This window comes from Martes martes (genome assembly GCF_963455335.1).
Source record: "Martes martes genome assembly, chromosome: 5".
Taxonomy (NCBI): Eukaryota; Metazoa; Chordata; class Mammalia; order Carnivora; family Mustelidae; genus Martes; species Martes martes.
The window spans coordinates 41,708,004-41,996,361 of record NC_137892.1 but is presented as its reverse complement, the minus strand read 5'-3'; the positions used below and the strand labels follow the sequence as shown (position 1 = coordinate 41,996,361).

General features: G+C 38.0%; 4 protein-coding genes and 1 pseudogene across 27 annotated transcripts in view; 3 read left to right on the top strand and 2 right to left on the bottom strand.

Annotated features, from left to right (window-relative positions):
- The window catches only part of PAM (peptidylglycine alpha-amidating monooxygenase), a 273,139-nt gene extending 236,742 nt beyond the window's left edge, over nucleotides 1-36,397 (top strand). For 2 of the 8 annotated variants that reach the window (XM_080803740.1, XM_080803742.1), the window contains 11 exons: nucleotides 1,513-1,642; nucleotides 11,546-11,662; nucleotides 13,666-13,738; nucleotides 15,074-15,284; nucleotides 15,706-15,906; nucleotides 18,253-18,368; nucleotides 23,323-23,422; nucleotides 25,694-25,747; nucleotides 30,981-31,184; nucleotides 34,112-34,165; nucleotides 35,259-36,391. In XM_080803740.1, coding sequence (XP_080659866.1) covers nucleotides 1,513-1,642; nucleotides 11,546-11,662; nucleotides 13,666-13,738; nucleotides 15,074-15,284; nucleotides 15,706-15,906; nucleotides 18,253-18,368; nucleotides 23,323-23,422; nucleotides 25,694-25,747; nucleotides 30,981-31,184; nucleotides 34,112-34,165; nucleotides 35,259-35,440 — 1,442 coding nt within the window. In that variant the 3' untranslated portion in view covers nucleotides 35,441-36,391. Of the gene's footprint in view, nucleotides 1-1,512; nucleotides 1,643-11,545; nucleotides 11,663-13,665; nucleotides 13,739-15,073; nucleotides 15,285-15,705; nucleotides 15,907-18,252; nucleotides 18,369-23,322; nucleotides 23,423-25,693; nucleotides 25,748-30,980; nucleotides 31,185-34,108; nucleotides 34,166-35,258 lie in introns of all 8 variants that reach the window. The other 6 variants (XM_080803745.1, XM_080803741.1, XM_080803739.1 and 3 more) reach the window with 5 other exon arrangements.
- A 25,881-nt stretch (nucleotides 36,398-62,278) lies between these two features.
- GIN1 (gypsy retrotransposon integrase 1) lies at nucleotides 62,279-88,573 on the bottom strand. 2 transcript variants are annotated; one of them, XM_080803286.1, is made up of 8 exons: nucleotides 88,503-88,573; nucleotides 78,514-78,659; nucleotides 76,479-76,672; nucleotides 74,454-74,759; nucleotides 69,059-69,250; nucleotides 68,784-68,960; nucleotides 67,598-67,883; nucleotides 62,279-62,982 (listed from the first exon to the last, which is right to left on the bottom strand). In XM_080803286.1, the coding sequence occupies exons 2-8, from the start codon at nucleotides 78,650-78,652 to the stop codon at nucleotides 62,708-62,710; spliced, it is 1,569 nt and encodes a 522-aa protein (XP_080659412.1). In that variant the 5' UTR covers nucleotides 78,653-78,659; nucleotides 88,503-88,573; the 3' UTR covers nucleotides 62,279-62,707. The 2 variants fall into 2 exon arrangements, with proteins under 2 accessions (XP_080659412.1, XP_080659413.1); XM_080803287.1 differs by having other exon boundaries at nucleotides 88,487-88,567.
- A 114-nt stretch (nucleotides 88,574-88,687) lies between these two features.
- On the top strand, nucleotides 88,688-166,836 carry PPIP5K2 (diphosphoinositol pentakisphosphate kinase 2). 14 transcript variants are annotated; one of them, XR_013966858.1, is made up of 31 exons: nucleotides 88,688-88,906; nucleotides 93,459-93,821; nucleotides 99,424-99,619; nucleotides 102,331-102,421; nucleotides 103,665-103,750; nucleotides 105,021-105,175; nucleotides 106,427-106,528; nucleotides 107,698-107,859; nucleotides 109,436-109,557; nucleotides 111,742-111,843; nucleotides 113,301-113,387; nucleotides 114,110-114,185; nucleotides 114,267-114,376; nucleotides 115,084-115,169; nucleotides 117,758-117,883; nucleotides 118,026-118,147; nucleotides 118,417-118,599; nucleotides 126,328-126,469; nucleotides 127,229-127,452; nucleotides 133,665-133,792; nucleotides 134,562-134,676; nucleotides 140,264-140,371; nucleotides 140,464-140,580; nucleotides 143,497-143,664; nucleotides 145,992-146,165; nucleotides 147,455-147,527; nucleotides 149,090-149,209; nucleotides 150,095-150,157; nucleotides 153,650-153,723; nucleotides 157,752-157,877; nucleotides 165,114-165,316. XR_013966858.1 is itself a non-coding variant. In XM_080804149.1 (31 exons), the coding sequence occupies exons 2-31, from the start codon at nucleotides 93,708-93,710 to the stop codon at nucleotides 165,224-165,226; spliced, it is 3,732 nt and encodes a 1,243-aa protein (XP_080660275.1). In that variant the 5' UTR covers nucleotides 88,688-88,906; nucleotides 93,459-93,707; the 3' UTR covers nucleotides 165,227-166,834. The 14 variants fall into 14 exon arrangements, 9 of the variants coding, with proteins under 9 accessions (XP_080660275.1, XP_080660280.1, XP_080660278.1 ...); XM_080804149.1 differs by having other exon boundaries at nucleotides 153,650-153,790; nucleotides 165,114-166,834; XM_080804151.1 differs by lacking the exon at nucleotides 88,688-88,906 and adding an exon at nucleotides 145,217-145,337 and having other exon boundaries at nucleotides 93,679-93,821; nucleotides 145,996-146,165; nucleotides 153,650-153,790; nucleotides 165,114-166,836.
- Nucleotides 161,424-161,847, bottom strand: LOC308343681 (profilin-1-like; annotated as a pseudogene). Its single transcript has one exon. The product of its transcript is annotated as a profilin-1-like (transcript).
- A 41,047-nt stretch (nucleotides 166,837-207,883) lies between the features above and the next one.
- MACIR (macrophage immunometabolism regulator) lies at nucleotides 207,884-226,600 on the top strand. Of its 2 annotated transcripts, none has more exons than XM_080804470.1 (3): nucleotides 207,884-208,067; nucleotides 215,988-216,077; nucleotides 224,119-226,600. In XM_080804470.1, the coding sequence occupies exon 3, from the start codon at nucleotides 224,142-224,144 to the stop codon at nucleotides 224,763-224,765; it is 624 nt and encodes a 207-aa protein (XP_080660596.1). In that variant the 5' UTR covers nucleotides 207,884-208,067; nucleotides 215,988-216,077; nucleotides 224,119-224,141; the 3' UTR covers nucleotides 224,766-226,600. The 2 variants fall into 2 exon arrangements, with proteins under 2 accessions (XP_080660596.1, XP_080660597.1); XM_080804471.1 differs by lacking the exon at nucleotides 207,884-208,067 and adding an exon at nucleotides 208,742-208,787.
- Nucleotides 226,601-288,358: the final 61,758 nt, after the last annotated feature.

Here is a 288,358-nt window from a genome sequence, read left to right as displayed (position 1 = left end):
CCTTTAAGTGCAAACATAAGGGTTTATTTCTCTGGGAAACTTCCCAGGTCTGACCTTCACCCTGCCCTCTCCCAGCCAAGCTCCAGGAAGGATTATGGACCCTCTCCTGTGTCCCAGCACCACATCCTTTCATAAGTCTTTGGTTTCCGTTTTTTCTCATTTTATTGTTCACGTTCTTCAAGGCCAAAACCCATATTTTATTTCTTTGTGTCCCCAGAATCTAGCATAATGCCTTATATGGACAGTATACTTAGGGAATACTTGTTGAAGATGCTTCAGCAAAAGTTGTAGGCGGAACCGACCTAGGCATTCACTTGCGCTGTCACATTAAATTTTACCAAAGAAAAATTAAATGTGCAAAGGTAAAGAGACTTTGAATGAAGTGATACTGTTTCCATAAGTACAGTTGAGAAAATGACTTCGAAGTGTTCATTCTCACACCAGCATCCTCTCAAGCTCAGGGAAGCTGATTATCCAGGTCCTGGATAATTCCCTTCCTTCCTCCAGTCTGTAATGCCTATCTCTAAGGATTTCAATGCATGTTGCCACGTCCTCCAGAAGATGAGAGGGAGAAATGAGACTCGAACTGCTGCTTTGCTACTTCTCCGCGCCTCTGTTGAAGCATTCAGGAGGGAAAGAAACATTGACACTGATACAGTAGATTTCACAGTATCTTCATAACTTTAAGCTTCAGTTAGTATTGCGAATCCATACAGCATGCCTCTTTATTCACTAGCACATTTATAAAAGGAATTAACTCAAATAAGCCCAAGTATTCTCTAAGTATAAATGTATTCTAATCAGAAATGAAAATAACTTGGAAATGGTCCAGTCACAAAGTTTCTGTTAATGTTCTCCTTCTCCTATGGTAGGAAACAGTGAAATGCAAGCAATGAAGGAGTGTCTCTGCATTCCCATTGTTACAGGAACACTCAAGATCAGAGGAGTAAGATCGGTATCTCGGACAGGTTGCTTGTGCAGGAGATAATTAGTCATGGCTTATTATAGGGTCGCGTGTATATCGAACATCCAGAATTGACACAGAAGTTAGACCACCCACCCACACACACACACACACACACACACACACACACACAGGCTTCTTGCCCATGCTGGCTATTTATTCGCGTGTAAAAGCTTTGAATTAAAATGTTGCCATCCATGTTGCCATGTTCCCCCAAAATACAAATTTTAAAGAAGAATCTTGTCCAGCAGAAAGCAGTCTCAGATTTGCTCTTTCATGACCTAAGGGTAAGCTGTTTTTACAGGCATGTCATCGACAGGAAATGTGGGTGTACAGTCCCCAAACCAGTTCACAGGCACTTCCTTGATCTCGCAGCTCAGGAAGCTGGCCGGCATGTGCATGTGGTGCATTGATATAGAGCACGGCTTGATTTTGTCTTCTTTGCATCTAGTGACAGTACTGCATGAGTTTCTCATAACCGCGGTGAATCGTCATGAGGTTACACTAGCTTTCCTTCTTATACCAAATGTATGGATTTATCTTTTTAGATTTCCATGTCGAAGAAGCCCTGGGTTGGCCTGGAGTATACTTGTTACCAGGCCAGGTTTCTGGGGTGGCTCTGGACCTTAAGAATAACCTGGTGATTTTCCACAGAGGGGACCATGTCTGGGATGGAAAGTAAGTACTATTTTTCCTTCGAGGAGTAAACGAAAACACACCGAGCCCGTGTCACGTTTTGTTAAACTAAGAATAACAGTAAGAGAACGACCAACGTTCTTTTCGAACTTGATTTTTGTGAGCAAACCACATTTATTCTTTCAACACATGTCTGTGATAAGTAGCAGAAAGGGAGTCTTGTGCATTGTAAAACAAAATAGTTTCACAGTCGAGTTTATGGAAAGAAGGCAATAACAACCTGTGATCCTACATGCTCCCCTTTTTCCTCCTTCCTCCTTGAAGCTACCTTCGCATTCCTAAAGAAGATAATATGAAAGGCAGTTAGGACAGGACATTGTTGAGGAATTTCAAGACTTCAGAGAAGGTGCATCTTGAGAAATGATCAACTAAGTGAATAGTTGACTACAGTGAAGCATTTTGTTAGTTCTGTGTATGCGCTGCATAAAGAACCATTCTAAGCCAGTTGACCTCTCCTTTTCCATTAAACTGCTCCGTGGCGGTGATCACCATTGGCCTTCCTGTTTTCATAGAGATTAATTTTATTATTCAAATTTTCTCTTTATAAGAGTATCCAAGACTTAAGGACTAATTCTGCTGCTTTTCCCTTTGGGTTTCTCTTTCCAACTTTTTATTCTATGTTCCACTATCTTCTTGGATGGATTTTTGGTAAAAATGTCTATCTAAGGGGTGCCTGGGTGGCTCAGTTGGTTAAGGGACTGCCTTCAGCTCGGGTCATGATCCCAGAGTCCTGGGATCGAGTCCCCCATCAGGCTCCCTGCTCCTTGGAGAGTCTGCTTCTCACTCTGACTTTCTCCCCTCTCATGCTCTCTCTCACTGTCTCTCTCTCAAATAAATAAATTTAAAAAAAAATCTTAAAAAAAAGTCTATCTAACATTTATTGTTTACTTGTGGGCCTGTCTCTGTTCTCAATGTTTACATAAATCACCTCACATAGTTGGGCACTCTTACTATCACCACCATTCACATTTTCCAGATGAAGAAACGAAGAGAAGGTAAGTGTTTGGCCCACGTGTCGGAGTTAGCAAATGGCAAAGCCAGGCTTCAGTTCCTTTCTTTCTGACTCCAGGGTTGGTCCAGGTGCCCACCCTGGGATACAGCCTTTTATGGGATTGGAAGTACATTCACATGATGATATTTTTAAAAGCTTGGTCCAAAATTTAGCAGGTTTTATCAGTTCTCCTGAGTAATGAATATCCATTTATTCATTTGTTTTTATCACAAATTTACACGTGAAATTAAATCTTAAAATATCAATTAAGTGTCATAAATCTTCTGCATTCAGGTGTACAGCTGTAGGGTCTCATTTGGAAGATTGAGGACCTACTAGATCAGTTGTATTTCTCTTCCATTCTCAGAGGTACTGACTAAGCTCGTGTTAATGCTAAGCCTGCCCTGTGACTACACATGGATGGGATTTTCTTTGTGCAGGTGAAGAGGGAATTCAGGCAGCATTTCAAAACAGATCGCTAGCTTTGTTTTGTTTAATTGTCCTTTCCAGTTGTCACACTTGAAAATGGAATCGGAGAAGGAAATCACTTTAGGTTCAAAGCAATCGAACTCAATATTCCTATTCATACATCTCTGTTACATCGTCTTAGTCATTATTGAACATCTAATGGTATTTTAACAAGTGCTTTTAAAAGCAGACGATTTCTATTCATTGTAGCATATTCTTCTTTTTAATGAATATTGCTACATTTTCTGCATGGATTTCTAGCCACATTTTACCAGAGGAGAAAATTACAGCGTCATTTTCTCCCATTGATACTGTTTCAGCTGGCTAAAGCTAAGTTGGATAAAGTCCAATTCTCCATTTTAATGTGAGGCTCATTCCAAGCAAACAGCCCGGGCTGCAACAGTTTAATAGGAGAAGGGATCAGTAAGGGCCAGGTTGGGGTAGAAGATGAGGACCCAAGACTATGAAGTAAGAGCCACAGAAGAACATTTTCTGTGACTTAGATGTTAGTCCTAGCTAAAGAGCTGCATTTTCCTGGCATCAAGCTCTCATCTAGATAACCAGTATCATGGGTAAATAGATTCCATTTTCTTTGCCAAAGCCCTGGTGTGTTTATCCTGATAAATGGCACCAAGAAAGGGTGTTGTTAAAAATGCAAGACTTCTTCAGAGCAGATGCACTGATTTAACTCGTTAAGTCTCTGTTTCTTCTTTCTTACTCATCTTTATCTTTCAGATGTAAGAATTTTGTTCTCTCTTTTTCGTTGTGTCTCTCCTGTATTGTCCATTGGCCTCTAGCACTCTTTTCAATCCATACTTGCCAGGAAATTCTCTTCTGGAACTCACTTCTCTGCTTTTAATCACTGTCTGCTTTATTATTCTATGAGGAGAATTAGAAATGGATTTGGATTTGTGGGTTCCCTTCCTTGAACCATCATGCATGGTCTTCCTTCATGCATAAGTCGCATTATATAAAATAGACAAAGTACAGTTTTTGTTCTCCCTCATTAAATACTCAAGGATTGTAAAAACAACAACAACAACAACAACAAAACAAAAAACAAAAAACCCTGCCTGAAGAACTTATGATGTCCTGGTGAGAGAAAACGGACATTAACAATTAGGTGAAACTTGCATTCTTGTTGCTACCACTGTTTGAAGAGAGTAGTGAGAAATCCTGTATTCATCTTACTTGGAATTTTTCCCTTCCTGATACTTCCCATGTTCACAAAATTTTAGTTTCTGTAAGGCCAGAACTTGCTCTAAATCAAATCTAAGCATTCTGTATCCCCTAATTTTTTTATTTATTTATTTTTAGAGATTTTATTTATCTTTTTATTTTTGACAGAGAGAGACACACAGCGAGAGAGGGAACACAGGCAAGGGGAATGGGAGAGGGAGAAGCAGGCTCCGCGCCCGTCAAGGAGCTCGATGCGGGGCTCCATCCCAGGACCCCGTGATCATGACCTGATTCAAAAGCAGAAGCTTAACAACTGAGCCACCCAGGCACCCCTCCCCTAATTTTTATGATATGACCATTCTTTAACTATCAGGCAGCGCTTGGCATTAATAATCCGCAATTAATATAGTACCCAGTGCTCTTTGATATCATCATATCAACTGTTTTTATAAGTACTGTTACTCCTCATCTCTACCTGATTTCCCTGATCACCCCTTACTCTTCTATAAAACCATGCTAATTAAGCATGGCATCCAAACTGAAATAATAATAATAAAAACCATTTAAGCTCCTGAAAGGCGATTGCCACTCCCTTTCTCTGTCTGATTTCCATTGTCTTCCCAGTCTGTCCCTTAATTTCAATATGGCTACTTCCAGAAGCTTCTAGCGGAAAGAAGAAATGTCTCTCTTACCAGCAGGGTGTAATGAAACTTTTAAGAGCCTCTGTGTCTGTCCTGGTGTTAGGGCAGCATGACAGCTGGAGCTCCTTCAACTTTAAATGCCTCCCAGCAGGAGTTGGGTAGCTCCCGGGTCTCTGTCTTAAAATCACGACTACTGTCAAGTCTTCTTTCTTGGCCTTTCTTTTATTTCTCTCAGCTAGGGTTGTGGTTCCACTAGGCAGGACTCACATCACATACCTACTTAACCAAACCATGGGTTTTACCCCTAATTTTTAGGTGTTAAAAACGGTTTCCTTTATATCATTTATTATGTTTCACATGAAGTTGGAAGGGATCTTGGAAGTTCTATCACTTGGCATTCTTTCAATAAGAGAGAAAACCAACACAAACTAGCTTAGGAAAAGAGGAAATTTATCAGTTCGTATAAGTGAAAACTTCAAGGGTATGGTCATCCAAACATCATCACCCAGATCCGTTTTTTAACACATTTTCCCCTGGTTGGTTCCATTCCAGGGCCCTGAGTGATCCCTGTCCCTGTTTTTCCCCTCGGAATTGCATTATCACTACTAGTTTCACAGAAGAGATAGTCTATGTCCCTGACAGCTCAACAGAAAATCCTTAAATTGAGTCTTTTAGCCTATTTTTTGGTGTAACTTAGGTCACATCTCCTCCATCTCCGAACCAGTCATTGTGGCAGAAGAAGGAAATCCACTCCTTGGCTTTGCCTAACATTTTTGTTCTGTCCCTGGAATTTGGGAGTAGGGTTGACATCATCGGAAGCAAATGGGCTGAGAGTGAGGCTCAGAATGTTGGGTCAACCAAACAAACATGGAGGTTTCATCAGCACAACGTGGGGCAGTAGACGCTGGGCACCCAGAACAGTAAATGTGCACCAGAGAGCTCACCTCCCACTTCCCACCTAATGCAGACGCCTCTTTACAAGATCTTTCAAGTCATCCAGGGCTTGAACTCTCAGTGCCGGGAAATTCCCTACAATATGAGACATACTTTCCAATTATGGGACTCTTCTAGGTGTTACAGAGTTCTTCATTATGTTAAACTCAAATCTGTGTCCTCTAACTCTACCTTCATGACAACCTAACACAGGATGAACTTACTCCCATTTTCCATGTCAGTTCCTTACATTTTTTTTTAAAGATTTTATTTATTTATTCGACAGACAGAGATCACAAGCAGGCAGAGAGGCAGGCAGAGAGAGAGGGAGAGGAGGAAGCAGGCTCCCTGCTGAGCAGAGAGCCCGATGCGGGGCTCGATCCCAGGACCCTGGGATCATGACCCGAGCTGAAGGCAGAGGCTTTAACCCACTGAACCACCCAGGTGCCCCAGTTCCTTACATATTTGAAAGAAATCTTATCTTCTCGAGACTAAATATCCCCAGGCCCTCAACCAATCTTTATGCTGACGTGATACTGTCATCTGAAGACACTGATTTCTCATCCTTCTAAGGTGTTTGGTTGGAAAGTGATCACAATACCTCATCTATTACCGGATCAGCAGTGCAATTATTGTCCTTTAGATATCTATGAGTGTAAAAGGATTGTATTCACTTTTATTCAGCAGTCATCTCACCTTGTTGCCACGTGTTGAATCTGCTAGGATCTTCAAATACATTTCATAAAATTGTGCTCAAGTTTTGTACTGGAAATTTATACTCATGTGCTGTTTTTAAAATATTGAATTCAGGACTCTATTCCAGTTACATTTCACCATGTTAGATTTAACAATTTACAGGTATTATTATTTTATTTTTAATTAACCAGAGAACGAGCTGTCTCTCCCAGCCTTGTATTAGGTCTGTTTGATGAGCACGCCTTTGGTGTCTTCATAAATGTTCCTCATAAATGTTGTTTGTAAGATTTGAATAGTTGAAAGGCTGACTTAGCAAGGTTTGTTCTTGGAGATGTGGTCTTCTGGGAATCTTCTCCCATTTGCCCACCCCCCACCACACAGCTCACAAAACATCTCTTCATCGGTGCTTCATGGAATCTTGCTGAGATCTGTTGTTTCGGAAATCTCTCTGCATCCCAACTTTCAGAAAAATCAGTTCAAGATTAGCCTCACTAGTTTTCTGGAGTCTCAGTTAAGTTATTGCTTGAGGTTCTGCGTTTCCATCTGCATATTCTTTCATACCTTAAGAATTTAGTGAGCTCAGAAAACAGAACTCAAAGTGACTGAACTTAGTACCTTCATTTCTGAGAGAAAATCACGAGGAGTTATACAGAAAGAATGTCTCCAGATTCTAGCATTTTCTCTCACATTGCCATTTGCCACTTACTCAAGCCATTTCCTTGCCATTGTTATGTCACTTTCTCTAGTTCTTTGTTATGTGACTACTCTTTCATCTCTTCTGCATACACATATTAAATTTGATAACTGGCAGGGAGATTCTCCATTCCAGTGAGGTCAGTCCTAGTAAGAGAAAAACATTTATTTATTTGTTTGTTTATTTATTTTTTCTTTTCTTTTCTTTCTTTTCTTTCTTTCTTTCTTTCTTTCTTTCTTTCTTTCTTTCTTTCTTTCTTTCTTTCTTTCTTTCTTTTCTTTCTTTCTTTTGACAGGAGACCTGGGTTTGAATCTTGATTACCATTTCCTAGGCCTGAGACATGCATGAAGATGTTTGCACTCTCTTATGCTCAGTTCCCTAGCCCAAAAAATGAGGGCTTTAGTAAGTGCCTCATTCTGTTGAGTAACAAAAAGCACTTTGTTAAGCACCTGGTCCTCAGTGGCTTTACTGGACCTAACAAAGCCCTGGGCCATAATACCTAGTTCTTTTTTCTTTTCATCCCTATTTTGATGTCTCCCGGCACTAAAGTCATGCTGGTTTCTTTGTCTACCTCTTTTCCTCCTCACAGGGATTTTTTTTTTTTTTCTTTTTGCAGTGTGCTTACTTGCAGAAGTGAATGTTTTTAACATAATATTTAAGTGTATTCCATTTAAAATCTCTGGCCTCTGTATGGTTATCTTTGAATTGCTAATATTGGGGGAATCTTTCCACTTATTTTCTCACTTGAAAATTTATGGTTCTAATAGACGATTAGAGGGGCTGGGCGGTGAGGGGGTGGGTGAAACAGGTGAAGGTGTTTAAGAACACCCTTATTGTGATGAGCACTAAGGAACCTTCTGAGGTGTCGAATCGCTACATTGTACACGTACAATGAATATAACGCTGTGTGGTAACTACCCTGGCATTAAAATCGAAAAATAAAGAAAAAGTAAAAGAAAACCTATGGTTCTTTCTCTAGCTTCTTAATTCATATAATTACAACATTACACTTCTCCTCGGTTGCTGTTATTTATTTTGCATTCCCATAATTTTGATTAATGGCCCAGAAGTTTATTTTCTCCTTACTCTGGTTTCTTTTCTGTGTGAATATAGCAAAGCGTTTCTCCTCAGCCTTATCTAAACTGTTTGATTAGCTGCTAATGTGCAAAATCATTAACGGGGAATTCAAACTGCTAAAATAAAGAACTGATGAATTCGGGCCCATAGGCCACAGCTCAGCCTCTTTGGCTGAGTGCTTTTTCAGAGAAGCAAACAAAAATCAGCAGGGCTGCAGGCACCGTGTGAAATTTGCTGGGTATTATTATATCCTGCAAAAAGTTAAATGCGGTTGAAATAAAGAGCTCTCCGCAGCATACCATGCGGGGTTGCTGCTTGAGAACACTAAAGAAGCAGCTTTCCATAGCAACGGTGTATCCAGCTCTGTAATCTGACATCCGGTTATGAACCGTTCAGGGGTTACCTTTCTTTGAAAATTGCAGGAGTTTATAAACTACTTTATTTGGCAGATTTAGTGCGTGGGTGTTTGTGATTTTTCCCATTTAAGAAAAAACATCAGTTGCTTTTATTACTTGCCCTGTGTCACTACCAAGGGCCAGTAGCCGGTTGTAGCAAGCCCCCGCTATCCCAAATAAAAAGGACTAGGACTGGTCAGCCCATCACCTGAGTGACTGTCCTTGATGTGGAGTGGGGCATGCTGAGGTCTGGCATGCTTCAGTTTCATCGGGATATACAGTAGGTACCGTCCCTCCTGCGCAACGCCACTATTATGAGCTGTCAGGAGTGGGTCCGAGCACTAGCAATATATCAAGTGCACAGCACGTGATAAGAATTACGAGGACTTGGTAACTGTCCATAATACTAACTCCCAAGTGGGGGTGAAATAGAGAAGTAATATACTGATATGTTCCATGTCCAAGCAAGTGAACTGAAAGAATAAATGAAAATTTTAGGAAATACAGATGGGAAAAGGAAATGCAAATATGGTCAGTGGATTTTTAGCCACGTCAATAAATACCCAGGTTATGATGTTGTGCTACAGTCGTGCAAAATGCTACCTTTGAGAAACTTCTCCCTCTATTATTTCTTGCAACTGCATGTGAATCCACAGTTATCTCAAAATTTCAGTTCAGAGAAAGAGGAAGCAGATTTTTGACTCCTTACAGGGAAAGCATAATTCCCATTATCTAGATTGCCATTGTGCCATTATAAAGCACTGCGATATTCTTGGAAAATGAGGAATATAGCGTAAGCCTTAAAACAGAAAGTAAATGAGACTTATTACACACGAATGTGAACCTTATAGCGTCCTGTGAGTCTTAGACATGCAGAACTTAAACGTTATCTGGTGTCACAAACGTGTTGGCAAAAAAGTGAATATTGATGGTTGAACCCAGGGCCATTGTTTTCTAGAAGAATAGTTATGCTGTTTTTTAGTACAGAAATTCATATTGAAAATAGAGTTTCAGATATAGGATAAACTCTTTCAGTTTTTATCATTTTAAAGAGTTATATCATATCTGCCCTTTATCAGTCTCCCATGATTTAATAAGACCTTGTATATTCTTAAATTGGTTCTAATAAAATTTCACATTTCAATTTAATAATGATCCCATGATTATCTTATGAAATCTGCTTTGTCAGTTTTGTTACTTCTGTTTCATAGACTCAGGTACTTTTTTTTCCTAGGGACTGCTGTGTGGTTTTTACTACACATAATAGCATATGTAAACAGTATTACTTAAGTTTTAGGTTGACAAAGCTGAATCAATATTTTGTTTTCAATTGAATGCATCATTAATAAGAACTACTTCAGGGACTTATTGTTATCTTTCATGAAAAATGTTCCCAAAAGACTATAGCAGTCAAGAAGCTCAAATAATTGTATGATGTGTATTTTTAATGGCCAGAGAATGTAATTTTGGAATTTTTATTCTTCTATTGGGACTCTGCATAAATTCCACAAAAATTGCAACCAACCAGTCAATAGGTATGTGACAGATTTGATCATTCTTTTGCCTTTCCAAATTGCAACTCTATCTCCATAAATATTTAATACTATTCAAAGTCTTCTTTTAAGCAAAAGAATTGAACTACAAAATAGTAATAGTTTTTTTCCCACAGGTTTGTCTGATTCTGTCAAAGAAATTCTGTTACAGAAATATTCACTGATCATCCATTGACTTTGGCAAAATATAAATATTTATATTTTTATATAGACATACACATGCATATGACTGAACTATGTGCTGATCCAATTTTTTTTTTCAATTCTTTGTTTTTTAAAATATAAATTAGTCTCTTGGTATTCTGCATATTTATCTCTGTAAGATTAGATTACAAGATTTTACCTTTGTCACTTAGCCCTAATAATTTCCCAAACAGGAATCAAAATAAGTACAGTATCTGTGATAATTGTCAGTTTAGGGAAATATATTACTAGCAATTCATATATAAATATAAATGGAAAAATATATATATAAACATATACATTCATAATATTTTATAGCCTGGGAGATACAGATTTAAAAAGCAGAAATTGTCATATTTTCTTTAGTTTTTATATTATATATTGTTATCCATTTTGTACTTATAGAATAGCTCTTTTATGGAAGTTTTATGTTTCTAAGCATATTTTTATTTCAAGACTCATGGTTTATATTTTTAAATTTATATTTTGAGCACTTCGTCCTATATCCTTATAATATATGTTTGCATGTTATGCCTATGGCAAATACAGTTGCAAACATATTTTTGATCACTACCCTTCCTGCTGTCAATTACACTTTTTTTATTAATACAGTGTAAGTCAAAATAAGTTATGCTTTCTTTTGTAGTTTGAAGGAAAATAGCTATTAAAATATTTTGAGGAGCTTTGGAAAAAAAAATAGTAGTATTTCTTTAACTCTCATGTGAATATGAACCACCTGGGGATCTTGTGGAAGTACAGATTTCAGATTTGGTGGGTGTGAGACCTTGTATCTCCAGACCGTTCACATGTTGCTGACCACTCTGAGCAGCATGGTTCTACAGGCTGATGGTACATCTGTAATTACCATTATATATTGGTAGGGGTGTGTGTGTGTGTGTGTATGTGTGTGTATACATATACAGAATCAAATAGAAATGTGAAGGACAGCAAGGTTTAAGCTCTTCTCTTGATTTTGTATTTTGAATCTCAAGTGAATGGTCTGCATTTCTCAAGTTCATTGCCATTTCTCATTGCCTTATTTTCCATTCTAATGTCTTTTTTTTTTTTTTTTAAGCTCTTTTGATAGCATGTTTGTTTACCAGCAAAGAGGACTCGGGCCAATTGAAGAAGACACTATTCTTGTCATAGATCCAAATAATGCTGCTGTACTCCAGTCCAGTGGAAAAAATCTGTGAGTGCAATTACTTCTGTTGTTGTTAAGGCTTGTACTACATGTATTTTGTTAAAGTGTGGCACTGGCTCTGGTCTTGGAAAGCACGTATGGTACGGTGCTGGTGAAAAAGCGCAGCTTACGAAAGCAGGAGACTAATTGGGCCATCTCATCTTCCATTTTCTAAGTAGGTGGTTCCAAACCCTGACTGAAATTAGAATCACCTGGGAAGCTTCAAAAACCCAGATTGAGATTTAGGCTGGGACGGGGCCCAGGCATCAAAACCTACTTACTTTTAAAGCTCCCAGGTGATTCTAACCGGTACTCAAACTTCATAGCGCCATTGACACACAATGGTTAATGAAGTGAGTTCCCAGTCAGCTTAGATCTGAAGATTAAAAAAAATTTTTTTCACCGTAAAAGTCATATAACCAAAATCAACATTAAGAAAAAAAAGTCTTCTTTCTTCCCATCTCAAAGTGAAAACTCAACAAATATCATTTTTTAGCTTCCTTAGCATGCATAGGTAATTTGGCTTTGAAAGACTTACTATTTGGTCTTATTCCTAGATAACATTTGGCAACCAAAAAAAAAAAAAAAAAAATGGCTGATATTCATGGTCATTGAAGGGAAGGGGCACCTGCTTACAGAGTGTCCTCAACCATTTTAACCTGGCAGCTTCAGGAACGATACCCGGCTCCATCTGTCTAGGCACAGGAAATGCCAGGGAGCCATCCATTCTGAGCGCAGCTGCTTACGAGGATGGAAATAATTAGATTTTTTTTTATAGGATTCTAAGATGGCAGGTCAGGGGCCAAATTCTCATAGCGGCTCTACCACGTAGTGGGTTTGAGCCTGTCTCCTTGGTGCCGTTCTCATGAATCAGAAGCCTTCTCTTTCCAGAAAGGAATCAGAGGGAGACAGAGCGAGAGCTGCCAAAGGAACCTGGCCGGCAGTGGGGTGTTCCGTGTTGAAAGCGAATCATAACCCCCACATCCAGTCACCAAAACACAGATCTAGTTCATTAGTCAAGCTCAGGGTGTTACATTCTTGGCTCATGAAAAAAAAAAAAAAAAATCTGTGGTGTCCCCACCATGGTTAAGGCTGGAAGCTGACAAACAGCTTGTGGTTTGTCCGATGTCATTTGGCTACAACCACATTAAGATATTGCCCATGTGTTTCTTAATTCTAAGTTCCTTAAGCCTGTGAGCTTCTGCCTACACTAGTTTATAGTTAGTTCTCTTACCCTGATCATCCCAATTGATTTGTTAGAGTAAACTTCTGTATGGAGTATCGGCTCACACCTTCCCTTTGCTTAGACGAGCATTTCTGTTGGAAGGGGTTTCCTTTGGGTTTTACTGTCTTGAGGAGACACCCTTAAAGCTTTGGAGTCCGATTTTTAATATTTCCCATTAACACAGCCTACATTACCTTGAAGTATATTTAAACTACCCAAACTATATAAATCCATGTATGTTTCTCTAGACAGTTTGCTTTATACAATTTCTAAATTGTTAATATTTATGATCTTTGAACTCATTCTTAAATTGATGTTATTTGTGTTGTTTAATATACCATTTTTGTGACAAATATTTGTCATTGATTGTAGGCTTCATTTATAGCTTTTTCAAAGATTAAATAAATATCATTTAAGATATGTCAAAAGGAGGGGTGGGGGGAGGGGTAATGGGTGATGGATATTAAGGAAGACACGTGATGTGATGAGCCCTGGGTGTTACACGCAACTCATGAATTACTGAACTCTCCATCTGAAACTAATGATGTACGTATATTGGCTAATTGAATTTAAATAAAAAAATGTGCTTAAAAAAGATATATCAAAAGGAGTTTTCTATTACAACAGGTATTTTCATTTAATTTATGTTGGGCTTTAGTAATGCAGTTACACATTTATCAATTCATAAATTTATATTATCTTTACAGATAAATTAGCAAAAAAAAAATCTTCTCACGTATGCTTTGGGAGTAATTATGTAATTAAGACCATTGTTTTTATTTTGCAGGTTTTATTTGCCCCATGGCTTGAGTGTAGATAAAGATGGAAATTACTGGGTCACAGACGTGGCTCTGCATCAGGTAACCTTCCATTTGGCAGTGATTCAAATCGAACTTAATGGAGTTACGCTTCTGAACGGCTCTAGAGCTGTCTGGGTCTTTTTCTGCCACCCAGTAAGTTGGTTACAAGAACATGGAATTGCCACATCTGAAATTTTTCTCTTAGAACGCAGGAGAAGCTAATATGTAAATAATTCAGTCGCCCTCCTATGTTGAGCCGGCAGGAAACTGCGGGCCAGATGCGAGGCTTCACCGTAACAATCGTGTGGGCCCTCCCACCCTCCTCGGCTCTCCACATGTGTTTTTCTTTTCTGGGTTCCCACGTCCTAGTTCTGTTTTATCATTTGTGTTTTTTTCACTATGTTGTTGTTGTTTTCCCTGAAACCACTTTAATCTTCTGTAAATCCAGGCAAGATCTTTAGGTACAGCCATGTTTATATATAAAACATTACATTTTTGTTGTTTTTAAGAGAAGTTCTTTTTTTTTTCTTTTTTTTTTTAAGATTTTATTTATTTATTTGACAGAGATCACAAGTAGGCAGAGAGGCAGGCCGAGAGAGAGGAGGAAGCACGCTCCCTGCTGAGCAGAGAGCCCGATGCGGGACTCGATCCCAGGACCCTGGGATCATGACCTGAGCCGAAAGCAGAGGCTTTAACCCACTGAGCCACCCAGGTTCCCTCTAAGAGAAGTTCTATTTCTCTCAAAAGATGAGCTTTAATATCCATTTTATGAATAGGTGGCAAAGAAGTATGAAAACTAGCAGTGAAAAAAAACCTGGAACTCAGAAGATATAGGAGTCTTCAAATATCATCTCAGTAAACACTTATTGTTGTGTATTGAAGAGCATCGTACTATTAGCCAAAGAGAAACCAAAAAAAAAAAAAAAAAAAAAAAAAAATTGTGATGTAGGGGGCGCCTGGGAGGCTCAGTTGGTTAAGCAACTGCCTTTGGCTCAGTTCATGATCCTGGAGTCCTGGAATCAAGTCCCGCATCGGGCTCAGTCTGCTTCTCCCTCTGACCCTCCCCCTTCTCATGCTCTCTCTCTCTCTCAAATAAATAAATAAAATCTTCAAAGAAAAAAAAAGTGTGACTGGGTGGAACAGGACATCCATTCACCACTAATTACCTGGATGACCTTGAGCAGATCACTTAATCACTAAGGGCCTCACTTAAAGAATGGGGGCATCAGACCAGATGATTTTTAGAGTCCCATCCAGTTCTACAGAGTATCTTCTTATAAATAAATCTCTGGGAGCTTACACTCGAAGTGCCCGTGAAAGTGGCCTAAGTCAGGCAAGGGTGTACCCATAATAACCATGCAAAGCAGGTAAAACTTTTGTTCCTTGTTTAAAAAGGTGTTCAAACTGGATCCAAATAGTGAAGGCAGCCCGCTGTTAGTCCTGGGGAGGAGCATGCAACCAGGCAGTGACCAGAATCACTTTTGTCAACCCACCGATGTGGCTGTAGACCCAGACACTGGAACCATCTACGTATCAGACGGTTACTGCAACAGTCGGATTGTGCAGTTTTCACCAACTGGAGAGTTCATCACACAGTGGGGAGAAGGTACTCAATCAGACCCTTGATCTCTAATTGTTATTCTTCGCCAGTAACACTAGGAACTAGTGACTGGTCACCCCTCACCTTCTTTCTGATGGGATTGTCCCCTGCAGTGGGGAAAGCAGGGGTATGCATCTGGCTGGCAATTTTCGTACACACACACACACACACACACACACGGAGTTTTGTGAGAGGAAGAAAGAATGCTGCAACCCAAAAACTTTGTCCAAATAGGGAGAAAATCCATAACGGGTTTGTGGGTAAGAGATATTATAGAATAAATGTATAAACTGCTTTACCTTATTTTTCCCTGGATCCCAGATATTTAACGGTTTACTACTGTAGATTCGGAAAATTAGAAAACTTTAAAGTCAGACTTTGGGTGATGTTACATATTGTGTGTCTGAGGTTTTTCTTTGTTCTGTAGAGTCTTCCAGGAACAATCCGAAACCCGGCCAGTTCAGTGTTCCTCACAGCTTGGCTCTTATACCTCATCTGGGCCAGTTATGCGTGGCAGACAGGGAAAATGGTCGAATCCAGTGTTTTAAAACTGACACCAAAGAATTTGTGCGAGAGATTAAGCATGCATCATTTGGAAGAAATGTATTTGCAATTTCGTATATACCAGGTACTTGATCTTTATTTTTTGTTTTTTCCCATGCTGTTCTCTATCCTTACAAATTATTTGTCCTATCTTAATATGCTCCTCTTATGAATTTTTTTTCTTATTAAGGGATAGAAGATGCTTTAAAGATCAGATCTTAAACTGTTTTAAAACTGTGACTTGCAGATCATTTTCAACTCATGTGACCTTGTTCTTTTTACAGAAGTAAGAAAGCACTTGTAATGTATTCAAAAATTGTTCCTAAATATTGATTTTCATTTTTCCTTAATTTGGATCATTTGCTCTGGTTATTAAATGATTAATATTATTTCTTCACACATCATCAACAGATGGTATGTGGTAAAAGTCAGTACAGTATTCAAAATACTTGTGCTTCATATTTTTTAAAAAAGCAGTGGCCAAGTTTTTTTTTTTTTTTTTAAGGTAAATATGTAAAGTAAGTGAGGCTTATATTTAAATGCCAAGAGAAATGACCAATAAAATCTGGAATTTTTTTTCTCCTTTTCAAACTAGATTTTCTTGATTTGGAGAAAATCAGAAAAATAATATAAATTTATAACATAAGCTCCAGTTGATTCATATTACAAAATAACTTACATAAGAATTTCTTTAAATCATGAATACCTAATAACTAAAAATATATTTCTAAAAGGTACATATAACTTTTATAATATATTTCATAAATATATGTGTACCTCTATGAAAGTAGCATTGACTATTGGTAGTCCTCCCTATTATATTTACATTTCTTATATTATTAAAGTTGCATAGTCTGCTATCTTCCCAAACAGCCCCCAGTGTATTTAGGAAATGGAGTAAAGAGACTCAGGTGACCAGATATGGAGCAAGTTTGGCTTCCACTAGGAACAAGTAATAAAATAATAAAAGACTCTCACTAATGTCAGTGAAAAAGGAATTCTCATGTTAGTTTTTACTTCATATGTAAAGAATAAGTTTGGCAAGACCATTCATTTAATAAAGAGGGTGATCAAATTCATAGTGAATAAAAATAAGTCAAATATGAGGAGAAAAACATTAAGAGAGAATATGAGAGAAAATCTGGTTAAAATCAGAATCTAGGGGCACCTGGGTGGCTCAGTGGGTTAAGCCTCTGCCTTCGGCTCAGGTCACGATCTCAGGGTCCTGGGATCGAGCCCCGCATCCAGCTCTCTGCTCAGAGGGGAGCCTGCTTCCTCCTCTCTGTCTGCCTGCCTCTCTGCCTATTTGTGATCTCTGTCTGTCAAATAAATAAATAAAATCTTTAAAAAATAAAATCAAAATCTAAGCAAAGACACGTGTATTATAATTAGAATTCCCTCTATAATATTGTAGAGTAGTAATTAATGCTGATAGTGTTGGTTTTTTTCTTAGTATGATATGCTAAAGAAGCTTTTCCTGAAATCATTTAAAAAAGGATAGAAAGATCTTTGACAACACTTTAGTGTGATGTTTATTTTATTGCATTTTAAGTCTTTAAAATACAATATTCAGTCATGTGAAGTGTTTATTTAACCCAAACATCACAGTTTCTATTATTTTGTATAAACACTACTATAATAGGAGATATAATTTTACTACAAAAAGTATTGATAGAATTAATATTAAAAAGACGATTTAATTTTTTGATTAGAAAAAATAGTCTTGGATAACCTGAAATATGCATCTCACATTTTCAAATTTCAATTGTTCAAAATCAGATTATTCGGTTCCTGCGGTAACTTCACTTGCTGCCTTTGTGTATTTTTCTCTGATTCTCTTTGTAATGATAGCATATTGTACTTATTTTTTTTTAAAGATTTTATTTATTTATTTGACAGAGAGAGATCACAAGTAGGCAGAGAGGCAGGCAGAGATAGAGAGGGAAGCAGGCTCCCTGCTGAGCAGAGAGCCCGATGCGGGGCTCAATCCCAGGACCCTGAGATCATGACCTGAGCCGAAGGCAGCGGCTTAACCCACTGAGCCACCCAGGCGCCCCATGTACTTATTTTTTGGAAGATCTGATATCCCACAATGACTGACTTAAAGGTTATCACTAGGATGTTTGTAATATCTGTATGTCTCTGTATCTGTATCACTATCTGTGTATTCCTGATTTCTACTGGCTTCCTAAGTGGAAAAGGCCTAACAGTTCCTGGTTTTCCTGTTATAAGGAACCTTAACTAACCTGTTTGCCCCTGTTCTTATTATTCAAGACAAATTTGCTTAGTGTTTTATTTTCTACTTTTGTTTTCAATTATAGGGTCTAGGCTGACCACGCAAAGTTAATTGTTCGTGTAATGTATACGCATGTATTTGAAGGCCAGTCTTCGCCATACCTTAAAGAAAGATTAACTGGATGTATTGTCACAGGTTTGCTCTTTGCCGTGAATGGGAAGCCTTTCTTTGGAGACCAAGAACCTGTCCAGGGATTTGTGATGAACTTTTCCAGTGGGGAAATCATAGATGTCTTCAAGCCAGTGCGCAAGGTACTCACATACACTGCCTAGGTGTCAGTTATCCTAAGAATTAACTAAAATATGAATCTTGGCATTCAATTTGTACTTGAATGATTTCTAAAAACTTTAAGGAGATGTGATAACTTTCTTAGCTACGTTTTTAGGAGATTCCTATGACTATGTTTTATTTAGAATAAATATCCTTGTCTGTTCTTAGGTCAGTTTCTTCAGATGCAAAGTACCACTGTATGCGTTTCTAAGGTTCTTAGTAGACTTTACACACCAGAGCAGGTTGGAATTCACTGTAGTTTGAATATTTAAAAAAAAAAAAAAAAGTCTTCTGCTTTCATCCAAGTAGGGAGGATACCACAGTATGTTCAGTTGTACTTTTGTAGCTCTCTTAGCTCCAAAAAAGATCTTGTTTGCTTTTTGTACGCTGTTACCACATTGAGCAACAAGACTTGAAAATAGCAGTTTCTGGAATTAAAAATTTAAGTCCTAAAGGCTTAGTTTAGGACAGAGACTAAAAGTTAGTTTTAACTTCACAAATGCTTTACTGCTGGTTATTCTAATAGTGCTTTTTGCAAATACTCTGGTTCACTATGCCCATCGCTCTTCTGTCTCTTTAGTGTATTTTCCTTGCAATATGGCTGCCAGAATGGTCAGAATGTTCACATCTCCTGCCTGCATGCACTTGTGGCAGATCATTTTTAGGAATCCAGCCTGCTACAATGATGCAAATAAGAGTTATTTTTCAAAACATGTCAAGATGTACTGGCTTTTCTTGGATCAAAGTGCAACTATCATGAAGCACTAGACAAACTCTATCTCCATAGTCATAACTCTGACAATATGCTTTAAAATGCCAAGTTTGCTAGATTTTTTTTAAAAACTTCAAAATGCCTTAATATTTGAGAAATTTGTCCGTTAGAATACTGACAGCTAGGCTGGGATTGATCTACTCAGTGTCAGGCACCACGCTAGATACTGAGGGTATGATGGTGAACAGAACGGGACAGAGCCTACACAGCCTCTCTCAAATGGAGTTTTAGCAAAAGTTATAGGATCTGAACTGAACCAAACTGAATCTGAACAAGAATTGCAGTACAAATTCCCCCTTTTTTTGGTAGGTTTCTATTCATACACAATAAATAGGACTTTTCACTCTATTTCACCGAAAAGCAGTGAGGAAAGAAATTTATTACGTTGATAATATCTGTTTTACTTCAGTAGTGTTTCAGATCTTTATTGATTATCCGATTTTCATTGTTTTGCCCCTTTGAGTTAACTTCCACGTATCTATTGATACAATGACAGATTTAACTTTCATGTCTTCGCTTTGTATTAGTGCGGTGTTTGCCTTGGTTTTTCTTTTAATGACAATATACTGTGTCAACCAGGACATTAACTTTTAATTCAAATATGCATCAAGAAAGCATAACTGTGTGCTAGTAAGAAGCTAAATTCTAAATGAGCCTTATGAACCACCATGAATGAAAACCTCAGAAGGCATTATACCTAAACATTAGCATTCACCAGACATTCAACAATGAATAAGTCATAATATGTAAGTCAGTACAGCCTACTTATAAAGAGAGCCTAACTACAAGGTGAATTTGCTTTTCCTTTCAATACATAAGACTTGGTAGTCCACCAAAATAAAGAAATTTGTTTTGTGTTGACTCAGTAAACAAAAATCAGTCTATGAATCTCTCAGAATTGCCATTTAATTACATTATCATCACAGAGCTTAAATTGGGGTGAAGGAAATCATATGGTGTATTACTCCTGTGTAAGAAGAGATTCTACCTTCAAATCAAAAGTCAAGTTTTACATAATGTGTCTGCGCCTCTCTGTGTGCCTGTCTACCACTTACTTCCCTGGGTACTTTAGTTCTCCCTCTTCTATTAACATTCTTCAGAAAAGTTTATGCCTGAACATATGAGCTCCATTTTTATGTCTATGCAGGGAGGCTGAGACAATAGGATGATAAAGAAGATGGTTCTCATTCTCTCAGATGGTATCAAAAATGTATGAGGGCAAAAGATACATAGTTACCTCCCACTTTCTTCTCCCCATAATCACAAGAAAGGCTGTGGTCCCTAACAACTGCTTGCATACACATCCTTCACATCCTGGCTTTTTTTTCTTTTTTTTTTTTTTCTTTCTTTTGCAAGGTAGCTCATAGGGAAGGGAATGATCCCTGCCACTCCATCCCAAAAAGAAAAGAAAAAGAAAAAAAAAAAAACAGTAAGCCCAGATTTATGTTGTTTCTCCAGCCTTAACAATGGAGATTAAAATTTATAATATTTGACAGTATTCAATCTCAAAGTTTCATATAAACCCAATTATTTATCCAAAGCTAAAGGGTAAGAGCACAGCTGGATTTTACTCAGGTCTGTAGACCATAAAATGTGTAACCTTTTAATCCCCTGAGGGGCACATTGGTATACCAAGGGATATGTTAAACTACGACATAACTTGGTGCAACTTCTTAGAGAACTATGTGACTTAATGTAAAATGTAAACATTATTTAATGTTAAAGCAACATAGTTATGATACCGAGAACACAAATCCCCTATGAATTTTTTTTAAGATTTTATTTATTTATTGAATACAGAGAGAAAGAGATCACAAGTAGGCAGAGCAGCAGGCAGAGAAGGAGGGGGAAGCAGGCTCCCCACTGAGCAGAAAGCCTGATGTGGGGCTCGATCCCAGGACCCTGAGATCATGACCTGAGCCGAAGGCAGAGGCTTAACCAACCGAGCCACCCAGACCTCCCCTCCTATGAATTTTTAAGATGAAGTATAAGATTTTGAGAGTGAGTTGCCCTGGGCTGTGTCACCAGGTGCCCCAGGAGGATGCTGTCATTCTTCTTTCTCTTGTCAGTTTGACTTTGTTAGGGAGGGGTACCTAAACAAAAGAGAAAAGAAACCTCAGAAGAGTTTACAAAGCCTGGATTGGAAGATCTTTAAATTCATTCAACTTTGAGATCCTCATGCTTAATCCTGAAGCTTGCAGTGTGATTTTCTGTTTCAAATGACACAAAGGAGTAGAAAAGTTCATTAAAAAGATTACAGTTGAATGCTTCTGATTGCAGTGGGAATAGGGGTCCCAAAGTCCTATCCACTATCCTCCTCCTGAGCCCCCTAATGGCCACAGAGTACTTCCAACAGAACCCTGAGCTCCCTAGATCTGTCTGAGAACCACAGGTAGAGGTTTATTGTTATTGTAGCCTTGCATTGATGACATGTTGTGATTTATTTAAAGCAAAATCTTTGGCCAACAAATAATTCACACATTTCTCCCCTCACCTTGTTCTATTATATTATTTTTCCTATCAGGAAATATGAAGCACTTTACAAGCATATGTTTTGCAAATGGGTTTCTAAGAACATATTTTGGTACAGAAGAGGAACTTCCTGTAATTTGCAAGCCTGTTGCCACCTATTAGCTGAGCCCAAAATAAAGATGAGCATTTAATGACTGGCTTGTGAGAGCAACAAGGCAACATTTTGATTTCTGGCTTTCTGTTCTCACGCACATTTGTCACAGCTCATTTGGTAGTATGAAGGAATGAGCCTCCTTGGTGTAGCTGTCTCATTTTTCTTTTCTTTCTTCTTTTTTTTTTTAAAGATTTTATTTATTTATTTGACAGAGAGAGAGAGATCACAAGTAGGCAGAGAGGCAGGCAGAGAGAGAGAGGGAAGCAGGCCCCCCATTGAGCAGGGAGCCCGATGCGGGGCTCAATCCCAGGACCCTGAGATCATTACCCGAGCCGAAGGCAGAGGCCCAACCCACTGAGCCACCCAGACGCCCCTCATTTTTCTTTTCAATGTGACAAACTGTTGATGACTTTCAAAGAACAGTATCTCCACAGTGGGTATCCTGCCCCACCTAACGGGAGCTAAGAATGGTAGTTTGCCTCATGAGTGCCCTTTGTACTCAGCACACCAGAGTGGACAGGTGCTACCTCACAAGACCAGAGTCCAGATGTGCTCCTGTTCATACACACTGGTCATATTTTTGAGAACTGTATACTCAGACAGGCCTACCAGCCTCAACGGTGAAAAAAATCATCCATGTCCTGCCAACGGATGGCCACCTGGCACCTTTGAAAGCTTCACGTGCCAGACAGAAATGGCAGCAGCACAACATTTTAAGGCTGCTCTTCCAAGAACTAGTTTGGTGGCCTCGAGAAAGTCACAGAAAGTTCTCCCCTCTGATGCCCTAATGACTGAGATGGTGGTGATTTGAAATGGAAGAATGTCATGAAGAAAGACCTATTGAAACACTGAATATCTAAAATAGGTAAAAAAGTAAAGAAAAGAAAAAGCCCAAGATGTACTTGGTGGTAACACTCAATTTGTTTCCTTTTGCTGACTGAAACCACTGCAAGCACTGGGTGTCAGAGAAAAGAATCCCTACGGCTGCTACATGTCTCCGGTATGCACTTCAGAAATAGTCCGAATGCCCGAATCTTTGAAGTGACTCTTCTCATCAGAAATGTATAAATAGTTTTTCAGGAAGCATGTGATACTTGATGGGAATAATAACAAAAATTAATGCTCCACCTTTTTTTTTTTAACTTGTGTAGATTAAAACAGGCAAATGTGATAGTGATTAAAAGAAAAAAGAAACATGAAGGCAAAAATACAAATAAATAGGTAGCTAATGGAACACCGAGGAAACAAAACTGGAAAACAGTAATTTCATAAACGTTCACTTTTAAAAGACTTGAAAGTCAGTGCTGAGGGTCCCTTCGCATTTTCCAATGGATAGAATTACCCATCATGGAATCGATGCCCAATGAGTGAGTGAATGTCTCTTCCTGGCCTAGAGGGGCCTGGATAGAATTATAGTTTGTTTGGTTTGTTTAACAGGCTTATTGTTTTATTGTGTGCTTTGCTTTGTTTTCCCACCTTTTCCCAAAGAATTCAAGGAGAGGCTTACCCCCTTCATATGTGCTTCTTCTCTCGGCAGCACTTCGACATGCCTCACGATATTGCTGCATCTGGAGACGGGACCGTGTACGTTGGAGATGCTCACACCAACACCGTCTGGAAGTTCACCTTGACTGAAAGTATGGTGTTGACAATATTCCTGTCCTTATCTTCCCTCAGCCTTTTTTTTTTTTTTTTTACGATTTTATTTATTTATTTGACAGATCACAAAGTAGGCAGAGAGGCAGGCAGAGAGAGAGGAGGAAGCAGGCTCCCTGCTGAGCAGAGAGCCCGATGCGGGGCTCGATCCCAGGACCCTGAGATCATGACCTGAGCCGAAGGCAGAGGCTTAACCCACTGAGCCACCGAGGTGCCCCTTCCCTCAGCTTTATTGCCTCAGAGCATGTGAAAAAAATATTTGCATTTCCTTCTCTTTTTTCTGATAGGAGTGGGAAATCAAAATATAATTGACAGTTGTTAAAAGACCTGTTTGGTTTTATTTCAGGGATTAAATTAATTTTCAAAAAGTAGAGAGAAACAGCTTCCCCTCCCCCTGCCACCTGGCAGTTATCCCCTTGTTTCCACAGATACTCCACAGGAAATTCTTGATGCCTGGAGTAATGTCTGTTATGTTGAAAGCCAGCATTAATTCCAACTTAGTTCTAGAGGGAGATGATGGCTTTGGCAAAGCAGAAGGGCTGACTGGCTTCCAGGCTGGTATCACTTCCCGTGTGGCTCTTCAGCTCTGAGTGGCTGCTGAGCATCGAGGAGGGCCAGCCTCGGTGTCAGACACCGATTACCCGAAGCAGGAAGCACTCTGCGTTTTCCCTTTAGACTGCAGCTTGTTCAAAATACCAAACTGTTATTTCATGTAACTCAGAAGTATGTCTGGGGACAGAAGAGCATCTCTCTTGGGACCAAGCCAGCTAGTTTGGGGATTTTCTAATTGCAATTTGGACATTATTTTTAATTCTTGCAAAAGTATACTAACCTAGCCTCTGATATCATACTAAAAAACATAGGCTTTCTAGATTCAACCATAATGAATGCTTAATGGGCCACAAAACCCAAAGTCCGGAGATGCTTTTAAAATATGGCAGAGTCGAACCATAGGAGAAGATGGAATTAAGGAAAGGAATGGTAAATCTGAGGTATCAGGAGCGGCAGCAGGCAATTTTAGATAAAGAAATAATAAGGGCATGTGGAATTGAGGATGATAAATACTAATTATAACAAGGGAAAGTAAAGTTACAGCAAAGAAAAAAATGTAAGTTATAACAAAGAAAAGTAAAATCAGGAGTCCAAAAACTTTAATCAGATATCACGCAGACCTTAGAGCCCAAGTAAATTTGGTAACTGCGATCTTCACAATTGTCCTTTGAGTGGCTTTTGCCATTTTGTAATAAGGACCCTGTTAAGGTCAAGTGCACAGAAGTATGCGTGGCCTATTCCACTCCAGCAATAGCTTCCCGTTCCCCATGCAAGTGCAGCCTTCCCCCAACTCCCTCCTCAAAGAGGAACCAGAGGGTGTAGGCAGACAGGAAAGCAAAGAGAGGGATGGATAATTCCCAATTCCAAGACTGAGCCCAGGTTTTTAAGAATTTTAAAAAAATGACTAACTTTTAAGCTAGAAAAGACCTCAGAAATCTATACCGTACCTTCATTTCACAGGTAGCAAGAAGATACTTAAACTCACTAAGATTCTGGTCTAAGGCTGTTGAGACCACCCTCTGTGCTCTGTACTCAACAGAGATGCATATCCAAGTCCGATGGGAAGGGCTTTCATAACACACATGGCCAGACCCCACTCAAGATCTATAGAAAGAAGAGGAGTGATAATATGTGTGTATTTTGGAAAGGCGTCCCACGCTGAGAAGTGCTGCAGTATAGCATTCAACTTTGAAAGAGAAGAACCCTCTGTGTAATCCAAAATGCACCTGAATAATAAATCTGAGAAATAGTACTTCTGGAACAGTAAGACTGCCATCAGAGGCCACACGAATGTCTCATGTATTTGCATTCTAGTATTTAACTAGTCAAGTCTATTTGTGTGAGCCAGAAGACTGGTGATCAAACATGGCAGAATTAGTAACCAGCCTAGATGTCCACATGAAAACAGAACCACTTGATATTTCAGAAATAATAAACATTATCACGAACTCCACAAGGACAACCTCACTTTAAATATGAAGAGTTTAGAAATAGTTCAGTTTTCGCTAGGAGATTTTATCCAGGATTCATGGGCCTGGCACTTAATCAGTGGTTTGTCTTAAACTCTTTTGTAATATGATAATGCCTTTGATGAATTAAGGAAATATTTTCCACTGAGCAAAATTAATGTCAAAAATAAGTTTTCAAGGGTTTTTTTTTGGAGATTCTGATTTTCTTTTTCCTCTGCTGTGCTGTTACAGAAATGGAACATCGATCAGTTAAAAAGGCTGGCATTGAGGTCCAGGAAACCAAAGGTTGGTCTCTTATGACTCTGAAACCCAAGCTATTTGTGCTGAATTCTTCTATGGCTCTCACTGCACTTAAAAAATGGCCAGACTAAAAATATAATATAATCTGGTAAATCTTCCATAACTTCTACTGTGTACTGAGCCTTTAAACCTGCATGTTGCCACTGTTTTCTCTGATAAATGGAGTGGTGATAATGAGCTCAGATTCACTGATTTCAGATGATAGAAAGTGATTCTGGAACAAGTGGACCGGGGACATTCAGGGAGAAAAAAAGGAAGTCAGTCACTTTAAGAAGTACGTTAACCTCAGGCAAGCGGAAAAATACCATCCAGTATACTGGAAAAGGCCTTCCCTAATGGGCTCTAGTCTAAATGAGTGAGTTACTGAGATAGGGGCCTGAAAAGATGAGCTGCTCCCTAAGCTCCAATCTAAGTACCATTTTCCCCCAACATTTACTGAGGGCCATCTAAGTATAAGGCACTATAATGGGCTTAAGGGAAATGAAACTGGGCCTGACTTCAAGAGACTTATGACCTGTAAGGGGAGAGTGTGTGTGTGTGTGTGTGTGTACATACCTATGCATATATACAAATAAGTATAACTTTAGTATATACTGTCAGGAATGGGAAATGGAATTTAGCTACTGGTGAGCAACCACTGGCTTCCCAGTAGAACTGTTTTTTCCCTTTCCAAGGATCAGTTTATATTTGTACATGTTCTCCTATCTGCAGGGTTTTTTGACCTGGGCATGTGAAATTAAGAACTCACTAGAAGTGCTCCTAATGTTTAAGTAGCAAAGCGATTCCATTCTTAGTTGCTTTACAAATGACTCACCTACATATTCAGACCTAACCCTAGGCTTATTTGTTTTCCTTTCTCATGAATGCAGAGGGGCAAGAACCAAGAGGGAGTTTAGGGATTTTATGTAGGCAGATAAGAGAATATAGCCTGCTCAAGGTTGAAAGGGGTAAGGTAATATTATAAAATAAGTGAATAGCAATTGTTTGGCATTTGCAGAGATTCAACCCAGGTGACTCTATTAAGTGACTTTCATACCACACCCATAGCAAAGAGTACCCGATCCTCTATTTTTCTATAATTGTTACATATAGAATTATTGGTGAGTTGTTTGCTCTAGAATCAAGATATTATTGTTAGTAATCACTATCACTTATGGAGCACAAACAATGAGCTATACAAGAATTACTAAGTTAACTCGTTACACCAACCATGTGATAATTGCTATTATCCCCATTTTATGTATGAGGAAATTGAAGATCAGAATTACTATTGAGATAGTAAGTGACAAAGCCAGACTTTAAATCACCGTTTGTTTGGCACCAGAGTCTGTGCTCTTAACCACTGTTCTTATGCTACTCAGGAGAGATGAATACCACCAATTCATTTACCATAAGTTCTTCCCAGAGCTACAGATTGGGGATGGTTGAAGTTTACTCTGAGATCTCTGGGATTTCAGAGTGGCCTCAAACCATTTCTGGTTAAATAAATCCCACTTTAAAAAAAAAGAATCCTGGATTATACTGCTTGACTTGTTGAGAACAGCTCAACCACACTGACCTCTTTTTGCCTGGCCAATAATGAAGGATGAACAGGGTTCTCCCCAGGCCATTTCCTCTATCCTCATTGCACATCAGTGACTGCGTTTGGTCGGAAAACCTCCCAGCCTTGTGGAAGAACACAGGAGTTCAAATAGTAAATGTTCTTAAAGTATCTTGTTATGACAGTCCCATTTTAATAACTAGGAAGATCCAGATGCAAATGGTTTGTTCCAGCCCTCTTTGAACCCATATGACTCTCATTAAGTCTTTCTTTTTTTAAGATGATTTTCTTATTACAGAAAGGAATTAAAATCATGCTAAATCCCCAAAAGTTTGTCTTTTATCAAAATCTGGAAGCTTAACTTAAACCACTTCTTACAAAAGAGAGGGAGAAACATCCCAGAGTTAACAGCCTTATAAATTTCCAACTTTGAGTAACCTCTGATGACACTTGCCTCCACTGTGAATGGTCCCAGAACTGATGAATTATAACAGTGTTTTGGAACCAGTGTTGTGTTCACAAGGAGGTGCAGGGATAAGAGAATTTGTGATGATCAAAAACTTAGGAAAAGGATTTTCAAATAAAGTTGCTAGGGACCAACAGATATGCCAATGTCCCACCAAAATCATAGCCTTCACTCTTCCCTCCCCAAAATAAAAGATGATAATGGTGAATCAGTCTCAATAAAACAAAAAGAAACTCCCTAGTGCAGTTAGTATCTTTGGCCTTATAGAGAACACCTCATTATAGGGGAAGCACATGGCATTAAAGGAAAAAAAAGGGGGGGGAAGGGGGGAGGGAAGAGAAGAAGAAAGGAAGGAGAAAGTAATCTCATTGGTGCTATAATATAGCTATGCACTTTCCCTGTTACTTGCTAGAAGGCCATCTAAAATCTTCAGCCTTCAGTTCTGTCTGTAATGAACTGGGTAGTAATTGCTGGATTCATGTATTAAGAATGTCTCTCCTTTACTGTCTGAGTTATTCCAATTCCCACTGGTCTCTGGACTTCTCCCCCTCTCTCCAGGGGAAAGAAACAGGCCCATGCTTCTATGTGTGAGCTCACGCAAGAATACACCTAGCTTCCCTAAATTCAGTGCTTAAAGAAGGAAAAAAAAAAAAAAAACTTCCTATACATCTGCTTTTCAAAATTATATTTATTTCCAAGTATCTATAAGGATACCAGAAGAGCTTGTTTGAACATTGTTTTCAGTGGACTACAGCTGGCATCTTAGATGATAGAAAACGTCATATGAGGCACTCTCTACTTTCCAGAAGCCCCGGGTTCTAGCCAATGTTCGAGCTTCTTCACTGTTCCTTCATCAGGGATGCTCCAAAGTAAAGAATTTAATTATTAATTAAAGAATTTTTAATTAAAGAATTTCAGATAAGAGAAAAAGTGGAAGAATTTTGAATTATTAATGTTTTGAATGAAATTCCTAGAATCGTAAATAACAACTATTTGTCAGACTTTTTACTCCACTTATAAAAGTTCCTGAGAAAGAACGACAATATTGCTTTTTTTTTTTTAAGACTGGGAAATTTAAACTTTTTACCCTCTTTCTGTAAAATGTAGAGTATCTTTGAAAAATCTAAGCGTACTTCAGTGGGTTTCAAAAGTGAGAATGTCCAAGTATTTTTAGTAGATGACACTCAAAGAACCAGGAGTGTGGGAATTGAGAATTTCTAAAGGGCAGAGTGTGTACCTTAGCAAGTTCATTACCACCTTACTGCCTTCTCAGTACGCTCTCTGTGAATGCTAAAACGATTCCGTTAAGTCTATCACCTGCTTCCTAGTTCTTGTTTCCTTTTACTGGATCCCAGTCCTAGCTCTGCCTCCTAAAGGAAACTAGATATCCTCTGGTACAGACATTGTCTTTGGTGTAGGTAAACCACTAATGACAAAAATGCTGTAATTCCTCTGGTTATAGTCACCTTCCTATAGAAACAAATCCTTCTTTCAAGACAATGAGTTTTTTACTACCAAGCTACACCTTTGTTCTATTTTTTAATCCTATCCTCTATTTATTGTTACTTTCCTACAGAAGTATAGAAGGAGCTTAAATAAACCAGAATGATTTGCATGTCTCTTCCACAGTAATGAAGAAAAAGACACAGCAGTGGGTAGGGAGAGTGAGAATCAAACTTAACATTCCTCTTGGAAACAGCTCTAGACAGGTTAAATGTAAACCATCTAAATCTACAAACCAATCCCTTTCCTTCTCTCCTGCTGAAGTTTCAAGAGCCACTCCAGTGGACACAGAAGAAAAATAATGGTCTCCCCTTCACCATACTGTAGGGAAGGAAGTGAGGACTATCAAGCCATCTGTAAAATGGTGATACTAACAGTGCCTACTTATAGGCTTGGTGTAATGATTAAGTGAGAATATTGCCTGAAACAGTGCAAGTGCTCAGGAGATATCATTGAGACCATGACGGAACAACATGGAAGTAAAAACTGGGACCTGCCATTTGTGTGCATCACAAATTGTGTTTATAGTGTCTTGAGTAGTTTGAGAAATGCTTCCTGGGAGAAATGTCCAGGAAGTGGACATTTCTAATGATAAACATTAACTCAAGATTTTCTGATAGTGTTAAACCACCTATTCCTGCCACTTGGTCAGAAGCTCCCTGAGGCCATGTGATACACTCTGTATCGTAGGGCAGAAAGGCACACCGAAAAACTGAACTTCCAGAAATCTTGTGATCCTCTTGGCAAACATGTGGTTGTAACTGCTGGCCTTGGTACACTAGGGTTTTTGTACGAGTACACGTATGTGCTTCAGGAGGGCAAGAACGTCGCAAGGCTCAACCTCATTTTCAAGTCAGTAGTTATTAAAATCCCTGAAGCAGCTTATGGTATCATTGTATCAGTTCCCAAAAAGCACTTTAGGCCCAATATCTGCCCAATACTGGTCAATATCAGAGAATTGTTCTATAAACTATTTTCATCAACAAAAATATGATATACCATACATCTGTGTGCCCTCATGGCTTGCTGGGAGCTGTATAAAAGAAACTGAAAAGGTTATTTTTCCAGTTTGTAATCCTAGAGTTAATGTGTGCAACTATGCATGTGACGTACCAGTAACTCATTGAACATTAACAAGATTCAAAAACTTAAGAGTCAAGGAAAGAGACTTCTTAAGCACCTTCTCTAAGATAAGCATTTACACTCAACAGTTTTACGAAGGAGGTGTTTTTTTTATCATCACAGTTCTACAGAGGAGGTTGCGAGGGCCCAGACCATTTAAGTAACTTGCCCAAAGTTACACAGCTAGTTCTGTAGGTGAACTGGGATTTCAGTTCAGATTTATGTAACTCCCGTACGCACACCAGTTCGTTGCCCTGCGCCATGCTGCCTGTTAATTTCAACCTTGAAAAAAAAATGCAAAAGGAAGATACCTCTTTTATGGAATTCTAGCTCAAGAGCGAACAAAGGGCAGACTCCCAAGAAATCCAATTTAGAGATACAAAACCACTGAGTGGAAGGTACTAATCGCAGCAGTTCATTGTGGCCTGGTAGCTTGGTAGATTCAGATACTGAAATGTGAACCCCCACATGCATTGACCTCAACAAGTTCTTTATGAGCCGTTGTTGATTTGCCTGGGTAGGGGCGGGCGGGAGGGTTTCGGAGTCCTTGAGTAGGTTGAATATTGTGAACTCTTCTTTCCCCGAAGAATCCGAGGCAGTTGTTGAAACCAAAATGGAGAACAAACCCGCCTCCACAGAGTTGCAGAAGATGCAAGAGAAACAGAAACTGATCAAAGAGCCGGGCTTGGGAGTGCCCATTGTTCTCGTTACAACCCTTCTGGTTGTTCCCGTGGTTGTCCTGCTGGCCATTGCCTTATATATTCGGTGGAAAAAATCAAAGGCCTTTGGAGGCAAGTAAAATGAGCCCCTTGAACTTGGAACCTACCTTTGAAAGAGTGTTTGGCCTGATTATCCTCAAAGTCTTGTCGTGATTTTTTTCAGTGTTTTTTTTTTTTTTTAAGTGCTCTCTGCCTTTTTTGGTGTTATTATGTATGTTCCATATATTGTCTGCAGTTAGTCTCATAGTAGGAAAATATCTGAAGCCTCAGAAATTTGGATAGTTAAATTAAAATATAACCTTTAATACTGCCTTTTGGCAGTTGGTGTAAGCCCAGTTGATGTCTCCATATAAAACTGTGCAGATAAATAGTCAGTATAAATTAGGGTCAGGAAGGAGAAGATCCTTGGTGTTAGAAACAGGCCCACTTCTCAAAACACCTGGGTCAGGCATATGGGAGTTGTCTTTTCCCCTCCTAGTCCTGGCTTTAGCTCCTAGCTGCATGACCTTGGGCAAGTTACTTAATCTTCCCAAGCCATAGTTTCCTCACCTACAAAGTAGGAATAAAAAATCTCATGAGATTGTGTGAGGATTAAATGAAATAATAAACATAAAGCATTTATCACAGTCTCTGTCACATTGTAAGTGCTCAGTTAATACCACCAATGACTATGAGGAACAATCATTGATAATAAAGGACAGAAGTCCTAAGAAGTCATGGAGGATACCTATCTTGAACCTCAACTTTCTCCAGAAACTATTTCTATAATACACCATTTGGTAGTTTTTAAATAGGCACAAGTTACGCCATCAGCCTTCTTTTACCAAACAAGGCAGGGTCCAGTACTGGAGTCAGTATTTTACGAAGTCGTCATCATTGTATAGGACCCAGGAGCTGAATTCCTTTCGAGACATTCAGATAAACAAAGAAATAATCCAACCCAAGATTCTCACGTCTCAGGAGCAGTCTCTTGGCTGGGTCCTCAGGTCCTAAGGCAAGAGTCTACAGCTGCGTCCAGGAAGGAATCTATGGGCCAGGGTGGGAGGCAGCATTTGATCAAGAAATAGCATCTGATTCTATTTCAGGCCAAGGCGACCGTGGCAGGGATTCAGTGCCCGTGGCAAAGCCCTGACACAGAAAAGGACACAGAAACAAAAAACAGAGGAATTCATTTAATAAGTGGTGAAAGCAAATTTTTCTAGGACTGGTTTGCTCTTCATCTGCAATCGATAAAGAAATATCGATCTGCAAAAAAATACAGTTAACTCTTCAAAAAAGAACTTTTGACCCCTGTTCTGGGTATGGTACTGCAGTGAGCAGGGGGCAAAGACAAACACAGCCATGGTCTTCACAGAGTTCAATGGAAGCTTCTGAAAGCAAGAGTCTCCCATGTTTGCTTGTTTACCCATGTATCCTCAGCACAAGTAACAGTTCCTGGCTCTCAGGCTTTGATAAATGGTCGTTGGAAAAAATGACTGAATCAATAAATGGAGCTCCCAGAAGAGATGACACATAATAAACGAGGTGACATAGACGGTATAGGTAACAATAGACGGTGGTAAGTGCAGTGATAAGTACACAGAGGATCAGGAACACACAGGGCCCAGGGGCAGGTACCAGGAATGTTGGCCATCCACCCACACTGGAAGGAGTGGCTGGGGAGTCGGGAAGGCTTGGCCTCTCCTGTTTGCTGTTAAGCACACGGGACATGGCACTCCTACAGAACACTGAGTTCTCAGGAGGGTGTTGGGAAGGCAGAGACCCAGGTCACACCGTATGAAATTACCATTCCTCAATCATCTTTTATTTAGAAAAATTACGGTTTTATATGGTTCCATCTAATACATTTAATTCTAAAAGTAGGTCAGCCTCTCAACCCTCTTGCAGCATTTGCTCCGGAGAAAGCTTGTCCAACCCGTGAGAATTTTTAGTAGCCCTCGTCAAAGACCTTCCACATTTATTCAGCCCGTACTTTGCATGTCAGCTCCACAGCAGACACCGTGCTAGGCACAGGGGAGACAAAGCCAGCTAAGGACTTCCCTGCATCCTCATCGAACTTACAGCCTTACAGGCTTTCTAACAGTCTTAGCAGAGTCTTCCCTTCTTACCTGTTTCCACACTCACTCTTAACTACGTTTCCGCTGTCATCTGCTTGCTAGCTTTTTTCACGACGCTGCCTCTACTCCTGGCTAGAGACTTCACAGGAGAACCCTGAGCCTCACTTGCATGACCACAACCCTGAAGGGGGCAGCCCTTCAGGGAAGCCAGGATCAAAAGTGCAGAAATAGAGAATGAGAATGAAGTCAGCTGGAAGTCCTGGCCCACCCTCACCCCCCAGTAAAGAAGGAAAGTCCGTCCTTCATGGGGACGGGCAGTGCCATTTCACCTTTATGACTGAAAACATCCCGTGTTTCAGGTCCTTGTGTTCAGTCAAGTCTTTTATAAAAAAAAGAAATGATCTACGTGGATCCAAAGCTTTCTCAAGCAGGACGTGTTCTGTTCTTAATAGAAAGACGAAAGCCAAAGACAAACACTCCCAAGTTATAATAGTCAGAGCTTCCAAATTATTATAAATTCTTGGTAATTTAATCTTGTCCTAAGAAAAAGTGACTAATATTTATTGAGCACGTACTGTATGTGTACCAGGCACGGTTCTAAGCACTTCACTTGGAGTATCCCGTCTAAACCTGGCGGATAGGTAGGGATCATCATTAATCCCTCTTTTCTCTGAGGAGAAAACCGAGACTCAGAGAAGCAACTTACTGACACTGCACAGGCTGTGAGAGACACAGGCAGGAGTCAAACCCAGTTCTGGCCCTTAGATACTATCACAAGAATATATTGCCTTCCCCCCCCCCCCGCCCCAGAATTGCATACAGACAAGAGCCAGGCCCTGTTTTTAATTGTCTATGAATTCCTGATTTTGTTTTGAAAGTTGATCCCGTGGTTGAGGAGGGCGACTGGGACTCATTTTGAAATGTGCCATCTCTTTCTAGCAGATTCTGAACACAAACTTGAGGCAAGTTCAGGAAGCGTACTCGGAAGACTTAGAGGTATGCCTGTGACCTTTCAGAATCCTTCACATTTGGCTCAAAGTCAACAAGCTCATGGCCTTTATAGAGCAAGGAGATATTGCTTGTTTTCTCTCGAAAAATTAAACTCCTCGTGTGCAGCACAGCAACGTTAAGTGCCGAATGCAAACCGTCAACTACAACCAAAGTGTGTGGCTCTGGCCGCAGGTTTCCCAGTTTCGGTTTTTTCTGCTTTGCCTTTCTGTATCATCTAATTTTCTTCGCCTGTCTTTTATCTGGCTTCATTTGTCTTCAGGAAATGTTCTGTCACTCCTGTCAGCCTGTCGGTGCTTGTCATAGTGAAGATGACCTTTTCATATAGTCATTGAAATGAAGAGCTCCTTGAGGGATGCCAGTTCCAGAGATCCTAAAAAATGAATCTGAAGTAGTCCTACAGAAACACATATATAATCCTGAGGAGCTTTTTTATTTATTGTATTTTATTTTATTTTATTTTATTTTATTTTATTTTATTTTTTAAAGACTTTATTTATTTATTTGAGAGAGAGAGAGAAAGAGGGAAAAGCAGGCTCCCTCCTGAGCAGAGGGCTGACACAGGGCTCGATCCCAGGACCCTGGGATCATGACCCGAGCCTAAGGCAGATGCTTAACCCACTGAGCAAGCCACCCAGACACCCGTTTCTTATTTATTTTAATAAATGTGTGGAGTAGTATCTTCCTGACCCTATAAAATAAGTATCTCTCTGTCACATTATTGTTTTGTTTTGTTTTTTACTAATATCTACCCTGTGGAATTATAACTTCTAATTTATCATTTAAGAATCTATAAGAAGGAGTGCCTGGGTGGCTCTGTAGGTTAAAGCCTCTGCCTTCGGCTCAGGTCAGGATCTCAGGGTCCTGGGATCGAGCCCCTCATCGGGCTCTCTGCTCGGCGGGGAGCCTGCTTCCCCCTCTCCCTATGCTTGCCTCTCTGCCTACTTGTGATCTCTCTCTCTCTCTGTGTCAAATAAATAAATAGAATATTTAAAAAAAAAAAAAAAAAGAATCTACAAGAAGACAGAGAATCATTTGTGCAAACCTGACCTCAGTTCCATGCATTGTGTGTTTTCTTCAGGAAAGGGCGGTGGAGGCTTAAACCTTGGAAATTTCTTCGCAAGCCGGAAGGGCTACAGCCGGAAAGGGTTTGACCGCCTTAGCACCGAGGGAAGTGACCAAGAGAAAGACGAGGATGATGGAAGTGAGTCCGAAGAGGAGTACTCCGCACCTCTGCCTGCACCCTCGCTGTCTTCCTCCTGAAAACCGACCTTTGATATAGGTTCACGAGATTTTCCAAGAACGCCAGATTCCTTTCCCTTTAGCACGTTTAGGGTTTTGCGTATTTAACTGTAAACTGTACTAGTCTGTGTGGGACTGGACACATTTTATTTCCTTTGTTTTGATTGAGTTGGCTTCTGTTTCTAGTTGAGGAGTTTCCTAAAAGTTCATAACAGTGCCATTGTCCTTCTATGAACATAGACTAGAGAAACGGTCCTCTTCTCCCATCACACTCCTAATTTAATGATGGAAGGTTTGCTCATTTACATTTTCGAGACTCTTCTGTAGATGTAAATAACCCCTTTCTCTGCTTGAACACAGTATTTTCCCATAGCACTTCCATTGCCGATGTCTGTCTTTGGTGCCTTTCCTGTTCAGCATTCTCAGCCTGTGGCAGTAAAGAGAAACTTTGTGCTACATGAGGACAAAGCTGCTAAATCTCCTTCTATTTTTTTAAAATCACTAACATTATATTGCAATGAGGGAAAGAAAAAAGTCTCTATTTAAATTCATTTTTTAATTTTCTTCTTCAGTTGGTGTGTTTTTGGGATGTCTTATTTTTAGATGGTTACACTGTTAGAACACTATTTTCAGAATCTGAATGTAATTTGTGTAATAAAGTGTTTTCAGAGCATTAGCTGTCAGAGTGTATTTTGGAATTTTTGCATACTTGGAGGGTTTTGTATACAACTTTTGTAATAATTACACAAACCACAGATACAGTGAAAAATACTCAATGTCTTCAACAGAAAGAAATGTGTTGTATTGTATTAAAATGAAGATGATATTTTGTTATGTGGCTGATATAAATTAAAAGCCAGCAATCAGACTTTACATACATGTGTAAAACAAGGTTCTCTTTTAAAATTCAAAGAGGGGTTTTGCCTGTATATCAATCAGGAGGTAAATTACTTAATAAAAGGTGATCTAGCTAAGAGGAAGGCTGTGTCTCAAATTACATAAGCAAATGAGTCCGTCAGTGTAGGTTACCACTAATAGTTTTCTTTTTAAAGAATAATTTCACTCAGATTCCCAGGTGTTCATGGCATTACTCATCTTACAGTGACTACCAATTATTTATTTGCTTGTTTATTTTTTATTGACATAAAATGACATATAATTGACATTGACATTTTATTGACATATAATGTATTATTTGCTTCAGGGGTACAGGTCTGTGAATCATCCGTGTAACACAATACATAACACTCACCATAGCACATACCCTCCCCAGTGTCCATCACCCAGCCACCCTATCCCTCCCACTCTCCTCCCCTCCAGCCGCCATCAGTTTGTTTCTTGTATATATATATACATATATACTCTCCTCCCCTCCAGCAGCCATCAGTTTGTTTCTTGTATATATATATATACACACACACACACATACACACACACACGTATATATATATACGTGTATATATACATGTATATATGCGTGTGTGTGTGTGTGTGTGTGTATATACATACCACATCTTCTTTATCCTTCATCTGTTGATGGACATCTAGGCTCTTTCCATAGTTTAGCTATTGTGGACATTGCTGTTATAAACATTGGGTTGCACATGCCCCTTCAGATCACTACATTTGGATCTTTTTTTTTTTTAAGATTTTGTTTATTTATTTGACAGAGAGATCACAAGTAGGCAGAGAGGCAGGCAGAGAGAGAGAGGGAATCAGGCTCCCTGCTGAGCAGAGAGCCCAACACGGGGCTTGGTCCCAGGACCCTGAGACCATGACCCGAGCTGAAGGCAGATGCTTAACCCACTGAGCCACCCAGGTGCCCCACTACATTTGAATTTTTAGGGTAAATACCCAGTAGTGCGATTGCTGGGTCATAGGGTAGCTCTATTTTCACCTTTTTGAGGAACCTCCATACTGTTTTCCAGAGTGGCTGCACCAGCTTGCATTCCCACCAACAGTGTAAGAGGGTTCCCCTTTCTGTGTATCCTCGCCAACACCCGTAGTTGCCTGACTGGTTAATTTTAACCATTCTGACTGGTGTGAGGTGGTATCTCACTGTAGTATTTTTTTGTTTTTGTTTTTTTTAAGAAATCATTCTTTTCTTTATTTTTATTTTATTTATTTATTTATTTATTTATTTAAGAGATTTTATTTATTTGACAGAGAGACAGAGAGAAAGAGAGAGAGAGAGAGCATGAGTGGAGAAAGGTCAGTGCCGAGCAGGGAGCCCGATGTGGGGCTCAATCCTGGGACTCCAGGATCATGACCCGAGCCGAAGGCAGTTGCCCAACCAACTAAGCCACCCAGGCAGCCCCTCACTGTAGTTTTGATTCTTATTTCCCTGATGCCAAGCGATGTTGAGCACTTTTTCATGTGTCTGTTGACCATTTGGATGTCTTTGCTGTAATGTCTGTTCATGTCCTCTGCCCATTTCTTGATTAGATTATTTGTTCTGTGGGTGTTGAGTTTGAAAAGTTCTTTATAGATTTTGGATATTAGCCCTTTATCTGATATGTCGTTTGCAAATATTTTCTCCCATCTGTTGGTTGTCTTTTGGTTTTGTTGACTGTTTCCTTTTCTGTGCAGAAGCTTTTGATCTTGATGAAGTCCCAGTAGTTCACTTTTGCCCTTGCTTCCCTTGCCTTTGGTGATATTCCTAGGAAGAAGTTGCTGTGGCTGAAATTGAAGAGGTTGCTGCCTGTGCTCCCCTCAAGGAGAAGGATTTCTGTCTCACATGGAGGTCTTTCATCCATTTTGAGTCTATTTTTGTGTGTGGTGTAAGGAAATGGTCCAGTTTCATTTTTCTGCATGTGGCTGTCCAATTTTCCCAACACCATTTGTTGAAGAGACTGTCTTTTTTCCATTGAGCATTGGCATTCTTTCCTGCTTTGTCGAAGCTTAGTTGACTGTAGAGTTGAGGTTCCGTTTCTGGGCTCTCTATTCTGTTCCATTGATCTATCTGTCTGTTTTTGTGCCAGTCTTGATGTCTTGATGAATAGTGCTCTGTAACAGAGTTTGAAGTCTGGAATTGTGATGCCGCCAACTTTGGCTTTCTTTTTCAACATTCTTCTGGCTATTGGGGGTCTTTTCTGGTTCCACAGAAATTTTAGGATTATTTGTTCCATTTCTTTCAAAAAAAATTGATGGTATTTTGATAGAGATTGCATTAAATGTGTAGATTGCTTTAAGTAGCATAGACATTTTCACAATATATGTTCTTCCAATCCATGAGCATTTTCCATTTCTTTGTGTCTTCCTCAATTTCTTTCATGAGTACTTTATAGTTTTCTGAGTATAGATTCTTTGCCTCTTTGGTTAGATTTATTCCTAGGTATCTTATGGTTTGGGGTGCAATAGTAAATGGGATGGACTCTTTAATTTCTGTTTCTTCTTTCTCGCTATTGGTGTATAGCAACTGATTTCTGTGCATTGATTTTATATCCTGACACTTTACTGAGTTCCTGTATGAGTTCCAACAGTTTTGGAGTGGAGTCTTTCGGGTTTTCCACATAAAGTATCATATCATCTGCAAAGAGTGAGAGTTTGACTTCTTCTTTGTCAATCCTGATGACTTTTATTTCTTTTTGTTGTCTGATTGCTGAGGCTAGAACTTCTAGTACTATGTTGAATAGAGTGGTCAGAGTGGACATCCCTGCCATGTTCCTGACCTTAGGGAGAAAGCTCAATTTTTCCCCATTGAAAATGATATTTGCTGTGGGTTTTTTGTAGATGGCGTTGATGATATTGAGGTTTGTACCCTCTATCCTACACTGTGTAGAGTCTTGATCAAGAAAGGATGCTGTACTTTGTCAAATGCTTTTTCAGCATCTATTGAGAGTATCATATGGTTCTTGTTCTTTCTTTTATTAATGTATCACATTGATTGATTTGTGGATATTGAACCAACCTTGCAGCCCAGGAATAAATCCCACTTAGTTGTGGTGAATAATCCTTTTAATGTCCTGTTGGATCCTATTGGCTAGTATTTCGGTGAGAATTTTTGCAACTGTGTTCATCAAGGATATTGGTGTGTAATTCTCCTTTTTGATGGGGTCTTTGTCTGGTTTGGGGATCAAGATAATGCTGGCCCCATCAAATGAGTTTGGAAGTTTTCCTTCCATTTCTATTTTTTGGAACAGTTTCAGGAGAATAGGAATTGATTCTTCTTTAAATGCTTGGTAGAATTCCCATGGGAAGCCGTCTGGCTTCTTTTTTGGGAGATTTTTGATGACTGCTTCAATCTCCTTACTGGTTATGGGTCTGTTCAGGTTTTCTATTTCTTTCTGGTTCAGTTTTGGTAGTTTATGTGTCTCTAGGAATGCATCCATTTTTTCCAGATTGTCAGATTTTCTGGTGAATAGTTGCTCATAAAATGTTCTTTTAATTGTTTGTATTTCTTTGGGTGTTGGTTTTGATCTGTACTTTCTCATTCATGATTTTATTAATTGGGGTCTTTTCTCTTTTCTTTTTGATAAGTCTGGCCAGGGGCTTATCAATCTGATTAATTCTTTCAAAGAACCAGCTCCCAGTTTCATTGATCTGTTCTACTGTTCTTTTGGTTTCTATCTCATTGATTTCTGCTCTGATCTTTATTATTTCTCTTCTCCTGCTGGGTGTAGGCTTTATTTTCTGTTCTCTTTCTAGCTTCTTTAGGTGTGGGGTTAGGTTGTGTATTTGAGTTCTAGTTTCAATGCATCATGATCTGAAAATATGCAGGGAATGATCCCAATCTTTTGGTACTGGTTGAGACCTGATTTATGACCTAGGATGTGATCTATTTTGGAGAATGTTCCCTGTGCACTAGAGAAGAATGTGTATTCTGTTGCTTTGGGATGGAATGTTCTGAATATATCTGTGATGTCCCTCTGACCCAGTGTGTCATTTAAAGCCTTTATTTTTCCTTGTTGATCTTTTGCTTAGATGACCTGTCCATTTCAGTAAGAGGGGGTGTTAAAATCCCCTACTATTATTGTATTATTGTTGATGTCTTTCTTTGATTTTGTTATTAATTGGTTTATATAGTTGGCTGCTCCCATTTTAGGGGCATAGATATTTAAAATTGTCAGCTCTTCTTGTTGGACAGACCCTTTAAATATGATATAGTGTCCTTCCTCATCTCTTACTGTAGTCTTTGGATTAAAATCTATTTTATCTGATGTCAAGATTGCCACCCCAGCTTTCTTTTGATGTCCTTTAGCATGGTAAATTGTTTTCCACCCCCTCACTGAAATATATATATGTATATAATTAGACTGGTGAATATAAAAGAGCCACACAGTTGATTTTGGGTGTATTTTTGTCTGTTAGGAGAGAATGCCTCCCAAAATTTTAAAGAAAGAAAAACTTATATATAAGTTTTTATATATATACTTATATATGTGTGTATATATATATATATTTTATATATATACTTATATATAAGTATAAGGGTAAACACAATGAAGGGATGGAATATGACTATAAGATGAAAATTAAAAAAGTTTTTTAAAAAAGAATTGATAAGAAGTTGGTTGAAAAAAGAAAAAAAAAAGGAGAGAATATGATCAGGCTGGACACTGGAACAAAGCCATATGCTAGATTTAAGGTATGTTCTGATCTGTTAGAAGAATCTATATCCCAAAATTTTGAAGAAAGAAAGATGTATATGTATATAAAAAATAAGGTTAAATACAATGAAGGGATAAAATATGACTATAACAATGAAAATTTTTAAAGATTTTTTAAAAGCTATTGATAAAATAGTTAAGGAAGTTAAAATAGGAAAGGGGAAAATTTTTAAAGAGAATTGAATAAGAAAAAAAGAAAATCTACAAAATTTAACTTTGAAAGACTAAAGAATCATGGGGGGAAAGCCATGAATTCCATGTGCTGTGTTCCCATAGCTCTGATGTTTTGCAATTCTCATTGATCAGTGAACTTGGTCTTGGCCAGAGGTTCTTGCAGATCTTCTGGGGGAGGGGTCTGTTGTAGTGATTCTCAAATATCTTTGCCCAAGGCGGAATTGCACCGTCTTTGCCCGGGGCAGCCTAAGGAATCTGCTCAGGTTCGCTCTCCGTAGCTTTTGTTCCCTGAACGCTTTCCGTAGAGTTCTGGAGGAGGGAATGAAAATGGAGGCCTCCCAGTCTCTGGCCGGTAGGAGCCAAGAGCTCGGGGCTGCATTTCTCAGTGCGACCCTGGAGAAAAGCAGTCAATCCCTCCTGAGCACTCAGTGCTCGCCCAGCCTGTGACTGAGCATTTCTATCTCTGGCCAAGGCCCTGTTTGGAGTCTCCAAACCCAGCAGATTTCTGCAGCATGCTCCTGCACTGCTCCTCTCAGTGGAAGAGGGGGTGGCATTTCCCCGGATCTGCCAGTTGTGGGGTCCCTGCTCCACAAGGTGTGCCTGACTAAGCCCTGGATCACGGTTTAAGATAACCCTGAGCTGAGAGCCCACTCTTTGGCTCCTCTCTGTAGCCTGCTTCCCCACTCCAATACCTGGGAGCTCTGCCACACTCAGACACCCCAGGCCTTTCTGTGACCCCGCAGGTCCTATGACCACACTGTCCCCGTGAGGACTCCAACCCACGCTTAGCCTCTGGAGTGACATCCCTCCGTGGAGCAGACTTCTAAAAGTTCTGATTTTGTTCTCCGCTGCTCCACTGCTTGCTGGGAGCCGGCCCCTCCCCCTGTGGTCTCTCTTCCCATATATCACCTCGGATTCACTTCTCTGCATGTCCTGCCTTCCAGAAAGTGGTCGCTTTTCTGTTCCTAGAATTGCTGCTCTTCTTTTCTTTGATCTCCTGTTGAGTTTGTAGGTTCAGAATGGTTTGATAACTATCTAGCTGAATTCCTGGGACCCAAAGAAATTTAGATTTCCTACTCCTCTGCCATCTTGCTCCTCCCCCATACAAATTACTTTTATGACATCTTTTTCATCATAATCCATCAATGCAATTTAGTAAGAACCCGATAACTTTCCTTCATATAATAATCAGACTCTAGAACCCTTTCTTCAAAATGCAATTCACGCATCTTAGTAGTGGCATAGTAGAGATTTAATTGACCAATCATGAAAACACTATAGAGTGCTTTGTAAAAAAAAGTATGTTAGAGTTTCTTCCAGTTATGTTATTTTTAAAAATCTAACTCAGATTTTTTTTTCCTCTCATCATTGATACCAAAAATGATTGCCTTCTCTTACAAGCTTAATTTGGGCATCCTCCCCAAGTAGAAACTTCATCTTTTTTTTATTCTTATGATCTTCCTTCTCAAATGAGGAATAACATTTTCCTCCCTTGACCACTCCTTTATTTCCATTTCGATACCATCAGCAGTAAATATGTAAATGTAGAATAACAACTCTTCTGATGTATGTGTGCCTGTCCACTGTATCTTACGTATTTTTTTTATTTCAATGTGAGAATTAGTCCAATACCCCAAAGTAAATGTTTTATGCACTGACTTTGATGGTGCTCAAGTTTGCTTACACTGAGGAAATTAGCTGACTTGCACTTTTGTGATACAATATTTGACCCTCAGCTCCATCAGCTACTTTTTAAAATGTTATCAAATGTTCCTAAACAGTTTACAGTGACTCAATGGATGCAAAAAAATAAATAAATAAATAAATATGAAAATGGTATATTATAAGGAGGTGAGAAAGAAAAAGGGAGGACAAAGATAAAAATGGAAAAGTTAATGCAAAATTCATTCCTATTACACCTGCTCAAGGGAGAGAATTTGCCTCTAAACTTCCTAGCAGCTCATTAAATAAAACTCGATTACTTACATAATTCATGAGCCCATTAAACATTTAGAGTTCCTAATTATAAGGCCAGAAAAACTTGCTCCCAAGTACCTTCTGAAAGACAGCAGCAAGATGTGTCATTGAGGTCTTCAACGATATCCATAGGGTAGATAAATACCTTTTGCAGGTCTGTTCTTATGTACGTCCCTTACTATAGCATGCAGCATTTTTTGACTAATATAAGCAAATGGCATGATAAAAAAGAAGTCGGGAAAAGAAAATCTGGAGTGTTACAATCCTGTCCTAGTACACTACCTTTATTCTACTAACCTGGCTTGACTGAAGATGGTAGACTAGAAATGAATGAACTCCATTGCCTTCAAGCAGTCTCCCCACTGATTATTGCGCTTAGCTGAATTTCATTTACGGAGACCCTCAGAGATTGCCCTGCTTAGGAAGCACCTAAAGAAGTGGATCCCATCCCTGGTTTTCCTGTAGAATCGCCTGGGGAATTTAAGAAGAAAAAAAAGACAGGGGCACTCCTTCCAAGATCCTGATTTAGTTGACTTAGAGGAGTATCTTGGTATAGGTCATGCTTTTTAATTTCTCTAGGTAATCCTAATGTGCATCCAGCATTGAAAACTGCTGTCTTTGAGAACAGCTGTTCCACTGTGCCAGTTACTACAAGTAGATATCTATGTTTTCACATACGTTATGGTTTACAAATGTTTGGAGAGAGAAGATGGGGTCTGGGGTATTTTAATTTTGACCATTAGTACCAAGATCTGACGGCCTTAATTGTTCAATGTTTTAAATTGGATAAATAAAATAGGCATAATTGGCTTATTAAAAAGGCAAAGAGAAACAGCTGGGCTTTGATTTTTTTTTACATTAAATTATCCAGAGAGTGTTATTTGGGGGAGGAAAAAGAATAGCTCTGTCATTCACTGAACTGGTCCTGAATTATCATATGCATAAAATCTTTTGTTCTAAGCTTTCTTCTTAGTTTATCAAATCAGCATATTCTTTCTCAAAATCCCCATGCATCTTTAAACTCTCACTCAAATGTTATATAAATTGAATATTTAAGTAGCTGAATGACAAGGGAAGCCAAAGACTTGGTTTTAGGGCTTTTTCCCCAGACTGTCATCTACCTAATAGCTCAAAGTTGGTGTAAGTCAAAGTTGGTGTTGCCTATAGCACACTTCTCAGATTTCAGTGAATATAAGTATCAGCTGTGGGTACTTATTTTGAGAGGACTGACTCTTGATCCCATACCCAGAGTTTCTGATTCACTATACTGGGTGGGGCCCAGATCTCTGCATTTTTAAGAAGCATCCCTGGTGATTTGGAACCAGGTGTTCTATGGGCCATCTCCAAGAAATACAGTCCCACAGAGAGTAGCCAAGCCTTAAAACAATTATTAGGCATACAAAGCCATGTTCTCAAATATACGGTCTCCAGAGAGAGAGGCCTAGAAGTCATTGACCCCACTTCCTGGAACCTACATCACAGAAACCACAGGTGCAAATTATCTTCACAGCCAGATCTTACCTACCAGCATCTTCTCCCTTCAGTTCCCTTAACACGGATCATCCCAAAGACAAAAATACAAGTGATGTCCTCCACAGGCCACCATGCTAGTCTTATTTTCTCTTTTTAAATCACACCTAAAGGCAAGAATCCACCAGATACATTTGGTGTGTTTTTCCTGCATCATTATTTAAAGGAGCATATATATTCATTCTAGAGAATACACTGATGATGATAAATGTGACTCCTCCTTATAGACTTCCGATTTCTGAAACACCAAAGCACAAAGATGTCGATCGTACCTCTCAACTAAAGGTACAAAACAAGAAACAAGTATTTTCTGTGCTCTGAGTACACTGTACCATCACAGGGATTTCCCAATGAAGACTTGATAAGAGAGTGCCCAAGTTTAGACATATGAAGAAAGAATATGAAATAGACGAGTTTATGAAAACAAGTTTGACAATAAAAGAACTCTTTTCATTTTTGAGCAAAAATGTGTTTTCTCCTACACACATACATACATAACCTGAACAAACCAGGTACTTGAGAATTTATTTATTTATTTCCTCTATTTATTTCCTCTATTTATTTATTTATTTCCTCTATTATACTAACATCACTCTCCATGTCTTTTTTTTTTTAAGATTTATTTATTTATTTATTTATCAGAGAGAGAGAGAGAGAGAGAGCGAGCACAGGCAGACAGAGTGGCAGAGGGAGAAGCAGGCTCCCTGCGGAGCAAGGAGCCCAATGCGGGACTCGATCCCAGGACGCTGGGATCATGACCTGAGCCGAAGGCAGCCGCCTAACCAACTGAGCCACCCAGGCGTCCCCACTCTCCATGTCTTTAAAAATATATATTGTCCAGGAGCTGAAGTAAGCATGCAAATGGATGGAACAGCACAAATGCGTTGGTTCTTACAACTAATTTCCAGATAAGGAGGTAGTTCCATTCCACAGTGCAGCCTAGTTTGAGCCAATATTGACTTTGGAAAGAACGCTGGGTTAAGATGAGAAAGTTCTGAAATTCCAAGCACTAGATCTTATTATACACCATTCTGAATCCACCTATAGCTATATCTTATATACTTATAAAATACAGACCATTTTATTAGTCACACTTCTTTAGTCATAAATCATAATTCACACAATTCTTACTTATTAAGAATTAATAATAATGAAAATAATGAAAAATTAGTAATTTATTAAGATATAGTAGTATTATTTATTCACATAATTGAAAAACTCAGGCATGGCTAGATTCGGCAACTCAGAAGATTCTATCAAGAATTTGCCTCCCATCATCCCTCAGTTTGTCTTTCTTCTATATAGGATTCATTTTCATGCACACTGTCCACCCAGAAGTAATAAAGGTGGCAACCAGCAACTCTGAGTTTAAATCCTCCCAGCATTAACTTTGAGGGAGATACCTTCGCTTTATAAAGAGTTCTAATACATTGACTAACTGGTCTGATTTGATTTCTATGCAACTTTAGAACAAATCACCATAGGCAGGGAAAATGTAATACGTAGAAACAGCAGAGTCACATCTCACAGTAACCACACTGATGATTTATAGAGAATTTGTCTCCCCAAGAAAACTTCAGATACTACTGCCAGTTGAATAAATGTTTATCCTGGTAAGAAAAAAATAGTAGACAGGCACTAACGTTCTATTTCTTAGATAAAGAGATTTACTGAAATGCCTATTTGTGTGGTGTTTAAATTATTACATTAAAAAGGGACATTGAGTAATTAAGTCTGTACCAGTGTATAAATGAAAAGAGTCTCAAATCCCTACAAACAATACTGAATACAAGAAGAAATGTTCAATTTGGGTCTGTCACAATAATAGTGACAATAAAAAATATACAAAGAAAACAAGAGCAAAGATTTGAGACCTAAAATCTGTCTCTTATACTACGATTTCCTCATCTAAGTTTGATGGAAACAGGTAGCTTCCAATCAATAAAAGAGATAGTTGCCTTACTTAAAAAAAGATAAATCATGGATGTTCAGTCAATACTATTCATTCTGAAACAAACAAATTATGATGTTTTGTCCCCAGTTCTTCCTCTGAAAATTTCAAAGCTATAGCAATACCGAAGACTGTCATACTGACTATCCATATACCCTTTGCTTAGACTTACCAGAGGTTAACATTTTGCCATATTTGTTTTCTCTTTCTCACAGGTGTGCAATGCATGCACACACTAATTTACCTCTACTGAACAATTTGAGAATAATTTGAGGACATCATAACATTTACTCTCAGTAGTTCAACACATATCACCTAAGAATTAGGCATTCTCTACATAACCACAGAAACATTGTTACACAAAAGAATTTAACACTGATTCCTTAATATCGGCTAATATGTAGTCCACATTTGAACCCCCAATATCTCTAAAATTCCCTTTGGAGCTTTCTATTTTTTGATCCAGGATCCAATTAATATTCACATGATGCATTTGTTTCTTACAACTCTTTTGTCTCCTTTTTTTTTTTTTTTTTTTGGTTATTTATTTATTTATTTATCTGACAGAGAGAGCACAAGTAGGCAGAGAGGCAGGTGGGGGTGGGAGGGGGAAGCAGGCTCCCTGCTGAGCAGAGAGCCCAATGCGGGGCTCCATCCCAGGACCCTGGGATCATGACCTGAGCTGAAGGCAGAGGCTTCATCCCACTGAGTCACCCAGGCGCTCCCTCTCTTGTCTCTTTAAAGTAATTCTTTTGCCCTTCTTTTTCTTTCAAAACATCAACACTTTTAATAGTCCAGTCTGGGGTGCCTGGGTGGCTCAGTGGGTTAATTAAGCCTCTGCCTTCAGCTCAGGTCATGATCTCAGGCTCCTGGGATCGAGTCCTGCATCAGGCTCTCTGCACAACAGGGAGCCTGCTTCCCAGCACCCCCATCTCTCTCTACCTGCCTCTCTGTCTACTTGTGATCTCTCTCTGTCAAATAAATAAATAAAATCTCTAAAAAAAAATAGTACAGGCCAGTCATTTTGCATAAGGACTCCCACTGTAACTTCATCTTTTTTCTCATGATTGATTTATAATTCTGATGATCCCTGCCTCCCACCGCTTCATATTAAGAGACACACAATGTCAGTTTGCTCCATTATTGATGATGTTACATTTGATCACTTAAGTAAAATGATGTCCAGGGCACCTTGGTGGCTCAGTCAGGTCATGATCTCAGGGTCCTGGGATTGAGGCCTGCATCCGGCCCCTGGCCCCCTGCTCAGTGGGGAGTTTACTTCTCCCTCTCTCTTTGTCCCCCCTCCCCATTCATGCTCTCTCTCTCTCTCCCTAATAAATAAGTAAAATCTTATAAGAATAAAATTTTTTTAATTTTGTTAAGAATAAAATTTTTTTAAATGTCCAACAAATTCTCCATTATATATGTTCCATTTCTACTTTTTCTTTATAAAGTGTTTCTGAGAGAAAACATTTTCTTTGAGATTTATTTTTTATTTTTTTATTAACAAATAATGTATTATTAGCCCCAGGGGTACAGGTCTGTGAATCATCAGGTTTACACACTTCTCAGCGCTCACCATAGCACATACCCTCCCCAAAGTCCATAATCCAACCACCCCTCCCCCGGCAACCCTCTGTTCTGTGAGATTAAGAGACAAAATATGAGAGAAAACATTTTTAAGATCATGTGAATATCTATTCCCCCAAAACTTTTACCCAATGGCTTTTTTATCCATTGGTGATGTTTTCCTGAATCTATAATTTTGGGGGAGTTCTTAAATAATAATGGTTTTCTAATTATATTATTTTTTCTTCATTTATTAGCAAGCATTCTTCTGTAAATGACTGAGTCTTACTCTCACCCCAATAAATATTGGTAGCATCTGTTCAAGAACATAAATTAACCCCCTCATTTTATTTATAATTAATATGATATATATTTCCTAAACTCATGGCACAAATATGGTCAAATACCTTCTATTATCCTACTTAACTGCTCAGGTCCTTACCTTTCTTACTGATAGAAAGCCAGTTACCAACCTTTGGATTTTTGGATTCCCTATCCTTTCCTTCTGTGAAATGGTCAAAAAAAAAACAAAAACAAAAACTGACTGACGATCAGAGCAGGAAGGGGTGAAAGAGGGACAGAGGGAAGGAGAGATGAAGGTGACATCCACATAGATATTTATAAAGCGTTCTTCAGGGTAGTTATTACCAATGTAGTGAATGGCTGACATCTGGTGGTAAAACAGTAAAAATTTGCATGGATTTGTATGCTCATAGAAGAGGGGCCATTTGGTGAATGATGGCTGTGTCTTCACGAATAATTTAAAAAGCTGTGAGTCATCCAGTTTTTATGTCCACATCATACCAAGCACCCAGGTATTTGAAAAGATCTGTAACATCAGGTATCGCATAGATACTGACCGTATCCATGTCCTCTTTGACAATGGAGTCACTATTCTCCAAACCAAAGAACAGAAAACCATGAAATTGTTCAGCTTTTTCTTTTTTTTTTTTCCCTAAAGATTTTATTTATTTATTTGACAGAGATCACAAGTAGGCAGAGAGGCAGGCAGAGAGAGAGGAGGAAGCAGGCTCCCTGTTGAGCAGAGAGCCTGATGCGGGGCTCGATCCCAGGACCCTGAGATCATGACCTGAGCCAAAGGCAGAGGCTTAACCCACTGAGCCACCCAGGCGCCCCAGCTACTTTTTCTTTTTAACATGAACACTTAAGGAAGCAAAAATAAACATATATAATGGCACTCAAAATCATTTGCCTATTTTGTTAACCCATTGCCATTTTAAGAAATAAGAGAAAATTAAAATTAAATTCAGAAAAGTTTAAAAAATGGGTGCTTGGTATTGATCCCTGGGAAAGAAGACACAGGCGATGATGTTGCCAAAGGCCATTACATCACAGGCTAGGAGATTGTGACCTGGACTGGATCTGAAAACTGGCAGATCTTTGTACAGTGCCATGGGACTTGCTCATCCTCCACAGCCTTGGGGACAGCACCAGCCCCAGGTTTGTGCCCCTGCTCATGAATCCATTCTTGGTGGTCTATGGCAAGAAGCCCAACCTCAGATTTGCCAGTCCTCAAGGTTTCCACAGCCATCGTGGAGCCCTACAATTCCTTCTTGATCATTCACATGACCTTAGATCATTCTCACTGTACCTTCATGGTCACCAAGGAAGCCATCTATGACATAAGTCAGCACAACCTGGATATCATACATACGAATCTCCATCATTTGATTGGGCAGGTTGTGTCTATCATCATCACCTCTCTGCAATTTGACAGTACCCTGAATGTGAATTTGACAGACTTCCCAACCAACCTCGTCCCATACCCCCACATCTAACTTTCCCCGGGCCACCTACTCCGAGGCATCTCAGCTAAGAAGGCCTACAGTGAGCGGCAAGATCACCAATGCCTGCCTGAAGCCAGCCAGTCAAATGGCCAAGTATGACTCTTGCCACAGTAAGTACATGGTTTGTGGCATGTGGTGTTGGAGGGACGAGCCAACATCAACACAGCCTTTACCAGCAACAGGATGAGACGCAACACCCAGTTTGTGGATGTTGCCCAACTAGATTTAAAGTGGACATCAGCTACCAGCCCTCTGATTGTCATCCCCAGGGGAGACCTGGCCAAAGAGCAACAGAGTGTGAGCGTACTGAGCAACACCACTGCCGTGGCTGAGGTCTGGGCCTGCCGAAACCGTAAGTTTGATCTCACGAAGCAAAGTGAACATTTATGTGTTGTACGTGGGGGAAGGCATGTAGGAAGGAGAGGTCTCTGAGGCCCAGGAGAACTTGGCAGCTCTGGAGAAAGATGGGGAAGAAGTAGGCATGGATTCTGTGTAAGAATACTAGAGTGCGGCTGGCAGCATGGCTGGTTTCAAGTTGTTTACAATTAAATTTCCTGTATTAAATGATCAAAATAATAACTCTATGACTACTAAAAACCATTGAATTTTCACTTTATTTTTATTTTTTTAAAGATTTTATTTATTTATTTGACAGAGAGAGAGAGAGAGATCACAAGTAGACAGAGAGGCAGGCAGAGAGAGAGGGGGAAGCAGGCTCCCCGCTGAGCAAAGAGCCCGATGTGGGGCTCAATCCCAGGACCCTGAGATCATGATCTGAGCCGAAGGCAGAGGCTCAACCCACTGAGCCACCCAGGTGCCCCTGAATTTTCACTTTAAATGAGTGAATTTTATCATATGTTAATTTTACACACACACACACACACACACACACACACACACACAGTCATATTCAAAACTGGTAAACAAAGACCATCCTCAAAGCCTGAAAACTCCTAGTCACAGTTGGGCCATATAGAAATTTCACTTTGTATCTTCCAAAACTGAGTCATATCTCCTTCAAATAATGAATCATTCCTACCCCTACCAGGGGCCTCGCTAATGAATTCTCTAGTTTCACACTTGTGAAAATGCCGTATAGCTGTCCTGCTTAGGCCAGCTGTCTACCCTTCCCCAGGGTAGGGTAGACACTGCAACACTGCTTTCCTTGCTTAGGTAAAGGCCTACAGATATGGGAACATTTTCGTTGGGTGTGGAAATCTGCATCCCACAGCACAATTTCTCTGCCTGGTGCTGTCCTCGCTGCCCTCCATCTCACCATCAGGTACATCTACTGCCTACTTTGGATTCCTCAGCTCAGGGAGCCCAAGTCTGTGACATTCAAAACCTGAAAGACAGAAGGTCTCCCAGAGGGGAGAGATGTGAAGCTAGCTAAGGAAAGAAATAAACTGTGTGGGAGGAGAACAGAAAACATTCAGCTTTCTACTCCTTCACTACCTTCAGTGCCCATTTTGTCTTCCCTACTTATACATGACCAGTCCTTCAACACGGTTGGAATAAAATTCTTTACCACCGGAGCCAAACACAGCTTCCTCTCTGAGTGAACTGAAATATCATATTGTTTCAGCAAAGCTCTGTACCCCAATGATCTTGGCAATGCAGGTATCTTAGTAAAATATATACTATGCTAAGACTTTCAGGTTCTGTTATGAACTGACTGGAATTCAAAGGAAGACTTAGGATTAAAGGTTAATAACTTCAAGTTTGTGAGGTAGGATAGGACATATTCCTAAGAATTTCTGATTCTTATTCTGGAAAAAAAAAGTTCTGTCTCCAATTTTCAAATTGAAAATTGGGGTAAAAATAGGAAATTGATATTCTATATAAATTACACTGGATTATAATTTCCTTAGCAAAGACCAAGTGCTATGTGATTACAAAATAATATGTTACTGCAAAGACTAATGTTCTATCTCATTCGGTTTCTATTGGCAGATGAGAATGAGATTCTTGAGAACTTGCATGCTTTATTTGTAGCCCCTTAAATGTGGTGTTCACATCTGGTATACCCATCAAAAGGCGGAAGGGGGCCAAATGCTCTGCTGCCATCATTCATAAAGCTAAGAACCTTGCTTGAGCATCTGTTCGATCGGCCAGGTAGTATAAATAATGCCACAGACTCTGTATAATCAGTCACCATATGCCTTGGATCACTACCTCAGCAAAGATTAACAAGAAATGTGGCAGGTCAATAGCAAGTACAGATCTCTGTAGCAATGAGAATGTCTTGGCCTCTCCAAAGGGACACATATTAATTAAAGTTTCATTCTGGAGAGTTCCAAACTGTGCATAAGTGAATGCTGTATTCCTACCCCCAGGACTCCAAATATCTACTCCAAATATCTACCCAACGAATCTACTCAACGTATAATAAGCATTTCGAACTCAACATGATCAAACTAAACTTCTCTTTTCTTCCCCAAACCTGTTCTTCCTAGTCTTTTTCATCTCCGTGGCTTCCAGTCCTGCAAACCTAAGAAGTTTAGAGTCCTCATAGATTCTTCTCTTCCTCTAAAAGCTATCTCCGGTGTCAGCAAATCCTGTTTACCTTCAAAATATAACCGATACTAACCATTTCTCACCGCCTCCACTGTTATCAGTGCCATCATCTCTCCCCTGAATTACCACAACAGCCTCATAACCAGTATGCCAACGCGCTTTCTCTGACCATTCCTATTCCAGTTTGCAGAGTGATTATCTAAAACAAAAATAATAAGTCAGATCATGTCTCTTTTCTCAAACACTTTCAGTGAGCTCCCATATTAAACTAAAAACAGAGTCCATACAATGACCTACATGGCTGGACACAATTTATTTCACCCCCTAGCCTCTGTGCTCTCCTGCTATACTCCCCCTTATTCCATTCTAGGTCTCCTGGGCCCCTTCTTATTCCTCAAAATGCCAGACACAGAAACACTACAGCATTTTTCACTTGCTATTTCTTCTCTCTGGAATGCTCTTCCACCAGGTATACACATGGCTCCTTTTCTCATTCTATTCAGAATTTGTCATCTTCTCCTGTAAGTTGATGTTTCTGCTCCCTATTAGGTTTCTGATTTCATCCATGCTTTCTTTTTATGTAGCTTTAACCTACTCATTTTCATTGCATTTAGCATTCTACTGTACAAATATGTCACAATTTATCAATTCTATTGATGGAAATCTATGGTGTTTCCAATGTTTTGTTATTACGAAAAAAATCCTTTTATAAACGTTCTTGAACATAGCTCCTGGTGCAAAATTGCTGGATTATAGGCTTGCTGCATCTTCAGCTTTGCTTTGCTACATAAAGCTAAACTATTTTTCCAAAATAGTTGCATCAATTGATACACTCACCAACTATGTATAACTGTATTATCTGCTCTATATCCTTGCCGATATTTTTAATTATTCCCAATATGGTAGTTTTTAAATCCTCTTTAATAATGGTTTTGATCTGCATTTTTTTCTGGCTATTAATGAGGTTGAGCATCTTTTAGTATGTTGATTGACTGTATCAGGATTCCAACAGGGAACAAATGACAAGTTAGGATAATCAAAAGAACTAAGTACAAAGATGTACATGGAGTGTAGGAAAACCCAGTCTGTCCACAATAGCGTTGTTTCCACCCTAGACCCAAAAGGACAAGAAGAGGAAAAGGTTACTGAAAACCTAGAATAGGCTTACAAAGCAGGAACCTTTGGTTAAAAGAAATAGCTAGAGTGAGGAAGGGATCAAGGAGAATATCTCAACTTCATTCTCCTCCCTCCTTCTGGTCTATTGTCAGGAATCTCCATTGGCTAAATCCAACTGGAAGTCAAAGGGAATGGGAACTCTGCCAATGCCAGGATCCTGGACAGAGCACAGGAGAAGAATGTAAAGTTGGTATGTAGGGGCAAACAAAAGATATTTGTAGGTGCTATCATGTTCACTTTTCTCTCCTATGAAGTACTTGTTCAAGACTTTTGCCCATTTTTATATTGGGTTATCTTTTTCATATTGATTTATATGGACAATGATTTCTATTGCAAATGACTAGTTTTCCTTGTAATCCTTACGACCTTTCTTTTTTCTTGCCCTAATATATTGGCCAGAGCACCTAATACAATAGCAGTGACACCTGTCTTGTTCATGATCTTAAGAATACTTTTGATGTTTTCCTCATTAAGTATAAAGCTTACTATAGGATTTTTTTCTTAATAACATATACTGTATCAGGATAGGGAAATGCTCTTTTGAGTTCGCCAAGTTTCCTGTTACTCTTGTTGTTTTAAATTTCAAATGGATATTAATATCCAGCAAATATTTTTTTCTGCGTCTACTAGATCCAGGGTCTAAAAGCTAGTGTCCTCAAAGCCCAAAGCCTTCCCACATTTTTAAAAAATAAAGCTTTATTGGAAAACAGCCACACATACTTATTTAGTACACATGGCTGCTTTCACACTACAATGGCAAAAATGTGTAGTTCTATGGCCAGCAAAGCTAAAAATATTTACTATCTAGTTAGCCTCTTGCACAAGTTTGCCAACTAGATGATTATACAAATTTCCTTTTTACTTCTGAACTTTTTGTTTAGCCGGCTATTCTCAGAGTGAGCACCCCAAATCCACTCCTTGTCATTTACTGCTCTATTGCCTACAAGGCTTATTTTTACTGCTTGCATCCTGAAGCTCCCTTGCCACTTGCTTTTCATGGAGGCTGACAAGTGAGAGGAAATAGGAGGAGCTCTCGTTGGTCACAGTACTGACCAGAGGTTCTGCCAGTAGACACATTCTCCTATGGCTACAAATACTGATGGTTAAACCCTCTTCCATGACTCCATCTCTCACTAAGCATTTCCTCTTCTTGCCCTTTCATTCCTAGAGGTTTCTGGCTCCTACTGGTCATCAAAGGGATGTCCAACTATCCCATACTGGTTCCGTTAATCCTCCTTTAAACTGTTCCTTAAATTTCCTTCAGTTATAACTATTTTTTGTGTTTCATCTCTTTCTTGCCGTGTCTCTTAGAAATGTAGCCATTAATTGTACAAATTGCTTTTCTAAATCAACCTTTAATTTTGGGGATCTACTACTCAACTGCTCATAATGCATATTGTTATAGGCCACTGTATTCAGTTTGTTTTTTATTCTTTTACGTCTTTGTATTTGTATTTATTTTTATTTTTAAAATTTTATTTTATTTAATCGATTAATTAACATGTAGTATATTATTAATTTCAGAGGTAGAGTTCAGTGATTTATCAGTTGCCATATTTGTATTTATGGGAGAATAACTTGTTATTTCCCTTTTTCGTTCTGTCCTTTTCCGATTTTGATTATTACAATTATGCCACCCTCATGTCAAGACTGAAGGAGTCTTCTGTTTCTAGACTGAATAGTTTGTGTAAGATGTAATACTATGTGTTCTTTAAATTTTGTTATGTTTGGTAAAACCGTCTGGCTTATTATTTCTTTTTGAATCACTTTGTCAGTTAAATTTTTTTTAGAATTTATCCATTTTAAGGTTTCAAGTTTATTGAAACAAAGTTGTAATATCTTCTATCTTTTAAATATATGTCTCATATCAGGTCCTGACCCTTTTTACCTCACAGTATTGTTTATTTATAGATTCCCTAGGTTTATTTTTTCTTAGTAGAATTGCTAAATTTTGCCTCAGTTCATGTCATTATATGTTCATTTTCTATTCCATTAATTTCCATTACTCTCATGATTTCAATCGTTCCATTTTCCTTAGGCTTATTCACTTGTTCTGTTTAGGTCACATTAAATTATGTTAACTCATTACTTTATAACCCTTATTTTTTTTTCCAATATAAGCACGTAAGTCATAAATTTTCCTCTAAGGACAATTTGAGCTGCATTCTACAAATTCTAAACAGCTTAACTGAGATATAATTCACATAGCATATAATTTACCCAGTTAAAGTGAATACCATAACAGTTTTTGGCATATTATATTACTAACTTTATGGTAAATTATAGTAAAATATATATAATACAGAAGTTGCCATTTTAACCACTTGAAATCTACCATTCATTGACATTAATTGCATTCACAGTGCTGTGCAACCATCACTACTGTCTATTTCCAACATGTTTTCATCACTTCAAACAGTAACTTTGTAATCAATAACCATTAACTCTCTTTCCCACTCCCCTTGGCCCTAGTAGCTACAAATCTACAGTCTTTATAAATTTGCCTATTCTTAAATTTCATCAAGTGAAATAATACAATATTTATCCTTTTTGTTTGGCTTATTTCATTTAGAATGATGCCTTTAACAGTCAATGATGTAGCATTATTCAGAACTTCATTCCTTTTGATGGCTAAATAATATTCCATTGTATGTATATACTGCATTTTGTTTATCCATTCACTCGCTGATGGACACTTGTGTTGTTTCCACCTTTTGGCCATTGTGAATAATGCTGCAATAAACACTGGTGTTCAAATATCTCTTCCAGTCCCAGCTTTTAGTGCCTTTGAGTATACACCCAGGAGTGAAATTACTGGTACATACAGTAATTCTATCTCTTTGAAGAACAGCCAAACTCTTTCCCTTAGTGACTAAACCATTTTACATTCCTATCAGCAATGTACAAGGGTTCCAATTTGTCTACATTCTCATCAATACTTGCTATTTTCCATTAAAAAATAGTGCAGCCGTTCTAGATGTGAAGTGGTATCTCATTGTGGTTTTGATTTGCTTTTCCCCAAGTACTAATGATACTGAGCATATTTTCCTGTGCTTCCTGGCCATTTGTAGATCTTCTTTGGAGAAATGTGTAATTGAGTCCTCTGCACACTTTTTTTTTTTTTAAGGTTTTATTTATTTGACAGAGAGAGTGCACAAACAGGGGGAGTGACAGGTAGAGGGAGAGGAAGAAGGAGGCTCCCTGCCGAGCAGAGAGCCCAGTGTGGAGGCTTAATGCAGGGCTAGATCCCGGGATGCTGGGATCATGACCTGAGAGTTTTTATCCTTTTTAAATTTTTTTTTTAAATTATGAGTTTTTAGTATATGTGCTGCCGAAGCGAGCACTTAAATTATGAGTTTTTAATATATATTTTTTCTGCACTTTAGGTTTTTTTTTTTTTTTTTTTTTTTACATTACATAAATAGAAGCCATTACCTCTTCAAACCGTATTAATTATCTCAGGTAAAATTAGTGATTATTAAATATAGTTGGGTATGGCTTAACAGAGGTCTGACTCTAAGTCTTATTCTGAAAGCCTAGGCAGATTTGCCACTGATTTACTTCTAGCTATGACCAAGTCACATAAACGATCACTACGATCATTTTATCACAGTTTACCACATAAAATTGAAAAAATGAATAATATATGTATATATATTTGTAAGGATGAAATTCTAAATAAATAGAGCAAAACCCAGAACAAAACACTGCTCAGAAGCTCAGAGACTATAGATTTTGTATTATAATGCAATAGAAAAATGTGGTACTGGAGAAAGAGAACCATTCCATCTAGACTTTTTCTCTCCATCACTATATGAAAGTGGTACAGGGGAAGGATTAAAGTGAGACCCCCTTTCCTTTAGTTTCTCCTGATTCTCCACTTCAATTCCTGAGATTTTCAGAACTAACAGAGGCTTCATTGGGATATAGGGGAGAGGAACAAAGTTGTCATTGGCCAGCTGGTCTCCTCCAGCTACCCACCAGGCCAAGGAACTGGCTCTCCTGTGCGCTCCTCACAGGACCTTTGAAGTCTGAACAGTGAGGTGGTCAGATACGGCAAGTCCCCTGGGTCCAGTGCCACTTAACTTCTAAACAAGTTGTGGGTGGGTGCACAAAGGAAGTAGCATTAATGGGCAAAGGAAGAAAGGGGGTGAGGAGAACATTGAAGGATTGATTAGAGGAAGCAAAGTCATTTTGCCTGGGCCTCAAACTCAGGGCAAGCTACTTTAGGTACTTTTTAATTTGATGGCACTGAGTTGATCGTTGCCTGCTTAACATTAATTGTTAACACTGCACAAAGCTAGCATTTCCCACTGAATAATAAATGCACTTGTAGAAAATAAAAGTTTGAAATAAGTTGGCTTTTTAAATGATTAATTTCTTTTTTTAATTACTAATTATACTACTCCCACTGGAAGTGGCCCAGCCCTTTTTAGACATGTGAACAAAACACTGTTACAACTTTCTATATAGTCAAATATAAGCAGAAGAGGATACTTACTTCTTTTTCAAGGCTTAACGTAGGGATCTGAACAAAATGTCTGTGCAAAAGGCTACCAATGAGATTTTAAGATTGAACGTAAGTAATGTATTCATTAAGAACTGTAGGTACTACTTTACTATCCAATTGGAATGTAAGCTCTAGGAGTGTAGGGATTTTTGTTTCCCACTAATATAACCTCAGTGCCAGAACAGTACTTGGAGCAGAGCAGGCATTTAATACATATCTTTTTTGAGTGTATGAATGAATCCCATAGCTAAATATGTAATAAGTTTTCTTTTATAAATCTCGGTGAGTTACTTTTTTTAGACAGTCACATAAGAAAATTTTACACTGGAAATGTTAATAATATTTAAAAATAACTTCAAGATATTATTCTCGTTTAAAATATATTTCTCTTTTATTGTAGCTCAGGATCTCCATTTTCTACTCTATCATGTTTTTAAGTGTTCCTAAAAATACCACAAGGTGGCATACAAAACCTCGTAGAGACATTTCTGGAATGCTGTCAAAATTTTACTATAGACTTACAGAAAAACCACCCTGAAATCCAGGCAAGAGGGATTTGCTTGAGGGCTAGGATCTGTTCCACTCCAGCATATGTCTTTCCCTACAGGGTGAGAAGACCACAGAGCCCAGGGACATACCCCTCCTCACCTAGAGAACCTCTTCCAAGGCCTTCCTGGTCTGTCCCAGAAGGGCAGATGAAGCTGAAGAGCACATACCGAAGGTCAGGACTACTCAAGCAGTGCATCTGCAGGAGCTAGGGTGGGTTGTCCTTGGGAGAAGACAGCACTGGGACAGAGGGCTCTCTGAGTCCATCTCTCCCTGTTTTGCCACACATTAGTGCAGGACTTGAGGAGTCCAAGAATTCTGGGAACCTTAAGAAGGCATGTTTGTCGAGGTAGGACCAGTTTGTTAGTGTGATTTGTAACTTCTGATTATTTAGGTAAATGGTATGTGGACCTCCATTTTCACTGACAGGGCCCTGCAAACATTAGAGACAAGACTGCGTGTATACATAATTTGTTGATTTTTGTGTGTGTTGATTTTTGCTTACTTATAATCTGTACTTGGAATTCCTACATTAGAATCCCGAGATTTCAATAACAAAATCAGCAGCTTATTTGAATAGCTTGTATTGGCTATCAGGATTTAAAAATTATTCATCAAAATGGCCTACAATAGAATTTGTGAACAAAGGTAAGTACGGCAGCTATTATAGTTACCTATCACTCTTTTGGTTTTTCTCCTTCCAGGAATATAGGAGGACTGTACTTAACCTATCCTTTGGTGTTAGGTGTGGCTATGTGGCATTTATTTTAAATTCTGGTTTAGACTCTCTATAATAATTTTATTGAGATGTAATTCTCATATGATAAAATTCACCCTTTTAAAGTGTACAATTCAGTGGATTTTAGTATTTTCAGTTATGCAACTAACATCACTAACTTTAGTCTTTTTGTACCATTGCCACCTGTACCCATTAGCAGAGTATGACCAGATTTGACCACTGCAATTTGAGTGGGAAGGTTGTATATAACGTGACAGCAAGTCTTTTCCAGAGTTAGTGCTGGGTTCACCACGTTGTCCCCTTGCCACAGTGGCTGGTGTATTCCACAGGTGAGGCTCTATCAGCCTGCATCTTGGAGGATACAAATGAAACGAAACCATTAAAAATGTGGCTAAGAAATAAAAGTTTCATTATGTTTAGTCACTAAGAGTCTACCATGATCCATGCACACAGGATAAAGATGTTTGATCAGAAACTACTTGAAGCAGAATTTTTTTACAGTGCTTAGAAATTGTAATTATAAAATGACTCATTACTAATCACCCTCTTATAATGAAAAAGAGGCTGATTTTGAATGAGATGACTATTGAAGGAAAGTTACTTCATTTGAGCTAAGGACACTTAACCAATTATATTTACCATAGAGGATCCAATATGACTCCATCATGAACTTTGATCTGTTGATGGGAACATGACAGGTAGGTATCACTATTTGGGACAACTATGCTTTAAGGTTTCTTTCTAGAATCCTACCTGGAATTTACTTGGTCTATGGTATAAGATAAAGCTCCAGAGTGGTATTTTTTTCCTCCAATCATTTACCCTCTAGCCTATATCAAACATAATCTTTCTTCTTAAATGAGTAATTGCAGTATCTCAGGTCTCCATTTTTGGTATCCTATCACTGTTCAGTATGGTTGATACATAAAGTGTGCGATATTCTATAGATCGTAAGCTATGCTCTATTCATTAATAATGCTACCAGCATAGTTTAGGTTCCCATTACTCATCATTACTGCAAAATCGTTATCAACGAATGCCCATTCTTTTCTTCTCTCTTCCTCTAATGTACTAGCTGCCAGATTAAACTTCCTAAAATGTAGTTCTGATCATGACACTTCCCTATACAAAAACCATCAACAGAGTCTCCTGGCTGGCTCAGTTGGAGGAGCATTCGACTCTCTTCATTTGGGGTACTGAGTTTAATTTAAGCCTTATGTTGTGCGTAGAGCTTACATTAAACAAAACAAAACAAGAAGTAAAAAACCAACCCAAAATCCAAACACAAGCTTTAAACAATCCTCAGAAAATTTAAAAAAAAAAGGTAGCTAGGTATTGTATTACTTTGCTAGGGCTGCCAAAACAAAGTACCACAAACTTGGTTGCTTACAAAAAAGGTTATTTAGGGGTGCCTGGGTGGCTCAGTGGGTTAAAGCCTCTGCCTTCAGCTCAGGTCATGATCCCAGAGTCATGGGATCGAGCCCCGCATGGGGTTCTCTGCTCAGCGGGGAGCCTGCTTTCCCCTCTCTCTCTGCCTGCTTCTCTGCCTGCTTGTAATCTCTGTCTGTCAAATAAATAAATAAATAAAGGTTACTTATTGCCTCACCAGTTCTGGAAGCTACAAATCTGATGTAGATGTTGACAAGGATGATTCCTTCTGAGGGCTATAGGAAGAATCCGTTCTATGCCTCTTCCTTAGTTCTGGGTGATTTAATGGTAATCTTTGGCATTCCTTGGCTTATAGAAGAATCACCCAAACCCTGCCTTCTTCTTCACATGGCACTATCCTTGAGTCTATGCCTAAACTTCTTCCTTTTATAAGGACATCAGTCATATTAGATTAAGACCCCATTCTACTGCAATATGACCTCATCTTAACTAATGTTTACATCTGCAATAACTCTATTTCCAAATGAAGTTACATTCTGAAGTACTAGAATATAGGACTTCAACAAAGGAATTTGGAGGTACACAATTCAATCCTTAACAGTATTCAAAGCCCTCCACTAGCTTTCCTACTTCCCTTTTCAGCTTTATTTTCCCATACCTTATTACATCACCTTACACCTGAGGCACTGCCGACGACAAAAAGCTTTCTGTGAATCACTACAATACTTGTTCTGTCTCTGTTCATTTCTCTTCCTCTAATTCTTTTGTACCCTCTCATCACATCCTGTGCATTCTTCAAGGTCAAACTCAAACGATCCTTCTAATCCTTCTAAGAATAAACCCAAGTTTTCCATCTAGAAATAACTTCTCTTTTTTTTGACTCCCTAGGTGTATTATTTGTACTTCTCTAATGGAACGTAGCATGTAATTTGTAACTTGTGTTATACATGGCTTATATTGGCCTATAATCCTTACCAGACTGTAAGCCCCTATGAAGATAAGACACATATCTAACTCATCCTTTAATTTTCTCACAGTATTCTTCAAAGTGCTTTTTAACAAATATTTGTTGAATAAAGTTATAAATATCATAGAGCTTATAGTTTAAAACCTCTGATACTATTTTATCATTAGTATTTACTTAAGACTGGCAGAAAAAAATTTTATTAATGGGTACTTTTGACTTTAATATGTATTATGGAAATGCACAAATGCTTTCAAACCAATATATAGATTCAGATGCAAATTCTGAGCCTAAAAGGTGAAATTATCAATATCCTGTAAGAGCCCATTAAGCAACTCTAAATTCTTTCCTACAATATTATTTTTGAAAATTCCAACGACACAGAAACAAACTTCACTTAATTTACTGTTACAGTTGAATAAATATTTATTAAGCCCATTCTAGGTAGTTCAAACTTATTTTTTAAAGGGGAGAAATAATCCAAAAAAAATTTCAAACTGAAAACATGGTACCAATACCAGAGAAAGATCTGACAGTCTTGAGCTGGAATTTAGTTTCTTTCGTAAGAAGCAATCATACTTTGCTTATTCTATTTTCATAAGAAAAAGTGGGTTTCATATATTATATGCTTCCTTTGCCTTTATATATATGTACTGACACTCAAACATGACACAAGTTTAGATAAATTAATAGTTATAAAATAACCTTCAGGATTTAGTCATTCAGAGCATGGCGAGACACTTCTATACAACTTTTTTTAAGTGGAAATGATAAAGATTCAAGGAGTTATACTTTTTAAACAAGCACTTTACATGTATTTTGGTATTTACTAACTTAAATACTCAAGGACTTGGTTTGAAGAGTCCAACAGACTGAAAGTCTGCTTTTCAAGAGTACTATGATCTTCTATCAATGGAGAAATTTTGGCATTTCTAAACTCTAACAGTTCACGATCTTTGCTTGATGTGAGTAATTCATTATCGACTACGCCAATAGTTGCATCTTCTACCAGAATATTTGCTTGGTATGCTCCAACTGGAATTTCAGGCAATCCAATGTAGTCATGATCTGCCACGACTGAACCTTGTAAGAGATAAAGACTGTCTGAAAGAAGAAACATCGTAAGTTCACCTTTTAGAATTACAATTAAACATCATTTAAAAATTAAACAGTGTTAAATGAGGATGAAATCCCAAGTAATAAAAATTAACTATAAGATTAACATCTGGTGGGTTCTCCTATCTGCTAAATAAATATACATGTCAAAGGGTGAATAAAATCATAAATACATTTGACAGTTCATATATACAGAATTCGGGAAAGACCAAAGATTTTAAAAGAGCCAACTTTTCCTGTTCTCTTGATCTGTCTTTGGCAGGTATGTGTGATGTGGTAGAAGTGACTGAAGATTATGGTGAAGATTACAAGCAACGTTATAAAACTCTGCTTTTGATGATGATAAGCTTTACATACTTTTGCAAGGCACCTCTGAGTCAATTAATGGGATACTGAAAGACAGTTAACAAATTAAATTGTTACATTTGTAACTTTAATCTTTAAGGAATCCATATTAGAACAATAATGTCAAGTTGTTTATAATTAGGACAATAATATTGAGTTGTTTATAATATGAAATTATAAACTAAGATGAAGACGAAGTTCCTAGCATCAGGCTTATATGACAGTTACTAGTGTCAGACTGATACGATATAGGTAAGTAAGCAGGCTTATATGTAAGCAGGCAGTTTAAAATGCTTAGCTTATTTGGGGCACCTGGGTGGCTCAGTGGGTTAAAGCCTCTGTCTTCTGCTCAGGTCATGATCCCGGGGTCCTGGGATTTGAGCCCCGCATTGGGTTCTCTGCTCGGCAGGGAGCCTGCTTCCCTTCCTCTCTCTCTGCCTGCCTCTCTACCTACTTGTGATCTCTGTCTGTCAAATAAATAAATAAAATCTTTAAAAAAAAATGCTTAGCTTATTTAAGCCTAATTTAATAACAAAATGTTCATGAACTTTTCAGGTGGAGCTAAAATCATACCAAAATACTGCCAAAGAATTCCCCTTGTCAGCATTTGGTTCTGTTTTGAGCAAATTTATCATTACTATCAGGAAAAAAAAAATGCTTCATAGGAATGTTAAACTGACAGCAAAACAGGAGCATCTATTAAAAAAAGGTTAATGTATATAAAAGGATTCCTCCCTACCTGATATTTTAATTCATTACAACAAGGAACTCTTCCACCATAGATGATTAACTTCCTGGACCCCTGCCTTCTCTTTCTGGATTTTTTCCCAAAACATTAATGATTCTCTTTAAGATTTTAATAGCTTAAAGAACCCTCAAATTTTAAGTTCAAGAAATAGCAAGAGGAAGATTAATTGTCCATTAGATTAGAAGCCAAGGAAAGTTTCTCAGAGCAGATAAATTTCCTAATAAACCCAAGAACACAATCTTATTCTACCCATTCTCGTACTAGTATGTGAAAAGCTCAATGAACCTATTCATTTTTATTCAAATTTATATTTATATTTAAATTTATATTTATATTCAAATTTATCCTGTAAATTTACACACTTAAGAACTTTTGATTTAAAAACTTAAAAAGGTCAAAGCCATGCTGCTTTCTACCCACAGATGGCCTAAGTGGACTTGGGGGTGTATGGTCATTTAGTTTTGCACATTTTGTTCTTCATTAGGCAGAGTATACTTGGTATTTTAGTTTTGAGAGATTTTCCAAGTTTTACCCCACCAATTCTTATTCATGCAAAAGTAGTAATTAGATTGAAAAAGATGGTAAGATATACATACTATAATGAAAACAAAAGCATGGATAAATAAAGAACTAAGATTTGTTTTGTTTCATGAATGCAGACCATAACAGTGGTAGAGAAAACAATGGGCCCCTAAAGATGTTAATGTACTAAAACTCCCTGGAACCTGTAAATGCATTACCTTACATGACAAAGGAGAATTAGAGAAGTGATGGAATTAAGGTTGATAACCAGCTGACCCGAAAGTAGAGAGATTATCCTGCATTACCCAGGTGGGCCCAAGGACAAGGGTCCTTAACTGTGGAACAGGGAAGCAGAGAGAAGGCTGCAGTAACTGTGATGTGAGGAGGACTCAACCTGTTATTGCTGGCTTTGAAGACAGAGGCAAGAGACCACAAGCCAAGCAGTGTGAGCAGCCCCTAAAAGGTGGAAAAGGCAAGGAAACAGGTTCTTTTTGGGGCCTCCAGAAAGGAACACAGCCCCAGCAATGCCTGATTTTAGCTCAGTTAGATCTATCTATATTGGAATTCTAAGCTATAGAACTGTAGGATGTGTTTTAAACCATTAAATTTATGATAATTTGTTATGGTATCAATAGGAAACTTATGAAATATGAAAACCATCTCAGAAACCGTGAAGGGCAATCAGCAGACGGAAATCTATCAAAACTCCTTCCCAAAACAAAACAATAAAACTGCTCAAAATCTATATTGGGTAGAATAATGAGTCAGTAATATTTTCCTTTTCAGAGGGGAACATTATGATTACAAAGAGATACAATGGTATGTCCTAAAACTTACTAAAATAATTAGTCTCAAAAAAAGTACCTGGAATTGAACTGGACAAAATGACATACGCCTGCTCAAAATAGCAGAGAGAAATACTGTAGACCTAGTACTGAATGTGCTCCCTCTACATTATGTTCTAGATAAGAATGGATAAGTAGTTGGCAACAGAAGCTTATCTGCTTTGGAGAGTGAGTCTTTAACACAGCTACAAGATATCGCAGCTGGTAGTAGCAAAGACAAGTACAGACAGACAAATTCATAGTTCTTTTGGCTATACCACTTCCAAATTTATGTCAAATGAAAGAGGAGGATTTAAGACATTCAAAGGCATCTAGTTCACTTTACATTCAGTTCCAAAACTCTTTAAAATCAGCTTCTGAGGTAAAGATTTTCAGGACAATATGTGATACTGAAGAAAAAGACGGAAGAAATCACATTTATTTTGAATTTCTACAAAGAAAAGAAACACAAAATAAGGAACAAATAGTAATCAAGAACCAGATTCCAGGATGGCCAGATCACACTTCCTTTGGTTAACAAGAAAAAACAATTTTACCCATCTCAGTTTCTTATATGTACGCTAGTACTAATATTGTAATTTCCTTTATACTACTGGAAGAAATATCTGCATAGAATTCAAGCATGAGGGAAAAATTAGACTGCCTCTGTTTAGAAACTGTTCTACTCAACTGGATTCTGAAATATGCAGCAGTAGCAAAATGTTTGGCCTCCTTTCTGAGAAAGTCTTTGGCAAGAGCAAATTGCAAAATGTTGAAGCAGATCCTGATATAGCAACATTTAAAATGTAAATTTTGTATTAAGTAAGGAAGGCTAACACATTAGAAGGCAGTGAGTCCTGAATGCTGAGGTTAGGAGAAAAATCTTGCTAGAGAGGAAAGGATAACATGTACCTATATAATCCTTTTCCCCCCCGCCCTACTTTACTTACATAAGGCAGAAATCATAAAGGGCAGCTCAGTACCGAGAAGAAGTACAAGGAATGAAAGTGCTGATCTTCCAACAAAGAGAACACAGGTGCTGTGAGCTTTCAGAATTATAACAGTACAAGGTAAGTTTATTAATATAGCAAACAGGCTGTCACAGAAGAAGGAAAGGTACTAAGAGTTTTTAACTTGAGAGTTTTGATACAGATCAAAAGCAAAGTTGAGCTATTTACTGAGCAACCCCCTTGAGGGAGGGCTTTATCCTAAAAAAATAAGGTAAGCTTAAATACTGTTATTTTTCTTGTAATATTCACTTACGCCTATTAAATAACTCAGTTTTTTAAAATGTACTAAATTCACCTTCCATTAATTGTTATTCATATTTAAGGGATATCAGTGTTTTATTTTTCTTTATAGGAAAAATTAGCTGGCTGAGGTACCAATTCACTTCCTCTCAGTTAACTGCCCCCAGAGAAACTCTAGGGAGTGGTTACAATAGGACAAAATAAAACAGTCTCCATTAAATAGGGTTTAATCTGAAAGCCATAGCAAAATGTAATTTGTCTCTTAATCACTGAAAGAAAGGGTTAACGAAATCAGGATATCCTTCTGACTGCTCAAAACCACATCTGGGGCCAAGTTCAACCTTGTTCAGGCTATCACCTCTTCTTAAAGCACCTTACTTACAGCATTTTGATTACACCCGACCTTACAGGCTCCCCTGCATCTATCATGACCTGACTATGGCATAACATATAAAAATTAATCACTTTTTTAAAAAGTTTCCTAGTATATTTATCTCAAAACAGAATTCTGTATGTTTGGTTTTGGCATCATTTATCTTAGTTGATATTTTCTCATGTTAAACTGAGACACAAAGTGACAAAATATTGTGAAAGTGAAAATTGAGAAGACGTAATTCTTCTTTCTGTGAAACAGGTCTAGTATCTCCTACGTGAACTATGGGTAAATGTGTGAAAAGTACACTAGAAATCAGAACAAGATCTCTCACAAGCCTGACAGTTTCAGAAGAGTTATTCTAATAAAAGAGAATACTTGAAATCTAAAACTATACCACATCTTATAAAAATGAGAAGGGAAAAGAAAACCTAACTGAGAGAAGGGGTTTGGGCTGGGTTGGGGGTGGATTCTTATATTATTTTTAACTTCCATCCTCATTCACAGGAAGTAAAAATTTAAAGAATTGACAGATGCTTACCTTGTTCACTGGACTCTCTTACATAGGGCTTAAGATGGGACATTTTGATAGGTCTTTTAAGTCTAGTTCCAGTGTTGTCTCTCAGAACAGCACATCCACTTTCTGTAATATAGTCTATGACACAAGGACCAACCCATTCAGACTGGAACCGACCATCCTTCCACCAATTTTTCCTTTGTCTTAAAACTTCATGACCCACTTTTAAATGAAATGGATTTAATTGCTTTGGTTTCTTTTTAGCAATGATCTTGCTTTTATTTAGTTCATCAGGATTGCTGTTCTCCAACTACAAGAGCAAAATAAAACAGAAAACAAAGGGATGAAAGAGCTGTAGTTTCTTGAAGGTAAATGTAGATGACAACAAGATGGTCACTGCTAATACAAAGCAGGCATGAATCCCATTTAATTTTTTTTTTTTTTTCAAGATTTTGTTTATTTATTTGACAAAGAGAGACGAGTGAGAGAAGGAACACAAGCAAGGGGAGTGGGGGAGGGAGAAGCAGGTTCTCCACTGAACAGGGAGCCAATGCAGGGCTTGATCCCAGTTCCCTGGGATCATGACCTGAGCCGAAGGCAGATGCTTAATGATTGAGCCACCCAGATGCCCCACCATTTAATTCATAAAGTCATATTTCAAAACCAGTATCATTACCCCAACTTTACAAAGAAGTTAAACAGATAGGTTAAGTAATCTGCCCAAATCAAACAACTGGAAAGCAACAAGACCAGGAATATGAATTCAGCTCTACTGGATTTCAAAGAACAAAGCTTTCCCATTACTGCCTCTCAAAATTTTATAGCTAATAAGCATACTGCATAATCAAGACAAAAGCAGAATTTAACAGAAAACAAAATCTGGCTTAATATATCAATATGTATGCCATATGTGTGTGTGCATGCTGAAATTTTTTTAATTACTTCATGAATTTTTTTTTTTTTTTTTTTTTTTTTTTTTTAAAGATTTTATTTATTTATTTGTCAGAGAGAGAGAGAGCGAGCACAGGCAGACAGAGTGACAGAGGGAGAAGCAGGCTCCCTGCGGAGCAAGGAGCCCGATGTGGGACTCGATCCCAGGACGCCGGGACCATGACCTGAGCCGAAGGCAGCTGCTTAACCAACTGAGCCACCCAGGCGTCCCTACTTCATGAATTTTTAGACTATAGAGTTTTCTATTAAATAGAATCACCTGTCTTGCTGAAGTTGTCTTATTGTCCATTATTTTATCAGCTTCTTTAATTGCGCCTAGAACTTTGGCAAACATACTTATATCTTCACCATCCACTTCATGAAGAGCATCTGAAGTCTCAGGCATATAAGGATTGCGATTAAACATTTGAAAATATGGTGTATTTTTAGGAGGCTCCTATTTTAAGGAAAACGGACAAGGATTTGTAATAAAATATTTAAGTAGCCAAACAACAGTCATAACTCAAAAGTACAGAATCATAAAAAGACACATACCAAATGAGTTACATTGAACGCAAATGAAATGGCTGATAGGTGATCATCCCAGTTGTTTGGGTGGTCAGCACAGTGTTTAGAAAGAAATGCTTTGATTGTGCTAGGTGTACTTTCAGTTGGATTAATGGTTTGGGAGGTGTGAGAAATTACAATTTGCTTTGTGCCGAACAGTCCACACAGTTCAACATTAATCTGAAAAATATATAAAACAAAGTTGACTTTAAAATTCGTATTTTACTTTTCCCTTGACTGAATGGTTTCAAAAGATCTGAATCTTGCCTTTTTCACTGAACCATACCCACTTTATATAAAAACATACATACTCTATTTAAAACAGCAGTTACCATTTAGTGAGTCCTTACTATCTATTGGTCAATACACTAGATGCTTTACATTACTGTCATTATACCTTACAACAACCATGAGTTCTCATTAACCCCCTTTTATTTTATTTTTTTTAAAGATTGTGTTTATTTCTTTGGAGAGAGGTATCACAAGTAGGCAGAGAGGCAGGCAGAGAGAGAGAGGAGGAAGCAGGCTCCCTGCTGAGCAGAGAGCCGGATGTGGGGCTTGATCCCAGGACCCTGGGATCATGACCTGAGCCAAAGACAGAGGCTTTAACCCACTGAGCTACCCAGGCGCCCCTAACCCCCTTTTAAATATAAGAAGTTTTGGGATGCTAAGTGCCTTGCAAACATACATGTACAGCAAGGAAATGGAAGCACAGAATTTAACACTAATTCTGAGTTCATATAACATTTTAATTCAGCAGACAATTTCTCAAACACTAGATCACAAATCTAGTTAATAGTTACGTGACTTTGGCAAGTAACTAAACTTCTGTGTACTCAGTTTCCTCATCTGTAAAATGAGGAAAATCCTACCCAGGACCCTTTTGAGAATTATATGAGCACATGTTTGTAAAGTACCTAAAACGATAACTGGCAAGTATTAAGCACTTTATAACTTGTAATGTTACTATTATTATTGTGGATTTATTATCTGCAGAGCCTAAAAAGTGTCAAAATGAGTTTAGAAGACTTCTAACAATAAGCAGTAAAATAATCTATTTTTCCTACCTTATGCCTCAGACTATTTTTTTCTTATTATTTTTAATTGGGTAAACTTTTGGTTAATAAACTTGTCTTTTAAAAGATTGTATTCTTGTTGCCTAATTGTAAGAAGACAAGTAGTATCACAGTAACAAAACAGGTAAAGCTAGTAAAAAATGCACCAAAACCAAAACCACATTTCCCATGCTTCCTTGTAAGGAAGGAATAGTCATGTGATATAGTTTTGGTAAAAAAGATGTAAGTGGGAAGTTATTGGGCTTTTAAAAGTTGTTGGGTAGACTCAGCTGCTACTAGGTATTTTTGTCTATTGTCCTCCCCATTCTTTCTGTCTGAAATACAGATTTTTGTGGCATGGCCTCTGGCAGCCATATTGTGAACCCAAGACTGAGAGTCACATCTCAAAGATGGTAGAAGAGAAAACTAGAAGCATGAGTTCCCAAAGACATTCAGGTTACCCTTCCAACCCTGGACCGTCTGGTCTTCTTTTACTTTTTGGAGTTTATATATTAGGCACAAGAGGAGTTCTCTTACTTGCAGGCAATGCATTTCCTAGCTGATATTTGTACTAATTTAGGCTACCTCCTTTTAATCTTTTTTTTTTTTTTTTAAAGATTCATTTATTTATTTGAGAGAAAGCATGAGTCGGTGAGGGGGGAGGACGAAGTGGAGGAAAAGGGAGAGAATCCCAAGTGAACTCCACATTCTGAATGCAGAACCTGATACTGGACTAATCCCATGACCATGAGATCAAGACCTGAATGAAACCAAGAGTGGGATACTTAACTGACTGTGCCACCCAGGCACTCCTTTTAATCTTTTAATTCAAGAGTATATAAAGATATCCTAGAAAAAAAAAAAATCCTAGAGGGGCACCTGGCTGGCTCAGTAGGTAGAACATGCAACTCTTGATCTTTGGGTTATAAGTTCAAGTCCCACGTTGGGTGTAGAGATTACTCAAAAATAAAATCTTTAAAAACAAAAAAGAGAGGAGAGAAATCTCGGAATTGGTGTCATTTGGGTCAGCCTCAATCTGAGGTCATAATCCATGGTTTTAAATGACTGAGCTCTGGAAGAGGGTCATACTACTTCTCAGTTTCAAGAGGCTGTTGCCTAGGAATGATCCAGTGAATTCATTTGTGGGATGCCAGCCTGATATCCTAACCCCAGAGCCTTTTTTCTCCCATCAAACCAGACATTCTATTAGTTGTTACAATTTTGGTTTTTCCATAGACATATTTTTAAAATCAAAGAAGTAGATTTTCCTTTGGAAAGTGTATTTTCTTTCCTTCAGAGATTTACAAAAAGTCCATGCACTTTATTGAAACATCTGTATTTTCATCCAATTGTGTGTGTAATACACACACACTGTATGCATCCACAGTGTAATATTCTAATCTTCTTTCAACACTTTAACAGTGTTTGGTATGTGTTTGCTGACAAAAGAAACCATTTCATTTTGTCACCATTATGTTAATATTTAAGCCATTTACATTACAGCAAAAAGAACACATTTTCTCAATCTTCAGTGATTTTTAGTTTTTTGCTATTAAACTTCACAAAAGAGTCTTGTAAATATTTATTGCTACCTTTGATAAAATTTGCAAAGACCTGGATTATCACATGACTTTAAACATAACCAGAAAAAGTGGTGACTCATAATAGCTTCATATGGTCATTATTTTTATCTCTGAGCACTTTATGCACTAAGGGTGAAGCTTTTCATTAGATATGGTGGAAGCAAATCAGTATTTCAAATCAGTTTCTTGATATTTTGAATTTAGGTGCCCAATTTCCTATCAGATCTAATTAGTTCATATTTGTTTTCATCTCATTAATATGTCTATAAAAGAACTAGTACCAGAAGTTAAGTAGAAGTGTCAGCTCTATCATTTTCTTATGGCTGACAGGTGATTGCATTATTGTGTTATCTTGTGTTCACTGTAAGAAACTTAAGCCACCTGGCTATTCTATGAGGAGTAGTTTGGTGGAAGCTAGATGATATTCAGAAACGCAACAACTACTGAAAACCAAGAATGAGCAAGGAAACTACTGAAGACCTCTTACATGTTGTGGATTCTTATTCTTTTCTCAAGATAACTTCATACATCATGTGTGATATACAATCATCTGCCTTCTTTTTTTGTTGTTTTTAAAGATTTTATTTATTTAATAGAGAGATACACAGTGAGAGAAGGAACACAAGCAGGAGGAATGGGAGAGGGAGAAGCAGGCTTCCCACCGAGCAGGAAGCCCGATGCGGGGCTCGATCCCAGGACCCCGGGATCATGACCTGAACTGAAGGCAGATGCTTAACGACTGAGCCACCCAGAAGCCCCCAATCATCTGCCCTCTTACATGTTGTGGATTCTTACTCTTTTCTCAAGATAACTTTATATAACATGTGTGATGTACAACCACCTGCCTTGTTGATCTGGGATGCTCTTAATCATCTTAATCATTTATACATACCATACTTCTTTTCTTTCTTATTTATTAGGTAAAAAGGAAATATAAGCAGAACTTCTAACATTGTTTATCCTATAAACTGGATTGTTTCATATGCCTCATTTTGACCATTGCTCTGTCAGTTAAGGCAGGCAAGATTATCTGATAGTTAACAGAACACATTCAAGTCTCAGCTTTAATGCAATAATTTTACTGCTTGCTCTTATGAACTTGGCTATGCATCAGAATGTCTCTTCTTGGCAGTTATTCTTGACTATGTGCCTTAGCAGTCCTAGATGAGAGAAGTCCCACCACCCTATAATGTAATAACTGGAATGTTCAGTCAATTCCCTAGAGAAAAAGTAAGTATTATTACTATTTTTGTTTTTTAGATAAGTTAAAATGGTCTTAATTTTCAATATTCATTCCTATTTAATTTGAACACTTTCCCACATTCGTTATTCTTTTTTTTTTTTTTTTTTTTTTTTACAGATTTACTTGTCTGAGAGAGAGAGAAGGAGCACGCACACTCGCGGATGCATGGGAGCTGGAAGGAGCGATAAAAAGAGGGACAAGCAGACTCCATGCTGACTGCAGAGCCAACATGGGGCTCAAACCCAGGACCCTGAGATGATTGACCTGCGTGAAATTAAGAGCCAAACACTTAACCAACTGGACCACTCAGGGCTAGGAACGGGATTTTGGGTAGGTTTCCACCATTCCCTAATTGATATAGGTGGCTCACAGCGCTTCAACTATACAAACAAGGTGGTTTATGCCAAACACCATTTTTCCTTTAAGAATCTAGAATTTTGGTACAAGCCAGGCAGTCGGCACCTTCGTGACTAGCTACCAAAAAAAAATCCTAGGCACTGAGGGGCACCTATGTGGCTGTTGGTTAAGCATCTGCCTTTGGCTCAGGTCATAATCTCGGGGTCCTGGGACTGAGCCCCACACTGGGTTCTCTGCTCAGTGAGGAGTCTGCTTCTCCATCTTACTCTTCCTCTGCACTCTCCCTCTCTCTTTCTCTCTCAAATAATAATTAAAAAAAAAAAAGATTAACCTTAAAAAAAAAAAATCCTAGGCACTGTGTCTCTAATGAGCTTCCCTGGTAGCACATTTTACATGTGCTTACTTTAATTCCTTGTTGACAGAATTAAACATGTCTGGCTGTAATTTTTGTTTATATCAGTACTCTGTTTAATTATGAAAATTTTAAAATACGCCTTAAGTGTCATAGTCACTATTCCTTTTTTAGAATTTTCACATATATTCTTGCCTGCATATTCTTTCAAGTTAACTTTAATCTGTAAAAACGTGAGGGCAAGAAATAAGCTCCCTCCTTATTAATGCTGATTAGAAATTAATTATATACTTTGGGAAAAATTAATACCTTTCAATATTGAATATTCTCATTCATAAACATGATATATTTCTCGATTTAGTCAACTCTCCCTCTATATGTCAATCATATAATTTTTTAAATGATTTTATTTTTAAGTAATCTCTACACTCCATGTGGGTCTTGAACTTGCAACCCTGAGATCAAGAGTCATATGCTCTATCCACTGAGCCAGCCAGGTACCCCCAATCAAGGAATTTTTAAGCTAGAAGTAAACAAGGATTATTTAGTCCAGTTTCCTCATATTAGTTTTGGGAAACCTAAAGACAGATTTACAATTACTTACTTGCACCATCAATACAAAAATCCTGGTCTCTTAACTGCCAGTCCAGCTACCTTTGTGCTATGCAATAATAAACTTCAATTATCTGTGCCAATTCATATAAACTTACTAAGAACCCTACAATGCACAGGTGTGTGTGGCACTGAAAGGTTAGTAAATATGCTCTTAGACCTAGCTAATTATTTGTCTTACCTCATGAATGAACTCTTCTCTTTGGTCCATTATTATTTTCTGAGGTGGTCCATATAAGAAAAATATATTGATAATAGCTTTAGAAATTTCTGATGCTGAAACATCACAGAGAGGCAAAATCACAACCCATTTTGTGAACAAATCTGTCATGATTATAGTATAAACATGACTTCTGTTGCTTGCATGAAATGGGCCCATCAGATCAACAGTAACTATACTCCATGGATTTTCCACCTTCAGAAGGTGCTGTTTCGGTGCTAGAATAACTGTATTTTTTGCCACTTGGCAATGCTGACAAGCATATACCTATAAAACAGGCACACAATAAGAAAAAAGATATATAGATGTTTATATAGTCAACATAATAAAAGCAGTCTTATAAGTATGAAGTTTTTATTAAAATGGCTAATAGTTACTTTCTGTTTTGAAGGATAAACCTTTAGACTATTCTCAGAATAGAATAAAATCTTCTGTTCAGAATAATAAGCAAGTAATTACTTGCTATTACAATCCAGTGACTACTTTAAGGGGTCTTATTAACATGGAACATCGCTCTAGTTTACATTCAACAAATATTTTTTATGTAAATAAATCTTAAAACAAATTTCTTATATCAAATTTGTTTAAGTCAGTATCTGAATATACAATAATTTCTATAAGCAAAAGATTTCTGATCTATTCCAATGGTATTTACTAAAACATAATTTTATTCAAAAAATACTTAGAGATGCCAGAAATTCCTCAAGGTCCCAGGAAAATCGAAAGAACAAAAACAAAGCCCATGCTGCCATGGAGCTTTTAATGTGAGTGGGATGAGAACTGATTAACATATGGATGGTGCCAATGCTCAGCATATTTCTAGAATTCCACTTTGGAAACCACTTTCAAACCAACTTGTGAACAAAATTTTATAAACTCTCTTTGCATAGTTACTTTTAATCAGAAGTTTTATTGTCTAAATTATATACTAGCTTTCATCATAAATAACCTCTATTTCTAAAAACCATATCCATTCTCAAATGATAAAGATCTGACAAAGATCAAAGAAATGTGTGGCAGGTTCTAAAAGCAAATACAAATATTGAGGTCTACCTGCACAGACAACAAACTGATATTACAAACGATATTTCAATGTTGCTTTAATTCTTTACACCTGCAGTGACAATCTTCTGATGTACTATTATAATTATTAAAAGGATCTCACACAGACACGAAGTCATATAGAGTACACTAGAAGGAGCAGGGATCAGATGACCTACCAGTAAAAACACCAGAATTCCTAGGTGAATATACTTTAAGAAGCTGAAGGTTGTAGTTAAGTTATAAAGTTACAAAACTCAGACTAATGTCATCATTTTTACAACTTGATTTTGACTTTAGTTGGTTTTGGGTCTCTGCCATATTTGACATTTTCTACATCAAGATGATATATGCACAAAAGATGAGAGCACACACTGGACCTGACTTATGAACAGATTCTCCTCTCAAGAAGAGATTAAATGATGGCCATCAAAGAGGTAATCATTTAGTCAAAGGAATTTCACCCCCATTTGAATTCTGCCAATATAAAAGAGTTCAAAGATGAAAATCTGGTTCTAAATAATCTATTTTAATATGCCATTTTTCAAAATTTTAAATACTGTTTTAGTTCAAATTATGCTTTAGTGATTCTAAAGGAGAATTTGAAAACCTGATTTCTTTTTTTTTTTTTTTTTGACGGGGGGTAAGGAGGGGAAGAGGGAGAGAGAGAATCTTAAGCAGGTTTCACGCCCAGTGCAGAGCCCGAAGTGGGGCTCTGTTTCACCACCCTGAGATCATGACCTCAGCTGAAATCAAGAGCTAGGCACCCTAAAGGAGAATTTTGATGGGAAATAAAACTCCTTTTTAAATGTTTTTGTACAAACACTACCCATAGAAAAAGTACTTAACAAGAAGAAATATCCAGAGTAAATCTGAAGCAATAATGAATTATGGATATCTACTACAAAGATATTATTTAAAATATACTTAATATATAAGCCATACCCACTGTTTGACATCATTGGTCACAGAAGTCCAATAATAATTGGATTCCACTAGAGTAAGGGTTCTGGATATGCCATGATGAGCTCCAGTGTCATTTTCATGGCATTCTCTTAGGACTTTCTTTTTTTCTTCTTCTGAAACAATTACCAAACGGTTTTGTTTTCTGTCTTTTCCAACATAAAACAGCTTTTTTTCTGGAATAAATAATAACAAAAAGATACTACTGCAATTTTTAGACATCAATATAGTTTTAAGATAATCTAATCATGGCCTTATCATCAAGCCATTACGGTTTTTTAAAATCCTTTTCCCTCTAAGATAGAATACTTATTTGTAATGAATGCATACATACAACCTGAAAGGTTCTCAGTTGTTATGTTTGCTTGTTATGTAGGAGGATCACTAGTTGCTATAATTTTGTAGCTATCCATACCAGTGGAGCTAGTTTGTTCACCAAAACATGCGATAACTACAGGAGTATGAAATTATCTTTTTATGGGAGTACTCAAACTGGAAAAATACTTGCAGGCACTCCTTAAAAATGGCATGAATTAGCAGATGAATTATGTATAGATAAGCAACTTCTGGAACAGAATTTTCCAAAATAGTATTTTAACATAACTTACATTTTTGTAAGCAATCACGCTGTTAAGTTTTTCTAGATTTGAACAGGAGGTGGGATGTGCAAAGTAGGAAAGCAAGAGAACCTTTATCCTTAAGATAGTTCTGTTTTCCTCTGGAGGGTACCTGAGAAGTAATCCATAGCTAGAAAGCAATTGAGGTGAGGAAAGAATCACTCTCTCTCTCCAGTGTGGATGAGGTAGCTATTCATACTCCAAAATACAGCACTAAGTTACTTGTGTTTAACTAAGCATATGCTGAGTGAAATATTCCTTCCTTGAATTAGAAGGTAAGCAACTTAAGGGCAGGAACCTTATCTACCTTATTCATCCGTGTATTATCCCTAAGGCCTGAAATGTGATTGACACACAGTAGGAACTTGGTAAACATTTGCTGCATAAATGTTTAAATAAATAAATGAATGAATGAATCATAACTTTACTAAGAGCTAAGAGGTGTACTTATGAAGTATAAAGGAGTTACAGGACGGGGTATACACAGAGATATGAGGAAGTATTTATATATTATTTCAAAGTCCCCTGATTTTGTACCTAGAGGAAAAACTTCCATTAATTAATAGCACCAACATTCATTTAGTCCTCTGGCAACATAACTTCTGGCTTATTTCATTGCAAACATCTCTTCCCTTTGAAGGAAGAGGAGAAAGAAGGAAAATTTACCATAATCTTTCAACATAAATTTTCTACTGCCTTTCAAACATTTAATCCATTTAGGGGGATTAGGTATCCAAAAATGAATGTGATCCTGAAAATAGCTGATGGCAGAGAGACCATAGAAATAAATACAGTAAAAAGTCAATATTTTCATATCAGCATCAAATAAGCTCTTCATCGATAGTGACATAAGTGCTAGAAAATGCCATTAAAGTAGGAACTACCTGAGGACAAAAGCATGAGATGTTAATTTAAGTGAGTGTTTTTTACTTTTTTGCCATGGTTATCATTTTCTATGATTTAAACTGTCCTTTTCATGCTTACTGGTATTCAATTAGCTTCACTGGAATTTTTATTTTGCTTTTGACTGAGTGTCATCATCAATTACACTGGTAATTGTTAAGCAACAACCAGTTACTGCAGAAAATTCTCTGAATTCCACAAAGTACACGTAGAAAATCATCTATATTAACTCTACACTTAAGATTTGGGGCATACATGTTACCTTTGTTTCTTTTCTTTTTCTTTCTTTCTTTTTTAGAGACAGGGAGAAAGAGAGTGTGTATGAGAGGGGGTGAGGTGACAGGGAGAGGGAGAGGGAGAGAGAATCTTAAAGAGGCTCCACACCCAGCACAGAGCCCCACACCGGGCTCTACCTCAGGACCTTGAGATCATGACCTGAGTCAAAATCAAGAGTCAGCTGCTTAACCGACTCAGCCATCCAGGTGCCCTAGTGTTACCTTTGAAGATAAATTTTTTAGCTGCTCTTCTTATGCCACTTCTTTCACTTGGTAGTGTAGTTGGATGGTATTCACCAGTTCGTTTGTAATATGCAATTTGTTTAAGATGAAGGTCACCATTTTTTCCACTACGGACCATGATGAACCTAGGTAAAGGTATTTAAAGATATAATTTGAATGGTAAGTTCATTCAGGTACTATTTTGGTTCAGGCTTCTTTCACATTTCTGCTTACATATGAATTGAACATTCCCGGAATATTATCTGTGATGGAGATAAATATAGTACAGAAAAGGAACTGTGCGGTGTATACGAACTAAAATATTCAAAAGCTATTTTTGAGATACATCATAACACATTATCTTGTCTCCTTCCATGTGAAAAGAAATGCTGAAAATTTTCCACATACTGGGAAAAAACAAAATAAATGATTACACTTCAAAAAGTTTTGCTTAAAGTCTCTCACTACCATCAATCGAAATCTTACTTACATAGAATGGTTCTGTTGCATGACATTTAAATATATGATAGATTATAAAGGGGAGAAATAGGTTTTTTTTCCCTTCTAAATATATTCATGGTCATTGCAAAGTGAAAAAAATAAAAAAGTCCACTCAAGTAATTTATGAAAAAGATCTATTTTGGAAATGTTTAAATGATAAATGACAGAAAAGATATTTAGTTATGCCAGATCTCATATACTCTTCTGAACTATATACAAGCTGCTTTTTCTTGAACAGAAATGATTTTTGGTTCTGTACATTCTCTATCGATGTTATAAAGAAAAGTCTGGCCATACCGGCAAAAACAAAACAAAATAAAATTTGTCTGTTTTAGACCACAAATTATATGGGAAACCATTAAGTTAAAAAGAAAAAAGCCCCTTTCATATTTTTAGGTGAAAGAAACTATTCTATGCAGATTATTCTGTTTGCCACCACCCCCACTCTTCCAGATCAATCTTTTGGCCTCTCTTTCCCTGCTACTGTGCCCTAAGAGACTGACCCTTGGAATCTACACTTACAGTTTTCTGATTAGGCTTGCCCAATGGGAGGTACCAGGAGGCAAATCGGAATGCAGAAGCGGTCAGGATATTTATTTATTGGTTTAGGCTGCAACCCTCTGCAACTACTGCTCATGTAGAATAGCCCATCTTCCATGTTTCTAATTCTCACTGCAAATCTATAACATCATTTCTTCTTTTCGCTAACTCAGGAGCACTAGTCCAAAATTATGCCCTTCTGTTACTAATCTCAGGGTACCATGTGGATTTCTTCTACCCTGTTCTTTGATCTTTAAATAGGAGCTTCATTAAATTTTCTTCAAATTTCCAGGAGAATGTATCTTCTGTTTCTTTTTTTTCCCCCCAGATTTTATTTATTTGAGAGAGAGAGAGAGAGATAGTGAGAGAGAGCATGAGCAGGGGGGTGGGGATGGAGAAGGAGAAGCAGGCTCCCTGCCTAGAAGGGAGCCCAACGTAGGGCTGGATCCCAGGAGCCTGGGATCATGACCTGAGCCTGGGATCAGGACCTAAGGCAGACACTTAACGAATGAGCCACCCAGGTGCCCCTATCCCCTATCTTCTGTTTCCTACTAGGACTCTGACACAAATGCTTAAAATTTTTAATTCTGAAAAACAGTATTGTTGTTTACTGATTACTAGAAGATCTAGTGACGAGTCTACAAGAGAGTATTACTGCAGAAAGAATGTTAGAATAAAAAAGAATAGACTGTGCCCAGGAACCTATGGCTTTAACAGTCTATTAAGTCTCTTCCCCTAGGATATAGCACTTTCCACATTCAATAACCATCTTTCTGATCTTTTCATAACTTCCACTGAGGGTATCAGTACATTTATAATACCTCTTAGTCTTGGGTTAGCATAAAGTGTAAGCTATTTTATGGTCCATATAAAGATTTCTTCAACAGGACACAAACACTATTCTTAATTAGGAGAAAAAAATTGTAACAAATAGTACTTCATCGAAATCACAACCCATTCAAGAGACATCTTTAAGGAAAGGAAAAGGTAATCCATAGGCTGGCAGAAGATACCTTTAATATGTATATCTAACAAGGGACTTATACTCAGCATATATAAACAACTACAAATCAAAAAGAAATGGATAGGGGCGCCTGGGTGGCTCAGTGGGTTAAGCCTCTGCCTTCGGCTCAGGTCATGATCTCAGGTTCCTGGGATCGAGCCCCGCATCGGGCTCTCTGTTCAGCGGGCAGCCTGCTTCTCCCTCTCTCTTTGCCTGCCTCTCTGCCTACTTGTGATTTCTCTCTGTCAAATAAATAAATAAAATCTTTAAAAAAAAAAAAAAGAAATGGATAAAAACCCAACTTAAAAAATGGGAGTAAAATCTTACACGGCACTTTAAAAAAGAAGATATTCAAATGGCTAATAAGCAAGTGAAAATGTGCTCAACATCATTACTCCAAAAAGCAAATTAAGAAGTCATGATTTCTGAAACTACACACTATCAAAAGGGGTAAAATTAAAAACATAGACAACGCCACCTATAAGGACCGGTAACAAATGAAACACTTATACATGGTGGGAGTGCAAAAGGCTACAGCTACCTTGGACAACTGAGTCTTCTAACCAAACATTTGTTTATGCTAAGGACTTGATAAATCTATTTTCGAATTTATACCCCAGTGAAATGAATACATGACTATCAAAAGATGTGTAAGAAAATGTTCATAGACTTTTTATAGACATAATAACCCCTAATTGGAAACAGTAAAGGCATCGAGAGATTTTACTATGTATATACTTAGTCCTTGTCCTGTGGCTCTGTTTTCAAGTTCCATCATGCTCTAAATCTTAGTTCTTTTCAAACTCTCTTTGGTGAAGTACCATTCCCCCTGACCCCTACCACCCATCCTATCTGTCACAGAAGACCTCTTGATGCCTTTACTTTAATGTCATCCTCAATACAGTTTTTCCTGCCACATGATTCCGTGGCAAACTTACACTCTTCATCAATTTTCATTTTAGGGAAACTGATGAATCAAGTAGGGAATACAGACTATGCTGGTCTACCTATCCATTTGCCGGCCTCTAACTCTAGCTCTGTATTAAACCTCCTCAACTCTTAAAACAAACCAAAAAGTAAAAATCATTTATACTATTTTCAACTCCAAGGTACACTGACACAAGCTCTTCCATGTCCAAGGGAGAGAAAGAACTGTCCTGTCTCATTTTATTTCTTAAAGATTTTATCTTTAGGTAATCCCTACACCCAACATGGGACTCAAACCCACAACTCTCAGATCAAAAGTCACATGCTCTGCTCACAGAGCCAGCTAGGCATCCCTGCCATTTCCCATTTTAGATTAAATCACTAGGGTCTATATTCTTTAAATATATGACCAACCCCAAATTATGGTTTTCTATGAGTAGCTTTTGGAATCAACAATGTTCAATAAATGGTGCTGGGAAAATTGGACAGCTACATGTAGAAGAATGAAACTCGACCATTCTCTTACACCGTACACAAAGATAAACTCGAAATGGATAAAAGACCTCAACGTGAGACAGGAATCCATCAGAATCCTCGAGGAGAACATAGGCAGTAACCTCTTTGATATCAGCCACAGCAACTTCTTTCAAGATATGTCTCCAAAGGCGAAGGAAACAAAAGCGAAAATGAACTTTTGGGACTTCATCAAGATCAAAAGCTTCTGCACAGCAAAGGAAACAGTCAACAAAACAAAGAGGCAACAATGTTCTAAATCATCTAAAAGAAAACCTTGAAACATCCCATCCTAGCCAGCTGCTAAGCATGGTATCTGGAGGAAGATATGATTTATACAAATAAGATAAAATCCTTTATTGCCTTCCTTTCAGAGATCAGTAAAGGTTGCAAAACCTGAAGGACCTTAAAAAGAAAAGGGAAGAAGCATTTTCAGGCCTATTAAAAAGCCTCCAGGAGCAAAACACCAAACTCACACACCTTATGAGAAAATATAGGTCCCGTAACACAGAGGGATATGGGTAATTATAACCAGTAGGAAAAAAACTGGCTATTGGACAACATGAATGTCTCCATAAACTACAGTGATGTCCATTATTTTTCCCTTATACTTAAAAACTTCTATCTTTTAAGTTCCCCCAACTGTCCCCTACAATTCTCCAGGGTGTCTTAGTCCATTTGGGTTGCTCTAACAATATAGCATAGACTGGATGTCTTATTAACAACAAACATTTATTTCTCATAGTTCTAGAGGCTGAAAAGTTTAAGCACAAGCTGGCAGATTCAGTGTCTGGTGAAAACTTGCCTCTTGCTTCATAGATTACCTTTTTGCTTTGTCTTCATATAACAGAAGGTGCTGGGGAGCTCTCTGACATCACTTTTAAAAGAGCACTAATTCCAGGGTGTCTGGGTGGCTCTGTCTGTTAAGTGCCAACTCTTGATCTCAGCTAAGGTCTTGATCTCAGGGCTATGAGTTCAAGCCTTGCATTGGGCTCCACACTGGGCATGGAGACTACTTAAAACAATGAGAACAACAACAACAAAAATGAAGGGCACTAATTCCATTCTTGAGGGCTCCATCCTCATGACTTAATCACTTTTCAAAGGCATCACCTCTTAATACCATCACATTGGTGGTTAGGATTTCAACATACAGGTTTGCAGGAGTGGGGGTATGGGGGAGAGAACACACAAACATTCAGTCTATAGCACTGGGGATACCAGAAAATCTTTTCTCTAATTACTCAATATAAGATAAAGCCCTCCGTACATTCAAGCATCTGTGCTATTAGGATACTCCTGGCTGTCCTACCTAAAATACATGAACAAAGATTCATGTTCAGAAAGTCTATTCACTGAAATTAACCTTTCCATTTTCGAACCCTTAACTTTTGAAGAACTGAAAATACATCAAAATAGAAGAATTTTGCTCCTCAGAGCAAGCGCATAATACAACAGTTCAAGGAATAGAAGAAATCAATAAACAAAATTTTGAAGACTGAGTTCTCTGAGGTTTTTGGCTTTGTTGTTTGTTTTTGTCATCATTAAGGTAGAGTGGAATCTTCTAATGGTGGAAGACATAAAAATCAGAAAATTTCCACATATTTTTGTATTTCACGAATGTGTTATATAAGGGTTGGCTGTCTTAGTAAAGAAGAGAACACTTAAAGGGGTGATTATTTGTTTGAGAGTTACCTTGAAACTTAGAAGTATTCATTGTCCTAAGCATATTTTTATCTTCCAAATGAATTATTAGACAGAGTATACACTATTAAAAGACTGCCTTTGGCCGTCTCCACGGCTTACTGACAAAGTCTGAACTATTTAGCCAAGCCTCTACAACCTGACACAAAACAAGCTCTGTTTCTTCTCTTATCTTCTTTATATACCTTTGCCCACATCCCAACCACTCTCTGTACCTTGGTTTATGTCACCATTTTCCCCGTGAATGGTTTATCCTTCCAATTCTATCTGAGTAAATCTTTTTTTAAAAGATTTTACTTATTAGAGAGAGAGAGAGAAAAGCAGACTTCCCACTGAGCAGGAAGCCCAACTTGGGCTATCAGCTATCATGACCTGAGTCCAGGGCAGATGCTTAACCCACTGAGCCACCTAGGTGCCCCTATCTGATTAAGTCTTAACCATTTTTCAAAATAAATCTCTAGTGCCTCACTGAAGCAAGCCTTCCATGATGTCTGAATCTGAAGCAATCTCAACCTCTCCGGACCTTTGTACCATTGTAGAACTTCCTATGTTTTACTCACTACTGCAGTTGTCAGGCCTTTCATCCATGTAACTTTTTATTTGTTGATTCACTTACCAAGTCCTTAAATCCTTATATGCACAAGGTTATGGGAGTACAAAGCTAAATAATAAAAAACCAAAAACCTTTTGTTCTTTTATTTTTTTTTAAGATTTATTTATTTATTTGTTTGAGAGAAAGAGAGAGCGCGCGCGCACGAGGAGGGAGAAGTAATGCAGGAGCAGGGGGTAGGGGCAGAGAGAGAGAATCTCAAGCAGAAACTACCTCAGCACGAAGCTCATTGCAGGGGCTTGATCCCATGACTCTGAGATCATGACCTGAGCTGAAATCAAGAGTCAGATGCTTAATCAACTGCGCCATCCAGGCGCCCCCAAAAACTTTTGTACTTTTAAAGGCAATGTTAAGAAAGTGAAAAGAATAATAACTGCTGGGAGAAAATATCTGCAGTGTACAAATACAACAAAAAACTTTTATTCAGAACTTATAAAGAACTCTTGTTTCTTTCCAGTTTTCACTTAAATTCTAGTTAGTTAACATATATGGTAAAATTGGTTTCAGGTGTAGAATTTAGTAGTTCATCAATATATATAACACCCAGTGCTCATCACAAGTGCCCTCCTTAATACCCATCTCCCACACTCCTCCCTCCATCAACCCTCAGTTTGTTCTCTATAGTTAAGAGTCTCTTATGGTTTGCTTCTCTCTCTTTTTTTTTTCTTTCCCTATATTCATCTGTTTTGTTTCTGAAATTCCACATATAAGTGAAAGATGGTATTTATAGTATAATACTCTAGTATATACTCTAGTATAATACTCTAGCTCTATCCCCATCATTGCAAAGAATTTGTAAAGAATTCTTAAATCTCAATAAGGTACAAACAATCCAACTTAGAAAATGGGCAAAAGGGGCACCTGGGTGGCTCAGTTGGTTGAAGCCTCTGCTTTCGGCTCAGGTCATGATCCCAGGGTCCTGGGATCGAGCCCTGCATCGGGCTCTCTGCTCAGTGGGGAGCCTGCTTCCCTTCCTCTCTCTCTCTGCCTGCCTCTCTGCCTGCTTGTGATCTCTGTCTGTCAAATAAATAAATAAAATCTTTAAAAAAAAAAAAAAGAAAATGGGCAAAAGATTTGAACAGACCTTTCATCAAAGAAAATATGATTTGCAAATAAACACATGAAAATATGCCCAACACAACCAGACATTTAAAAAAACAAAGTTAAAATACTGCTATACATCCATCAAAATGGCAAAAAAAACAAAAAAGAAACAAAACCTAACAATACTAAGTACTACCGAGGATACAGAGCATCGCTGGTGAGAATACAAAATGGTACAAACATGCTGGAAAACAGTTTTAACTCAAGAACTATTAAAGTATATGTCCATACAAATGTGTATGGGGCTGTTTCTAGAAGCTTTATTCCTAACTGCTGAAATCTGAAGACAAACCAAATGTTCAGCAACTGGTGAGTGGATAAACAAATCATGGTAGATCCATATGGTGAAATACTACTCAGCACTGATAATGAACAAACTAAAAAGATACTTATTAGGGATAAATCTAAAAATCATGTTTTTATGCTAAATGAAAAAAGTCAGACATAAAAGGCTACATACTATATGCTATTATTTAAATGACATCTGAAAAAGCCAAAACTACAAGGGCAAGGAATAATTTTTTTTAATTAGAGGAGAATTTTTAATTAACTGCAAAGGCAATTTTTAAGAATTGCAAACATTTATACAATGCTTTACTGTGATGATCCTCACAACATCCTATGAAGTAGGCACTAGCTGTATATCTACTTTATAGATAAGAAAATAGAGTTTCAGAGAGATTATCCAATTTGCTCAAAGCAACACAGTGAGTGGAGGCACTGACATCTGACCCTCGTTTTCTGTTGTCTCAAATTTTCTGATGGCTTTTTTTCCCCTGCTATGCTAGTAAGTTCATTATTGTCAACCTCAGATTTCATAATGCTTGGTTCAGGCCTCTTCTAGTTAAGTTGTAAAATGATTTTGTAATTAGTAATTCAGATTACATATGAGAAGTGACAAAGTCTTATTAATTTTTAATGTTTATATCATTTCACATAGTTTGGGACACAGTGGACATTCACGTATTTGTGAATGAGCAAAGAATTATTTGCTGTTTCTCATAGGAAAGATAGCAGTGAATTAAAAAAAAAAAGAGCACACGTCCCAAACATGATTGTTACTGCACTTAGGAAAACATTACTTCAGTTACATATATATGCACTATAAGGGTGTGTCTAAGAAGTCATGGCTTTTAGGAATCAAAATTTCTGGTGCATGAGCTACCTAAGCTTCAGTAATCACATGTGAAAAAAGAAAATAATACTTATTCCTCCTTCTTCATAAATATCAGGATCAGTGAGATTAAGGATTTGCAAAGTCCCTTGCAAATGGTAATTCAAAATATAATTATTGTTAAAATATTTATTAATATCATTCATATCAAGCTGTTCAAAGTAAGAGAAAACTCTTTTCTCAAAACCTTTATCTACAAGGAAAAAGATTTTAAAATCTCGTTTTCACTAATGGTGATTAATGTTTTATGGTAATGTTTATGTTTTAATGCTAACAAGGAAAGCCAGAAGACTGAATAGTTGCACACTTTATAATGATTATAGTCCAATGTGGTTCACAAGCTTAAATACATTAAGAAAAATCAGTTCACAAAAAGGAAAGTCATCTAAATAGGTAAAAATTTGCTGCTAATATTCGGCATTTATATACAAAAATAATACAGGCTTTAAGCTGTAAGAGTAGCACAAACACAAATCAAGTAGCTTCCTGTATCCAAATATTAAACAAAAATATAATTTACAAGGGAGAATTACGCGGTTTAAGTTATAAAAATAAAGATTAATCCTTCTTTAAATAGTTCTTATTTTTAAGAATTTGTGTTAAGTAAGTACTTGTGTTTTAAAATACGTAGGGATGACAAAAGGAGGTGAAGGTGGCTGATCACAAGTTCTAATTTTGCAAGAGGAACTGTCAGGGTCAAATTTGGTGGAGCTTTAACGCTAGGTCCCTAAGACAATGTCAAATAAAATCAATAAGTAGTTGGGTAAATATTTGTTACTTAATTCCTTTAATTTTATCTTGCCTATGCAAAAAGTAAGGCAGTTAAGTGTCACTTTAAATAAGAATTGGACTAGGGGCCGGGGGTGGGAGGTTGGGGGAACCAAGTGGTGGGTATTAGGGAGGGCACGGATTGCTTGGAGCACTGGGTGTGGTGAAAAAAAACAATGACTATTGTTACGCTGAAAAGAAATAAAAAATTTAAAAAAATAAATAAGAATTGGACAAAACCCATCAAGGGCAACAACTTAAGTCTCCAAAAAGTTGTCATACGCATGTGTTTCAGCTTAAAAACTTAAATTTTGCAATATTTCAACAAACATTAACTTGTGATCATTATTTTTACTTCTGATTTAGTCTAATCATTGAGAAAAGGAGGAACACAATTTTTTGTAATGTCTAAGAATGGGAAAACTAATTACACCAGAACACTTCTAACCCGCTCCACTTCAACCTACAAATTCGTTTACCAAAATGCCTTCACTTCCAGAAGCATACACATAAAGTCACGTGTGATATATGGATTTCCATTTTGAACACGATTTCTCAAGTTTGGCCCAGAAACGCTCGTTTGAGGAAAACCCACACTGAAGTAGTGTTCTTTTCCTTTTAAACTACACTAACGGACAAGATTCTCCCCTGAACTCGCGATCTTCCCCGCCAAAGGGAATTTTAATTTGGGGGCAAAAGGGCAATATTCCAGATCAAACGACAACGATGGTAAAGTCCAGTGGGAGAATTCTTCAAAGTCTGCCAACTGCGGCGGTCTCGGACGCTACTTTAACTATCGGAGAGCATTTCCAGGGAGTCTGAATGGCTCGTTAATCAATTCTTAAGGGCAAGATCCAGCTAAACTTAGCATGATCAGCCAAACGATCTGAAGCAAAACTCGGTCACACAGACGAAGCACCACCCCACGCCGGACTACAGAACTCGCCCCTTTTCAATTCAGCTGGCGCGGGACACCGCAACGCCCAAGCAAGGCCCTCTCCCCCCAAGAGCGCCTGCGCAATCTCCGCGGTCAATTAAACGCGTCCTTAAACTAGTCGATGCAAATGGTTTCGAAATTACTGTCAGGTGATGCCTCACTTTAAAAACCACTACCTATAACAAAACATACCGGAACGACCACTCACCGAAAGTGGTCCTAAACACAAACGACAGGATTTAAGCTTCCTCTCGCGACTTATCTGGTGCTGCCGGAAACGGAACTACCGTGCCTTTAAGAGGGGTGTGCTTATGGGGGCCGTGCAGGCCGTTTGGCACTTGCCGGAAAGCGTTCCGCCCGGTGAGGTTTCTGTGTGAGACCCGAGGCGGGCGGGGAGAGGCGTGACCGAGATAAGGGAGGTGGTGTAGTGCTTTGCAGTACCTCTGCGTGGCCCTTCAGCTGCTACTGTGGAGAGGAGACCTGCGTCCACGCTAACAGCTGGAGTCTTTTGCTGACCACTTCCCTCCTGTCTCTGGGATTAAAGGGGAAGCCGAAAGCTGGGAAGGGCGCGGCTATCTTCTGCAGCTTGCGTGGCTGCTGCAGCGGTAGCAGGTGAGGACTCAGACCCGAGGAGAACCGAGGTGCCGAGCTCGGTCACCCGAGGCCGCTGCTGGGCAGTTAGTTGCTTTGTCTTCTGCGCTTTGCGGAGCTTAGACACGCGCTCTTCCTAGGGGCGTGTGCCAGAGCGAAAGGCGGCGTGGGCATGGAGGCGTGACACTCCAGCCCGGAGGGTCTTTTCGCGTCTTATTTTCTTCTCCTCCTCCGTTGCCTCCCTTCTGTATTCCTTGGGCTTGAGAGACTCGACATTTCAGATGAAACCGAAGGAAACTGCCGAGCGTCCGGCTGGTACTCCAGGCTGTGGGCTCGCTCCTCCAAAGTAGGCAGCCTCGAGTCTGGGGACTGATGTGGGTAGCGACGGCTATTTTTATTTTCACTCCCCAGTCTTTACCCCTCTTCTCCTCGCCGCCTGCACCCGCCACTTCAGAAGAACAGAAAGGCCCTTGCGTTGCAGCTTTTCCAGAGTAAAAACGGAGACTGCAGGTCACTGCCTCACCTAATCAGTTCGAGTGTGCTGCGCCTCGCGCGCTTCGAGGGAGAAGGACCGAGGGTGGGGACCACAGGATCGCATGGACTAGGTTCTGGACGACTTCTGGGAGTTGGCGACCTTTGGATTCCTGTGGGTGATACTTGTTTTGCTTCAGTGTGCTGGAAGGCTTAGATGGGGAAGTAGTAGGAAGCGTGGCTGGCTTTAGTACCCAGCATCCTTGCCCGAGCCTGGGATAGGGTTTTGTTTTGCTATTGAAAAGGCTTCAGTAAAAAATACAGTTTTTATTTCAGGCGGTTGCCAGTAACTGAATTCTTTTTTTTTTTTTTTAAGATTTTATTTATTTATTTGACAGAGAGAGAGAGCACAAGTAGGCAGAGAGGCAGGCAGAGACAGAGGGGGAAGCAGGCTTCCTGCTGAGCAGAGAGCCCGACACAGGGAACGCAGGGCTCTATCCCAGGACCCTGGGATCATGACCTGAGCTGAAGGCAGAGGCTTTAACCCACTGAGCCACCCAGGCGCCCCAGTAACTGAATTCTTAATTGTGCCAAGTGCTTTACGTATTTTCTCATATACTTCTCTCAACAATTCCATGAGTTATATTATTCTTTTCACTTTACTGAGATAGGTTCTGAGACTTAGGCCACTTAACTTGTCCTAACTAAAAACACTTTTGTTACTAGTAAACATTTAAAATTATTATGAAATACGTATTAGAAACCACATTTATTAGATTCCAAAATCTGTGTTCTTAATTATACTACTGTTGTTTTTTTTTTTTTAAGATTTTATTTGTCTGACAGACAGAGATCGCAAGTAGGCACAGAAGCAGGCAGAGAGAGAGGAGGAAGCAGGCTCCCCCCTGAGCAGAGAGCCCGACGCAGGGCTCCATCCCAGGACCCTGGGACCCCGACCCAAGCCAAAGGCAGAGGCCCCAACCCACTGAGCCACCCAGGCACCCCTATACTACTGTTGTCTTACCATTATGCTTCTTTGCTTCCAGTTTCTTCACTAACATTTTCAGTGGTTGAAAGTATTCATTAAAAAAAAAATCAGTATGCCTGTTTTTGTGTCTGATGAAATGATCTCTGTCCTCATGGAGCTTCCTTATTGTGAGGCAGAAATAAATAGTTCAGAAACCAAAAGACTAACTGCAGCATGGGTTTTTTGAAAGCAGATGACTAAGCTGATGTGCAGAACCTTCAGAGTTGCATGGTCAGATCTTGCTGTTTTAAGTTTTAAACTCATATGACTTTTGTGGTGGTTGCGGTGAGGATATTATACTTAACAGTTGGTGGGACATTTATTGATCACCCACATAAATGTTCTGCGCCAGTTAAGTACTAGGAATATACAGATAAGGTCCTTGTCCTCTAAAAGCACCGGCACAGCTACATATACATAGTATTAAGGAACTATTAATTTTCCTAAGTGGAAATGATAATTGGTTATATAGGAGGATGTCCTTATTTTTAGGAGATGCATACTGAAGTATATAGAAATGAAGTAAATTGATGTCTATAACTTTCAAATGATAGAGCAAGTATATGTGTATATAAATAGAAAGTAAATATGGTGAAATGTTAGCAATTGTTGGAGTCTAGTGGTAAGTATATGAATGTATGTGTGTAGTGAACCATTCTCTCAACTTTTCTGAATATTTCAAATCTTTCACAATAAAAATTTGCGGAGGAAAAACCTTAACTCTAATGGAAACGGGTAATTGGAGAGATACATCTCAAATGCTCTGGATCATGGAGGATGTGAAAGATGCTGATGTGTATTTAGGGGTTGGCAGAAGCATGACAGTTGTCCGAAAAGCATTTGTTGAAGACTTTGCAGTTGTTTATTAAAGGAGGAATTGGAACTTTCAAGGGCAATAGTGAATTATAAGTAGAAGGAGAGACAGGCTCAGCAAAAAGATAGTGTATGAATGTTTGAAGAAGGAAAAAAAAATCAATGTGAGGGTTTTGTGAAACTTGGCATGGGCTTTCTTGTATACACTTCTAAATGATGCTTGGCTGCCTTTGCCAGCATGCAGAAGCCTATTTAATAACCTATTATGTAGCTGCAGTAATAGTGCCTTGGAACTGGAGCTACCATTTACAACAGTGCTTGCATTGGAAACTGCTTTTAGGGTTTCAGGAAAATCAGGCTTTTCAAGAAAGGTGGGTTTATGAATACTGGGTAGGATGGATGGTTGATCAGTGGTATCATTTTAAGAATTAAGCAGCTTTGACCGTGGTAGATCTGTGAAGGAGAGGAGTGTTTTTTTCCAGGCAATAGTGTTCGTGATAGTCTCAAGCAGTGTGGTAAGACTGGAAAACATGTCATGAAGTCTCCAGTGTCAGCCGCAACAGCAAAAAGGAGTTTCTGTGGCTTCATTATGTGGGTGCTAAGTAGGTACCTTCGAAACTGAATTGTTTATATTTGCTCTGAGCCAGTTAAAATAGGTCTTAATTATAAGAGCCAGCAAGATAAATGCATAGCTAACATTTACTAAATGCTCACCTTGTGCTAATTGCCATTGTATCTTCATTTTCATTTAATTTGCATAATAATTAATGAGATTTATCCCGTTTTACAGATGGTGGCTGGAGTTTCAGTAACTTAGTTAAGGATACAGAACTAAGGACAACTTAACTAAGTTAACAACTTAACTAAGTTAAGGACAGTTATCAGCAAAAGCTATCTAACCCAATTTTGTCAAAGTCTAGAGCGGTGTGTCCCAATGTGTGATTTCCAGGCCAGCAGCATGAGCATCGTGTTGGAATTTTTAGAGTATTGGGTCCTACTTCGAGACTTTTTTTTAGTTTAGTATTTTAACAAGCCCTCTGGTGATTCTGATATGTGAAGTTTGAGTACCACTTCTTTGAGTGTGGATAGTTAGTAGCATGGTAGTTTCCAATATAAAAATCAGAGTTGAGCAGTATTTAGTATTCATGAGCAAGTATTTTACTTTAATTTTTTAATCACCAACTGTTTCAAATTTCGTAACACTGTGAAATTTTAATTTAAAGTTGCATAAAGTGAAGCCTGGCTAGGTACACTAGGGTTTTAATATTTAACAGGGAGCCACCAATTAAACTAGAATTAGATCTTTAGGAAAAAGCATTTTGGGGTTAGACTTTGTGGTTCTAACATATAATCCAACTTCTAAGAATATTTGATCAAATAATTTACTATATTACCAATAAGCAAATGAATTATTTGATATGTGATTTCATCTTGGTAGGTTGTTAGTTTTAATATGACCAAGGAACAGTAATACAAACAGCTTTGGTAAAGATGTTTTGAGATAATCACTGTTATATGAGAGTTCTTAAACTGGTGTTCATAGGCATCAGTTTATATAGAAAAGCTTGGATGTCAGTCACATAAAATTGTTTGCAGAATTTATTACACATGTACATGTTTTTCTGAGGAGAAGATCTGTAGGTTTTATTAGGCTAGCCAAGGAATTTCTGACTTTTAAAAGTTTAAGAGCTGCTGTTATAATGAAATCTTGTTTTTATTCTAATTTTATTTTGTTGATTTTTTTTTTGAGACTAGAATGCAAAACGGTTTTATTCCCTGAACTTTCTAGTTAGTCTTTTAAAAATTGGTTTAATCAAATTTCAAATTGATTTATAGATGTCAGTGGGTTTTAAACCCACATTACACTTTTTGTTGTTGGGTTTGGTTTTTTTTTTTTTTTTTTTTTCATTCTATTCAGGTATTCTTAAGTGCATTGCAGAGGTTTTTAGCTTTTAATGGAATTTTGTTATAATTTGAATAATTTTCTCATTTGTTAGATATTTTTGGATTTGAAGAATTTAGTGTGTATTTTTGTTATTGTTACTTTGTTATTTTGGTACTATCCTTTTATTTTGAATCAGTTTGTCAAATTGCTAAAATGTAGATTTGAAGATTAGAGCTTAATTTTTTATATTTTATGGAAGCAAATGTCATTTCATTTGAAGGTATGCATCAATTTACTGATCAGGATTTTACAAGTGTCATTTACATGAACATTTTTGATGTACATTCTCCAAAATTAATTTTTTCATTGCATTTTAGGTAGAAAAAATTACTGCATCAACTCACTGAAGCAATAACTTCACTCTTTGCCTTTTAAACTTCATCAACAATGAAACAATGATATCTGAGAACAGAAGAACATTTGCCAACTAACTGTCATCACAATTTCAAGTGATTGTATAAGCAGAAACAAGCTGCGACAGAGCTCTGTCAGCTAGTATAGAGAGAATGGTTTATTTAGAAGCAGTTTTAGTATAGTGCTTTATATCTGTACCAAATGAAATAAAAATGAGTGAGGCCCCCAGATTCTTTGTTGGGCCTGAAGATACAGAAATAAACTCAGGAAATTACCGACATTTCTTCCACCATGCAGATGAAGATGAGGAGGAAGAAGATGAGTCTGTAAGTTGTTTTTTTGGCAAGAGAAGACCAGTACAATATAGGCTTCTTACTAATCACTGTCAGGGTGAATTAATAGTATCTAGAATTAATATCTAGAATTAATAGTATCTAGAATTAATAGTATCTTGTGAAGACATTTTTGCACATAGAAATTTGTTGGAAATCTTCTACACTGAAAAAGCATATTATGTTTCACTAGTAACATTATCGAATCTATGGTATGGCAAGAAATCCATTAAGGGTCAGACTTCTAAGTTGTTTAATGATGCTAACTTTAGTGTCTTTCATGATATGTTCACTGATATGCCTAGCATAACACAGGATTCAGTTGAAAGCGTGGCAAGGAGAGAATAATCAGGGCCATAAACCAAAAGGGTTTCTTGTATACAGAAGTACCTAAAAAGTACATGAAGATAAAGAAATAAGTTGAAGGAGATAATTTTAAAGGTACTAAAGAAGGACTTAGGCAGCTTCGTTAAGTTTGTCATGTTGTCAATAAAAGTGGTGGTTGACCCAAAGATAGCCTTATATATTAACTATTCAGAAGTCTGTAACTGTGTGACTAGATGGAGAGGCTACCTCAAGTATCCAGAGAGGTGTATAGGAACATGAGTCTTGTTTTCTTTTTGATCTGATCTACCAGGATGTATAGCTGTACCGAATCTTTGGGAATAACACACATTTATTATGTTCATTTTACTATAGTTACACTAGCTCAACATTTTTCTTTTTTTTTTGCCATTTTATTTTATTTTTTATTAACATATAATGTATTGTGTGTTTCAGGGGTACAGGTCTGTGATTCATCAGTCTTACACAATTCACAGTGCTTACCATAGCACAATGGAATACTATAGAGCCATAAAAAATGAAATCTTGCCATTTGCAATGACATGGATGAAACTACAGGGGATTATGCTAAGCAAAATAAGTCAGTCAGAGAAAGACAATTTTCATATGATCTCATTGATATGAGGAATTCGAGAAGCAAGACAGAGGATCATAGGGAAAGGGAGGGAAAAATGAAATAAGATGAAACCAGAGAGGGAGACAAACCATAAGAGACTCTTAATCTCAGGAAACAAACTGAGGGCTGCTGGAGTGGAGGGGAGTGGGAGGGATGAGGAGTGGGGGTGGTTGGGTGATGTGCTATGGTGAGAGCTCAACATTTTTCTTACATGTTTTCCCTTTAGAAGTAGATTGCTTTACTGTGAAAACTGATTTAAGATGCAACCTTACGTTTGTTTTTTCTTATATTTCCAGTTGAAAAGATAATTTTTTTAAAGATTTATTTATTTATTTGAGAGACAGAGAGAGAGAGGGTGGTGGGGAGGGACAGAAGGAGAGTGAGAGAGAGTCCCAAGCAGACTCCATGCTGAGCACAGAGACCGAAACAGGGCTTGATCTCAGGACTGAACCGAAATCGGGAGTATGTCTCTTAACCAACTGCACCATGCAGGCGCCCTCATAATTTTGTTTTCAAATCAAAACCTGTTATACTTGGTAAGAGTAGAAAAAAACCCCAAAAAACGAAAATAGCTATTGGATGATTCTTTGCATCCATTTTCATCAACCATTTTCACAGCATTGTAACACATCTGAAATGCCAATGAGACTGTCATTCACTCAAAACCTATTCCACCCCCACCTTATCCCAGAAGAAAATGATTTTCAGGCTTCTCTTACCAGCAAAATATTTCATCATCTAAAGTGTTATGCAGAAGTCCAATGAATAAAACATATTTTTTTCTGTCTGCTTTAAGCTAGAAAGTACTATTGACTCAGCCTCTGCTAGCCTACCCCTGTTCGCCTGAGTTCTGAGTTCATCTGTGAACATCACTGACAGATCAAGTCCATTTCTTACAAATATTGTCTGTCCCTTATATCTAGAACTGTACTAGTCTCTCCTCCCTTCTACCTTTAATGTTTAAACAATATCAAATTTTTGTTTTTCACGTATTATTCCATGTTGTACTGTGCCTCTTTGTTCTTGTATGTATTTCTTCATCTCTGTGAAATGCCCTTTTCTGAGGGGTACCTTATGAATTGTTTTTCATTCTTCAAAACCTTGCTCATATTCCCTATACATTCTTCCCCTTCTCCTGGTAGATTTGAATACTTCTTCCTCAGTAGTTTTGTTTGTTTGTTTTTAAGATTTTATTTACTTGAGAGAGAGAGAGCATGCACAAGCAGGGGGAGGGGTGGAGGGAGAGGGAGAAGCAGACTTCTTGCTGAGCCTGGCATGGGGCTCTATTCCAGGACCCTCTGGGATCATGACCTGAGCCAAAGGCAGACGCTTAACTGACTGAGCCACCTGGGTATCCCCTCAGTACTATTTCTGTACCTTGACATATACTTGTATTCCACATAGCATAAAGTACTACATTATTACTGTGATCTGTTCGATTCATAGCACTTTGAGGATAGGTAGTTTCTGTTTATCTAACTTCAGCATTTAGTGTAATTCTTAGAATATTGGTACTAATTAAATTGAGTTCACATTTATGATGCATAGTTGACACTTTTGAGAAACTTGATTTGGTTCATTTGGCCTACAGATTGATAAAATGATTTGTTCCAGATCATTCTATTTTTAAGATTAAAGAAAAGAATTTCAGAAAAATAAAGGTATGAATTTCATTTTAGACATTAAATCTGTCAAAATAATTAAGATCTGTTTTAAAGTTATTTTCATGCTTCCGAGGTTCTACCTAATAGGAAAATTCTATAATTTTGTCTTAATAATGCGGGTTTAGGGGCGCCTGGGTGGCTCAGTGGGTTAAAGCCTCTGCCTTCAGCTCGGGTCATGATCCCAGGGTCCTGGGATCGAGCCCCACATCCGACTCTCTGCTCAGCAGGGAGCCTGCTTCCCCCTCTCTCTATCTGCCTGCCTCTCTGCCTACTTGTGATCTCTGTCTATCAAATAAATAAATAAAATTAAAAAAAAAAATAATGCGGGTTTATTTGTGCATTTTAAACTTGGAAGTTTCTAGATCATTTTAGCTAATGAATAGATACTAAATAGATCTGTAATAAATAAAATTTAACTTAGTAGCCTTTTTGTAAATTTTAAAACAATAGGGGATGTTAGGTTGATGCTTTTTTTTTTACTGAAGTGTAATTGACATAATAGTTTCATGTGTACAACATGGTGATTCTGCAATTATATACATTACAAAATGCTCGTCATGATAAATATAGTTACCATCTGCCACCATACAAAGTTACTGTTACTGACTGTATTCCCTCTGCTATATTTTTCATCTCTACAATTTTATCTATTTTATAACTAAAAGTCTATCTCTTAATCCCCTTCAGCATGTTTACCCGTCCCACCTCCCCCCTTCCCTCTGGCAGCCATCAGTCTGTTTTCTGTATTTGAGTCTATTTGTTTTTTTTGTTTTGGTTTTTAGATTTCACATGTTAAGTGAAATCATAGGGTATTTGTCATTCTGACTGACTTATTTCACTTAGCATAATACTCTGTAGGTCCATCCATGTTGTTGTGAGTAACAAGAATTTTTTTCTTTTTTATGGCTGACTAATATATATACTACACCTTCCTTATCCATTCATTTATTGAGGGACAGTTAGATTGCTTCCATGTCTTGGCTTTTGTAAATAAGGATGCAGTCAGCATGTCTTTTTGAATTAGTGTTTTTGTTTTCTTGGTAATACCCAGAAGTAGAATTAATGGGTCATATGGTATTTTAATTAATTAATTAAATTAGTTAATAAATACTAATTTAATTAATCAAGTATTTAACCAATAGTGATTAATTATATACTATCACTATTAATTTTTAAATTAATATTAATTATATAATAATTAATAACAGTTTTAATTTTTTTAAGGACCTCCATACTATCTTCCACAGTGGCCATACCATTTTACATTCCCAGCAACAGTACAGGATAGCACTTGCTATTTTTTGTCTTTTTGATACTAGCCATTCTTACTGGTGTGAGGTGATATCTCATTGTGGTTTTGATTTGCATTTTCCTGATGATTAGTGATTTTGAGCATCTTTTCATGAATCTTTTGCCCATCTGTATATCTTCTTTGGAACACTGTCTGTTAAGGTCCTCTGCCCATTTTTTAATTGCATTATTGGATTTTTTTGGTATTGGGTTGTATGAGTTCTTTATATATTTTAAAAATTGACCCCTTAAAAAAATAAAAAATAAAAATTGACCCCTTAATGGATATATCATTTGCAAATATATTTTGTTGGTGGGGAAATATTCATTAGGAACATCATAAGCTATGTAGAGGCTTTTATTTGGGAAAGAATTGAATAACGGTACATAAAAGTGGATGATCAAGGGAGAAAAACAGCAGATCCCAGGGAGATTAGGATTTACAGTCAAATTCAATACCAGTTTGATCTCTAAATTTCATGAGTTAGAAGAGGGAATGAAGAAATCTAATTTTATTTTTTTTCCTTTTTTTTTTTCAAAATATTTTTATTTATTTATTTGGCAGACAGAGATCACAAGTAGGCAGAGAGGCAGGCAGAGAGAGAAGGAGGGGAAGCAGGCTCCTTGCTGAGCAGAGAGCCCGATGCGGGGCTTGATCCCAGGACCCTGGGATCATGACCTGAGCGGAAGGCAGAGGCTTAACCCACTGAGCCACCCAGGCGCCCCAAGAAATCTAATTTTAGACACAAGAAGAATAGTAATTTAAATCTGATGTTACCCAATTTTATTTTTAGATTTACAATAAGAGAAAGTCTAGTAAAACACTTCTGAGCTCAGATTACAATATTACGTGAAACATATAAAATATGGAAGAGGGAGAAATTACAAAAAAAAGAAACTGGGCACAGCTTTATTTATTTGATAAAACTCTTCATTACTTGAATGCAAAGATCTCAGAATGAATCTTGAGTAATTTTGTAAGCCTGTGAGTTACTTAAAAAGTATTTCTATATCCTGTTTTTTTTTTTGTTTGTTTTTTGTTTTTTTTAAGTTTTAGGATGAACCATGGCCTTTGGGCTGTAGCAAGGGTGTCAGAGATGAGCAGCACCATTAAATAGGGATATTTAGTATGAAGATTGGAGTTTCAAAGAACATTGACACCTCTGTTAGCAGTTGGGCTTTCTCCAAAATTTTCTTCCAAGTTGTTGTTGACCAACTCCTATTCAAGCTCAAACTACAAAAATAGTTTAACACTGTATAATACAGCTTTGTAGTCAGAATATCTTATTTTAGGCAAGAGAATTTTTTATCCCACTCTCATTGGTCTTTTTCGTTGGATTAGATCGGTTTTGGCCCTCATTTTTCCCTTCCCGTTGTGGCAAAGGTAAATAAGTACTAGAGGTAGTTAAGAAAGGAGTATCTTTTTAAGTTTAAAATCAGAACAGAAATAGTAACAATGTCCTGAAAGTGAACGTTTTCCAGACTTTTGTATTATCTTCTATTATTTGTTATTTATTATAACAAAAATGTAATTTTAAAAAATGCCTTTTTTGGTTAATGTATCATTTGTATTGATTACATCCTGCATCTACTTGTGAAAAAGATTTAATATAGCTCTACTTTGGAGTTTGTATTAAGTCAACTTGATTTTTTTGTTGTTGTTGTTTTCTTTCTGTTTTAGCCACCAGAAAGACAGATTGTGGTTGGAATATGTTCCATGGCAAAGAAATCCAAATCCAAACCAATGAAGGAAATTCTTGAACGGATCTCCTTATTTAAATATATCACAGTAGTAGTATTTGAAGAAGATGTTATTTTGAATGAACCAGTAGAAAACTGGCCTTTATGTGATTGTCTTATTTCGTTCCATTCTAAAGGTATTAAAGAATGGGGTGGGAACTCCCTTTATCATCTTATAATAAACCTAATACATATTAATTGTAGAATATTAGATAAAACAGGAAAATAAAATTAAATTCACCCATCTCACAGATCAGTGATGTTAACATTTTTATGTATTTCTTTTCAGTCATTTTTTTCTCTGTGTATTTTTCTAAACAAATTTATTGTGGTTGTGTATATGTAATTCTATATTTAATTTTTTTGTTAGTTATATCAAGAAGTTTTTTTCCCCCCTCTATTACATTCTTCAAAGACCTAATTTTTTTTAAAGATTTTATTTATTTATTTGACCGGCAGAGATCACAAGTAGGCAGAGAGGCAGTCAGAGAGAGAGAGAGGAGGAAGCAGGCTTCCCGCAGAGCAGAGAGCCCGATTCGGGGCTCAGTCCCCGCACCCTGGGATCATGACCTGAGCCGAAGGCAGAGGGTTTAACCCACTGAGCCACCCAGGTGCCCCAAAGACCTAATTTTTAGCATAGGGTGTTGTCATGAGATTGTCCTATGACATGGTTACCAATTATCCTAACAGTCTCCAGTTTTCACTATTAGAAATACGGTTGTTATGAACTCTTTTAATGCATATCTTTGTTTGAGCTACTCTAAGTTACTTAGAATAAATTCTCGAATTATTGGATATTTTTAGCCATATGCTTTTGCCATACAGAAAATGATCTATCTTTCCTCATATACATATTCATATATTATTTCTAAAGAGCATAATTTTTGAATTTTCAATTTTACTTGGTTTCTTTTATAAATCAAACAGAATATTAATTAAACTTAAGTATTACTTGATGGTAAAGTATGCCTTCATAGTAAAACCCACAAATCAAAATTATTAGTGAATATTTGAAAATTTATAACCCAAGAATCTGTGAATTAAGTGAATTTCTAAGAATTATAATTTAAAAGATGCATGCTCAGTTATAAATGTATTCATATTAAATCACTTTGTTACCAAAACACGTAATCTCCAGCTGTGTTAAAGTTTTACTTTAGTTAGGTGTTCAAGACATTTCTCCTTCAGCAAGAAGGAGATGGAACATGGTTGAGATTTTTCGTGCTCCTATATCCTATAGATAAGCCAAGGCCCTGGTCTTTATAAATTGAAGTCCTTTACTTCAGAGAATCTTAAAATTGGCTTATCCTTCAGGGTAAAGTGGTCTTCCCTTACTACCACATGGTTTTTCCTTCCAAAGCTATTTGTTTTTGCCTGTAAAAACTAGCTGCTATCTAAGGTCATATCCCATATGCTGTCTCTTGGTAAGGAAGAAGTTCCTCTTTCACAGCAGTAACAGAACCAGAAAACCGTTACAGCGGTTCCTATATGCTGAATTTGGTTAAGATGCTTTAAATCATAGACATTGAGCTGTCTTGATGACAGGTGATGAATTCTTCTGAGTCTTTACAAAACGAGAAGGGTTTGTAGTTTGTGGAAGTAATTCTTGATATAGAGTACTTCCATTAAATTTTAAAAACTAAGAGGAATTTAGGAATAAATCTTTTTTAACTGACCATAGTTGTTTGTTTAGTTTTGTTAACTTCAGTGTGCCTTTGTACTTACTTCCCCTCCAACTGTTCTGATAATAGTACAAAATACAGTGTCTTCACAGGAATACTGTAGTACCCAAGGTTAAATTCTAAAGTTATGCATGCTTACTGATTTTTACTCTTTTCCATAGATATTTATTAAAATACTGTCATTTAAGGAATATTAAATATTTATTGGGAACCTACTCTGTCAGGGACTATACTGTTTTATATATACTCCTTTCTCGAGTTCCTCAAAAACTCTACTAGATAAGACTGGTGTAATAACTATTTACAGCTGAGAATCAGGGGCTTAGTGATGTTAAATAAACTTACCCAGGGTCACATGGCTAATGAAAGATGGAGCCAGGATTTTGAATCCTGTTTTATTAGACTCTATGGTATACTGCCACACCATCTCTTAATAATATGTATTGACGAATAAAATTGGAGACTTTTAGTGTCAATACAGAGAGTGCGGTATAATTATTAAATGCTTTAGGTTTTTTTTTTAGACCTCTTACTGTGTCTGCCATTTGATTTGTTTTCCATGTAATTAGTAGTTTTATCAAAGTCTAGAAATTTTAGGGAGTTAATTTCTAATACCTTAACAGTGACCTAGTAACAGCAAGTATGATTCTATGCATAAATTTTACATTAAAGCATATCTATTGTATATGAATTAACTTTTGTTTTTGCTGTTTTTAAAGGTGCATGAGTTCTTTGAATTATTGGCAATTTATATGTATAAATATCAAACTAAAGTGAGAAGAAGTTATATTTGTTTTTTTTTAATCACCAAGTGATTGTGATACACTTATTTATGTTTAGATTTCTCTTTTGTGTCAGAAGTAATCTTAACCTGTTATTAGGTCACTTTGAATAATCAGGCATTGACTAACATGTCAGTGCTCTATATTTGGTTATATAGCCACTGGCTTGTTATGTCTTATCAATCAAATTAACTAGGAAAAAATAAGACTTATTATTAATACATGTAAAGTTTTAAGGTTTTTTCCATGCTTTGTATGGAAAACAATTACATGCATAATTAAATTAACCTTTTATGGGAAGTGATACAGAATCAAATTGATAAAGTTAGAGATGTCAACTTATCTTGAGATTATACAGAATATGTTAATAATATGTGTTCTTAGGATTTCCACTGGACAAAGCAGTTGCCTATGCAAAACTCAGGAATCCATTTGTAATCAATGACTTGAATATGCAGTATCTCATACAAGATAGGTGAGTGATGGAGATGGCTGAATTAAGGGAAGGAAAAATAACATTTATTTAGTGTCTACTGTAAGCTGACATCAGGTGTTTCCATATACATTTATTTGTGGTATCCTCTAAATAATACTTAGAAATAGGAATTTATACCCAGTTTTATAGATGAAGAAACTTGAGACTCAGGGAGATGAATAAATTTTCCCAGAGTCACAAGTAGTTCAGTCAATAGTGGAACAAGGACTTAAACGAGGTTTGTTTAATTTCCAGAGCCTACTGAACCACTGAAAATTTAGTTTCAATTTGAAACTATGAACAATTTCTCTGTCATGTGACTGAAGATGAAATTATGGTTATGCTCATTGTAACCAGACTTTTTTTTTAAATGGAATAGTGCACCTGTTTTGAAAAATATCTCATGATATATCTTAGCATTCATTTTATAGGCTGAAAGCATGGATTTCTAAGAAAAACTGTAGAATACAAATATATTTATTTATTTTGTTTGAGTGATGTTTCACTCTGATGGCTACCATATAATTTCACCAACATTTAGTTTTCTTTTGTGTTAGCATTATAGTATGAGATTATATGTGTGAAAATGCATTATAAAGTTTAAGGCCCTATAGTTTTCTGGTTTTGTTTTTTTTTTTTCTGTTCTTCCAAATAGTAACATTATCAATAGCTAACATTTTAAAACATTTTCCCTAGATTTACATATTAATACATGCTTCTATGTTGTAAATATATACATATATATGTAAATGTATACTTACTTTAAGAAATTTGGAAAATAAAAGCATAAAGAAGGCATTTAACCCTACTACTGTCTATCATATCTTTTCATGTAGAAAGCAACACATACATCCACTTACATTTTGCAAAATGAGGGTCACTTTTCTTTTAAAATACTATGAACATTTTCCCATGTCATTAAATATTCTTTGAGTATAAAGTTTTTTAATAGATAATATGGTGTCATTGCCATATAACAACTTCGTATTTAACCATTTCTTTTTATACATTTTTATTCCCACTTTTAAATATTAGTATTTTAATATGTCACATAAAGTATTGTGCATACATTTTTGTTCTAATGTGGCTGAATGTTTTCTTAGAAATTTTTAATATTTTTAAATGATTTGTTTATTTAAAAAATAAGACTTGATATCTATGCCTTTTAAAGTAATACAGTAGTAATAATGTACTCTTCAAATAGAGCAATAAAATTTAAAAAAACGTTTTCCTTTTTCTTCAGAAGAGAAGTATATAGTATTCTTCAAGCTGAAGGTATTTTACTTCCTCGTTATGCAATTTTGAACCGTGACCCAAATAATCCCAAAGGTAAGAATATGAGATTTTGAGCAAGCTACCTTTTGTCACTCAACATACTTTTGAGTTATTTCCTTTCTAATTAAGTAGAAGAAATTCAGAGAACTCATACTATTCTATTTACTTTTTTTTTTAATGAGCCAAGTAAGCATTATGTTCAGTTAAAGTGTGCCACTATAAGCTAAAAAGCCCACTAATAATTTAAGAGTTATACATCCTACTTTTCTTTGTTCTGCATTTAACATATATCTGGGAATCATAAAGAATTTTTGAATTACATGCTTAATAAATTTGTATTGATTACGGGTAATCGGTAATCAGGTGATTTATCTATGGTTGTTGAATTCAGGATTAGAAACTTCATGCTAAGATACCATAATTTCTGATGACTGGGAATTCAGAAATATTACTACTTATTAATATTCTCAAGCACCCTTTGCTTCATTTTTCTGGTTATCTAAAACATAACATGTAAGTTATATGTGACATTCTAAAAAGCCAAGATAAATGTTTATCTGCTTTAAGAGTTAATATTCTGACAAGGGTATTTTGGGGAATTTTGATGATTTTATTGTACTTTAAAGCAACTTTTGTTAAAAAACTAGATATAGCATTTATTATCAGTAACAGGGAACTTCTCTCATTTGTCTAGAGCAAAAAAAAAACTTCCTGATTGGATTGCTTGCTTACTTTATATAGGTTACTTTAAGAACTTAAGTAATTTCATGTTTTGTGGTATCTGTGATACAAATAATTCCATATAATTTTCAGAAGATGATAGCAATCTAGAAAGATTTCTCAGTCTTTCTTGTTGGCATCATTTCATATCTAATATTGAATTCTGTGGGATGATAAGGTAAAATATCAGGTTCATAAGATTTTGAAGAATAACTGTAGTTTTTAATGTCATAGATCATAAATCTTGGTGTATATTTTTTGCATAAATATTATTTTAAAGATGATTTATTTTTTTAGAGAGAGAGGTTGGGGGAGGGGCAGTGTAGAGAATCTTGAAGTAAACTTCCTGCTGCGTGTGGAGCCAAGACGGAGCTCCATCTTCAGACCCATGAGATCATGACCTGAGCTGAAACCCAAGAGGAGGACGCTTAACCAACTGAACCATACAGGCGCTTCTGCATGACTTTTTAATTAAAATAAAAGCATACATTAGCCACAGTTACTTTTCTTTGTAAACTCTATTCTAGTAAAAACTTTAACAATAATGTTAAATGTAGCTAATATACAATATGTAATTTTTCCTGCTGTTATGTTTGATTTTTAGAATGCAATCTGATTGAAGGGGAAGATCATGTAGAAGTAAATGGTGAAGTTTTTCAAAAGCCATTTGTAGAAAAGCCAGTCAGTGCAGAGGATCACAATGTTTACATTTACTATCCCACATCTGCAGGTGGTGGAAGTCAAAGACTTTTTCGAAAGGTAAACCTTTGTTATCCTAGGGGATACTGTTATTCATACTTCATAGAAATACTACTAAAAGTAACCAAGTATTCGGTAGAATTAAAATTAAATAGAAATGTATCATTCAGGCATAAATTCAAACATATCCTTCTTTGTTAGAAAAGCAAGATGTTATTTTAGTTATTTAATGTTGTTTTTGTAAAATTTCTATTTACAAAATACCAAGAAAATTACTTGATTTTCTTTCTTTCTTCCAATTTTGTATCTGGCATATGAGAAATACAAGCAAAGATCAGTAGTTTTTAAGAAAAATGGCCTCCAAGATAGATAATTCATAGATACAAGTAATATCAATAACATTTACATGCATGAAAGTATGCTCAAAACTGTACCCATGGTAAAATAAATACAAATGAAGTCTAAAAGGTAATGGCATTGAATTACTTTTTTGATTGGCAAAAAATCGAAAAGATCGAGATAGTTGCAAAACAGGCATAAGCCCAAATGTTGTTAGCAGAAATGTACATTAATATAGCCTTTTACCTCTTAGCAACATAATTTAACAGTGTATTAAGATCAAAGATGCACGTATACTTACAAGCAATTATGGAAATGCAAAGTAAAACACAGTGAGGTACTATTTTATATCCATTAGAGTGGCAAATATTAAGTTTAACAATACCAATTATAGATGAGGATGTGGAGCAGTGGGAACTCACATACATTGCTAGAAGACTCTAAATTGTTAAAACAGTTCATAAAATATTTTAGCATTATCTTTGTAAGTTGAATATGAGCACCTAGTAATTCTATCACCTAGTAATTCTACTTGTATTGTGTACCTTAGAAATGCCCTTGCACCTGAGACACTTACAAGAATATTGAAAGCAACACTGTTCGACTGGCTAAAGCTTAGAAAACAACCTAAATATTCATTAATAAAATGAATGAATTATGGTGTACCTATACAGTGGAAAATTCTGTGGTGGAAAAAGTGAACAAAAGAGGGTTACAAGCAAGAACATGGTTGAATCTTAGGAGCATTATTCTTACTGTTCATTGTATTCTTATGCTACTTAACTTACATGTAAGTTACATTACAACAGAAAATAATGCACTGTCAACTCTATAGTAAGTGTTGTTAAATATTTGTGCACCACTAAAGGTTTTTAGAAATATCTAAGGTGGAAATAGATAATAAAGAGGTTATATTATAAAAATGAGATGAATAACTTAGTTTTTATATTTGTGGACATCTTTTGTTTTCAGATTGGCAGTAGAAGTAGTGTTTATTCCCCAGAAAGCAATGTACGAAAAACAGGCTCATATATATATGAAGAGTTTATGCCCACAGATGGTACTGATGTAAAGGTAGGATTGATTACAGTATATTTTAATTTTATCTTTAGTTTACCAGTGATACAGAAAAAGAGATTACCCCAAGGATAGACTCTATTCTGGATCTCTTTCTTTTTATGACTAGGAATTCTTTATCTATTTTGTATTATGAATGCCTTTGGCAGTCTGAAGCCCGTGGACCCTTGTTTTAGAATCATGTTCTTTGATGCCCAAAACAAGATTGCCGGGGAGACAAATTTTTTGGAAATGTAGTTATAAAAATATTTAAAAACCAAATTTGTGATACAATAATATGTGTGCTTCTTTAAAAGGACATTAAATAATAAAATATAGTGGGTTAAGGGTCTAATAGCCACTAGTTTCTAAGCACTGATTAGTGTAAATGATGCTCTGAGATCTGTGACAACTGTAGTGAAATATAACAATATGTTTGAAATTTCCTTGGGTGACAGATAAGGTCTTAATTGCTTTACCTTCAACTAATCTCTGTCTAATGAGAGTATCTTTTTTTCTAAGGTATAAACCTGATCGTGAACCTCTCCTTTAAAATTCTCTTACGGATTTTGTTGACCATAGGGTAATAATCAGGTTCATAACGGTGGCATACAGAATATTTCCCAGTCTGTTCTATGAACCTTATTTCTTACTGTATAAATGGCACCAGATAACTTACTCTTACCTTAATACATCGTGCTTTTTAATGCTGGCCTTTGCGTTTACTACCTTTACTTAGGGTGCTGTTCCCTTTCTTGTCTGCCTTTCAGTGTATGCTGCCCCTCACCACCACCCCCATTTTTTAATCTTTCTTTTGGCTATTACTTCCTTCTGTAACGTTTTTATAATTATTTATACTTCTCCTTTGGTTAAGCTAAAAAAATTTGGGAAAGATCACATCCTATACAACCTCGTGTTCCCTCATGTCGCTCAGTATAATCATTCTCTGTAGAGAACAGAACTTCATGTTACCAGTTTTGCCATGTAATTAATTATTTATAATCTTTTCCAGCATATTGAAAATTTTGGCATGTGAAATAGAAAGAAGTGTGAAAAGAACAGTCTGGAGACTGAAGTATTTTTTATTGATTTTTTTTTCTTTTGATTTGTTGTCTTGCTTTTTAAAATTTAATACATTTTATATGATATATGCATTTTTAATGTATATATTTTAACATTTATTAAAGGTTTATACGGTGGGTCCAGATTACGCGCATGCTGAAGCTCGAAAATCTCCAGCACTTGATGGCAAGGTGGAACGAGACAGTGAGGGAAAAGAAGTTAGATACCCTGTTATTCTTAATGCACGAGAGAAATTAATTGCCTGGAAAGTCTGCCTTGCTTTTAAGGTAAGATGTTTTACAGGCCACATAGACCCTTGTAAAAGAAATTCTAATTTTCTTTCTTGAGTAAAAGAAATGTTACATGGGCATTTAATAGGAGAAATCAGCTCAGAAGATTAAAAATGATACATTTGAACTGTTTATATAACTTCTCAGGAGATTCTTGTAGTGCCATTAATAAAAATATACAGTAAATGAAAGCCTTTGTTTCTCTGTATTCTTTCCGTGTTATGTGAAAGGGAATCATGCCAATTTATTCAGAAATTAAAGTTTGATGGACTTAACTAAACCAGTAGCATTAACCAGTGTTTAGAGGTATTGTTTAACATGGTAAAAACAACTGGTTAAAAGTACTATTTACTCAGAATTGATAAATGATTGCTTTGTTGAATAAAAAAGGTCCTTAGCACAAAAAAAAAAAAAAAAAAAAAAAAAAAAAAAAAAAAGGTCCTTAGCAGTATTCTAGCTTTGGCAATACATCCTTTAGCCCATTTATTGTATATGTTAAAATGTGTTCATGAAAGCAATACAAATACATTTCTTAAAGAAAACTTTTTATTTCTAACATTTGACTAATTCCCTCAGTCTATATCATTAGGCTTCCAATAATGTATGTTAAAGATTTAAACCGAGGTAGTACAACTTGATCTTTTAAAGGATAAACTTTACCTTTTGAAGTCTTGGGCATATAATGTAAAGACTAGTGTATTACTGGTTATTAAATAATCCTTTATGTCTTAATATATTGAAGCCACTTTTGTGGAAGGAATATTTGTCTATAAATACATTTTAATAGCTTTATATAAATTGTTTTAATTTTGTAATACCAGGATTCCAAAAGACACGACTTAAAATCCCATTATACTAGTATGTGATAATTTGAATATAAGATGCAGAAGATAGAAAATTTCAGGAGCCTGAGCAGGAGATTCATACCTTGCAACTGTTTTCTTCTCCCGAATAAAGTAAATGTATTTCAGGTACTCACAAGGATATAGTTGTCAGGGTGTAAAATATTCAGAGGGCGGAGCACCTGGCTGGCTCAGGTGGTAGAGCCTGCAACTCTTGATTTCGGGGTTGGAGTTTGAACCCCCCCATTGGGTGTAGAGATTGCTTAAAAATAAAATCTCTTAAAAAAGAAAAAGATTCATAGGGATAATTGGACATTTCCTCTGGGACATATCTTCAAAACTATTTTGCTTTATGCATTTTTAGATTAAAGCAGTAGAATTTCTACTATGACAAAATTTAACAAAGCCTTGAGAAACTTTTATTCTTGTTTTTTAATTAAATGTTACTTGAAGAACGTCTTATAATACTATGTTATTTTTTGGTCTCTCTTATCTCTTACACATTTTGGTTCTATATTTCATGGGGGAACTCAAATGGTCATATGGTATATTTTATATATTTTCAGAGTACTCAGGTTAGAGGTGGGTAATTTTATTTATTACTTACTATGAAATCAACTAATAACCAGTAGTAAATTTTTAGGCGTTTATAAAATTTGATATGTTGTAAGACTGAAAAACTGTGGATCCTAATTCAAATGTAACTTTAAATATTAATTTATTTTAAATAGCAAACAGTTTGTGGTTTTGATTTGTTACGGGCCAATGGACAGTCCTATGTCTGTGATGTCAATGGCTTCAGTTTTGTGAAAAATTCCATGAAGTATTATGATGATTGTGCAAAAATACTTGGGTAAGAATTTTTTCTTTATATTTCTCCTCTTTACCTTTGTTACAGCTAATGCATACTAGCTATTCAGAAACCAAATAATTGCAAACATCAAATGATCAGGGTCCTGAAAGCACTCTAGAATAAAAATCAATGTTCATAAAATGACATTCCCCAAAGAACTGCACCAAATCCTGAGTTATACTTTGGGTTACCAAAGGCAGAGTAATTTATGGCCAGTATAGATGATGGCTTAAAGATACTTTGACTTAAAGATTTAGAAGTGCTATGCAGTGATTTTTTTTTTTAAGTTTTTTTTTTATTTTTTTATTTGACAGAGAGAGAGATCACAAGTAGGCAGAGAGGCAGGCAGAGAGAGAGAGGGGGAGGCGGGCTCCCCGCTGAGCAGAGTCTCCAATGCGGGGCTCAATCCCAGGACCCCAGGATCATGACCTGAGCCGAAGGCAGAGGCTTAACCCACTGAGGCACCCAGGCTCCCCCATGCAGTGATTATTACAGCTAATTTATTAGGTTACTTTGTTCTGCAAGTTTTTGGTATATGATTACAGTTGAAAAAGTTTCGTTTTCTTACTTGAAGGTATAAAATGAATATTCATGAAATAAGTAACTGGATTAGAATAGAAATATTTGGAATTTATAGTTCTTTTGAATGATACTGTGTTCTATCATTACATGTCACTTAAAGATAATCTCATGAGATTATCAAGTGAACCCAAAAGAAATTACTACATGTAGAAATGTGATTTTTATTTTCTTTGAACTCTTTTCTTATACCTTGATTTAGTAGATTCACAAGACAAATATTTTTAAACCATTTCAAAGTGTATATGACAAAGGCATAAGAAACTTATATTTTAAAATGTATTGTCATAATTATATGATCTCTGATATGAGGAATTTGAAAGGCAGGACAAGGGGGTCATGGGGGGAAGGGAGAGAAAAAAATGAAACACGATGGGACTGGGGAGGGAGACATACCATAAGAGACTCTTAATTTCAGGAAACAAACTGAGGGTTGCTAGGGGGTGGGGGGCGGGATAGGGTGGCTGGGTTATGGACATCTGGGTATGTGCTATGGTGAGTGCTGTGAATTTAAGACTGATGACTCACAGACCTGTACCCCTGAAACAAATAATACATTATATGTTAATAAAAATAAATTTTTAAAAATATATTGTCATAATTGGAATCTGCTTTTATAATATATTTTAAAGATTGGAGAAATGACCCTTAAGGTGAAATTTGGAGGAGCTTATTAAATTTTAGCATGAATGCTGAATTGAAACAAAACAAAAAATGTTTTATAATTACTTAACATGTAATTATAAAATTATTGTTAACCCTCTTAGTAAAATATAATGGATATTTGTTTAAAAAGAGCCATGGTATTTAGAGTAATTTCAAAAGTGATTAACGGGTAAGAAAGGACACTTGGGACACCTGTGTGGCTCAGTTGTTTGAGCTCCCGATTCTTGGTTTTGGCCCAGGTCAGGATCTCAGGGTCCTGAGCTCCATGTAGGGCTCCATGCTCAGTGGGGTGTCTGTTGGGGATTCTGTCCTCCCTCTGCCCCTACCCCCTTCTTTCACACACTCTCTCTAAGTACATAAATAAAATCTAAAAAAAAAAAAAATAAATGACCTGTGGCCATAAAGAAGAGACAATCTTTGTTTTCAGAATTTATCTTTGAGTGGATATAATGCAATTATAGTGATTTATTTGACTCCAGTGTGATTTATACTTTAAAACTAATGTAAATAATAAATAATTCCAATTTTTTTTTAAAGATTTTATTTGCTTGACAGAGAGACAGAAAAGAGGGAACACAAGCAATGGGAGTGGGAGAGGGAGAAGCAGGCTTCTCGCTGAGCAGAGAGCCCGAAGCGGGGCTCGATCCTAGTACCCTGAGATCATGACCTGAGCAGAAGGCAGACGCTTAATAACTGAGCCACCCAGGCGCCCCAGTAATTCCAGATTTATAGCATTTCTTCAGTGTGTTCTAATGTACCAGTTTAGAACTGCTAATATTTGTTTTAATCAGGATTGATTCTTTGAGTTACTTTTTATGTGCTATAATCACAGAATCACTAATTTGACCTTAACTTTTATGATTCTGTATTATTAGTCATTAAATACTGAGTTTTGTCTTAAAATGAACTAATTTCTAGTTTTTTCTTTTTGTATCAAAGCAATATTGTAATGCGAGAGCTTGCTCCACAATTTCATATCCCCTGGTCAATACCCTTAGAAGCTGAAGATATCCCAATTGTGCCGACTACATCTGGAACTATGTAAGTTTGAATATTTTCTTTTAGAAATTCATGTGGTTTTGTATATCGGTCTCTGCTGTTACAATAGAGATTAAATTTCTGATGATTATTGGACACTTTGCTGTGTATGTTTTCATATGATTCACTTGGCAAATGGAGAAATAAATTATATGCTTTTGCGGGGTCCACCTAGACTAAAAATCTTTTATATTGTTAAAAATAAAATTCTGGGGGAAAAAATTCTGAAAAATGCTTAGTTATAGGAGTGTTGAATTAAGTCATAAAAATAAATGAGGTGCCAACAGGTATGTCACTTAAAGGTTCATAGTTCATGGTTTTACAACTTCTGAGTATGTACAGAAAAAATACACAGGTATGTCTTGAAGCAAATTAATTAGACCAATATTGCCAGAGTGTCTCATAACATTCTCCTAGTGAAAATTACTGCTTGAAACTCACCTGCTACTCAGGTGAGTTGACCAAATGCTTCATATTCATAGCTTAGACATTTACATTAGCATGTTAAAAATTCTGAGAAGTCCTGGTTGGGTAGGGGGACAAAAAATATTTATAATGTTTTTAAACCAGTATTCTCAAACTATTTAACATAACATTTTTTTAGGTAACTTATTAAAATCTTGCAGGGTTTTATTCTGTGGTTTACGGTTTGGCACACACTAAAGTATACCCTAGCATTCTTTCTAAGACAAACCAGTATTCTCAAACTATTTAACATAACATTTTTTTAGGTAACTTATTAAAATCTTGCAGGGTTTTATTCTGTGGTTTACGGTTCGGCACACACTAAAGTATACCCTAGCATTCTTTCTAAGACTGTATTATCTTCTAGTAATTTGAATTTGAAATACTTTTTCTGTTCTTACAAAGGCAAAATAAATATAGCAGCTATAAAGTAAAGCTTTATTTTGCTTTGATTTAATGAAATCTCAGTCCATAACGATCTATGCTACAGAACAAGTATTTCAGGAAGTTCCAGGATTGCCATTTGTTTACTTTTATCCCAGTGTGAGCATAACCATCTCTAGAGAGGAAGCTGATATATATCTTCATACTACTCCCCCTCCAGCTTCTTAAAATCTTAAGATTGAATTTGATAAAATCAACTGATTGTTACGAATGCTGTTCTTCATAGGAAAGCTCTCAAATGTAAATGGTAGCTCTAGGGGTGCCTGGGTGGCTCAGTGGGTTAAAGCTTCTACCTTCAGCTTGGGTCATGATCTCAGGGTCCTGGGATCGAGCCCCACATTGGGCTCCCTGCTCGTCAGGGAGCCTGTTTCCGTTCCTCTCTCTGCGGGCCTCTCTGCCTACTTGTGATCTCTGTCTCTCTAATAAATAAATAAAATCTTTAAAAAAAAAAAGTAGCTCTAAACAAATAATGAGATGTTGTATTAGTCTGAATTATTTAACAGAAAACTTTGTTAGAAAATTGAAAGCATTTTTTTTTTTTTAAATTTTAGGATGGAACTTAGATGTGTCATAGCTGTGATACGTCATGGGGATCGAACACCAAAACAAAAAATGAAAATGGAAGTGAGGCATCAAAAGTATGTTTTAGGAGGAATAATTTAAGATTTCTGATAGGTGATTAGTTGATTTGATTAACACATCTTATAGAAAATCTGTTTTCCCATTTCTTGGCCATTAATTTAAACTGCTGGATGCAGTGAAAATCCATGTAAAATAACTGTGTGTATCAGCATCTGAAAATTATTATGTTAATATCCATCAATTATCATCCATCTGGTCTGACTTTTGTTTACTGCTGGAAAGACATAAACATCCTAAGGTGTTCTGTTTAATCTTGGTTTGTTACTCTCTTCATTGGTTTCTATGAGTCTTTAACCTCTCAACCTTCTAGAAGAAAATTAGTAGAATGGAAGTTTATCTTATTTCTCTTCAGTATTTGATTTGGAAATAATAAAATTTGAAAACTTGAGCCAATAAATATGTGTTGAAACATTTTTAATATGTATCGGTATGCAGTCACTTCAGAGAATGTAATACTTAGTATTACAATCATATACTAAGTTTCCATCATGAGAAAACTTTTAAAAATAATCTAGTGATTGTTAATTTGATGTGCTCAGGAGAATAGTAAGTTTTATTGCCCAGGGTGGAGGAGCAACCTTCTATAGTGAAAGAGAACACATAGTATTTGAAATCCATAGACCTGAGTCCCATATCTTCATAATAAGTGGTTTGTGTAAGTATATAGTATTAATACTAATTATGGCAAAGGACTAACTGTGCTGTCTTTTTTTATAAGATTTTTTGATCTTTTTGAAAAGTGTGATGGATACAAATCGGGGAAATTAAAACTCAAAAAGCCAAAACAATTACAGGCAAGTGCATTTTATTTCTTGTTGGTTTTAAATTGCTAATGGCAATGTTACATAAAAATTCAGTTCTTTATTATTTTATAGGAAGTGCTGGACATTGCCCGACAACTTCTTATGGAGCTGGGGCAAAATAATGATTCTGAAATTGAAGAAAACAAGTCAAAACTTGAACAACTTAAGACTGTATTAGAAATGTGAGAATCTTTCTGAAACCCTTAACTTTGATAATTACTTGCTGTGTTCTTTTTTTAATGTATGAGTTTGTTAAATTTCCTTTATCTTTTCCTTTTAATCTTTTTGTAATTTATTGCTGAAGCTGAAGAGAAATTAGTGAAGGTCTAGTGAGATTTTTATTTGTACCAGTGAGAAAATAAATGGTTGTTTTGAAGGTTATTATTTTAGTTTTACTTTTCATTTTGATGAGAAGAATTTGGATATTTTATGAAGTACTACTTAGGATGAAAGCCAGATTGCTAACATGACCACTGATTAAATGTTGTTTAATTAAAAAACAATTTTGAGCTGTTTTAGTCAAGTGAAATTGATAACACCTGTATGCCTATTATGAGCTTTACGTATATGAACACTTAGAATCTTTTTTCCTTTAGATACCCATACATTTATTTTTTTATATTTCTATACTTCTTCATCTCTTCAAAATTGTCTGAGTTTTGTAGAGAATCTTTTTTGTGTTTTCATTTTTAATGTGATTAGAATGAGTATCTATTTTACGGAGATTTTCTGGTAGGATATGTTAGAGAATTCAGCAATTAATTACAAATAGAAAGGCACATTAATATGTAGATTTAGTTTTTCTCTAGATGGGTTTAATTTTTCTTTAGGAGGTTGCAATGAATACTTACTGAATGTTAATTGTTTTGCTTGTCGTTTGTTTTTTCAGGTATGGCCATTTTTCTGGAATAAATCGTAAAGTCCAATTAACTTATCTCCCTCATGGTTGTCCTAAAACATCTAGTGAAGAAGAAGGTATATCACTATTAATGTCTATTGTGTTTTAATTATGTGTAGGGACTTAACTACTCATTTGACGACCTTTGGGCCCTCTTGAGTGTAATAATTTAGGGACTGATGTGCTGAATAAAGGAAAAAATAGAGTAGAGTTTTGTTAACTTTCCCTCTTACTTTCCCTAACTATATTTTAAGTAAAGGATAGATTTTATTCTTGATCCTTTAAGGATAGATTTTATTGTTTTGGAAAGTGCTTTGGACTTCCTTTTTACTCTGGGATTGTTTCAGAAAGTTTATTGATGACTACATGTTACTTAATGGATCCCTTTCTTCCTCTTTTGGTAAAAGAGGACAGAGTATACAGGAAGAAAGCTCAAAAAGTACAAGAAAACTAAAAAAGTACGTAATGAAAGTGTTTCTGATATAGCTCTTTTCCTCCACTGAAAAAGTCAGAATAAGCATTTAAAGGTCTCTAAAAGTAGTCAGCGTAAAACTCCATAAATTCATTTACCTTTTAAAAGAAAAATGGGGGGGCGCCTGTGTGGCTCAGTGGGTTAAGGCCTCTGCCTTCGGCGCAGGTCATGATCCCAGGGTCCTGGGATCGAGCCCCGCATTGGGCTCTCTGCTCGGCGGGGAGCCTGCTTCCTCCTCTCTCTCTCTCTCTGCCTGCCTCTCTGCCTGCTTGTGATCTCTGTCTGTCAAATAAATAAATAAAAATCTTTAAAAAAAATTTTTAAAAAAAAAAGAAAAATGGGCAGGGGTTAGAGAAGCCATTTCATAGAGGAGTATAGATGCCCAATAAAATAATGATAATAGTAATAACTACTTTTGCCTATCACACTAGCAAAGTGTTTTCTTACTCTTTGTCAAATCGGTGATAAAGAATGTTAATGAGAAAACAGTGTGAGTATATTTCAGTCTATTGATTGGAGTATAAATTGACATAACTCTTTGAAAAGTTATTTGACAGTATATATTAGAAACTTCAGAAAATGTTCATATGCGTTGATCTTAATTCTACTCAGAAGAATCTTGGACGCCTGGGTGGCTTGGTTGGTTAAGCAACTGCCTTTGGCTCAACTCATGATTCCAGAGTGTCTGGATAGAGTCCTGCATCAGGTTCCCAGCTCCATGGGGAGTCCGCTTCTCCCTCTGACCTTCTCCTGTCTCATGCTCTCTCTCTCAAATAAATAAATAAAATCTTGGGGGAAAAAAAGAAGAATCAATCCCAAGGAAGTGGTTAGATATTCAGGGAAAGATTGATCTTTGGGAATATTCTCAATGTCATTATTTATAGTAGCATAAATTGAAGTAATGATTATCTTAAATGAAAGCACCAGTTTGATTATGTTGATCTTTAAATAAATTTATTTTTAAAATTTGACAATTGCTGTTTTGTCACACTTGTGATTAATAGCAATACAGATTAATTTCTTTTATTTAATGTTTGTGATAAAAAAACATTCAATAAATAACTGTGATTGAAAAAGTCTGTTAATTAATTTTCCTTCCATAAATTAATATTGGCCTATGTAATAAAACACATACAACTACTATCTAGTCCCAGGACAAAGGTTGATTTCTATCACTTTTAATGAATCAACATTAAGTTTTTTAGCACTTCTATTGCTTATTTTTTTTAAATTTATTTTAATTAATTTATTTTTTAAAGATTTCATTCATTTATTTTAGAGAGAGAAAAACAGAGAAAGTATAAGAGCAGGGGGGTGGCAGAGGGAGAGGAAGAAGCAGGCTCTCCACTGAGCAGAGAGCCCAACGAGGGGCCTGGATCCCAGAACCCTGGGATCATGACCTGAGCTGAAGGCGGATGCCAAACTGACTGAGCCACCAAGGTGCCCCCTATTGCTTATTTTAAAATTACCTTTGTTTCTGTAGCCCAATACAGATCTTAGGACATGATAAAGGGCAGATGAATTAAGTACAGAAACTCATTTGCTTGTGGAACTTCCCCTGATATCTGAGAAAAATCTTTGGTAAGGAACATAAAGAGATTGTACAATTCCAAATTTAAAAAGTTGCTCTTGGCTACATTTTATTATATATGTCGTCCATAAACTTAAATTATAATAAATTTTAGGTTTTCTCATCTCACATCTTCCTAAAATTATACAGATCATTAATTTCTCATCATAAAAATGTATACATTTTCACTTCAGGTAGCATTACCTTTTATGTGAGACTTTTGATATAAAGGCAAGGTCTTGATCCTGTGGTCAAGGAGCTCTTAATCTAACATCGCAAGCACAACTAAATTAAATATATTGGGCAGATCTTATTGGTGTCCTGTCACTACGATAGCAGGGAAGGTAGAAGCAATACTTCTTTCAGAAAACTGAGAAAGAGCCTTCTTCATAAAGTATGGAAGAGATTTTGAAATTTGAGTAAGATTTTAACTGAAGGAGCAAAGAGTGTTCCTGAAAGAAACAAAAGCCTACAGATAGGTATGTTCAAAGGAACAAGATAATTTAGATAAAAGCTATATTTCACTGCAGAAGAGAAAACAAAGAAAAAATTAATCTTGATAATGTATCTCTTTAAAAGAAACAAACTTGACATTTGCCTCTATCCATTCACATGTGTCTTAGACAGCCGAAGAGAAGAACCATCCTTACTTTTGGTTCTAAAATGGGGAGGAGAACTAACTCCTGCAGGCAGGGTCCAGGCTGAAGAACTTGGAAGAGCGTTCAGGTGTATGTATCCTGGAGGTCAAGGTAAATCTTGTCGTTTCTTTAATTTGGTTAAATCTATGCATTATGTTTTCAAATCTTCACTTATTTTGTGATGTTACTAAATATTTGTAGAAATATGGTGAGACAAAAATATAGCTTAAGTGATTTGAGTATTTATTTTCAGGAGATTATGCAGGATTTCCTGGTTGTGGTTTACTTAGATTACATAGTACCTACCGACATGACCTCAAAATATATGCCTCTGATGAGGGACGAGTACAGATGACTGCAGCTGCTTTTGCAAAGGTATAAATATTATTTAGAATTACTAGGAATGTCATCTAATATTACATTTTAAAAGATTCTTGCTAATTCAGTGTTTAAAAATTCTAAATTTGAAATTTCAAACTCAGGCCCTGAAATGGTGATGGGCTATATTATCAACAGTTTATTTATTGCACATAGTTAGCTATACCTTGTGAAATTCAGCATGTAACAAAATAATTATTAAAATGCTTTCTATTAATTTGCATACTAATTTTAAAATCTGTATTGGCTTTATTCAATATGTTTAGGGGCTCTTAGCTCTAGAAGGAGAGCTGACACCCATTCTTGTTCAGATGGTAAAAAGTGCAAATATGAATGGTCTTTTGGATAGTGACAGTGACTCTTTGAGCAGTTGTCAGCAACGTGTGAAAGCAAGACTTCATGAAATACTTCAGAAAGATAGAGATTTTACGGCTGAAGACTATGAAAAGGTGGGTCTAAACAAACTCTTTTACATTGTGAAATATCATGCATGTACAGAAAAGTATATAAAACATAAACTTAGAGCCTGTTGTATTATAAAGCAAATACTCATAGAGCCGCCATCCAGAAACAGAAATAGAACATTGGGACACCTTTGACCCCTGTGTGCCCCTTCTCAATTGCAGCTCCTTCCCAATCTCCTAGAAATAATTACTGTCCTTACTTTTTATTGTTCTTTTTTATAGTCTTCTCATATCAAGAAACTTACTTGGATAAGTATGTATCCCTAATTGCTATGGTCTCAGTTGTGGCTGTTTTCTAAGCTTCATACAATAGAGTAGGTTTTCTTTTATGTTTGGCTTCTTTTGCTCGATACCATGTTTATGACGTTCATCCATATTTTTGAGAATTTCCACAGTTAACCAGTAATCACTTCTATGTAGTATTTTATTTTAGGGATTGGCAAACTTTTTCTGTGAAAGACCAGATAGTAAATTTTAGGCTTTGTGGGTCACTTTGGTCTCTTGTTGCATATTCTTTTTGTTTTTTAACCCCCTTTAAAAATGTAAAAACTGTTCTGTGCTCATGGGCTATGCCACAGGCCACATTTGGCCTGAAGGCCATAGTTTGATGACCTGTGTTCTATTCTATGAGTATACTGTAATTTATATATACTTTGTATCATCATTACAGTCTTGTGCTCTTACAATTAATACTGCTGAGACTGTCATTGTACATCTCCTAGTGCATATGAGCATACATTCTCTTGGTGTATTCTAAGATTGGGATTGTTGTGACCCACTGTACACTTCTGTTTCAATATTAGTAGATAATGTCAGACTGTTTTCCAAAGCCGTTACTGAGCCAATTTATACTTCACCAGAAGTCCATGAAAATAATCATTATTCTACATAGTCTCTATTCTTGGTATTCTCAGACTGTTCAGTTTTGACCATCCTGAAGGTGGATGTGTAATAGTAGCTCAGTGTGGTTTTAGTATCTTTTGACCATTTAGCTATCCTTTCCTGAGGCCTTCTCTTCAAGTCTCTTGTCCTTTTTTTCTACTGCTTGTCTGTTTTTTTCTTAGTGAGTGGTAGAAGTTCTTAAATTATTTTGAATATGAGCTCTTTTTTATATGTATTCTAAATCCTACCACCTACTCTGAGCCTTTATGATGTCTTTCAATAAGCAGAGGTTCTCATTTTTCATGAATTCCAAGTTCAATTTTTTCCTTTATGGTCAGTCCATTTTTTTAGTGTAGTCTAATATCTTTTTTTAAATTATTGAGGTATAATGACACACATTGTTTCATTAATATCAGATATACAACATGTAATTCATTGATTAGTTGATTAGTGATTAGACAGACAAGAGTATATGTTGTGCCATGCTCGCCACGAGTGTAGCCACCATCTGTCACCATACAACACTATTAAAATACCATTGACTATATTCCCTGTGCTCTGCCGTTTATCCCCATGACTTGCTCATTCAATAACTGGATGCCAGTATCTCCCATTCCCCTTTGTGGTCAGTACATTTTAATATATTGCTTATAATATCTTTTTCTAATTAGAGGTCATAAAATAGTCTTATGTATGATCTTCTGTAAGCTTTACTGTTTTGCTCTTCACATTTATCTATAATCTGGCTGAAATTGACGTTTCTGTGTGCTTATTATAGGATGTCAGAATTGATTTTTACCCAGCTGTTTATACATCCCAGATATTTCAGCACCACATCCTGAAAGACTGTCCTTTCCCCTCTACTTTGTGGTACCATCTTTATAACATATATACATGGTCTATTTCTATTCTATATTCTTTTCTTGATCTCCCAAGTCCTACAAGGTCCCTTCTTCAAGTTTTTTTTGGCTTTTCTTGCATTTCCATATAAATTTAAAAATAACCTGTCAGAAATCCTGCTGCAGTATTGGTTTATATGGATCAAATCTGTAGTTTCTGAAAATTTATTTCTTTTAATATATTTTTAATGCTGTTCTAAATAGTACCTCTAAAAATTTTATTCTCTGTTGTTACGTAGAAATAGCTAATGTTGACTTTATATGCATCAACCTTATTGAACTCATTTATTACTTTAATAATTTATTGGTAGATTTTTTTTTATCCTTTAAAAGCATATAGGTTTTTTTTCTTCATTTCTGATTTTGTTTGTTTTATTTTTTTTCTTATCTTCAGTAACAAGCTTAAAAACAGTATTAAATAGAAGTGGTATATCTTGTCCATGTTCTCAAAGAAAGCTTTTAACACTTGTCCATTAAATATGTTTTCTATAGATTTTTAAATAGCTATTCTTTTTCAAAATAAGGAAATTCCGTTTTGTTAAATGAAAAGTTGGTGAATTTTATCATTATTTCCTTTTTATCTCTTGTATCGTTTGATTTTGGGGGGATATCAAGCTATCTTGGTTCCTAGAATAAACTCAACTTTTATATGTGTGTGTATATATTTTGTTATTGTTGTTGTTAATATATATCCATAGTTTGGGTTTGCTATTTTTGGGTAAGAGTTTTACATCTGTGTTCAAGTTAGACTGACCTTCATATTTTTATTCTTGTGTCTTGGTCTGCTTTCAATATCAGAATTACGTTGATCTCCTAAAATTTGTTAGGGTGTCCTATTTTGGGGAAAGAGTTTGTGTACATATCTTTAATTAAATATTTGATAAAATTTGCTAGTAAATCCTATGGAGCTTTTCTTTGTGGGAAATCATATAATCATTGTAATTATGGATTCCAGAGTACTTACTAATTTTCAGTTACTATATTTTGTGTCAGTAGTAAATTACATTCTTACAGAAGTTTATTTATCATATCCTTTTTAAATTCTTTGTGATGTCTGCAGGATCTGTAGAGATGTCCTTTTCTGTTTCATAACATTGTACTGTCTTTTTTCTCTTGATCAGTTGGACTGGTTGATATACTTTACTAGTCTTTTCAAAGAAATATCTTTGATTTGTTGGTCCTCTTTATTATGCACTTGTTTTCCATTTGATTAATTTTTGTTTAATATTGTATTCCTTCTATTTCTGTAAATTCATGTCATTAGCTGTGTGCTTATTAACTCATGAATGTTCAGTCTTTTCTAAAATATGGACTTTAGGCTATAAATTTCTCTTTATCACTGCATGCATAAATTTTGAGGTTTGTGTGGTTTGGGGCATTTTCTAATTTCCTTTGATTTTTCTTCTTTGATCATAGATTATTCAGAGGGTTTTGTTTTTCTGTTTGTTTTTCAAAATTTCCAGACCTATGGCATTTTGAGTTAAACTTTATACCATTTTAGTAAAAACAAGAATTCTTCCTGAATTTTTTTGTTTTTTCTTTTTTGTTGTTGTATGTGAACATTTCCCTCTCTAACTGTGGATTTTCCTTGTCTTTGAAGTTTTCTTAATCTTTGCTTTACATATTTGATGACATGTTGTTGGACAGACACAAATTTAGAAATGATATATCTCTATCAGTACTTTTTGCCTCAACATTTGAGGTTAATATAAGTAACAACAGTTTTCTCCCTCTTACTTGGTCTTGCCTTGTGTATCTTTTTTATCTTTTCATTTTAAGTCTTTGTGAAATTACTTTTTTTTTTAAATTATGTTTTTAGTTGTATCTATTATAATCTGCATATAGCTGGATTTTTAAAAATGTATTATGAAAATCTTTAGGGCAGTTTTATTTACAATATAAATTATTGGCAAATTTAGATATGAATCCACTATATTTTCAAGGGCTTTACATTTATACTGTCTTAATTTTTCTCTCTTCCTTTGTTGAAATTGGTACTTTTTACTTACTTATTTCTGTTAGCTTAAAAATTATATTTGATTTTATTTTTTGTTTTGTCATTACCCCAGAGATAACAGTAGGCTTCTATGACTTCTTTTTTTTTTTTTTTAAGATTTTATTTATTTATTTGACAGAGAGAGAGATCACAAGTAGACAGAGAGGCAGGCAGAGAAAGAGGGAGAAGCAGGCTCCCTGCCGAGCAGAGAGCCCGATGTGGGGCTCGATCCTAGGACCCCGAGATCATGACCTGAGCTGTAGGCAGAGGCTTAACCCATTGAGCCACCCAGGTGCCCCGCTTCTATGACTTCTTAAAGTCAAATGTTTACATACATGGTGCTCTTACTCTGGACAATGCATGGATTCTAGAAAAATACTAGGCAAACGTTAACTTACATAATAATCACCTGGAGTCTTGTTAAAAATGCATATTCTTATTCGTCCTATCTGGGATGGGGACTACGATTCAGTTTTCTAATAAGCTTCCAGTTCGTGCCAGTGCCTAGTCCTGAGACCATACGTTTAGCAGCAAGCCTTAAAATCCTTGTAACATTGGCCTACCTGTAACTTGTATGCTCTTAATATTGTTTAATTTTGTGTATTTTAAACTGTACAATGTCATTTTGTTATTCTTTTATGCAAGGAGTTTTTATTTAGATTTATCCATTAATTTGCCCTTTTTTGGGATTTTTGTTTTGTTTTGTTATGTTTTGTTTTAGTAGGCTCCACGCTTGGTGTGAAGGGGCTTGAACTCAAGACCCTGAGATCAAGAACAGAGCTGAAATTGAGTTGGGGGCTTAACTGACTGAGCCACCCAGGCGCCTCTCATTTGCCCTTTAAATTACCTTCTATTCTTTCGGAAGTCCATAGTTTCCATTTAAGACCATTTTCCCTCTGTCTGAACAGCTATATTAATTCTGTTAGTATCAGTCTACTGGTGGTGAATTCTTTTCTGTTTGAAGACGTTTTTATTACAACTTTACTATTTTTTTTTTTTTTCTAAAGGGAGGGTGAGGGAAGGGCAGAGGAAGAGGGAGAATCCTAAGCAGGCTCCATGCCCAGCAGCAGGGTCTGACGTGAGGCTCAGTCTCACAACCCTGAGATCATGACCTGAGCCGAAATCAAGAGTTGAATGCTTAACCAGCTGAGGCACCCAGGCGCCCCTCAACTTGAGTCTATAGGATATTTTCACTGGGTATAGAGTTCCAGGATAACATTTATTTTCTTTCATTGCACTGAAGATACTGTTAGACCATCTTGTAGCTTCCAGTATTTCCCTTAAGAAGTCAGTTGTTGATCTTACTGTTATACCTTTGAAGATAATCTTTTTAAAAATTAATTAATTAATTAATTTTTTAATTCTTCAGTAACTCCTTCTGGCCACTTTTAACATTTTTGCCTTTGATTTTCAGCAGTTATTCTGTTACATGTTTAGATGTAGATGGCTTTTTTTTTTTAAGATTTTTTAAAGATTTTTATTTATTTGACAGACAGAGATCAGAAGTAGGCAAAGAGGCAGGCAGAAAGAGAAGGAAAAGCAGGCTCCCCGCTGAGCAGAGAGCCAGATGTGGGACTCAGTCCCAGGACCCTGAGATCATGACTGGAGCTGAAGGCAGAGGCTTTAACCCACTGAGCCACCCAGGCGCCTCTAGATTATTTTTTTTTGTAGTCGATTAGGATTCTTGTATCTGTGGCTTCAGTTTTGGGAAGTTGTTTTTCTGGTTTTGATTTTTGTCTTTTAATGTAGCATTTCTTACCTTCTTCTGGGTCTCTAAATACATGTTTGTTAGAAATTTCTCTTCTCTTATCCTTCAAAAAAAATTTTTTTTTCATCCTTTGGTCTCTATGCTTTATTATGGATAAAATTTTCTCACTAGTCTCTCAATTTACTAAATCTGCCTTTGGCTGTTTTTTATGTGCTTTTAATTTAACCAGCGTATTTTTCAATTCTAAAATTTCTTTTTGCTATTTTAATATTGAATTTGTCATTTTTCAGTCATTTGCAGTTTTTTATTTTTAGTGTTTTATCTTTTTGAACACAGAAAGTTTCCTCATTTTTCAGGTGTCTAATTTTTTACTCTTTGTTTTCTTTCTTAATTCCAATATAGTTAGCAGTGTTTTATTAGTTTCAGGTTTACAATATAGAGATTCAACCATTCTACACATTACTCAGTACTCCCCATGATTAAGTGTCGTCTTGGTCCCCATCACTATTTCACCCATCTTCCACCTATCTCCCCTCTGGTAACCATCAGTTTGTTCTCTTCAGTTAAGAGTGGTTGTTTTGGTTGTCCCTTTTTTCTTCATTTGTTTTGTTTCTTAAATTCCACATAGGAGTGAAATCATATGGTGTTTGTCTTTCTCTGACTTATTTCACTTAACACTGTACTCCTTAGATCTATCCATGTTGCAAATGGCAAGATCTTATTCTTTTTCGTGTTGAATAATATTCCTGTGTGTGTGTTTGTGTGTGTGTATGTGTGTGTGTGTTTGTACACACCACACCTTTATCTGATCATCTATATGTATACACTTGGACTGCTTCCATTATTTGGCTATTTTAAATAATGCTGTGGTAGACATAAGGTGCATGTATCTTTACAAATTAGTGTTTTCCTCATTTTTTAGTTTTTAATAAATCTAATATCTAGAGTCTCTTTGGTTCTGTTTCTGTTGTGTATTATGCTTATTGGCATTCATACTGTCCTGTTTTCTTTTGTGCCCGAGTATCTTTTTTTTTCTCTTGTGCCTGAGTATCTTGAATAATGGATACATATTTGTTTGTGGAAATAAAGTTAACTTAAGAATATATTATCATCTTCCTATATGGCTTTCTTAATTTGTTCCTGCCATGTACCTGTCGGTACAGCAATCTAGGATTGCCTTAATCCAATTTCAGAACAGATCTTTCAGAGCCAATAGTTGACTTGAACCTGGTCTGCATTTTGTTCTTGGATTGGTTTGCTTCTGATTCATCTTTACTTTTTCAAACCTTAAATGTGTAGTTTGCCAGAGTTCTACTTTTGGGAACACTGTACTTCACTTTGGTCGCCTTAACCTAATAAGACTATTAAAGCTCTATTCCACATCTCTGCTATCTATTCAGACTCAATAAATGTCTCTGGTACAAAAATAGACCTAAATGCCAGGATCATTCTCTGGATCTCTGACCTATGAGTTTGGCTGCCACAATTTCTTACTATGCTATTTCTCAGATACCTTAAAGCAGAAATACACAAGTTAGCCCAGAATTCTTACTTTTCTTCAGTGGTTAGATTGATCCAAGCTAACTAGTTTATAATAAAAAGAAGTGAAATTCAGTTTACATACTTTGAAGAAACTTTCTTAATGATAAAATAACTTGCCATGCTAAATATCAAAACTAATTTGAAACTATGTTGTCATTAACGGATTTCATTGACTTAGGAAAATCTCATCCCAATAGCATTAGCATGGTCATTAAGAGGACAAGCTCTATATCTATAGCCAGACCACCTCTTTTTTTCTCTCACTCTTGACCTACTATTGGTTTGATCTTAGGCATGTCATTTAACCTCTGTTAAAAAACTCATCTGGAAAAAAGATAATGATAGTAAGAGAGTCTTAGGGTTATTGCATGTAAATATATGTTGAATAGTTAGAACCATACTGAGTCAGCAATTTGTCACTGTAAGTTAGAATAAAACTTCATTGTAACTTAGAGTACTTCTGCTAAATTTTCTCTGTGAGTAATCTAATGATAACTGATCTTTACTATTTTTTTAACATAAAATTCTGAGATTTTTACTTGCTTCTTGATCTCATCACTGTATTTTGGGGGTCATCTTAATTTATGATATAGAATTATTGTCCAGCTATTGGAAAATTTTGTATATTATTCTCTTGGACAATTAGGCATAACTAGATATAAAATTTATACTTTCTTCATTTGTAGCTTACTCCATCTGGAAGCATTTCTCTAATTAAATCAATGCATTTGATTAAAAATCCTGTGAAGACCTGTGACAAAGTTTATTCCTTGATACAAAGTTTGACTTCTCAAATCAGACATCGAATGGAAGATCCCAAATCATCAGGTAAATATTATGTATTCCTTGGGACATGAAACAAATGAAAATTATTATCCCGTTAAATAAACATTTTAAAACAAGGTACATCAATCTTAAATTAAGCCTCATACTGTTCTAAGTCTGAATGAACATACATCCAGCAAAAGAATAATAGCTAGGTTACAGTTACTTTTCTCCATGATAACATGAAAAAGATAATAAAATATTATTATTTGATTAAGTCTGTAGCACTGTCATATAGTTAAGCAGCAAGTAGGCAGCTTATAAGAAACAAACATGGGAAGATGATCTGGGCTCTAACTCTGAGATTAGCTTTGTTATAACTTGGGCAACTTTAAAATCTAGAATTCTTCCTGGTAAAAATAAATCCTTTGAACTGTTTAATTTTTAAGGTTCCTTTCTGCCAAAGAGTGTCCATTCTGTTGTTAGTTCTGTGAATCTAGTAAGAAAGAATAGTACTTAAAATTTAGAATTGAAAATAACCTTAAAGAGATCTGTTATAATTGTTGTTCTTTTTCTTCTGATTATTGAAGTGTGTAACATAAAGAAAGGTCTTTTCTTTAACCCAAGTCCTAAGCCAATTATTTACTCTTTGAAAGTCTACAAAATAAATGCTTGCAAATGGTATATAACTATGATAACGTTCCCTACTTTCTTAATAGTTTTACCTCTGACACTAAAAAAAGTTTCTAATTATCAACTTTTTAGTATATTCCCTTAATCTGATTCTAAGTTTAATATGCTAAATCTGTTATGTTGTTTTAGATATTCAGCTTTACCATAGTGAAACATTAGAGCTTATGCTACGTAGATGGTCCAAGCTGGAGAAAGACTTTAAAACAAAGAATGGAAGATATGACATTAGTAAAATCCCTGACATATATGACTGTATAAAATATGATGTCCAGCATAATGGTTCCTTGAAATTAGAAAATACAATGGAATTATACAGGCTTTCGAAGGCATTAGCAGATATTGTTATCCCTCAGGTAAGTAAATCTAGGAATCAGTTTTCTTAGAGTGTTCTATAGATTCTTTTACAATTTCTGTCACTGGAAAAAAGATAATTGGTTTTTATCTCTCTATAAAATCCATAACTTTTAAAAGGAAAATTAAGTAATTATGAATTTATATTTTAAGCTTTTTATTGTATTAAATCATTACTTGATTTTCTAGTAGTTTAATTACAGTGATAGTTTAATAGTTTAGTTACTACTTATTATGTAATAAAAAAGTTTCCTTTTTTTTTTTTTTTTTTCAAAATACTTGCACATAAATTAAAAAGACTTGGGGCGCCTGGGTGGCTCGGTGGGTTAAAGCCTCTGCCTTCGGCTTGGGTCATGGTCTCAGGGTCCTGGGATCGAGCCCCGCATCGGGCTCTCTGCTCGGCGGGGAGCCTGCTTCCCCGCCTCTCTCTGCCTGCCTCTCTGCCTACTTGTGAACTCTCTCTGTCAAGTAAATAAATAAAATCTTTAAAAAAAAAATTAAAAAGACTTGCAAAATTTACATCGGGTCACAGCTACCTTTTTCTCCCACTCCCCACATACTTCCAAATTAGGTACTGTGTGCAAGTATTTTGAAAAAAAAAAAAAAAACAAAAAAACTTTATGTGCAAGTATTTTGAAAAAAAAAACAAAACACATTTTTTTTTTTTGAGAGAATGGGAGAGTGGCAGAGGGAGAGAGAATCTTAAACAGGCTTCACACCCAATGCAGAGCTTGACATGGGGCTCCATCTCACGACTTTGAGATCATGACCTGAGCCAAAATCAAGAGTTCACGCTTAATTGCCACCCAGGTGCCCCTTGAAAAAATTATTTGGAGGTCAAGGTGTAAGTTATTATTGGAAGGGTGCAAGTCATGGGTCTTTTCATTTATAGGAAAATAAAAATAAAGGTGTAACCAGAATTCAAATAATTGAAATGTTTAGGCAGAGAATCAGATTGATAATAAAGAGGCAAATGACAAGACAAGTGAGATACAGGACATGATAGCAGAAAATGGTTCCAGATTCCCTGAGCTGAAATCCAGAGTCGACACCTGACTGAGCCACCCTGGTACCCCTAAATTCTTCTTAAATTTGGGACCTGTTTTCTACTCAATGACTAAAGATTATTTGGATATTATAAAGAAGAGATTGGAGTAGATCAGATATTCCACCTATGAACCAAAGTTAAATAGAAGGAAAAAATGGGATACCTGAAAAATAAGATGGGTGAACAAAAGTAGCCTTATTTAAAAATACATATGAAAATGGTTAAAATAGTATCAGTGTTCCTTAATTTTCACAGAACGTTCAGGAAGAACTACAAACTTAAAAAACTGGGAATTCAGACAGTACACAACTTACCTATAATTATTTGTGCACCTGCTAAAGATTAGCTTATTCTTTCAGCCTGAGAGAACACTGCTTACTTGTTTGGTCAGATGTATAATATAGACAGTCTTAAGTATATTGTATGATCCAGTGATGTGCAAAATTAATTCTTAATAAAGAAGATAAAAATATGTCACATATCAAGAATATATCTTTAGGCCTTTTAGGAAACTTAAAGTTTGACTTAGCAAAAAAGGAATTGTTACCTGACAATCTGTTTTACTAAATGGAAGAGAGCTTTTATTCTGCAAAAGAGAAATTTGGGGGCACCTGGGTGGCTCAGTCTTTGAAGCGTCCAGCTCTGGATTTAACTCAGGTCATGATCTCGGGGTTCTGGGATCAAGCTCCGTGTTGGACTCTTGGATTCGTCAGTGGGGAGTCGGCTTGTCTCCTATCCCTGCCCCTCGCTGCAGGCATATGTACTCTCTCTCTCTCTCTCTTTGAAATAGATTTAAAAAACTTTTTAAAAATGCAAAAGAGAAATTTAATTTTACAGAATAAAGAGTTTTATGACAGGTAAGATATTTTAAGATTATCATCAGAGTGAACACTAAATTCTGCATAACTCAGTTTTAGCTGCAATGTGTAGACAGTCATTGAGCTAACATTGGTTTGATTATAACTGAAGTTACTGAGTCAGAGTCATCTTTGTTTTGAAATTCAAGAAAGAAAGTTTATTCAAATTTTTATTAACTATTCCAAGAATGATTGCTGGCTTGTTTTGTTTTATTTTAAAAGATTTTATTTATTCATTTGAGAGAAAGAGGGAGAGCACATGAGAAAGGTTGGAGAGGCAGAAGGAAGGGAAGAAACATACCTCCCACTAAGCAGGGACCCCAAGGTGGGGCTCAGTCCTAGGACCCTGAGATCATGACCTGAACTGAAGGCAGATGCTGAACTGAATGAGCCACCCAGGTGCCCCAGAATGGTTGCTGTTAATTCTGCTAACCATATAATTAGTTTGCACTGGAAGTTTTCATTGTTTTGGATTGCTTTAACATTAGTCCAGGCTCAGTGCGTATTAGTTACACTCATTTCGTCAGTGAAGATTATTTAAAAGTATGCTTTTTAACAGGTAAACTGTTAATATAAGGCAGTCTTAAATATTTAGGGTGGCTATATGCATTCTTCAGAGTAGGCTTTCAGTGTATCTAAACTTAGCACCTCAGTGGCTAACTACACAAATGATTTGTTATCATAATCATGTCTATTTTGTTACATGACTTATTTAACCTCATGTCTCTCAGTTCTGTATACTAAACATTCTAGAATTGGGCATGAAAGACTGGTTTCTCAGACTTGGGCTTAAAAAGATACTCAAGTGTTAATAGGGTTTTAGATATTAATTTCTCCTATGTATCTATGTATTTTTAGGTGTCTTGCTTAAACCACTGAAGAAACTTCTTACCATCTCCTTGTAGCTTAAATATTTATAATGACTTTTTCAAAGTAGCAAAAATCAGTAAAAATGAGAATGTGTTGGGAATTTAAAGCATCATATATATTTTTTAAAATAATTTGTCATGCTCAACTGCTCTGTCTTTATTACAGTAATTGTCTTTGGATGCAGTTAGGTTAGATCTCAGTGGTCTGAGAATTTACTTGAAGACATCTCCAAAATTTCTTCCTTGGATAAATTACTTATCCAAGTCTTTGGATTCTTCAGACAACGTTTTGCCCAAATTTACAAGAATCTGTCTTATTTTTGATAAATTTATAATTACATTTTGGAAAAGTTTTAACTTTAAGATTTTATTTATTTGTCAGAGAGAGAGAGAGAGAGAGAGTGAGCACAGGCAGACAGAGGCAGAGGGAGAAGCAGGCTCCCTGCGGAGCAGGGAGCCCAATGTGGGACTCAATCCCAGGACGCTGGGATCATGACCTGAGCTGAAGGCAGCTGCTTAACCGACTGAGCCACCCAGGCGTCCCAAGTTTTAACTTTAAAAGCAGAGGTTTTTTTTAGAATGATTTTCTGCAGTTCTGAGATTGTAACTTGAGTAGAGGACAGCTTTGGGTTTACCTACCTAACTTTTTGGTTTGATATTCCTTATTGTGGCAGAAACTTGGGATTTCTTCTTTTTTAATGGAGTATTGAATTCAGTCCAGTAAATATTATTTTGCTTTGTTAGCCTTCCTAAATCCACAACTATGGGCAAAATGCATGCATTTTCAGTCACTTAACAAACTAAAAGTTATTAATGTGTTTATGGTAATTATGATGAAACTGTAGTTTATAATGGAAAAAAATGAAAATTTTGCCTACTTAATTCTCAAGGAAATAAAGACTGTTTCACGCTTAGAGACTTGATGATTCAGTCAAATAATGTAGAATTTTGACTAGTTTAGAATATGCTAATTTAGATTGAGAGAATATCACTATCTGCAAGAAAAATGGTTATATGCACTGGTATACCTCAAAGTGTTATGCCTCTAAAAATGTATTTCTGTGCTTACATTGAATTGATTAATTCTTAAATCTACGCTGTGTGAATTATGTAATTCTAATCACAACTAAGCTTAAGTATAGCAGTTTATTACTTTTATTTATTTTAAATTAAACTAATTTAATTATTATAAATATTTTTCTTTTCATAGAATTAACTTTCCACTTTTTAACTAGTCTCAATTTTCATCAAATAGAGGCTCTGTCTTAAAAATGATGCTTAAAAATAGTCATGATATTATGGCAGTAGATAAGAACCTCTCAAGACTAAATTTGGTATTAAGGTTTTCTTAACTGGGATCACATTTATGAACGTTTGAAGACAATTTGTTTAGTTATTTATGGATTATGAAGTGGAGAGAATTGTTTATAATAGCATTTACCATATAAAGTCCATTGATACTGTCATTAAATGTAACCACATAATAAGCTTTCAGATAGCCTCATCTGGTATTTTAATTAGTTCTAGCTATGGCAGAAATGTTGTAATTACATACGAGAACGGGGATATCTAACAATTAATTATTTGATCCTACTTGGTGGTGGCAGATGAACAAAACATATATGTGTGTTAAAGGGAAAAATTTCTTTATTACAAAATTAATATATGTTTGTGTAAAATGAGAAAATGTAGAAGTCACTGTGATATTACCAACTAGAGGAAAACATTTAAATGTTTTATAAAATTCTTAAAGGATTTTTCTCTTAAATTCACAAAGATACAATTTTTCTCATACATATAACAAATGTATTCTTTGCACAAATGGAACCAGAAAAAGCATACTCTTTTACTACCTGATTTTTCCCCTTCACTTAGCACCAAGAACTTCTTTCCAGATCATTAAAGCTATATGTACATCATTATTTCTAATGGGTAATGGTATGATAATTATTTAACCAATTTTTCATATTTGGGGATCTGGACTCTTCATTTCTTTCACTCTCTTTTCACATGTCTTTACATATACTCAAGACTGTTTTTGTAGCTGCAGAAATCTTTTACTAGTTTTTTTCCAGGTGAACATAGTGTGAAAGCATCTGTCTCTTCATACCTTGCTAACAACACAAAAAAATTTCACCTAATGATTTTTAGTTCCAGTATTTTCCTTTTATTTACACATACACAATTACATATATATCTTTTTTACATACCCTATTCACAGTCATCTATGTTGGCAAGACTGTTGAACCAACCAAGTTTTAGTTTATGATAAAGGGACCCAAGAAGTTTCTATTTTCATGGGCCTTCCATGTGTAATCAGTCAGCCTTTACTTGACAGTTCTCAGTTTTATTATCCATATAGAGTTATTGCTATTTGGGAAGTATCTGATAGCAGGAAGTAGTCTTTAAATTCAGGTTATCTTAGAATAAACTTGGAGAGAGAGGGTATGCCTGTTTATTCCCACCTCCTCTCTGCACTCTCCTTTCTGTCTCTGTCCCTCCCTTTCCACTTTTGGCTTTTCTTCCTCTCCCTGTTTTCCATCTACACACATATCACAGCTTTTTCTCTTTATACATCAGGTCATTTTCTAACCTGTTTCTTTGAACTGTAATTTTTATTAGAATTATTATTATGATTATGTTTTCTTAACACTTCATATTGTAAAACCTCATTGTAAGTTTGATTAACTCATAATTATTATTGAAGTCATTAAATATGATTACATTACATTTTTTGCTCACCATTTTCAAAGCATTAGCCAAAGGCTTTTAAGTGATTTGTTAGCCTTTTTTTTTTTTTTTTAAAGATTTTATTTATTTATTTGAGAGAGAATGAGTGAGAGAGAGCATGAGGGAGGAGAAGGTCAGAGGGAGAAATAGACTCCCCAAGGAGCTGGGAGCCCGATGCGGGACTTGATCCTGTAAGTCCGGGATCATGACCTGACCCGAAGGCAGTCGCTCAACCAACTGAGCCACCCAGGCACCCATTTGTTAGCCTTTTTAATCTTTGGCATTTGAATAAACAAAATCTCACGGTTTCATTTGTATTTCTTTTCATAGGTTTATTGACTGTTGTTCTGTGCTCTAGTGTTTGTGTCCTTAGTCCATCTTTCTTTTAGGATTGTTTCTACATTTAAAACCTTATGATTGAGTCGAACTACTGTCAATTAAGATTACATTCATTCATTCATCCTCCCCTCTTCAGAAATTACTTGCTTTTTCCGTTCTACCAAAAAAATCTTTCCAATTGTACTTAGAAGTTTTAGGATGGTATACTTGCAGTTGCAAAAAATGTAAACTCAGAAATTTGTAATATTCAAAAAGAGAAGCTTAATAAAGGTATTTGTCTCTTACCTAGGATGTTTTAAATAAGCAGTGCATTTGTTAGAGTGCTTTGTCATTATACCCTTTTTCTAATAATGATATTATTTTCTGCTCAGGAATATGGTATAACTAAAGCTGAAAAACTGGAGATTGCCAAAGGCTACTGTACTCCTCTAGTTAGAAAAATTCGCTCAGACCTCCAGAGGACGCAAGATGATGACACTGTAAATAAACTCCACCCTGTGTAAGAGACTGTACTAGTATTGTAAATCAATAGGCACCTGTTTTTGCATACTTCAAATCCAATGTTCCTATGAAGAAATCAGGAATGTGTTACTTAGTGCACTGTGGAAATAAGGGTTACCGAGGTATTGCTAACATTTAACTTCCAACCAAGGTTCTTTAGGGGTCCAAACTGAGGAAGAACTGAGATGAAAGGGGACATGTGTCATCTTTCATATGGGATCATCAGTGTGTACCCTATTCAGCAGGATAAATATCTGTGAGCTTCTTTAGGTTATGACCTTTGTCATTTTTATTAGAGGAGCTAAAATGACCTATTTACATTGAACTTGACTAATATTAATTCTTTTTTTTTTTTTAAGATTTTATTTATTTGACAGAGATCACAAGTAGGCAGAGAGGCAGGCAGAGAGAGAGGAGGGGAAGCAGGCTCCCTGCTGATCAGAGAGCCCGATGCGGGGCTCGATCCCAGGACCCTGAGACCATGACCTGGGCCGAAGGCAGCGGCTTTAACCCACTGAGCCACCCAGGCACCCCAAACTAATATTAATTCTTTTTTGACTATCTCAGAGATCCCAGTTATTTCTAGTTAATCTTCATGTTAGAGGAATATCTACAAAGATAACTCCTCAGTTGTGGTTGGAAGAGGGATAGATTCACTCATTATAGTTTTTTACTTCTAGTAAGATTAAATTCCATTACAAAATAATTTCAATACTTAATGTTTGGCTAGATGGTTATGTTCTAACATTGTCTGCTACTAACTTTAGGTATTCCAGAGGTGTTCTGTCTCCTGAACGTCATGTCCGTACCAGGTTATATTTTACCAGTGAAAGTCATGTACATTCTTTGCTCTCTATTCTTCGCTATGGTGCCTTATGCAATGTAAGTAGAATAAGCTATTCCAATCTACCAAGTATGGTTCCTTGAACTTGTAATCAAATCACTAGTACCAGTTTTTACTGTGCAATTTCAGTAATTGATCATTTGCCATCATTTGTCAAACGTCTACTATATACCAAAAACTGTGCTAGATGTTGGGGATAAAGACGTGTTCTCTTCCCTTTGGAGAAGTTTAAGGAAACAATTGCATAAAATATTTTAGGTAATGTTATAGGCTGGTGGTAATGAGATAAAAAGAACCTGATGAATTTGAGTTATTTAGGGGGTAGAAAGAATTTAGTGTTTGGTTGGATATTGTGCCTCTCATCTCTTGTTAGTAGTGAGTCATACCAAAATTTGGCTTAATACAGCCACACTTACTTTTATCTCCCACAGTTTAAAGGATTGACTGTGATATATACTTAGGCATTTTCACTTTGGATCTCTGATGAGGTTACAGTTAGACAGTGGCAAGGGCTTGAATCAACTTAAAGGTTTCCTCTCACATCTGGTGCTTGATGCTTTATGTCAGCTAGAACTTCAGCTGGGATTGTTGACTAGAATATCTATATCTGACCTCTCTGAGTGACCTGCCTGCTATCTCAAAACATGGTAGCTGAGTTCCAAGATTGAGTTTCATAATGGAACAAGGTGCATGTGCAAGACATTTTTATGATCTAACTTATGCAGTAACATACTGTCACTTCTACTGACCTGAATTGGTTGAGGCAGTCATAGAGGTTCATCCAAATTCAAGGGATGGGGAAATAGATCTACATTACTACATGCATGGAGTGTCGCTGTCACATTGTAAGATGAGTACTTGGGATTGGATACATTTGGTGACCATCTTTGGAAAATAGGATCCATCACAATCTGTCTGTTGAATACACAATACATGTTTCTCCTATATACAAAATTCATTTAATCTCTCGTGCAATATTACCTGTCTTATTTTATTACAGCATAAACTTGACATCCCAGGTTTCTTCATCTAAGTCAAGTCCAGATATAGATGGGGTTCCTTGGATACAACTCCTGAATGCTCAAGAGCATTCGGTCTTAATTAAAGACCTATGAACTGAAGAGACCAATTATCTATCCTTCAAATACCCAACATACAGTGGTGGGTTAGGCATTAGGCATAAGATAACTGCTGTAGATGAACTTTTCAAAAGAGGATAAAACAGAAGGTGCATTGTAGTCACTGGTCCATAGCAATTTAGTGAATCTCCCCAGGTCCATGTTGCCCATTCTTTATTTAGGGCTCTGTCATACTGCCAGGAAGTTGTATTCAGTGGCTCATGGCTTCATAATTTGGGTTCTTGATTGCTTCATCTGAGTCATCCTTCCTTTAAAATAAAAAGTAGCTCATGTTTGCAGTTGAGTAGTTTTCTTCAACCTGCTTCCTGCCCAGAGAAGTTTGGGGTTCCAAAGGTCTGTTTATTTTTAGTTCAGGTGGTATAATTTAAAAAAAACAAAACAAAATGGAATAATTTATACTGTATTAAACACATCAATAATTTATACTGTATTATTTATAATACAGTATATAATACAGAATAATTTATACTGTATTAAACACATCAAACCCAAAGATCTCTTACGGATAAGCCCTTTCTACCTTGGATTCCCTATGTGGTTACTAAGGGATGGCACTCAGCAATCCTTATTGCTTAATACTGAGCATCTGAGAGACATACTTCTAAGATCCTGAGAAAGTGCGTTTCTTCGGAAGATCTGTGAAGCACCTCATTACAGCTTTTGGAGGTCTTAGCAAGTGTTTTTATAATCGCACTATGTTATCATGACAGTCTTGTGTTTTCTTTCTTCTCGAAAGTCTGTTAATTACAGCATTGTTTGGTACCCGAAAAGGCTGTGAATCAGAAACAGTTTTATTTTTGGACCCAGCAAGTTTCTTTATAATTGACAATTTCCTTGTAGTTTATCTCTCTCCTAGTTTATTACAGGCAGTGAGAGAATCTTGGTGGCATGTTCAGCACTTGTCCTAAAAATCTCCAGAACTAGTTCATTAGAAATACTTCTTATTTATTTTCCACTGTCTACAGGCTAGTGTTTTCTATACTCTATGCCAGTACATAGCAGGAGTTCATTTTCCTGTGGCTTCCAGTAACATTTTTCTTACCTTTATATAATCCCTCACCAACAACGTCCTCCAGCCTGTTAGGCTTTCACTAACACTCCCCTCAGGACCCTTCCGGTGCTCATACATATGGAGAGTGAGAAAGAAGAGAGAATCAAGAAAGATTCCCATATCTCTAATGTAGGTAATTTGGTAGATGATCCTACCATTCACTGATAAAAGTAATACTTGGGAGGAAGATCAGGTCTTAAGAAGGAAAAGTAATGAGTTTAGGTTTAGACAGCTTGAGTATGTTCATATGTGAGGATAGAGGTTTGGGTTAAAGGTACAGAGTTAGGAAGCCAACATACAAATGACAGCTAAGGTGGTAGCTAGTAATAAGGTTCCCAGGGAGTTTGTATTTGAAATGATAAAACGACATCAAAGAGATTGGCAGTGAAAGTGATAATGTACAAAAGAGACTTAGAAATTTTAATATCTTGTTTCTCAGTACACCCAAACCATAGATTACCTAGAAACAATTTCACTCTATTATGTTTTATATAACAGAGATATATTTTCATCCATCTCTAAAATTGCAAAAAATAAGAATTTTCCTTCAATTTTCTCTATATGTATTGGTGTACACATCCGTACACATCTATTAACAAAGTGGTTCTTAAAAGAAAATTTAATTTTGTTTTACCTTTTTAATAAAGGGCATTTAGATATATAGTGAGGATTAGTCAGTCTCTCTTTTTTTAAAAAATGTTTTATTTATTTATTTGACAGAGAGAGATCACAAGTAGGCAGAGAGGCAGGCAGAGAGAGAGGGAGGAAGCAGGCTCCCTGCTGAGCAGAAAGCCCGATGCGGGGCTCGATTCCAGGACCCTGAGATCATGACCTGAGCAGAAGGCAGAGGCTTTAACCCACTGAGCCACCCAGGCACCCCTGTTAGTCTCTTGATTCTTCCAATTTTAGTATATGTGCTGCCGAAGCGAGCACTAGTCTCTTGATTCTTAATTTTATCATTAGCCTTGATGAATAGTTAATATTAAAGTTATCCTAAAATTATTTCAGTCCTCTGTTCTCAACAAATTTTCTCATTCCTATGTTTTTCCCTCGTTTCAGTTTCTTTGTCCCATTAAGGAATAGCAAAGTGACATCCCTTGCATGCATATGTGCATTATTGAGCTTTAATAAAAGAAATTGTAGAAAAAAAAATGATGCTTAATTAGCAAGTCAGGAACTTAATTTATCCAGTAGTAATGATGGAATTGTTTGTTTTTGGGGAGAACTATGTCTCCTATGTGGTTCCTTTTTGACTCTTACACTTATTTAGAAGGTGGAAGAAGCATGGAAGATACAGGAGCCAATAGAACAAGCCTGTGGAGCATTTTAGTGAGCAGTGGATGAAATGGCAACAGATGGGGTTGGAGAGCCAGTGCCTTGATGATCCTAAGGGGATTGGGAAACCATTTTTAAGCAGGGAAGTAAATGGCTTTGGTTGCTGTGTGGACAGCAGATAGTCTGGAGTACATGTGAGAAAACCAGTTAGGAAGCTCTCTGGCAGTGATCTGAAGAAAGATATAACTTGGATTAGGGTAGTGGTAGTAGAATTAGAGCTTGTTGAGTATATATTGCATTCAGCTACATTTTTAAAACAGAAGCTTTCCTTTTAAAATTCTGCTTCCAGGATTTCAAACAAATTATTTTTCACGTTAGTAAATACATGTAGGATCTTTAATATCAATATGATGTCCCATTTTTTAATATAAAAAATTTATTTGAACTGTAATTCATTATTGCAGTTCATGTTATCTTTATAAGACCCTATAACTGGTATCTTAAAACCTTGTTCAGTCTCTCCCCACTTGAAATTTTTTATTTTTTTCAGTGTGAACTAGGTAAAATCTACCTCTCCATAATGGATTTTTTTCAGAAGATGTTTGTTAAGGAAACCTGATTTTAAGTAAGATTTTAGGGAATGTATTTAATAAGACTTAATTTTAAAAAGATATTTTATAGATTCTTGCATGTTAATTGTGTTCAGGAAGATGCTACTAAATATTATTTAATTTCATATGTTCATTAGACTGGACCTAGCAGAATCTATAACTGCAACGCTGAATTAGATATTATTAGATGGTGTTTTCATTAATAATATAGGATCACAAACTCTAATATATCTTTTTACCTACTGAAAATTTTTAATATTTAATTTAAATCCATTATTTATAGTAACTCATATTTAGTGAAACTCAAATGCTATGCTAATATTCTCCCTCCCAATTTTGAAAAAAATGCAGATACATCTTTGCAAATATTCCTACTGCAGATACACAAGCAGACACGTGCAAACAAACACAGATTCAGTTTTTTCCTCTGGAATGTTGCTTAGGTTGGGAGTAGCTTCCCTAATGGCTTTGCATTAGAGCATTTAGAGGTGTGGATATCCATTTATTAAAATGATGCTAAGCACACATGGAAGAATACAAATTATGTGATGTATACTTTACTTTTCTAGAAACTTCAAAAGGGAAATGCTTCCTTAGAGATGTGTAATGTCTAAATTTGAAAAGGAATACATGCTGGTTTAGGATTTTGTTTTTTTTTTTTAAATAAGTAATCAACATGTGGTCTTGTAAGTTTAGGCTTTTGTGTGTCAAATTTCATTTTTTAAAACAAGAGAAATCTTCTAAAGTCCAAAATATTGTATACTCTTACTGTATGCAAAAAAATTGTTGTATGCATTTATTTCTAAGGTTTATGACATATGAAATGAAGGAAAGTTATCTGTGATGTAGACCCTGTTACGCATTGACTGTAGACTTTATACTTTGAGTAGTTTTGCCTTTTCAGATAGAATTTTCTACTTTGAATGCTTGTAGTACATTTTCTCTAGGATTCCTTTCAGTTCTGATGCTAAATGATTATATGTTTAAATACCAATGATTACCTAAATGAAGATGGAGGAGTGATGAAAGAGATGATAAGATTAATTGAACTTGTAAATATACCACCTCCTGCTGATTATTTTAAATACCACTGCAGTATAATGAGGCATATTTACTGATAAGCATGTATTACATACATTGACTATATAATACTGGGAAAAATAGCTCTAGGATAGTATTCTGTTTATGAATCGTGATTCCACACTTCGGGAGTTAAGTTTAACAACTCACTGCCCCTTACTAAGCCTCAAAATACAATTGTGCTTTTGTGTTTCAGAGATTTTTATTTTTACTTTCTAGAAGCTATTTAAAAAAGTTACCATTAGACTTTCTATTACTGCTGATAAGAGATTCTTAAAATACTTTAGCTAAACATAAGTAATTTATCAAGACTTAAGTATAGTTGAGTTATTTTGAAAGGTTGAGCATATACATATTTACCTTGTTTGTGTGGTATCACTCAGGATTAAACAAACTACCATAATGAAAATAAAGTGAGTTTCAAGTAAAGTGGTATGAGAAAAATGCTTACCATATACCTTTTGTTCAGGAATCAAAGGATGAACAGTGGAAACGAGCTATGGATTACTTAAATGTTGTCAATGAACTCAATTACATGACTCAGATTGTGATCATGCTTTATGAGGATCCTAACAAGGTAAAAAGAGTTCTTGATTTGTATATTATTATCAGAGGTAAATAAGTAGCCTGTAGTTTTTCATTTTGGAAATGTTCTATAATTTTTTTTAGGATCTTTCCTCAGAGGAACGCTTTCATGTTGAATTACATTTTAGTCCAGGAGCTAAAGGATGTGAAGAAGACAAAAATTTACCATCTGGCTATGGATATAGACCAGCTTCAAGAGAGGTAATAAAGATGAAACTCGCAGTGTTTGGTTACTATAGTTCTAGATTTCCATAAGATTTCTGTAAGAATTTCCTGTTAATGTACTTCAATTCTTACCTCAACTACCAAGTAGCAAGATGGTATAAATTTCTTTATGTATGATTTGGGCAGACAACATTTCTAAGCATACTAGAATTTTATATTTTATTTAGATTTTTCGTATTTTTAAGACCAGTATTTAGAATGCTTAACTATAGTTTTGGTTGTTGTATTACTTGAGGACTAGTGCATGGTAAACACTGTGCTAATGATCACTTGGTACAAATTATTATTGTTTTAATCCTTACACTAACCTTACAAAGTTAAATATGTATTCAACTTAAAACTTATCACTAAATTATAATTCATATTGATAAATCATACACTTATGATTTAGCTTAATGATGTATTACAGAATGAACACAATTAAAAATAGCCAGGCAGGTTATGCGTAGCATATTATCATCATTCCAGAAGACCCAGTTTTGTCCCCCCTCCCTGTCCAACCTCTCCTTCTTCTCCTCAAAGATACCTACTGTTATGAACCATGTTTGAATTATGCCTATTTTTGAACTTTTTATAAATCGCAAAATATATGCTTTTGGGGGAGCGTGAGTGGGTTTGGCTTCTTTCTTTCATTATGTCTATGAAATTTATCCATTCTGTTCTTCATTTTTGTTGTCATGTAGGATTACATGGCAACAATAAATATAAATAAATACAGCGCAATTTGTTCATCTCTTCTACTTTGATCATTTATTTGTTTCCAGTTCAAGCTATGAAGTTGGTTTCATGATCATTTTTGTATAAGTCTTTTGGTGAACATATGTACACATTACTTTTGGATATACATCGAGGAGTAAAATTGCTAGGTCATAGGGTGTATATGTTCAAGTTTAGAAAATATAATCAAATAGTTTTCTAAAGATACTGCCATATCCTTGTCAGCACTTGGTATGATCATTGTTTTTAATGTAGCTATTTTGAAGGATATATAGTGATACCTTGTCATGGTTTAATTTTACATTATCCGCATGACCAATAAGGATTAGCAATTTTCATATGTTTATTGGCCATTTGGATATGCTTTTTATGAAGAGCTGCTGGCTTAGACCAGCATGGTGTTGAATAGAAGTGTTGCTGTTAAACACTTCACTCACAGTGCCCATGGGTGGCTCAGTCAGTTAAGCATCTGATTCTTGATTTCAGCTCAGGTTATGAGCTTAAGGTGTGAGAGTGAGCCCAAGTCCGGCTCTAGGCTGGTTGTGGAGGCTGCTTAAGATTCTCTCTTTGCCCCTCTCCCCAGAAAAATAAAATAAAAAAATAAATGCTTCTTCATTCTCAAACTGAAGTAAAATGTTCCATAGATAACTTTTTGGGATTTTGGTTGAGATTACATAAATTCTGCAGATCAATTTTGAGGGCAATAAACTTATAGTAGTAGATCCTCTAGTCCAAGGAGTTGATATAGCTCTGAATTTATTTAGCTCTTTTTGAATCTTTTTGGTAAAATTAAGGGTTTTTATGTCTTGTATCTTCTTTGTCACATCAATTATATCTTCTTTGTCAAATTAATTCCTTTATATTTTTATGCTATCATACATGATTTATTTAAATTTCATTTTGTTTGTTTTAGTGAATAGTGAATTTTAACTCAATTGTATATGAAAATTTTATAACAGCCTTACTAACATGCTGTTATTAATTCTAATAATTTATCCATGATAATATATATAAATATATATATAATATATATAAAATAGATCATATCTATTTTTTTGACATATCTTTTTTTTTTAAGATTTTATTTATTCATTTGACAGACAGAGATCACGAGTAGGCAGAGAGGCAGGCAGAGAGAGAGGAAAGGAAGCAGGCTCCCCGCTGAGCAGAGAGCCTGATGCGGGGCTTGATCCCAGGACCCTGGGATCATGACCTGAGCCGAAGGCAGAGGCTTTAACCCACTGAGCCACCCAGGTGCCCCCATATCTATTTTTTATAGATATAATAATATCTATGAATGATGACAAATGTCCAGTATGGTGTTGAGTAGATTTAATAATGGTGGACACACTAATATTTCAATGATTTATTAACTGTGATGATTGTTATCAAGATTTTAGATATCTCTTAACCAGTTAAAGAAGTTCTTCTTTATTTCCTATACTCCTTAGTTTGATGATGGATTTTATGTACTTCTGCCTGACTTCTTTTGACTAATGTTATGTTTGTGAGATTTGTTGAATGTAATTGTATTTAGTTTTAGTATGTTCATTGCTATTGCTTTAAAACATGTTTTACTATATATGTGACTATGCCCCAAGTTACCCTTTCTATTATAGATAGATATTTGATATAAGTTGTTTTTAACTTGTTTATCTTTTATCTGGTTTTATTCATCTGTGTCCTGGCGCATGGTACACACCCAGTAAATATTTAGTAAGTCATCATATGATTATTTATGCAATCATCACATGTGTCGGGACTATTTGGAACATAATTTAAATATTCTGAAATTTATGAATTAAAATGCTGTTTTAGTTTGTGCTCATGCTCATATTATTCCTGTATAATAAAACTGATCTCTGTTCTTTATTACTGTTACTTATTATTATTTCTTATTTATGTTGACATTTGATGAAATATAACTAAACACTTGGTTTTGTGTGGCACTTTGTGTTGTCACTTATTGTTTAATTTTTCCATTGCGTATTTCTTAAAGTCAGGAACTCTGTCATCTGTCTTATGATACCCAGATTAATATTAGGCTGTTGAATATTGATTCATTTGAATCAGCAAACTTATATATGTGCCACAACTATACCAATTGGTGGTTGAATTTATCATAAGAGACTCTTGCTTTATCTGAATTTTATATGTTGTATTCTTTGCTCACAGAATGAAGGCAGGAGATCTTTTAAAATTGATAATGATGATGAACCACATACTTCTAAAAAAGATGAGACTGATCGTGCTGTGATACTGTTCAAACCCATGGTATCAGAGCCAATTCATATACACAGGAAGTCTCCACTTCCAAGATCTAGGAAGATTCCTACAAATGAAGTAAGTATATGTGTCAGAGCATGTTTTTCATAAAACAAACTAACTATATTTTAATAAAACAGAAAAGAAAATACAGCTTTAATTATGGAGCTTGGGAACCTAACAGATTTTTCATTGTGAACTTTGCCTCTTTCTCTAATAAATAATTTAAAAATAGAGAGGCCGTTAAAAAAGAGATAAAGCTTTAAGAATCTGGAGCTTTATGTATTGTTTTCCTAACAAAGTTGAGTAGACATAGTAAAATAAGACTTTTTTAAAAACTCATCTATTTTTTTCTCCTGTCATGTTAGGTTATTCTAATAAAGAATTTTTTTAAAAGTCTGATATAATAGGCAGAGAATAATTTTCACCTGAAAGTAGAGAGGAAGTGCCAGAAATGCCTTCACAACAACTGATTCCAATGACACTGTAAATTAAGTATGAAATTCTAAGTCGTTAGCCTGATTGCACAAATCAGTATGGGAATTTGAAAATTTGAGGAGATAGTTGAAAATGTTACCTTTTGTATTAAGGTCTATAATTAAATAAGGCTAATTCTTATGTTCTCTAATAGAATAACATTTAAATAACTACTAAAATAAGATTTAACAGGAAAGCTGAACAGTTGGAATGTAGCTTGTTAAGTAAATCTTTAACACCAGTATGCATTTTTTATAATTCAAAAACCTTTATTTTGGGTTATCTATATTCCCTATAGGCTGATTCTCCCAGCACTGATTGAGATTAGTGCTTATAAATGTTTTCTGAATGCTCAAGTGAAAGTTCAGAGCAAGATTTTAAGATAGAAACCACCTTAACTTTTAAGTTAGAAAAATATCTTTGTTGATAATGACATATGCCAAGCCATGAGAGTTAAATATAACATTTAACTAGCAGTTGGTGAGTAAGAATGTAAATAACAGCAAAACAGAATTATGCTCATTTCTGTTGCCCCAAATTATACAAACAGAAGTGTTTTATGATTCTCAAATTTCAAATAAATATGTGACCCAATTTGACAATTATGTATAGGAAAAACATCCATCAATAAATAGATTGTGGTAATTTTATAATGGAAATTGTATACTACCTAGGGTTTCTATAGGGATTGTGATATTTTAAGTTAATTATTAAAGACAATGACTAAGAGCTGTAGAATTTGGGACTGTGTTCTAGTATAGCTTAATTTAAAAATAAGAAACCTGGGACTATGTTCAGGTATCTTTAATTTCAGAAAATTGGGAAATGACATATTAATATAACTTAAACATCTGTGTGAGGGCAGTGATTTTGATGTTGTTGAACAAAGCAATCTGCACATTAATCAGATTGTTCAAAATTTTACCATTAAACCTTCTGTACTCCAGAAAGCTTGTAACACTGATAAAGCCAAATGTGTTGTGAGTCTTCATTTTGCAACACATTTGTATTTGTAAAATCGTCAACAGAATCACTGCCCTTTGTTAATTCTTAAGACGCAGAACACATTTATAAACCTTTTTTCTCATAAATACTTAAATAATTGCTTTCAAGAGATTATTTCTATGCCATGCTAAACTTTTACTTCCATAAGGTAAATTATTCAAGTAAAACCTTGAAGACTTTTTCCAGCGTCCACCATCTCCATGGATATCAGAAGTTTGTACTTCCAAAAGACACACAGAGAAAAAGACTATTCTCTTCATTTTGTGCAAGTAGATTTTACTCTGTCCTCACTATCTGAAACCTGAACATGCAAACATGTAAATGATGATGTTTGCTGCATGTTTTGCTTACTGAACTCTATAAATAATCTTTGGAGGGGGTAAACAAAATAGCTTGAAAGTGGAAACAAGTGCAATTTGAATCCATTTTACCTCTCTTTTTTAAAGTGTCTGGTAGATAGGTTTTCTTTTCTACATCATATTCATTGAAACTTCTGTAACCCTTTGCACAATTCTTTAGTGCTTTGGGCTAGAAGGTTACCCAGCACAGAATGTCTTGAATATTTAAAATTAAGCAGAATACTTTTATATTTTAAAAGTTGCTAAGACAGAAAATTGTTAAATCTTTCCAGTTTTAAGAGAAAAGTGACAACTATTAAGCAGTATAAATATTTTATATATTGAAGATAAGGTAATTCCTATAACTGTTATCACAATACAATTAGATTTCTAACTCTTTCCCATGAATTTCTCAAATATTTGAAATATTTGGCTCCCAAATTACTGTTTAATAGTTTTTTTTTTTAAATTGATAAATGCGAACAAACTGTATTTTTTTTTCTTTCTGATCATTTGGCTCTGTTGTATCTAACTTTGCATGCTCTGCTTTTTTTTTTTTTTCTTTGCCCCCTTTCTCACTTCCAGGAAGAGAGCCCCCTGAGTGTGTCTAGCCCAGAGGGTACTGGTACCTGGCTGCATTATACCAGTGGTGTGGGTACTGGGCGTCGAAGACGCAGATCAGGGGAACAAATCACTTCTTCCCCTGTCTCCCCCAAATCATTGGCTTTCACATCCAGTATTTTTGGCTCATGGCAACAGGTTTTTAAACTTTACTTCATTAAACATTTTCCTACCCGCATTCAGAGCAACAAACAGCTGTCTTTGAGGACATCTAATCCCTTATATTTAACATCAGAGTAAATCCTTCTGTATTTTAATTTTCCGTTCATTTAAAAATAAGCTTGTGATACCTGACAATATTTGAGAGAAAGAAACCTCTTGCATTGCATGTGTTTAGGATTTTTACTGGGAGGGTTTTAAATATCCAGGATTTAAAAATTAATCAATAAATTTTATATTCCTGGAACTTTAGTGTGTTAATAAAAAATTTTAAAAAGGAAAGAAATCTTTTTTGGCATAGTTGTCCTTCAAAACATTCAGAAACAAAATTATGTAATATGATGGTAAGAAAATTTAATGACCTTTCCCCCCATAATTGAAAAATTAGATTCCATTTGGAATTTGCTGAGAGTATGAACATTTTTTAAACTATCAAAATTTACGTGGTCCTGTGTTAATTAGCGGGGTATACCTAATATTAATTATTCTTTCCCTCACTATTCCATTATCCGGAAGTATCTAAAGGATACATACAGTGTGGGGTTTTTTTGAGTTGTATAATATTTTAATGCTGTCTTTATATGAAGATGCAATATACAGGTACCCATTAGTAATATGGGCCAAAATAAAAGGACTTCAGAAGGACTTTCTGTGATGACATTTGGAAATTTAAAATAATAGAATTTTTTTGCTTTTTTTTTTTTTGCTTTAAGAATGGAAGGTCTGCTGTTACACATGACTTTCCCAAGAATTTCAGCAACTTCCTTTTGGAAATATAATGCATTTGATTATAGGAAAAGGGATTATGGTATCCATTAAGGCTGTGAATATTTAACGGTTACTCTGATAAAGCCTGTGCATGGATCAGTAATTGTACGGTGACCTCAACAGTCTCTGTCTGTCTTTTCTTTTGTTTGTGATTGTTTTTCCCCCCTTCAAATACAGGAGCTGTGTAAGAGTGGGCATTTGGCTTCTTTTAAGAGTGAAATTATATCAATCTATTAATTGTTTCTTTTCATCTGTCTTGTTTCATACATGATATTTCATTCTGAATGCCTGCTTCGCACCACTTCATTGCAAGGACTTCATATGAAATGGACTCCCTTCAGAAGGGGATCTTGCATGATCTTTTATGTTTTATGTATTTCTACTAATATTTATCATACAGCTTATTAACCTTTGTCTGTCTGGAACAGGCTTCAAATGAAGTATGGCCTTTTTAATTGATTTTACTGTTTTACCTCATTTATTTTGCTTTCCTTGTACAGGTTGTATCTGAAAATGCTAATTACCTGCGAACACCAAGAACTCTTGTGGAACAGAAGCAGAACCCTACTGTAGGTATGTGGTCTAAAGGGAAATTATATTCCAAACCTTCTTCAACTCCCTCTTTTGCACATGTGTAAAACTTCAGTGATGAAAGCATGACCAAATGCTATGCTTTAGTTTTTATTTAACACATACTAATTAAAAAATATTGTACGACTCAAAGTATACAGTAAAGTTTCAATAAAATGAACGAGGAATAGCATTTAATTTGATTTATAACTGTTTTGACTGTCTGCAGTGTAAACTACTTAGTCCAGTTGCCAATGCTATTTTTTAATCTTGTATAAATTAAAATCCCAAAATGTTTTAATTTAGGAAGGAAACTTCATTTTCCCAGTTGATAAAATTGTATATATGCTATTGTAAACGAAAAAGAACCTTCTACTAAAAAGAAAAAAAAAAGAAACTTCTTTTCTGATTAACAAAAAATTTTAAGTGGGGAGTGTTTTAAACCCTTTCTCAGTGTATTGATTTTCCTTTTGATTATCTCCTAAGGAAAACCAAAACAAAACTAATGCATAAGTGTAGTTGTTATTCATTATTGACCTATGGAATGTAACTAGTTCTTTGCAAATAGTGTTGCAAAGCAACATTGAAAAGGACCTTTCTAAACTTACTAGTTTTAAGCTCATTGTTGGTAAACGATATGAGGTAATGGCATAGTATTTTCTCTACAAATAGTTGTCTAAATAGGTTTAATAAAGCATGAATTAGGTTCAACTTTTTATGTACTTTGATCTACATACTAAGTATATGAACTGTTTGTTGATAACTATTTACTTGAGGATCTTCTTTAGTTAATTACACACAGCTAATGTTGATAGCTTCTAATATTCCCACATTATCTTCCTTTATGTATCATAATGTATTTGATAGAAATTTTTTTAAACTTTACCAAGTGGTAAAAGTTTTCCTTGGGTATAAAGATTTTTGCTACAAATTAAACATCACTTTATACTGGCTATGTTTTATTTGCTAGTAATGTGTTTCATGGGGTCTTATTAATTAAGATCTGAAGTCATTTAAGTATTAGAAACTTAAGGTGATTTAGGCCTGGATGACCTACAAGGAATTGTTCTCACATGGTCTTCTCACAGATTAGTAATTTGCTTTATTTTGTAACATATACTGATGATTCTTAACTCAGGAGTATCAGAAAAGATTCTTCATTTATAGACATACATTAAAAAATACTGACCTTTTATGACTAGATTTGTGCTAGGAGAGGTTTTTTTATATGAACTGCTCATGCAAACTGAGAGAATCCCTTATCAACCTAAATTAATTCCTGTGGTAGTATTTTTAGTACTTTTAATATATATATGTCTAGTTATAGTATAGGTATATTATTTCCCTCAAAGGCAACATTTTTACCGGTGTTGAATACCTTCATTTGTACATATGATAAATGGTGGTGGTGATTATATTAAAGTTGACATTACAAGTGAATTGTGAGTCTATTGAAGGCACTGCCAGATAAGTGTGGTAAGAGCCATGTTATTGCATGCTGCATGAATTCCCATTGTGAATGGAAGAACACCCGTTGTGTATGTATTTTCTCTAACTCCCATCAGGGTCTCACTGTGCGGGCCTGTTTAGCACCTCGGTGCTCGGGGGTTCTTCAAGCGCACCTAACCTACAGGATTATGCTCGTACTCATCGTAAAAAGCTGACTTCTTCTGGCTGCATAGATGGTATGTGCACATATGCACACACAGATTCATATGCACACCCACGCACACACCCATAAACATACAGTACTTCTCAAAGGCAAGCCTAAGTCCACTGACTGATTCAACTGGAATCCTTGCACCCTTTGATGACACCTAGCACCTAAATGACAATCACTGCTTTCTTGTCCATAGCTTGGATCCGTGTTTCATCAGAGTTAATTGTAGTTAGACACACAGTACTTATTCAATGACTAGTTTGTTGAAATGTGAAATTTAGAACTGCACCATATGTATTGGTCTTATGGACAGTAAGTAAGCCATATTATAAAGAATAAGTCTTTCTCTGATCTTTTAAACTTTCGTTCATTGTTATCCCTCATTTTACTTACTGACAGTGATCTAAATGAAATAAAGTAAACAGAACGTTTATAAGTAGAAGAAAATATTTTGGCAATACTTTTATAAAATAAACATAGGATGCGAATATTTTAGAATCCCTAGTTGGAGAGCCTCTCACTCTTGTTAAAATACCTTAAGTGTTAATATTCAGATTGTCTTTTGAGGCTCCTGGAAGCTTGTGCCTGTTAATAGGAATGTTTATTAGCCCTTTCAGGATTAGCTTTATTTAAAATGTTTTCTCATATATCCACAAATTTACTTAAGTCAGTAAAACATGGATTTACCAGAATTGCTGGCTCATCCCGCTTTTCTTTCTTTTGTATATTTCATTAAACACTTTGCCTCTATCATCAAGCCATTTTACTTTTAACCAGTACCCTCTCTCATTCCCTTCTGCATGTCACCTAATTCTAACCTCCTTATATATTTGTTTTTTCCCTCTTTTTTTAAGTGTTCTTCTTTTGGTAGCTGTTACGAATTTCAGGTACCTGTTTTTCTCTTTCTCAGACGCCACACGCGGTTCTGCTGTTAAAAGGTTTTCTATCTCATTTGCTCGACACCCAACCAATGGTACGTTTTGCTTTTATTTTAAAAGATACTCCCCTGCTTCATCCTTTTTTATTTTTCTTTTATTTCAAACTGTGGGGTATACAGTATCATTCATTTCTCCATTCTTAATTTCAGTTGGCATATAATTCCAACTTACTCACCTGAAGCATTGATACTGTCTAGCTCCCCTTTTCAGCTGTAATTTACATAATCACTTAACATCACTCATCAAACTTTTAAATGACCACAATGATGATGAGTTTTAATACTAAATTAGCACCTAAAAATCCCTTCTAATTTCTCAAGTGATCAGTCTACACAAATTTTAAAAATACAATTAGTATTCCGTTTTCTTTTTAATTCTTAATCATTTTAATGTTTTTTTTTCCTAATTTGTTTTCTGATCACGTGGTTGTTTTATTTAGTTACTTAATAGAAATACAGAGACACGCTTGTCAAATAGCCAAATGAGATGTGTCTTTGAAAAGTTCTTGGGAACTTAGGAGATGCAGATTTCACTGTGCAACATCATTTATCTGTGGCTCTTTGTCTAAAGCAAAACTCCGTTTGGTCTGGAGCACTTTGAAAACTTCATCTAGCCCTCACTTTATTCTCATGTGGCAATATGGTTTGCTATGGTGAAGCAACCAGTTTTGGTGTTTTTTGTTTTTTGGGTTTTTTTTTTGGTACCACTGTTTTGTGCTAAAATTTGGAGAACTCATGATAGGAAGAAGACTAAGCTGAAAATCTAGAAAGCTAATTCAATTAAATTCAATTTCTGAGGCTAACAATAAAGTGTTTCGTGCCCATTGTTGATAAACTGAATCCTTGCATTACTACTGCGTTCTTTCACGGAGCTTGTTCTTCTGGGACAAAAGGGATTATTTACTGATCATTTTAAATAATTGAGGATCAAAGAATTTAAAGGAAAACATACAGATTTTTGCTTTTATTCGGAATGAAGTTGCTTTGGTCCCCTGGAATTTTTTTTTTTTTTCTTTTTAACTGTAAATAAATCTTTCAAAAACTCGAGTCAGGTCTTTCAAAAACTTCTATGAAACGAAAGGGTTAAACACAGCTTATAGTCACTCTCCCCTGTCTGGATCCTTTAACAGCACACTTAAGTAACAGTGCACTTAAATACTTCCTGGAGGTGGAGTAAGAAGATTTCATCCTCAAACAAGAGAAAACTTGGCCTTAAAGCCTAATGTGCTTTCCCTCCTTTGTAGCTCTTTAAATGCTACTTTCTGAAGAAAAAGATCCTTATTTGGTACAGCTGCAGCTTCTAAAGAACCCACATGCATAAGAACCTCTTAGAAGAAAAACCGAAGCCACAAAATCCTAAGAAGAGACGTTGCAGGTTTAAGACTGACTGTAGTTTTTGTGCGGACTGCTTATGTTTTCATAGCCAGTATTGCAAGTTTTTTTAATAGGAGGAATCTGTGTTTACTGAAGCTTTAAAAAAAAGTTTGTGAAATTTAACAGTAACTAGAGTAACTTTATATTTCTTGGCCGAGACTTTGGCCAAGACCCACACATGTGGGTTTTCCACATGTGTGACTTAATGCATGTAAAATGCATTCCTTTCAACTCTAGAAATGTATCTTTCGGGTTTTTAAGATTCTTTTTTTTTTCTTTTTTATACTGTGTTGTCTTATCTGTCCTATGAATTGTCATTTGACTCTTTCACTTTTTATTTCCCCTAACTTTTATGTTATTTCCATCTTAATACATATCTTGGATTTACCCCTCCCTTCATCTTTAGTTCAAGGAACATGGTGAAACAAGTATCTTCTGACAGTGCTTTACCTTATTTTCTGGGCCTCTGTGCAGAACACCTACACCTCTATAGGTGCTGGTCCGTTTCCTCTGTGGAATGTCTAGGCTCCAGTGGTATGTTTTCATAGCTTCTAAACATGACAGCAGGGTGGCTTTTTAAATTGCTGCGCTAACCCTTTCATTGTGCATTAAATGCAAAGTTTACTAAAGATAAGTGGGGAAATATGTCACCAGAGGAACTTGACTGTATTGTTATTTGCCTGTTAGGAAATCTAACAGGCAAATGCAAGGAAATAGTTGTTACAAAACACTTACAAAACATTCTGACGAAAGGAGAAAAAAAATCACATCGTTAAGTTTCGTGTAATGCCGAGAAAGGGTTTGCGTGTATTTGCATGAATCCTGTACTTTAAAAAACATAATACTTGTGCAAACCTAATTTTTTTTAGTGCTTAACTTAGGTGCTTTAACTGCTGTTACGGTATACTTTCCGTTTTGTTTTGTTTTTGAGTATATGTAATGTTACATCATGCTTTGGTTTGCACCTGAAAAATCAAACAAACTGGTTTTATAAACCTTTTTGTTATTTTCATAGGAAGACTCGATTCTCTTTCAACCATACTTTCCCTGCTTCAGCCAAGACTTAGGCAGTTCTCGGGTCACTCTTTCCTCCTCAAATTAAGTAAACAATCAGCCAAGTAAAATGAGCACATGCCTATTAAAGCAGAGAGTTTTGCAGTCTATCTGAGTTTGATTTTTAATTTTTATTTAATCCTATTAGCCTTTATATAAAATCTTAATTTAAGTATTAAAAGTATTTCCTTTGGAGGAAAATTAGTTCAAATTTTGCAAAGAATAGCTGCAGAAGGACCTGTTATTTCAGTTGTATATGAAAGCAATTTTAAAAGCCATTCGGTTGAATAAAGTTTAAATGAACAGGCTATTCATATAAAAAGCAAATAACCTATATCCTATTTATTTAAAAAAGAACTGTGTATTTAAGCATTTTTGTTTCACTGATGGTATTAATAACATATATGTGCATGATTTGTCTCATGAAATTTTTGTATTTCTCTGCCATTGTTGAATGCAGACATGTCTGTATTTTGTATTGCTTTTTACTTGGCTTGACTTTACTCAGCTAGCAATTTCAACAATAGCATTATTGAGTTAATTCAAAAAGGTAGGTAAATGTTTTGAAATTTCATTTTCAGCATAAATGAATGAATGTTGTTTACAGGTCACACTAGAGAGTCGTTGGCCTTGGTATGACTAGAAAACCTAACTTAAATCACTCTTCACAAGTAATTACAACATAATTATTCTTCAATAAGAGGTTAATTTTAGCATTCTGGCATCAGGGACATATCATGGCATCAACTTATTCACCTTTCAAGTAGACCTGAAATTTTAAAGTAAAAACTGAAACAATATAATGTTTTCTTCTTCTCCCCCCCGCCAGGTTTTTTCTTTAAGTATCATTCTTAGATTTTACCAAAATATAGAATGAAATTGTGTGCATGCTATACTATGTGATTACACTTAAAATGAAATCTTTGTCACATCTTGTTCCAATCCCATATCGCATAGCATCTGGCGTCATGACTTCAGAGATCTCATGTGTTTGCATGTGATAGATTGGAAAGACCTAACCCGCATAGTTCTAAGCAGTGGTTGTCTTCCTTCTTATGATGATTTTTTAAATATCCAGATTTTTTTCTTTCTTTTTTTCAGGCTTTGAATTGTATTCCATGGTGCCATCTATCTGTCCTCTAGAGACTCTTCACAACGCCCTGTCTTTAAAGCAGGTGGATGAATTTCTTGCTTCCATTGCTTCTCCATCAAGTGAAGTTCCAAGGAAGACCCCTGAAATTTGTAGGAAAATTATTATTTTATTATTATTATTATAATATCATTTTGTGGCAGTAGATATTATCTGAATATAAAAAGAGATATAATAACAAACTCAAGTAGTGGTAGTGAATAGAATTTTAGGAGAAAAGGGGGTATACAGGAAGATTGTTTGGAATTCTTTAGTGTAATTACTATGCAGTGTGGCACTTTTCTTGACTCCTCCCAAAAATCTTTCTCCTTCCAGAAAGGAAAAAGAAAAAATCTAAGACCCAGCAATTGGGGTGCCTGGGTGGCTCAGTGGGTTAAAGCCTCTGCCTTTGGCTCAGGTCATGATCCCAGGGTCCTGGGATCCAGCCCCGCATGGGGTCTCTGCTCAGGAGGGAGCCTGCTTCCTCCTCTTTCTCTGCCTGCTTCTCTGCCTACTTGTGCTCTCTGTCAAATAAATAAATAAATAAATCTTTTAAAAAATAATAATAATAAGACCCAGCAATAGAAGTCAACAGTATAGAGTCATGGTTTTTTTTTTTTTTCACATTCTTATCGTGTGTCATTTTATAATTAGCTTTTTAAAAAATTACAAAATATCATTTGTCATTAACCTACACAGGCACACATGCCCATCCCCACAACACCTTTGATAAGAAGTCATACTGACCGAGAAGGCGCTCTTGACTAAAGAGAACAGATTAGGACAGAAGAGTTTTCAAGTTACATTCTTCAGAAAATATTCTGAAAATGTTCATTCATTGTATGAAGAAAAGGGATTCATGGCTCAGGAAGTTTTGGAAACTGTTTATTATATTACCCCTCCCTTTAGAGAGATAAAGTTACATTTGTGTAGAAATAGCCAAGGTTCTTCTGTCAGGAAAGCTCTATACCTAGATTTTCCAAAACTTATTTTTTGAGAAAACACATTTTTGGTGACACATTCTTTAGTACTGTTGTAAGGGACATCATTTTGGGAAACCTGTAGAGCTACCTTTTTGGGTATGAGAAGTCAGTGGACTGCTGTCATTCTCAGCTCTATAGGATCTGTCAGCACGTTGGAACTTCTAGTTTAGGAAGCATACAGTTTGGGGAGAGCATACTCTGCTCTGTTAAGAATCTTGCTGGGGCTAATCATATCTTCGGAAAGTCACAGACTTTCAGTGTATACCTTTCTCCTTTTCATAAGTTGCTTACTGTAAATCTGTTTCTCTGAAGAATGAAGCGGGAGGGCTTGGAATGAAAGCCACTTTCACGTGTTGCTGGGTTCTCTTCTCTGGCTACCACACTGTATTATTCTAGAGAGTTCTGTTCACATTGTATTCTGTCTGAATGGTGCCCCTTGCATTTCTGCAGTATAGTGGCCTTCCCTCTTCTTCTACTTCTGGTAGTAGAGGTCAACATTGAATCATTAATGATAATGGAGTGATATCGAGGCATTCTAAAATACTTTTAGACATGGTTTTAGGAAGTAGGTTTTAATTTCAGAATTTTCATATGAATTTTTCTGATTCTGGGAACTAATAAAACTGCAAATGAAATAACTTCTCCAAGCTCCATGAAATCAAAGTTAGGAAAACAAAGCACGTTCAGATGCCTTTCTTCTCTGTTAGCTGCTGGAATGGACAGTGCTTTTCCTCAGATTGCGGTAGAGAACCTGAATGAATGCTCATTTACCCTTTACCCTCTTTATACTTGATGTTTCACTTCTTCCCTGGGCTAAGGATTTATGATCTTAAAATAGAGATGAAAGAAAGATTCTGATTATTAAATTAGAACTTAGGATAGATATCAATGCTATTTAGACTTTAGAAGATTTTCAGTGAATGACTTAAGGAAAATAGCAATAATGACTTCTGGGTTTTTTTGGAAAGAGAATTGTGGAATATTTACAAAAGGATCATCTTTGAAGGTGCATTCATTTCTGTGATGCTGTTATATTATGTTGGCTTTATTTCTGGGGTTAGTGAATTCAGTTTATCAGAGTATATTATTGAGGTATATTAATGAAAAGAAGGATATTAAATTCCTTTTCCAGTTCAGATTAGCTCTTCTCTGTGTCATGGATACAAGTTGTACCCCAACCTGTAGCTCTCTCAAAATTTCCTGCCGTTGCTTACTAAGGGAACTAGAGGAGAACGTAAATACAGTTAACGCAGTTCATAGAATTGGATAAACCTTAGAGTCCATCTGGTTCTTTGGTTTTCAGTCGGTATTCCCAAGAGCTTTTGGAAGTTCCATGAGGAGGACGATGCTGAATGGTTAGGCCTTATGTTTTGCATGGTTGCTTCAACCAGAGTATCTCTTTTCATCCATTTTGTTTAAGATTTCATTTGGGAAAAATTTACTGTTTAAAGAAAAAAAAACTTAGAATACCATTGAGGAAATCAAGCAGTTAGTGGTCAAGCAAGACTACAACCCAGGTCTTCTGGGTTTTTTCATTCTTTTTGAATAGTAAAGAAAATAGATGCCAATTAAAATAAAAGTTATCTGACTAACTTTTATTTAATATTTTATACTGTAACTGCAGAATTAATAGTAATCACAGTATATTTACATTACTTATACTTAATTCCCTGAACTGTCAAGGAATTAGTATCATGATGTAGACTATATTGATTTTGTGCTGCTTATAATAAAGAAGCTGACATTGTTAACCCTCTGTCACTCAGAAAGTCTTTTTCCTCACTTAGGACAAATTTAATTTTGTACTAACTAGTAGATAGCTTAAAATGGGACACTAACAATATCTGATGGGGAGGAGGTGTGGAAATGCTAATTGGATAAGTTAGAGAAGGAAGTTAACATGATAAAAATAAGCAAGCAGGAAAGAGCTTGGTAGCAATGTAGTGCTTTACGTGGTACTTTAAGGATTTTTTTCATCATTTGTGTATTATGTCATTAATGACTACTTGGAGCTTCCACCAATGGGATTTATATTCATTCAGTGTAGATAGATATCAGCCATCTAAGGCACAGTTGATGTAATTGGCCCACATATTTTTCAGAGACATGCTGTTTATTGCTATCAGGTCCTCCCCTCTCCAAAATCGCAAAAACAGGCAAATCTGTATTTTGTTAACTCTCCATCCGCTTTTGGTTGGGAACTCAGAAGCTCATGCCAGTAGCTAACCGGCTCTGGCCTATCCTTCCCCAGAGAAGCTTATACTTAAGAATTATCCCTACTTTTCCTTTTTACACCTCTTAATTGCCCCACCTTGGTTAGAAAGAAAAAAAAATCTTTAAAAGTCCCTTGCATTAAGATAAATCTCAATTAGGTAATAGAGGAAGACAATCTGATTTATTACTTATAATCATATTAATTTATTCTTAACCAGAATAGTTTAATAGACCATAGTGTTCATGAATTAACTATCCCTGAATCTCTACCTCATATTTTTAAGGGAAAACAATTTGGCACCCTGTCTTTTTTTTTTTTTTTTTAATCAGGCAATAAAAGTGTCATAAGCTCTCTGCATCCCTTAAGAATCTGAGTTTCTATCAGGGCAGGATAAAATTATGTCTTTTGCTCTATTCTTGTTGGCATACCTTTAAAGATTTTATTTATTTATTTGAGAGAGAGACAGTGAGAGAGAACATGAGAGAGGAGTAGGTCAGAGGGAGAAGCAGACTCCCCATAGGGCTGGGAGCCCGATGCAGGACTTGATCCCAGTCCTCCAGGACCGTGACTGGAGCCGAAGGCAGCCGCCCAACCAACTGAGTCACCCAGACGCCCCTTGGCGTACCTTTAGTAAATGCTGTTAAGTGCTTATTATTTACAGTAGAAACAGAACATGTATTTGGCTAAGAGAGTGAGAGAACTTTTTATAGGAAAGATGGGTTTGCTGAATTTACTCTCTAAAACTTACATTGTTTATTTTCTCCTGTAATGTATATTCATAAGTCCACTAAATATGTCATTAGAAACTTCTAAAATGAAAAGACTTGGCAGAAAATTACTGAACTACCATATCTGTTGTGTTTTTTTTTCTTTCAGCCTCTACAGCTTCACGTTCCAGTCCAGTAATGAGAAGAAAAATAACTTTAAATACTTATACACCTGCAAAGATCCTCCCAACACCACCAGCTACCTTAAAGGGTACAAAAGCAAGCAGCAAGCCAGGTTAGGACTGCTTGTGAATTTATGGATTCTGTATAGCAATCAGAGGAGTAATAACAGCTTGCTTTTTGAGCTTAAAATCTATTTTTACAAAAGATCATTACAATTCCTAGAGTTAAAAACTGTTATGGTAGTCCATTGATGTATCTGTATTTTTTTTCTCTTTTGGCTCTCCCACCCCTGTATCTGTTAATAAAAATTATTTCATACTTACACGTTTCTGCAAACTAACTTATGAACTCTTTTTGCTTTTCTTTTGAGCCTAGGCATTATTTTAGTCCTTTTATATGAAAATTTTTTGTCTTCCTTTACAGTGTCTTTATTTTCCATTCTCAGTGTAATGGTAAGAATACCAAATTCAAGTATCTCTTATCAACTTTTTTCTGTTTGTTTCCTTTTGTGTGTTTCTTTTTTAAGATTTTGGTTTTTTAAGTAATGTACTCAGCCTGGGGCTTGAACTCACAACCCCAGGATCAAGAGTCATGCTCTACCAACTGAGCCAACCAAGTGCCCCAACTTTTTTCTGTTTTTAGTTTTCGGCATATTTGATTGTGTGATTGATCCTTCCTGAAACTGTATCTTATTCTGACTTCCACAGTGTACTCTGTCTTGGTGCTCTTTACCTTTATCTGATTCTTCTACTCTTCTTGTTTGAGGGTCCTTCTTCCTACTTTCCTATACTAAATAAGGACATTCAGCTGTTCTTTTTTTCTTAACCTATACCTCTTTTCTTCAGAGAATTCTAGGCAGCTTTGAGTTTTTGACTGTGTCCTCACTGGAAATCTCTTAATTCTTTGCCTCATGTTAGTGCGCTCAAATATTCTTTTGGTTAAGAGTTTGTGCTTTGGGAGTGGGAGGAACCTAGATTAAAATCTCAACTCTACTACTTATTAGCTATATGATCTTGGGTATGTTACTTAACTTCCCTGATTCTTGGTTTCATAGTCATAACATCAAGGTAATAGTGCCTCTTAATGGTTGTCAGAAAGGAGTCCAATAATATAAAGTACTTGACACACGCAGTAAACACTCACTAAATGTTAGCAGCTGTTATTGTTACAGTGTTGCAAACTGTTCTTTTCACTTCCCCCCAAATAAATCCCTGTGATACTCAGGTCATTTTTCTTCTTCTAAAATGTTCTCCCATTACTTCCCACTCTTGAAGACCCAATCCAGCCCCCTCCACTGGTGATATATTTATAGGATTACCAAAACAAGAGCTCTGATGACACTCTACTACTGACTTGATATTTATACCTAATATAGCTCTGTCAGATTATCAGGCTTTAATAAATTAAAGGCAATATTTTAAATATATTTAAACTCAGTACATTCTAAATAATCAGAATATGCAGGTATAGACAACTGAAATCTTAAATATAATCTTAAATATAAAACTTAATATCTGAGTATCTTAAATATAACTTATGGTATATTCCGTATATAACTCAAAGCTAACATTTATATAGTTTTTTATGCTTCAAAGCGCTTTTTTTATTTCTAAACATGGCCCATGGCCATGTCATTATGGATGAAAAGTTACAGAGAGGTTGTGACTTACTCCTGTTCACATAACTGTTAATTGGTAGACCTCAGACTTGAATACTCTTTGAATCATGGTACATTATTGTTCTCTATATATTAGACACATAATAAATGTATTATTTCATAAGCATTTTTAAATGATGAAATGGTATTATATTTGATTTTTCAAGTGTAAACCTTACTTGGTCATGATGAATAATTTTTTTTTTAAGATTTTATTTATTTATTTGACAGAGATCACAAGTAGGCAGAGAGCAGGCAGAGAGAAAGGAGGAAGCAGGCTCCCCGCCGAGCGGAGAGCCCGATGTGGGGCTCGATCCCAGGATCCTGGGATCATGACCTGAGCCGAAGGCAGAGGCTTAACCCACTGAGCCACCCAGGCACCCCAATAAGTTATTTATATGTTGCTGAATGCAGTTCGATTTTGAGGATTTGGGCACCTGCATTTGTGAAAGATAGTGACTGGTCTGTAGTTGGGTTTTTTGTTTGTTTTCTTTGTTTTTGTAATGTCTTTTAGATTTTGGTATCAGGTTGATTCTGGCTTCATGAAATGATTTGGGAAGTATTTCTTCCTCTTTCTATTTTTGAATGAGTTTTTGTAAGATGGGTATTTCTTAAATTTTGATAGAATTAATTTTCTATTTCATTTTAGTGATGGCTTTGCTAACTTGTAGTTTTCAAGGAATTTGTTCATTTTATCTAAGTTGTCAACTTTCTTATTATTTTATTATCCTTTTAATGAATGTGGTAATAACTTCTATAATTCATGATACTGATAATTTGTGTTATGGTTTTTTTTTTCTTCATTACTCTCACTAGGGAATTATCCATTCTGTTGGTGTTTTCAAAGAGCTAGATTTTAGCTGTTTGTTTTATATTTCATTGATTTCCACTCTTTAATATTTTCTTCCTTCTACTTATTTTACATTTATTTTCTTTCTAGTTTCTAAATCACTTTTTGTGAGACATTTCTTCTCTTACTATATAAACATTTAAAGCTGTAAATTTCCCTCTTTTAGCTACACCTCACAAAAGTTAAATTTTATTTTCATTCTCATTCAGTTAAAAATATTTTCTAATTTACATTGTGATGTATTCTTTGAGTCATGGAGTATTTAGAAACATATTGGTTAATTTCTAAATATTTGGGGGGTGGGGATTTGAATATCTTGTTACTAATTCCTTGTTTCATTGCATTGCAATTACAAAACATATGCTGTTTTGTAACATACATTGATTGCAGTCTTTTAAATGTGAAACTTTTTTATGGCTTACCATTTGGACTTGGTACATCTTAAATATATCAAGAGCACTAGAAAAGAAATTTTATTCCATAGTTCAGTAATATAATGTTCTATCAGTACCCATTAGGTCAGAATTGCTGATAATCATATTCAGATCTTCTGTGTCTTTACCATTTTGAAGGGTGGGAACAGGTGCATAGGAGGAAAGTTTCTCACTGTTTTATCAGTTGCTTAGAGAGCAATTTTCACTCAACTGTGGAATTGTCTATTTCTACCTTTAATTCAGTCAGTTTTTATTCTGTGCTTTGAAGCTTTTTTATTATGTACATATACATTTGATGTGACTTCCTAATTTATTGACTCATTTCTCATCATGAAATTTCCCTCTGATTCCTAGTAATGGTTTGTCTTCAAGTTTATTTAATCTACTGTGAATTTTGCTACTTCACATTTCTCATGCTTACTGTATGCATGGAGTATTTTTACAAATAGTTTGTGTCTTCATTTTTTTTTTTAGTAGAAACTTTTTTATTCAGAAAATAAAACCCCAAAAAACAAAAAAAGTTTTCCAACCATACACAGGAGGAGTTTGGGGGGGGGTGTCTGTCCATCTAGCCCCAGCCCCCAGCCCATGTGGTTTTGGCAGCAATAAGGGGTGTGGGGTAATGGCCCCCAAAATAAAAATGGTGTTATGTGTATGTCTAGGAAGGAGAGGGGTGCAAAAGCCGTGGGGAGTGGTGGGGGGCAAGGACGGATGAGGTCAGTACTGGGAACGCCACAGGTGGGATGCTACTTCCATAGCATTTCTTGTTGATCATACCACCATGGACACCTTCTTTGCCCATCAGCAGGACTAGCGTCTTGGCAGTCATGGTGACAGTGATGTTGAAAGTGGGGGCTCCACTGGTGCTCTTGGTACGAAGATCCGTGGTAAATTCCCCATCCTGCAGCAGTGAGTCCCGGGTAACAGAACATTTCTGGCCCCCAGGTGTCAGCCCATTCACGAAAACACTTGACCAGTCTTTGCCAACCAGGACACCAACCTCAGCTGGCATGATGCTGATGAAGGTTTTCCCAGGGACAGCGGCCCAGACGGAGGGCTAGTCCTTATAGCCCACAATGGCCACGTCCTGACAGGTCCTGTCCGCCATGAGGTTGTAGATGTAGGCTTTCCGCCTGGCCATGGCGCTGCTGCTGGGGCCCACCTGGGCCCCTGGCCTCCGGCTGGCATGCAGGAGGAGGCAGAGAGCTCGGGGCGCGCTGCGCTCCAGACCTCGGCTCTGCTCTCTGCTGTGTCCTCGTATTTAAGAAATTTATTTGTTGTTGTTGTAGGCAACATACATTTGGCTTTTTAAAAAAACCCGTTCTAACAATATAGTTGAAATGTTTATAATTCATTAACATTGTAATTATTGATATGGTTGGGTTAGATCTACTATTTTATTAGATTTTCTGTTCGTATATTCTGATTGTTACTCTTTTATTCTTTTTTGCCTTGTTTCGTATTAATTTAGTATTTTTTAGTATTTTATTTTAACTTATCTATTAACTTTTTAGCTTTATCTTTTTGAATTATTCTTTTATTGGCAGCTATAAATACACATCTCTCACTTTTCATGGTCTACTTAGAGATAATTTTATACTCAAAATGTGGGAAGTGTTGCAACTATAGGTTCGTTAACCTTCCTCTCCTCCCATCCTTAACACATAGTTATCTATGTGTGTTACTTCCACATATATTATAAAGGCTATAATATAGTGTTAGAATTTTTGTTTTAAGCAGTCATATATGTATTTTAAAGAAATTAAAAAGAGAAAAAAAGTCTTTTATTTATCCACACGTTAGCCATATCAGTTTTTATTCCTTTTTCTATGTCTTTGTTTCCATCTAGTTTTGCTTTCAACCTGAATCTTTTTAGCATTTCTTATACTGCAGATCTGTTTCTGTATTTGAAAAAGTCTTTATTTTACCTTTATTCCTGGAAAGTAGTTTTGCTGGATAGACAATTCTAGGAAGAAAGTTTTTTGTTTGTTCATTTGTTGTTATTACTGTTTTCAGCATTTAAAAGGTGGTGTTCCCATTTTCTGGTTCCCATTGTTTCTGATAAGAAGTATTTGCTAATTTGAATTGTTGCAGTGTATGCTGTGGATTAATGAATTATTTTTTTCTGCCTGCTTTGAGCATTTTCCCTTTATCTTTGACAAAGTCTCAGCAGTTTGACTATGGCAAGCCTGCCTAGGACTTTTTTTTTTTTTTTTTAATAATTTGGATTGATGTTCACTTTTTCTTCTCCATTCTGCTGTTAATTTATCTAGTGGATTATTATTTCAGATATTTATTTATTCTTTAGTTTTAGACACTTTTTGATTCTTATAATTTTTTTCTCTTTGGAGATTTCCTATATTCCTATATTCTTATTCATTATAAGCAATCTTTTCCTTTGTTCTTGAGTATAGTTAAAGTGCTTGCTTTAAAATTCTTGCGTAACTGATCTGGCTGGTCTCGGGATTGGTCTCTATCAATTTATCCATTTTCAAGAAGAAAGATGTTTTCCTGTTTCTTCATACATTGAGTAATTTTGGATTGTGTCCTAGACATTATGAATGAGATGTTGTATAAACTCCAGACTGTTATTTTTGTTATGTTTCTCACAAGACTATTGAGTTGTTTGGGTTCTTGTAAAGCAAAGAGTTAACCTTGACTGAACTCAGATTGCAAAACTGTGTCCCTTGAAGTCATTGGCAGCTCACATTTCACTTCATTTCTTTTAGCCTCAGCTGGACTTCTTGGAGCTTACCTTGCTCATGCCATAAATATGATCAGGGTTTATACAAAGAATGGGGGGCTTTCCCTTTCTGGGATTACTCACCTGACTTCCAGCAGCTGTAGTTGTTCCAATACGTATCTTCTTGTTCTTAATGCTACTAAGAATGAGTTTTATGTTGGAGTTTTAGTCATTGCACATGGTTCAGACTAGATACTCTGGATACTGTCCTCAGGCCAAAAGCTTTTTTTTTCTTTTTCTTTTTCTTTTTTTCCTTTTTTTTTTTTTTTTTTGAGAGTGACTGCTTGTGAGCCATGAGCTAGGGGCTGGGCGCGGGGGGCAGGGGAGCGTACTTGGAGGGTGGGGAACAGAGGGGCAAAAGGAGAGGGAGAGAGAGAATCCCAAGCAGGCTCTACACCCAGAGCAGAGCCCAACGTGGTCACAACCTTGAGATCATGACCTGAGCTGAAATCAAGAGTCAGGCACTCAACTGACTGAGCCACCCAGGCACCCCATTTTTTTTAAGGCCAGAAGCTTTTTCAAAAATGTATGTGTGTTGGGGGGACTCAGCATGGGTTTCCTTCTTCCAAGTGTTGATTTTTTCCATTGTATGCCTGCTTTTGTTTATTCTGCAGTGTCTTCAAATAGTTGTTTTTCATATTTTATCTTAAGTTTATACTTATTATCTGCAGAAGAGTTGGTGTGACAGAAGCTTCCCATCTGGACTGGAAGTATAATCTGGCTTAGAATAATTTTTTAGTAACTCATTAGGGCTTGATTTTGGTTTGTATATAGAAGGATGAATTCTAAATCAAGAATGTCTATAGTTTTCTAACCTTCAGGTTTTTTTTTTTTTTAAGATTTTATTTATTTATTTGACAAAGAGCACACAAGCAGAGGGAGGGGAGGGAGAAGCGGGTTCCCACCGAGCAGGGAGGACCCTGAGATCATGACCTGAACTCAAGTCAGATGCTTAACCAACTGAGCCACCCAGGCACCCCATCTTCAGGCTTTTTAAATAGTGATGACATAAAAGATAGAGTAGAAAATAGATGTTTTTAGGGAAATGATGAGTTTTAAACATAAGTTTATGTTTCCTGTCAGTTACCTATACAGAGATTTCTATTGGGATATACAGGATATAAAAATCTTTTTTTTTTTTTTAAAGATTTTATTTATTTATTTGACAGAGAGAGAGCACAAGTAGGTAGAGAGGCAGGCAGAGAGAGAGGGAGAAGCAGGCTCTCCGCTGAGCAGAGAGCCCGATGCAGGGCTTGATCCCAGGACCCTGAGATCGTGACCTGAGCCGAAGGCAGAGGCTTAACCCACTGAGCCACCCAGGCACTCAGGATATACAAATCTTAAAGTAAGGGAAAAGATCTGGGACCGGAGTGTACATTTAACGATTGTTAGCACAATAGATGGTAGTTAAAAATGATGAATAAATTAGTTTTCTAGGAAGAATGTAGAGTGAAAAGAAATTTTTTGTGAACATGGCCCATTGACATTACTTTTTTGTACTAGTGTTGAATTCTAAAAAGTTAAAAGGTTAAAAATGTTCTATTGAATATTTATAATGTTTCATTTACATCACAATTATAAAGTAATTATTTTATTACTTAGCAGTATTATTTGAACATGAATTCTTGTGAAAATCTAAGCAATAGTTTTCTTTTTTTGTATAGCTACCAGCGGACCTTCTAATGCAGTTGTTCCTAATACCTCATCTCGAAAAAAGAATATAACTAACAAAACAGAAATGCATGAACACAAAAAGACCACTGGGAAAAAGAAATGAAATCTTAGCAGAAGCTGGAACTCCTTAAATATATAAAAGTCACGTGTTCAATAGAAAAGGACACATAATAAACCTTGACTGAAAACTGTCAAAGCAAGTCGTTTATGTTTCTCCTTATACATCTCTGAATTCATTTTAGAATATGTTAAATCTAGAGAATTCTTTGTATATATTCAGGTAAGGAACTTTTCTCATGATCTTGAAATGTTTAAGATAATGTTTATTAACATTTTATGAGTACCAAAAGTTATAGCGATGTAGGTCTGTCATTCTTAATGTTATGTTTACGGTGTACCTTTGGTAAAGACAAGGACAGAAAAGCCCAGATAGCTTGTACCAGTGTCACACCAATAATGCTGTTTACTTAAGAATCTGTGAGGTGACCTCTATATACACTTTCATTTTCATGGGATTTTATCTTAGCTGTAAAAACCTGTAGCTTGGGTTAGAATTTGACAGTCAGGATTACTGATGCAGAATTTTTAAAGTGTATTTCCAAAGAGATTTCATTGACCATTTAGATTAGAATCCTTTTCCCCCAGTTGTTAGAATTACATATATGCTGCAATATTTAATAACTGGAGTATTAACATAATGGGTTATTTTTTCAATCTGTGCTTTGAGTTTTTTTATTGTATGTTATTTAAAATATTACATATACAGCTGGAATAACCACACCTTTATGCACATAAATTTCTTATATTAATTTGTAGAAAATATTTTCTTTATATATTTCCTTACCATAAGGTGCTTTTGCTCATCAGGAATTTTGCTTCATGTGTTGGGAAGAAAGACATCTTTAGATTTTTTTTTAAGAGATATAGTTGACAAGTTTATAAATGTTACACTTATTTTCAGAGTGCTTTTTAGATCTAAGGAAATCAGTTCAAAAATGGGTATCATCAATGTGAGAAGAATGTCTGAATTCTGTAGTTGGTAGCCATTATGTATAGCACCTCTTTTTAGCATTTCTACTCTTATCCCTAGTGTATCAGTTGATCTCACTAAGAAAGCTTAAAGATAGAACATTTGAAATAAATGCTCTTTTCAAATGATTAGATTTTGAAAGGAAATTGAGATCATTGTTTCGTGATTTCATCTATGATGTGAAAAAATATTTATTATCCTTGGTGCTTTTTTCCCCCTAATGCACAAATAATTATAAACCACTTGAAATGACTTAAACTGTAAACCAAACAGTACAACCTGATAAGAATTCCATGCATTGCCAGTCAGGTGACTTAAATTGCTAAAGCTTTAGTTTGAAGCTTATGTTCAGGAAATTACTGAATTCTCCTATGAACACAACTATTAAAATTTTTCAGGAGACTCTCCTAACTCTAGATCATCATCTAAGAATTGACTTCTAGAAAATAAGCATATTATGTGTTAGTTTTTAAAGTACCAGATGCAAGAGTCACAAATATATATAATTATACGTTTATATACGTCACTTGAATGTAATTATATTATGTGGAGACATGTCTTGTAAACAGTTGAATATACCTAAGCTTTCTGTATGTGAAAATGTTAATGTGCTCAGTGTGGGAGTAAGAAACTTCTTTTATTTTTTAAGTGGAACTGAATTAAAATATTTTATTTCCAGTATCAGAGTGACTTAAATGACAAATTATTTTTTATTCCCATTCTTTATCTTTCCTTTTAGCTTTCAAAGTAGAAGTAAATGAAGAAAACTATTTGATTATTAAACAGTGCTATCTTAGATCTGAAATAAAACTTTCTGTTGGCCATACACATTGCAATATATTTCCTAGAAATTAACAAGAAAAGTTCAGCATAGCTCACTTTTTCCATTGTTATACAAGAACTGTGATTTGACTATAGTCAGTAAACTCAGTAATATTTTTGTATAGACTGGACAGTCTTATTTCAAAGGATCTTTTAATCCTTTTCTAAAACAACAGCAAGGCTTATACGTAAGAGCAAGAAATTATAGTTACCACTATTTAGTGGAAGTTTGACTGAACCACCTGTTTCTCAAATGATTCTGTCCCTGGAAGGTGTTATTTTTCGTTTGTTTTAAATACTGGAAGATACTCCTTGCAGTCTAATCCTCCACCCGGCAGAGATGAGGTTCCTAGCCTGAGGAACTGCCCAGCCATTCTGGGGTTTTGATCTTAGAGTACGTTATTCATTCTTCCCATCCTTAACCATACATCTGAACTCAGACTTAACTTTGCCCTTGAAGTTGTGCTGGTGGCTTTTGCTGCCCTGGTTGTATTGAGGTCTCATAGTCCATCCTCAACGGGAAATATTCTGGGGGTGTTTCACCAACCTCAGGTTTAGGAGCAAAATGTGCTGAACAGCTGTTCTCATGTTTCCTTTGAGCAGGAAATGGAGGCAGAAGAAAAACAGTAAAGGGACAGAGAACTTGTAACAGTGTGCTTAGTATATACCTGGAGCAAAAGGGCAATAGATGGCCATGGAGAGAGACGAGTTAAATGTACACTTCTTCAAGAAATACTTCATTAAAACTCTTGAGACAAGACAAAAGTCTGTTTTGAACAGTACTACCCAGATTTCCCTCCAGGTTTTCTGACTCTGCTCTGCATGTCCACTATTACCTAGTTTCATGCCAGTTTGAACTGAGATCTTACCTTTTTGTCTGGTGTTCATCCTTGATGGAAAGTCCTCAGTATTTCCTTTTGCACTTATCAAAGTTTGCTTTCCGTATAGTGTTCATTAATATTACATCATTTTATGCTTGACTTACCTGGACAGTGTAGACTGCCTGTATTCTTCTTAGTCAAGTGGGGATCATTTCTGCGATGGCTCAGCACTTCCCTCTCTAGCCTCTCTCCAGTTTTCATAAACTGTACCTAGAGCTTTCACCACTAGCAGCTTCTTACCCAGGGGAACAATTTTTATATTTCTTCTGAAGGAGTCACTTGTCATAAGGAGTCCAAGTAGCAGCAGCTCTCCCTTTGTACAGAATAATGGGTACCACACTATTGCCATGTGACGTTTTCTTTATATGGGTCAATTGTTTTGAAGGTCTACTCTATTTTCAGAGAATGGAGAACTATATAAGATCTATTATTTTATATGTACATTATATTTTGACTAAATATATCATTTAGATTTTCTGTAACCTTTTCGTTTGGTCCATGTACTCGGGCATAACTTGAGACAAAGGTAAATGAAAGTTTTCACTTAGGGGTTTTCTCCTTTTATTGTCAGTTTTAATTTTTTTTTTCTCTGTTGTATGTGGCTATGTTTTCCATTGCATACGAATTCAGGACTGCTAGATTTCCAATGTGGGTATAACCTTTATCATTACAACAAAATATTTTGTTGTTGTTGTTTCCCTGGATGCTTTTGTCCTGTAATTTAAAATGTCTGATACTAATATTATGACTGATGTTTTAATTTAGCTTGCATTTGCTTGATGACACCTTTATTCATCCCTGTATTTTTTGTATTTTTGTCAGTTTTTTCAAGTTTTTTAAAATAGTATATGGTGAGTATTGCCTTGTGATTCAATTTTAGGATTCCTCTTATTTCATATATTAGTGTAGTCTATTCATATGTAATATACCTTTGCTATTCATATATAATATACCTTTGCTTTTAGGTTAATGCTTTCTATTTTTATTGCTTTTGTTATTTTGTTTATCTTTTTGTAAAAGAATACTTTTCATTCCAAGTAAGAAAAACTCCAGTTGAAACTTAAGATCATAAGGAAATTTAGAACCCATTTCTGCAAGTCCACAGGTGAGAGGTGGGTTCCAGCCACAGTCTTCTCAGTCCATACTGTCTTCGAGGACCCACCTTCTCTCCCTCACTCCTATAGCACTGTACAAGCTTTATCCCCAAGTTGTTTTCCCTCATGTTCACAAAATGGCTGCCCATGGCAGTTAGGACTTTATGCTCCCTTGTTCATGCCTAACACAACAAAAATTGAAGAAAATTCTCTCTTACCCATGGAATAGTAAGCCTTTCATTTCCATGTGATTGGGCCAACTTATTTGGTCATCTATCCATTCCTGGATGAATAACATTCTCTAGGAGAGTTCATGGCCTTGTTGGCTCTGAAGCTGGTGATAGGGTCAGGTTCCCCAAAAGCCTCAGCATTGTAGATAGTTTGGACCAATTCATGCTTTATTGTGGAAGGCTGTTCTGTTCATAATGGGTGTTTAGCAATATTCCTATGCTAGGCTGCAAGAGTTGAGGTAGTCAATTAATACAATGAGCCAAAATGAAAATAATGATCAAGTCTCAGTTTACTTACTGTGATAATATAAGCAAGAGGCCAAAAAGAAAAGTAGTACTGGCTCTTCACTGTTCTTCCTTCCCTCCTGCCCCACCCCCCCACTGAATGACACTGGGCAGGGATCAATCACACGACATGCAGTGTGGATGGAGGAAATAGTCTCACTGCTGAGGAGCACTAAGCAGAAGATTCCTGTCTTTTTATGAACCCAGGGACAGGAAGGGGAGAGAAGGAAAGGCTAGAGAGAGGAGAAGTGTATCTTGGTCAAGACCTTTCCCCAATAAGAAGGTCTCGGTGGAGACGCCCGAACATTGCCATAGCCAAGGACCCCCTGAGAAGGAGGCCTCTGGATGGAGGTGCCAGGGCTGGGAAGGCAGATATGAATATGAGCATGGTGGCCATTGGTGGCCTGAGTCCTTGACTGCAGCTCCCTTCGAAGACTGGGGAGGACAGCTTTCTGTCATAAAGCCTATGTAAAGGCTTTTGTAATTGCCTAAGGCCTGAAAGATCATACATAGGATTTTGGCCTGAAGCTATTCTCCTGGTCCCTAATCTAAATGCCAGTAACTCCCCCTGAAAGAGAGTCAAAAATGTCTCTAGATATTGTCAAAATGTCCCCTGGAGAAGCAGAAACACTCTGGGTTAAGAATCCCTCCTTTGAGCACATGATGATGAGGGGTGGAGGGATGAATAAAGGATAAGTAATCAACAATATACCTTGTACACTGCATTTTGTATTATCCATATTTGCTCTAGTTTCCTTTGTTCCCCTAGTGGTTTTCTTCTTAACTGTAATTTAATTTATGTGTTTCATTTTTTAGATGCTATTGACTCCCTGCTATGAGCAATGTCCAATTTAGTATACTTTTTTTCTGCCTTCCCTCTAGAGCAGTTTTAGTTGACTGTATTATTTCTTTGGTTCTTCTTGTGTTTAGCTTTATACCTATAAATATTTTATGGCTTTATTACATGCTTATCCATTTAAATGCCATATTTTGAACCCCTGATTAATCAAGATGAAACCATTTCTACCTTAACCCCTTTTGGCCTTCTCTCAGTTTTACTTCTCCCTTTTGTATTTTCTCTGGTGTGGCATTTGTTTTGGGATGACTTTTTCGCTTTTCCATTCCTTTCCTGAACTCTGTTGACTCGTATTGCATTTCCTTTGGTTGTGTTGCCATGTGGTTTCTTTTTTTTTTTTTTAATATTTTATTTATTTGACAGACAGAAATCACTAGTAGGCAGAGAGGCAGGCAGAGAAAGAGGAGGAAGCAGGCTCCCCGCAGAGCAGAGAGCCCAATGTGGGGCTCGATCCCAGGACTCTGGGATCGTGACCCAAGCCGAAGGCAGAGGCCTTAACCCACTGAGCCACCCAGGTGCCCCTGCCATGTGGTTTCTGATCACCTGTATCTCGAGATGAACTTCTGGTTTCCTTAAGTGGAATTATGACAGTATATTTGGTCATATATTTCACATGCTCAGTAGATTGATTTTTTCCTGTTGAATAGTTTTCTCAGCAATTTTTTTAAAAGATGTTATTTATTTATTTGAGAGAAAGTAAACACCAGTAGGATCAAGGGCAGAGGAAGAGACTCCCCACTAAGCAGGAAGCCCAATGCGGGACTCGATCCTGGGACTCAGGGACTCAAATCTTGGACTTCTGGCTCATGATCTGAGCCAAAGGCAGACGCTTAACCGCCTGAGCCACCCAGGAACCCCTGTATCAATAATGGTTTTATCTGCTATTATTTCTCCCGTTCCCGTCCTCCTTTTCTTGGAGTGTTTGTGTGAGTAACAGGCAGGTTCATTTTCATTCATCACTCATCTTGAAATAAGTTTCTTTCTAGCTCACCTATTTGGTATACACCCATATAAGTGGGTAATGCAGCATTTTGGACTAACAGCTCTTCCTGGGTATTCAGGAAGCTACTTATGACAGGATTGTGGCTCTGAGAGGGCTGTTTTAGCCTTTTATTCTCTCCAGCAAACAATAATTGACAACTGCAGAGCTACTCCCTCTTGGAGTCTCTTTCCTCCACTCTTGTCTCATCCACAGACAGCTTCTTGTAAGTGACATGTCTGTATCTCCTCCTCTGGCTTTGCCTCACTTGCTACTCTGTGGTCCCAGGCCGTATCCAGAAAACCCCTCATTGCTGGTTCCCACCGCATTTCCATTGTCTCAGACAGGAAATTGGTTTTGTCCCTCAGATAATGTCCACTATTTTGGAGTCTTTTTGTCTGATGACTTTGAGGTCTGGAGCTAGAGGCATCCTCTCCACGCACCTTCCTGTTAGATCTGTCTTCATCTGACAGCTCTTTTCTTCATCAGTTGTATCTGAAGTTAAAAGTGTTTTCCTGTTTTGTTGAAGACAGTTTATATCTCTATTTTATATTTGGGGATGATCATTTTTATTGAGAAATGATTTCTCCATTTTCAAACGAGGTATCACTTCTTTTTTTGTTACTATCCTTTGACAAGAAGGAAGAGGAGGAGGAAGAAATAAAGGAGAAGCTCCTGTTTTATAACACAGTTAATATTTTTTAAACATTTTATTTATTTATTTGACAGAGAGAGACACAGCGAGGCAGGGAACATAAGCAGGGGGAGTGAGAGAGGGAGAAGCAGGCTTCCCGCTGAGCAGGGAGCCTGATGCGGGGCTCGATCCCAGGACCCTGGGATCATGACCTGAGCCGAAGCCAGATGCTTAATGACTGAGCCACCCAGGCGCCCCAAAACAGTTAATATTTTTAAATGAAGTTAGTAATGCCAGTTTTGCCTTAAGTCCCATATTGTCAGTATCAAATGAAATAGTAATTTGGTAAACTGCAACAGGAAGAACGAATTGGAAGGATTATTTGTGTTCTTTTGTTGTAATAGAGTTGTGTATAGTCCAAATGTCAACCAGGGCTCTGTTTTCAATTGCATTTCAGCATTTTTGCAGTCAAGGATGTTCTAGACAGTTCCCAATACTATTTTATGGTTGCTTTTGTTGCCACGGGAACAGCCTGCCTAGTAACAATCTGACCAAAAAAAACAAAAAACAACAACAACAAAAAAAAAAACAAAAAAACCCCAAGGTTATTTTAGCATCTTTTTCATTTATAAAATCTTTAAAATAAGACAATACATTCCATCTTAAAGCAGGGTTTGGAAAAAAGAAACCCACAGTATTTAACAAAACAAAATGAAGTCTGCCCTCCCACCCATCCATCTCTTGTCATGTGTAGTTTGAATGACACAATTGGGTGACCCTGGTGAGATAATGGATGTATGGTTTAGGCACCCATTTTAAAGCCCTTACAAGGATGTATCTCAATGAAGAAAGTGGGCTACTTATTTATCATGCTAGTAATGTGCTTCATGAGTGTTTGATATATAACGGATAATTTTTTTTTTAAGGAAAAAACCAATATGCTTTCTGAAAGTATTTCGCTACTTTAAAAAACTAGATTTTTCTCGGGGCACCTGGGTGGCTCAGTGCATTAAGCGTCTGCCTTCGGCTCAGGTCATGATGCCAGGGTCCTGGGATCGAGCCCCGCATCGGGCTCTCTGCTCCACGGGGAGCCTGCTTCCCCCCCCCCCCGCCCCCTGCCTGCTTCTCTGCCTACTTGTGATCTCTCTCTCTGTCAAATAAATAAAGTCTTTAAAAAAAAAAAAAACTAGATTTTTCTCAAACTAGTCAATAGAATAGAAAGCTTAGTGTTAAAGGTGGATGGATGGTTAGATGGAAAGTGGAGGGAAAAGAAAATGAAGGGTGAGGCAGAGAGAATGAAAGAACATAGGATCTACTATTGTGTTGTCAAAAAACATTGCTGATATGAAGAAATTGGAAGCCAGATAATCAAAGACTGTCTTTCACTATATGTAGAAAGGCTAATTTGTCCAATAGGAGAAATGAGACCTGGGAGTCCCAAATGTTATAATTCACAATAGTTTTGTATAACTGATTCTTCTTTGGTCGTTTCTGAAAGTTTCTAATATGCCACATCTACCTCCTTTTTGAACACTAATTTAGGTAGATAGCGTAACTAAAATAAGAGTTAGTAGTACTGATATCCATTACTACTACTCCTTGCTTCCCAGTGGCTCTTTCAAGGAATTTACTGTTGATGCAATTGATGCTACAAAATTTGTAATTATAATTTTAGAATTATCTACTCGAGAATATTTACTAACTTTGGTTTATTCCCCAGAGTGCATTAGATCTAGATATTGCTTGGTATTGTAAATGCAAACTGTATTTTATATTAGCCTAAACAGTATGGAATATAGATAGAGAAATGTTTTTGTAGCAAGAAAAAGAAAAAAATTATACCTAGTATATTGGTAATGTAGTACAATAGATTATGTAAAAGCAGATGACTAATAGGAAATCTTTGAGTGTATATAATACGTTCTATATTTCTGCTGCATGTGCATTATTACCTTGTTTGCTTGTCTTAGCGAACATCTGTAGTTATTCTGTAAAACATTTATCTGGGTTCTCAGCTCTTTTTACAGTCTCTGACCTGATTCTAAGAAGGTTCTTTACCTTGTTACTTTCTGCCCTCTATTCTGACCAATGTTGCAATGATGAATAAGTATCTTTCTTCCTGTTTGAGAAACAGTAGACCTGATATCATTTTATCATAACATGATTATAACTCATTTTAACAACAACAAAAAATTATCCCTAAAAACTAGTTACCCCATAGGAATCAGATGATCTCCTATTGCTGGGTTGGGCCAGGAGGCTACTACATAAGCAGGAAAGTTGGTTGCTAAGTAAGGAATGGGAATTTGGAAGGAATTTATCTGCTCAAAATCGTACCTACTTGCTAGATACAGTGTCTGAAATGTCAACAGTGGGGATCATATGGGGAAAATCATTAAGAAAGCTCAATGAACTCCCTGCCAAACACAAAGATAGCCCCTTTTAAAATGCAAATACCCTTGGAAGGCTTACATCATTAATCTGGCCATTAACCCCATAATCTATCAATTGCTTTTCTCACAGTCATCTGAGAAAGGCATTCCTTCACCAAATGTGTGCTGGGTGCTGATTATAAACCCATTACTGTGCTAAGCCCTGGTGTTATGAAAAGACCTGTTAGCATTCTTCGAGAAATTTACTGTCTTTTGGGGACCAAGTGCTTTAAAGCTATCACAGAGACCATGGCAAAATGAATAATTAAAAATCTGGATAGAATATTTACTTCGGAAATGCATGTAAAAGCTCAAAAACAAGAAACTAAACCACAAGGTATTGGAAACAAAAGAAAGCAGTGTCTAAATCAAGCTTGAAATCTTTTTGTCTAAGAAATTCAAAGGGTACCTCAATCCTTGATTTTGGGGGGACAATTTATTTGATCAGCGTGAGCTGTATAGCTAAGGGTACTCTTGAAGAAGTATGATAGGGATTGAGGTGGCAGACTATATGCATGGCAAGTTGCTGAAGCTGGGCTCCATTCATAGAAGAGATCAGGAAAGACTCCATGCTGTGTGAACCAGAATTGTAAAATCTTACACCTACTCATTGTCTGGAAAAGTCTCCTAAGTCCACAGAAAGAAGCAAATGCTGAAACACATTACTGGGATACTTTCACAGTCCAGGGCACACACAGGGAACTCCCCACAAAAGAAAATCACACTGAAAAGGAGCTCACCATTAAAAAACAACTTGCAAATCCCATGAGAAAACCACAGCAGACATTTGGCATCCTAGGAGAATTTTTATCTGAGGAAGTAGATGGTGGTGTGTTATTGTGGCATGAAAGGATCAGAATAAGGTTGGGGCGGAAAGAGATGCTTGTAGGGGAAGATAGGAAAGGCAAACAAGGACGACTTCATAAGTGTGCCTGGGGTGGTGTTGAGTGAGAAGCTTTAATTTAGGAGGCTTAAAGAATTTTGTTGACATTGGAGTCTAAACTACTGGAGACAGGGATGGTTTCCATGTTAATACAATCTCAGAGTGTATGCTCTGAACTGGTAGTCTGTAAATTGTAATAACTTTTCAAAACAAGTGATGTCAAGCTAATATGAAGTTCAAAAAAACTTAAGTCATTTATATTCCATCAACCTGGTAAGACTGTTCTCATTTTGTCACGGTCTCTTCCAGTTACTGTTCTTAGATATCTTTACATAAGTCTAATTATTGTGCCACAAACAGAAAATTTTGTTTTTCCTAGGTTCTTTATTCCATAGCATGACATTTTCCCATGACCCGTAGTATTTATCATGGTCATAACTATTACTTTAAAATTCTATCATTTCATTTAAAATGTTTTATAAGTTTTATTAAATTAATATGTGTATATTAGGTCAAGTTACTAAAATGAAACAAAAGTGCTTCACTTTTCTTCCTCCTTTTTTTTTTTTTTGACCTCTACCCATCCCTACCCCAGGCTTATTTTCTAAAGGCATCTCCTTACCTGTTTTCCAGCTCTTTCTTCAGAGACTCACCTCTACATTTCTATATAATAATCTTACACAACTGTGTTTTGATGTATCCATTTTAGATATTATCTATTGACTTCTTGTTATGGTAAGTAAGAATTTAACTTTCTAAATTCTGCTTTTCCTTTCTACTCTCTAATAAGGTTGTTAAATCATTAATCAGTGCCCACGGTATGAGTGGGTGTGTAAATATTGCTTATTCCTGAGCCAAGTAGTATGCTCTGATTGTTCCCTTTCTTGTAGAATTCTTGTTTCTTCTTGAAACGTTCATCGGTTTCCATTCAGTGGATGTATTGTGAGTTCTTTAAATTCTCTAATGAATATATAAAGCGGAGTTCAGGATTATTTTCAACACCCAGGTAACTACTTAGTTCCATGTTTTCCCCCTGAATAGCTCCTTCTTGTTTCTTGTCAGTAGGATGACTTTAGAAGTTGGACACACAAAACTAGACCCCTCCCCCCCCAAAAGTGACAGATATTCAGAAGTCAATCCAAGGACATCTTACCATACCTAACAGTTGTGTGGTCGTACCAGTCAGGAAAAATTTGAAGTGAATGAAAGATTCATGAAGTTCAGTTTTGTTTTGTTTTTTAAGATTTTATTTATTTATCTGAGAGAGAGAGAGAAAGTGAGAGAGATCATGAGCAGGGAGAAAGTCAGAGGGAGAAGCAGACTCCCCGTGGAGCTGGGAGCCCGATGAGGGACTTAATCCCAGGACTCCGGGGCCATGACCTGAGCCAAAGGCAGTTGCTTAACCAACTGAGCCACCCAGGCGCCCCATGAAGTTCAGTTTTTAAAGTTACACAGGGGGATATTTATACTTGAAGAAGGGCCAACGAAATTCAAAATCTAATCAAGTCACATAGCCGGTTATGTAAAGGTGACCAACTTAAAGACTTCTTTGAGTAGACAGAAAAATTAGGTGATGTGTATTTACAGTCTAAGAGATTCAGGCTACTTAAAAGCCTCTTCCTCCTTAAGGTCATAGCATACTGAGTACAGCAGCAATCTACTGTGCTCTCTAAGTCCCATCAAAGTTGAAGGCAAGAATCCCAACCCAGGCTAGTCCAAGGTCTTCTTGGAGTAGAAAGAAACTTTGGACATGCTAAGAAGGTGACCACAAAAATGGGATGGTAACTTCAATATTTTGTTGGTGGGTAAGAGTTTTTTCCTGAGTGGGAAAGAACCATTTATCTTTTAACGTTGGGAAGACTTCAAATTAAGTAGAGGAGTAGTTAAGGAATCAAACTTTAATGATTTTTTTGTGTTAAAGAATCTCTGCAGTTTTGAGGTTTATGTAATTGTAGTGTTTAAGAAAACTTGGTTAATGGGAGTTAACAAATCAGCCTTGTGATTCTAACTTTAAGGTGTGTAATTGTTTTAACTTGATTTTAAGTTGAAATCTAACTTACCAAATCTATAAGAATTTATAAATTCTTGGAATATTAGTCACACACTTGAAGTATTTAAATGGCAAATTAAAAAGCCTACACAAATGTCACGAACAAAGCTACTCAATGGGACTGAATATTAATAAAAGGATCCCTCAAAAGTGATTAAAATTTACAGGATTTACGAATACCATAGTGTTATCTTTAAGTCAACTTAAGTGCTTAGCAACTTTAAATTTATAAGTTTATTAAATTGAGCATTTTAAAAACCAACGTGCTCTCTGAAAAATCTTTTTTGTACTCCCAGGCTGCCCCTTACAGCATGACAGAACTCAAATTAACAGAGTGCCCTGCTCTTTGTGTCATTCTGGGCCCCTTCTCCCTGGGCCTGCCTCCTCGGCTTCCCTGTGTCAGCTTTCTGTTTCCCACATTTCACCCATGTCCTCCCCTGCATCGCGTGGCCACAAAGTCACACTCAGAGAAGCATCTGGCATTCTCCTAGTAAGGAGAAAGGGTGAATATAGAAGGCTGGGTGAGAAGTAGATGTTGAGAAAAGCGCTGGTGTCTGTATACAGCCTTTCCCCCAAGCCCCATCCCATCCTCGTCTTCCACAGGACCATATGCCCCCAGCCCTGACTGACTGGTTTGCTTCACTTCCGTGTCCCCATCTGCAGTGCCTTGCGGTTGCCTCTGCCCTTTAAACCCAGTAATACAACGTGGTGTGCTTTCTGCTTTCCATAAATCTGTTGGCACCTCTCATCTGATGTTCTTGTCATTCGTACTCGCTTTATGGTTTGTTATTTTTTAATCTCTCCTTTCTTGTCATTGTAGAGTGGTTGGGGAAGGAAACTTAGATACATTTCAAGAGTTCAACTTTCATTAAGAGGAAATCTTATTTTCACAATAGGTAAATAGTCTATTAGATCATCTACCATAATTTGTTTAAATGTTTGTTATTATAGAGACCTTAAACTCCTTTTTTTTTTCTTCCCTATCAGCTTTTTTTTTTTTTTTTTCTGATAAATTACTCCCTTGCAATAAATTACGAGAGGTGGAATTATGGGCTGGAAAATTAGAAAGTGATGCAATGTGGAGTAGTAGAAAAGTGTGGATTTTGATACACAGTTCAACTCCTAATTCCACTCATTCCTATCTGTGTGATAAGCAATTTATTTTTTTGATCCACCTGAGCGTCAGTACCCAAAATTCAGATTAAAACAGAATCTTTATTCCAAAAATCAAAATACTCTGCAAAGTAAATAAAGTAAATAAAATTTAAAATAATAAATATGGCTTAAAAAATAAAAGGTAAAATAGTCTTCTTGGTGTTAATATCCTGCTACATAACCTCCTTAACAAATTTAATTCCATTATTTACCATTTTCCTTTCTTAAGAAATCTCTAGGTTTGACAATTTCTATGCATCAAATCACTTCTAAGTTTTATCAAACTGTCCACATGCTCCAGGCTTTCTAGGGCAGGCGTCTGACGGTTGAACAGTTTTTTGCACTTAATTAGAGCTTTGCAAATGGTATTATAATAAAAACAAGTTCTTTTCTCTAATAGCGTTTTGCAATTCATATAAAAAGTTATTATACCTTCCTGGAATCTTGCCAGCTTTTAGAAATTGACTAAGTATGATCGGGAGGATAGTTTCTTTGCCTCATTGTCCTACTTGCATTACTAAGGAGTTGATTGCCCACACTGCACAGAATAGATTCGTAAGTTTTCTGTTCTCACTTTGAAGAGAACAGTTTACTACAGAATTTTTTCAAATTGAAACCTGCCCCGTTCTTGGTTCTTACTTTATTCTTCTCAGACTATAGGTGAGACATTAAATATTTCCCTGAGTATACATTCCACTTTCAACCAACAACTTTATTAAAAAGAAAAGCACAAGTGAAATCAGAGTAAATGGGGGTAGTCATTAGAACATCAGAACGGATTTTTTAAAAAGATTTTATTTATTTACTTGACAGATAGAGATCACAAGTAGGCAGAGAGGCAGGCAGAGAGAGAGGAGGAAGCAGGCTCCCCGCTGAGCAGAGAGCCCAATGCGGGGCTCGATCCCAGGACCCTGAGATCATGACCCAAGCTGAAGACAGAGGCTTAACCCACTGAGCCACCCAGGCGCCCCCATCAGAACAGATTTTAAAATCACTTACATATTCCTGAATGTCTCAGGAATATGCCAGAAATAAAATACACAATTTTAAGAATGCTAAACCTATATATTATTCACATGATTTAAAGAGAGCAGAAGTTCTAGTCAAGTAACTCAACTGTAGTCCTTTCATTTGAACGAGACGTATTCCTTTCAGCTTCATCATGAATTATTTTGCCAAGTTCTTTAAAGAGCCTGGGGAGGTGAGCAGAGCATGTATGATTGATAGATAAGGAAATTGACATCCAGAAAGTTTGCCAGAGGAAACACAGTGGGTCAGTGACACAGCTGGAAAAGGGATTCAGGTGCCCCAACTCCTGGGCATTTTCGTCTCCCCGAACCATCTCCTGACGACCAGCTCTCTCACTGTGTAGTACTTTGACTTGCTAACCTTGCTCAGTGGCTGAAGTTCTCAGGGAATATCATTTGGTGTTTATAATTCATTATGCAGTTACTGAAAAAATGTTTTTCACATCAGAAGCATTTGCACAGAAATTCTGGTATCTTGACAGGGTTTCAGGAGTCTTTATTCAAGAAATAAAGCTCAATCTTGTCTTTTATTTATTCAGCCTCTATCTCAACTCTGACTGCAGTGTGGTTACAGGAAGAGAATGGGTGAAAACCTGGGAGATCTGTCTGTCTCAGCCCTGACCTCCACAACTGCACCTCCTGGTCACCCTCCTCTAACCTCCGTTGCTTCATAGGTAAAACTCAGGATGATATCTACTACTGCTTTCCCAAGCGTTTTGTGATAAGCAACGCTTAAATGATATATGGGATAATGCTTGCTAGACTATGAAGCAGACCACCAAGGGAAGATACTGTTTTATTTCCTCAATACCACAGAACAGGGGAGGAGATACCTCTCAGTTTCATGGAAGAGAGAAAGTGGGAGGCCATTTAAAAGACATTTCAGGGGCGCCTGAGTGGCTCAGTCAGTTAAGCATCTCCCTTCGGCTCAGGTCATGATCCCCAAGGTCCTGGGATCGAGCCCCGCATCAGGCTCCCTGCTCAGCGGGAAGCCTGCTTCTCTCTCCCTCTGCGGCTCCTCCTGCTTGTGAACTCTCTCTCTCTGTCAAATAAATAAATAAAATCTTAAAAAAAAAAAAGATTAAAGACATTTCAGCCTTAGCTGTCAGGATTTATTTGCTTGAATGATACAAGTTGACCTTTAGTAAAAATTTCTGCCATGAAAGCAATACAAGGATGGCAGTTTACAGTAGGCTGGGCGTCTCTTTACAAAGTACAAAAGTACAACAGTTAGAGCTAGATTAACATCCCAGTCTCCAGGGATGAGAGTAATAGAGAGCAATCTGTAGGATTAAATCCACGTTCACTCTAATTTGGAAGTTGACGAGTTGTTTTCAAGCTTTCTGGCTAATGGATTTTCAAATCCTCCTATCTTAAGTAAACAGTATTTTTTGAAAGAGCAATAAGTTAGTAAAATGTGTGTATATCTGTGTATATGGAGGTACTCATGTAGGCAAGAACTAAGCATGGTATAATACCTGTCTAGATTTAAGTTTCCTGTTTCAGTTTGGCAGAGAGAGGGCAACAGAGTCTGCTAGCTTAATACAGGTTGTATCTGTGGTTGTTCAAATGTCTCAGTGCTTTAGTTGCCCTGAAGATAGATACCCATGCGTCCATTTCTACCCACTCTGCCTGACTCTGAAAATTCCTTTACTTCGAGTTCTGAGATAAGAAATTTGGATCACTAAGTAGGTGAATAAGAGAGAATAGGAGAGAGGGAGAAAAGGAAAATGGATTGATTTTTAAGTCAAAAAGCACCAAAGAAAATAATCATTTATTTTTTTCAATTTCAAGATAACTTATTTTCTAATATATTTGAACACTCTCTAATAATATTGTTGGCCCTTTAAGAAAATTGCATTTATGACATTGGTCAAGTCATTAAGTGATGATGTTCAAGAGTCCCTTAAGCATATAGCGGTTTTGCAAATGATCTTTCTGCATCAGAATAACCACATGTTCTGCCACTTATTAGTAGAAAAATGGGCTTAATTTTTCAATTTTCTGATAAGCAATTGTTTATGATTAATAAAACCAATTGAGAAATTAATGCAATTTTTCTCCATTAAACATTTTTTTTAAAGATTTTATTTATTTATTTGACAGAGAGAGAGAGAGATCACAAGTAGGCAGAGAGGGGTGGGAAGGAAGCAGGCTCCCCGCTGAGCAGAGAGCCCAATGCGGGGCTCGATCCCAGGACCCTGAGATCATGACCTGAGCTAAAGGCAGAGGCTTAACCCACTGAGCCACCCAGGCGCCCCTAAACATTTTTTTTTGACAGCGGATTGCACTACCTGTCTTATAAAAAAGTTTAGAAATGGTTCTTACTTCCATGGCATTTATAACATAGCAAATCTCTTTGACCAAGAACTAAAAAACAAAAGCATTCTCTTCTTTTTGTTCTTTCATGACTATTCTCTTGCTCAAATCTTTGCTAGACTGATCCAAAAGATAGCCTGTCCGCATGGTAGAACTAGGCCTTTTTGGAATGGTTGGTAATATGCTGTTCATTTAACACTGAACAGTTATTAATGCAGGTCCTCTGGATGTTATTAGCAATTACTTGGGGAAAAAAGTTCAATGATTAATTAAATCTACAAATAAGCTTAGATGAAACAAAGTCAAATGAGCTTCATTAATGCAGGAATCCTTCACAGCCTTTAAAAATGATAACAAGTTTGTGATTCTTCCACTGGAGAGTTTAATAGACAATGTTTCCCAAAAGCATTTGACCTTAAACCTCTTTTCTCATGAAGGCCTCTCTTGGGAAAGAAAGGTAATTTAGAAGTTGACATTAGCATGGATATTAGGAAAGCCTTTAAAATGGTCTGGCTCTGGATTAGAATCAGACACAGTTCTAGTCCTAGCTCAGCTACTTATTAACTATGTCCCTGGACATGTCACAAAAAAACCTTTCTGGATCCCAATTTCCTCATCTGTAAATGAGAGTAAAAATACTTCAAACTGTAATTAAGAGAATTAAAGAACAACAACAACAACAACAAACCCCAAAAGCTTATGTGAAAGTGCCCTGTAAACTGCAAGGCATTTTAAAGATAAAAGCATCACAGAAAAAAAAAAAATGGATATAGCATTAAAAGTTGGTCTCACTAAGAATGTTTGACCTACTCATTTTTTTAAAATGTGCTCTGACATTAGATCAATGATATGTAATAATCAGATTTCCTGATTCCACAAAGGAGAGTTGTTCTCTTCCAAACCATGCAGGTAGTGAAGTATTAACTTTAGGAGAAATAACTATAAGCCAATGAGGCAAACATTTCCATGTGGGTCATTATTTTATAACAATTTCACATGTGAATTCTTGCATCGTGCTTACTGAACTCGAGATTATAGATGTTAAAGAGTAAGCCTCATTATGGTTGGTGAAATACCAGACTATAACTTTTCTCACTCGGATTGGCAGTGAAATACTCAGCAATGAGGAAAAAAAAATTATATGAGTAAATGACAGGACTTTTTGAGTTTCTGCCTAGCATCACCTAGATGGCTGGTGGAAAGCATAATAACCCCATGGAAGGTCAACAAGAAGGTTGGAGAAGAGCGAGGAGGCAGAGGGCCCAAGACATCTGGCATTACTGAAACAGACTGAAATTGGTTCTCCTCTACTAGAGAAGAATGACAAAGTAATAAAAGAGTGAGGTTTAGAGTTAGCTAGCCTGGGTTCAAGTCCTGGTCCTGCCAGTCTATAAGTCATCTGTAAAATAGGTATACAGGGGTACCTGGGTGGTTGAGTCAATGGAAGGTCAGACTCTTGGTTTCAGCTCAGGTCATGACCAAAGAGTCTTGAGCTCGAGCCCCGCGTCTGGCTCTGGGCTCGTCACCAAGTTGTCTTAAGATTCTTTTCCCTTACCTCGCCCTCTGCCCCTACTCCCACTTGCGGGCTTATAAGTTAAAAAAAATTTTTTTTAATACAAATAGTACCTATTTCACAGGTTTGTTGTGAAGAGTAAATGAGTTATCATGATGCAAAAGGTATGTAATGTTAGACCTGTAATTCGTATATTCAACACCAGATGGCAGTGTGGCCATCCAAGGTCAGATTGCTGGGTAGTCTGACAGATGAGCCAGCGAGAATATCTGAAATACAGGGTAACCAAATTCTAGAAGAATTCTATGAAAATAAGATGAATTTAAAGGCCCTATGCAAATACTTCCATATAAGTTATATATATATATATATATATAAGTTATAAGTTATATATATATAAGTTATATATATATATATATAAATATATATATATATAAAGATCTTTTAAAAAAAGAAAAGCTTAAATAAAATACCTCTGCTTACCATTAGTTGCTTTCTGTCACTAATTATTCCAACCATGGTTCCCTGGTTTACTAGGTGAATAAGTTTGGACAAGTTACTCACTTTTTCTAAGCCCCAGTTTTCTTATCTTTAAAATAATACACGCATTTTAAAATTTTGTTGAGCCACTGTGTGTTAGGCATTGTTCTAGGAGCTGTGGATATACACTTATTAAAAGGACAGAAATCCTTGCCTGTGTAATGCTGTCTCCAGTACCTAGAATCTAATGAATAATCAGAGAACCACTGTCATTTAAAATCAGACACTGACTGTGTACCAGGCTGTTAGAGCGAAACCCTCCACTTCTGTTTTCACTGAATCCCCAAAGGTCTAGAACTAAATTGTAGTTTCACAGTATCTCTGCAGATTCAAGGGGCCACTGGTACAGTACCTACAAAAAGAGTTGTCAACCACTGCAACCCTCAGCTCAGTATCTCCCTCGGGCATGTAAGAGAGCTTGGGTGGGTCGAAAGAAAGAACTGTTTTTATTTTTTTATTTTTTAAAAGATTTTATTTATTTATTTGACAGAGATCGCAAGTAGGCAGAGAGGCAGGCAGAGAGAGAGGAGGAAGCAGGCTCCCTGCTGAGCAGAGAGCCCAATGCGGGGCTCAATCTCAGAACCCTGGGATCATGACCTGAGCTGAAGGCAGAGGCTTTAACCCACTGAGCCACCCAGGTGCCCCAAGAACTGTTTTGTTTTTTGTTTTTTTAAGATTTTATTTCTTTATTTGACAGATCACAAGTAGGCAGAGAGGCAGGCAGAGAGAGAGGAGGAAGCAGGCTCCCTGCTGAGCAGAGAGCCCAGTTCGGGGCTCGATCCCAGGACCCTGAGATCATGACCTGAGCTGAAGGCAGAGGCTTTAACCCGCTGAGCCACCCAGGCGCTCCGCAAGAACTGTTTTTGAAGAGAATGTATTTGGAGACGGTTCCCCATCGCAGTGGAGAGTGGGTAACGCTCCTTCTCACCCCCATGGGAAAGGGACCTTCAGGAGAAGCCCTGGGGGAAGGCTGACAGGAGTCTCCTAGAGTTGGAGCACATCAAGGTCCTGTGAGAGGCTGTGGCTGCTTAGCCTTGAAGTGGCAGAGCTGAGGGAGGGGAGCTGAACTGCATGCAAAGTACATGCCTATTGCTGACTGGCCAAAAAGCAGGAATGCTTCTCATGGGCAAGGTGTGAACTCCAACGATGGCAGAATCCCTATCTGGAAAGACTATCTCATAGAAATGTTCAAAGATAACCCAAGGCACATTGCAATTTTCACGAGTTTGTTTGAGCAAGCATGGATTGTTCTGAAGCAGTGCTGGGAGCACTCCGCAGACAAGAGGTGGGGAAAAGGCTTGCATAGAGCAGACCTGGAAGGAAAGCAAGGGAATGATTGGAGTGGCTGTAGCCTAAGTGGTTGCCTTACTTAGGAACAACCAGTTGGCTGTCTGTGATTGGTTGTTCTTCAATTTCATTTTCCTCGAGGGAGTGTGCTTACAGGAACTGACTCAGACTCAGGTTTCCGCTTGCTAATGTAGGCTACCGTGACATTAAAGCCACCTCAGTCTCCTGGCTTCCCTTGTTTAATTACTTTAACACCACAAAGGCCACCAAGTGGATGGCCAGGACAGGAGGGAGGAAGCATGATGACCACTTGGGGCAAGGCATGGTGAGCCTCACGGTGTGAGCACCCCAGCGACAGTGTCTTCGAGGAGCTCCACCTAGAAGGAATCCCAGCTGGTGGCCCACCAGCCCAGGAGCCCCAGGGGCCGTATCTGTGCCACCTGTCCCTTACGTCTCCTACCCTCGCCGCACCTCTGAAGTGAGGACAGGAGGAGTTGCCCACACTGGGACAGGGAGGGAGCTGGAAGAAAGTTTGGAACAGTAGTTATTACACTGCACTGAACATTTTCATTATTAAAATGAGAATATTCTTGCATCCAGAAGGGATTCGAGGATGTATGTTTTTGTTAAGATCCTAAAAATGATTGTAGCTGCCTGACATTTCAACTGGGGATGGGAAAATACTTAGCTCTCCAAGTTGAGTAGAAGTGGATTTAATGTAAACAGAGTGCCTAACATAGTAAATATTTTCAGTTTTCATCACTGTCTGTATTATCAGCCTGTGTAAATTGTTGGACTCTAAGTTGGATGACTCTCACACTGGAGATCAGATGAACGTGGCCAAGGATGCCCAAGTGCTGTTCGGTGAAGAGCGGGCCAAGCAGAACTCATAGCACTGTTTAGTTCCTTCACCATCCGTCCACACCTCGGGGCTGGCTCTGTTCTCGAGCGCCCAAAAGGAGGGGGAAAGTCTCTTACCTGAATGTCTGGTTCATATTTTCCTGTCTTTGGCACATAGTCCTTATGAGCTGTCCAGTAAGGCTCCGTAGTCCCCCCCAGGGAAACAAAGTCAGAGCTACTCATCTTGAGATCAGCTCCTGCCATGCAGTGGGCCCTCCGTAAAAATTTGTAGAATGAGCACGGGCCTGAAGGCTTGTGGCAAGGTGAGGGGGGATTCAATCACTTTGGTGGTTTCGATGATGAACCCATCCGGTCACCAAGGCAAAATGGCGTGACTTGAATGGTGTCTTCAGAAACAGTTCTTTTTCACAAGACCGTGGAGGGTTTTCACCACAGAGTATCACGACTGTCACGAAAGACGGGTGGTATTTTTCAGAGTGGTGTTCTGCCAAATTTTCCAGCAGTTAATAGGAATGGAGAGAGAAAATTAAAGTTTCCACCAGGCAAATAAGCTTGAGAAATGCTACCTACTTTGTCTTCCCCACCAAGACATGCACATCAACCTATTATAGAGCCCTCAAAGTTGCGTACGTTAGTTTTGCTAAACCAAGCATATTTACTGACTTTTTAGGAGCTCAGAACACCATTTCCTTTTCTCTTAGCACATTTGTTAACATCCTTTGGACCACTGTTCTTTGTCGCACCATTCTGGATGCATGGCATTGAGGCGTTATCTCTATAAAGGCCCTCTGAAAAGGAACAGCGTGTAAATAACTTGGCATGGATTATCCCCAGCCATGATTCTGGAAAGGAGAAAGCAGCACTGCAAGGATGCAGGATCCATGGGGCCAGGTAGCTTTTGAGGAAGGGATAGAAGATAAAGGGTTGAAAACCACTATAGCTAGAAGACTGGGAGGTCAAAAGGGAGCAGGAGCCTAGTGGAGAAATGCAGTGTGTTTCCCAATTCTGTGTATGACAAGAGATAGAAATAGTACTTCATGTTGCTCTGGGGGACAAGAGATTCATCAGATTCTCAAAATAATTGTATGGTAGGTACCATTATTATCGTGTTCATTTCACGGATGAGAGAACTAAGGTACAAAGATACTAGCTTGCTCAAGGGCTGGGACTCGGGTCCAGATCCTGTCTTCGGATTCCATGCTCCTAATCTCTGCTCTGTGTAGCCTTTGTGAATCCATAAAGTCAAATGGGACGCTGCTGGAGGGGATCCCAAAATCATCTAATAATACAAAAAACAACTGCAAATATAAAGGGAAACTCCCCCTCTTCTAGGTCCTCTGAAATGGGAGGAAGTTCTCCACTTTAATCAAAACTGACTGACATTAATATTTACTCCTGTAACTTCTTGATATGACCTTTCGTTTGCCCAGAATGAAACTAAAATTGATGTGAGGGAGAGCGTTCCTGGTAAAACAACTTATGTGATAAAACTTGTTACCTCAGCAATGTTGCCCGAGGGGCAGACCTACAGTTTTCCTGGGAGATGTTAGGCAGAAGGTCCTGATGCCATTTCATGCACCATTTAATCAGGTTTTTCTGGAGAAGGAGGGAGAGACGGAAAGCTCTATTTTTCTTTTTAAAAAATATAACTCCTGTTTTAGTATAAAAGCACCTCATGCTCACTATAGACAACTTTGAAGTAACATAAATTATAATTAAGAAAATAAAAACTGTGCGTAATTTTACCACCCAAAGACAACTGCTTTGATGTATTTACTTCGATTCGTTTTTTCCTGTGCTGAATATATATGTGTGTGTTCCACGTAATTATGGTCATTCTGAATCCATTTTGGATCTTACACATTTTATTTAACATTATGTTGCAAACATTTTTGCACATCTCAAAAAATCTTTTTAGTGTTTGTTTTGTCTGTCATGTTGCTTTAACTTATTTATTTTTATGTTTTGGTGCTATGTCCTATGTTCTTTGTCTTTCAATATAAGGAATATCTTTTGCTTTTGTCTTCTGTGGTGATTTATACAGTTTCACTTCTTACTTGTACTTGCATCAAACAAACAGATCTCTAATCACGCAAGTCAAGATTGAAACTGAGTTTTTTTCCTTAGCCCATGGATGGGAAACTTTCTGTGTTTCTGTTGCCTCACACCTGTCCTCCTCTACTTCTTGATCTTTGCTAGCATCATTTGGAGTTTAAACTATTGTCTAGGGGCGCCTGGGTGGCTCAGTGGGTTAAACCTCTGCCTTCGGCTCAGGTCATGGTCTCAGGATCCTGGGATCGAACCCCGCATCGGGCTCTCTGCTCAGCAGGAAGCCTGTTTCCCCCTCTCTCTCTGCCTGCCTCTCTGCTTACTTGTGATCTCTGTCTGTCAAATAAATAAATAAAATCTTTAATAAATAAATAAATAAATAAACTATTGTCTAATATTTAATAAATTAAAATCGATTTAATTTATATTTAATATTATATTGTGTATATATTTTAAGTACTTATTGTATGTGTATATTCAAATATATATTTAAAGATGATTTATTAACATTTATAATTCTTGTGACCATATTTATAATGATTTTTTCTTTTTTACTTTTTAATTCAGAAATAATTTCAGACTTTCAAACTATTGCAAGAACAAAAAGGTGTATAAACATTTTTGGAAGTACAAGCACTCCCAGATAAGATTTGAAAATGATCTCAATATATACTTGAGCAAAGAAATGTAAAGATGGCAAAAAGCATGCACAAATTCAAAAATATTACCTGTCATTAAGGAAAAGTAAGTTAAACGCACAATGAGATACTACTACACCCGTGTTAAAATGAATAAAATTTAAAATACCGAGTGTTGGCAAGGAAGCAGAACCACCAGAGCTCTCATCCACTGCTCGTGAGAATATAAAGTGATATGACCGATTTGGAAAAATCACACATATACATATCATAGAACCCAGTCATTCCACTCCTAGATATCTACCCACAATAAATGAAAGCATATGTACACAAATTCTTGAACCTGAATATTCATAGCAGCTTCATTTTTATGCCTACAAACAAGTGAATGAATAAACAAATTGTGGTATATCCATACCATGGAATACTATTCAGCATTAAAATAGAACAAAATATAGATACATGAAGCAACAGAAATGAGTCTCCATATAATTGTGGTGAGTGTAAGAAGCCAGGCAAAAAAAGAATCCACACGGCATCATTCCTTGTATGTAACTTGTTAGAATATGAAAACAAATCTAGTGCCAGAGCAGATCATTGGCTGCCTGGGTTGGGGCTGGCGGTTAGGGTGGACAGGGTGGTGATACAGATCACTGTGGAAGAAAGGATGACAAAGGCATGAGGCAACCCTGTACTGATGGATATCTTCATTATCTTGATTGTTGCAATGGCTTCATAAGTGTGTGCACATGTCAGTACCTATCAAATTGTACTTTTTAAGTAAGTGCAGTTTGTTTTCATTATACTCCAATAAATCTGTAAAAATTCATAATAGACACCATATTTTATGTATATCTGGTACTGTTTTCTGGCTCTTTATAAAAACATAGATATGTAAAAGCATTTAGCACTCAAGTAGGCAGTTATAGGAGAGACTTGGTCTAATTTACTTGAAAATAAATCTGTTTTAATATATAATCTTTTCTGTGAAAATGTTTGCTTTAGAGTAAAAAGTTTACTTCTAATTGCATATAGAATCATAGTTTCCTTTTGATATATTTTCAGACTAAACAAACAAAAAACAATGCAAGAAACAAGTTTTCCGGGCCCATGGAACCCAATAACAAAGCAGCAAAAACAGGAGCTACATCATTTGCCTTGCGCTCTCTCTAAATACATAGATAGAGATACATATACGCACATGTGTCTCGATATATATTCATACATAATAAACGCTGAGAAGTATACAAATTTAACTCCATCTAAGAGGATTCCATAGATTTTTAGAACTCTCTTGATTGGTACCTGAATGTCAGAGATTTCAAAGTCAATTTATTAACAAGATGCCTTAAGCACTGTTGTGTTCAATAGATATTTTTAAAAAGTGAATCAATGAACAACTGTATTTTTTTGAATTGCTTACGTATTCATGCAAAAGTTTTCGTGAAAATAACTTTCAATATGTTATTTATTTTGTGACAGAGAATGGGAGCACGTGAGTGAGGAGGGGCAGAGGGAGAGGGAGAGAGATTTTCCAGCAGGTTCCAAGTCCAGTGCAGAGCCTGATGTGGGGCTGGATCACATGACCATGACAGCATGCCCTGAGCCAAAATCAAGAGTCCGCGGTCCAACCAAATGAGTCACCCAGGCAACCCAACTTTCAACATAGGTTTTAAAGATTTTATTTATATATTTCTTTGAGAGAGAAAGAGAGCACAAGAAGGGGGATCAGCAGAGGGAGAAGCAGGCTCCCTGCTGAGCTGGGATTCCTGATGCAGAGCTCAGGCCAGACCCTGGGATCATGACCTGAACCAAAGGCAGCCACTTAACCAATTGAGCCACCCAGGAAATCCCAGCATTTGATATTTTAAAAAAATTTGTTTTGGTCCTGTAGCCCCAAAAGTTGTTACTATTTATGAAAAAGATTCCTCTTAAATAGCTTCTGATCGAAGATACTAAAATAAATAAATAAATAAATACTGTTTCCAAAATTATTTTGGCATTGAAGTTAGTATTATTTGTGTAACACTGTCTAGAGACAACTAAAAACAAAGATAATCACTCGATGGTTTAAAGTGGAAAATTTAAAAAACAAAACTTTCTTTTGTTTACTTTTATATCATTGGAATATCCTCATACTGTTATTACTTAAAAACTTCTGGTTTATCAAAGGCCAGAGCTCATTATAGCATCAATACTGTTTTTTAATAGTCAAGTTAAGGTGTTAAGGTGTAGAAAAAGGTAGAGAAGGGAGTAATATGAGAAAAGAGAGGTAGAATACTGAAGATTTCTACTGTTAAGTATAAAAGATTACTAAATATGCGTGCCAAATATGGAATTTCTAAAATCACCATTTAGCCTTGAGCTGATGTTTAATTAGCTCATCAATAATTCAATATTTATTAAACTACTATAGTTAAGGAACTATGAGCAACACCATGATAGATGTTTCTTAAAGCTTCAAGAAAGATAGTGCATAAGAAAAGTAGCATATGGCTGGAAAATGAACCTTGGGAAACATCTTTATAAGGGATGTGGAAGAAGTAAATCCACTGGGGGAAAAAAAAAAAACAAAAAGAGAATGAAAAAGCTAAACGGTGAATGTGTGCATTATGTCATCTTGGAAATGAAGCTTGTATCATAAATACAGTGACACAGCACTGGGGGCATGTTGTAGACATTACCAGTGCTCATCGATATCCATTCTCCTCTCCTTCCAGGCTTGTGGAAAACAACAGACTCCAGCTCCCCTCCCTACCCCCCCGCAGGCAGACCGGACGATGTGACTGGTTCTAGCCAATGAGCGTTCATCGGCAGTGAGGGCTGGCAGCCTTAGGCACAGAAGAGCAGATTTAAGATGTCCCTTCCCTCCCTTCAAGTGCCACCATATGTTGGCTCAGTGGAACGTCCCTCAGCCTGTGTCCTTGAATGACTACATGAGGCAGAGCATTTTTATGGGGACATATTACATGAGAGAGAAAACTTAACTTGTGGGGTGTTTAAGGACTGAGATTCGAGGGCTGATTGTTTTTAAAGCGTGTAGTTAGCTGTTTTGACTGATACAGAAAGCCAGAAGTTAGCACTGCTACCTATCAGAGCAGCCAAGGCCATTTCTGCCAGACAGATTTTGGTGGGCCTGTGATGGTTTACAAATAGGTAGTGTGCTGTCTGAAAGGATTTTCTCTTTCTGGATCAGAAAGACGACATCATCACGTGTCTCCGATGAAGAGATTAAAACAAACATGGCCATGCTTTTGGTGGTATGTATTGATTTACCATTTCCAATCTCACACCCTTAATATATCTTGTCACGGAATACCATTTACATGCCTGAAAGTTCCACATTGCCATTATTTGCACATTGCAATCAAGCATCTTACCACCGTGGGCCTATACGACATGTTAACAGTTTTCATGAAGCACGGGAGGACGACAAAGGATTGTATATGGAGTTTGAGTGACGTAAGTTTTAATCACCCCTTCCAGTCAAGACATTGTGCCATTAAGCCCCACAAGATCACTCACCCAAGATCAACACCCGTGGCTGTAGAAACACCGGGATAGACACGAAGCTGTCAGAAAGTCCTGGGTGGACTGAGAGCTGTTTTGAACAGTTGTGCAAGGACATGATGGTCCCGGTCTAGGGCGTTCTCTGCCTTGCCTCAGGGCTATCAATGGTGCCAGGATCCAGACCCATGCAGATGGTGTCAGGTATAAAATCTTGGCAGTCCAAATACTGATTAGGAGTTCCCAAAAAAGCAGGTGGGGATTGATAGCTCTTGGATGGTCACTTCTCTTCTTCTGCCTCCTCACCCAAACCTCCAGGACAGGCGACACAAACTAAGATGTTTCTCTGGTGCCCATGGCTCTCCACCTTTAGACTCACACCTTTCTCCTGCCCTGTGAACAATCCAAGGGCATCAGGTCAGAGCTAGACTGGAGTTTGACCCTTGCCCTTCCCCCATATATGTTGCTGGACAGAGCAATGAGTACTCCAGTTGGAATATTAACTGATAGGTTAAATTGAGGAGATATCTGAGGAGGGAAGTTTTGTTTTGTGTGTGTGTGTGTGTGTGTGTGTGTGTGTGTATGTGTGTTTTAAAGAAAACAGCAAACTAGATTACAGAGTCCATCAGAAGAGTAAGTTTTACAAGTGATGGAACAAGGATTCAAAATAGGCCCTGTAAATACACTCAAACAGATTAGGAACGTTATCACCAACACGAAATGATAATAAGAAAATGTGAAAAGAAACAGGTGGAAATATTATGTGTAAGAAAGCATAGGAGTTGAAATAAAGAGGCCAGTAGAGCGGATAAAAAGTAGAGTTGGTACAGCTGCCGAATTAATGGACTCACTAGAAATCTGATAGAAGCACTTTCCCAGAGGGAACAGATAATAATGACACAGAAAATGTAAAAGAAAAGTTAAGCAGTATGGGGATGATAAGTAGAAAGCCTAACATCTGGTTATTAGGAGTTCCAGAAACAAAGAGAGGAGTTAATATTTGAAGAAACAATGGAGATCAATTCCCCAGACTAAACGATGAACGCTTTCAGTGAAAAAAACTGTAGTGTGACAAACATGAGAAATAAAGAAAAACCCACATTTTGGCATATCCTATGAAACTTAAGAATACCAAGGACAAAAAAGTTTAGTTAATTTCAGGAAAAGCAAATCAGTTACCTCTAAACACCGACAGCTCTTCATTTGTGTTGGTTCTGCTATGCCTGTTATGTACTGTTCATAAGAAACAGCTACATTTCTAAGCTATCAACTTATCTGCAGTTGAAACAAAATAGCACCGGTTTGCCAAGGCTGATTAGAAAGATAATCCAACCTGGTTTGAGGATATGACTAATTAGTAAAAGAACAAAACAATTTATTCACCATGGCGGGGGAAAATCTATTTTTCCTTGAATAGATGCAGTATTTCCTTTGACTCTTTTAAAGTCCTAAACAATAATCTGAAAAAAACATATCACCATGCTACATGACAACTATGAAGAGGCCTATATAAATACTCTAGGGGGATAAAATTATAATAAAAGTAATCTTACCAACTAGAGTGTTTATCATCATCATCATTTTGCAAAGTAATCTGGTTTAGATAGAAGTAGTTCATGTAAATGAGTGTCGTAATATTATTATAACCAATCAAAAGTTTGTTCTCTCCTCATTTTTTTAGTTCTCCAGTTAAAAATCAACTAAGTTTTGGGGCACATGGGTGGCTCAGTGGGTTAAGCCTCTGCCTTTGGCTCCCATCATGATCTCAGGGTCCTAGGATTGAGTCCCTGCATCAGGCTCTCTGCTCAGCAGGGAGCCTGCTTCCCCCTCTCCCTTTGCCTGCTGCTCTGCCTACTTGTGCTCTCTTTCTCTCTTTGTCAAATAAATAAATAAAATCCTTTTAAAAATTTTAAAAATCAAGTAAGTTTTAGTAAGACTTATCATTCTCATCGTTGTCATCATCATCTTCATCACCACTCTCATGTGTATTAGTAATTTTACCCCCTCCCCCACATATATAAAATGGCAGTCTTGGTTCTGACTACCTTAAGTATTGGACTTTCCTTGCCACCAATCCCCTTTTACCATGGCTTAAAACATAAAATGCCCAGTTTTTTGCTTGTTTTTTTGCCAGATCACTTGCAAAATGCCCCTTCCTTCCTTGCTTCCCTCACTATTTATTGAGTACTCATTTATTGTGTACTAGACTGAATGATAGTGATAAAAGAGAAAAAAAAAAAAAAAGCTTTGGTCCCTGACCTAGACCTTCCCTAAGATCACAAGACTGGTGAGCAATTGCTCCCTGCCCAACAGTTCAGTGTTGACTATCCTGGGGATTGGAGGATAGAATCTGGACCATGAAGATATTGAAGATATTGATTGTACGTCACCGGTGTGCTCCCAGGATATCGGAATGAAGAAAGTTCTCATGCAGGATTTGTAGCAATGGAAAGGCAAGAGGAAAAAAATATGACTAGAGATATGATTAAGTTAAACTAGTTTCAGTGAAAAAAGGATGATCAGCAACTCCTCCAGGAATGTAGGAATGTCTTCTCTCTCAACCCTCCTCCCTCCCTCCCTCCTTCTCTCTCTCTCTCTCTCTCACTCACACACACACACACACACACACACAGACGCCCCAGATTTGATTTAAGGACCAACCTTCAGCATGCACAGTGTGATTTTAAGAGCCAACTCTTTCTTTCTGACTCTGATGATTTAGCACAGAAAAACAAAAGCTTTCTTTTGCTTGGTAACTATGATCGAGTTAGTGGTATAGCATCCCTGAGACGGCTATGTCACTGAGGAACACAGGAACCAAAGAGCAGATTTATGATTTCTGGCTGATGATTCAATAGGAATGGACCTAAGTTTCAAAAGTAATCAATAAAGGAAAAATGAACTGGAGGAGGGGAAATCAGAGGGGGAGAGGAACCATGAGAGACTGTGGACTCCAAGAAACAAACTGAGGATTTTAGAGAGGAGGGGGTGGGGGGATGGGTTGGCCCAGTGATGGGTGTTAAGGAGGGCACAGATTGCCTGGAGAACTGGGTGTTATACATAAACAATGAATCTTGGAACCAGATTCCAAGGTAATAAAAAAAAAATAGTGTAATTAAAAAATAAATAAATAAAAATAAAGTGATAGTGCAAAAATCACAATGCCTTAGAAGGAAGTAATCATTATCCCACTATTTGCTTATGGTACTTAATATAATACCATGTTGATTAAACTCACCAAATTGTGTGAGTGGAGGTACCACTGCCTCAAAAAACCGGAAGCTGTCAGATGTTTAAGAAGAGGTTAACACAGATTTCTCTGTAGGACAGCCCGGGGGGTGGGGGAGTGGAGGGGAGGGTTTTTCCAGGTAAATACTTAGATGTTCAAAGGACAGAAAGGGTAGCCTGGAGAAGTGGAAATCTAGGCTTGAGAACCATTTGGAGCTTTTGTCTTCAGGTTGCCCAGGAAAGGTCCAAATGGGCCAACAAGAGGAACTGGACAATCTGACCTGAACCAATGATGGTATGTGCAGTTCTCACCCAATTTCGAAATAGGTGGACTTCTAGCATCAAATTGCTTTCTCTACCAAGAAGAAATGTTTCCCTTGAGAACGATTAGGTGATCTTTCTGCTTCCAATTTGTCTTATAGAACTTTGGATAGTGAGTTTTTCCAGGAAATAGAGAACCTGATCCCTACAGTCAGAAGATTATCAGTTGTAGCACAGGAGGAGAGAACAGAAACTGCACCGTGTTCTGTGAATATCAGTTTATCATTTACAGATACACACCTCTTGACATTTCAAAGCCTTCACCATGGGCAACAGAAGGTGAGTCCAGTCTCCTAATAAGACTATCTTCTCTGTAAATGAACCTAGAGAGGCAGAGATTAGTGACTATCGAGATCCATTCTGTCCCTGTGAGTGTTCTAGTCATAAATTCTGCTGCATACTTAGGTAGGATGATAGCTTCAATATGGAAATCTCTTAGAATTCCAAGAAGTCCAAGAAATGATCATCACCTGTGTGGTGCACATTAACATATGGGTAACATTCCAGAAACAAGGATATGAAAGTTCTGTGATTTGACTGCCCTTTTGACTACATTAGAATTTGAACAAAGAACTTACTGTATGCAAATTGTACACCAACAAGGGCAGAATACTTGGGAATGTGAATGTTAAAGTTACATGCTACTGTGGGGACTTCAAAAGAGCAACCGGAAACTTACAAGAACAGTAAATATTTATTTTTTTCTTCATTCTCTATTTATTTATTCTCTAACTACAACGTTTCAGAAACCCATGTGACACATGTGGCTATTGAAACAAAATGGAAAATACAGAGACATCAAGGGAATGTCACTTAGAGATTCATAAATTTTAGTCGACGTACACTAGGTTAATGTCTTTCAAAACCGTGGTTGTCTGCGCCATACTCAATTAAGGCGGACGCTGACGTGAACACAGTGTATTACTGGTGTTAATCTACTGATCTAATAGGAACCAACCTGTTAAAATGAGCTCAGATTGATTTGTTGTCTTATTTGGTTAGATGACTACACGGCTGATAATTCTCTGACATTGGAAGTTTGTTCCTAATGAAACAAACCAAGATAAGAAGGGGAGAGGTGAAGGTGGGTTCTGGGGGATCCTCGTCTTAAAGGTGGTTTCCACGTTGTGAGGGCTATGTGGTGTCTACTGAGTGTGATCTGTGTGGTAACCTCTTCCCATTTCACCAACTCTTACTTTCTCTTTAAGAGATTTGCAAAGGAGGAAGTTCATTTCATACCCATCCCTGAAGCCTCAGCTCGGCAATCTCCGCTGGCCGCTGCTACCAACTAGAGCTCCCTACTTTCCCCCCACGCTAGGGAGTTGGCCTGGACTCTACGTTCCTGTGGCTGGAAATTCCACACTTTGTTTACTTATTATGTAGTCTAACTCTCCAAAAGCACTAGCAGTCAAGGCTGCATGGGTGAAACCGTTTTCTCTGCAGAGTGAGGAATAATTAAAGAAAATTAATTATAACCAAGGATAAGAACCTTTTTAATATTATACCCAAGATATATCTGTCTCCCTAGTCCAAGAGAAAAAATAAAAAGAGGCAAGGTCAACCCCTTAGAAGGGGTCATTTTAAGATTTTATTTATTTGACTGACAGAGATCACAAGTAGGCAGAGAGAGACAGAGAGAGAGGAGGAAGCAGGCTCCCTGCTGAGCAGAGAGCCCAATAGGGCTCAATACCAGGGTCCTGGGATCATGACCTTTAGCCGAAGGCAGAGGCTTTAACCCACTGAGCCACCCAGGTGCCCCCAGAAGAGGTCATTTTAGAGCACACTGTATTTTTGTATTGTTCTTCCGCCTTCTTTTTCCTTGCTGCCAAAGTTTTTTCCTCCTCTTTTTAGGAAAATCCTACTGCCTGCCCCACCGGGATTTTACCTTGCCCTTATTTCAATCCCCCTCCTCCAAGGAGTATAATCCAGAAAATGAAATCATCTTCAACCACATTTTCAATGAGATATCCAATCAGGAACAACCTGAAGGAAAGTCCAGGTGGGCTTTGGCACTCAAAAGGTGGAGTGTCGGACGGCTTAAGGCTAAGCTATGCCTATTCATCCTTCCTAGGGGTAACTAAAGAATAACACATACACAGAGACAGAGAGAGACAGAGAAAGAGAGGGCACTGAACAACAGTGTCACAGCAGAAAAGTTTAAATTCATAAAAGGAATAGAGACATTTTCCTAACTGTAATAGAATATGGGAGGTAATGTATAAGAGCATCCGTCTTTATCTCCTACCTTCCTTGTTAATTGGGTGAATTTCTTGAGGTCAAGAAAACTCCCCGAAGTCCCATCCACCTGTGAAGATTTCTTTGGTGGTTTCTGTTGCTGTGTCTAACCTGGGGCCAGGGAGCCTCCGGTGGGCTCAGTGGATTCATTTCACCAGCACAGGTGCACAGGGCCCCCAAGACTGGCTGCAGTGAAAACAAGCCCTCACAGCCAAAGCAAAGGGCAAGGGAGAAGGCAAGGACTTGTCACCTTATTACTTTCCTTACCACTACTGAAGAGTTTCATCCAAAGGAAATGCATCGTTTACTGAGTTAAAGGGATCTGCCTCTTGAACTTTGCAAACTGGAAGGAGTGAGTGCACCAAGACTTGGCAGTCATTCTGAGAAGCTCCCATGGCTATCAGCCTTTGCAACCCCCCTAGATTTAGGAAACGGCTTCATTCGCGATGCTCCCTTTCTCGCTGCTTCTGCCACAGACTGGGTCCAGACTGGGGAACCAAGACTCCCGCAGAAGGAAGACTTGCTTCTCGCCCACCAGGGAGCCTCTGGTTTCTACATAAAGTGAACAGTAACGTGGCAAAAAACTGTTGCCTGATGATCCTTTTTTTTTTTTTAACCTAATATACCCACTCTTGGAAATGTCCCCAATACTACTGTTACAAAGTTCAAGCTGATTTCTTATTCGAGTAAATGGATTTTAGTGGGGATGGAAATTTAAAAAGAAACTCCTATTTTTGAGCCCCTCCTGCATGCCAAAGCTAGGGGCCAATTCTGTGGCTTCATCTTAACCCCGACTCCGCAGGGGTGGGGGTGGGGGGGCACCATCCCCCTTGCAAAGTGTTCCATGAAGCAATGCTATCTGAGAGTCAGGCAGGAACTGAACCCCGGTTTGCCTGACTCCGAGGCCCACCGACCTTGCTTTCTATACATGTGGCCTCTGCTCAGTGGTAAGCCCGGATGGACAGCTTTTTACACAACAACCATGTTCCTGAAAAATGTAAATTAATTTCTGTAAATGGAATTCTATTTCAAATGTGTGGAGAGGCACTTTATTTTAAAGCTTTATTGCCTCACTTGCGAAGTGATTAGAAGGAGGTGCTTTTAGCTACTAGTTCTCGTGTTATTTCCAACTTGACAATGTGAGGATGGAGAGGCACATACCGGACGGAGTCCTCTACAAAGTCCGTCTAAATCCTGGACCCTTTCTCCGAGAGGAGAGCACAAGATACTTGAAAAGCATAAATCGGAAGGGAGGACAAAACCGTGATCAGGCAATCCTGGCTGGTTATGTGGTTGGATGCCAAATACAGAGAGACATTTCCACTTCATTTTTCAGGGCTACCTCTATCACAGAGTAAGACCCATTTCATTTAGACTTTTGGAAATTTAGATAGAAAACCCAGGAGCAGGAACATTAGAAAAATCTGGACGTGTTTTAATTCTAAAGAAAAACTAAGTTTAGGGGCACCCGGGTGGCTCAGTGGCTTAAGCCTCTGCCTTCGGCTCAGGTCATGGTCTCAGGGTCCTGGGATCAAGCCCCACATCAAAATGTAAGCTGTCGATTAACACATATTTTGTGTACATATTATACACTGTATTCTTATAATAAAGTCTGCTAGAGAAAAGATAATGTTAAGAAAATCACAGAAAAGAGAAAATACATTTACAATACTGTACTGTATTTAAGAAAATAAAAACCTTAGGGTCGCCTGGGTGGCTCAGTGGGTTAAGCATCTGCCTTCAGCTCAGGTCATGATCCCAGGGGCCTGGGATTGAGCCCCATATCTGACTCCCTGCCCAGTGGGGAGCCTGCTTCTCCCTCTGCCTGCCTCTCTCTCTCTCTCTCTCCCTCTCTCTTATTCTCTCTGACAAATAAATAAATAAAATCTTTTAAAAAGTAAAAACAAAAATAAAGGCAAGTATACATGGGCAGGTGCAGTTCAAACCCGTATTGCTCAAAGGTCAGTTATATTTTCCCAGCTGTTTTTATCAACATCAAAGGAAAAATCAAGCTAAAACTCCCTTCTGGATTTCAAAGCAGTGGAGTCTTAAAGTTATTATCCAACTTTTGCCCTGATGCTGATGTGGAATCTGAGAAAGGGGTCAGTAATTTCATAGTCAACACACTGTCCTAGGTACAATAGTAACAACTAGGAACACAGACTTTTCCATAACCTTCTCTTTTTTTCCTGGAAAGGAATGGGTATATTAAAGTGAATACTCCTAATTAAAAAAGGAGGATTTTGGCTAAGTGTTTAGGAAGAACAAGAAGTTGTATTACCGCACTAGGTTACTGATTCCCAAGGGGAAAAACGCCACTTCATGTAGTTTCTGAGTAGAAAATTAACAGATTAATCAAAACTGTTAACAATTGGAAACCATCAGGCTCTGACTGGTTGAGGGATTTCAAAACAGATTATGTGAAAAATCTATTTTTGAATAAGCATTAATTTTGCATCGTTCAAAATCAAAATATACAAAAGAATGTATACTAAATGGATTATCTCCCACTCTGTTCCCCAACCATCATCTTTCCCTCCCTGGGCGCAATTCATATTTTCCACTTCTTGGCTATGCTTCTAGAGATCTGTTGTCGACATGCAGATGGGCTGCTTTTAAACTCCTTCAGTATTTTAAAGCTTGTTATTTTGACTTATTTTGCAGTTATAGGAAATAATACAGAGAGAGCCCATAAACACTTTACCCAGATTCCCTCTTGGTAACTTACAGTAGAGTGCTACCGAGTTCTATACTACAGTGCAACGTCACAGCCTTAACCCCCAGCAACCACTACTCTTCTATAATTTTGTCATTTCAAGAATGTTCTGTAAATGAAATCATACAGTTTGTAGCCTTTTGAGATTGGCTTTTTTTCTTTCAGTATAATTCTCTGCAGGCTGTTCCGTGTATCTATAGTTCGTTCCTTTTTATTGTTGAGTAGTATTCCATGGTATGGATGCATCACGGTTTAACCATTCATCCACTGAAGAACATCTAGTTTGTTTTCTGTTTCTGACTCTACTAAATAAAGCTGAACATTATTATTATGAAGGTTCTAAGCATCCATGTACAGGTTGTTGGGTGAATGTGGGTTTTCATTTCTCTGGAAAAAGTGCTCAGGAATGTAATTGTTGGGTCATATGTCACTGCATGTTCAATTTTTTTTCCAGAATGTTTTTCCAAATTGTTTTCCAGAATGGCTACGCCATCTTCCATTCTTTCTTTTTTTTTTTTTTAAAGATTTTATGTATTTATTAGAGAGAGAGTGAGAGCATGAGAGGGAGAGCATGAGCCCAGGGGAGGGGCAGAGGGAGAGGGACTAGCAGATTCCCTCCTGAATAGGGAGCCCAACATGGGGCTCGATTCCAGGACCCTGAGATCATGACCTGAGCCAAAGGCAAACCCTTAATTCACTAAACCACCAAGGTGCCCTACCATGTTCCATTCTTACCAGCAATGTGAGTGATTCAGTTTCTCCACATACTCACCAGCATTTGGTGTTGTCATTATTTTTTTATTTTAGCCTTTATGATAGTTGTATAAGTAATATCTCATTGTGGTTTTACTTTGCATTTCCTTAATGGCTAGTGATCTTGAACATCTTTCCATTTGCTAATTTGCCATCTCTATACCCTCTTTGGTGAAATATCTCTTTATATATTTTGCCTATTTTATAATTGGATTATTTGGGGGTTTTTTGTGTTTTTTTTTTTTTTTGCATTTTAGGCATTATTAATATATTCTAGGTTCCTGTTCTTCATTAGGTATATGGTCTGCAAGTATTTTCTTCCAATCTTTAGCTTGTCTTTTGATCCTTTTAACAGGGTTTTTAGCCGAGTGAATGTTTTTAATTTTAATGAAGTTCACTTTATCAGTTTTTCACTTTAAAATCATGTTTTTCATGTTGTAACTTAGTTTATGTTTTTCTAAATGTTTTATGGTTTTTATAGTTTCATGTTTTACATTTAAGTTCATGATTCATTTTTAGTTAATTTTTATATAAAGTATGAGACAGGTTAAACTTCAGTTTTTTTCCCTAAAGATACCCGATTGCTTGGAGCAATATTTGTTATAATGGCTATCTACCCTCTGTTACATTGCTTTTGCTTTTGTGTCAAAAATCAGTTTGCCATATTTCTGTGAGTCTATTTCTGGGTTCTTTATTCTATTCCACTGTTCTCATTTAAAATAGCTATATAATAAGCCTTGCAAAGGTGTGGACTGATTCTTCCTGTGTTCTTCTTTTTTAGAAAGAGAGGGAGAGAGAAAGCTCAAGTGTGAGTGAGGGGGAAGGCACCAAGGGAGATGGAGAGAGAGAATCCCAAGCAAGTTCCATGTACAGTGCAGAGCCCAACACAGGGCTTGATCTCACAATGCTGAGATCATGACCTAAGCCAAAATCAGGAGTCAGGCACTTAACTACTGAGCCAACCAGGCACCCCTACTCTACCTTTTTTTTTTTTTTTTAAAGATTTTATTTATTTATTTGACAGACAGAGATCACAAGTAGGGAGAGAGGCAGGCAGAGAGAGAGAGGAGGAAGCAGGCTCCCTGATGAGCAGAGAGCCTGATGCAGGGCTCGATCTCAGGACCCTGAGATCATGACCTGAGCTGAAGGCAGAGGCTTAACCCACTGAGCCACCCTGGCGCACCCCCCACTCTACCCTTTTAAGATTTTTTTTTTTTTTTTTTTTTTTAGCTGTTCTGGGACTGTGTCTTTCCATATAAATTATAGAATAAGTTCATCTGTGTTTACATAAGAAACCTTGTAGGGATTTTGATAGGGATTGCATTAAACCAAAAGATCAATCTGGGGAGAACTGACATCTTTACTAGGTTGAATCTTCCAATCCATGAACACCATATTTCTCTCCATTTATTCAGATCTTTGTTTCTTTCATCAGCATTTTGTAATTTTCAGCATACATTGGTTAGATTTAAACCTAAGTATTTCTCTTTTTTTGAGTCACTATAAATTTTGCCGTTTTGTAGACTGTAGTTTTGGTTTCCATATATTCATTATGGGTACACGGAAATACAGTAGTTTTTTAATGTACATCTTGTATCTTGAGGCCTTGCTGAACTCACTTAAGTAGTCCTAGGAACTTTGTTCGTTTGTTTTTTAATAACATATAATGTGTTACTTGTTTCAGGGGTACAGGTCTGTGAATCGTCAGTCTTTACACAATTCACAACACTCACCATAGCACATACCCTCCCCAATGTCTATCAACCAGCCACCCTAAACCTCTCGCCCCCCTCCCCTCCAGCAACCCTTAGTTTGTTTCCCAAGATTAAGAGTCTCTTATGATTTGTCTTCCTCCCTGGTCTGAATATCTTGGGATTTTCTATAGAAAACCAGGTCATCTGTAAATAAGGGTAGTTTTATTTCTTCCATTCAAGTCTGTTTGCCTTTTCTTGCCTTATTGTATGGGTTAGAAATTCCATACAACTTGAACATTGAGTGGTGAGAACAAACAATTTTGTCTTTTCTCCAGCACTTAAGGGAAAAGCATTTCATCTTCCACCATTAAGTATCATGCTAACTGTAGCTTTTTTACAGATGCTCTTTATCAAACTGAGAAACTTCCTTTTTTATTCCCATTTTTCTACGAGCTTTTTAAAAAATCATAAATAGCTGTTGAATTTTATCAAATACATTTTCTCTATTAATTGATGAGATCATTTGTGTTTTCTCCTTGAGTCTATTACTATGTGGATAATATTGATTTTTGAATATCAAACCAGACTTTCATCCCTGGGATAAACTCACTCAGTCATAGTGTATACTTCTTTTTACATATTGCTGATTTTTATTTGCTAATATTTTGCTGCGTTTTTTACAACTATATTCACAAGGGATACTTGTCTATAGATGTCTTTTTAAACAGTGTCTTTTTTCTGGTTTTGGTATCAGAGTACTATTAGCTTCATAATATGAATTGGGAAGTGTTGACTCCTATTTTCTGGGAGGGACTGCAGAGTTGGTAGTAATTCTTTAAATGTATGATGGAGTTTTTCAGGAGTACTCTAGACCCAAATATTATTTTTGTAGAAGTTTTTAAATTATGAATTAATTTCCTTTAATAGTCACATGGCTGTTCATATTATCTACTTCATATTGGGTGAATTGTGGTAGTTTGTATTTTCCAAGGAATTGGTCCGTTTCATTTAAGTTGTCAAATTTATGAGTATAGAGTTGTTCATAATATGTTCTTATCGTCCTTTTAATATCTGCAGGGTCTATAGCGACATCCTCTGCTTTATTCCTGATTTTGATCATTTGGGTTTTCTCTTTTCTTCTTAACTTTGCTAGAGGTTTGTGAATTTTACTGATCCTTTCAAAGAATCAGCTTTCCATTTCATTCATTTTCTCTATCGTTTTTCTGTTTCAATTACATTGATTTCTGTTCTGATCTTTATTATTTCTTCTCTTCTGATTGCTTTGGGTTTATTGACTCTTTTCTTTTTTTTTTTTTTTTTGGATTCTTAAGATTAGGAGATTAATCTGAGATTTTTTTTCCCTCTTTTCTAATGTATACATTTTAGTACTACAAATTTCCCTTTCCATGCTGCTTTACTTGTGTCTCACATGTTCTGAAATGTTGTATTTTCATTTTCACTCAGTTAAATAAATGTATTTTTAAAACGTCCCTCAAGAGTTCCTCTTTGATTCATGGATTATGCAGGGTTTGTTGCTTTGTTCCAAGTGCTTGGGCATTATCTAATATTAATGGAGCCACTTGTGCTTTGTTTTCAACAATGAATGCGAGATATATCTCTTTATTCATTCTTTTTTTTTAAAGATTTTATTTATTTATTTGACAGAGAGAAAGATCACAAGTAGGCACAGAGAGGCAGGCAGAGAGAGAGAAGCATGCTCCCCGCTGATCAAAGAGCCCGATGTGAGGCTTGATCCCAGGACCCTGAGATCATGACCTGAGCGGAAGGCAGTGGCTTAACCCAGTGAGCCACCCAGGTGCCCCTCTTTATTCATTCTTAAACTTTCAACCTGCCTATATCATATATTTGCTAAAGGACCCTAAATACAAATGACTGATAATGTGTGAGGCTTAACAAGACAGTCCGAGACCTTAGGCATATTCTCTGGCTCCAGGTGTGGTGCTGGAGGCGGCGAGAGCTAAAGGGAGGGTTCAAGAGCATAGGACAGAGCCATCCCATCTATGGACATGTTGTACGCTGCAGCATGTTGTTGTAGGTGGTAGCTCTGGAAGGGACACTAGAAGCCTCTGTGGACAGATGCTTATAAATCAAAGGACTTCCTCCCACTCCCTGTCATCTCCACCTACGCATAGCCTGGCGTGGAGCTCTTGGAACTTTGACCCTACAAGGGAGTGGGGGAAAAGCTTTAAGGAAAACTGAAGCCTTGAAAGTGAAATAAAAAGATGTGCTGATTCAGGGCCTGTTGGCCCTCCAGGGCACATTCGATGCCCTTCCCCTACTTGCCTTTGTGTGGCAAGAGAGCTAACCCTGACGGGTGTTTCTTTGATTCTCAGGATGACTGGGGTTTGGCTGAATGTCAGGCACTGGCAGGAGATGAGAGGGTGCGAGGAGAGGAAAATCTATGGTCGTTTTCCCCCCTTCCCTTGCCCTAAATGACTTCCTTGGCAGTAGCTGTTCCTCCTCCGTGGTCATAGCTCCCAGGCTGGCCATACTGCCAGGCCCCTGGGCTCCAGGACCGGTGTCTCCTCCCTTTCCTACTCCAGCTAGGGGCCATGCTTGCTAATTTCTGGATCACCTCACCAACCCCTGCTCAGCTTCTGAATTCTTCCACTGTCTGTGTCATCATTTCCTTGCACTTAGTTATGTTTTTGTAAATACTTGAAATCCTCTCTTTCCCTGGTTAGCCCCTGACGGAAACAAACGGGTTTAGAGCAAAGGCTGAAGTGTGATATTTCTTACACACTTGGCTTTGTAGTTTATATCCACTATGTTATTATCAAATCTATCTACCTTGTTCTCTCAAGCTGGTTGTTTGTTAAGTGACGCTGTTCCATCCATATATAAGCCTTCTCAGGCAACCATCATTTCAAAATGATTTTTCTGGGAAGGGTGGCTTGAGGCAAAGATGTAACTTACACAAGGGATCTTTGATGGAGTGTTGGACTTCTCAGATTCAGGCCTTTCAGATCACAAGATCTTTTCTACATGTGTCCTTATTGTTTAAAAGAATGGCATTTTTCTTTATAGATTGAATAGATCTTCATAGAACACAAAAAAGCTCTGGGAAGAGCTTCTGCATTCCCCACCTCCCCTCAGCCACAGCTGCTACAAAGCCACAACAGATCTGAATTAAGGCAGTACTCAATCAGGGTACCAAGGGGCCACACATAAAGTTATTATTGGTCATTAACTGCCTCATGAACTGGTTTATTAGGTGGGTGTTCATTGTGGTACTCAAAAACTGACTGAAATTTTGATGGGGTGAGGAGTTAAAGGTGGGATGGAAGCACCACCTGGAGGGCAAGGCAATTTGGAGGCAAAGCCCTTTCAAGGTGGCTAGCCTGAAGCCTAATAAAGCTAAGGGCAAACCAGCACTTTATTGCTTTTGGCTAAAGAACATTGCCAAACTTTCAGAGCAAAGGGCAAGTACAAGTCATTCTTCTGAGAGGTTGTGAGATTTCAGCTAGGACAGAATAAAAGGAAGTTTCTGAATATAAAATAGGCAGTATTTTGGAAGAGGTTTTATGAGCATGATCATCAGAACAATTCACCACCGTGTCAAACAGATTATAATATGAAATAACTGATGCAAAAAAAAAAACCCATTCATTTATTTATTTAATACATAGTATATGGCGCCAGGTTCTGTATTTGAGAAGCTATCTACGTATCTGTGTTGGAAATAAAGTAATTTATGTTTCCTGAAATTGTTCTTTAGAGAATATTCTTCAAAGTGTCCTTCTCCCTCTGTCTTCCCATACTTACTTCAGGGCACACAAAGGTAGTATAAAATGTCTTCCAGGGGAGAAGCCGGCAGGCATCACTCCCTTGAAATAGGGGTGTTCAGATTCATTTGCCTTTATATTATCAGAGGCATATGTAGATTTTGGAACATGTTTGAATCAAGATTTATTCAAATTTGTTCAAAGTTAACAACAAACTCTCTTGGATTGAGACTGGAGCATAAATTCGCAACATTTATAAACCGTTTTGTGGTTCAGGCTCCGCTCAGACACTAACTAGGTGTGTGACCTCGAGGAAGTTAAACTTTCCAACCCTTTAAAGTGTGGGTCATAATTGGTCACATCCTTACAGAACTGAGAGGTGTAAATTTGGAAATGCATGTGAAAAGGCTTGGCACATCGTGAGAGCGAAACAAATATCATATTCTTAACGCCGAGTTTCTTGTTTGGCAGAGGTGGTTCGTATGGATTGAGAATAGAAAAGCCTGATCAATTCTTACAAGAATGGAAAAGATCAAGTCTGAGGGTTCAAAAACAGTGAATCCAATCAAAATCTAAATTTGAATGCACCTCACCCCGCGATTTTCAAGACTGACCCTATAATTTGTCATTTCACGGGCTTCCAGTTTCTCTACTTCTGCTCAGTGCTGAGTCCTTCAAGCAGAGACTCACAAATGACAAACCTCCCCCCACCACCTAACTGAGGGAACCTGAGCGTAGCCAGGCCTGCGAGTCGGACCGAGCTCCGGAGTCGGAGCGCCGGTTGGGACCGGGAGGAGGTGTTAGGACTCTTCCTCCCCGCCCTAGTCCGCAACTCCCCCGCCCCCGCCAACTACTTCAGGCCTCTTAGCGCCTTTCTCTCGCCGGCCCGCCCTTCCTCGGGGTGTCGGAGCGGGCGCAGGAGGCGGGCCCAGCGCTGACGGGCTGCGCCTCCGCAGCCAGAGGGAGGAGGGCGGGAAGGCGGGCGGGGGAGGAGGAGGAGGCGGGGACTACGCCGGGCGGTAGCTGGCGCCGAGCGCGGTGGGAGAGGAGAGGGTACCCGGCTGGCTCGCCTGGCGGCCTCTGCCCGGATCTCGGCGCCGCAGCCCTGCGCCTCTCCCGCCCTTGTCTCCGGCTCCGCGGCCCGGGCACAGCGGAGGTGGCGGCGCCGTGGGCCACCGGTAGGTTGCACGGGGACGGCGGTTCCGCCTGCAACCTTTTGTGCTGTAGAAAAGGTGGTGGTGATGGGTGGGTGGGTTGGGGGGTGCCCCAGTCACCGAGCCCCGGTGCCAGCCCCAGTCGCGGCACCGCCCCTTCCTCTCTGCCTCGTGTCGGGGCCGGGCGCGCGGTGTCCGCGCGGTGCTGGGGAACCCCGGGCGGGCGGGCCTCCGGGATAGGCGGCGGGTCGGCCCCAGGGGCCCCGGGCCTTGGCGGGCCGGTCCTTGGGCGCCAGACCGGGAGGCTGGGGTCTGGGAAACTGGGTGGGGCCCTTGCGGGGTGCGGGGAGCCCGCGGCTGCTTGGCACAGGGGTGGGGCCGGAGACGCCGTGAGTGTGCAGCGCGTGTGAGTGTGCGGGGGCGTGCGCCCCCGTGTGCGCGCGGCGTGCGCTCGCCGGGGAGGTGCGGGGACTCGGCGAGCCGGAGCGCCTCTCTCGCGGTGCGGCGGTGCGGAAGTCGGGGCGCGTTGGCGCGCACGCGAGTTCCTCCGCCGGCGTGCCCGCACCGCGGGGCAGCTGGCCTCGGGGCCCCATTGAGAAGTAGCTCTTTCCCGGGCCTGCTGCGCCTCTGGCCGCACGCCCCGGCCGCGCGCTGGGTGCGACTGCCCCGGCCAGATAGCGCCTGGGGGCGAGCCCTAACGGGCTTATCTCTTCGGCCCTCTACTCTCGAGCTGCAATCCGGGGGGTGAGGCCGCTCTCTAGCCCGCAGCCCGCGCCCGTTGCGCTTCTGCCGGTGCGGCGGAGGCGGACGGACCGACGTGCCCGGGGGCGCGCGTGTGGATTCGGGCCGAGTGCTGGCCAGAAGAGAAAGCGGCAGATTTGTCGCTGGGCATCTCCGCCCTCTCCCCACCTGTCGCGGGTGGACTTTGGGGCGGGTGGTAAGCAGAGAAAAGGGGGTTCCAGGCGGGCGGCAGTCACACGTTGAGCAGGCGGCCCCATTGTGAAGCTGCCAAACTCTCTCTAGTGGTGGAATCTGCAAATCTGCCAGCTAGGCGATGGGAACATGAAGGGAATGATGGCCCCGTCCCTTTCCCCTTGCAAATGTTCCAAAGATCTTAGGATCTTCCTGCTTCTCCGCCCGCAGCAGTTTGCACATGGGTGGGTTAGTTATCTGTGTCCAGCCAAGATGCTGAGAGGGTATGTGTATGATTGTAGTGCCCAGGTAAAACTGGGGCTGGAACTTTCTCACCGTTTGAGGAAGAATAGAGGCAGTAGCGTTTTATTGCATGCTCGCTACTCCTAGCTGAAAAGAGCAATTCTTGCACAACAATTCTGACGTTACTGGAACTCTTTATTTTATATTGTTTTTCTGAGATGAGCCACCCTACAATTTAGAGTTGTTAGTTGCTTTATGTATTTTTATCACCCTGTAGAGGAAGTTACACACTAAGAGAGATAGAAATGATCTCTTCCCAAAGTTTATCTTCTCAATGATTTCAAAATACAGTATTGGTTATTATTGCAGAAGTTTTGGGTACTTTATTAATTCAAGACCATGATTTATGCTTACACAATTATGTTTGATGAATTTTGCATAGATTTCGGTGTTTCTATCATGTGGTTGTGTATGCATTATAAACTTAATAAAATGACGAGGATGAAATGTTAGGATTAATGAACCCGTAGAGCTCTTGATTTGATAAGAGCGGTGTATACAGTATGCTTCTGTCAACATTCTAGTTAATTAATTGCAGGTGAGACTGTTTCATAGTGACAACACCAGGACAAAAGATATACAGGGTATTTGTTGACCTTGCATCATGGTCAGCGAATTTGTTTCCTTTGTATAATTTTGTATCCTTTGGAGAGCTCTTGTACACCCTTTGAAGTATTTAGTGTGGTGGGAGTAATAAAACTTTATATACAGGGTTGAAATTTGCTTTGCTGTTGCTGATTTATATCCTTTGGGAGAAAAAAATCAGGTCTTTTCCTCCAGAGAGAACTCTTGATTCCGTCACCAGCCTATCAAAATAAGTTCCTGGGTTTAAGCTTTCATGTGGAAGGTTAGCCAGTTCCACCGTGTGCACCTGTCCCATTTCGGTTATGCTTTCCTCAGAGGCGGATTTCTTGTAAAGACTGCATGTAGATCTGCAGTTCGAGTTACTGCCAGTCATATTTGTAGTGAAACCAGTTTTGTGTGTTGTTTTTTTTTTCCCCTAAAAGTAGAAGGGTGACTTTACATAATAGTGAGACAACATTGGTAATCTAGCTTTAATTTCTACTAGCAGAAATAGAGGGAAAATGGATGCTGCACTTTCAGGGGGTTGCTATTAAAAGAACTGATAGTAGGAAGAGAAACACCTTTTTTTTTTTTTTTTTTGGTCTTACTGAACTGATTATGGGTTGTCTTCCCCCCTTGGTGAGGTTAATGATTTGTTTGTAAGGTCAGGGATGGTGGATGGTTTCAGAAATGTCACACCCTGCTCAATAACTCTTCTTAAAATTGTTGATGATTTAGTTTTTATGAGTTACAAATGGAAAAGTGAGATTGAAGTAATCTCTACGAGGAACATGTAGAGTAGGGTAGGTACAGCTAAGCATTTTGTTCTTATTGTGTGTGTTGTAACTTTAGCAGTTAAACCATTTTATTTCTGCTCAGTGTTCTGTTACTTGAGAGATGTTTTGGTCCTTGTCTTTTTTATTTTTAGAGTAATCTTTGAGACTAGTGGTTGCAAAATATTTTCATTAGTCTGAATGCAATGTTTACCTATTTTTTTCACTTGCTTTTTTATGTTTCTGATCTCTCCTTGAATAGCTACTCTGAGAAATATTGCCTGTTTTCATTTTTTTCTTTGTGTGTTGGTTCTAGAATTAGAACCCATAACTTCTACTCAACCATTTTTCTTTGCCTAAAATTTATCTTGTTTTCTATAATATACTCTTTAATGATTAGTGGGATTTATTTACCAAAATTCAGAAGGGCTATTTGCTGGCCTTCGTACTTATAACCATATGATTTGGAAGTGATAGATTTTAATTTCTTCTTCTAAAAAAAAAAAACCTCTTTATAAAAGTAGACTCCATGGTGGAGCCCAACATAGGGCTTGAACCCACAACCCTGAGATCAATACCTGAGCTGAAATTAAGAGACAGACCCTTGACTGACTGAACCATCCAGGTGCCCCTAATTTTTATTTATTTTTTTTTTCTTCCAAATTTTTATTTAAATTCTAGTTAGTTAATATAGTGTGGTATTGGTTTCAGGAGTAGATTTAGTAATTCATCACTTACATATAACACCCAGTGCTCAACATAACCGGTGTCTTCCTCACTACCCATCACCCATCTAGCCCATCCCCCACCACCTCCCTCTGTCAACCCTGTTTATTCTCCGTTATTTTTTTTTTCTTACTGCTATTTTATTAGTGGATCTGTGCTGAAGTCTGATACTTATGACTTTTTTGTACATAGGGGTTTTGTGTGGGCTTGAACATTTCCCTGTAGCGCTTTCTGTATTTGGGGGAAAAACACTGCCTTCTCTGGGCTCCCAGTACCATTCAAGTTTACTATTCTATGTTTTAGATTTTCTTGTGTTTCCATGTCTGTCTGTCTTTCCTTCTTGCCGTGTCTCCAGCTTCACTTTTTGTATTTGCCCCAGTGCCTGTACAATGCTGGGATATAATAAGACTCAAGAAATATTGTTGCATGACAGAATGAGTGAATGAATAATTGAGCAGCTGAGTGGATACACCCAAATAAATACTCCTCAGATCTGTGTGGCAAGCCACTGTGAAAGCAGAAGGGTCTTTTTTCCTTACTTCCCCCTCCCCAGTCTTTTAACTCATTACCTTTTCATTGTTAAATATTATTTTTGAGTAGGATAACAGTATAATTGCCCAACAGGGACACTTTGGAGAGATAAAGGGGGTGCTATAAATAATTATGCCGCATTACTGGCTGTGAACTGAGACATATGGCCTCCCTACTTTTGAAGGACGTTCTTCTTTATTTACCTGTTTTGATATCTATCACCTTGCCTGAGAAATTTGACACACTTCCTAGTTAATGTTTGCAAACTTTCCTATTTGCAGAAGCTTCATTTGCAGTCATATGTTGGGTGTCTTTTGCTTCGTCACTCATGGCTTCCCTATCCAGAGGCCTGCGGGAAGACCTTGGCCATGCTGACTTTTTCCTATTTTCATTGCTTCCAGGATAATGTCACGGGGTTTTCTGCTCGTTTCAGCTGTTTGTAGCTGGAAGCATTATACAGTCTAGCCTCTGCTCTATTTACTTCTGTCTGGTTTTCTGCACAGCGTTTAGTGTATCTTGTAAGCCTTTCACATGAGTTCTTTTCCTTCTTGCTGACTGTCTTGGAGAGGAGATCCGTTGATATCTTGCCAAGCCTTCATGGTCAAAGCGTTGGCCAGAATCAGTTGCAAGTGTTAGGGATTTATAGATTTTTAAAGTATTCTAAAAATGTTACTCAATCTAAAACTTTATTCTAGATTTAAAAGCAGGGGAACCTTAAAGTGATTGTCTACTCTTGCCCTGGAGCTAAAGTGGAAATTTAGGAAATGGTTGGTAACTTTCATAGTAAACAAAGTATATTAATTCATCATCCCTATTCTGCCAGTGTCCGTGGGCTTTGGAGGCAGACTGGTAGGCGTTCAGATTCTTGTTCTGACTCTCAAATAGTGTATTACTTGGTCAAATACTTTAAAGTGGGGGTGGTATTGTCTTCTTGAAGTAGCTATAAATTGCTTATAGCTTTTGGCATAGAGAAGGTGTTCAAAAATATTGGTTTCTTTTTATTAAAAATCCAGTTCTTTGGGAACTTTCATATTGCATTACGCACAATCTTAATTGTTTCTACAGGACATGGGGAAAAACCCTTTCTTTAGTTTTTCTCCTTTTTTTTTTTTTTTTTTTAAACTAGATTCCTTTATAGGCAATCTCTTCAAGAAGGCACATTCTTATACTAATGTCTGGTCTGTCTTTTCATTCTTCTCTTCATCATCTTTATTTTCTTCCTCTTAGTCCGTGTGCACAGATAGCAGGTGGTTACACACACAGAAATAAGCAGTCAGAAATGAGGAAAAAATGAGACAGGGAATGGAGCTCCTTCACCTTAGTTTCGCCTGGGTGGCTCCCTTGGACTCCGTGTTTGTATTCTATTTTTGGCTTGGCACTGCCCTAATAGGGATAATCAGTTACTACACTTTGTTTACTATGAAATTACCGACCATTTCCTAGACTTCCACATCAGCTCCCGGGCGAGTGTTGGATAATTACTTTAAGGCTCTCTGTTTTCAAATCCAGAATGAAGTTTTAGGTTGATTTTTCTTTTGCTCTTGAAAAAACTGTTGGAAAATATATTTTTTCATGCATTTAAAAGCTTGAAAAGAAGCACATATCACCAAATATGTGATACAAATTACATGATAGCTTGAATGAGATTTTACAGTGTTTTCTAAAACTCGTTTGTTTCTTTCTTAAAGATTTTATTTATTTATTGGACAGAGATCACAAGTAGGCAGAGAGGCAGGCAGAGACAGAGGAGGAAGCAGGCTCCCTGCTGAGCAGAGAGCCAGATCCGATCCCAGGACCCTGAGACCATGACCTGAGCCGAAGGCAGAGGCTTAAGCCACTGAGCCACCCGGGTGCCCCTAAACTTAGTTTTTCTTTAGAATTAAAACACGTCCAGATTTTTCTAATGTTCCTGCTCCTGGGTTTTCTATCTAAATTTCCAAAAGTCTAAATGAAATGGGTCTTACTCTGTGATAGAGGTAGCCCTGAAAAATGAAGTGGAAATGTCTCTCTGTATTTGGCATCCAACCACATAACCAGCCAGGATTGCCTGATCACGGTTTTGTCCTCCCTTCCGATTTATGCTTTTCAAGTATCTTGTGCTCTCCTCTCGGAGAAAGGGTCCAGGATTTAGACGGACTTTGTAGAGGACTCCGTCCGGTATGTGCCTCTCCATCCTCACATTGTCAAGTTGGAAATAACACGAGAACTAGTAGCTAAAAGCACCTCCTTCTAATCACTTCGCAAGTGAGGCAATAAAGCTTTAAAATAAAGTGCCTCTCCACACATTTGAAATAGAATTCCATTTACAGAAATTAATTTACATTTTTCAGGAACATGGTTGTTGTGTAAAAAGCTGTCCATCCGGGCTTACCACTGAGCAGAGGCCACATGTATAGAAAGCAAGGTCGGTGGGCCTCGGAGTCAGGCAAACCGGGGTTCAGTTCCTGCCTGACTCTCAGATAGCATTGCTTCATGGAACACTTTGCAAGGGGGATGGTGCCCCCCCACCCCCACCCCTGCGGAGTCGGGGTTAAGATGAAGCCACAGAATTGGCCCCTAGCTTTGGCATGCAGGAGGGGCTCAAAAATAGGAGTTTCTTTTTAAATTTCCATCCCCACTAAAATCCATTTACTCGAATAAGAAATCAGCTTGAACTTTGTAACAGTAGTATTGGGGACATTTCCAAGAGTGGGTATATTAGGTTAAAAAAAAAAAAAGGATCATCAGGCAACAGTTTTTTGCCACGTTACTGTTCACTTTATGTAGAAACCAGAGGCTCCCTGGTGGGCGAGAAGCAAGTCTTCCTTCTGCGGGAGTCTTGGTTCCCCAGTCTGGACCCAGTCTGTGGCAGAAGCAGCGAGAAAGGGAGCATCGCGAATGAAGCCGTTTCCTAAATCTAGGGGGGTTGCAAAGGCTGATAGCCATGGGAGCTTCTCAGAATGACTGCCAAGTCTTGGTGCACTCACTCCTTCCAGTTTGCAAAGTTCAAGAGGCAGATCCCTTTAACTCAGTAAACGATGCATTTCCTTTGGATGAAACTCTTCAGTAGTGGTAAGGAAAGTAATAAGGTGACAAGTCCTTGCCTTCTCCCTTGCCCTTTGCTTTGGCTGTGAGGGCTTGTTTTCACTGCAGCCAGTCTTGGGGGCCCTGTGCACCTGTGCTGGTGAAATGAATCCACTGAGCCCACCGGAGGCTCCCTGGCCCCAGGTTGACACAGCAACAGAAACCCAACCACCAAAGAAATCTTCACAGGTGGATGGGACTTCGGGGAGTTTTCTTGACCTCAAGAAATTCACCCAATTAACAAGGAAGGTAGGAGATAAAGACGGATGCTCTTATACATTACCTCCCCAGAAAAGGGAGAGGCCTAGAGGAGATGCTCGAAATCTTAAGCAATGTGGAAACTCTAAAGAAGTGGTGTTCTCTTAAAAAAAAAAAAAAAAAGAAAGAAAGAAAAAGTGTTTTCCAAGGCCTTTCCAACCATTTGCCTCAGAGCGGTCTTATGAAGGATTTTTATTGTTGCTATTTTACGGCTATGATGAGTAGACAGCAAAAATTAATTGCATAATAATAACATCACACATCTCTAAAGGGCTTTACAACGTGCAGAACACGTTCCCCTGACTCCTCTCATTTGATCCACATAGTGGCTCTATGAGGGAGGAAGAATGGTATTGTCCTCATTTTCAATATTACTCTTTATACAAGGTCAGGACACAAAGTTCTTAGCCAGGCCATGAATAGAACCTGTTTTAACCCCAGCCTCATCATCATTTTTTCATAGGATACTGTGAATTTCTTGACTACACAAAGAGCGCTAGGGTGGTGGAGCTAACATTTAACCCCCAAATTTGTGTGTCTGTACTTAGTCCAGTTAGCTACTCTTAGTCTCGAGGTAGAATTGCAGCAGCAGAATACAGAGGAATAAACATTTTAAAATGGTTGAAGTTCAGTTTAGCTGAACAAAGTCAGTTTGCTTTAATAAAAGGAATTAATATTGCATCCTCTATAACCTGTACCTGATGTTCGTACCTCCTGCTAGTTTCTTCCTGTGTTGCAGTTAGAATTGTTCTAATTGCTTTGTAAGTTGTGTTACTTGTTAAATTAAAGGTTTATTTTTATATTCCATGTTTAGTATCTGGAGTAGAGCAGAAAAAATATTATGCCTGTGTTCCCTTGGGACTCATTGGACATTCTACAGTGACATCTTCTGGGATTTAGTCTGGTGAGTTATATTTTGCTTTTTCTTTTTGTTAACCCATTGTGTGAACATATCATGTGTTTTAAGGACTACATAAACAGATGAATGTGAAATGTTGAGATATGATTGGAAGTATATATACTACAGGAATGAAATTTTTAATGATGGGAACTGAAATTATTGTTGCAGATTGCTAACTTTATTATCTTGAAGTGTTTGCCTTATTGATTGCGGTTTTTCCTTATTCCTGTGAGATAAAGGAGATTTTTGGAATAATACTTCAGAGTAGAGTAGTTAAGGGGTAATTGCTCTGATTTCAGGGAAATTTTAGTAAAACATTAATCCCTAGAGATGGGTGAAATAATTTGCAAAAAGTTCTGGTTGTATGTGGTCATACGTTATTAAAGAAAGGCATACAGGTGACTGAAAGGAGCATCAGTTTCACTTAGTCATATAGAAGCTCACTGCAAGTGTGACCTTCCTTTTATTATACCATCAATTTAAACTTGCTAAAATTAACGCGGCGCTGTTGTCTTTTCGTTGTCTTTTTTCAGTGCGTCGTCTTTGTATCTATGCCAATGCAGTTATCCATGTGACTCCATGTGTTTGAAGGTGAAAAGAATTTAATAATTATCTTTGTAGCTTTTTAGCATTTTAAAAAGTATATTAATGTGAGTTCATTGGTGCTTTGATATCTCATTATACGTGGGCAAGATCTTTATAGGTCCTTGCTTTGAATTTGAGTTGTCAGAATCCTTGGTGGGGAAATACTCGGGGAAAAAAAATTCTGGAAAAACTTCTGGTTTCACAATAAGTGATCTCCAAATTAGCCGTCAGCAGCAGAATGATTCAAAAGAATGATGGGGAAAACCAGACACTTTTGTTTCATTAGGTAGATACAGTGTACCAGATTTATGACAATGCATTTTAAAACATTGGGAAAATGGAATCATTACTAAATTTTAAGTTTTTTTTTTTTTTTTTTTAAAGATTTTATTTATTTGACAGGGATCACAAGAAGGCAGAAAGGCAGGCAGAGAGAGAGAGAGGAGGAAGCAGGCTCCCTGCTGAGCAGAGAGCCCGATGCGGGGCTCGATCCCAGGACCCTGGGATCATGACCTGAGCCGAAGGCAGAGGCTTTAACCCACTGAGCCACCCAGGCGCCCCCTAAATTTTAAGTTTTGAGGAAAAAAGCAAGATGTTTGAAAACCCAAAGTACAAAATATTTTTAGAGGATATTGAGTAAGAAATAATGTGGCTGAGTTAGCTCATCTAATTTAAATAAAACACAAAACTAGGAGTAGTGAGTGGAAGTTATAGGAATGTGTATGTGGGTCTGTGTGTATCTTTTTCTTCAGAGGCACATGTGTAGGTATGTATACATAATTATGGATATAGTTATATATTAAATACAAGGACAGTCTAGCATAGCTGCAAAGGTGAAATGAACCAACTCAAGAGGTAATGAGTTGCCTGTCATGGGAGATGTCCAAACATAGACTGAACAACCATTAAGATGCCTTGTGATTCTGAGATCTGATAATTTGAAGAATTTTAAAATTAGGAGGATGTTCAAAAACTTGGAAGTGTGTGACAGGCTTCTCTTATTTTAATTTAATTTTTTTTTATTTTTTGAAGTCAGACTTCAAATTGAAGTATAATTTGTATATAGTAAAAATCACCCTTTTGTATAGTTTGATGAGTTTTGATAAATGTATCCAGCTGTGGAATGCCCATTACAGTCTATATATAGACTATTTTAATCACTCCTCCCCAAGATTCCCTGTGCCCCTTTGTAGTTTTATCCCCACCTCCCAACCCTGACCTTTTGCAGTTGTTGATTACTGTCCCTTTAGTTTTCCAGAATGTCATGTAAGTAGAATCACACATATGTAGCATTTTCTATCTGCTGCTTTCACTCTTATAATCTTAGTTTGCTCCTTTTTGTTACTGAAAAGGATGGGTCACTGTTTCTTTTTCCATTTCCCTGTTGATGGACGTTTGGATTGTTCTAGTTTTTGGTGATTATGAATAAAACTGTTAAAAGTATTCATGTTCAGGTCTTTATGTGAATATACGTTTTCATTTTCCCTAGGTAAATACCTACAGTAGTGTTGGTGGGTGTTTTAATAACATTTATTTAACTGTGTCAGAAATTGCCAAACTGTTTTCCAAAGGGCTGTATCTGACACGGGCTTCTAAGAAGCTGAAGTAGCTGTAGCAAAGTGTGTACACACCAAGGGGCCCAATTCTCATTCAGCACAGATTTATTTTTATTTTATATCCAGTTTCAACACGTTTGATCAGCACATGCTTTTTAAGCCCACAGTGGATTAGACCCAGTAAACTAGAAGGCATTAGCGATAGGTTGTTACAATTTCAAGCAGCAGAAAATGTATCCACTAGTAGGAAGGTAATGACTGATCTAAAACAAAACAAAACAACAAAAAAAGGCAGGGACTTAGAGGAGTGAAATTCTTCTATCTGATAAGTTCTGTCTGACAAGTTCTCAAACACGTCTGCAGAGTAGAATGTCCTGGAGATCTTTTTGAAAAGTTCAGAGCCTAGGCTGTGCCCCATAGGACTTCAAACACAGACCTGAGGTATAGCACAGGCATCATCGTTTTTGAAGCTCCTCGGATGCTGTTCGCATGTGTACAAGTTGAGGAGCCGTGTCCCCCACACACAGCATGATGAGGTTGCCAGTGTCAGGAAACCGGGACTGCCTATCCCACTCTGGGCAAGCCCCTGCCTTCATGTCTACAGAGTCCTCTTCCTCATGATCAGAAGCTCTGCATAGGTGAAATCCAAGATGATGCTGGCGCTGAAACTAAGTGGTTCTAGATATTGCTAGACTGACAGTAGTCATGCTTGGGAGGCTCCATTTGCCAAGAGCCGGCTCTATTCCAAATGGATCATTTCTTGAAAAGGATTTTGTTCGCATGGTGACATTTTTGTTCTGTATATTTAGACGGTTATATATGTTTTCTCTTAAATGGAATTGCTGTGTGTTACTAAAAACGGTTCAAGCATATGGGATAATTTTTTTGATTACTGATGGTGACTTTTTTTTTTTTGATAAGCCTGATTTAAAAAAAAAAATATTCCCAGAATGCAGTACATTTCAAAAAGAATTCTTTGTAAGCCAGTTGTGAAACTTCTCAGCTATTTTCAGAGCTGGTCTGAGTTGCTGAGGCACCTCGGTTATATTTTTTAAATGCTCCTTGTGCCAAATGCTTGGGAAGTTGGACCTCTTGGGGAGTGTTCAGAGCTGAGCAGATTTTACACTGATGATGGTCTTTTGAGTGTGCTCATCTCGGTGTACCAGGGTCTCCTACACATTTGTTGTACGTTGGACCTGTTGGCATTAGTTGCAGACGGAATTCACAATGGCATGCCATACCCATGTTTTTAAAATAATGCTCTGTGTACATTTTTCTAGCAGATACTGAGGTGCTATCTTGTCTAGCCTGGTTGAGTTTTGAATCCTCCCACATTTCAAAGAAAGACAGTGGCCCCTACAAACACAGTCAGGTCTTTCACTTTTTGTAAGTCTATGTCAGTACCTTTGTTATGGATTAGATTGTGAAGGAATTTTGATCCTGAAGACCCTTAGGTGGCAGTTAAAAAAATCATATATGTTCCTGGAACTTGTTTAGGAGACTCAGTTTTAAAAGTATTCATCAATTACAAGTTGAGTTTCCTATTCTCTGTTGTATTTTTTTTGTAGACTCTTCTATCAACAGAAATTTTGCTGCTTCTGTTATTACAATAACAACACTTTTCGGCTTTCTGTCTGGTTTTTATTTTTGCTTTAAACTGCATATGAAAAGCATTAATGGAATCAATAAGGTTGTCATTTCTCTGTGATTTCTAGTGCTCAGCAGTGCAGAAGTTAGCCTGGTGCCTAGTTTCCCCGGTTCATGTTTATTCTTACTGGTGCAGTGGGAGTGGCTGCCTGTTGCACATACCTGCAGTATTTGTAAGAGTTCTTTGTAATCTTTTATCTTGGCAGTAGGTATTTATGAGGCACAGTTTATTTTAGGATAGGAAATAAAATGCTTCATCATGAATGGTTTGTTAAGGAATAATAAATCTATACGGTAAAATATGAAGATTATTCTGATCACAGGCCATCTCCAGTTGTACTCATGGTAGCCATGTTTCCTGATCACTGCTTTTATTAATTTCTCGTTATTTATTTTTTTACAGAGAGAACAAGTGAGCGGGGTTAAGGGGACGTTGAGGGCAGAGGTGGAGAGAGTCTTAAGCAGACACCACACCCAGCATGGAGCCTGACTCGGGGCTTGATCCCATGACCCTAAGATCATGACCTGAGCCAAAATCAAGAGTTGGTTGCTTAACTGACTGAGCCACCCATGCATCCCTGATCTAGTGCTTTTAGTAAGAAATTTTACTGTGTGAAAAAGTATCTTCATCTTTAGTATCACTGCTTTTTTTTTTTAGAATTACAGAATTAGAAAGTACCTCGACTTCTTTTTCAGATGTGTTCCTATACTACCTCTGCTCATTTAAGAGGTCACCTGGGGAAGTTGACCCTGTAACTACTCCCAGGGCCTTAGTCCAGTCTTTAAATCCAGTCAGGAAATTCTCAGGAATTTAATAGCATAAGAAGTTTGCTTTCAGTGAGTCACATTGAAGAGTGGAGGGCATACTGCTTAGTCAGCATTTCACCTAGCTAAAAACAAAATATTTGCCAGTCCGTGTTCTCTTTTCTGAAACGTGGCCGCCACCTAGCTTTCTTAGTGGTGCATGCTAGGTGCTCTTTAGAAGGGCAATCAATATGTAAGTAAAAAGTTTTTTTAAAAAATCTAAGCAGTTTGCAAGAGTTATGTTGTGCACCATGGACGTTCCTACATGAATATCAAGATTTGAAGAGGTTCTCATACATTCAACAATACACTGAAGAAACCAATGAAACCACCTCACAGAGCTGTTAGTTTTGAGACTCTCTTACTGTTTGGAGCAGAAGTACTGATGTTTTTGTCGCTAAAACATGCGAGCACTTTTCCAGAATTTACAGTCATTCATCAGAAGTTCAGTAGGTTGCAGCGATCTATGTAACATTTAAGACAAGTGTTCTTATGTTCCAGGACCGTGAGACTGTAATTCAGAAACCTGACGTAGAGTGTTGACCTTAGTTCCTAGGCCGCATACCTGTTAGAGTGTATTGGAAGTGGTTGTGTCTTTAAGTTGCTGCTTAAGTGGTGTCTTCTAACAGGGGGTGTGTTGTTTACCTCAGCAAAAATGGTAGGTTTCTTCCACCACGCTGCTCGGTTGGAATTTCCAGAGCTCTTAGATCACATCGGTTTCTTTTGTTTGACCATCAGGGTGAAATCACTGTCTGTCAGGTATGTGCCTGAAGATCCTGCTAGGTAGTTTTGGCCTACCCACGTGCTGGTTTTTACGATGTTATGGCTGCTGGAAACTGAAGCCCTGGTGGTTACTCATCTCTCTGTATTGTCCTAGTAGCTGTTTCGTGTCCCATCCAGTCATCACCTTTATAGATCGCTTCACTCACTGTCTTCAGTTCTCTCATTTTCTAGGTGCTTATTTTCTAGATAATAGATACTTTCTGCCCTTTTCTCTCAAGCCTTTGCATCCTAACAAAGGTTTGTTCCTCTTCCCTTGCTTAGCAATTTTTATCCCTCAGAGGCACAGATGACTTTCAGCCTAGCCTCTGTTTGAATTATTACCCGAATCCTAATGGGTGGAGTGTGCACGCTTGGATTGGGGCAAGTTTGTAATGCACCGAATGAGAACACAGGAAGGTGGCTGGTGGTGGTGTGTGGACTGTCATGGATTCCCAGATTTGGAAGGGACCTAGACCAGGGTGTCACCTCATGTGGACTGACTGCTTGAGTGTCATCACCTGGGTCATTCTTACGTGGGGTACCCATTTGGGTGTGTGCTCCGTTTCCTGCACAGCCCTGGTTCTTTGAGCCTCACTTGAGCCCTCCTCTCCTAGTCTTTCAGAATGGACTATTAGAGATACACTTGCCGCCTGTAGCTCCCTGTCAGGTTTGGTAACTTGGAGGCCTTGGATCTGTCCTCCTGGGCTCCTTCTGGGTATCTAGAATTAGTGAGAAAGGAAGTATTAGATTAGTATGTCATTTGGCTTGGAGGAAACATTTGTTTATTCAGTATAAGGTTTGACAAAGCTCAGGCCCTCTGAAGTGTATCAGATAAGAAATCTTCAAGTTTCTGTATGCTTATTAAAGTAGCTGATAGTCCTCCTAATAGGGAAATAAATTACACAATCAAATAAAAATTTACTTTTTACATTATACAATAAAGCCAATTACTTTAAATCTGAAAGGGTTGAGGGGACTACAGTATTTTTATTAAATTAAATTTGGAACTACATAGACTAAGGTTTAGAGCAAAAAGTAAGTAAAAGCTCTGTGGATCCCTTTGGCATTTGCTCTATCTCAGGACTCAGTTTTCAGCTGTGTTCTAGATGTAGACGTAGATGTAGTGAGGATAGGATGGTATCTGGGGAATTCTTCATAGTCTTGGTTTATTTCCTCATAAAGGAAAGAATAGCATGCAAGTGAGGGAATAAGGCTCTTTTTTTTTTTTTTTTTAAAGCTTTAGAATTGCTTGGATTTCAAATGAATACCCAAACTTTGGGAAATGCTTCAACCAAGAAAAGGTTATTTGCTTCACAAAAGCATTTTTAAGAATCATTTAACAAAACAGTCTCTTCCAATAAATTTTTCATCTTAAAATTGGTTACTATTTGACATCATTTTGGTTGGCAACCTGAGATGCTTAAAAAATTGTGTTTTCTACTCCATACTGATGATCAAGTAGAAATAAAGTTTCTCTGAAAAGACACACTCAGTTTCCCTTAGTACTTTAATTATTTTCCAAAATTTGACTTATCTGCAGCTTCCTAGAAACCTGGCCGATTTTTGTGGTACTTCTTATCAGTGGGGTTTTCCAAACTATATAATGTCATCATCATGATGAATAATATCAGCATTCATTGAGAATTATTCTGCCATTTATTAAACTATTCAAAAGTGCAGGGTCTTAGGTATTGTAAAATAAAGTAACGTGTAAATCAGTGGCCTATTTTCTCAAATAGTCAAAGTGGATCTGATATTTTATATATGCTCAATATTAAAAGTGACCTGATTTATTGGATTTAGGATTTCTTTTTAAACTAGGAAATGGTTTGCTGTAAATAATTCACTGGGGACATGGGAGGAAGAACCTTTGCAACATTTGGGGAACTTAAGAGTGACACCTCCATACCTTCAAAACATTTCTTTCTTTAGGCCTGTATTGGAACCTTTGCAGAAATCGATCCGTTTTCATCTTTCATTATACGCCCCTTAAACACGTTTGGGAAAAAAAATGCGTAGGTGTGAAGAGCTCAGCGCTTATTTTAAATTAAATGATGGAAAATGTAAAGATGCCAATTTTCAAGTTGGGAGTCTTTGGTGGATTCTTGTGGCGCCGTGTAGAATATTTTTATTTGCCTCACGTTGAGATCCGTATTTGATTTGCTTACTACCACATCAAGGAATAAAGCTTGCATGATTGAACGGAGTGCCTCCTGTAGGGAAGGACTGTTTTCTGTTTTCTTCTCCATCTGAACCTTTTAGTTGTCCTCCAGACTTTAAGCTGCTCCGCGTTCGTGAAGGTAGAGAAGTCATAGTCATTTTTTTTAAAGATTTTTATTTATTTATTTGACACAGAGAGATCACAAGTAGGCAGAGAGGCAGGCAGAGAAAGAGGAGGAAGCAGGCTCCCTGCTGAGCAGAGAGCCAGATCCGATCCCAGGACCCTGAGGTCATGACCTGAGCCGAAGGCAGAGGTTTAACCCGCTGAGCCACCCAGGCACCCAGAAGTCATAGTCATTTTAATGCCTGCTCTGGAGTGCGTTATAGACACCGATAAACGTCTGGCAGCTGGACAGCGGCCGCCTTTCAGGCCGGTGTTATTTCATGCTCCCCGAGCCGGCTAAACCACTCCAGCTTGGCCCGAGGGTCTGTGCACGACGCCGTTACGATCTGAGTCTGTTTGCTTTCAGGAGTGTGCCGCCCGGTGCCTACCATGGAAGTCGATGTCAACGGAGAGTCCAGAAGCACCCTGGCCACGCTGCCCCTGCCGGTGGCCGAGGCGAGCTCCCCCGGCAAGGCGGAAGCGGAGAAGCCCCGCTGCTCCAGCACGCCGTGCTCGCCCATGCGCCGGACTGTGTCGGGCTACCAGATTCTGCACATGGACTCCAACTACTTGGTTGGCTTCACCACTGGCGAGGAACTCCTGAAGTTAGCCCAGAAGTGCACGGGAGGTGAAGAGGGTAAGGGAGAAGCTGTGCCTTCCTTGCGCTCCAAGCAGCTGGACGCAGGACTCGCGCGTTCCTCCCGTTTGTACAAAACCAGAAGTCGGTACTACCAGCCCTACGAGATCCCGGCGGTGAACGGCAGGAGGCGGAGGCGGATGCCCAGCTCAGGAGACAAGTGCACTAAATCTTTACCTTACGAACCTTACAAGGCCCTCCACGGGCCTCTGCCTCTTTGTCTTCTTAAAGGTAAGAGGGCTCACTCCAAATCTCTGGACTACCTCAATCTAGATAAAATGAGCATCAAGGAGCCAGCGGACACAGAAGTGCTCCAGTACCAGCTCCAGCACCTCACCCTCCGAGGGGACCGTGTGTTTGCCAGGAATAACACATGAGCCAGGGGCAGAGAGTACCGACCAGTGTAGGTCAGCGTCCGCTTGGCTGGGAAAACCCACTGTCGTTCTCTGTACAGGACTCCTTCACATTATAGATGGTTATATCAGCTCAGTGTTCCTGGAACCTAAAAATTGTCTGGATCAAAATTTGAATACAGGAATGAAATCACAGGTACTTGGGGGGAAATCATTCTAGAGCACGCAACTGCAAAGAAAACAGAATGTCGGCCATTAGTTTGTATAGCTTTTTAGCTGGGGGGAAAAAGGCTGTGGTACAGTAATGCCATCTTTATGATTCTGACACTCAAATTGGGAATGTTATCTGCTTGGTTGTTGCTGACTTGGTATGATTCATTAGAAATTTATATCTTTAAGTACTCAAGTACTTCTTTAATCTCTGTATTTTACTATACGATGTATGTAATGATTTGTTTTATGAAATTTAGAACTTGAACATTGCTAATTGGACCACTTTTTATTTTTAAATATTGAGTTTAAATATTTTATAACTGGTTTTGCACTGAAAAATTTAACATTTCAGATTGACAAGAGAATAATCTTTCTTCACTTGCCTCAATAATACTATTGAGCAGTGGATTTTTTTTATTTCCGCATGGAAAGTTATGGATCTCTATGGCTGTAAAATATTTCTTTATAGCATTATCAAAGTGTGTCTTAATACAATTAAATTTGGGATACAAAGTATTTATTTTACAATGGATGGGGGGAAGCTTTTCCAGAAAGTTTCCAATATGAAGTTTTCATAAGTTAAAAAAAAGTTTCCTTAGTGCTTACTTTCTAAGTTAAAAATTCATCTGGAACTTTAAAATAGAGAGGATTCTTTTAATTGCGGATGATAGGCATAATACTGTTTGCATCTGAATGTTCTGTAAGTGAATGAAACTTTTAGTAGAAGGACTCATGATTTCTACTATTGAATGCTTAAACTAAGTATGGAGTCATACCATTCAGCATGGCATCCGGGTCATTCTAGTTTTAGTTCTGTGCAGCTCAAGCGCTCGTTGAAATTCCAGTTTCTAGGATTAGTGTGGGAGCCTAAAATGCTTCTGCAGTTTTAATGGGTTAATCCTGGATTACTTAACAATTTGTGTCAATTGCACTGGTTTAATTTGTTGCTAAAGGAATAACGCCCTGGCTTTAGTAACAAATACAGCTCAACTATTCTTGAATATATTTTGAGAAAAATGTATGTAACTTAACCTTTTGTAAAAGTTTCTATTTCTTTTTTTTCTTTTTTGACTCTTGAAGGTGCAATTTATAACCGAATTGGCATTTCTGGCAGCATAGAACTGCTTAAATTTTAGTTTGGGGGCTGTGAGTTTCTTAGGTGTTAGCAGTCTTGCTTATAAAATAAGAACACCTTTTATTAATGAGTGGGTCATTCTTGGTGCAGATATGACTTTCCTTTAACCAGAATGAATGGCAAACTCTGTTTAGAGCAGAATAAGTATTAGAAAACCCTAGGAGCTCTTAATCAACATTTATTAGACTTTCACTGAGGCAAACCGTGTGAAAGCGCCTTGGGGAAGTTGACCCCTATCTTACTGAATTGATCGGATTTCTTGGTGGGCTGGAAATTTTCAGCTGCTGTATATTTTAAAGTAAATTGCACCTTTGTAACATAATTGTATTGACGAATGATCACTAAGATTAACTATCTATACAGTCATTAGTTTGACAAGAAATAGAATCCTGTCAGATGCCAAAGAGTTGGGATTTTTACGTTTAATGATTAAACACCGTTATTTATTGATGATTTACCCTGTGGAACTGTATTATTTCTAACTATGAAATAAAAGGGTGATGTAAACACACATTGTTGTGTGGTGCTTTAAACAAGGTCCATCATCTACAGGCTAGTTACTGTTCAGGAATTGCGCCTAAGGACTTATTTTTAGGCCCCATTTTTGTAAAAAAAAAAAAAATATTTTTGGTGCTCATTTGCATTTTAGGGTAAAGGATATATTCATGGCAATGGTATGTATTCAGTCCATGAGGAAACACAGCTGTGTACCTATGAGATCTGTCCCCTGCCCATGCACCTAAGTACTTTGTTGAGCTAAATAAAAATGTGCAGCTCTTTTGTTTTGTTTTGTTTTTACTTAAAGACGAGTGAACCTCAGTGGGGAAAATGAAGGGGTTGGAAGTTTGAGATATGTCATGTGAGCAATGATCTGGTTTAAAGAGAAATAATTTTAAGTTTGGTTTCCTAGAAAGTAAGTTCTGAAACTCTGGGTCTGTAGTTTACAAAGTGTGTTTGGAGAGCTCCTCCTTTCAACCTTGCTTTCTCCGCGCTCCGTGATCTTGTTGTGCTCCTATAGTGAGTAGTAGCCCATTTAAAAAAAAAAAAAAAAAAAAAAGGTTGGCCTGGATCTCTTTTCGCTGGAGGAAAAAGAAATCCTCTTCTTCAGACTTTTGACATGGTTTATCCTTCTGAACTCTCCCCCTACCGTTTTTATTCAATTTAATATTTCATACTAAACAGGGCACACTTGCCCGGAAGACACTTGATGCTATCCGTCCTACAGTGCCTGACTTTCAATAAATGGCAGCACCACCACACTTCATATACATATTTTTTCTTTTTTGCAAAAATACCATGTTTTTGAGGCTCTGTTGATGTCTAAAGTGGCAACAGGATTTCCCTCTTCTGCCAGTCGGAGGTGAGCTGTGTGTGCGGCTCTGACTTCCCCTTGGCTGTGTTTGCTCCTCTGTTTCCAGGGCTCCTGGAGTCAGCAGTCAGGGAGGAAAAGACAGTGGGGCATGGATTGAAATGTAAACTGGTATGGAACCCCCAGACCTTCCAAACTCTGGCTCAGCGAGGCTCCTGTTCCAGGCTGTTGCCTTCTGTCATGGGATGCCCATGTGTGTGTGTGCCTTTTTCCTTCCCTGAGATAAGTATTTAAATGATTTCAGTATTTGGGATTTGGGAAGCTTTTATAAGATTGTAAGTTAACTTACAGAGGCAAACTGGCCTTTCACTAAAAAAGAATATTTATTGAATTCTTGAGAAAAGCAACCGATTTTTACTTATTTTCTTACTCTGTAACATCCTTTTTTTTTTTTTTTTTTAATTTTGGAAAGACTTTTTATTTCATTATAACTGTTGAAAACATTTTAAAGGAACTTTTAAATGACCTTGGCCTAAGTGGTTTGTTCTCAGAGAAAGGGGGAGGAGAGGCTGTCTACCAGTTCATAAGTGGCATAAATGCTTTGGGGCGGAGAGGGCAAGGATGCACGTTGCCGTAATGCAGAGGAAACAGCAAGTATTAAGCAAAATTGCCTTTTTAAACAATAGAATTTGATTAGGGAAGTGCAAATTGATGAAGATTCCCTTAGAAATATAGTAAATTCGATTATAAAGCTAGAAGTAGAGATTGCCTGTGCTCCGTGCGCTTTGCTTACTAATAATGCTTCTTTAGATAAGAATTATGAAGTGGATTCTTTGATCTTTTATATTGCCAAAAAAAAAATTAAGGATTTTTCTGGCTGAGGGGAACACGATCAGGAACAAATCAAAAGAAGAATGGGTTTGATTTGTTATTTTGAGTTTGCTGAGCCCCTAGGACATTTCTGGGCTCCTGTTGGGGGTGATTGTTGAGTTTGTATTCTCACCATTGTGAAGCAACTTTGTGCAAGGTTTTATCAAATGATTTCAGAGGAGAAGTTGGAAACCAAATCTCCCGATGCTGTACCCCTGATCTCAGGGTTGTCTTTGATGTCCAGAGTTATGGGAGAGCACCGGATGAGGAAAGAGCTCTTTAAACAGAAGAATGCAGCATCTCCTAGAATGAAAGCAAGTGGCTGCACTGTCCATGGGATCCTTAAGTGATCCCAGCTGGTGTCGCTTCTGGAATGAAGAGCTTTGATGCTTTTGCTTTTGTGGAAAAGCTAGCGGCAAGAGGAGGGAACGCTGGGTCCATCGCATTGACCTTTAAGTCTGATTCTTCACCAAAACTTTTTTATATAAAAGGATGCATAGAAATATATCTCTGGAAGACTTTGAATCCTCTCTGTCCCTGGCTTACCGCTTCAGTTAGGAAAGGAACCGAGGCAGTAAGAAGTTTCTGAAAGTCCTGAAATTGAGATTTTAGCTCTGTGATTGGAGCTGGGATGGCAGGTACTGAGCACACACAGCGCATGCTCCTCCCCTGGCACCCGGGGTCGCTGTCCCTAATCCCTCAGAGGTCCAGACGTGGTCTCCTTATCTTTCTTAACCCAGCGCTGTAGGCAGCTGCTACTGAATTGATCAGAATTCCGTAGGAGGTAAAACCAGTTTGTTTACCACATCCCCATACCCACTACAGTAGGTTCTAATGGGAACTGAAGAAACGGTCTCGATTTTTTTGAGTAGGGGGCTGTTCTTGGTCCTGTCTCCTAGCCAGAGACCGCAGGAGAACCGCCCATCCCCATTACCATCACCCATAGGGCTTCTCCTGAGCACATGCTGGCACTCTGCTTTCACCTGCAAGGACTTGACTCTTATTGGGAGAGGAGAAGGGGAAGGCAGCCTAAGATGCATGCCAAGTACAATGTGTTGAGTAAATAGCAATTTAAGGAAGAGGAGCTGAAATCCTATGGGATTGAAATCTGGGAATGAACTATCTTGTTCAGTAGCAGGGTCAGCTTATTTTGAACACGTTCACTTCGTTGCTCATCTGTTTAGAAGGTCAAAAAAAAAAAAAAAGCCTTCATAGGGAAGTTTGGGGAAGGCAAAAGCTTAAAATAATTGAATCTAGGAAGTATCATGGCATGGCAATAATGTTCGCTTGTTACCGGCAGCTTTCTCCTCGGATTCCGACCTGTGTTCTAGAAGAGAAGCGTTAAGGTAGATGGTAGTTAACTGAAATACTGGAATTGGGGCTCAGGGCAAGTGAGAGCTATGAGGGAGTAAGTAAGTGGACATTTTAGTGATCTGTTTGCTCTTGCCTTGCTCTTCATGGGTGGGGTGGGGGGCGCTGAGGATGATAGAAGGTTTTCTCCAATGATCTAGGGTCAGGAGTATATTTAAAAGTGTGGATTCTTGACATAATTTGCGTGAGAAGTTGAACTATATGGGAAGTGTTTTGTGCAAGGAGATTCCTCATATGGATTATCTTTTAAAACAGGTAACTAGAACCCTGCATTATTTGGTAGATTTCTGTATTATACTTTCCAATATTTATAAAGTGTGGGTTTTGTTACTCTCAATGTTTCACATACAGTTTGGGTGTCATGCTCCTATAATAAATTGCTAAAGTTAAAAGGAAGATTTCTAGGATTGAATATTATTCTGTGTCTGTGGTCGGTCACATAAAGGGACTCAGTGGTAGCTCACAAAGATATTCCTTAAACATGACAAATGGCCTTTTTTTTTTTTTTTTAGGGGAAAAGGACATACTGTATTAAAATTTGGCATAACACTGTCTAGCTACACCCCACCCTGAAATTCATTTTTAAAGTGTTTGCTGGATCAAGCCCTCCAAATGAAATAGATGGGGATTTTTTTTCTTCAGAAAAATTTAAAAAATCAAAAAATTAATTAAACGAATTAAAAAATTAAGAAAGATTAAAAAAATCTTGCCTTGTTTTTGAGGAACATTTTGGTGCTCACTTCAGCAGCACATATATGAAATTAGAGTGATATTGAGGAATGGTTTGATGAGAATAGAGATGCCAGAGAATAAAAGTTGAAAGGCTAACTTCCCCCACTGGGCCAGGCCACTTTGTACAGAAATCACAACAAATGCTGGAAATGACAATCCTGATTTGTGAAGAGAAGAGTTGTAAGAGCCACCTCTGCTGGATTTAGTGTGACCACCAATGAGAGGAGGTTCCTTTGTATGTTGACAACCAGACGTAGTGGTCTTGGGAGGCTACAGACAAAATGCTAAATCCAAAGTGTATAAAAACAAATCCTGGTTTGAAACAGAACCACCAAGACCTAGCTATTATAATTTATCTGTAGGAGTCAATGTTTCTTCAGAATCCTGGATTCAACGTTTAGTTATTCATCCACAAAATATTACTGTGATATAGTCCATGTCAGGCACAGTGATAAGTCATGAGAATACAAGACGAGTAAACCCAGAAAGCCATAATCAAGAACAAACACTCGCATTTTAAAGTGAGTGCTTCTAATAAAAAAAATTTCAGATCTTTTGAGCATGCAGAGGAGAAAGTTCCTGATTCCACCATAAGTGTGGGGAAAGCTTCCCAGGGAAGCTCTGCTTGGGTGCGGAGGGTGTAGAGGGTTTTGCCAGTGGGGAGAATTCCTGCGTGGGAATATAAAGCTGGAAAAGGCCTTGAGATTCATCCGTTCTACTTTTTCTACTATCTAAACCAACCTGGACAGAAGTATGTCATATATCTTTCTAAAAATGTCTAGGAACGGAAATCATATTGAGTTACTAGTGTATTTGACCCAAGTTTTCCGTTGAGTTTAGCGGTGAAATTTCAAGTCATGGTGCTTGAACTGCCAAACAGAATTTTACAGTCAGCATTTCTCCTAATCCAGCCACTTTTTACCTTAGAGTAACTACCCCAGCCCCCACTGACCCCAACCTTTTGTGGGTCTCTGGTGGTCCAGAGTTTTCAGATATTCTTTGCATATGTGTCTGGAAGAGGAATAAGTTTTGGGGTACCATGTAGCCAGTTTCAGACTCTCTTTGGGAACACAGCCGGAAACACGGGGCCCTGAGAAAAAGTCCAGGATGCTCCTATTAACAGAGTTGATCCAGCAAGAAGAGTGGGAAGAGAATCCGGCTTTCCATGTCTCCGCTGCTCTTGATCAGGGCAGAACAGGACACCCTGCTCCGCAGGCTCCAAAACGCACTCTTCACAAGTTCATTGTTAAGGTGAGAGGACCTTGTTTGGGGAAACAGTGTCGGTTAGACTCTGAGGTTTGGGACGACTGTTATTCGAAGCTTACCCTGGGCTTGGGGTGTCTGAGCACTGGAACCGTTCCCAGATTTCTGTCCTGCAGACCTCTTTCTAGGACTGTTTGCTGGAGGAGAAGAGAGGAGCAGGTGGAAATTATCTGAGGGCTGTTTTTTAAAATGAAGGTAATGTTTAATAGCCAACCATTTGTTTCTCTGTTCCCCTCTCTTTGCTTTAAGGAGACATCCATAAATAAAATATTGAAAGAGCTAAAATACTGGTCTTTTCCATCCTGTCCTATAGTTGTGATCATTTTGATTTTGTAGTTTTAAGAATACCCACCCTGGCTGTACCACTTATTCGTAGGAAACAACTGATCGCGACATGTGGTTTCATTTTATTTTTATAAAATAGGAAAAATAATTTCTACTTTATAGTTCTTGGGAGAATTAGACATACTGAAAGTAATATAAATGTCCATCTCATTGTAGTTGCTGAATAAAATGCAGTTATTGACAGTGATAAAAAACTCTCTTCAAAACTCCTGAACTGCTCTCTCAATTTGCCCCACAACTGCTTTATAAAGGTTCTAGACCGTAAAATAAAAGCACGACATTTAAAGTTGAAGTATTTTGAATAAAATACTTCACGATCTCAAAACATGTTTGAGCTATGTCTGAGCCAGTTGGTGAACTCATGTTGTCGGAAGTGAGCTGTTGATGTCCCAAGTTGTGCAGCTGTGCAAAGATCATGCACTTGGGCGTGGGAAGAAAATATTAGACCTAACATGAAAATTCTTCTTGTTGAGTCCAGTTTTGTAGAATTTTATGTTATTAAATGTTTGAACATGGGCCTGAGACTCAGCAAGATTAAAAAATAAGGACCATTTAAAAAATGAGTGGACAGTTTTATTTTGATTCTTATTCTCCATCTTTTTTTGCTAGTAATTTTCTATCCAGTGCTTTATTTTTCAGATTTCTTGGATTTGCTGTCTAGTTCCTAATTTGAGGACTTAATACAGTTTGGGAAGTAAAAGACACCAGAACAGAACCGATCTGTCTCAATAGGTTTCTGAAGTTGAGTTGTGAACCTTTTCCTGTGCACGCATTATAGTTTTGGTTAGGGACTCCTGAACCATGCAGTGAAACATTTGCTGAATAACCCATTTGCAGAATCCATTTTTTGTGCCTTGAATGAGGTCGTGTTCTCGGTCATGGTTTTTAGTCATGTCTTTTAAGAGCATGATAACTGCTTTACTGTGAAGAACTTTCTGCTCCTTACCACATAGTTCTTTCAGGTTGCCGTCTCTGATCATTTGAAGACCTTTTTTTCAGCACATTAGCAGAATTCCTGATCCCATTCTCCGGCCCATGATGCCTCTCTACAGAGGTCGATTTCATTTGCACCTATAGGTCAATTGTGCATATGGTTACTCTTCCTATCCCGGGGGGGCAAGGGGGTGGGGGGGACAACAACATAAAACCAGAAACTGTTGTGATACATTTTGTTACCAGCATCTGTGGCAACAAAGGGATAAGTACAACGACAGAAAGCATCTAGAAAGTGGCTTCTTCCTTCCTCTTTGCCCTGATGTAGCCACAACGTGTAAGAGCTGGAGCTCACCCAACCACTCTCTCTGGGCCTAGGCTGCTCATGCTCAAGCACTGAATATAAAACACGGGGTTGGGTGTGGTCCAAGGATCCACTTCTGGTAACCCACACATTGTTCTTCCCATTTCAGGACCAGCTGGCTCTCAGGACTCTTATCAAACTATACAGTGTAACATAGGTCATCCCTCCAATAGTTATTAGCCATGGCTGACTTAATAAGAATGGAGAAGAGAAGAAACTATGTACACGTACCATAACCTGAATGTTTACATCTCTTCATTAACACTTGTTTGTTTGTCCTCTCAATGCCTGGTCTGGTTTCTTCCTCCCTCCCTTCCTTCCTTCCTTCTTTCCTTTTTTTTTTTCCCTTAAGATTTATTTTGAGAGAGAAATTAGGGTTGGTGGGGGAGGGGCAGAGGGAAAGAATCTTTCAAGCAGGCTCCCTGGTGAGTGCAGAGCCCAAGGAGGAGCTCCATCCCAGGATCCTGAGATCATGACCTGAGCCCAAACCAAGAATCAGACACTTAACCCACTGAGCCACCCAGGCAACTCCCAGGTCCAGTTTCTAGTGTGTATTTTTGGTGTAAGTGTTGTTTTTGTTTTGCCTAGGCTAAATTGAAAACCCAGAGGGGAATTTTTCAATTATTTCTGCAGGAGTTTTCCTGAGTTGCTAACAATGCCCTTATTTGTTGTCTAGCCACTATGCAAACTGGCTTTGACAAGAGCTGCTGAGAATTTAGTTTGTGTTCTTTTTTCAAATAAAAACATATTAGCCATTTTTTAAAATCTTTTTTCCAAAAATCTCTTGTGGCTGGTACAGCTTACTTTTTCATAGCTTCTGAAGTAAAACACTTTTTTTTTTTTTTTTAATGCACAACTGTAGATTCTTCATTCTGTAACAAAGCCTCAAATGGACACTAATTCTTCTTTTTAAGGTTCTGTGATATATCTGAAAGATGGACATACTGGCAAAAAACTTCAAAGTCAAATTTTATCTGGTTGGAAATGGAAAAGGAAAAAGAGCCAATTTGGCTTAAATCTGCACCTGCACCTCTGTAGCTGCTAGTTTCAAGAAGCAATGGAATATTGGGGTGGAGGAGGGTGAGTGTGTGATTGGACCTTTTTGAAATTACAGAAATTTTCAAAATATTTTGTACTTAAAGGCTTTTTAAAGCTGTGTTCCATTCATACCAATTTAGATACCTAATCGAAGTTTCTAAGAGCCCTCTGTGCAGTGGGTTGCTCCATAAAAAATCTGTACCAACAAGCATCTTTATGTGGGCTGTTTAATGAGCAACTCCCCATTCACAGACTTCATTCAGCGTACCTGGGAAGTCTTGTTGCGCCTGCTGAAGACCTGCCTCATGCATGGCGTGCCTCATACTCATTCTCTCAGTATTTTGTTTTGAAACCAGTCACTGTTACAGACTGTGTGTGTGTGTGTGTGTGTGTGTGTGTGTGTGTGTGTATTTATTTATTTATTTTCCCTCTGGCTATTTCCTAGGTTTAAACTACCTGGGTTCATTCAGATTATGCATTGAGATCCTACTGTGCGCACACAATGCTTTGACCCTAAACCAGATTAGGTTGTAGGTGGCTTTGAAGGATAATGATTAATGTTCAGAAAGCCTCTGCATTTTCCTTAAATTAAATATAGCATGCTCTTTGTTTTGTGTACAGATAACCAAGGGTTTTGCGCAGTTGGGTTATCATGAAAGATATCATCTGTTTGACAATTTGATAATAGTTATTTGCTCTCATGGATGTACTATTCAAGAAACTTTGAAGTGACTGTTCTAAAAGGAGATGAAGAACTTTACAAGTAAATAATTTCACTTAATGTTTGAAGAAATATGTGAGTAAAAGGCCTTAAGATGATCAAGTCAGCCTATGTGTGAGGGTTTCCGGATAATTGCTCTGGATTTGTTCAAACTCTTAATGACACTGATAGTGCCGAAATGAAAGGAGCAATGCAAACACAATGGAAACTGAGAAATCAAAGTTGGTTCAGTAACACTCACCTCTTCCTTTTTTTTTTTTTTTAATTATCACCTGGTTTAGACTTAAAAATAACTTTGCAATTGTAGACTTCCAAGTTTACCCCAATGTTCTCAGTGCTGTGGGCTATATGTGGTTGCACAGTGTGTGTTAGCAGTACCATCTTGGGATTTTTTAAATGACTTGTTATTTCTGTGAAGTCACAAAAAACGTGACTGCTGAAATATGCAAGAATTAGAGCAAGGTGATAGAATCTGGAGCACCTTATGAAAGCCTGACCTTACGCTTTCATTTGTTGAACTCCCACACAATCATTTCTTCTCATAAGTTTAATTGAGCTGCACTCAATACTTGGTTTTTGTTGATTAGGATAATTATGCCAGAATAACTTTAAAATCTCTTTGCATGCACTGTTTAGCTTGGGCACTTCTTACAATCACTTGGAGAGGGATGGGAGTATCCGATCCAGAATTCCCAGGGTAGGGAGGAGGGGGAGAAAAGGAAGGTGAGTTTAAGGAAGCAGCCACCTTTGTTCCGCACGTTCAGAGCTGCTAAGGTTGATCATGGAATTGAAAGCTGCATGACTGGAAGGAGCCGGGTAAATGTGAAACCGAGCAGCAGAATATGCGGTGAGAAGAACACGGGCCTTGAAACTGGACAAAACCTGGATTTGAATTCTGGGCATGAGCCCTGGCACTGACACTTAGAGCTGTATGACCTTGAGCGACTGAATTTGAGACTCAGTGTTTTAAAATGTGTTGTGGAGGATGGGAGGGAAATTAAAATGTCTTTGCTCAGCAACTGTCTGGTGCTGTAGTTACTCATTTTTTTTTTCTCAGCTTATGATAAAGAATGACATCTATTCACCTTTGGTGTATAATTAAGGATGAATGCATCACTCATTTTTATTGACTTTTCATTTTTTTAATCATTAAAATAATGGCATGGCATTTCACAGACCATGAAGACTCAGTTTAAAAACAATTTGGGGCATATTCTTCTCCTATGAAGAACAAGATATTCTCTCAAGATATCTTTGATATTTGATGGTGTGCAATAGAAGTGATACGGCCGATGTCAAATCCGAATTGATTTTCCAAGAAGAGTGTCAAGCCATTGTGCGTTTGCACCTAGCTGAAATCTGAAATGATTTTCCTTCCTCTTGTTTGTATGACTCATTTTCACTGTGAAGGCAATTCATAAAAACAATGCATAATCAAACCTGCCTATCAAGATAAACCATTCTCTAGCCCACTGATTTAAAATTTTGTGTTTTTTCTTTAAAGATTTTATTTATTTATTTGACAGAGATCACAAGGAGGCAGAGAGTCAGGCAGAGAGAGAGAGAGGGAAGCAGGCTCCCTGCTGAGCAGAGAGCCCAATGTGGGGCTCGATCCAATGACCCTGGGATCATGACCTGAGCTGAAGGCAGAGGCTTAATCCACTGAGCCACCCAGGCACTCCTGATTTGAAGTTTTTTAAACAAACAACAAACAAAAAACCCCACCCCTTTCATGATCAAACTACAAAGCATCCTTCAAACAGATTGTAAAATTAATAGAATTACCTAACTTGAAAATGTTTAAAAATTTCTAAACTGCTTCCTAACCTAGACCTATATGTTAGTTACAACAGGTTAGATTTAAGTATTTTCCTGATAATTAATTGCATATCCTCCTGGAATCTGATATTACAGTGTCGCTAAACAAATTCAGTTGAAGATTAATTTAGAGATAAGTGTTGAGGTGGAAATGCAGCTTCACCTTGGTTTCAGACAACATCACCCTTTAAATAAAACACAGTAAACAGTTAGTCCTGAGTCCTTTTTCTTTTTTAGTTATTACAACTGCTTTGTATTTGGTTCTAGAATAAGAAATATAAATAAGCTTTCCTCTCAGCCCTAAGTCATTAATTGAATGCTCTGTGGGATCCTAGAGATGGTTTTGTTACATAGTCACATCAGTTTATGAATTCAGTGTAGGAAATACAAAAACAATTGCAAATTTAATCCTGGAGATCATGGTCACTAGCTTAGTGGAGTTATTTTTACTGACTTTATTGGGTAGAGGATCTGCTTTCTGTGTGATTTCCCTACCCTATTTAATGAATACTTGGTGACACAGCAGTTTTATGAATTTGTGCCTGAAATTGCTTATTTTGAGAGCAGCAGGTTTCTTTAAGGAATATTTACTTGGGATTTTTTTTTTTTTAATTCTTTTCCTCTTGCTGCTGCTACAAGTCAGAAACTTTCTAGACCAAACCAGAACTATTCTGATCAATATAACCTCATTTACACATTTAAAAAAATGTCCTGTTAGGTCTAGTCTATCACAAGGGAAATATTTTTTTCCTTTAACATACAAATGAGAGAGCTAGGTTAAATATAGCAGATAATCTTAATGCAGTGAACATGCTGAGGACCCATAAGTATGGCTATTTACCAATTTGAGTTCCCTAAATGAGGGCAGTGAGCATAGGAGCCTGTGGTTAGCTGGAATGAACGAACAGAAACAGCAGTGACCTTTTGTATCAGGGGAAACACATCATTCTGCTTCTGGCTTTTCACAGCTTATGTGTTTGTGTTTTTAATGTATGACTGAACCTGAAAGTTCATCTCTAATCTTGATCCACAGGGAATGGCAGAAATCCTAACCAGCCAAATGATACAAATTTAAATTTCCTGTGGAGGAAAGGTCAGTAATGTTCTGTTTGTTCGCTGGGGACAGTCTCAGCACAGCAAGCAATCCTTCTGATTAAAATTCCCGTTGAGAGCTGGTGGTTTGTCTGACTGAAAAACTAAATAAGTCCTTAATCACCTAGATAAGATGACATCACTGGGACATCATAAACTGTCCAGCAGATGAAAAACCCCTCTCAAATATCAACTTCATTTCAAAATTGAAAAACAAAAACATAGGGCTGCATTTAACAGCAGCTATTTATAGTTCTGTGATGTAAGACCTCCAGCTTCCTATAATTCCCATTGTTCTCTAAAAATAAAGACCCATTTAACTGAGGAGGACTGGCAAATGATCTTGTGATGGATTTCAGTTATTGTTCAATGTGTAAGACCAGGCAGAGGACCACAACAGCCTGTCAATACTGCTGGGAGCCTCTGGGTTGGCAGGGTATGGGGGGAGGGGCGGCGGCTGTCTTTGCCCCCAGTATACACCTGTTTGCACCCTGGTGCTGTTGAGGAAATAACACTCTTGTGGTTGGCTTCTGCTTTTCCAGCAGAAAACCTAGTCCTTTTATACGATGAGCACACAGCCGGCATATCTTGCTGCTAACAAGTGACTGACCTAATGAATTAGGTCAGCAAGGAGAAGATTTCGTTCCCTTGCCCCATCCTTAAAGTTCTTGGCTTTTTTTTTTTAAACCGTGGGAGCTTTGTATCTGTATCACCTACATCTAACTAGGGCCTTCCTGTGCAGTCTCAAGACAGCCTTCATCCTGAATTTCAAATAACCTTGGATGCACCATTTTAAGTAGAGGCCAACAAAATGATGTTACACCCTTGTTAATGTTTCTAATATGAGATTCGACTTGACAGTCCCTTCTTCCAGTTTATTGCTTTTCTTTCTCAGTTGTGATGTGCGTTCCGGTGCCTGTCCTTTTTCTTTCTTGTAAGCCAGGAGAAAGTAATACAAAATAGAAGTTAAGAGAAGACATCCAGGGGCGCCTGGGTGGCTCAGTGGGTTAAAAGCCTCTGCCTTCGGCTCAGGTCATGATCCCGGGGTCCTGGGATCGAGCCCCGCATCGGGCTCTCTGCTCAGCAGGGAGACTGCTTCCTCCTCTCTCTCTCTCTGCCTGCTTCTCTGCCTACTTGTGATCTCTATCTGTCAAATAAATAAATAAAATCTTAAAAAAAAAAAAAAGATTGAGAGAGAAGACATCCATGCAGATGAGGGGCATTTCCAGGCTCACTTTGAAATCACATAAAGCAGTGTGTCTTTCCTGGCTCTGCTTACACCGCTCTGCGGTGTAAGCAGAGCTCCCAAGGAGAGCCAGGGACAGGGTCTGTTCTCTGCCGAGGCCCTGGCTTCTCATCTTGTCGGGGCTGAAGGGCCGAAGGAGAATTCAGGGATTTCTCACAATTGGCAAACCCTGGCATTTTGTCTTTAATCTCTTTTTCAGTGTGAATTCTGTCAGCTGATCTGAGAAGGCTCCCAGTTACAGTCTGAGTTGCTCTCCAGTGTCTAAAACTGCTCAGGAAAAGGGCTTTCTTTTCAGGAATGTGATGGCATCTGTGTTTTCTGAGCTTTTAGCTTTTCATATGAAATCATAATAAATTGTGCATGAAGGTGAAACACTGAGGATGATGCAGCCTTATTAAATTGAATTTAGTGGATAGTTAATTCTGATGATGCTGAAATATTGCTCATTGGGAAGTAGGCACATCGGTGCCAGGAAAGTCCTTGGTGCATTTGGCGTGGAGCTGTGACATTTAGCTGTTAGGCTTGAGTGAAACATGAATAGAGCTGACAGGGAGACGAGGGCTAGGTACTTGAGTGGTCTCACTTCTAATGCATTTGGGTAGTTCTCTGTGAGTCTAATTGAGAACTTTCTAGATTTTTCTATTTGGTAAATACGTGCTATTTACTGTTTATTTTTTTATTTTCAAGATTTTATTAATTTATTTGAGAGAGAGAGAGAGAGAACACAAGCCGGTGGAGAGGCAGAAGGAGAGGGAGAAGCAGGCTCCCCCCTGAGCAGAGAGTGCAACTCAGGGCTCGATCCCAGGACCCTGGGATCATGACCTGAGCCAAAGGCAGAGGCTTAACTGACTGAGCCGCCCAGGCACCCCTATTTACTCAATTTAAAAGGCTTACTACTCAGATAAGTAAGTCTGAGATATATTTTTAAATTATCTAAGTCACACATTCTCTGTTATCAGAACCAGCCCTATTTTGTGTGTGCAAGTGCATCTAATACCAAAGAAGCTGAAATATTTGATCAACGCTTAGTGGGTTTTTAAAAGCAAAATACTTTCAAATGTTTATCCGTGTTTTAAGTGGACACCTGTTGTAGGAAGCAATGGACACGTAGAGGCAAGTTCACAGACCAAAAGCTTGATAAAAGTGTCTTTGTGGACAAACAAAATGATAATAAAAATGGGGGGGGAGCCCTTTAAACTTTCTTGCCGAGCCCAGTGTATAATTCACACTACTAAGTGCTGACAGGGCTAGTGAACCCTAAGAAGGTGGATAGGGCTTTTTCTCATTATTCATATAGAATTCTCTGCAGATGGTTGTGTCTTACGTGAAAATTTGAATTTTAACCCTAATTCCATGGTATCCACTTTGAAGGCCTTGATACTGTGAAATTCTTCTGTTTTAGTACTGAGTGGGCTTTCATTAGTGAGTCTTCACATTTTAGAGAGAGAGAGAAGTCCAAACTGCTTTATTGGCTTGGTGGCCCTAAGTGCTTTGCTAATTCCATGGAGGGTTGTGTGACAGACCATGTCATACGGTCTCTGCCTCAAACACTACTGAGGAAGCAGAGGGGTCACACAAGGACGTCAGAAATCGGTACCACTGGGTTATTTGCAAGAAGGCTCCAGGTGGGATTGATGTATTTAGTTTTCATTTGGAAATACATCCAGTTGGGAAGTATCAGATACCAATGCAAATAAGCAAAATAATAATAATCTAGACCTGTCTTTAGTGATTTGTAAGATATATCCTCTTTTTCTATTGTGCTTTGTGACTCCCTACAACTTCTTCTGAGTCTAGAAAATCACATTTCTCATACCCAGCAATATGAATTGAATATAGTTAACCAAATTTACTATATATATAGGGGTACCAAAATTTCAAATGTTTAAAAGCTCATTTAAAAATTTTTACTGGGGTATTATTTTAAAAGCATTGACTTTTTAAACCAGGGACGCCATTTCCTGCCACCTTATCTAAAATTGCAAAACCACTTGTAACTGTCTCGATAGGCTTTTTTTTTTTTTTTTTTTGCTTTATTTTTCCTCCTGGCTTTTATGACTAACATACTGAATATCTTACTTATCCTATTTATTTTCAGTTTCTCTCCATCAGAATGTAAACTCCATGAAGGCAAAGATTTTGTTTGTTTTGCTCACTGCTGGCTGTCCATTGTCTAGAACATTGCCTGACACAGAGTTGGCACCAAATGAGTATTGGTTGGAAGAATAAATAAATTTTAGGAGACACAGGATTCATTTATTCACATCAGACATTTATTAAGCAGGCGCTGTGTGGCTCTGCCTCATATGAGTAAGTACCCATCTTGGTTTGTGAGTTTGTTTATTTATTTATTCATTTGTTTGTTTTGGTCTGTGAGTATATTTATTCAGTTAATGAATGTTAAATTCATTCACAGTTTTATTAAATGTACAGTTCCAAGCGCTCTTGTGCCTGAAGGGGTCTGTGATTTTCAGTATTGGTGTTCAACAGGGCCCCAGTGACCTGTAGGAATTAATATGGGCATTAAAAAGACTTCTACAGGGGCACCTGGGTGGCTCAGTGGGTTAAAGCCTCTGCCTTTGGCTCAGGTCATGATCTCAGGGTCCTGGGATTGAGCCCCGCATCGGGCTCTCTGCTCAGCAGGGAGCCTGCTTCCTCTCCGCTCTCTCTCTGTGCCTGCCTCTCTGCCTACTTGTGACCTCTGTCTGTCAAATAAATGAATAAAATCTTAAAAAAAAAAAAAAAGACTTCTACAGGTGTAGTTTATTTATTTATTTATTTTTTTAAAAGATTTTATTTATTCATTTGACAGGCAGAGATCACAAGTAAGCAGAGACGCAGGCAGAGAGAGAGGAGGAAGCAGGCTCCCTGCTAAGCAGAGAGCCCGATGCGGGACTCGATCCCAGGACCCTGAGATCATGACCTGAGCCAAAGGCAGAGGCTTTAACCCACTGAGCCACCCAGGCGCCCCTACAGGTATAGTTTAAATGCTAAGTGTAATTGCGTGAATCTCTCCAAGTGAATCATGTACATTTAGAGGATGGGAAGGAACCAAAGAAAAGAGAACTCTTCAAATCCTACAAATCGTGCCTAGCCAAGTTAGACCACGCCTTCTGTCACTTGACAATTTTGCTAGGGCATCAAAGCATTGGAATCATGTGTCTGGGTCCGAAAGCTGGCTCCACGACTCACTGGGTGACCTCGGGCACATCCCTTAGCCTTTTTGTGTCTCAGTGATCGAATCTGCAAAGTGGAGTTGGCTGAGGATGAAAGGAGGTCATACATATACTGGGCTTAGGACAGCGCACAGAGTAGGGGTGCACCGGTGTCCGTGTTGGTGTGGCTCTATCTAGCACAGAACACTTTCTCTACTTAGCCTGTTTTTGCCTTTCTTTTTGTGTTTGGAAATCATGTCTAGAAAATTGCTCTCACAGGGGAGAGCGAGTGGCAAACTGAATAGAAATATGTTCGATGCACTAGCATTGCTTTTCAGACACTCTGTATTTTCTTGCATTTTTAAAAAAATTAAGTACTGTGAGATTCATGCTCCAATATTTTTGCTTTATTGGAGAAAGGAGAAACAGTGATTATTAAATGTTGTCTAATGATCTTAGTTAGCCCAGAGTTGCTTTCCCTCTCTAGGGTAGTCAGGGATTAGGTACCTTGTTGTACACTGTGTCCCAGAAATGAAAACCAAGGGGGTAGTAGTTTGTGAATTTAAGAAGAGTTTAGGGGCACACTTTTCAAGTGCATTGGACCCTGGGAACTTGTGCATCTGGCCTGGTGCTACTAGGGGATAGATGGTACGACAAACAGCCAAGTTGCAGTGGGATCTCCCTCTTCCTGGTGATGGGATTTTTAATCAGTTCCTTGAGTTTTTAGAGAAGCAGAAAAGAGTGAAGCGGGAGTGCGGTGTAGACAGATCTTGGTTCAAATCACACTGCTTATTAATTAACTATAGACTTTGGGCCAGATTGCTGACTCTATCTTGAAGTCTTGCTTTTCTCATCTGTATGTTGGTCATAGAAGATTCTCTTTCATGCTGCTGCATACATTAATTAAATCACTTTGCATTGGTTCATGAAAGATGCCCAGTACGTTGTTGCTGCGATAATGATGGGTAACATCAGTGTCTACCTTAAAGATTTAGGGACTAAATGGGATCTATTTAACACCAAGCACATAGTATATGTTTTTAAATTGTTCTTACCTACTTCCTTCATGGCTTTCCTGGGAATGGGTGCCATTCTCCTGCTTCCCCAGAGGGCTGTCTGTACCTTCTGCTCCTCCTTCTCTCGTCTCCAGCAGCATCTCCCCACTCAGACTCCATGAGTGCTGCTCCCTCACACTGCGCGTCTGCCCACATCTCTTGCTTTGTACTCGTGAAACGCAGGAGTCAGAGGAGGATGGCAAAACGGGCCCCTTAGCGAACGCCACACATTTCATCTTTTTGAGCTCTTCGGCTGAAAACATACCCACCTACACCCCTCTCTTCTTCTCAACCATGATTCTAGCTACTCAATACTTAAAAGCACAGAATTCTAACACTAAATGGTGTTTTGTCCCGAGGCAGAAAACTGAGGGCCCGCAGGCCAATGCAGCCCAGAGACATTTTCTTCCACTGCTTACAGTTGGCTTAGGTGGGTGTTTTAACAATTTTGAATTCGTTGATAATATTTTTAAAAGTCTGACACTTCAGGGGTGCCTGGGTGGCTCAGTGGGTTAAAACCTCTGCCTTCGGCTCAGGTCATGATCCCAGGGTCTTGGGATCGAGCCCCGCATCGGGCTCTCTGCTCTGCAGGGAGCCTGCTTCCTCCTCTCTCTCTCTGCCTGCCTCTCTGCCTACTAGTGATCTCTGTCTGTCAAATAAATCATAAAATAAAAAAAAAATCTCAAAAAAAAATAAAAAAATAAAAGTCTGACACTTCAAAAACAGACTCATAAATGTTACTGGCTACTCTGGCCGAGTGAGACATTTAGACAACCCTCAGCCCAAATCCCCAAAGGCAACGCCGGGCTGGAGCGGAGCGGCAGCTGTCCCCTTCCTTAGTGTCCCCTTCCTTAGTGTCCCCTGTGCACATCCAGTCCCTCACTACTGTCTTCCTTCCTTCCTTCCTTCCTTTATTTATTTATTTATTTTGGTCTTCCTTTATTTATACCTGTGTGGATGCTGTCCGTGCAAAAAATCCAGTTCTTTCCATGTCCCGATGTGGCACCTGAAGCCCACTGGGGCTGAGCACCGCTGCTTACAGATCCCAAAGTGAGTTAGTAACATGGGCGAACACGAGAACTCTAGTTTTTAGATTCTTTGATTCCTGCTCTTTTTATCTCCTCAGCTGAAATTCATGGAAGGTCATTATTTGGCTGAGGACAGGTCTTGAGCTTTTCTTTTTTTTTTTTTTTTTATGACGAATTTTCAAACATCTTGGCTCATTATCTTTCCTGATTAGAGCCTGAGCAAGTCTAAATGAATTCACGGGTTCCATCTTTTTTTTTTTTTTTTTAAGATTTTATTTATTTATTGGACAGAGATCCCAAGTAGGCAGAGAGGCAGGCAGAGAGAGAGGGAAGCAGGCTCCCCGCTGAGCAGAGAGCCCGATGCGGGGCTCGATCCCAGGACCCTGAGATCATGACCTGAGCCGAAGGCAGAGGCTTTAACCCACTGAGCCACCCAGGCTCCACCTTGTTCTTCAGTCTTATTTCTCTCCTTCGTTATGGTTTGCAGCCGCAGGCCGGCCCCCCGTACCCATTCCCAAGGTGTAAGGCACTGACGCTGCTTGCAGACAGTGTTTAGAATATAAGGTGACTTCTTTCAATACCATCCACCCAGAAATGGCTAACTCCGATTCCTGTCCCCTCAGAGCCAGGCGGTTAACTCGTGGATGTGACAGGCTGGGGACACCTGAAGAAAGAGCACACAGCCATTCCTCAGGTGTCCAGGTGTCAGCGGCTGTGAGGGAATCCTGGGGCCATCACATCTTTTTATGTTTTTCTTTGGAAGGGGAAGCCTCAAATGAAGATTTTATATGAAATCTCGGGCTTTAAACTTGGCTATTAATTCACATTTGTAAATGAAACAGTTCTGTCTAAAAAGAACAAAGGCTCAAGTTTGTGAGCCCTGTCAAGGAGAAGTCTGGATTAAAAAAAAAAAAAAAAAGTCTGGGTTAAAAAAAAAAAATTGGGGGAACAGAAATGCCCAGAGTGGCAAAGGGAGATCGACAAAGAGCACAAGCTATGGTTTTAGACAGACTCGGGGTTTGAATCTCAGCTCTACCACTAGTCCTGTGTGATGCTGGTCCGATGACTCATCTCTGATCTTCAAAACCCTCTTGTGAAAAACATAAGGACCAAAGGAAGAATGGAAGTACAATGCCTCTCACAGAACAGGTACTGAGTTGAACTCAGCTCCTTTCTTCCGTTGTTGATACCATCTTGGTTTTTGTAGGATAGTGCACTTGAATTTAAAGTCATGTACTTGCTTTGTTGTTCTTTCCCCCCCCATCTCAGAGTACCACGAGTGTGGTGGGTTGAAGATTGTTCCCTCATGCTCACTCTCTTAGATGTAGAACCAAAAGTGATCCTCTAGGCAGCGATAGATAGGCTGTATGAAATGTTACCTGGTACAATGAAAAGACATTGAAAACAAGTTCCTATTTATGGCATTAAAACTGGAATCAGCCATTAAAATACATTCAAATATGGCATTATATGGCACTGAGAGGAAATATGCTATATTCCCAAGTAGCATTTCCATTAAAAAAACACATAGATATCAGAACAATCCAGAAAGTCTGGAAAATTCAGATGTTCAACTTTATTTTTAGACATTATTTCAGTTTTCATGGGGGAAAAAGACACATTTTATCATTTTTTTCTTTATTTTTTAGGGGGGAAAATCAAGATATTTCCTACTGGATGTGGATGAACTTCACGAGAATTCAAACTGCCTTTTTGAATAATGAAAGCTTTTAGACAGAAGAAATGCCCACATCCTCCCTTAATATCACCAATGGGAGCTGGGGTGGGGAGTGAGGTTAAATAACTACAGACAGAATTTTGGGATTTAGAGCCTCTACCTATTGATTCTATTATCATCCAGTTAGAAATTGTTTGATTTGTAACCATTTTTCAGCTAGGGGTGGAAACAAGAAAAGCCACAAAGGAAAGAATGGAGCCAGGGGTCACCAGACCAACCATATCCCCTACTGAGATGGCGCCAGAGAGACAGGGAATCCCGTCTCTATCCACTTGCCTGGTTTACATGTGCCTCTCTCTCCCTCTCTTGCATTCTCTCTCTCTCTCTCCCTGTCATCTGATGTTATAGAATGGCTTTCCATCTTTTTGCCCTTAGCAAAGGATGAGTAATTATAGATACATCCTTAATTTTTTTTTTTTTTTTTTTTTTTTTTTTTTTGGTGCCTGGTGTATGGCAAGTCTTAATTTCCCTAGGCATATCTTAGTTTAGGGGAAATGTTCCCATGGCAAAGATAAAAAATATTCAATAAAAATCTTTTTATATATTTTCCTATAATTTCTCTCATAGCTTAGAAGTGGTCTGAGTTGTATGATGTAGCCGTTGCTAGGGAAACTTGCTTTTTAGTGAGCAGCAATTTTCCAAAGCAGATGCATTTCCTCTCTTACTAATGAGTGTGTAAATGGTACCTCTATTGCTTTTTGCCTCCATATTTTGGAAACAACTTGAACTATTTGCTTAGGACAGCAGACATCTGCTTTATAAAATTGAAGCAGATAGACTCCTAGAATGTCTTATTTATATGCAACTTGTGCTGCGTATTTCAAAAGCACATTTGCTGTTTGGCACTTTCTTGTTAGAAGACATTTTACACCTGTTAATGGCAGAAATAATTGCTTAGATTTAAAAAAAAAAAAAAGTCCTCTCTAAAAGGTTTAACTATGTTTGGTTGCATTGTGCATCTCATTCACACCAAGCCAATGGGAGAGAGAGGAATTTTCCTGATTTGGGCTGGGCAGCAGGCTGGAAGTCCTGCTACATAATAGCAAACGGAATATTGTTATGCAAAGTTGAGTGGGAGCAAGGCTATTTCAGAGGCAATAACATTTCCTTCCAGTTCACTGATCCACTAATTTCTATTCACTTTAAACTGCTCTTGTATTTTTCAAAGGAAAAAAAAAAGCTATTTTCTACCATTTGCACTGTTCTAATCTTTGGCTTTGAACAGAATCTGCCTGGATAATAAGGAGGAATGGTCACCCTCCTGCTTTTACAGACAGCTGGTAATGGGTCCAAACACATGCAAATAAGGAGTAGAGCTATTTCCATAAAAGGTGGAGCCACATGCCCTCTAATTATGCTCTCTGGTTTTAGACAGAGGAGAAAGATGGATTTAAGGAATTAGGAAAGGGAAAAGGCCAGAAAAGGAGGGCAGCAGCTTGGGTAACATAAAAGATTATCTGAGCAAAAGACAATGTACTCACAGTTTTTTAAGTAGCTCCCTCCCTGAAACAGTCCTCGAAAAGTTTCTAAATTTGGTGGCTTTTTATAGTACCGCTGAAATGAAAGCCTATTATTCTGCTTATTAGTTTAAATTTATAAGAGTGGCCCTCTGATGTGATTCTACGAGATCATACGTATCTTTTTTCCTTTTGTGAAATCATTTACTCATTTTTTTTTTTCTTGGAAGTTTTGTACCTCTTAACGATCTTCCTTAAAGGGATTAAAACTGCATTAACATTGGGTATATTATGGGAGTGGTTTTATGGTTTTAGATCTCAGTTTATTCAACTTGAAGCTTTTTTAAAAAATAAATAATATACTTTACTAATATACAGTTTCAAGCTGACTTGGCATTCTGGTTGTAGCGTGTATAAGGGAGAATAGAAAGGAATTAGTATTTTTCTAATATATCTATACAAGATTATCAAGAGGATTCTAATGTACACAGAATGAGAGCCAAATTTTCCAACAAGTTACTTTGAATAGAGACTTTCTCTGTGGGTTTGATGAGGTTATTGCTCCTTTCCCATTCCTGTATTGGGAATGTAAATTACCTCATTTCTAGGGAATTGTGAGAATTTTTCCTCCCTGAGTTAGATATCAGAATAATGTTTCTATTCTTGATAGTTTTTTTCTTTTTTTTAACTACACTCTAGACTTCATTTGAATTTCATGAGTTTTTCTGTTAATGTTTCTGTTGGTCGTGGACAGTTTCTCAATCTTTCTTTCTTTTTTTTTTTTAATCTAACCCCCATGCTTTCTAAGACCTTGATGGTCTTGAGGAGTACTGGACACTTATCCTGTGGAATGTCTCAGATCAGGATTTGTCTGATTTTCTCCACGCCCCCGCCCCCAGCCCCAGGTTAGGCTAGGGTTACCATATTAGGGTGGTCCCAAGCTTTAGTCATTTTGGGCTACTACAACAAAGTACCATGGATTGGTTTGTCTGTTTGTTTTAAAGATTTTATTTATTTGTTTGACAGAGAGAGAGAAAGAGAGACCACATGCAGGGGGAGCTACAGGCAGAGGGAGAGGGAGAAGCAGTCTCCCTGCAGAGCAAGGAGCCCGATGTGGGACTTGATCCCAGGGTCCCGGGATCATGATCTGAGCCAAAGGCAGATGTTTAACCAACTGAGCCACCCAGGCACCCATGATTTGGTTGTTTAAACAACAGACATTTATTTCTCATAGTTCCAGATAGTTCCAGAGGCTAAGTCCAAGATCAAGGTGCTAACAGATTTGGATACTGATGGGAGCTCTCTTCCTGACTTGCAGCCAGCCACATCACTACCTCCCCACATGGCCATGACAAAGAGGGGGAAGGAAAGGAGGGGGGTAGGGTGGAAGGGGTGGGGGGAGAGAGAAAGGGAGAGAGAGAGAGTGCTAGTCAGAGTTCTAGCCTCTGCTTCTCACAAGAACATTAATCCCATCATGAGGGTCCCACCCACCTGAAGCTAATTAACTTCCAAAGGCCCCACCTCCAAATACCATCCCATTGGGGGTTAGGACTTAAACACATGAATTTGTGGGGGACACATTCAGTCGATAATGGCCTTAATCCACTATGACTGGTGTCCTCATAAGAAGAGGAAATTAGGACATAGGGAAACATAGACCGGACGCAACCATGTGAAGATACAAGGAGAAACTGGCCATTGTTATGCCTGAGTTTTCGCATCTGAGAGACCACCAAGGAAGCCAAGCACAGGTGCAATCACACGAGGGTTTATTTGACAAGCTTAAGCTTGGGCCCAAGTATACCCGGCACAGCGAAGTAGGGACTTGGACCCCGAGCTTAGTTAAGGCAGGGGTATTTATGGGTTCCTGTTACTAAAGCTGGGTGGGGGGTCTCTGGAACCAAAGCAGGGTGGGGGGTCTCTGGAACTAAAGCAGGGTGAGGGTCTCTGGAACCAAAGCAGGGTGGGGGTCTCTGGAACTAAAGCAGGGTGGGGCTTCCTGGAACCAAAACAGGGTGGGGGTTACTAAAGCAGGGTGGGGGAAAATTCAGCCCTTGGGCACAGGGGTCTGAGATGGCTGCCGAAGATGGCTGTACTTATGCTAAGGCTAAACCTGGGGTGGGATGGCCTTGATTTTCTCGGCCTCCACATTTCCCCCTGAACAATTTTGACCCTTAAATCTTTAAGGTTGTTGAAGGTGGAAGGTCTCATCTTCTGTAACTTCTTCCTCCTGAGTAGGGGCGTAGAGTTGTCCCTACCTACTCGGGTCAACATTGATCAGTTGGGGAATGTATAGGGGAGTTATGAAAGACAGGGGCAGCTGAGTCCAGGGGTTTAAATCAATCATTAAAGGAGAGAGGGACTGTTTAAAGTGCTAACCTGAGTAGGTCAGAACCCAAGAAATATTTTGTGATAATCTGGAACATCAAGATGGCTGCACTTATGTCAGGGCTAGACTCGAGGTGGGTACAGCCTTGTTTTTCTTGGCCTCCACAGCCATCTGCCAACCAAGGAGTGAGACCTCAGAAAAAAATCAAACCTGCCAACTAATACCTTAATCTTAGACTTCCAGCCTCAGGGCCTAATCCAATCAGGGTTAGTATGGGGAGAAGGGAAGAAATGGATGCAGAGGTTTTTACCGACGAAGTCACGTTTAAGTTGGGAGCTCAGAAGGCCAGGGTGCTGAGGACAAGGGCAGAATGTCTGAGATGAGGCTGGGGAACGAGACAAGCACATGGCAAAAAACAGGCATCTTGCTTCTTTCAGTTGGTATCCTGGTTCATGTGGCATTACAGATTCTCTTAGAACAGTTGAATTTCGGGGTGCCTGGGTGGCTCTGCGGGTTAAAGCCTCTGCCTTCAGCTCAGGTCATGATCCCAGGGTCCTGGGATCGAGCCCCACATCAGGCTCTCTGCTCAGCAGGGAGCCTGCATCCTCCTCTCTCTCCGCCTGCCTCTGCCTGCTTGTGATCTCTGTCTGTCAAATAAATAAATAAAATCTTTAAAAAAACAAAACAAAACAAAACAGTTGAATTTCAAACTGTGCTCCCGGAATCCTAGGTGTCCTTGGGGTGCACGATTGCCAGCCAGGGCCTGGCTCTGGGAAGCTGAACCTACCTCAGCTAGAAAGATTTGCTTTTATCATGCAAGCTTCTCTTAAAAGTTTTACTTACAGGAAAGGTTTTACCCAGAAAAGGTTTGAGGACTATTGTTCTACATGACTTTTATGTTCTGCAACATGATACCTGCTTATCTGTTATGTGGGTATGTTTTACTTTATTTAACCAATTCCCCCATAGCTGCGTATTAGGATTGTCTTTAAAGTTTCATTAATAAAAACTCTGATGAGCTTCTCTATTCAGGCTTTTGTTTGCATGTAATGACTCTGTGCACAGTTCTTTCCTTGGAATTCTATCCACACACAAGTGACTGCATTTTTAGGAATAGAATTGTTGGTCAAAGGGTATGTCAGTTATAAAGCTACATAATAAATGACCCCCAAACTTAGAGGCATAAAACAAAAATAAGGCTTTATGTTGGGTCAGGGATTCAGGAGTGGCTAGACAGGGTCTTTCCTGAGATTGCAGTCAGATGTTGGCTGAGCTGTTGTCGTTGGAAGGCTCGACCAAAGATGAAGGATCCACTCCACGTGGCTCTACATGTGGCTGTTAAGTGGTACCAGCTGTAGGTGGGAAACCATCATTCTTCCCATGGGCCTCTCCACAGGGCCGCTTGAGGGTCCTCACACATGATAGCCGATTTCCCCAGAACAGAACATTCCAGAAAGCAAGTCTGAGGTGGCATTGCCTTCTATGACCTCCCAAAGGAAATCACAGGCTGTTCCTACTGCCATTTTCTGTTGGTCACTGCGGTGAGCAGAATAATGATCCCTCAAAGATGTCCTAAAACAGTGGCTTGTAACTATGTTATCTTTTATGGCAAAGGGGAATTTACAGGTGTTGTTAAGTTAGGATTTTGAGATGGGTAGATTGTCCTGGATTATCCAGGTGGATCCAATGTAATCACGGGGTTATTATAAGTAAAATAAAGAGGGAGGAGTGTTAGAGTCAGAGAAGATGTGACTGTAGACACAGGTGTATTGAGTGGTGTGATTGCTGGCTAGGAGGCCAGGAGCCAAGGAAGCTGGAAAAGGCAGGGAAACAGATCCTCCCTTAGTGACTCCAGAGAAAACACACCCTGTCGACTCTTTGCTATTAGCAGTTGTGACCCATTTTGAACTTCTTGCCTCCAGAACTCGAAGACACTAAATCTGTTGTTCTACGTAGCTACATTTGCAGCAATTTGTTACAGCAGCAATAGGACGCTGCTGCGGTCGCCCAGCCATGATTCACTGTGGGAGGGAACTCCAGGAAGGAGTGAATTCCAGGAGCCATCTTGGATACCACAAAGGATATGTCTGCTTTTAAGGTATTGATAATGCTATTGCCACACTGCTCCCTAGAAAGATTTTATGAATCTCTACAATCAGAAATGTGGAGGAAATACAGATTTCATTGAGATCAGAGAAGGTGTCTTTCAAATGAGCAATCTTTCCAGGTCCTTCATCCTCTGGTGGTGGAGAATACAAAGGGGAAGTAGGTTCTTTACCTGCCCAAGTTTCTTTCCTTCTGACCTAGTGGGAGGAGAGGTAGCAAATGGGAGGACCACAGCCAGAGGACCTCTTCCATTCTCCATGTTTCCTGAGACCATTTTCTTTTCCCGCCACAGTTTATTCTGACCTCCTTCAATAAGAGTAGATTCCTACTTGCGACTTCATAAACGCAGTTCTTGGTTAGGAGAAAATAGACTTTAAAGCCAAGAGATTTCTAAAAATTAGACGAATTTTTTGTTGCCTTTAAGTGTTATTCTGAGATTTGTCTCTCAAGCGCGTGAACATTTTCATACTGTTCCAAAAAGAGGAACTTGAAATAACGACTCATGTGTGTTTAAGAGAAAACAAGTGATCTCCATAGCAGCTAAGGTGAGCTTATTCTTTGCAGAAGGCAAAGTCTCTGCTGGGGAAGAATTTTAAAAGCTTCTCTCTGGCTCCCTGTTGCCTAATATCTGAATGTGCTTTCATAACGCTGATATTATATTACAGTCTTGGGCCACAGTGAGTGAGGAAAGACTTATTTTTCCCCACAGAGTATCTGCTGCCCAGAAGAGAAACACCAAGCAGGGGTCTTTCTCATTTCGGAAGTTATTATTGTTTTTCCTAGAAGATATGAAATACTTTACAATGAGTTAAACCAAGAAAGGGAATATGCCAGTAATCTGATGCTATTTCCAGCAAGGAAGTCCGGATCCTCCATATGCTCTCTCAGGTTTTCCCCACAGAACTCACACAATTCCTCAGAGGGAATTTAGAGGCCACTTAGTTCCCCTCATGCTATAAATGAGGGATCTGAAGGGTAGAGGCTTGATCTGCCCTAAAAACTCAGGATATGTGGTTACTAGGCCAAGGACTCAACTGAAAAGAATATATTTTATTTACCATGCAAGTGGTTTTCTCTTCACTTCCTATCTTTTCCCCTTCCCTTATAATCAGATAGGAACTTTCAGTTGAAAAGTCTCGAAAATTCTAACCCCAGCTTGTCTAAGCCAACAGGGTATTCACTGTGTAATGTAACGTTACAAATCCCCAGGTAGGTTTGATTCCCATGACATTTGACTCAAGCACTTTCTTTCTCTAGGCCCTGACTTCTCTCCCAGTCCCTTGGTTCTCCACCCTCTGTGTCAGAGCCATTTTTAAATACAGTTCATCCTTGCAGTGATATGACCCTCTCCTTCTCCAGGTTCATGTCCAGTAGGAGAACGTGCTTGCCTCTCCCCCAGCTGCCCGCCAAGTTTCCCAGCATCCCATTGTCTTCGACGGGGTCCTGTGCTCCTCACTAAACCAACATGGTTGGCCATGAGGCTGTATCACTCTGCTTTGTCAGGCCTCATCCGTGTGCCATAACCCTAGAGCCAGGGGTAAAGCCAACACTTCTTGAATCACAGGGTCTGAGAGTGGAGGGAACTTCTGGGTATTGTGACAAAAAGAAGGGGAATGGATGCTGTCTGGCCCCCAAGTTGCAAGTGGTTTTCTGTATTCACTTTTAAAATGTCTTCCTTTCTATTTAATTTATTGAGCACCTCCTACATACTAGGAATGTAAACAGGATAAAACAGACAAAGTCTCTGACACATAGAGTTTGTAATCTGAGGGAAGGAATATAAGTAATTATTGAAATGAATAACCCCACGAACAGGTGAAGTAAAAAAACCAAACATTAACGGTTAGTGCTTGTGAATTAGAGAGACATCCTGTAAATACAGATAGCATGATGTGATGGCTGGGATATTTTCTTCAAAGTTGTCTGCATTTGTGGAGGGAGTTTTGGGGGTGTGGATGAAATAAAATTGGGTGGGTAATTGATGAAGCTAGTTGATGGGTGTGTGGGGTTCCATATACTGTTCTGCTTCTGTGTATGTTTGAAAGGTTCTATAATAAAAAGTTTAACAAAACAGTCCTACAGAAAAATATGCTGTTGGATAAGTGGCATGGAGGAGAAAATAAGTATGATAAAGTGATATTTATATATATAATACATTCTGCAATATATTATATATATGATGCACCAAGTTTCAATGGTCGGGGAAGAGTTTCCAAGGAGGTGATGTATTTGTTAGAATCTGAAATAGGACTAGTAATGAGACATTAGGAGGACCATACATAACACTATTCTCCTGCTTGAGTTTGGAAACAATTGAGAGGAAGACAAAGGAGTCAGACAGATGGAGATCAAAATATCAACTTTATTATAGATATGATTTAGAATAGGGCTTACACATATAGTCAGATAAGCTTGCTAATACTTCTCTGAATTGAATTTATGCTTTAAAACTGCACACAAGATCACAGACTAGAATACACCCTTAAGTAAGCTGGAATAGGGAGTAGGATAAGAGCCTGACCAGGGTTAATCAGTCCCTTCTTGCAAACACCCCAATCAAGTGCAGCTCCCTGTCCTAGGATGGAGTGAGTCAGAGTAGGATGGACAAAAGACCATAAGTGTCACTTTGGGAATTCCTCATGAATGGGTCCATGAGGAGTGAGAGTATAATGTTCTTTTCTAAACAAATAGAACAAGTAGTAGTAAACTTGGTTAAGGAGGGTGAGGTGGGTGAGAATAGAGAAGTGTTTCCTGGGTAAATAAGACAGTACAAAGTGCAAAGTGCAAAGGCCCTGTCTACTGCCGTGAACAAGGCACTGTGCCTCGTGTTAGGGGTACATAGGGATGAGCCAAATTTGGTCTCCACCCTCAAGCCGTCTGTGGTTTATATGAGAGACCAACCCAACAAGATTCAAACACAATGAACAGGGTACACTTAAATACTAATAAAGAGGAGTACGTGCAATAGAGGTTAACATCATAGAGAATGTGAAAATGAATTCTGAGCATGTACTAGTGGAGGAGAAGGAGAAAGAGGGGAGAGTAAAAGAGGAGGATTAGGAAAGGCTTCCTGGAGAAGCAAGTATTTAAGTGGTCCTTAGGAGTGGGTAGAATTCCCATATGGGGAGGAGCAGGGAAGGACACTCCAGGCAGAGAGAACTGCGTGAGGCCTCTTCTGGCCTATTTTTGCCCACTGTTCGATCTGTATAATTGTCTCTACATTGTTCCAGCTTTTGAGGGAGGGGAGGCCCCTCCAATCACCTCCCCCAGGTTCCGGGAAGCCTCAGAGCACAGATCCCACATTCAGCGCTATTGCCCTCCTCCTCCCACTGTCCCACACAAAGTGATCCTACCCTCAGACTTCCTGAAGCTTCTGCTTGTACGGCTCGTGTGGGTGGACGGCTATCAGCAAGCCAGGATGCACGCCCACAATGAAGCTGGTTTTATTAGTGGCTTGAGGTCAAGATTGCAGAGAATCAGAATTTGTCTCTGCAGAAGGGAATACATTTGGGGGAGCGACAGAGGAGTTTTCATTGTATGCTGTGGCTGTCACATGGAATGACATTGTCATCCTGTTCTGTTCCACCTACTTTCTAAAGGTTTTAAAGAAACAAGCTTAAGAGGGGGCCTCTTTAGAAGTAGGGGGAGTCAGGGGAGAGAAAGTTTCCCTCCCAGGAGTGCATGTGACAAGTCTTTCTCTGATGTCTTTCACATAAACAGTGGGATTCCCACGTAAGGTGGTTATTCTTAAATAAAACAATAGATGGAAAGCATGTCTGTTTTCAAAGATTCACCCAAGAGCTATTATCTATTTTTAATACTTTAAGGTGTTTTTCCTTCCCTAAAATAATTTCTATATGGTCAAAGTGCAGGGGAGTCCTTGCTGCACTGAATATTTTCAAATCTTTTGGCATTTACAGTTCACAGCAGGTGGTGGTAAGGGGTACGTATCTACTAGGGAAAGGAAGAGGCACGCTTTTTTTGGAATGTCTAAAGGGTTAATTGACAAGCTGTTGATCATAGGAGACGACTTGGAACAGGTTGTCTGTGACAACCCCTCAGGATCATAGCTACTCCGCAAATTGTAAGAAGGCGCCATTCCTCCAGGCGGAGGCTGTTCCGGGCCAGCCCGGTACAGCTGGGTGTGCAGAGCACCTGCTGGGTTTCAGTGCCTACTTTGTTCTTTGGCTCAGGGCATTTCTTCATTGATTCACCAGCAGACCTGTGGCTATGTTCACCAACAGGCTCAAGTGTGATTAGCTACTCTGGTATGAGTCACTGAGTTTCCTTATTTTTGCCAAAATAACATCCTTTTAACCTTGAGGGTTGTGATGGTGGGTTTTATGTGTCCACTTGACTGGGCTGAGGGTTGCCCAGAGAGCTAGTGAAACATTATTTCTAGGTGTGTCTGTGGGGGTGTTTCTGGATGAGATTAACCTTTGACACAGTAGACTGAGTGAAGTAGTTTGTCTTCCCCAATGTGGGTGGGCATCCTCTAATACCTTCAGGGCCTGATTATAGAAGGAAAAAATGGAGGAGGGGAGAATTCTCTGTCTGGCTAATTGGGCTGGAACGTTGGTCTTCTGCTCTCAGACTGGTATGTACACCATTGGTCCTGCTGGTTCTCAAGCCTTCTGACTTTGGACAGGAACTCTCCCAGGGCTCTCAGGACTCCAGCTTTTAGATGGCAGATTGAGGGGCTCCTCACCCTCCATAATCCTGTGAGTCATTTCTTTATAATAAATCTCTTTATATATATATATATATATATACCTCTTGTTTCTGTTTCTCTAGAGAACCTTAACATAAGAATCAATAATGGTATAAAATTGTTTGATTTTTCACAAATATAGCATGGAGTTTTCTTTTTCTGGGCAAAAGGATGTTCATTCTCCATTCAAAGCACTTTATTCTTCTGATTTTCCATACTACTCCCTTCATACCACAATACTGCCCATCTTCCCATTCTTTTTGTTTCTGATTGCGTTTTTACAATATATCTCAGAACTCCTAAATCTCCTCAGTTATTCAAGTTCATTCACATCCATCCTGGTAGGGATGTTCTGGGGAAGGGTCAAGGAGTTGACGTTTTTATTTGGTCACTGTAGACAAGAGTCCTATCTCTACAAGTGTTGGCTTAAGAGTTCCTGCACATTTTAAATTAAGAAATTTTGAGGCTATTAAAGAATACAGATTCATAAAAACTTTATTTATATACTTGATGTTCTCATCCATATACCGAGTGCCAGGTCTTGAGCTAGATGCCGCGGAGAAAACAGCAGATTACAATGATGACCACGTCATCAAGGTTCTTACAGTTTAATGACACAGTAGACAAAAATAAACGTATTATGATACAATGTACAGTGGATCTAGTATGCAAGTTCCAAGTGCTGCGGCAGTTCAGGTAAAGGGTAGGAGCTGGGAAAGCTTGATGGAATTGACTTTTGAACTAAGGTTGAAGAATAAATTGGATGACACAGGGGTGGGTGAAAATTGCAGACAAATCGGATGTGGCAAAGCATAGACAATACCGGGGGGTGGGGTGGGCTGAATATGTGGTCTGATCTAACTGAAGCATACAGTAGAATGATTAAAATAATTAGACAAATTATTTACTGAGTACCTACTATGAGCATGCATTGTATTTAAACTATAAACCTATAAAATAAGCATGGTTATGCCCTTTACAGATGAAAAGGTCTTCATCTTCAAGGAGCAACTTGCCCGCAGTTATGTAGCTGTTAAGTGGTGGTGGTGGGAGTCAAATACAGATCTGTTAAAAGTTTGTGTTCTTTCTACTGTGCGACCACTGTCCACCACTTGTAGATGTGGAGGCAAAAATGAGGAATGATATTTCATTCATTCAGTAGATTGTGTAGCTTGAGAAAGAAGAGGTCTATGCCAGGAAAAGAATATGCTTTGATTGAAAAGAAATTAATAGGCAAGAATGACAAAGGAATGCTCATAGCTAGATGACACTAGAAACATGATATTGGTGTTAATAATTAGGTGTCACTGAGCCCCCAAAACTGGTTAAAAATTACATGATCTCTGTACTCACAACTAGGTGTAGTACAGTTAAATGATTCATTACCTGATTTGGTGGGAAGAACAGAAGTGTAGAGCCAGAGAGAACTTGGTTAGAATGTTAACTTTACTACACTTTTCTACATTTTGAATTAGATTAAATTAGGTAGGTTATTTAAATGTATGAGTTTTAGTATCCTTATCTGTAAAATGAGCATATATGCATATGTCCTAGAGTTGTGAATGTAGAAAAAAGTTTTAAAAACTTAAAATGCATTTTGTAATAACCAAAGTGGGAGAATTAGGTAATGAAAATAAAATTCTGCTGTAGAGGCAAGGGTATCTCTGAGCATGTCTAATGAAAAACATAATAGTATGATAAAAATATGAATATTCATAGTATCAAAATTAACCCACCTTAATAAAGGTTGTTCTTCCCATTACAAAAAGAATTATGTGCCAGAACAGGCAATTGAGGATATGACTCTGAATTAAACGATATTCTAAGAACTGAGAGGATTTATATTAATGTATCCAACAACAAAATATACCTAAAAATTATCAGTTGTAGAATCTCATGAAAAATACAATGCATTCTACTGTGTTGAAATAGGCTTTTACATCCATTGTGTTAATGCACTTCTGTCTGAATTTTTAATGACAGTTTTTAATTCTTTTGGAGGAAAAAAAAATCAGTACATCAAAAGTAGGTCATCCTGTGCATAGATTTCTTTTACTAGCTTGATGTGTGCTAACATAGTAGACTGAGAATCGAATCTTCTCAGAATGAAAAATGGATGATTCTGACTTTTATATCGAGCACCAGAAATATTATAAACATATTTATTGAAAATATTGCTGTGGTTGTTTTGAGTGGAACATTCTTGCAAAAAACACTTGTCTAGAAGGCTTTGTTTTTGTTAATAGACTCTTCTAATTGAGACTCTTAGGTGGAAACCTCCCAGAGGGAAATCCTGTAATTGCTGAAAGCAGGGAGGGAATGTCCAGCATGCCAGATAATTTCACCTTCCTCAAACCCTAGCCCCTGTTGCTTTAATTGATCGCTTACCCTATCCCAGGGCACTGGACCTCGATTAACTTGTCCAGGGAAATATTTGGAATGACTTTTAAGCATATCTGACTAGCAGAGTCTTGAGGATGTGTTTACGTGCATTTTGTAAGGCATCAAATAACTATCCCTAGAACACATTGTGAAGAATCGTACTGAACTCTGTCAATAGTGTTATCAGATTTGTAAAGCAGAAACAAAGACAAAACACACAAAACAAAACCCAAACCCCAAACTGGGAAAGTATATTCTTGAAAGAGTTCTCTTCAAGACACTAGGGCAAAATGCTGAAAAAGAAGTGCATCCTGTAAGATATGTCATCATTCTTGCTCTGGAGTAACCTATGCACAAAGTGTAGTTTTAAAAGTTGCAGAAATGATTGCAATAAACTGATTAGTCTCACCCTGACTTGCTGTCTAAATCTGAGTAATTTATTTCAACAGAGATACATATAAATGCTACAATATCATTTACTGCTCTTACATGCTTAGTATTCAGGTATCCCCAAGTCTTTGGGGTTTTTTTTGAGATTTTATTTTTTTGAGAGAGGAAGTGGGGGGGAGGAGCAGAGGGAGTGGGACAAGCAGACTCAGTGCTGAGCTTAGAGCCCAGTGTGGGGCTTAATCTCATGACCCTCAAATCAAGACCTGAGCTGAAATCAAGAGGTGGATACTTGGAGCACCCTGGTGGCTCAGTCAGTTTATTGGCTGCCTTCTGCTTGGGTCATGATCCTAGGATCCTGGGATGGAGCCCCATGTTGGGCTCCTTACTCAGTAGGGAGTCTGCTTCTCCCTTTCCCTCTGTCCCTTTCCTGCTTATGCGTGCTCTCTTTCTCAAGAAAATAAAAAAAGAAAAACTTAAAAAAAAAGAGTTGGATGCTTAACTCACTGAGCCCCTTGGGTGCTCCAGGTATCCCCAAGTCTTAAAAAAATTTGTACATCTTAACCTTGGAATTTATCCCATTTTAAGGGTTTGTTCCATGTAAGTAGCCATAAATTTAGATAAATAAAATGTACAAAAATGGTCACTGTTGTTTTATTTATAACAGCAAAAAATATACTGGAAAGAGCCCAAGTATCTAATAATAGGAGAGTGTTTAAATACATTAAACTAGAGAGTCATAAGTTGGAATATTATGCAGCCATTAAAAGTGGAGGTTTCGGGGCGCCTGGGTGGCTCAGTGGGTTAAAGTCTCTGCCTTTGGCTCAGGTCATGATCCCAGGATTCTGGGATCGAGCCCCACATCAGGCTCTCTGCTCAGCAGGGAACCTGCTTCCTCCTCTCTGCCTGCCTCTGCCTACTTGTGATCTTTGTCAAATAAATAAAATCTTAAAAAAAAAAAAGTGGAGGTTTCTAAATTTTAAAAAGTTTTAATTTTTTAAAAGATTTTATTTATTATTTGAGAAGAGAAGCAGGCAAAAGGAGTGAGAGATGCAGATTTCCCACTGAACTGGGAGCCCAGCATGGGGCTCAATCCCGGAACCCTGGGATCATGACCTGAGCCGAAGGCAGACGCTTAACTGACTAAACCACCCAGGGGCCCCAAAAGTGGTTTTTGAAGAATAGCTTATGATTTCAGAAAACTCTTGGGGTTTGATATAAGTATCAAAATTAAAATTGTAGATACAGTTTCTACCTAAATTATTAAAATACCAGAATATATTTGCATTAAAATTATTGGAAAGGAATACACAAAAATATAACTGCTTGTTTTGGGGTATTGGGATTTTGAAAGATTTGTTTTTTTCATTTGTTTGTGCACTAATCCATTCATGTAACGAATCTTTATCGAAAACCTAACATGCGATAGGTACTATAGGAGAGCTGAACAAATTAATGGAGAGCAAAAATTAAATAGCCTCTGTCATCATTATGCTTCCAATCTATTGGAGAAGACCTATATTAATTTCAAAAATCCACATTCAAGTAAATGTAAAATTGCGACTGTGGTAAGTGTTAAGCAGGGAGGCGACCATGAGAGCATACAATAGGGAACCCAGCATAATGTGCAGTTTAGTTCACAAAAGAAATGACAAGCATACTAAAATTTGACGTGTGGGCAGATTTAAGCAGGTACATGGGGGAGAAGGATGGGGGAACATTCCTTTGCAAAGGAACAGCATTGCAAAGTCCCTGTAGTAGGACGGAGCATGGCGTGTTTACAGAAGTGAAAGAGGGCCGAATATGGTGGTGTGGGGAGAGGGGTTATGGATCATAATATAAAATTTGCGTTTTTAAAATTTCATTTGTTTCTGCAGTGCAGAAAAGAGATTGGAAGGAAGAGAAGCAGAACCAGGGAACTCAGCTGGGGATTATAGGAGTTAGTATAGTTCAGTAATGATGTTAAATGGGATTAGGGGTTGAGGGTGGAGATCGTGGAGTGGATTGAATCAAGTTGTATTTAGAAGGTAACAATAAAATGGGCTTGAAGCAGTGAATGATCAGGGAAAACTGAAGATCTAGCTTTAGCAACTGGTTGGCGGGTGGTGCCTCTAAGTACTTGGGAGGAGGATTAGACTTGAGGAGATAATGTGTTTGGTTTAACATGTGTTAATATGAGATGCCTTTGAGGCATTCAAGTGGAGATAATGGCAGGCAGTTGGATATATGGGTCTTTTTTTCTTCCCCCTTTGGATATATGGGTCTTTTTTTCTTCCCCCTTTGGATATATGGGTCTTAAACTCAGGAAAGTCTGAGTTCATTCATCCTCTTATCCCAGGTGACTGGCATATTGTAGGCATTTAATAAATCTTATAGAATGAATGAATAAATGAATGGACTGAAGAAGTATATTTGGGAATCACTAGTTTATGGTTGATAACAAAAGTCCTGTTGGATAAAATTCCTAAGAGCATAGACTGAGAAGAAAAGAGGACATAGAAGAATTCCATTTAATGACTTTGAAGAAGAAGAAAGAACAGAGAAGAGGGAGGTTGCAAGAAAACTAGATGTCATTCTGTCTTGAAAACCACAAGGGAGAGGTCAATCTTCTCAAAACTGCTGATAAACTGTACATGGTGAAGATCCAAAATGAACATCCTTTGGGTTTAGATATTAAAAGCCATTAATTAGTGAACTTAGCAAGAGTTATTTAGGTAAAGAGTGAGTGGGATGTAAGGAGAGAAGGAGATAGAAATGGTTTTGGGACACCTGGGTGGCTCGGTCGGTTAAATGTCTAACTCTTGGTCTCAGCCGAGGTCATAATCTCAGGGTTCTGAGATGGAACCCTGCTCGGAGCCCCCATTGGGCTAGACACTCAGCATGGGGTTCCTCTCTCTTCCTCTGTCTCTCGAATAAATACTAAGTAAAATCCTAAAAAAAAAAAGAAATGTTATCTAAACATGAGGGAAGGGTCAACAGACGCTGTTGATTGATTGATTGATTGCCAGGGATTTAACTCTGGTTAAAGTCCAAGGGGAAAGATGGATTCAGAGTGTGTGTGTGTGTGTGTGTGTGTGTGTGTGTGTGTGTGTAAGATTTGAAAATACAAGAAGAATAAGAAAGAGTCCATTATATAAATTTCCTGCGAAGCTCAGAGGAGATGAAATTCAATGCTATCATAGTCCTGAAGGAGTATCTTTTTAGGATAATAAAAGTTGAGGAAGTGAGTTGGTTCTCAAGGAGAAGAGGGATACTTTCTCTTTGGTACAAGGTAAATGGGAAGGGTACAGAAACAAGTTGACATGTTGAGCACGATGGTCTCCATTTCTTCTGTGAAGTAGAAGGATACATCATTTCTTGGAGACAAGAAGAGGAAACTTGAGAATGGGAAAGCTGGAGGCTTGAGGAAAAACGAGGGCACTTTAAATAGTCATTTTATTTATTTTATTTTTTTTTAATTTATTTTTAAGTAATCTCTGTACCCAATGTGGGGCTTGAAATTATAACCCTGAGATCAAGGGTCATTTGTTCTACCAGCAGAGCCAGCCAGGAGCCCCTAAATAGTCATTTTACAGATTGCAAATGAGGTGGTCTGAGAGGCATCATAGGGAGGTCGCCTTCCTGATGTTGGTCCTACTCGTTCATAGTGATGTTAGTCTGCCCCAGTTGTGGACTTCCTCTAGCAGAGCTCAGCCACTCATGGCAGGAACAGAGAAAGGAAATAGTTGGGTTTATCCAGAGGTGGGATATTGCCACACCAGTGAAACATGAAGACAGCAGAGCAAGAGAGTTCAAAATATCAATGGAGATTTTTCTGTAACAAGGGACTCTGAAACCTAAGCTGGAGATGTGAAGAAAAGAAAGGGATCCTAATGTCCTGCTGATAGATTGACACTAGAAGGATCAGTGGACTCGTGTTTCCAAAGAGGTTGGAGATCGATCATAAGTAAGCAAGCTTGAAATGTAGTTTTTGTTAAAGAATGGAATTTTTGAATGGGTAACATTACATATGAAATTCTACAGACACCCCCTCCTTCCCACTAACCCCGTCTATAGCTTCCCTTTCTGCAGTTTCAGGTTACCTTCAGCATCTGCAAACAGGAAACACATGATTCTTTTTCTGATGAATTGTCAGGTCGATAGTAGACTAAGGATACATCGCAAGTCTACGTCATTCATTTTTTCATCACATCATTTCATCACATAGCTGTTTTAGCATCTCACATCATCACAAGAAGAAGGATGAACACAGGATAATAAAATATTTAAAAAATTGGGGGGGTATAGATGATACACAATATAACATTAGTTTCAGGTGTACAACATAGTGATTCAACTTCATACATTACGCTGTGCTCACCACAAGTGTAGCTGCCATTTGTCACCATACAACACTATTATGGTCTTACGATATTCCCTATGCTGTGCCTTTTATTCCCGTGATTTGATCATTCCACGACTAGAAGCCTGTACCTCTCACTGTCCTTTAACCATTTTGCCCATTCTCCAGCTCCCCTGTCTTCTCTCTGGCAGCCATCACTTTGTTCTATGTATTTATAAGCCATAATAAGATATTTTGAGAGGGAGAGAGAGACCACATCCATGTAATTTTATTATAGTACTTCTATTTTATTATAGTTATTGTTATTAATCTCTTATTATACCTAATTTATAAATTAAACTTTATCATATGTATGTATAAGAAAAAAATGTACTATATATAAAGTACTATCTTCAGCTTCAGGCATCCACTGGGTGTTTTGAAATGGATCCCTCATGGTTAAGGGGTGTGGGGACTACTGTATTTTAAAATAATCAACAAATTTAACTCATAAGTTAGTCTATGTGCTTCTCATCCAAGGTGTCAAATATTTTTATTATGAGGAACCCTTTATACTAACAAATTTTGAAGGTCACCACCCGCGTATTCTAATAATACGGTTTAGTAGCTATTGAATGAGAAGATGCCTTTCAGGCATAATTGGTCATAGGTAAATCTAATGAAGACAGTAGCATGGAGAAGATTAGGAGAAGGAAGGGAAAAATGAAGGGGGAGAAATCGGAGTGGGAGATGAGCCATGAGAGACTGGATTCTGGGAAACAAACTGAGGGTTTTACAAGGGAGGAGGGTGGGGGGGATGGGTGAGCCTGGTGATGAGTATTAAGGAGGTCATGGATTGCATGGAGCATGGGATGTTATATGCAAACAATGAATCATGGAACACTGCATCGAAAACTAATGATGTACTGTGTGGTGACTAACATCACACAACAAAAAAATAAATAAAATTATACTAAATACAAAAAAATAAGTAAAAATTAATTTTAAAAAATAACCCAAAAAAGATAGAATTTGTAACAAACATAAATTTGAGGCTGTGTGCATTTGAGGGGTAACTATGTAGGTGGGTATAATAATTTTATAACTCAAATTGGTTAGAATTTGGGATGAGTAACCACTGAACTCCAGCCTCCAGGGTGAGGAATATCTGGGCCATAGTTTTTCAATGATCAATTTTGAATGGATTTATGGGGAGAAAGACACTTTGAGAGATTTGAAATTGATGGCAAAAAATGGCTTGGTGGTTTTGAGTGAGAAGTGTGTTAGGGGTCCTTTCATTGAAAAAAGCTTAGTGCTGGGCACGGGATGATGAGTAGACTGTGGTATGCACAGGTTATATCTGAGGTAAAGTTGAGGTGACATGAGTCATCCGAGGGGAAAGAAAGTAAGACTATAAACATCCTGACTCCATTTACCTTTTCATTTTTCTGACCCAGTGAGAATTAGTTAACCTTAATCCCCGAGTTGATTTGGCTTCTGTGACGTGATTCTTTGTTTCGCACCCTGACTCTCTGCAGCCTTATATATGCTGCTGTTTCTAATTCACATTGTAAAATGAAGAATTGTGCTCTAGGTGGGAAAAGAGTTAGGAAAGTCAGAAGGTGATTGCACATCATCCATGCTTTGCGAATGTTGAAGAGAGGGAGGAAAGAACAGTAGCATGAGGATTTGTCCTTATGGAGCTGATAGAAAACAGTTTCAGGCCTAGCTATGTAGAGCTGTGATTTATAATTCAGTTTACAGGCTATATAACATGCTAGTTTAACATAGGGGATATGGAGTGAGAATATTTTAGTTTGGATCCAGTGTCTATCTGTGCCTTAACAACTGTGACCTTGAACATGCTACTGAACCCCTGTATGTCTCAATTTTACAACATGGAGTTGTTTGAGATTATCAATGAGATAATCCACTTAGAATACTGTCTGGGACTTAGAAATCTGAGTTCAACTAATGTTAATTCTTTTTATTATTTTTCTCATTAGTAAAGTATTACCAGTGGTATTCTATATTGCAAGATATAAGTGTTGGCTTTTTTGTTTGTATAAAACTGCTTGCTTGTTCATTAGCATTAATTCTTGATAAATCTAGCCCGTGGCTATTAATACACATTAAGTTGTTATTGTGAGTGGATGAAAATCTGATTTCAGACATTGACCTAGTGCATGAAGTAAATCTATTCATTAGTGTTTTCTAACTTTCCTTATCCAAGCTTAGCTAAAATCATTAGAATCAGAATACATTCTTTTTTTTTTAATTTTTTTTATTTTAATAAACATATAATGTATTTTTATCCCCAGGGGTACAGGTCTGTGAATCGCCAGGTTTACGCATTTCACAGCACTCATCATAGCATATACCCTCCCCAATGTCCATTTCCCCACCACCCTCTCCCGTCACCCCTCCCCCTAGCAACCCTCAGTCTGTTTCTTGAGATTGAGTCTTTTATGGTTTGTCTCCCTCCCAATCCCATCTTTTCATTTTTTCTTTTCCTACCTCCCCCCAACCCCCCCCCCGCCTTGCATCTCCACTTCCTCATATCAAAGAGATCATATGATAGTTGTCTTTCTCCGATTGACTTATTTCGCTAAGCATGATACCCTCTAGTTCCATCCATGTCGTCGCAAATGGCAAGATTTCATGTCTTTTGATGGCTGCATAGTATTCCATTATGTATATATACCACTTCTTCTTTATCCATTCATCTGTTGATGGACATCTAGGCTCCTTCCACAGTTTGGCTCTTGTGGACATTCCTGCTATAAACATTCGGGTGCACGTGCCCCTTCGGAGTACCATGTTTGTATCTTTAGGATATATACCCAGTAGTGCAATTGCTGGGTCATAGGGTAGCTCTATTTTCAGTTTTTTGAGGAACCTCCACACTGTTTTCCAGAGTGGTTGCACCAGCTTGCATTCCCACCAGCAGTGTAGGAGGGTTCCCCTCTCTCCGCATCCTCACCAGCATCTATCATTTCTTGACTTGTTAATTTTAGCCATTCTGACTGGTGTGAGGTGGTATCTCATTGTGGTTTTGATTTGTATTTCCCTGATGCCGAATGATGTGGAGCATTTTTTCATGTGTCTGTTGGCCATCTGGATGTCTTCTTTGCAGAAATGTCTGTTCAGGTCCTCTGCCCATTTCTTGACTGGATTATTTGTTCTTTGGGTATTGAGTTTGATAAGCTCTGTATAGATTTTGGATACTAGCCCTTTATCTGATATGTCATTTGCAAATATCTTCTCCCATTCTGTCAGTTGTCTTTTGGTTTTGTTAACTGTTTCCTTTGCTGTGCAAAAGCTTTTGATCTTGATGAAATCCCAATAGTTCATTTTTGCCCTTGCTTCTGTTGCCTTTGGCAATGTTCCTAGGAAGAAGTTGCTGCGGTTGAGGTCAAAGAGGTTGCTGCCTGCATTCTCCTCAAGGATTTTGATAGATTCCTTTCTCACATTGAGGTCCTTCATCCATTTGGAGTCTATTTTCGTGTGTGGTGTAAGGAAATAGTCCAATTTCATTTTTCTGCATGTGGCTGTCCAATTTTCCCAGCACCATTTGTTGAAGAGGCTGTCTTTTTTCCATTGGATATTCTTTCCTGCTTTGTCGAAGATTAGTTGACCATAGAGTTGAGGGTCTATTTCTGGGCTCTCTATTCTGTTCCATTGGTCTATATGTCTGTTTTTGTGCCAGTACCACACTGTCTTGATGATGACAGCTTTGTAATAAAGCTTGAAGTCTGGAATTGTGATGCCACCGACTTTGGCTTTCTTTTTCAATATTCCTTTGGCTATTCGAGGTCTTTTCTGGTTCCATATAAATTTTAGGATTATTTGTTCTATTTCTTTAAAAAAATGGATGGGATTTTGATAGGGATTGCATTAAATGTGTAGATTGTTTTAGGTAGAATAGACATTTTCACAATATTTGTTTTTCCAATCCATGAGCATGGAATATTTTTCCATTTCTTTGTGTCTTCCTCAATTTCTTTCATGAGTACTTTATAGTTTTCTGAGTATAGATTCTTTGCCTCTTTGGTTAGATTTATTCCTAGGTATCTTATGGTTTTGGGTGCGATTGTAAATGGGACTGACTCCTCAATTTCTCTTTCTTCTGTCTTGTTGTTAGTGTAAAGAAATGCGACTGATTTCTGTGCATTGACTTTATATCCTGACACTTTACTGAATTCCTGTATGAGTTCTAGCAGTTTTGGAGTGGAGCCTTTTGGGTTTTCCACATATAGTATCATATCATCTGCAAAGAGTGATAGTTTGACTTCTTCTTTGCCAATTTGGATGCCTTTAATTTCTTTTTGTTGTCTGATTGCTGAGGCTAGGACTTCTAGTACTATGTTGAACAGCAGTAGTGATAACAGACATCCCTGCCATGTTCCTGACCTTAGCGGAAAAGCTTTCAGTTTTTCTCCATTGAGAATGATATTTGCGGTGGGTTTTTCATAGATGGCTTTGATAATATTGAGGTATGTGCCTTCTATCCCTATACTTTGAAGAGTTTTAATCAGGAAGGGATGCTGCACTTTGTCAAACGCTTTTTCAGCATCTATTGAGAGTATCATATGGTTCTTATTCTTTCTTTTATTAATGTATTGTATCACATTGATGGATTTGCGCATGTTGAACCAACCTTGCAGCCCTGGAATAAATCCCCCTTGGTCGTGGTGAATAATCCTTTTAATGTACTGTTGGATCCTATTGGCCAGAATTTTGGTGAGAATTTTCGCATCTGTGTTCATCAAAGATATGGGTCTGTAATTCTCTTTTTTGGTGGGATCCTTGTCTGGTTTTGGGATCAAGGTGATGCTGGCCTCATAGAATGAGTTTGGAAGTTTTCCTTCCATTTCTATTTTTTGGAACAGTTTCAGGAGAATAGGAATTAATTCTTCTTTAAATGTTTGGTAGAATTCCCCTGGGAAGCCGTCTGGTCCTGGACTTTTGTTTGTTTGGAGATTTTTGATGACTGTTTCAATCTCCTTACTGGTTATGGGTCTGTTCAGGTTATCTATTTCTTCCTGGTTCAGTTGTGGTAGTTTATACATCTCTAGAAATGTATCCATTTCTTCCAGATTGTCAAATTTGTTGGCGTAGAGTTGCTCGTAGTATGTTCTTATAATTGTTTGTATTTCTTTGGTGTTGGTTGTGATCTCTCCTCTTTCATTCATGATTTTATTTATTTGGGTCCTTTCTCTTTTCTTTTTGACAAGTCTGGCCAGGGGATTATCAATCTTATTAATTCTTTCAAAGAACCAGCTCCTAGTTTCGTTGATTTGTTCTATTGTTTTTTTAGTTTCTATTTCATTGATTTCTGCTCTGATCTTTATGATTTCTCTTCTCCTCCTGGGTTTAGGTTTTCTTTGTTGTTCTCTCTCCAGCTCCTTTAGGTGTAGGGTTAGGTTGTGTATTTGAGACCTTTCTTGTTTCTTGAGAAAGGCTTGCACCGCTATATATTTTCCTCTCAGGACTGCCTTTGTTGTGTCCCACAAATTTTGAACCGTTGTGTTTTCATTATCATTTGTTTCCATGAATTTTTTCAATTCTTCTTTAATTTCCTGGTTGACCCATTCATTTTTTAGAAGGATGCTGTTTAGTCTCCATGTATTTGCGTTCTTTCCAAATTTCCTCTTGTGATTGAGTTCTAGCTTCAGAGCACTGTGGTCTGAAAACATGTAGGGAATGATCTCAATCTTTTGGTACCGATTGAGACCTGATTTATGACCCAGGATGTGGTCTATTCTGGAGAATGTTCCATGTGCACTAGAGAAGAATGTATATTCTGTTGCTTTGGGATGGAATGTTCTGAAGATATCTGTGATGTCCATCTGGTCCAGTGTGTCATTTAAGGCCTTTATTTCCTTATTGATCTTTTGCTTAGATGATCTGTCCATTTCAGTGAAGGGAGTGTTAAAGTCCCCTGCTATTATTGTATTACTGTCGATGTATTTCTTTGATTTTGTTATTAATTGGTTTATATAGTTGGCTGCTCCCATGTTAGGGGCATAGATATTTAAGATTGTTAGGTCTTCTTGTTGGACAGACCCTTTGAGTATGATATAGTATCCTTCCTCATCTCTTATTATAGTCTTTGGCTTAGTGCTCGCTTCGGCAGCACATATACTATAGTCTTTGGCTTAAAATCTAATTGATCTGATATAAGGATTGCCACCCCAGCTTTCTTCTGATGTCCATTAGCATGGTACATTGTTTTCCACCCTCTCACTTTAAATCTGGAGGTGTCTTCTGGTCTAAAATGAGTTTCTTGTAGGCAGCATATTGATGGGTTTTGTTTTTTTATCCATTCTGATACCCTGTGTCTTTTGATTGGGGCATTGAGCATTAATGGGCATTGAGCCCATTAACATTCAGGGTAACTATTGAGAGATATGAATTTAGTGCCATTGTATTGCCTGTAAGGTGACTGTTACTGTATATTGTCTCTGTTTCTTTCTGATCTACTACTTTTAGGGTCTCTCTTTGCTTAGAGGACTCCATTCAATATTTCCTACAGAGCTGGTTTGGTGTTTGCAAATTCTTTCAGCTTTTGTTTGTCCTGGAAGCTCTTTATCTCTCCTTCTATTTTCAATGATAGCCTAGCCGGATATAGTATTCTTGGCTGCATGTTTTTCTCGTTTAGTGCTCTGAATATATCATGCCAGTTCTTTCTGGCCTGCCAGGTCTCTGCTGCCAATCTAATGTTTTTACCCTTGTATGTTACAGACTTCTTTTCCCTGGCTTCTTTCAGGATTTTCACTTTGTCGCTAAGACTTGCAAATTCTACTATCAGGTGATGAGGTGTGGACCTATTTTTATTGATTTTGAGGGGCGTTCTTAGCATCTCCTGGATTTTGATGTTTGTTCCCTTTGCCATATTAGGGAAATTCTCTCCAATAATTCTCTCCAATATACCTTCTGCTCCCCTCTTTCTTTCTTTTTTTTTTTTTTTTAAAGATTTTATTTATTTATTTGACAGACAGAGATTACAAGTAGTCAGAGAGGCAGGCAGGGAGAGAGGAGGAAGCAGGCTCCCCGCTGAGCAGAGAGCCCGATGCGGGGCTCGATCCCAGGACCCCGAGACCATGACCTGAGCCGAAGGCAATGGCTTTAATCCACTGAGCCACCCAGGCACCCCCCCCCTCTCTTTCTTCTTCTTCTGGAATCCCAATTATTCTAATGTTGTGTCGTCTTATGGTGTTGCTTATCTCACAAATTCTCTCCTCGTGGTCCAGTATTTGTTTGTCTCTCTTTTGCTCAGCTTCTTTATTCTCTGTCATTTGGTCTTCTATGTCACTAATTCTTTCTTCTGCCTCATTCATCCTAGCAGTGAGAGCTTCCATTTTTGATTGCACCTCATGAATAGCTTTTTTGATTTCAACTTGGTTAGATTTTAGTTCTTTTATTTCTCCAGAAAGGGCTTTTATCTTTCCAGAGAGGGTTTCTCTAATATCTTCTATGCCTTTTTCGAGCCCGGCTAGAACCTTGAGAATTGTCATTCTGAACTCTAGATCTGTCATGTTACCAACGTCCATATTGATTAGGTCTCCTGCCTTCGGTATGGCCTCTTGTTCTTTTTTTTTTGAGGTGAGTTTTTCCACCTTGTCATTTTGTCCAGGTAGGATTTGCTTTCTCCTGCTGCGGAATTCCGCTGTTCTTGGTGACTGAAGTTGGTTTTGGATGGGTTTCTTGTTGATCTTCTGGGGGAGGGGCCTGTTGTAGTGATTCTCAAGTGTCTTTGCCGCAGGCGGAATTGCACCGCCCTTGCCAGGGGCCGGGCTAAGTAATCCGCTCGGGTTTGCTTTCGGGAGCTTTTGTTCCCTGAGCGCTTTCCGTAGAGTTCCGGAGGATGGGAATGAAGATGGCGGCCTCCCAGTCTCCGGCCCCGGAGGAGCCAAGAGCTTGGGGTTCCGCTCCTCAGTGCGCTCTCAGAGCAAAGCGCCCAACTGCCCCGCCTCCCTGGCCTGCAGTCACACCTTGAGGAAAGCAGTCAATTCCTGGAGCTGGAGAAAAGCGCCGGGTCGCTTCTGTCTCCGCAGCCTCCAGCCGCGCTCCGAGCCCACCCAGCCTGCGACCGGCACAAGGTAACCCCGGGCTTAGAGCTCACTCCTCGGCTTTGTCGCCGTAGCCGGCTTCCCCGCTCTAATACCTGCGAGCTCTGCAGCACTCAGACACCCCCAGTCCTTCTGTGACCCCGCGGGACCTGGGGTTATGCTGACCCTGCCTGGGTTTCCCCCCGGTTTAGCCTCTGGAGCGATGTCTCCCAGTGGAGCCGACTTTTAGACGTCCCGATTTTGTGTTCCGTCGCTCCGCCGCTTGCCGGGTGCCTGCCCCTCTCCCCGGGGTCTATCTTCCCGTCGCTTTGGATTCACTTCTCTGCAGGTCCTACCTTTCAGAAAGTGATCGATTTTCTGCTTCTAGAATTGTTGCTCTTCTCTTCGATTTCCCGTTGGATTTGTAGGTGTTCACAATGGTTAGATAAGCTGTCTAGCTGATCTCCTGCTACCCGATGTCGTCTCAGCCTGCTACTCCTCCACCATCTTGACTCCTAGAATCAGAATATATTCTTAGAAAAAGCCTGGGATAGCAAGCTCCCTTCCGCATATTCCTAAACCCTCAACTCCCCAGCCATTGTGCATTTTGACTTCTGATAATCTCTGAAGAGAGAGAAATTATTAGCTGTTTTTCCCTTGCCGTTTTGAGTGAAGTCATTATACCACAAGCAAAATACTCATAAATGAGTGGTAACATAGTGGCCTTAAAAATTAAGGGAATGATAACATTTTGGGTGTTCTCAGGTTGTAGGTGAATTACAGTCCGTATTTTTTTTTTTTTTGTATTAACATACAATGTGTTATTTATTTCAGGGGTACGTGTCTGTGAATCATCAGTCTTACACACTTCACAGCACTCACCATAGCCCATACCCTCCTCAATCCCCAATGTCCATCACCCAGCCACTGCATCCCTCCCTCCAACCCGCCAGCAACCCCCAGTTTGTTTCCTGAGATTAAGAGTCTCATAGTTTGTCTCCCTCCCGATCCCATCTTGTATCATTTTTCCCCTCTACCCACCATGATCCCCTGCCCTGCCTCTCAAATTCCTCATATCAAAGAGGTCATATGATAATTGTTTTTCTCTGACTGACTTATTTCACTTAGCATAATACCCTCTAGTTCCATCCACATCATTGCAAATGACAAGATTTCGGGTTTTTTTTGATAGCTGCATAGATTTCCATTGTGTGTGTGTGTGTACACACACACACATATGTGTGTATATATATATATATATATGAATATATATATATATACACACACACTGCATCTTCTTTATCCATTCATCTGTTGATGGACATCTAGGTTCTTTCCATAGTTCGGCTATTGTGGACATTGCTGCTATAAACATTCAGGTGCACATGCCCCTTCAGATCACCACATTTGTAACTTTAGGGTAAATACCCAGTAGTACAATTGCTGGGTCGTAGGGTAGCTCTATTTTCAACTTTTTGAAGAACCTCCATACTGTTCTCCAGAGTGGCTACACCAGCTTACATTCCCACCAACAGTGTAGGAGGGTTCCCCTTTTCCCGCATCCTCCCCAACATCTGTCATTTCCTGACTTGTTAATTTTAGCAATTTTAACTGGTATGAGGTAGTATATCACTGTGGTTTTGATTTGTATTTCCCTGATGCTGAGTGATATTGAGCACTTTGTCATGTGTCTGTTGTCCATTTGGAGGTCGTCTTTGGAGAAATGTCTGTTCATGTATTCTGCCCATTTCTTGATTGGATTATTTGTTCTTTGGGTGTTGAGTTTGGTAAGTTCTTTATAGATTTTTTGATATTAGCCCTTTATTTGATATGTGATTTGCAAATATCTTCTCCCATTCTGTCATCTTGGTTTTGTTGACTGTTTCCTTTGCTGTGCAAAAGCTTTTGATCTTGATGAAGTCCCAATAGTTCATTTTTGCCCTTGCTTTCCTTGGTTTTGGTGATGTTTCTAGGAAGAAGTTGCTGAAGCTGAGGTCAAAGAGGTTGCTGCCTGTGTTCTCAAGGATTTTGATGGATTCCTGTCTCACATGGAAGTCTTTCATCCATTTTGAGTCTATTTTTGTGTGTGGTGTAAGGAAATGGTCCAGTTTCATTCTTCTGCATGTAGCTGCCCAATTTTCCCAACACCATTTGTTGAAGAGACTGTCTTTTTTCCATTGCGCATTCTTACCTGCTTTGTTGAAGATTAGTTGACCGTAGAGTTGAGGGTCCATTTCTGGTCTCTCTATTCTGTTCCATTGGTCTATCTGTCTGTTTTTGTGCCAGTCTTGATGTCTTGTTGATTACTGCTTTGTAATGGAGCTTGAAATCTGGAATTATGATGCCGCCAAATTTGGTTTTCTTTTTCAACATTCTTCTAGCTATTAGGGGTCTTTTCTGTTTCCATAGAAATTTTAGGGTTATTTGTTCCATTTCTTTCAAAAACATTGATGGTATTTTGATAGGGATTGCATTAAATGTGTAGATTGCTTTATGTAGCATAGACATTTTCACAATATTTTTTCTTCCAGTCCATGACGATGGAACAGTTTTCTATTTCTTTGTGTCTTCCTCAATTTCTTTCATGAGTACTTTATAATTTTCTGAGTATAGATTCTTTGCCTCTTTGGTTAGATTTATTCCTAGGTATCTTGTGCTTTTGGGTGCAATTATAAATGGGATCAGCTCCTTAATTGCTCTTCTTTTGTTTTATTGTTCACGTATAGAAATGGAACTGATTTCTGTGCATTGATTTTTATATCCTGACAATTTACTGAATTCCTGTATAAGTTCTAGCAGTTTTGATGTGGAGTCTTTGGGGTTTTTCATGTAAAGTATCGTATCATCTGCAAAGAGTGAGAGTTTGACTTTGCCAGTTTGGATGCCTTTTATTTCTTTGTGTTGTCTGATTGCTGAGGCTAGGACTTCTAGTACTATGTTGAATAGCAGTGGTGATAGTGGACATCCCTGCTGTGCTGCTGACCTTAGTGGAAAAGCTCTCAGTTTTTCCCCACTGAGAATGAGATTCGCTGTGGGTTTTTCATAGATGGCTTTGTTATTGAGGTATGTACCATCTATCCCTACACTTTGAAGAGTTTTGATCAAGAAAGGATGCTGTATTTTGTTAAGTGCTTTTTCAACATCTATTGAGAGTATCATATGCTTCTTGTTTTTTCTTTTATTAATGTATTGTATCACATTGATTGATTTGTGGATGTTGAACCAACCTTGCAGCCCAGGAGTAAATCCCATTTAGTTGTGGTGAATAATCCTTTTAATGTACCGTTGGATCCTATTGGCTAGTAATGGTGAGAATTTTCGCATCTGTTTTCATCAAGGATATTGGTCTCTAATTCTCCTTTTTGATGGGGTCTTTGTCTGGTTTGGGGATCAAAGTAATGATGGCCTCATAGAATGAGTTTGTAAGTTTTCCTTCCATTTCTATTTTTTGGAACAGTTTCATGAGAATAAGTATTAATTCTTTTTTAAATATTTGGTAGAATTCCCCTGGGAAGCTGTCTGGCCCTAGGCTCTTTGTTGGGAGATTTTTGATGACTGATTCAATCTCCTTACTGGTATGGATCTGTTCAGGTTTTCTATTTCTTCCTGTTCACTTTTGGTAGTTTATAAGTCTCTTGGAATGCATCCATTTCTTCCAGATTGTGAGATTTGCTGGTGTATAGTTGCTCATAATATGTTCTTGTAATTGTTTGTATTTCTTTGATGTTGGTTGTGATCTCTGCTCTTTCATTCATGATTTTATTAATTTGGGTCCTTTCTCTTTTCTTTTTGATAAGTCTGGACAGGGATTTATCAACCTTATTATTTCTTTCAAAGAACCAACTCCTAGTTTCATTGATTTGTTCTACTGTTCTTTTGGTTTCTATTTCATTGATCTCTACTCTGATCTTTATTATTTCTCTTCTCCTTGCTGGGTTTAGGCTTTATTTTCGGTTCCCTTTCTAGTTTCTTTAGGTGTAGTGTTAGTAGGTTGTATATTTGAGATCTTTCTTGTTTCCTGTGAAAGGTTTATATTGTTATATACTTTCCTTACATGACCACCTTTGCGATATCCCAAAAATTTTGAACAGTTGTGTTTTCATTTTCATTTGTTTCCAAGAATTTTTTAAATTCTTCTTTAATTTCCTGGTTGACTCATTCATTCTTTAGTAGGATGTTCTTTAGCCTCCATGTATTTGAGTTCTTTCCAACTTTCCTATTGTGGTTGAGTTCTAGTTTCAAAGCATTGTGGTCTGAAAATATGCAGGGAATGATCCCAATCTTTTGGTACCAGATGAGAACCTGATTTATGACCCAGGATGTGATCTATTCTGGAGAATGTTCCCTGTGCACTACAGAAGAATGTGTATTCTGTTGCTTTGGGATGGAATGTTCTGAATATATCTGTGATGTCCCTCTGGTCCAGTGTGTCATTTAAAGCCTTTATTTCCTTGTTAATCTTTTGCTTAGATGATCTGTCCGTTTCAGTGAGAAGGGGGTGTTAAAGTCCCCTACTATTATTGTATTATTGTCAATGTGTTTTTTTGATTTTGTTATTGGTTTATATAATTGGCTGCTCCCATGTTAGGGGCATAGATATTTAAAATTGTCATATCTTCTTGTTGGACAGATCCTTTAAGTATGATATACTGTCCTTCCTCATCTCTTAGTATAGTCTTTGGCTTAAGATCTAATTTATCTGATATAAGTATTGCCACCTTAGCTTTCTTTTCACGTTCATTAGCATGGTAAATTGTTTCCCACTCCCTTACTTTAAATCTGGAGGTGTCTTTGGGTCTAAAAATGAGTTTCTTGAAGATAGCATATTGATGGGTCTTGTCTTTTTTATCCATTCTGATGCCCTGTGTCTTTTTTTTTTTTTTTTTTTTTTTTTTTTTTTTTTAAATATTTTATTTATTTATCTGACAGACAGAGGTCACAAGTAGGCAGAGAGGCAGGCAGAGAGAGAGAAGGAGGAAGCAGGCTCCCCGCGGAGCAGAGAACCCGATGCGGGACTCGATCCCAGGACCCCGGGATCATGACCTGAGCCGAAGGCAGCGGCTTAACCCACTGAGCCACCCAGGCGTCCCGCCCTGTGTCTTTTGATTGGGACATTTAGTCCATTTACATTCAGGGTAACTACTGAAAGATATGAATTGTATTGCCTGTAGGATGATTCTTACTATGTATTGTCTCTGTTCCTTTTTGGCCTGTTACTTTTAGGCTCTCTCTTTGTTTAGAGGACCCCCTTCAATATTTCCTGTAGGGCTGGATTGGTGTTTGCAAATTCTTTTAGTTTTTGTTTATCCTGGAAGCTTTTTATCTCTCCTTCTATTTTCAAAGATAGCCTAGCTGGATATAGTATTCTTGGCTGCATATTTTTCTCATTTAGTGATCTGAATGTATCATGCCAGTCCTTTCTGGCCTGCTAGGTCTCTGTGGATAAGTCTGCTGCCAATCTAATATTTCTACCATTGTATGTTACAGACTTCTCGTCCCAAGCTACTTTCAGGATTTTCTCTTTTTCACTGAGACTTGTAAGTTCTATTGTTAGATAACGGGGTATGGACCTGTTTTTATGGATTTTGAATGGTGTTCTCTGTGTCTCCTGGATTTTGAGTCTTGTTCCCTTTGCCCAATTAGGGAAATTCTCTGCTATAATTTGCTCCAAAACCTTCTGCCCCTCTCTCTCTTTCTTCTTCTGGGATCCCAATTATTCTAAAATTGTTTCATCTCATGGTATCACTTATCTCTTGAATTCTCCCTTTGTGGCCCAGTAGGTGTTTGTCTCTCTTTTTCTCACCTTCTTTATTCTTCATCATTTGGTCTTCTATATCACTAATTCTCTCTTCTGCCCCATTTATCCTAGCAGTAAGAGCCTCCATCTTGATTGCACCTCATTAATAGCTTTATTTCTCCAGGCAGGAATTTTTTTTCTCCAGAAAGGGATTCATTAGTATCTTCCATGCTTTTTTCCAGCCCAGCTAGCACCTTGAGAATCGTCATTCTGAACTCTAGTTCTGACATATTACTAATGTCTGTATTGATTAGGTCCCTAGCCATCAGTACTGCCTCTTGTTCTTTTTTCTGTGTTGAGTTTTTCTGCCATTATTGGCAGAAAAACTTATTATTCTTATCCAGATAAGAATAGATGAATGAGAGAATAAAATACTAAAAGGGTAGCAACAACTCCAGAAAAATATACACTAAGCAAATCAGAAGAGACCGAAAACCGGGGGGAGAAGAGAAAGAAAAGGGGGGATATGAATATATATATATTTTTTTTTTTTTAATTTTTTTAGGCTGGTGAATAGAACACAGCTACACACTTGGTTTTGGGTGTACTTTGGTCTGTTAGAAGAAACTGCCTCCCAAAATTTTAAAGAAAGAAAAACTTACATATATATACCAAAATAAGGGTAATCATGATGAAGGGATGTAATATGACTGCAAAGGTTAAAATTAAAAAAGATTCTGAAAAAGAAATTGATAAGAAGTTGGTTGAGAAAAGAAAACAAAATGAGGAAAGAATGTGATCAGGCTAGAGACTAGAACAAAGCCATGTGCTAGATTTAGGGTGTATTTTGATCTATTAGAAGAAACCATATCCCAAAATTTTAAAGAAAGAAAAACATATATGTATACAAAAAATAAGGCGAAATACAATGAAGGGATAGGATATGAGTATAATAATGAAAATTTTAAAAAGATTTTTTAAAAAGGTATTGATAAGATAAAATAGTTAAAAATCATTAAAATAGGAGAGAGGAAAAATTTTAAAATAGAATAAGAAAAAAATAAAATAAAATAAATAACTTTGAAAGACTAAAGAATCATGGGGAAAAGCCATGAATTCTATGTGCTGTATTCCTGTAGCTCTGAAGTTTTACAGTTCTCATTGATCGGTGAACTTGGTCTTGGCTGGATGTTCTTGTTGATTTTCTAGGGGAGGAACCTGTTGCTATGATTCTCAAATGTCTTTGCCTGAGGCAGAATTGCACTGCCCTTGCCAGGGGCCAGGCAAAGTAATCTGCTCCTTTGCTCTTGGCATCTTTTGTTCCCTGAAGGCTTTCCATATAGCTTTGGAGGACTGGGAATGAAAATGGCAGCCTTCCAATCTCCCACCCAGAGGAGCCAGAGCTCAGGGCCCCACGCCTCAGTGCGCCCTCAGAGAAAAGCAATCAAGCCCTCCCCTCTCCCTGGTCTCTGGCCACACTCCACACTCACCCGGCCCCTGATCGAGTGTTTTTAACTCTGGCACATGGCCCTGTTTGGAGTCTCCAAACCCAGCAGATTCCTGAAGCACACTCCTGTGCCACTCCTCCCAGAGGAGGAAGGAGGGGGTCTCCCTGGATCTGCCAGGGGTCCCTGCTTGAAGAGCAGTGGTCTGACTGTGCCTTGGATCACGGTTTAAGGTAACCCCAAGCTGACAGCACACTCTTTGACTCTGTCTCTGCAGCCAGTGTCCCTGCTCTGATACCTGGGAACTCTGCTACACTCAGACACCCCTGGTCATTTTGTGACCCCATGGGTTCTGAGACCACACTGTCCCCATGAGTTCTCCACCCCTCGCTTAGACTCTGGAGTGACGTCCCTCAGTGGAGCAGAGTTCTAAAAGTTTCAATTCTGTGCTCCACTGCTTTACTGCTTGCCAGAAGCTGGCCCCTTCCCCCATGGTCTATCTTCCCGTATGTTATCTCGGATTCACTTCTCCTCACCTCCTACCTTCCCGAAAGTGTTTGCTTTTCTGTTCCTAGAATTACTGTTCTTTTCTTCAATCTCCTGTTGAGTTTGTTGGTGTTCAGAGTGGTTTGATAACTAGCTGAACTCCTGGGACTCTGTGAAATTTAGGTCTCCCACTCCTCTGCCATCTTCCTTCTCCCCCTCTAGAGTCAGTATTCTTGATCAAACTTGAGATGGTTTCCCAAGTATTACAATATAAAGAAGGCAAATATTGATCGAAACAAAGAAATAGCTTTGAAAAATGCTGCAGGGATTAGTTTGAATGCTTTATATTTGAACAATGGAGTAAGTATCATTGATAATAATTGGCAATTAATACGTTCTATATAATACAGCCCAATTGATTATGCACCTAACAAGGAAAAGTCTACACATGTAAGTGCAAAATATCCTCAATTAACATAACCTTTCTGCCTATTTATACTTTATACAATGTGTAATATAGTACTGATTGTATGAATCATTAATTAATCATACTGATTAATTAATTAGCCATTAATTGATCATTAATCACTCTCAAACACTGGAATGTTAAAATTCTCCTTGAACAGTTTGAAAATCCCATATGTATAACTCTCATTCATGCCATCATGAAGTTGGGCAATGAATCTATTATAGTTGCATTTACTGAAGTTCATAAAATCCCTGTGGCTTTCTTTATGTCACATAAAGTTTATCAGTGGCCACAACTGACAACAGTTTTCTGTGCAATGATGGCATCACAGAGTCAGACATGCAGTTCTCTTTTATGTCAAATCCTACCAGAGACATTGTGCTTTGAGAACTTTGGTGTGAATGACTTAGAACTTGACAGAAGAATATGGGACAGATCATAGTTTGGGTTAACAAGACCTTCGTAGTGGCTTTTATTGATTATTTTCATTTGCCAAGTTGCTGTTGGAGTATTTCTTTTTTTTTTTTTTTTTTTTTTTTTTTTGCTGTTGGAGCATTTCTTATACTGAGCCAAGGATGGAGAAATAAGGCACATTTATCTCATGCAAGGTCTATACAGACAAATACATTCACTGTACAAAGTGGGGGGACAAAGGGCACAGGGTTAATAAAAATCCTCAGGTGATCCTCAGGTCTTATATGTGTTCCAGCCTATTCCCCTTGAAAAAATTTTTTTTTGCAGAGCTACAAAGATAAAACAAAAGCGATTGACAGACATATCACCATGACCTTTCTCTCTTACACACTGATGAAGAAGGTAATGAGCAGTAAAACAGAGAATGAGTAGGCAGCAGAAGGGGAAAAGGGGGCTCACAATCATCTACTGGCACATTAGGCTTTGTATAATCATAAATAGACTGCTTTTGGACTGTCTCTTTCCAAATTAGATGAGGGCATGCGTCTAATTTTTATTTCTGAAAACACTATAAGCACTGCCCCCATCACACCCCATACTGCACATAATACAGGCCTTTCCAAAGTGGCTTAATTACCTTCCACTGAATTATTCCATTAGGAAAGAAGCTTTCATTGCTTTTGGGCAAGAAGGCAGGCATTGTGAGGATGTGGTCTGCCACTCAGTGACAGTGTACTGCTGTGCCTTTGTTTCTTGAGTACACACTGAGCAAAGAATACTACAACAGACCCCCCTGCCTAAATGGACTTAGACTCAGGAACAATCAGGCAAAAACATAGGGGAAAGATAGAAGAAATGGTTATTATCAAATGTACTAGACATTTCCCTTCACTATTCAATGTTAAAGTCTGGGTTAGTGTAAATCAGAGGTGGAGATTCTGAAACAAAACAGAACAGAGAATCGAGATGATTTTGTTGATGCTTCTTGTTTTTCACATGCTTTTGACTCATTTATGAGAGATGCATTTTTGCAGTGGGTTTTTGTAATGTGCCTCTTGCAATGTGTGTGTGTGTGTGTGTGTGTGTGTGTGTGTTTTGATTAGTGTTGCATGTGTAACACTAGTATTAACAGATTAGGGTATCTGTTGGTATGTGTGTTGTGAGTGGTGACTGTGTGTAAGTGTGTGGTGGTTGGTGGTGTGTGTGGTGGTGGTGGTTGTGTGTGAGAAGGGAGGTGAGTGGATATATGTGGGAGAGGCTATTGTTGTGTGGGTTCGTGGGAAGTATGGGTTTAGCTTCTGTCCAGACAGGCCACTGAATTAGTATTTGGCCATTTGAACAAATGAACTTTTGGCATCCTCAGTTTATCTGTGGAAACACAGTTCAGTGCTGAGATGCTGGCTATTTTCTTGGAGGTCTTTATTGCTAACCAGTGCCTGTGCCAGGGAGATTCCATTGCAAGTTCTGAGGAAGTCCTGAGCATCCTCCCAAAGCAGCTGCCCTTGAACTCTGGTTGTTGGGGAACCCCTCCCTCTGAATATCTTTTCGATCTGCTTTAGGAGGAGAGAAGGAATGAATGTGAAAGGAATAAGAGGAAGAGAAAGGGAGGGAGAGGGCTAGGGAGAGACAGACACAGAGATTCCTGCTGCTGTTCTGTGCAGATCTGCCATCTCTAGGACAACCTGGGCTTTCTCCTCTGGGTATTCTCTCTGAACTTGATAGTAGGCTGGGCTCACAGAGCATCTCTGGAGGCACTAGTGCTTATTCCCACCATCTGTAAATGAGTTGAGGACTAACTAAAGTGTTGCTGGATGGCTTCACAAACTGGCAAAGAACACCTTTCGGCCAACCTTATCTGGGACAAAATTAATCTTTTCAATTTTTTTTTTAAGATTTTGTTTATTTATTTGACAGAGATCACAAGTAGGCGGAGAGGCAGGCAGAGAGAGAGGAAGGGAAGCAGGCTCCCTGCAGAGCAGAAAGCCCGATGCGGGGCTCGATCCCAGGACCCTGGGATCATGACCTGAGCTGAAGGCAGAGGCTTTAACCCACTGAGCCACTCAGGCGCCCTAATCTTTTCAATTCTTGACTAAAAAGTCCTGCAACAACTCAAATCCCTGGTTCATACCAAACCAAAGTATCTCCCCTTGTACATATAATAACTGAAAGAGAGAGAGAGAATATGAATGAGGGTATGGGAAAGGGCAGAGGGAGAGGGAGAGAAAGAATCCCAAGTAGGTTCCACACCCAGCATGGAACCTGACCCGGGGCCCGATCTCACCACCCCAAGATCACAACCCAAGCCGAAATCAAGAGTCAGACACTCAACTGATTGAGCCACCCAGGTGCCCCTTAGGTGATAATATTTTGAAAAAGCAAGTGGAAAAGGGAAGGATAGCCTCATTTTTGTTAGCTGATATGAATACAAGGTGACTCTACATCAGTGACAGCAATGGCCAGAGAATTACTGCTTTTTGATTCTGTGACTCTGTTAAGTCTTCAGAAGTGTATCCAAAAAATCAGTGTCATCTGGCTTTAGAGGAAATGTTTTTAATGGGCCTGTTGTTGCCTGGTCACCCTGGGATGCTGGTCAATATCTCTGCACATTGATAGAAGCACTGTGCAGCCCGTTTCTGAGCAAAACATTCCAGGGGCTCAAATGCTTCCTGAGGTCAGACAGATACTATAAATGTGTGCAACAATTGGGTATATGACAGTAGGAAATACTGAGGATCATGTGAGATTGAGAAATCTCTCTCTCATGTAAAGGAGGTTGCTACTCTTTGTCCCAGTCCGTGGATGCCCTGAGGGAACGAGAGCCCTGTGTTGTGGGAATATCTCAAGGTTTCTCCATATCCAGTATAAGAAACAGTCTAAGTCGGGGTCATATATAGTTAAACCTGTGAATGAGTCATCCTGAAGAAAGAGGTTAGAGAATCCTCTGATACTAAAATCTCTCAGGGAGGAGTATATTAGTCTTCTAGGGCTGCCATAACAGAATACTACAGTCTGGGTGGCTTAACCACTAGAAATTTATTTTCTCACAGCTTTGGAGTCTAATATCAAATTATCAGCACATTTAGTTTCTGAGACCTCTCTCCTTGGCTTGTAGAAGGCCACCTCATGGTGTCCTCACCTGCTCTCTTCTCCATGCTCTGGCATCCCTGGAGCTCAGACTTTTCTATGTGGGTCCAAATGTCCTCTTCTTACAAAGACATCAGTCAGATTGGGTTAGGTCTCATCCTGCCAGTCCCATTTTAACTTAATTACCTCTTTAAGGATTCTATCTCCAAATATAGTTACACTCTCGGGTCCTGGCAGTTAGCACTTTAATATATGTGAAGCTGGAATTGGGGAGACACAATTCAGCCCATAACAAGGCAGCACCCCACAGTCTGGGTTTCTCAGAGGCAGGCATCTTGGGCCTCTGTGTCCCATTCTCCTCATTCAGACCAGGAGACAAGTATGTATTATAAACAAGGAGGGAACAACTCCAGCATCACACACACAGTGACTTAATTAATGGTTTAAGCTTATCCCTAGACAAGAATCCCCAGAGAAACTTGTGATTAATGCAGATTATAAAGGCTTGCTAGGGACAGTGTGGAAATACTTAACTATTGCAACAGAATCAACTTTTTTCATAATTGTGAACCTTATTCCATTCTGGAGATGGCATTGTCCTTAAATAGTTAGTAATTGGTACTTCAGTGCCTTCTGGCATTTGTTCTAAGCACAGCTCCTATCCTCTAACACAAAGCATCTGTGGTGAGAAATGGTGGTTTAGATGCTCTGTCTGCATGTTGCCACTGTCTCTGAAGTCAGTAAATGCTTAGCCTTCCAGATAGAGGCTCCCACACGGATGATGAGAACAACTACACAGACTACTTTTTCCAGTAAGTAAAGATGAATTTAACTTTTGTGGGGGGAAAAAAAAAAAGGCAAGCAGAGTAGAAATTAAATATCCTAAGGATATGCTTGGAACTCTTCACCTAAAAAAAAGTGCATGTGCTTTTTGTTGGGTCAGATGAAAACCAGTAATATTGATCTGATGACTTAAGAATTTGGAACCAAATATTCTCACTTCACGTTTCTATAACTTCACTTGGTTACTGGATGAATCAGAATGCTGTTGTTAAGTGCTGAGGTGTTTTGCAATCCTATGGGTAGACATCATGATATAGCCTCACATCTGGAGTCCTAGGAAGTGGAGTCTTCTGAAAAAGTCACAAGTAACAAACATCAGGGAGTGAAGACTTGACCTAAGTTACTCTTATCAGTTTCTCCACTTAAGAATTTGGAATTAGGTTTAGAGACTTTAGTTCATCCCTATTGGAGATGAGGGAATAGAAGAACAGGGTTTTGGGTGTATGTGTCATATTTGGGCCGTGTGCATCCCAAGGTAGAGAAGGCCTATCTGCAGAGATGGAGAAGAATAGAGGAGACAGAGCAAGAAATGTGGAAATGGGAGCATCTTATCTTCTGGGCGGCGGTGACTGTCATCACAGTTCCTAACTCCCATGTTCTTGCTTCTTTCCTTGCCTGCTATGGCTTAGGGATATTTTCTGCCATCTGGGTTCAGTGAACTATCCATGTATCTTTTTAGTAAATACAACTACTTGCCTAAGAGTGGTTGAAAGATCCTGTTTCTTACAATCAAAATATATCCCAGACCAAGAAAAGTAATCAATTACTTGTGAAAATCATCATCCAATTCTGAGTAACCATCCCAAATCTTTCAGTGTTTTCCTTCCTTGGAGATTACCTTTGTGGTCAATGTGCCCTCAGTTTATACTCCGAATTTTGAAGAAGTGAATATGCTAATTTTTGCTTGCTGGTTTATATTACCTATCATCAGATTTTCTGTAGTTTAGAGGTTTTATTTCTGAAATATGGGAGCCCAGTATGCTAATTTTAATGCTATAGGCTTTAACACACTGCTGGTCCATTATTAGAGCCTCAATAAATAGCTGGGGAACTGATTCATTTTGCCTTCTTTTCTAAGTCCCTCATGTGGCCCAGAGCTTTGGATTATTGGGTGACACACTTGGTCTGGCTTCTAGTAGATACTGACTTGATCCATGCTGTGAAGTGACTATGTTAGAATCAGTGCAATGAATCTACCACCTGCCTGAATTCAGATACTGTCAATGTATTTCACATTTCTTCTCTCTTTTCTTCCTCTTCTGCTGTGGAGGCTTGCCAACTAGTCCAGCCCAGAGACATTCAGGGCTAGATGAAGATTCATTTTCTTGGGTCAAAAATGCAGGAGAGTATGCTAGTCCACGGATGGCATACTTTGGGTCTCTATTGCGTCTCTAAAATCACCTCGTGTAGAGTCAGTTGGATAATCAGGGTCAGGCCTAAGGTAGACTGGCTGCCACTGGCGGGTGTGAAGCCCATGGGATTCTTAACACCAGAAATGTAGTCTGATGCGCTTGTCCTTTGGAAGAAAACACCCTCCAATTTACTGTGATTTGATAGTTTTGCCTTCAGCTCTAGAAACTGCTGCCTGGTAATTAGTGGTACAGCCTTAGGGCAGCTCCTGCATAGCCGCTACAAGTACTTGAGGCAAGAATCTAGCCGCCTTGAGTCAGAGCTTTCTTAATGCCTTTATTTGTCCTTTTTACAAAGAAAGATACAATCTTGCATTTATGTAATTAAAAGTGGCATGTGCACAACAAAGTGAACGCACTTAACGCTACGGAACTGCACACTGAAAAGTGATTAGGAGGATAAATTTAATGCCACATGCATTTTATTACAACGAAAAATTTTAGAAGATAACAACTGGCTCATGATCTTCTTCTTACCTATATTTTGCCTGAGGTCACAGGGAAGTGCTGATGTAGGCTAAAGGTGGCCCATTGGTTTTAAATTTATATTAAATGTTTTGTTGGATTAACACTCTCCTTCCATTCACCTTGAGTGCTAAATACTCTCAGACATCTCATACATACCCCAGCCTTCCTCCTGTCTGCTTTGCTCCCATCAACGCTCATTGAGCATTTATATCTGGAACAAAGGATTCCAGAAGCAGGATGTGCTCCCTGCCCGTAAGCAGCTACAGACTGGTTGGGATGACTGACAAGCAAACAGTGGAGCAAAAATTCTAAGACAAATATGTGTGTCGACATGATCTTCAGGAGAACCTGAGAAGGGGCATCAGCCAAGTCTGTGCTGGGGGTAGAGGGTGGACTTGCAGGGCTCGGGGGGGGGGGGCAGGTAATGCCAGATGGAGTCAGGAAGAGTGAGCAGGGAGTAGCTGGATGAAGAAAGGAGAGCAAAGCATTGGAGACAGAAGAAAAACCATGGAAGAAGGTACAAAGCCTGAGGGCGCATGAAATACTGCAAAGAATTTTATATCTTTGGTGACTTGTATTTATGCGAGAAGTTGCTGTTGGGAACAGGTTAAGAAAGGTGGGGAAGTGGCAAGAAATGAGGCCAGAGAAATAGACAAGGTCAGACCCTGGTATACTGTGATCAGGAGATTAGAGTTTATCCTAAAGTTTCCTCTAAGTATTTGGAGGTAGGATCATCAATGGAATTTAAACAGAAAAGAACATCAGATTTTTGGTTTGAAAAAATCACCTTGACAGTGCTACAAGAATGAATTAAAATGGAAGACACTGGCTGACTTTTCAGTAATCCAGATGAGAAATGACAAAGGTATGAACTAAAGCTGTGGGCTTGGAGGAGAGGGAAGGGAGTTGAGAAATGTGGAGGATGACTGGGCAGGAGTGGGTGGGGAGGAAGAAGGAAGAGTGGAGAATGAATAGTACTTAGAGTACCACTGGAGATTTGTGCATGCGATACATGGAAAATCACCTTCCTTAACATAAATGTAGTGAATAAAAGTCATGCTCAAATATTTAGGGGTGAAGTGTACAGATGTCTACAACCTACTTTGACAAAAGATGGATTAATACAAGGCTAGATGGATTGATATGTGATAAAGCAAATATAACACAAGTGATAGAGTAGAATCTAGGCATATAGGTATTCACAATTCAATTATTTTAATTTTTCTGTAAGATGGATAACTTTCAGAATAAAATATGGGGGGGACATTGATCCTAAATTTATACAGTGTGGAGAAATTATAATATGGCTTATTATGTAAAACAATTACAGAATAATTCGAGTTATCAAGACCATACCCAAAAACTTGAAAACCCCATCACATGTACTACTCATAAAATAGAGCATTTCTGTACTGTGACCACATTAATAAACTAATGGATATTTTACTTTAATCTTTTTGCTTTTTCAAGCCATGTATATTTTCCCCCAAATAGTTCATAGGCAAATGACCAGAGAAAAACATGCCATTGCTCTAGATACCAGTAGGTAACATATATAAAATATAGCTTACTGAAGATGATGTTATTCTACTTAGAAACTAGAATAATTGACTTTGGGTACTGTGTATGAGATGGGAATTTTAAATATTTTTGAAAAACAAAGAACTTCCCAATTTGTTATGTGACAAGGGCAATGATTGTATGCTTAAGCAAGGAAGGGAATCCAGACAATAGAATAGATTTGGAGGTAAAGGGGCATGAGCAGAGAGGGTTATTTTAGGCTTGGATATAGTGAGTGTGAGGTGTCATAGGTATATTGTTTTGAAACTCAGAGGAAGGTTCTCTGATGGAGGTGGGGAGTCATTGGAATATAGTCTGATGATTACATGGACGAGACACCGGGAGGGAGGTAGAGTACAAGAAAACATGACCAAGATTAGGGCTCTGGGGAACGTTCATAGAGATACAACAGCCAAGTCTCCTAAGGGGACTGGGAGGACACATCCAGATAGGCAGGAGGAAAATGCATGCACATGAGAAAGAGACATCACAGACCTGAGAGAGAATAGTGAGTCAGAAGGAAGGAGTG

Excerpts from the sequence above, each read along its gene's own strand:
- GIN1 (XM_080803286.1), bottom strand. The coding sequence starts at position 78,652 with ATGGTCCGTAGTGGAAAAAATGGTGACCTTCATCTTAAACAAATTGCA. Across the intron at positions 69,251-74,453 it reads GAGAAGAGTTCATTCATGAG|ATTAATGTTGAACTGTGTGG; the intron begins GTAAGACAAATA and ends TATATTTTTCAG. Across the intron at positions 62,983-67,597 it reads AAGAGAGTCCAGTGAACAAG|ACAGTCTTTATCTCTTACAA; the intron begins GTAAGCATCTGT and ends TTCTTCTTTCAG.
- PPIP5K2 (XM_080804151.1), top strand. The coding sequence starts at position 93,708 with ATGAGTGAGGCCCCCAGATTCTTTGTTGGGCCTGAAGATACAGAAATA. Across the intron at positions 140,372-140,463 it reads TTTATGAGGATCCTAACAAG|GATCTTTCCTCAGAGGAACG; the intron begins GTAAAAAGAGTT and ends AATTTTTTTTAG. Across the intron at positions 147,528-149,089 it reads GAAGCAGAACCCTACTGTAG|GGTCTCACTGTGCGGGCCTG; the intron begins GTATGTGGTCTA and ends AACTCCCATCAG.
- MACIR (XM_080804470.1), top strand. The coding sequence starts at position 224,142 with ATGGAAGTCGATGTCAACGGAGAGTCCAGAAGCACCCTGGCCACGCTG.